Source organism: Betta splendens, chromosome 15, assembly GCF_900634795.4.
Source record: "Betta splendens chromosome 15, fBetSpl5.4, whole genome shotgun sequence".
Classification (NCBI taxonomy): Eukaryota; Metazoa; Chordata; class Actinopteri; order Anabantiformes; family Osphronemidae; genus Betta; species Betta splendens.
This window is the reverse complement of record NC_040895.2, coordinates 13,259,138-13,516,549: the sequence shown is the minus strand read 5'-3', so window position 1 is coordinate 13,516,549 and position 257,412 is coordinate 13,259,138. Positions and strand designations below refer to the sequence as shown.

Sequence of the window (257,412 nt, the reverse complement as noted above, 5' to 3'; positions counted from 1 at the left end):
GTGTGTGTGTGTGTGTGTGTGTGTGTGTGCGTGCGTTTTGCAGGATAATGTGGAGGACGCACCAGGATCAATGTGATACACTTCATTTAAATTTAGATAATTCCTGAAATATTCACGCAACAAATAAGATTTAAGGCACAGTATGCAAAAGAAAAAAAGGCACAAGTTTCACGTCAGTAATTCAAACAAGACATTCAGATTTATAAAACTAAAAATATTCCAACACAGACGTAACCTGCTCAGTGACACGCTGAATTTTGTCTACACTCCTGTTCATACGTATCCTCTATCTCGGTCAGGTACCAAAAGAAGGGGGGAGGTAGAAAAGGAGAATTGAGCAGTGGCTGTAGTAATAAATCACAGGATCGCTGGTGACATTCATACAATACGGATACAGTGTTAACTCAATGAGTCGGACAGCCCTAGCCTGTTCCTCCATCCTGACCTTGCCTCCCTGTCGTAATCAATCATGTTGGCACAGCACACACGCTCCTTATTTATTATTACTCTGGACCCGCATGTACAGTAAACAATGAGTAGAATACATTGGAAAGACTGTGAGAGTGGGGCGCTATTATAAGAGAGGAGGTAAAGGTCCAGTGGAATAACCGGGGGGTATATGTGTCCGGCCGGCTGCTTAAAAGACTCCTGAACAGGCCGGCGAGCAGCCGCCGTGACCAATAGTCGACTATAACATGCAGAAATGACCTGCGCTAAGTGCTCGCAGCGCCGAAAAGGTCACAGCATTGTCACTAGTTAAAATTTACAAGTGCTGCTGTTGTGAAACATCACAGCGCGGCGTTCCCGTACGAGCCCTTATACAGAGACGCGACGAGTCTATTTAAAGGAAGGTGGTGTTAACGCCGTTTTCGTGCCTCTTCCTACCTCAAGATCACATTATGAAACTGTCAGACAGATGTCATTTAATTCCATGGCTCCTGACTGCAGTCCCTTTAGCAATATTATAATTTAGCTTCTGTTATTCTCAGGTAGCAGGTGTATATCCTGAGTGACAAACCGATTTCTTTGTAAAACTAATAGCTTACGAAGTCAGTGTAAATTAACAATGACCCAATGTGAAGCCTTCATAACACCACTATAACAATCCATGAAAGCCGGGCCAAGCCAGACGTCATATAGTCCCATATGCAGCCTATGCAGGGGGCCTGTCTTGGCAACAAAACAGGGCCCCCATGTACAGCAGAGGGCCCCTGAACTCTTCATGAAGGATGGCTGGCTACAAGGAGGGCCAAGGGGGAGTCAGTTTAAAACACATACCATATGCAGTTAGGAAGAGCCTCATTTATCAGTCCCTGAAATTCCTGGGTTTTTACACCTCAGACCCCCCAGCACTTTCTCTCCTCCCCTCGGGGTTCGCCACCTCCTAACTGTACACGGCAGATGACAGGTCGCTGAGACCTGGCGTAAGCTGCAGACCACAACTCTGATTTGTCTCTCCATTGAAATAATAAGGGATTGATTATGTACGTGAGCCGCTGGCAGGTTGCACGGTGCTGTGTGTGTCATAAATATGAGATGAATTACACTGGTGTTACTTTTTGGGTGTTTTTGCTAGGAATAACCAACATCCTTTTTTTTCTAATTTCAGACTTCTTATCACAACTCCATCAACCTCTCCTGTCTCGTCTGCCCTTCTTCTGCCCTTCCTGTCCGAGTTCTTCTTCGCAGTCGGACGTCATCTGGCCCGTGAATGGCACATTGTTATACGCGTTCCTCAGTGGCCATCTGAGCAGATGCCACGAACAGACGCAACGCCGGTCCCTGCACGGGGTCGGCAGCGCGCGTTCCACGCGAGCCCGTAAATTACATCGCGCCAACACACAAACACGCCGCGCTCATCTGGGTCCGGGCGGCTTTCGAGCGCCGCCGAAGGAGCGCGGCGTGTCCTGATTCGGTTCGAGTGCGGAGCGGCTTCAGGCAGCGGGGGAAGTGGCCCCATTGTGCACAACCGTGGCCTAGACGGAGGGATCACGCATGGACAGCTGGGCTTTGAACTTCTTACCCCTGCGTTCCCGGGGTCAACAGCTCGGTGGCCACAGGGGTCGACCAGCAGCAAGAGGCCGTCTTCCCGTGAACTGCTCGATATGTTTTGACTGGGTCCCTGTGGCATGATTACCCAATGGCGGCTGGGGGTGATACTCCTGGAAGGGATCAGGTGAAACAAAGTTTAGGAATAATATTTGGATTGTATGTATGCACATGTCTTATTTAGGAGCGCGTGGAAACGACAGGAATCGACAAACGTCTCATTGAACTGGAAAAATGATGTTCATTGTCTGCTTCATCAAATCAATGACCAAAACTATACTCTGATTGATTCCATTTCCAGGTAAGGATGCGTGGGGCTCGGGTGCTGCGTCATGTCTGGCACAGTGGTGGGGGGGTAACTGGTGGTTGGTGGTGCCTGCCTGCCTAAAGAACCGGGACAACGGGTTGGTGGACTCAGGGCTGGCCGCAGGGGTCCCCTGCGGCGGGGGTGTGGTGGCTGCTGGGACCGGCGGCCCTGTGCCGGGGTGGGACCATTTTGAGGGTTGGCGTGTGCCTGTCTCCGGAGAGCCGGAGGCGGGCCTCCCTGCCGGTGTGCGGGGGCGGACCTGGGGGTGGAGACCTGGGTAACCTGCGTCCGGGGGACTCCCTCTGGGGGTGCCTGCCTGTGCCCGGAGAGGTGTCTCTCCCCTGGGGCGCTGCCCCTGCTCGGGTGGGGCGCTGCCTGCCCTAGCGGTCCGACGCCCTCTGGTAACTGCTCGGGCCTGTTGCAGGGGGGGTTGGCGGACTACTCAGGCTAGAACCTTCATTGGGCCCTGGGCGGAAGCTGGCCCTCAATGCACAACCGCAGAGTATATGTGTGGGTTTGAGTGTCACACTACACGGGGCGAGCATGGGCATACTTGAGCGAGAGAATGGGTAAGTGTGAAAGAAGGGTGAGGATGGCTCTGGCTGTGCTGCGTGTGGCGCCTGGGCAGTAGTACTGCGGTCCCTGGGTCTCGGCTGTCCCTTCGTGGCTGGGGGTTGTGGGGGGTGGTGGGATAGGTAGCAGAGCCAGTCGGGAACCTGGCTCTGCGGACCCTGGAGCTCTGCTTCCCAACTACATTTCTCCGCATTCATCCACTTAGGTCTGCAAGGGGCGTCCTGCTGATGGAGGGACCAGGGCTACTGGGAAGTGGTTCCGTCCCTTCCAAGTGGGATGCTCTGCAGTTTTAATTGCATTAGTCATACACACTTGTCCAGGAATCTGGGGGCTCCTTCCGGGGGGGCCAGTAGACTTCCCATTGATGGCTTTGTCTGCTGGACCCCCCGGAGAATTGGGTATCTCCCAAAGTCCCTCATACTTAGCTACATACACATACATTTAGGGCCGGGGGTGGGCTCTTTCACTGGGGCCTGGGGCTGAGGCCAGTTGTGGCCTCGGCCACTGGCCCTGATGGAGAGATCACCACCCAGTTTTAACTGCAAAAAGACATTTAGGGCGCGGGGGGGGCACTGTCCGGGGGACACACCGTCAGCCAGCGGTTGTGCTCCTGGAGGTGTCACCCACCTTCAGTGCACTTTAGTTCCACACACTCACGTCCAAGCTGGGTTGCAGGGTTCTGGGGTGCCTTTTTCTGCTGCCCTCTGCCCCCTCCGGGTTGGGGGGGTTGGTCGGGGCTCGGGAGGAGCTGCGGTCCCTGCCTGGGGCCACATGGACGGCAGGCCGGAGACCTACCCTCCCCACGAATGTGATCAAGCGAATGGTGTGGGTGGGAGAATGTATCTGAGAGTGCATTGGTTCACGTATGATTGACTAGTTTGTTATGAGAGAGTCTATGGTGTGTGTGTGTGTTGATGTGATGATGTGTGTTGCACATGTGGGTGGGTGTATGCATCTGTGTTTGTGTGAGTTGGTATGCGTGTGGTGCGGTTGAAGTGTGGGGGGGTCCGGTTTTTCGCCCGGGGTACGATGATCGTCTGCCTGGGTGGTCTCTTTTCTGCTGACCCCACCAATTGCTGGCCTTGTGCTGCAGGCCGCTGTAGCGCCAGGGGATGAGGTCGGGCCGATGGGGTAGGCCCCGCTCCGCCCGTGTGGGGGTGGTGGACTGGGGGCGGGCCCCACTCTGGGCGCGGGGGCATCTTCTGGCGGGCTCCCTACGGACCGTGGGTCCTCGGGCTCTACTCTTTCAGGCCGACCCTCCCGCCGGGGGGAGTGTTTGCCCCTGGTTCTCATGGGGCGGACAGCGTTGACCCCCGGTGGCCCACTCTGGCCTCGGGTGCTGTCTCTGTGGCTGCTGCAGCTCTGCCTGGGGAGCTCTGTGTGGGCGGCTTGGGTCGCAACACCTGCCCTCCTGGAACTGAAGGTGTGTGTGCTCCCTGGCTGCTAGGATTCCTTCCTCTGCTTGCTGGATGGGCGTAGTGGCGGAGCCCCTCACATCACCCTGGCTTCCACAAGTGGCATTGTTCATGCACCAACGTCTGCCTCACCCTTTGGGTGAATAATGTTAAGCTACAGCCTTACTAACCTTGTAGTGGGACACTTTCCAAATCCAACTGTAAGTATTATTGATACTTATCACTACCAACATGAATAATGTGTGAATATGGAATTTGTGGTGTTGTATGTCATGACTTTTATTAAGTAGTATGGGATATGTATAATAATGCACATATGTATGTATATTGTATGTATTCGTTTGTATTAGTATGTGCACATACCTTAGCACTATTATTGGTATTAGTATTAATCTCCAAGGTAAACCACAGCACAAAAATTGTTTAGTTATGAATGTGTTAGCCTAAGGTACATCCATGCTTCTTATTTATTTTATTTATTTTATTTTTTTTTTTTTGCTCCGATTGTTTACTTAACAGATTTGCTTGGTTTCAGCAGCTGGTTGCACCCCTTACCCCCCCTCCCCCCCACCCTCCCGCATACACACCCTAAAGCAGAAACCTAACCTGTCCACCAACACAGCAACATCACACACATTTTGGATTAGCTAAATAAACCATTAAATAAACCATAAATCAGGAAGAGTATATATATTCTATATATACTCTTCTTGTTAAAGCAAAGCTGTCCATCACAATATGGCATTCAGCGTAATATATGCTGCTTGCTTAACTGCTGGACAGAACAAAAAAAAAGAAAAAAAAAAAAAAAAAAAAAAAAAAAAAAAAAAAAAAAAAAAAAAAAAAAAAAAAAAGAAAAATGATGTTCACTTAAAGACTCGAGCAATTATGAAAAGACCTGCCAACAATATGAGCCTTCATCTGAACAAAACTTCAAAGTAAATCACTTAGCTAAGCTCGTTAGAAGTACAGTAAATAACACTATAGATCTAAGATGAGACACAATAAAGTATGATTTGTTATGATCTTGGGAAATACATGGCTCAAAATCCAATCAAACACATCACCAAAGTGTGTTTGAGGAAGAATCATCCTTGTTGCGAGTCGCTACAGACAATATTTACACACTCAAATCCCACGTCTAGTCAACGGATGCATCGTGTCTTGCAAAGATATATGGGTTACTTTATTCATAGCACTTCAATTACAAAATCATGTATTGGGAGAAGAATAAATTAATAATAAAACCCCCCTATCTGAACTTCTAATATTTTGCTTGGCGAAGGGAAACGAATTACCCTTTTCAGAACTGATGATGTATTACTAGCGTTTGATCCTTAGAGGTTTCACCATGCTCACATTCATTACTTTCAAGTGCTGAGGTGTATCTGCAATTAGAAGCACCTTGCAGTGGATTTCTGACACTCCCGCAGACTTGAAACACCAGATCATAGAATCATCACGGCATTATACGGCAGGAGAGGGGACGGTGTCTCCTTCGGATGGAAGGCGAAGACGGTGGGGGGCGGGGTGCCGGGGGTGGCGGGGCGCTTAATTTAACCGTGTGCCCGTAAGTGAGGAGAGCCGGTAAGCAAATGAGGACCTTTCATTAAATCAAAGGTGATTTTTGTTCTGCTAATGGGTGCCCCAAAAAATCTAGCGCAGCACCGAAACATGTGATCATTCTCTGTGGAGCATGCAACGCTGCTACAGAGCGGTCAGGGCTATTCTTATTACAGTATGCATAATGTAATGAGCATGCTTGTTTAATTTAATCATACTGAGTGGACTGTGTTAGTATTTCTTTGAAATGACAAAGCCATACAAGCACGTGGTTTGATAAAAAGACCAGAATAAATAATACAATCGCTCATGCAGCTTGTATAGTTAATGCACGCGCTATTTTGCAAATGGCAGCCATTTACATGCTATGGTGAGTTCATGGTATGTGGCAGTCACGGCGGCTTTTCCCCACTGCGGAGCTCAATATTCCGTTTAAAGACCTTTCCTCCGCACGTCTTTAGAATTATTGTCCTCAAGAATCGCTGTCATCCTCGGGTCCTCCGCTGATTGGTCATGACAGGGCCAAAACGGCCACTGCGGTGCAAAACCTCAGAGAGGCAGAGGAAGTTTAGCCAAAAAACACGCTGAGCCATTATGTTAAAGTAAACGACAGCACTTCCTAATGTCATTTGGCAGTGCTAGCATTCAGCAATTAGGGCCTCTCTTAATGCGACGCTGGGAGCATTTCTCCTCAAGGTTAGCGCCTCATTTCCCCACGATGGGTCTGCGGGGCCGCGCCAGATGCATTGTGGGAGCTGGGGGGCGCGAGTTAGGACAGGTGTCCGCCACCTTGGATATCTCCCTTCGCAGCTGGCACCAGCTGGCACCCCCAGTGCCCCATCCGGACGGTCTGCTCTCCCTTCTCCGTGGAGCAGAGGGAGGAGGAGTGGAGGGGGCCATGTCAAGGGCAGACCTGGTACAAGCTCACTCACAGGGCACCCATGCCATGACATGACCTGGCCACTAGGGGACCTGCCAGCAGTGAGGGGTAGGAGTAATGTGGTGCAGCCGTGCCCGTTCGGAGACCTGCTCCCGCATCCCTAATGGACCGGCAATGATGAGGCCCAGCAGTGCCAGAGGGTCAGAGGCAGCTTCTGTGGAGGACGCTGCGCTTCCCACCAGAGAGCAGAGGATGTCATGTCTGAAGGTGGTCTCTCCGGATACACAGCAGCCATTTTGCCAAGAGGTACATGTACACGGGCTGAGAATCTGAATCACTGACGTACTGTACGTATCGCATATTATTTCCAAATGAAAAAAATGAGTTTGATGGTGAATAGTCAGGGGCAGCCAATAACATGCAGCCTAAAATGAGTACAGTTGTTTACATAATGAAGCACTGCATAAAAGAATGCACAGAAGATAAAAGTACTACATACAATTCATAATGTTTAATCAAATTGAAGTGAGGAACATTGTTTGCCTAAGAACAATGTGCAAAAACAACAAGAACTGTTTCATTATTTTATAAAGATAAATAGATCCTCTCTGAGAAATGTTAAACATTTCATCTCATTCTTTTTGAATTTCGTGCTGTGGACAGAGCAGAGGGTGCAGTAATGTAGTAAGTGCACAGTTAAAGCAAATTATTATGAATGTAAACCGGCCGACTTGACTCCAGTCAGGAGAAATCACTTCACATTATAAGCACATTATGTTCCAGGCAATACCACACACTGGTTTCCTACTCATGATGTGAGTTAATTCACTTAATATGTCTTTAATGGGCAGAGGCTTTCCTTTGTATAAAATGGTTTCCATACTGACCATTATCTGAAATCAAGCCTAATGATGGCCCTGGTTTATGGTAATGACCATTATCACACAGATCACCATCACGTCTGCCAAATGATCAAATGATCTTGCATTTCTTACTTGCATTCGGAATTTGTTAGTCATGTAAATTTAAGCCCTTGATGACGACCCCCCCCCCCCCCCACACACACACACACACACGCCACCACTTCTCTTCACACCACCCTGTATAATATTAGCCATCTGATGGATTTGCTGCTGTTCAGCCCTTATACTGAACTAAGACTGCGTTTGAAGTTCAGCAAATAATCTTTGCCCTCATCAGTGCCTAACAGCCCCCCCCCCCCCCCCCCCCCCCCCCCCCGCAAAAAAATGAAAATCAAACATGCAGGAATCTCGGTCTCTTTAGTTAACACAGTGATCAGCTTCAGTATATGTAGGTAACTGAGAGGATATAAGAATAATTTGTAATAACACACGCTGGCTCTTGGTGTCTGATGCCGCATGAATCCTTTGAAGTGCAGACTGTTGATTACTGTAAATGAGAGCTGTTTCAGGGTGGATTGTGGGTAATTATATGCAGTGCACCCCAGGGAGCAGTGCTAGGACCCAGGGGACAGCGGTTCCACAGGAGAGTGAAGCACAGACAGAGCAACACATGCTGGGCCACCGATTCCCAGCATGAAACAAATCAACAGGCCTGTCTTTTATTTCTAATGTCTGTGATTTACATGAAAGAGCTACTGTCACCCAACCGCAACAGAGTGCTGTATACCGCCGTTTGATTGACAGGATCTCATATCTCACATGTCCCGGCACCCACCACTCCCTCCCTCAACAACTTGATGATGATTGCAGCGTTATAACGTACAACATATTGCCAGTTTAGCTACAGGACTGTGAAGTGTAGCTCCTCTGTATTTACCATGTGCTGTGAATGGCATTTTTTTCAGCTGCAGTGTTTCGGATCTAAAATAGGATATAAATTATTTAGTGTGAATTTAAATTTATAATGTCAATTTTTAGGATAAGAGGACATCATGCTTCATTTATCAAAATAAGGAAGGAATAGACAACATTTCAGTAACCTAATAAATAAGAATTTGACACATTATGATGAATTTGTAACCATCCCTATTTGCTTTTTTAATCTGTATTAATGTCAGATACTTGCTAATATTTCTTGCATGATAATTTTGTTTGATTGCGCAATTTCCAAGCCTGCCATCCTGTCACACTAGCCTTCACTTATATGAGCCCACATTAAAGGTGCTCAGTATGAGGATTTCTATTTCACAAAGTATTGATTTGAGCCAGCAGATAAAAACATGTTTAAAATGACTTGGTAGACTGTAAAGGTTTAATTGTGGCTAAACATACAAATGGCCTTATTACAACATTATAATTTATTATATACCATTTATTGAATGTGTATGTACGGTTTACAAAGGCTAAAAAGGGGGATTAAAGTCAGCAATTTTTCCAAGTACACATTTTCTAATTGTCTTTATCTGTTACATATACATTGAAAATTGAATTCAAATTAGGATGCAGCGTGAGGCAAAGTTTCCAATCATGCTGGGATCCCCGCAATCTCTTTCTCTTCACTTGAGCTCATTTCTTCACTAATGACTTTGCCCTCTGATGCAAGCCAAGGGATCATCAAAGGTCCTTGAAACAAAAAGGGAAATATAGCAATTACCGGGACTTTCAACGGCAAGAAAGAGATTAAAAACCCAGTGGTTGTATAAGCACCCGAGAAGCAAACCGAGATCCGTTTCACTATTAAATGTATATTCAAGCACTTCACTGCAGACGTTATTCATCATCAGCGTGTTCTTCCTTTCACCACCTTCATTCATTTTTTTTTCCCAGTGCATGATAATAGAATCAAATGTATTATGTATTACTAATCACATGATAAAGGCCTGTGGTGCTAGTAATGCATGTAGATTCCAAAATGCTGCGCATGTACAAGAAAAGTCATTGCCTTTTTAACAGTGGCCTGAGGGAATGGAATTGTCCCTTAGCCTCCATAACCATTGACACAAAAGGTCCCCAAACAATTTCAAATTACTGCTTTATTTCTCTCTCTTATATAATCCACCCACATTATTAAATCTACCACCTTCTGGGACTTTACTGATACAATAATATTACAGTGCTAAGATGTTTACATTCGAGACCTCCAGCTTTCCTTGTTATATACATGTATGCCCTCAGGACTTGTACAATACGTATGCATACTACTTGGCCTAAATGAGGCACAGGTCATTTTGTTTTTAAAGAGGTCAATATTACCTCAAGCAAAGGGGCCAAGGCCAACAGCAGAACCTGACTGAGCAGAAAATGGCTCCTGATACTCACAGATGAGATCTATTATACATTAAACATGCTTGTAAATATTCACTAGTCAGGCCATTCAAATGGAAAATATGGTTTAGGTCAAAGGTCTATGAAAATGTTGTCTCCAGAAGTCCCCCTAGAATAGAGCAATGATGATAACAGGGAGAAACACCCATAGGGGACTCAGAAGAACATTAAGAGTTGTTTTACATGTTTGACTGTGGGACAGCGATGATACCAGGGAGATAAATGATGAGCACTTATCAGACTGGACTGACCCAGAGTTATGTACCAAGACTAATGGAATGTAATACTCCCATCAATTATACACAGCCAGGCTGAATTACAACGAATTAATGGGCAATGTGTTTCCTAAATAATTCTGTTCAATCATTTTATTTGCATAAACAATTAAAAACAATTAGACCACATGAATGCGAGGGATACTTCCAGAATAGGTTGTCTCCGTGAGCAAAACACGCCTTATTGAAACCTCCGAATTGCAAAGCTCAAGGCGCATAATAATACTCGAACGTCAGTTTTATTAGTGGTTTGTCTCGGTGACAGGATCACATGGCTCGAAAATTATTTCATCATGTTCAAGTCCAACTGTGGGACTACGGTGTTATCTTCTATTTTTGTCTCTTATGGTCGTATATTTCAGAGGCCAGAAACAATGTAGTCTGACAGACATATTCTTTATGAGGGGCTCGTGGTCTCTCTAATTTGACACAGTTGTCAGAGATAAAGCTCCTTAGAGAGTGTGGCCATGCTCTGGGTAAGAATGGGGATTAAATTAACACCCCCACCTTCACATCCTCTGACCCCAATACTGCAGAATAAAACATACATGGTGACTGTCTACAGCACCAACATTTGGCTTCCAACTCCACGTGTTTAATTTTATTGCTAAAGAAAACAACACAAGATTAAATTGCAGACTTTTTATAAATAAGTCTGTAAAAATGGGTCGGATATAACTTAATTTAAATACAAGCCTAATTTTGACCATTTCCATAAATTTGATTCATTATATACCAACAAGTATTTGTACTGTAAATGTGTCCAGTGAGAGAAATGACAGCACAAACGGCTCACACAGAGAAACAATACAGTCCCTCTCCTTGGTAGTTTCCTGTCAAATGACCCGAGCCCATAAAATCAAATCAACACCGGAATGGATCATATCAAATTCTAATGAAAACATAATGTGCTCTTAAAATGTGTGTTGGCCCGGTAGCCAGTCATCCAGAGAGTCTCCCCCAGATGACGTGATGAATAGGGAACACCGATGGAATATGCATCAAAGTCGAGCTCATGATTTATGTAATAGCAGTCACTTGGACACTGATTAGCTGCTCTGTCAAGCGTGTAATACGAGAGGCACAACCCCTGGTTTATCAGTCATTTATCTGAAGTGCGTCCTGATATTATCACTAGATCCTAATGTCATCATTATGCCGCACAGCATGTGCGGGCCAGTGTGTCATGGTGCCGGCGACACTGCCTGTCAGGAGTTCAAGCCTCTTCATTTACAAAGTGCTCAGACATTCATAGCACTATGTCAACAGTAAAATAGAGAAGCACATCATATCAGAGATGGAGGGACACAGGCACACGGGCACACTAAATAAGTGGGCACGGGAGAGTACAGGCAAATTTTGTCACGTCTCTGTGGTCACGGCATTGCTTATACGATGATCAGGCTAATTCGTCTGAGAGGAGTGGAACAAGTTTCGAAATAAAAAGAACAAAATAACAGGTTGCTTGTTTCTCCGCGGCTGCTTTATGGTTTGATTTAGGGGAACAGGCCTAACGTCGAGTGTACAGTGAATATGCACAATGAGAACACCCAGACCTCCTCGATGTGCAACGCGAGGCCCAGAGAGCCAGTTCTCCTGATTAGAATGCACACTCACACACACTTCTGTGTGAGAGGATGGTGGTTGTTCAGCCTGTCAGTACTTTCCTGCTCTCCTGGAGAATATCTGATATCATAAATGACTTCAACTCCTCCCACGCCAACACGAGAGTGAGATTGCGAACACAGGAAAAGAGAGAAACACGCAGGCAGGCAGTATATGACTGAGCTATGCCGATCATATATTACCGGATGGACAAAACTGCTAATAAACAACTTCTGTCATTATGACAAGAAAGGTTATGGTTGTTATTCCCACAAACATCTGGTGCTGTACACTAAAAAGGAAGCTGTGCAGCGTATAAGTCTCTCAACACCTCACACAAACAAAAATAGTGGGGGAAACTGAACAGGAAAAGGAGCTCTTTGAGTCTCAAACAAAAGATATCAGCCCGGCTGCCAACACAGACAGGGCACCACACCTTGGCAATGATGCCGCTCACAATCAAAGGAACAGTCGTCATCAGTGGACCCCTGTTTTTAAAGGATATCTTAAAATGATTGAAAATATGTGTCGTTTTGGAAAACAATCGAGTCGGGAACCTTTAGTATCCCAGGTTGTTATGTCACTCACACAGACGTTGGGCTGTTTATTTTAACAGGGATTGGAACAGAGCTACTTCCTGTTTTTAAATACGTTACTTACATCTGTAAATATGTAAAACTGTACAAACTAAATGTTAAATGTCCAAAATAGTCTTGATGTGCTATAAGCAATTAAAATAACATGCGACAAAAAAAGCATTATGGAAGCTAAATCTGTCTGTAAATAAATCTGATATTACTCGTTTAAGGCATTTTTTTTAGCAAATCTAATACAACAAACACGAAAACATGAACTGTTTGTCACATATGATAATTGTCTGGCCACTGAATCCAGCATTAAAATGATTTCAGACAGTATGGCTCAGAAGATCCAGCAGAGGGGGCTGCTTACTGCAATCATATGCTGATTAATTGAGCTTGATTCTCCCCATGCTGCGAACATAAGTTGTCCCACACTGTAGGCTACATGTTGGTATGTGGGAAAAGGTTACAAGGCTTTATGGAAGTCACCTTTTACCACAGGTAGCCCTTCACATCATTTTTGATGAATATTAAGAAAACTGTGATTTTCTGATTATCCCTCATCAGCCTATATCAAACTAGGTTATGTTCATTTTTATTAATTGTGCATGTTGCTCTCTAATTAGCTAATGAGAGACAAAAAGCAGGTTTAGAGCAGAAAAATGCAAATGACTCTTAGAAAATAGCACAAAAAAGTAAATGGCAAGGCTGAGAATCATCCTTCATTGAAATGTCAGAGATAAATGGCTCAAATGTCACATCAATTAAAACGGGGGACAGTTAGTAGTTCATTAAAGAGAGAGCCATATTGCACCGTCGGGTACCGTTGCCAACCCTTACTATCTGGGGCAGACTGGCAGCGGGTCCAGATGGCACGGAAATCCTCACAGATTTCAAAATGGTCTCTGCAGGGGTGGCGTTTTCTCCCCCACTCCCACCCTCACCGCTGAGATGGGGTGTGGGCCACAGGCCCACGCCGGCCTACACATTCCACTCGGAAGCATGCAGAGAGCTGAAGGCTCTGCAGAAATAAAAATAAAGCTGCAAAGGGCGACGTACACTTTTAAACAATACATGACAAATAGCACACGCTTGGCCATTATGACTGAAATATATGCTTGAACTAAATCCATTACTGCTCTAGGCATTATATGACAAGTCCCTCTTCTTCAAACTGCAGCAGACTCTAATAAAAGGAATGTGCACTGCCTCATGCGTTGTTTATAATACCATGCTGACTTTATTAGTTAGTAATACTGCACCTAATATCTTATTGGTTCTTGGAGCCACATAGGTGTTTTTTTGCCCACAAACATTATACTTGGGACCCAAAAGACCTCACGGAGAAGCTGTCACTTGAGATACGGAATTAGATAAATGTCTCCGCTATAAGTGGAAGGAAAACAGCGTTTGGAATTAATGCTAGTAAATATGCATTATCATATTTTCCCGCTGTAAAAATATAAAGGAAAATCAAATATCTAAATCACTACTATTACTAGTCTTGGGTGTGCTGGGGACCCCCTGAAGGACCCCAAATCCCAATTTGAGACCTATTAGACAAGCCTTCTGTGTCTGTTCCTGACAGAGGGCGGAGCGGGGACTTCTCACCGGCCAATTGGAGCGCGAGCGCGGACCTCGTCCTCCTGTGATTGGCTAGCTAGTTCCCTCTGTCTGGAGGAACAGGAAGAGGTTCGCTGTCCCCTTAGTGTCGGTCTGAAGGAGGAAGGGACGCGGACGACGCAGAAAACACCACATTGCTACAAAACGCCTCCCTGTGAGCTAAAGGGACACACGACAGTGTTGCATAACTAAAAGTTGTCCTAAGGTTTTATGTTACCGAGAGCTATCTTGTGTGAAAGTAAGTGTAAGCCTCGATGTACGGACCCCTAGCTTTGCCCAGTACTTTAAATGGGCACTTTGTATTTAAGTTGTGTTTTCAGCTGTTTTCAGCACACTCACAATTACGTTCACTTGTGACATTGTTCGTCCACACGCGGCATAAATTAGCATAATCTCAAACAACACAATGAGGACACGTGTTGCATTTTCACACCTGCGCGCCTTTCTACTCCATTAATCACGCAGGTTTGACCAGGAACTAGTCTAATGAGAAACGAGTCAGATGATTGACGAGCGCGAGGACGCTGCCAGTGATTTTTTAACAACGCAAGCTGTTTATTGTTTGTTGTTTCTCACCGTGAAGAGCTAAGTAAACACGCGAGTAGTCACTTAGACTAGTCTACTGCAGCGAAAGCGGCTCAAAACAAACAGGAGCGCATTATTTTTAATCAGTGTAGACTGTTAGCCAAAGCCATTATTGCCAAAGTCCATTGTTATATCCGTGAGTCTATTACCAGCTTGCTAAATGGCAGGCACCGTGTGCAGCGCTTATCCAAAGTGCACTGTACCATTGTTTGGCTCAGAAATTTCTCGCCTTTATTGTCAGTTCAGGCAAACCCCCGATGAATACAGTGAGAGCTGCGAAAGTAGAAACAAGAAAGTTGAAGCAGACGCATTTGTGATCGCATACCATGACAGATGTGTGCGTGTGTGTGTGAGAGAGAGAGAGAGGGTGGTATTGAAAGCCAACATAAGTTATATACTGTAAATGCATGACTACTATGTTTCATCTGAAAGAAAATATTACATATTCATAAAACAATGAAATATATCTTGAACAGTCAAGATTGTTTTTACTTGTCTTCTAATTTTAAATATTTGTTGCTGCTGTAATAAAAAATATACATACACACACACATATATAAACATGTCACAGTTTTTCAGTTTTTCAACTTTACTTTTTCTTTCAGCCAGAACAAGGGGATATTTAGCGAAAGAATAAAATATGATGATGGTTATTGATTGGTTGTTTAAGCTTTAGGTTATTATTGCTTGGCTGACTATTTAGTGCTTCTGTTCACATCCAAATAAAATGACAGGCCTAAAAGTGTGCAAGCACATTTCATTTGTCTACTTGATAACTATAACACTATAACTGTTGTGCACTTTAGTTTTGCTACACAAGAACTGCAATGGCAATGATTAGCCAGTTAATCGATTTGTCCACAGGCAGAAAATTACTGCTATTATAATGATCAATTATTTCATTAGATTCAGTTGTGGAGGTCATTGTAATTTTGACGACTTTTTTACAGTTTCATATTTCAATAAATATACAGCTATATATATATATACTTGCCATTGTATAGTAAAGATTATTAAATAAAAGACAAAATAGTTATAATAGTTATAATATTAATAATTGTAAGCATCTGCAGATTTAATCATAATGAGAATGGCAGTTGTAGCACTACCTGACTAATTAGTACAGTAACATATGAGCTAAGAAATACTTTGAAAAGTAAAAAACAAACAAACAAAACAAATGTTGTATTTGTACCCTTCAGACACTTTTTAGATCAAAGTTCCAGGAAGGAAAGGTTTCCTTGGTTGAAACTCTTACAATCAATGTGACCTTTATTTATTATAACCCCCATCTCTCAAAAGCTCACATATAACATAGTCAATCATCTCTCCTTCCCTCAAAGTAAAAATAAAAAAGGAACTGCTGTCTGGTTATTGCCAGTATCCATCTCAGTCGTCAGAAAAGCTGCACGTTTTTGCTGTTGTTAAGGGCTGGAAACCAGAATCCCATCGGAGTTGCACCCTAAGGAACAAATTTAATGCTAGAAAAACATCCCGGCCATCAACCAAAAATGACGGATTGAAAATAATGTCGAGCTATCTTGGGAATCCCCCACCAGACAAGGGAACAGACTGCATTGTTTTTCTCATTTATGTGATATATAGAACAGAAAGAGGGGAAAAAATGGGCGATTTATTGGTTAGATAGGCGTATTCCTTTCCATGCACAAAAGAAATATTGGATAGTAATGTAGGGATCAAGTCACATCATGACATTGTTTGGAGGCTAGGTGTTCAGATATGTAAGTCATCATCCGTTGGTGGCCCGCTAGATTTTCAATAGATCACTCAATGCAAATAAGTGTGGGAAAGTGAAAGTTGCCACATGAATATGTCAATGAACAGAGTGTAATTTGTGCTTCCTTAGCAGGGCAGTGAGATGAAGAAGCAGAGGGAGAGCCAGTGCACTCAGAAGACCATCTCATTGCTGAGCCCCCTGGGGACGATCCAAGTCAGTGGATGTGAGAATGGTGTGCACACCATCCAGATCCTAATGGATGTCGCACCTGCTGAAAGGTACTGTACAACAGCCCGGCTGGTGACGTGATAAACAAAGGTGTGAAATTTACAGGCAGACAGAATCCACTCCTGTGATGGAGTGCCACCATTCCTCATTGGAAGCAGGGCATTTTTGTAGATCCCACAAGAAATATCCCGGAGAAAGTTGGGCAAATATGAGCAGGCACTAGAAATATGAGGGGCACTAGAATACAGTTGGGCTTGAAATTAGATTTCTGATGGCATGTGGTTGTGATTCTTCCTGCAGTATATTTGAAATTTCAGAAAAATAACTTGTTTATTACCCACTAGGGAGTTGATTAGAGCTGATGTCTGTAGGGTCAGCGGAGGCCATGGGGAGCATGGTCTGTTCACTCCTGTTTATTTATGTTCCCTCCAAGTTGTATGCCGTAGTTTGGAGTGTCAAGCAGCACTCAGAAATGTAATATGTGATTGCGTCTCATGCCCTGGCCATCGCTCAAAATTGTTAGAATGTTGACAGTGTTACTGAAGCGACTTGGAACTGATTAAAGTCAGCATTAATAAGCACTTATGCCTTGTTTTTACAGGTCCATATCCTACATCTCAGATTAGTTTTGATTAGACTGAAATTAAATATCCATGTATCACAGATTTGCATTTGATAAACTTGAATGGTTTGGGAAATTAAACCATTTTCACATGCACCCGGATATGAAGTTATCCTTTTGAAAATGTATGTTCAAATTCTAATTTATGGAAACCCATTAATGACCTTGTATATTATACCTCAACATGTGTTTCCTTCCTCCTCTCTCTGCTATTTCCCAAAATTCATCAAGCAGTAAAACATTCCACTTGTTGTTAATGAGTTGAAGTCAGGAAATTAATAATATGGAATTTTGATCATGGAAGATGTCCTGTAACCATGAGCAGGCACCTTTCTCCGTCTCGTTGTGAACGGGGTTTAATTTGTGTGTTCGGGTTCAGTAGGAATATGCAAATAAATTTAATGATTCGCATCACTAGATCATTTCTCAGTTTAATATCATTTGCTACGTCGGTCACAAGTGAAGTTTCTATCACACCGCTGTCTGTATGTTCTTTTAGGTGTGAGCAAGAAATCATTAAACCGTGTGTTTAGATTTTATCACAACCAGTTGAAACATTGTTATTATCACACAGGCCAACTAGAGCCAGCTCAGATATATAGAGTAACGCAATGTAAACAGGCATTAAGGAAGGCGAGATAAAGTGACAAAATATAGGCTTATCTTTGCAACCGGCTTTACATGTAGATCTCACTAAAGCCTGCGTGTAGCTGTAATAGTTCAGATCAGCCATTTCCATTGATTTATTTATGACATACTAAACAAGGCTCTTTCCAGCTTTGGATGTGGTGTGGCACAGGCTTAGGAAGTCAGTGTGATAAATGATCTCTAAGAGCATATTTTGGATAAGGGAAATAGATAAGGCCATGCATAAGATAAAGGAAGACCTACAGATGTTATTGAGCGAGTCAGAGCCCGGAAGGCTTGTGTGGCCATGTTTGTTTTTCAGAATTCACTATTGGTGGGTGCTGGAGCAGCTGGAGCTGCAACAAAAGCATTTGTGGCATTGATAGATAGTTATTGATAATCGTCATTATAGCTACATAAACGCCCATGAAGTATTGCTTACACACCATGACCGTCAGCCCCTTCTAATAGAAACGTCTCAAGCCCCTTTTGCTTCCTAACTGATCTTAGGAACATTTCCTGAAATCAACCTCCTCTGCCAGTCTAACGACAGCCCTGAAGGCACCATCAGATGAACAAATTCATTACATCTCAACAACCCCTGTTGGGGCCCTACGCACCAGCCTCCCTGTTAACCAGCTTTTCCACCCTTTAGTTTTTAGCATGGCCTCAGTGTTCACAGAAAAAAATGATACGCATTTTGTTTACAGGAGATTACTATTATCTGAAATATGATGCTTCTTGCCTCTTTCACACAGTGCACAGACACATAATACAGTTGAAATCGTAGAGCACTTTTTTATTAGGGTGAAAAATGAAAAAAGGGCTGGACTCCTGCCCCGAGACATTTTGTGAGCATATTATTTTACAGTGCTTTGATCAATTTGTCTGTCAAGCTGGCTGAGATGTGGGGGAGCAGGAAAAAAGCAATTTAGCTTGTGAGGTCCTCAATAGAAATGTACTACAGGAGCCTGTGTATGACATGTTGCATTAGAACCTGAGTAGCCTTTATTGCCTGATAATGTCGCAAGGCAATGCTGATATCAATCACCTTTTAACAGCCAGCGTGATGTGTTTTTATGAAAAGAGAAAAAAAAATGCATGACGCATTTCTTGGAAAATAATTGATTTAATTCTGAGCTGAGGGATTTCTACTTTTAACAATATGAAAATATTGTGTTGGAAAACACAGGCACAAAATGTGCTAGAAGCTAAAAATTGTTGCGAACAAGCTCTTTGCATATGCTCCTATAGAAAATTGTAATTAATTTTACACGGATAAACATTCTGTCTCATTTGCATATAGATATAAACAATATATTTGTGCATCTGAATTCCCAGCACACTCGGGTCACGTGATATGCTTAAAATCCTAAGTGGCTAAAACCAAGAATTATCATTATATTTCCCAGGCCATAAATCCGCCTTTTTTTCTCTGACACAAAGCCTTATAAATCTGTGTCTGATTTTTCACATTGCACATTGTTTTTAGTTAATGATTTTCATCTGTTTGTTGTTGCTGTGATAGCGGGGAAATGTACCATATGCTCCGGCAAAAGACAAATGATTAGCAAATGAAATTCTGGACAGCTGTCTGACTGAAAGCGTTTGGTTGATAGCATTCTGGTACCATAATTAGCTTAAGCTTTGGGTTAATTAACTTTCTACCTGGATATGCATAATAATAGCATTCTGCAGAAAGCCAAGGAGCTTCCAGTATATCAGCAGCAAAGGCTGGCTTTTTATTTTGTATTTCGGCAGCATATTTCAATTTCAAGAGGCGATTTAGCTCGGGAGCATCGTCAAATATTGTAGATTTTACTCCCCAAGCCAGATAATTCTGAAACAATAGAGGTGTATTATGTGGCAGAAATGCCATTTCTGAATGTAATTAAAGCGGATGAAAGCAATCACCAATTTTTAAACGCTTTTGTCTAGCATGAGGCCTACTTGTAAAAAATATCCATCAAGAGGAGAAAGGAGGCAAGAGAACCCCCAAGTCCTTATATAAGAGGCCTTTGAGACCAAAGTGAAGTACAACAGTAATTAGTCTTTTGTATGAATTTGCCGGCCATGGTCATGATTAGTTAAGCATATGAGAGGACTGCAGAACTGCATTGCTCTTAAGAAGGAGGGTGTTAAAGTCTATTTATCACCAGTTATCCTCACAGCTTTCCATTATCACTGACAACACTGGATGGGGCCTGAGAACAGCCTAATTGTTCGGAGGTGGAGTGTTTTTGTGTCAAACCTGTCACCCCACTCGCATTGGCATTCATAAGCAGCCAGACATTTTCCATCTATCTAGCCCTAATACCCAAGCTGTCGCAACAGCTTTTACACACTAGCAACGCTAGTGTGAAATATCTGAGGTGATGCATTTATCGTTTTTCTCACACTCTTGTAGTGTTGTGAATCAATGTCCTGGTTCACGCTGAATAGCAGAATGCTAGATGTGTTCCCTGTTTGGGGGCTGTTTACATGATGTGGTCACACACTGGGAGTCGTATCAACAACTTATTTTTCCCGCTGTAATTTGTCTCTCTCTTCCTTGCTGCACCTCTCCTCGTTCTCTTTGAGTCTGTTACGTAGTCCAATGCTTAGTTTTAATGAATTTAGATTATCATTGTGCTTGTTGCAGAGACGGAATGCAAAATGCAAAATAAGCTTCTATCATTTGTAACTGAAATGCATCGTCATACAAACAGTAATCTGCTGAGATACCGAATGAAATCATCAGTAAAGAGGAGGGAGACTTTTTGACGTGGTCCCTTTAGAAATCGTATGAATTATTCATTGTGTAATGATATTCAGATGATTTTTGTTCTGTTTTTTACTACAGCCGTAGAATATTGTTTTGCATGTTGTGAAGTGCAGTACTCAGCTGCGTATTCATTAAGGTGCTGCTCCCTCTGGCCCTTGGACCCATCTGCGCTCTATGTTTATGCCCGTGTCTCTGGGGACTGTCCCAATCAGGCTGCATGTGCCATTTCCTGTGTAAACCAACACCTGTGTAACTCACTACCTGTAAACTGCCCCACACAGACGAGACACTGACATTCGCTCAGATGAGAATCTGCAAATTTTGTGGTTTCTAAAGCAGAACCTCCAGGGTAAGGACGGGAGCTGAGCGGGAGTTGCCTCCACTGTGGAGACGCTGCTAAAAGCAGCTCTTGCAGTTGTTGTTGTTGTTTTTTTTTTTTCTTTCTCCCTTGTTGTCGACCAGGAAGTTTTCCAGCACGCGGGTTGCGCTAGTTTGTTTTAGAACTTGATTGGATTCTATATCTGCAACATGCAGAAGTGTACAGTGTGTGACATACTAAGGCAATATGCAGAGAGATGATTCTGCTCTGACATCTTGGAGAGGAGTACGAGTCAATTATGCCCAAGTGTTGTTCTTGCTTATCTTCCTGCGGCACCAAACAAGGATTTAGTCAAGGATTTAGGGGTGAGGGGGCGGTGGTGGGGATCATGGTAAGCGGTTCACAACAAAACACTCAAAACTCCTGGGAGCGGGCACTGATTTAAAAATAAATTACAGAAGACGAAGCGCTAACACTCAAGGGCCCTCAGCAGTGCTGGCGTACACAGGTGAAGATTAGCCTCCTCGCTAATCAGAGGAACAAGGCAGTAATTTGCTCTGAACACAGACAGTAATTAGGACTTGGTGACACTGGATTCCCATAATGCCTTTGTGCTTGACGTGGTCAAGTTTTGACAGAGGCTATCCATGCAGGGTCACTGTCCCCCCAGTCTCTCGGCCCTCTTCAGTTGAGGCTCTAAAAGGTCCCTGCAGTTACAGGGGATCCCTAATGTACTTTATGCCTCCCTCACTGGCTCCTTACCATTCGGGTAATTGGAATCTCTTACTGTGGCACTTGAGAATAGAGGCTAAAAACGCTATTTGAAACTGCTCAGTAGTCTGTTGTAGATAAACATTGCTGCGTCGGGGTGTGGATACACTACATAATGGAGTAAGAGTTAAGGCTCTGGTAATACATGCCTTCACTGACTCCTGTGGCTAGCCAGTTGGGAGAAGACCTAATTGTTGTGTGCTTTGTTGCCTACTCTGCAGTATTTTACCACCACCTTTATGTATTGGATTGAGTGTTGCAGCCTCTTCGGCGGACATTCGCTAATAAGAGTTGTTGGATATCGAGAGAGCAGTTTATCCGGCCCAGTTGTTTTTATTTTGAAACGGCGGAGCACAAAACGTGCACACCACAATAGAATAGGAAGCATTTCTCACAGCTTAGCACTCCAGAAGCTGTCGACTGTAGTGCTGCGGCAGCCAGATAGGCATCTGAATGATGTTCAAATGCTTGAACGAGCTGCATTGAACAAGTGGCTTACAATTGTATCACAGCCCTTGGCTCAGAGACCATCAGGATCTTGACATTCATAGAGACATGCTGTATTTTTTTCCCTTTTTAGACAGTCATTTTAGGCTTTTTTCATGCTCTCTTGAGTCTTTGACGTCTGTGAGTTAAGTATCTGCAGCTATAAGGCTGAGGGAAAATATTGGACTGCTCCTGGCCTTTTCTATTTCATCCTCTGACCCGCCATGTTACCCATGATCGGTGAAGGAGAACTCTGGCAGGCTGTGTCAAAAGTGACAGCCAATCGAGTCAGGATGAGCGGCATCACGCTTCACAGGATGGAGGCTTGAGTTTTGAGTTTTTTCCCTTTTTGGTGCAATATACCATTACACCCTTCGCCAGATCCCTTTCAATTAGATCCTGTGCTTAACCTGTTCATTCTTACGTTTGCAGTTGATAGAAAAAGTCCGACTGAAGTCTTGTACAACTACAGAAAGAGAATATGCCTAAAGGAAATAGACAAGTTCAATGTCAGCATTTTTTTGTCTCATTTGATTGTTTCTTCCAGGTTGAATGAAATAACCCCCAACATTATATAAATGCGCAATTCATTCCTTATATTAGAGTTGGAAAATGGGTAGAACTCCAAATGACTCCCACTTTACGCAGCAATGATTTATGGTAATTGGAAATTGATTGTGACAGGAGCACAATATTAGAAATTTTCTCAGATCAAAATCTTCTATCAAGGGAAATATTCTTTGTAGTGCAGCAGGTCCTGGCTAGTTGGAAATTAGTTTCCTATTTCCTTACCTGTGATGAAATAGTAGGAGGACGTGGAAAAGAAATATGGTTATAACAAGTCCAAAGATAATAAATGACAACTGTTTATCCTGTTGTTTATTCAAATATAAATACATGTGTTAAACTCTGAACTACTGCTTATAGTCACTATCTGGTATTTTAATTTAAATTTCACAATATGCGATAGCAGCTTAAGACAATGGAAAGATTGCTCCTCCTCCTTAAGAGAGCTGCTTTATAATTAGACTCACATTTATTTCACACCTCTAATCTCTCCTTTAAAGGGCACATAGTCTAATGTGGCAGCCTGGACTCTATAAAGATCATATGATGCCTCTTGATTCGGAATTCACTGAAGCGACTGGAAATGTTGTCAGCACAGGAGCTACATCTCCACTGCCCACATGCTCTTTAAAAACAATCCCCCATCGCACCTAGAGGTGACAGACTTCAGCTCCACTGATGTTGTTGCACTTTTATTTATTTATTTTGCTGTTGTTTACCGGCCATAACATGTACTGCATTGCATTAACTTTTACTACTGTCAATGTTGTATCACTCAGAACACCTTTAAAGCGGGCACATCCATAACTGGAGGGCTGCGGGGAGAGGAAAAATTAGCCACGGTGACAAGTCTGAAGTGTGAGCGTGAGGTCAAAGGTGCCAAGCCTTAAGCAAAGGTGCTCTAGCCTTTGTCCAGTAGATTGTAAGGGCCTGCGGGTCCAACAGGAACATTTCCACACACAATATCCCCGAGCTGTCAGTGTGCAGCGGCTGGAACATCCTCTCAGAGAGAAAGAGGGGGTGTGGAAGGGTGGAGGAGGTGGTGGTGGGCGGAGGCGTGTTGGGTGTGGAGGGCGGGGGGGGTGCAGAGAGGGAACAGTGGCCTGAAGATCCTTGCTGAAAAAAAGCAAGGTGGAGGGGGGGGGTCACGGGCGTGTGGTGGAGAGTGGGAGGATAGAGAAATAGAGAGGGGGGAATGAGGAGGGAGAGGAGGGGAGGGATGGAAAGGAGAGACAATGACAAGTAGGGGCTGGCTGGGCACTCACCCATGCCGACAGAGATTGCCATGAGCCATGGCCATTGTTTGAGTGGGTCTCAGCACAGGACTCGCCGGTGGGTTTCCGACTCCTCGCCACTCGACTATAAACTGCTGTGTGGTTTATTTAGAAATGAGAGTATTTACACCTTTTACTGTATTTACACCCACTGTTAAACAGCACCCGGGAGATTTTCATCACACAGGCACAAACTAGCAGGCAGAGCAGTTCTGTGAAAGCCGGCCCGCTCAGTCATAACACTCCAGTAAACCTCGGCTTCACATGTCCAATATAAAGCGTTGCTCAAACTGTGACCTGCAGAAGTGTAAAAACACTTTAGGGCCGTGTTGTTGCGGCAGGCAGGAGGGAGACGGCCTGTGTGTTTAACAAAGTAAATGTCTATTATTAATACCGTACAGGATAAGCCAATTTTGAAAAAAGGGGCACTTAAATGGTGAAATTATTTATTTATAAGTGCTGTACACCAGTTAATGGAATTGGCGAGCTGCTTTAGATCCACAACACAGCGTGAGGTCCACTTTGCAGTAATGCACATGTTAAGAGAGCACCTTCCCAGTAGGGTCTTTAAGTGTCAAATATGGGTCAGCCTGCTCGCATTGACCTGGGGGGTGGTCAGCAGCGAAGGGAAATTCGGCTGTTAAGTGATGCCAACTCAACCATCGGCAAATTCCTCCAAGCATCTACTCATGCTAAGATGCACGTCCAAGTGCAGCGCTTTGCCGGCCAGCGCCGCTCCGGCCAAAAAATCCATTTATTCTTGTCATGAACTATAAAGTAGACCTGAGCAAAGTTGAAGCTGTTGTTAACGCTGCCCTCTTAACTTTCTTCTCGTTGCAGCTGGAAGATTTTGAAAACTCTTTTTTTTTTTTTTTTTTTTAGGGGCCCGTTCTGCTTCCCTAAACTTCGATATGAACCGTTAGAGCCGCTCCTCGTGACCCGACTGTGCTTTCTCCCATACTCGCAAAGCTGCACTTTGTATAAAACTATATCTACTGTAAAACACATCTGGATTACTGTCTTCGTACGTTCTCGGGCTTCTTTCCGTCTTTCACAGTTCTGATGTTTGTCACAGCTCAGCGACCGGGGCAGCGCCGACCCGTGTAACTTCAGACTTTAACCACGTCTTGATTAACAACTTTAGCTTCGACTCAGCAAATTATGTCATCTTGCATCTGTGTCACCCGTGGCATGTTATTCCACACTTGTGACATATTTCAGCACTGCTCAACAAAGAATCGGGTGTTATGATTGCTCCTCTGATCCCCACCTCACCTCCCCATTCTGCCTTATATCCCTCCCAGGACCGGCGAGGCCCCCCTAAGCTGTGTGGTCAACGATAGCCTGGCAGAAACGAGCCCCGAGTTGCAGCGCTGCGTTGAATGGCTCCAGGCGTACTTCAGTGAGCCACAGACCATTGGGAGTCTCCCGCTCCCTGCCTTTCACCACCCCGCCCTGCAAGAAGGTCTGTCATGGATAAATATTTGCAGAGCCATGACTGGGATCAGGCTTTCACTCTTAATTGTCAGTTACATCACTTACACTCACAGGCTCACTGTGTTATAATGAAGTATTTTATGGCTGAGAGAGAGAGGGGGGGGGGGGGGGGGGGGCGAGCTAGAGCAGAGGAAACGAGAGCGAGTGGGTGAGCGAAGGAGAGAGAGCAGAACACAGAGCTGTAACTTGGTTCAGTAATCTGTGGCAGCTCTTACCACGCGTGTTAGTCTTGGCAAGCTTTTCCATGATTCTTGGCACATTCTTTGAAACTGATCGAATTCCACTCTTGACATTTTCAGACAGGAAGCGTTTTTTTTTTTTTTTTTTTTTTTTTAATGAGAACATGTGAATGGTGGTAAAGTTTGAATGAGCTTATTGTTGGCTTGACCAGTCACAGAGGGCGAGTAAAAAGAAAGCACCTCAAAAACGGACAATTAGTGTCCTTTCAGCGGGTAGTTGTGGCTGCCGAGTGAATAATCGAGAGCGCTGAGGAAAAAAACGAGGAATTCATTATCCCTGGTGTGTCGTGTTTGAAGGAAACAAACAATATCGCAGCCTGACAACTCATTTTCAAAGTGATAAACTTTTCGCGCTTATGGCGCTTTCAAAACAATTACATCCCGTTTCTTTGTCACGGCCGCGATGCTCATTGCATTTTAACCCGAAGATTTTCAGAAGTGCTCATTTAGACCCAGAAGCACACCTACGCGGAAAGAAATAGCTCTAATATATGCATTTAACAATTGTGCCTCTCTTCCCGTGCAATCAGGCCTGAGTTGCTCTCTAATTTCATGCAGATCTGCGGTGCTTGAGTGATGGCATTTTCAATGAGCAGGTACTCCGTCGAGACCCTGTATACAGCTACGAGTCCCACGCTCCCGCAAAGGCAATGCAGAAATATATCAGGACCAATTACGATATCAACTTTCAGTGTGATTCCCTTCGCCACCAAGTGCTTGTGTACCTGCCCCAGGCTCTTTCAAATCGCATCTCATCTGAAGTCTTTGGGGTTTTAATTAAATTTCAGGATAGATGGAATTCTTCATTAGTACCTGATCTGAATAGGTGATTGTGCTGTGTTCCACCTCTCTCCCTCGCCTGTTGTTTTGGGGCTCAGTAAATACAGGGTTTAAGCTTAGATTGCTCTCTGAAGTCAGAACCATAGGCCACGCCAGTATAAAAATGTTAAATGCAAGCATCAAGAGTATTTGTCTTTTGAGGGAGAAGTAGAAGTTTTTTTTTTTTTGCTTGTTGATTCACAAATATTAAGGAACACTTGCTGCTGTACAAACGCCTGCTATGTAGTTACGCCGCCGCCGCCGCCACCGCTGCTGCCTGGGAAAAAATACAAGTTTAATCAGGTCATTACAATTTGTGACAACCAACTTTTGTTTGCTCAGTTATCTTGTGGGAGAACCCGAACGCGTCGGCGCTCTCGCAGCGCTTGTCATGCAATATTGAGTTGTGACCTTCACTTGAAGTGTTGCCATGTTTATTTACACGTTTCTGACAAAACAAGCCACTTTTCATATTAACCGTCACGGCAAACGTGAGCAGCGGAGGTGACATGAAAGGAGACGTGAGGCGCCGTGATTGTCATGCGCCGCGTCGCGCGCCGGTTCGGAGGAGCCGCGAGCGCGTGCACGTGCGCGCTCGCACGTGGCCCGTCAGAAAAACACAGACACTGTTGTGGGTTCTTAAAACGATGCATATTCTTATCTCATTAATTATACATCCATATGTAACAGACGAGAGGATCTTAGTCTCTGTAAGCGGTGCGGGGAATGTGGGGGGGGGTGACGAAAGGGGGGAAGGGCACTCTTCAAAGCCCAAATGACTGTGTTCCTGCAGGAGCCTCAGCCTCCCCCTGTGCACAGCGCAGGGTGAGATGAGACACTCACCAGGACTCACCCCTGTGATGTGGAGAGGAATTAGGGAAATGAACGTTTTCAGAATATCGAATAATCAGAGAATCATCAGCACCCCGTCAGCCTTCAAAAGTATGGATCCCTCCAGACTCAAGAGACACTTTGACTGAGAGTCAAAGTCTTCCCTCCCATTAGACACAAAGGATAATGAGGTAGCTGTATTTCTACTATTGTCTTTTTACTCCCACATCAATGTATGAGGTGACTGTCAGCTAGAAGTCATCTCTCCATATCTGTCATTAGCGGCGCTGATGGGACTCGGTTTATTGTTTTCTTATTTTATTTTTTCCAAATTGCCCTCAGATTAGTGTCATATACACGGTTATGAGCAAATCAATCATATGTCAATACGTTCATAATCACTATATCTTTTCAATTTTACTCTGGGTCAATCTGTCTCTGCCTCTGCAGTGCCTCTATCACCTGGCCTCCTTGAAGGTAATGGCCTGTGACATAATTATGGGATGTCTGTAAACATGTAAGTGGATCCTCTCAACTTTTATTTAAACAATTGACATCACTGCACTCGGATCTAAAGAGGGTCCTGACCCCAGACACACCGTATTAGGCTCTTTATGAAGTATGGGGCTGTGGGACTGCTCTCCAAATCATTGCTGGTCACCTCGAGTGACCCGCATGAAGTCTCAGTCACTAACACTGATGAGGGCAAAGTTCTTTAACCCCTGCATCGGCAGATGAAAGCAGAGACGGGTCCAGAACTGTTTAGATGTAAAACCCTCCCGGAGAAGCAGGTGTAAACGGCTCGTCGCGCCGTCCGCACGTAGGCGAAAGCGCCGCTGCGACGCCGACTTCGGTTGTTTGTCAATAACGTTTTCATCAGCGGGGATTTGTCATCGCCACAGTCTGGGCGAGTTGTCGTCCTCCCACCAGTGACAAAGCGATATCAATATGTGCCGTGCACATAATGCGGCCAGAACCGAGCTTCATCAGCGAGAGAGAAATTTCAGGGGTGTATCTTATCTCATCATAACGTTAAGTCTGTCTGCGTAAGAGCTCGTCATCTCGCTGACAGCATGATTATTACCTGAAAAATTATTAAACAGTACCTACGGGCCTTGTTCAAGACAAAGAACTCACATGGGTGCGCATCAATCAAACGTATCCCCTTTAGGTTTTACACTTATTCCCCCCAGTTTAGGCAAATTGCCTTGTTCGTGTGGCTTTGTGTAGCGGAGAGTGACTATAAGGTAGCGAGGGAGCCTGGGGAGCAAAGGATGTTCACTCTGTAGAAGAGAGACAGGGGTGTGACATGTTTTCACACAATGCCAATTTAGAGGGATTTCTCATAGATCACTTGTCATGTGCTCTCTTAGACCATATAAATGAGAGAGAATGGGAGATCACTAATTGAATTTTCATGACTGAGTACATGTATATACTAGAAGGATCTCACCCCCTCTTGATAACGAGACTATTGTTCCCCATCTTGTTCTCCGCGCAAAAAGGGAAGAAAAAAATAAAAAGAAGAATGTTGTTCGCCCGCTACACATGCTCAGCGCGTCGCTGTCTTAAGGTTTGGGGATGCTTCAAATGCTCTGCCCGTCCTCAGCTATCAGAACTAGACAAACATGCCTCTCGGTCGCTGCGTGGTAATCCAGAAAAAAGATAATGCTACTGCTAAAGTGCTAATGAAATCAAAGCCGTTAATGTGGTCGGTTAAGCTGCGGATGATTTGAAGAATTCTGCCATTTAAGTGAAGATGATATAATGAATCTACTCTGAATAGAAAGCAATTAAAAGGACAAATTGGTCTGATTAACCTCAAAGTCATCCCACTGCCACAAATGGCGTGCAACATTCAAATTATTATTATTAAAAATCTGGAGCAGATTTGCAGTCTTTTTGGCCTCTCTTAATCCTTTTAAATGAAGGAGCGAACTTTTTTAATTTTAGCTGTGACCTTTCAAAGCATAACCTAGATTTTTCTGCCATAGAAATAATTTTCTCACATCATCGTCTGTAGCATGTTAATACTAGTTCTAAGGTCAAATTGAGTGACTTCTTTGTCTTTAGTTGTTTAATGATGTTCTAGAGAAAAAATGGGAATCATGTAGAGTCCCTGTGAAGAACAATTAAACCTCAAACACGTGTTTAGACTGAACAAATACTGCTAAGTGGATCAAAATGTTTTTGATTTCTATTTAAAACACTTAGTTCTGCTGATTGTAATCCATGTTGAGCTACAGTGTTGTCCTGTCAGCGGCTGCTCAGCCCGCTGTCTGCGTGTGATTGATTAAATGAGGGACCGTCTCTTCCTCCGCTGTCTCGCTCTTCCCTCTGTCCTCTGCTTCGCTGTGAAGACGCTTTCAGCAGCCGCGTGTTGCAGGTACTTCTGAGGGATGTGAAGTTCGGAGAGACCGTCTCGTACAAACGCCTCGCTGAGATGGCGGGAAACCCCAGAGCGGTGCGGGCGGTGGGAGGGGCCATGAGGAGGAATCCGGTGAGTGGATGACATTGATTGACAGGCTTCTCTCTTACTTACTTTATTTAGCCACATAGGGAAAATTTGAAGTGTTTTAGAGTTCGGCAGATTGAAACTGTTAATAATGTGGATATTTTGTGTGTGGACAAACAGAATGCAGTCGTTTTATAAAACAGTTGGTGAAAGACACCTTAGCTTCATTTACACTTTTATTTACTGTACAGAGCTGCATTAATTAATTGTGTTGGAGTCCTATTTTTAGGTGAAAGCCTAAATGGTAAGAGGTTCATTTGAAGCTTTTCAGACTTGAATCACGAGTCACTTAATTGGGAAATAAAGGCCACATTACATTAGGAAAATAACCACACATGGGCCACAATAGAATTAAAGGTAATTTATTTTGCGTTTGAACGAAAGACAAAATGTAAATAAAAGACAATAAACGCTTACAAAATTGAGCATGTAGATATATGTGAAATATAATCTATACATTTCTTGTCAAATAATTCCTAATATTTAAAATGTACTAAAACACTGCTTTCAATAAAAGTTGTGTGAGCAGCTGGAGTTTTCTAGTAAAACACTTAATAAATCCCTCCCTGATGCAGGGTATATAATATAAACCGTAGGTGTGTTTGAATATGTGAGATGGCGAAATAACCGCCCCCCTCTGAGAACCACGAAGACGTGAAAGTCTACCTACAGCACGGTTTTAAGCCCACACCTTTTGTTCCTGTGCTCTCAAGTCTTTACTGTAGCCGTTTGCTGCAAATCTCCGAGTCTTGTAGGAAACCTGGCCCGCATCATTTTTGCCCATGAATCCACTGTGTACAAAATGGAGGGCTAGAGGGCAAGTGGTGTGTCTTCTTTTGATCAAACCCTTTGATCAAAGCCCGTTTAGCTCTGCCCATGTAGTGCTGTGGGCACCACCGGTGTGCTCTGTGAGGCAGAGAACACGTCTTGTACAGAAATGCACCCAGTGAGATGTTCTCCCTCATATCTGCAGTGCAATAACTTGTGTACATCCTAATCTTAGCGCTGCTCTTCTCTCCTTCTGTTTTGTAATTTAAAGCTGGGAGGTTGCGAGACAGGAATATTTATAATACAGAATAAATACAGATAAACAGTATTAATGCTATGCAGCTCTTTCTCTATATGTTATCGGCTACATTAGCCAATGGCATCGCTTCTGGAGGGCTGTATAATACTTCTCAGTCTCATGTTTTACAGACATTTCTTTCCTTTCGTCAGGGAGGCTGGGAGCCTGAGCCTTCAGCTCCTGATACAGATCCAGAGTCAGATTGTCAATGTCAATTACTTGTCAGTAGCGCTGCTCCACTCGGGCTTCAGCTGTGAAAAGCTCAGTGTGCTCAATCGATCCTCGCCTCTCTGTGGCACTTCTTCTTCACCAGGATTTGAGTATTGATAAGCCTGGTGTAGTGCTCTTTTCCCCCGAAGTGAAGAGGCAGATCCGAAGGCCTTGAGGGGGTACCCCGGCTCTCCCTCCAAACCCGGGGAACAGTATTGATCCAAATACTCAAGCAGTATTTCTCTGTCTGCAAGGTTAATCTGGGGCTCGGAAAGTTTTATTGCTGTTGATATGGGAGTGGGTTTAATGATGGATTTGAACCGAAACACACTGCGTGTCCAACATTTATACAAAAGGCTGAATGTGCAGCCGTCAAATCAGGAGAACTCCGTTGAATTGGAAAAATCCAGTCACAATGCAGCCGTGTTTTTGTATTCGCTGCAACAAAGAACAACGCAACGAGGGCAAAATGAGAACATCTTAAAGAAATAACAGCAGCGAATCATTCCAACCATTGCCAGTCTTCCTCTGAATGCACAATGATCGAAGTGTTTTAGCCTTGCTTGTTTAATCTTTCTCCAGCCATTTAGTTTACAAAGAACTCGGGACCCCCCTGGCAGTCGTCTGCAACAAGAGTAAACGCTCCACCGACTTCCTCTTTTTAATGATCACAGGGTTATCAGATCTTAATGTTGACACCCTCTCGATTGAATATTCATCCTGCTGGTGTTTTTGCCCATTAATTTTTGATTGCTTCTTTGCTTTACACTATTAAAGAGTAAAAACATTTATACCCAAAGACTGAGCCATCACCCTGAATGTGGATGTGTGCAGGATCAAACCAGACACTTCTGGTGCACCACTTTGTTTTCATGCGGTGCATCAACATAAAAAGCCCCCAAAAAAGTGCAGATTCATATTTTCCGCACGTTGGATACTTTCAAGTCACATCGTTTATGTGGTAAATCAGAGATTCTTTTATACATAATACATATTTACTATCAACACTTCACAACAGTGTCAGTGTTGCAGTGACAATAAATATCAGCCAGAATGCGAAGCCCGCCAACCTGGATGTGTTTAATTCAACCGGTGTGTTTGTTCTACTGCAGCATAGTTTTTTTAGATTATTATTTTAAAAGTTTAAAACCTATATACTAAAATATGCCTGTTTAATGAACCAGTAGAGAGCAGAAACAAATAAAAATAGCTGTTCTTTTTGAGAAAGAGATAAGGCAGGCCTTTTAAAACGTCTCTTTTCATGTAAAAATGTTCTTGCATAATATTTGCAAAGGCTGCACATGTTTATTTCCTCAGAGCTGAGTTCCTCTCTCTGTCTGTGCCAGGTTCCTCTGCTCATCCCCTGTCACCGAGTCATTTCTAGCAGTGGACAGAGTGGGCCGTACATGAGCGGCAAGGGCAACCATCTCAAACAATGGCTGCTCACCCATGAGAGGCAGTGAGGGGAAGTCTAAAGCATGACAGAGGCCAACTGTCCTTCATTCAGTACACACACACACACACACACACACACACACACACACACACACACACACACACACACACGGCCAGGATTTCTTTTTTTTCCTTAACAACACAAAACAGGGCCATAAAGTTTAGCGTGCCTGGCGAACACTGTGGAACAACTGGAGCTACTCGTAAATATTCAGTTTATACTTTTTATTTTTTTTTTAATCTAAGAATAGAGATGCTGCATGGCTAATGTGATACAGAGTTGTTGCAGAATTAGAATGTACAAAAATAACTTAAACAGAGAACAGTAGGAATTACAAACATATGCTCCCGTGGGTCTCCGTTGTGTTTGCCAGATAGTGCTGGAATGGTTTTTCTAAAGAATTATTATTCCCTTAAAAATATGTCTCTAGCATTGTTGTTGTTGTTGTTGTTTCGCCTAAGCAGAATTAGTCTTTGTACCTCTCGTTGGTTTTTTAATTTCCTGCCAAGTGAATGCTTTGTTCAACATCCAGTGATAAAGGCTCTGAATTTTACTGCTACAAAGCTTTGTAGTGAAGCATTTGTTTTGTCTTCATTTAGATCTCATTGTTTGCCTTATAATCTACCTAGAGTGGAGACGTCTTATGCATTATATACTGCACTTTTGTTGCCTTAGACATGTTTAAATAAATACATTCTGAAATGACAAATTCTGCCTTTTCATCATTATAATTGTGTTTAATTTAAAAATTGATTTCATGTAGCTTTCACTCAGCTCAGCTCATAATTAATTATGCTGTATGTCTTCTTTCCCCGCTGCAGCTCTGCATGTCAGAGCTCCCTCTTTTATTTCTGAGTAGCGTTTTCCATTAGAGGGCAGTACAGAACGGGAAACTGAAGTCAACGTTTCAACCTTGAATTCATGCTGCACATTTAATTTGTAACTTAAATGTTTATATTATTTCATTTTCCATCATAACCCAGTTTAATCTCTCCGGGATATGTTTATTCTTTTTTTATAAAGACCATATGGAGTGGGCAGCAGTGGTGTGTGTGTGTGTTAAAAAAATCAGTTGCTTTAATTGAATGTTTCCTACATTTGCTTCACTTCTTTACATGTTTTCCTAACAGTCTGAGGGGACATTAGCTCTTTAGTATTTTTACTCTGAAGGTCTGAGTCTCCGCGATCCTAGTGGAGCTCCTGAGTGACCGTTACGTGGCCATAGTTATTCCTCCTCTGTTCAGCCCAGGTAGCCTAATAATCCACCCTCCAAAAATAACCTCGGCTCTAACCTTTACAGAACCAATTCAAGTAGCCCACTCGCTGAATACAATTGAACTTGTGCATTTTTGAATTTCTTATCCGCTCGTGCTCCCGGACTCACTTGCTCTGCCATTGGAGCACTATTGCAGCGTGGATGTTGAGGCAGCAGACAGGCAGATGAAGAATGAGACTCAGTCCGTGGTTTCACACAGGGCTAATGATGCCTGTGGTGACTACAGGCTACAGTCAGCCCCCTAACGAAGGGAGCTGTGACACAGCCACAAGGGGTCCCATTTAAGCCAGGCGCACTCTGAAGTGCACTGTAAGCACCCTCCTTTTTTGCTTGTGGCTAAGTAAATTCTATGGAATGCTACGATTTTAGCACCAGAGATACTGACTTCTGTAGAGCGCTGCGCCTTACGATAAAACACAAGTCCAGTATCAAAGCTTCCGACATGGTCCACGGTAATTAGCTGCATAATGGCCAGAAAAAGTCTTTAAAGTCATTCTTAACTTTTTTTCTCACTCTCTGTAGACATGTAATGGTATTTTAGTAGTTGTCAATATTATTAGCAGTCTTCTTATTAAGTCTGTATTATTTTGTGGTTGTATGTTCACCATGTGAACTGGTTCTGTACTGTATCATGCTGGCACACAGATAAAATAGAATTTGATTAAAAAAGCCTGAGACGATCTCATCACCCGCACTGGAAATCTCTGTGAAACCTTTAATTTTGGCCTAATATCTGCCTCCATTTTAGACGGAGGGACCCTGTGGGTGCGTGTGCTCGTGCACGCCCGTGTGTGTGTGTGACAGAGAGAGAGAGCATGTGGCCATGCGTGTTGTGCACACGTGTATGTCCATATGTGTGTGGGTGAAGTGGATGATATTGAGTCTGACTTCATAAATCAACCAGACACTGATAAACTCCCCATGCACCCACACACCGCTAATGGGCAACCCTTAAGGAGTGTGAGTGTCTCGTGCGGCGTTTGATTCAACATTTATTAACCCCCTCACACACACACACACACACACACACACACACACGCGCGCGCTCTCTCATACACACGACACACGCTCGCTGGAGCCCCAGAAAGAGCAAGGATGAGGTTGGTGGCATCCGTGGCGTTAGCGCAGGGTTCTGACCTGGCTGAGCTGTATTAATCATGGCGGATACTAGCACCATGCATTTTAGCTCATAAAGCCAACAACAACTGCTGCATTTCCTAACATTAGTTCCCTTCTCATAACTTATATCCTGTCTCCAACTCCCTGCTTCCCATTTCATATCCTGGCACCCCTCCTCATTATAGAACAATTTTCTGCCCCCACATCAAATACAAACACGCTCGGTTGTTTCATCCCTTGCTCTTCATACATGTCGGCTCATAATTCTGCTCTCATAACTCTGGGCGCTTCGCGGGGACCTTGCAGGAGTTAATCCTGCAGCCACGTACTGTACAGTAGGTGATTCATAAGTAGCTGTTTCCAGTCTCTCTAAGAAGTTTGTGCGCTCAAAACACGAGAGGGGAACTTTGGGAAGCGCCGCGCTGCTGTCGGGAAGCAGAGGAGTGTTCGTCATGCAGATAGGCAGTGTCCACCAGCCAGACAGACACGCGGATAGATAGATAGATAGATAGCTGCATAGACAGACATTAGAGTGGGGCTTGGCTGCACTATCGGGTTTCCTCCCCCTCTGTCTGTCTGCCGGGACAGCCTGGCCTCGGAGGCCCTGACACCGAGGCACCGCGCAGCCAGTCACGACAGCTGCCACAGCAGCGCCTAATACCAGCACACTGCGCTGCGCCGCAACTACAAAGAGATCTATGATTTCAAACATGGCTCACTTTGATGCCATTGTAATGATCTTTGTGTTTTGAGAGCAGGAGGATGGAGGATTTGTGCGGTGTGTTTCTTTGTTGTCGTAGTGTTGCTTTAGAATAAAGGGACGCATTCGCATGACAAGTTTAAGACACTGGTGATGGGGCAGGGCTGAACACAAACCCTGAGACGTATCGGCATGCGAATGCGAGTGTATGTGGGTTGTGGGTAGCGACCTTGCATCAGCGTGTCATTGTAACCTCTTGAACTCCAGCGCGGGTCTGGGGGTCTCTAATTAGGACCGGCTGATGAGCTGTCATGCGTTACGTGAGAACGGGAGCCTGAGCGCGAGCCTCCCCGCGCGTATCAATCTGCGACTACGTGGCACGGCCGTCGGCTCGGTGAGCACTGTGTCTCGGCCTGGAGAAAGTGCAGGTCTAGCCTTGGTCATGTTGACGCAGGGGCGGCACTTCAGAGGCTCCAGGACCCCGTGGCACCAGTCTCCCCAGTCCCCCCAGACAGACTGGGAGCATCTGGGCTCTGTCAGCGCCTCTGGCCCCCGCAGACTCCGATCTATATGACGGGGAGAGGAGTGGATTGGATCAGGGAGAGGGAAAATATGAGCCAGATTCCTCAGCCTTGTGCAAAATTCATGCTCTGCCAGTTGGTATGTTGCATGTGTGTATGTGTGTGGACGCGTGCATTAAGGCCTGATAACAGGTCAGAGTGATTAATTTTGTATGATGTTAGATGGAGGTTATTGATTAGTGACTAACACTGGAAAACTCCTCTCTATAAACTGTCCAATTAGGCATTAATTAAAAGTGTGCGGCTAAAAATATGCAAAGCCTGTTCTGAGCGAAAACATCAAGATGGACTGACAGATATCATTCCAGGGTTTCCTTCTGAAAGCGAGCGGCGATTTGATCGAGTAATATACTGTAGCTCCTAAGCTCCGCCACATGGAAGCTGATACACACACTTGCCAAGACTAATTAATCCATACACTAAATTAGGAATATAAATTGTGGTCCCAATTTAACAAGGTCAGTCTTAACTTCTCTCTTTACACTTTATTTAACTATGCAGGAGAAGAAAGGAAGCCCTATCAATGCGCTTCGCTTATTATGATTGACGATTGATGATTAAGTCCTCCAGCTGACACACACCACCAAAGCCGGTGAGTTGGAATTGGATGTGACACATACACAGTTCTGCATGTTAGGTAATTCGTTGACGAGGGGCCAAATTCATTTATGGAACAGCGGTATTGGCAGGCGTGGACACTCTCTGCGAAAACAACGATAATCACAGAGGTTTGGCGCGGCGTGACAAGGACTCTTCAGGGAAAGGCCCTTACACGCTGCTTTGTTGGCCGTTCCTCCCTAAGATGGAGGGAAACATCCGCCGCTGCTCCTAAGATGAGAGCCGCTCAGCGCGGGGGCAGAGAGGTGTGTGTAAGGTGTGCTTGATTAGAGTTTGTCTGGTCTGTCTTGATGGAGCAGGGAGTTACACTCGATTTTCCTAAATGTACATCCAGTTAACTTTTTCCGCTTTTCGAGAATAAACCAGGTTGTGTTCTTTTTTTTTTGTTTCGTGGCGAACTGATGAAATAAAGGCTCTGATAAATCCTCTGTAATGGAACATGAGGGGGACCCTGTCTCAAGCCATTTAATCTCTTTTTGCATTCTCCATTTTTTCTGCTAATGAGCCTTATTGACAATCAAACAGAAGCTGTCATCCCCCAGGATGCAACACTCCCAGCCTCTGCGTGTTTGTCATAGTGTCCTGGCAATCAGAGCTGCCTGCAAGACCAGGCTGGCAGTTAGTGGTTCTCACAGCAGCGCTGCCTGAAAATGGCACACTTCCTGTAGAGTTGCAGCTGCCACCTCTGCTACTTCCATTACTTTCTATAGCATGCAGATGTTGTATCAACATTCCCTGCCAAGGGGACTGCAATAACTGCGAGATTCATGCCATGTTTCAGAGGCACGTCAATTTCTCAAGTGGCACAATTAAAGAGGGAAATACAGTACCAGGTTTTTCGCAGGCGCTGAAATCGGAAAAGGGCTTTTTTCGCTTTCTTTCCAAATGGGGGCCGTTTCATAAGGGTTCGCAAATCCACCCGATTTTTACTGCCCTTTTCCTGCGTGGAGCTGTTCTGTGAGGCTTTGTGCGGCAGACCTGTCGTGACCCACAGCGGATATGGAAATGGGGCTAAGGTTTTATGGGCCAAACGGATTGGACACAGTCAAGCTCAGGGGGCATGAATATTGGATGTTATTTCTGCTCCCTTTTTATGTAATCCATTGCCAATACATTATTAATAGATGATATCATATCCAGAACTACTGGACAAAGCACTACAGAGGGGTGCTATGAAAGGAGCTCTATGTGCCAGAGACTGTGGCAGAAAATACAGTTCAAGTGATATTATTTTATCGCTAACACTCTCTGACCAGGCAATCTTTACAGTGTAATTTTTGGACTAAGTGAAGTTCATAGAAGTAAAATATGGTGAACAGTGTATTTCTACCAGGGCTAAATCCTGCATTTGTGGGTTTGAAATGCACTGAAACATTGATGAAGTATCAAATGACACCCAAATACAAGTTTAATGGATTTTGAAGCACTGGGATACTTTGCTCATCCTTCTTGACTGCAGTGAGTGAAGTGGAAATCTCTGCTAGGATCTAGAGTTTTCCCTGCAAAGCTGACTCCCAGTGTACAGTAGCAGGGGAGCAGTGTCTTATCTGATGTGCCGATTCACAGCCAGGAGCTGCGCTAATGTGGGACTTTAAAAAAAAAAGGGGGCAGAGTCCCTGTTTCGATTCAAATGTACAATTGTTCAAAAAGGTCACATTCTGTTTTGGTTCATCGTCGTCGCAAAGTTGGGACGTCGCTGCGGCGTCGTACTTCACCGGAGTTGCAGCCGCTTTTATTTTTTATTGCCCCCCCCTCCCCCCGCACAGAACGCATCACTCAGCGGTTGCACAAATCCTGTCTGTCCAAGAGCAAATCCTTAAAAAAGTACTTCTCAGCACTGGGCGTCCAGCGCAGAAGATAAACAGCGTGTTCACCTTTGAGTTTTATGGCCTGTCTCGATACTGTACACGTTGGCACAAAGGTATTATCACATAAATATCCATTAAAAGTGAACCTATAAGCCCCTCAATAAGACTTACATAGGGAGGGGATGCGTAAGGTAATATTCTCTTTTAAGGTCAGTTTGAATTGTTTTTTCTCATGGGAAACGGCGGATTGATAAAGAGCAAACAAAACCTCTTTTCTGAATGCTTGTCCTCCATGGCCTCAATGAAGGTTTCATTCCTTTATATCATCCAGCCCAATTCCCAGCATGCGGCCATTGTGGCTCTTTCAACTGGAGCTCTCCATTGACTGCCTCATTGTCCGGCCGCTCTTTTGTGCGCGCTATCACCGGAGCACAATCTTTCACCTGAACAGCACAGGAGCGCAGCCTGGATGCGGTCGCGCAAAGCCACCGAGTCGCCCGCGTAGATGCCAGCGCGCAATTAACCCGCTGCTAATGGGCAGGAATATTTAGATCAACTTTTAACAATCTCCGGCGACGCCTGTTAAGGCCTTGGATGTTAGTCATGCTCGGGCCGCGCGCGTCAGCCCAAGCTGTTCAATATTGGCGTTCGGGCTTATGTTATTGAGAGGAGGTTTTTTTTTTCCCTTTTTCTTTAAGATATAACAATGCACGAGCAGATGTTACAAGCGCAGCCCTCGGCAACACAAGGCTAGTTAAGATCGATATTGCTTTCAATATTTCTTCCCTTTGACAGATAACCAGCACTGAGGAAAGTCTTGATAAGAGTGGCAACATATGGATGTGGCAAGCCTCGCTTTCTTTTGATTGCGTGACCCCTTGACCTTTGCCTTGTCGGAGAGGGAGGCAGCCACATGGTATAGTGGGGGTCTGTCAGGCTCTGGTTATGGGGCATTATTGACCCAGGATTTATAAATATTTAATGCACACATTAAGATCATGGTTGAGGGGGGCCATTAGAGTTCTCCAATAAAGAGGCTCTCACAATGATTGAGTGGTGTGGCAGAGCTGGTGGCTGCTCGTTGGGTACAGGGAAACCTGCTGAGACAATATACTGTACCTCCAACCCGCCGGCCAGGCTTCAGAGCTCCTTAAACCAGCAACAACTGAGCGAACTTGTCACTCGTTATGGTGCTTCTACGCTCAGAGTTCTTCACTTCACTTCTTTTTCGTTCATTTAATTTACAGGCAGGAGAGGGGAAAAAAAATCCAGGTTTAGCGCTTTTGACAGGAGCGAACACAGCAACAGATGCAAACCTGCGCACGTGTATCTGAAACAGATAATGCAATGTCAGGAAGCAGTTATCAGACGCGCGAGATTATCGAGGGAATGATTTGAAGCAGACGGCGATCGGGCCTGAAAATTAAATCGCCTCTTTTGAGCGCGCCTGTCCTTTGCGCTATCAGCGACTCCTCGACTATCTCCCCCTTCGCGGCGAGATCCCTGCGTGCGGGTTGACATAATAAGCCGTGATATGCTGATTGCCACTCAGGTTACCATCGTTTAATTGTGCATTAAAGGCAGAGGTTGCCTCGGACAATGTTGCCTTGATGAGAAATTGACATTTTGTGACCTGCTCTCTGCGACCACTCAGGATGCCAGATAAGATGCTCAGTTGTTTTTAAGGAGAACCACCATTCTTCGCTCAAACACTTCTATCCTTCTGTTTGACCCACTTGATGAGTATAGATTTCACAGTGGCCCCCCTTTCAGCGCTCAAACTATAAGAGGTTCAAAACGATACCAGCCCTTATAGACAAAGGATAACCTTGCTCTTTCAATGTATTGATTCTTTATTAACTAGGTGGCTTAATGCAATGAAATGAGGGATTTGAATGAGCCCCATTTGGGGTGCTTTGAATAAAAAGCTTGCACTGTTTATGAATGACTACAATGCACCCTTGAAGCACCACAGATGCAGGATGTGCTCATACAAAGACCGGTAGGAAAATGCAGACAGAGCTTTGCTGAAAGAATATGAGTGAAGAGCAGTTTTCATCTTTTTATGGATGTTACACTTTTCCACAGGTTTCCAACAATTATCTCTATGGCAAAAGTCTCAACACTACAACTTACAGACGAATCACAGGTTTGTCCTCAGAGGACTCTACTGTCTTTGCCTCGGTCATGATTGTCAGTTTGTTCTGCCAGCCAAACTGTACTTAACACTGAAGAAGTCCACAGCTGGGGAGCTATTGTGTTTTTACTGAAAATTTTAATAAAACATCACTTATTCATTTCTGTTTCCATTCCAAATGTTGACATTTTTAAATTTTTCTTCCCTGTAAACACATGTAAGCTATGTGGCAGAGTCATAAGTGGTGAGTAAAAATGACTTCTATACATTCTACAAAACAGAAAAATACAACCACAAATGGAGTGTTTTTTTATCTCCAAGGTTGTCCCTCATGCACGTTAGTCTCTATTGGATCTTAACAACTATCATATGGGTCACAAACAATTTATTTGACAATACAACCAACAAAGTTTTCCCCAAAATGGTCTGTATAGATAATTTAAAATCAATATAAAAATAAACAATGAAGTTTGACTTCCCCTTTAAAAAATGGACAGAGAGTCTTGACGGAGTAACACAAAATCTGAGGATACACGTGAAATATATGCACATTGCATTTCATCAAATACGAAAAGAAAACAAATGAAGGCAACAGTTCTTGGCTGAATTATCTGTGCTGCATCACTATATTAAGGGCATGACGATTAATACATACATAATGAAAAGCAATATACAAAATTTCAGAGATAAATACATTATTTATAATTGATATGTTACAAAATTTCCCTCAGTGAGCGCAAGTGTGTGTTTGAACAGAAAGATGACGATGACCTACTGTACTCCTACATTCTCAATGGATTTTAATTTTGTTTTTTTTTAAATGTTTTTTGTTGATCTAAAAGAACATGAAAAAGACAGATGTATAAATATTTAGCACAAGTTTGGCAATATCACAATAGTCTACAATTTTTAACCACATATAAAACACAGAAGGGAGTTGGAGCTAGAAGGGGGAGACTGCTCCTCATCAACAAGAAACAGACTTCACAGTAGCCTAGGAATGCATTAATATACAGTGCTAGCAAAAAAGTTGAAAAACATGGCAAAACACACTTGCTTAAAAGGAAGCTCTAGACATGGAAGTACATCATATTCATCAACAGAGCAGTGTTTTGTACACGTCAGTGTGCTTGTTGAATCAAAGAGGATTTTTTTTTGTTGTTTTACTTTTAAGGATGATTTCTAGCTACAATAAATTACAAAATTTAAGTTAAAATGCAGGAATGAAACATGATACAACCTTACCCGCCCAGCCCCGCCCTGTTTTACTCATAATTGTTGTACTTTAATGATCAATTTTCTACATTATATATCTCATATATTTTCCAGTTGAAATTCAAACTGTCTTGGCCCCTGTGTATTTTTCTCACACATAAAAATACAAAAAGTCACATTATAAAGACACACAACTGTTGTGAATCTATTAAAAGAGAGTTGAAACAGAAAAAACAATTTCTGAGGCAAACAAGTTCATTGGCAAATGTTCTGTACATCAGTGTTTTTACTTTACAACCAGATGGTGAGTCCACAGAGTCCCTTTTTCAGTACTGAGCGCGTGGTGGACTTATCTGAGGCCGAAGCGCAACCCGACAGGTATACAAAATAAACCCTTCATCATCCCGTGTCCTCTTCAAGGCTGATACAATGGGAGGGGAAAGGAAAGAAACAAACCAAAAAATCCCACAGAAAAAAATATCGTTCCTTGTGAAATCCTTTTTTCTGTAGGTTGTGAAAGTCATTTAAAAGGGAAAAAAATCATTTGTTTCTTTTCTTCTTTTTTTCTTCATATTTAAAAACAAGAACGAGCGGCTGACTATACATTGCACCAGCGTCCTGCTGTGTGCTGGAGGGGTGTCCTGTGATGTGGTGGTGCTGTGTTTACTGGTGCTTGAGATGATGAAAGTGCATTTACATTGGAGGGACAACAAGACCGGACATGGCTGGAGAGAGAGGAGACAGAAAGCGAGAAGGCATTAATGTGTTTGGCTGCAACAGGAATGGACATTAATATGAAAAGATTGTTAAATGATCTTAGCAGGTGTCTGTGCATGCATGCGTGTGTGCGTGTGCGTGTGCCTTAATGTGCCTGTTTGCGTATGTGCCTGCGAGTGTTTGCCGTGTCCGCCGGCCCGCTGCCTCCCGTCGTCCTAACGGGGGAGAGTTTGAAAACCTCCCTCCTGCTCTGACATTTCAGCCCCCAGCACGCCAGCCTTGCTATGTGTGATATTTCTCCTGGCATTGGGGTAATGGCAAACAGTGGCCCAGACTCCCGGGAGACGTCGCCGTGGTGACGGCGGAGCAACAACACGGTCACTTCCCACAATGCCACAATGCTACAGTACTAGACACTCCCTAGACTCCCCTCAGATTCCTTCTATCGCGTCCTTTCCTCCATCCTCAACCCTCCAACGCCACGCGGCACATTAGTCCTACGTTCCCTGAGTCGTGCCTCTGCGTCATTATCCAAGAGAGATTAGGAGAGATCAAAGGTAGCTTCCGTTATTTTACCAAGACCATCTGCTTAGGATATCATTAGCAACTGTACCTCACCCTGAGAGTTTATATATTCAGTATTTTCACACGTTTTAACAATTAGGCGACTAGTGAAGTGCTGGGATGATATATTATTATATTGCTCAGAGTATATTTGTAGAGTCATGGTTGAAATGCTTTTAAGTTTGCCAGCGCAGATGATGGCAAGGCATTGCTCATTAATTTCTGCACAACATGTATTAATAAGTATGAACGTGTAGCAAGATGAACTTTAATTTCCCACTTCATTAAGCCCAATGTTATTAATCTTGGGGCACACACTACGGCTAAGCTTGTTTTCAAAGCAATCATGTTGGTCATGACACATGCACAAAACCTAATAAACATAATTACTAAAACAATTCTGGGAAGGCCTTTTCCTGCGACATCAGAGGGGATCATTTGTATAAAAGGGCAACGAGGAAGTACACGGAGACGGCGCTCGCAAACCTGTGTGTGCGTGTGTGTGTGTGTGTGTGTGTGCAAAGACGTGCTCAGTGTGCGTGAGTGCGTGTGTTCAACTGAAAGGTGTAAATTGGCCTGTCAAAATGCATAGATATGTAATGATTAATCCCTCACCAAACCGGACAGAGGCCTGAGCAGCGGTATCTGACCAGTAGTCCGTAGGGAAGGGATGAGGGGGTGAGGGGGGCTCACCTTGCAGTCCGTTGCCGTTGGCGCTGGTGCAGGAGGGGGGTGGGGAGGCCTGGGGTCGGACCACAGGGGCGAAGGCGCTCTTTTGTTTAACTGCAGAGACGATAGGGAGGGAAAGGGAAGGCGGGAGGGTGAGAGTGAGAACGTGCTGTGAGTAGTGCTCAGGAGGGAGAGGGCAGTTAAGGTAAGGCTGGGATAGTATTACTGCCAGGGGGGATACACGATCGGTACTCACAGGCCCCTACCATCAACATGTTGTCCGGTTCAACAAATACATGTGGCATGTAGGGGAGCACGCGTAAAAACGAAGACCCCGCCGCCTCCGAGCTACACGCGTGTTCTCGCCAAAATGAAACGAGCCTCCGTGAATGAATAGCAATATATTATCACCATCAATAATGTTATAACCCTGTCACAAGTGATTCATGGAAGCGAAAACGAATGTGGGAGCGGGAATTAAATCAGCGGCGGCTTAGTGCTACTACGGCGCGATAGTGGCGAGCTACTCACTTCCATATGGGGAGTTGGCAGAGGATCCGTTGAGGAACCCTGGGGAGCTGGGAACGCCCAGGTTCATGCCGGCGTTGCCGTAGCCGTTCATGCTGTTGCTGACGGTGTTGTAGCTGGATTGCTGCGGGGTGCTGCTGGAGATGTAGCCCCGGGGGGACACGCTGCTGGTGTTCCGGCTGTAGCCCACTGGATGACGGGAGAAGGAGGGAAGTTTGCTCATTTCTTTTTTCGCCTCTGCACAGTATTTACCGAGGAAGCGTTCGCAGATTAGAGGAAGCGATAATGGAAATTAACTGCTGCAGTCAAACACTTTTATATGAGCACATATTGCGCTTGACAGTTTAATAAGGGGAGTCTCCGTTGGACCCTTTAGGTGCCTGTATGGCAGGTGGGCGCTCGCCCCGATGTTCAAAAACAAAATTCCAAGATCAATTTTCTCATTTTAACGAGTGAAAAAAGTGAAATTTAGCACTTTTTTATTTAGCTCCAAACCCCCCAGTATCCCCTAAAGGAGGCCTTAAGCGTCCCCGAACCCCACTTTTGAAAACCACCGAGTTATGGAGTCGTACCCTAAATCACATACCTTGGTCGTTCCCTTGTGACTCAGACACATTGACTGCTAGCTGGCTGCTGAAGGAGTTGACTCCCATCATGCCGTGGGAGGCTGTGTTCGCGAGCGAGGGGATCTGGTTGTGGTTGCGGGGAACGCTGTACAGGGCCTCGGCGATGTCAGCTGCCCTCTTCAGAATGATCTCCTGCGAAGCGAGGAGAAGGCAGAGGTTTTGTTGTTTATGTTTTTTTTATAGCCGCGCTCTCGCTTTGATGCGTGGTTCATGGCTATATGGTTAACTCGCAGCACACCGAGCCTACGTCGTTCCAGATATAGTGGTTGAAAATACCCTTTGGTGCTACTATCAGTGAAATTTCAATAGTTTATTATTTAGTGGGAGCATCAGCTGCGCGGATACGGACCTGATTGTTGTGGGGCATTCCATACAGGGCTTCGACGAGGTCCGCCGCTCTCTTCAGTAGCACCTCCTGATGAGGAAGAGTAAATGTTAAGACCCAACAGATTATGTTTGAGACCCCAGCGGTCCACAGGGTAACAAAACACACAGCGCAGCGGGTTCGCGGCCAGCGTTCGAGATGTTTACATATTCAAGCGGCCTAAATAAGAGCCAGGCTGATTTAAGAGGCACCGGCGCTGCGTTTATACAGCACTACCACTTTGCTCCTTCCAACCATGCAGAGCAGTGAATAATGTTCCCTATCTTAATTAAACTGGCATGGTCCTTTAAAAACAACACCTCACCCCTGATTCTGGGCCTCACGTTTGCTCTGGAGTTCAGCGTTGAGTCCCCTCTCTTCAGAACAATAAAGTGAATTAGCTCTGGGTTAATCTAGTTCTGTTGTAATGACATTAAGGAATTTTTCAATTAACCTCTTTGACTGGCTGTTGCAAAGGACTTCACAAATGACTTCCCATCCAGCAAGAGCTGGGTGCCTGTGCCTCAGGGACACGGATGCTCAGGATGTGGTCTTATCCATGTCTGCATGCTTGCCCCTGCTTGACAATGCGGATTAGCTGTGTTGCTTTGGCTCTTAACACTGAAAATGAGTTGGCCTCGGATCCTGTTCCCCCCACTCTGTTCTGGGCTTTGGGCTAGGTGGGGTTTGGCCCGTTTGTGTGTCTTTATCTGCTCTTTGAATTCAGCACTTACAATTAAATCCCTCTCAAGCAAGCGGGCTGCTCTCTTTGTTTTCCATAATACAGAAGGCAATATGCCGTATAAAAACCCCGCTCCTCCTTTTTGAGTGCATTTAATCTGACAAAGGCAAGTTGCAGACATGGCTGTTGCATGTGTTTTTAAAACGCTCGCTTGTTGTCACCTGCTGTAGAGCGGAGATTTGTCGACTGTGCTGTTAGAACCCTGGTTAAAAGCAATGCAAATCTGTCACCAGAAACATCTCAGATGGCGCTTGTTTTCTTCCCACATTCGCCGTGTTTTCTTTTGCGGGCCTCGGTAATTTGTCTGAAGTGTTCCATCACTTGGCAATGGCAGTGTGGGATTAAGACGGCAGCTGCCGTAAATGAATGTAAACACAGCCTTCGCGCCTTCAAACAGCGGCCTCCAAGACTTGGCCTGCGTTTCCAAGGCGCAGCGTATGTAGTGTGTATGGAGCGTGTGTACGGGCCCTTTCATCCCGAGGACCATATCTACCACAGTCCTTGATTTATCAAGATGAATCACTGTAGAAGCCACTTCCAGCATATGCCATGCTCTCTTATAGAAACATATCGCTTAATCCACCCCAAGTTACCGGATGGGTGGCTCTTAGAATGGGCATTTACCTCTGAAATTGGTGTGTATGCTCAACGTTGCATGCATCTAGTTTGCATACAAATAAAGAATTATGGTTGTCGTGAGGCAGGTAGACTAAATGAGAGGACCAGCTGTCTTGATGTGTTCTCATCAGGCAGAACAGATTTCTCTCTCTCTTGCTGAGTGAGATAAAGTGGTTTTCTTTCTTTTTGTCTGCAGTTAATAATTACCAATAATCTATTCTATCATATTTCAAGATCTCCTGCATGGCTCTCAATTTTAAACAACAATTAAAGCAATTAAGACTGTCGCGTTCACATGCCATGTTTCATTCTCTGTGAAACGTCCTCTCCCTCCTTGTCCATATGGTACTTTGCAGCAGTGACATAAGGACAGCTTGGAAAAAAGGAGGAGAGAAAACGTTATTGCCTCTCATCCTTAATCTGTCGTTTACCGCGTGGTGTCTTAACTAACCAAGCCGACTCGCAAGGCTATGCTTAAGTGGCAACCTAGTCATATCCGAGGATGATGAGAAGTGCTGCACCCAATCAAGGAAGAAGTTTGTTTTCTTCTGACGAGATGCTTTCATGCGTAGCAGCTCACGCTGTGAATACGATTAACACGGAATAGTGTTCTGAGGGCATTTCCATGTAAATCTCAATACTACTCCAGCATAAGTGTAATTGGCTTTCTTGTCATGGAGACATATCAGAAACACACCATGTTAAATTGAAACAATTAAAGGCCTCAAATGATTTCTGTTGTTGTGTGACAAATGCGTGACAGATTCCTGCTATTGTTTCGCCTTGCTTTGCATAGAGGTCTCGTGTTCAACAACTGTTTAAATGGGGCTGCTCAGATGACAGATCACTGAAGATTTAGGAGTCGTTTGGCGTTATTGCCGAGAAAGGAAGCCATAACAAACGGCGCGTTATATAAAATACCTAACAACGAGGAAATGTGGTCTACAACAGCCCAAATTGTGATTCTTCAAGCAGTAGATTAACATGGATGTTGTATTTATATTATCACAGTTAATAAAAGAGGGCCTAGGTTATGTAGCTTGGAGTGCTAATGCCATTATAAAACTGTAAGGCAATTACTCTGTTAGCTCTAGCCTGAGGTAATGAATGCATTTAGAAGCATAGGGCCATTAGATGAAGGTACTTCAAAGAGCACAGGAAGAGAGATTCATTTAAATACATGGGTAATTGCTTGACATGAACACATTTGTAATATTTTCTCCTTGCGGATTACACAAGAATTGGAAAAGAATGGGCTTATGCTCATTTTGGGAGGAAAGAAAAGAAGCCAAAGCAATCAGCTTAATAATAAAACAATATTGAGTTTCCACTTTTAATTTCATAATGAATCTAATTTGTTACAGAAGAGAGAAATTGAGTGTGATATAATGTGATACCCAGTCTATTTGTCCATTACTGCCAGAGGGCACAAAATGGTATTATAAATTGTCTTTTTTATATTATGAATAGAAAATTGTTTTATAACAAGATCTTAAAAAGGAGGGTGAATTCCAAAGTCTCTCTTCACTTAACGCGATGCCCGCAAACCAATCTCCTTTCTCATCACTTGACTGCTCACACTTATTACTTTCATATTCACCCTGGACTTTGCATTGAATTTTTATATCTCCACTCCTCCCACAGGGTCAGACTGTCATCTACGATGTTGTCTTAGAATTACGAGGTAAACTTCAATCAGAGGCAGCTTCCCCCCTTTTTTCTCTGTGTAGCAACAATATTAGCGTGCATCCCTTGCTATCCATGAGCACTCCCATATTGGCTTTCTGTCTCCTTACAATTACCACGTGTCTTACTGGTCCCAGGGAGAAGGCTGGTGGAAATCAATAGCGCAGTAATATTATCAACTGGAGGGTGAAGTCATGGGGGGGAGGGGGGTGGGGAGGCGGTGAGTGGGCTTGGTGTCGATTTGCCTTTCTGCTAATGCACACCCTGCGTCCTCCAGCTTTATCTTCTTTTTATAGAGTCTCCCTGCCTCACCTGCACCCTGTAATGGCCGTTCTCTATATGCTGTTTCTGTTCTCATTCCAAATGTACGCGCCGGCCTCAGCCCGCTGCAGGCTGTTTTATTGGGAATGTGCTTTTGACCCCGAGAGCTGACCCTCAGATGGCAAGCTTAACAATGACGAATCACTTGGTGGGATCATTTACATGCCCCCTGAACCCCATATTTGGGTCCATTAGAGAGCAAATCAAATATTTATGTTGTTTATTGGAAGTGCAGGGTTTCATCTCACTCTGTGATTGTTTCATGCAAAGGCCGGGAGACCGTGCTATATTAAGTAGACGTACGCCCAGGAAACTAATCTCGGGTTCGGTGTCAAAACCGGTCTCGCGGCCGACAATGCTTTGTATTCAAAGACAGCGCTGTGCTTTCTCCGTAATAAAGCTGTGTTTAACATCGTTCCTCTCTCTGTTGAGAAGAAACGCGGATTTCGCAAAAAGGAACCCTGCGGATTGACCGGCTATGACATTGGCTCCAGAAAGAGCTGCGTGGATATTAAAGACAAGGGCACTTTACCTTTTGGTCTGCGTTTATAGCCGAAATTAGAGCAACATTTCATGTCTAGGTGTTGTTTCCTGTCTCCGCGGGGACTGGGTCTAATTGAAACACTTCATATACTGAGCGAAGGACTAGCTGTGATGTTCCACATCGCCCTGGTCAAACGTCTATAGCTACCACACAGTCTGTTCTTTATTAAATTGTCCGTTGGATGTTAATGATATTGCTGTGTTGCATGCTGGGATTTAATAGATAAGGCCTTTAAAGGTTTTTACAGTATTATTAAAACTCTGAGGTGGCCCCCGCTTTACTACATGCCGAGGGCTTCTGAATGTACTAATCAGTCATATTATTACTCCTGACACATCTGGAGCGTCAGTCACCTAAATGGCGGTCGGCAGCGCGGCAATTAGCGGAAACACCGATTTTTATCAATAGGAAATGGTAAGTACGGAAAAGAGTGCAGGAATCAAAGGGAATAAAGGAATCAAAGAGATTCTGAAAAACGCTGGCACCTTAGTTTTCATCCTCAGGTCTTTCAGTGTGGCAGCCTATTTATGTGCCACACGAGTGTGACTAAAAGTGATGTGGCTTTCAACTCCTTCACCCAGGTTCAAAAGAAAACAATAAGAAAGCCGAAGCATAATAACACGCAGTCTTTGTCTATTAGCTGCACTAAGACCGGGGGGTTTACGGCACAGGGTTCTGTAAACAAAAGATTAAACCAAATCGAGCTGCAGAAAATGAAAGGAAAACATGAGTGGGGTAATGAGGGCGCAGACGTCGTTTCTGACCAGATTACCATCTCCACAGACTACTGGAGAGGAAAACGCCTGATTGAGCTATTTTACCACACGGAGAGTTTACGCCTCTCTCCGCACAGAAAACCAATACCATTACCATGCTGGTTAGTGGCTAAGCCGCACGTGTGAGGGAAAGCTGTTACGGTTTGGGGTCACAGTGCTCTGCCTCCATGCTAATGCTGCTTCGCTTGTCTGTAGCGCTCAGACGACGCAGACGCGCTGTCTCGTTGCTGTTTTATGTGGTGCAGACGCTGGACTGACCTTTGGTAACCTCTCAGGATCGCCGGGGTGTCTGGGGATGACCTTCTGCAGCCTCTGGAAGCCGTAGTCGATGGTCGGCTCGTTCAGGGCTGGAAGGAAGCGAAGGCGGGTTGGAGTTAGAGCCATTTCAGACCTCATTTTGATGAGAGACCAGGAGAAACTAATTGAGGAATCTGTTAGAGTTTACAGGAGAGATGGCAGTTGCCTAATTTCAAAGGAACCTCGGGGGCGAGGCAATATTTTCTGAAGTATCAGCGGCTCTGGAGGGCAAGTCATGGAAAATGACACCGGTTCCTCTGACACTTGTGTCACCGAGTGTTATTCCATTAACAGCCATGATGACCTACATCAGTCTGAGAATCCTTCTGAGGGACCCTCCCCCTTTTTATCTGCTGGAGAATATTGACTACAGCAAACTACATAGCAGGGGTCTTTTAATCTAACAGAGCTTTAATAATCTGTGAAAGGCTGTCCACACATTGATCTAGTGTAAGTTGCTGTCATTTCACCCTTCTGCACCGACTGTACTGCAACACTGGGCCTGTGAAATACGGCCGCGGATCCCATGGAGCCATTAATCTCTCCCACCCCTCAAATAGTAATCTGGGGCATGAGGCATATTGGGCGATGAATCAGAGGCACAAAGTAAATGAATCATAAGCCAGACTTTGGTGAGAGCGGGGCATTTTATGTCTGACAGTCCTAATGGGTAATTGAAGGCTTCCTTACAGCTCCACCTGATTCTAAACAATCATGTGTAAACTCCCAGGCAGGACAAGGCGAGGGAGGGCAGAGGAGGGGAGGAGGGGAGGAGAGCCGTGTAAAAGGGGGAAGGAACGACTTAATAGAGAACATCACTTCTCAATGTAGATATCATTTTCAGGAGAGTAACTCCGCCGAGCAAGGCGCTTCATAAATCAATGGCTTTCTATGGAGACTAATAAGAGCTGCCTGCCTCTATTCATTGTTCAGTCTGTAATTTGGGCCATCACTCATTACTCAGCATGTAATTTCAGCATTAACACCGCACAGCTCGCTGAACCTGCTGAACACCAGAGAATGTGAAAGCAAGCAAACACCCTGAAGCGCACACGCACACACCCGCACACGCACACACACACACACACGCGCACACACACACACACACAGAGGCGAGACCGCTGGAGCACAAGCCGAGATGTCGCGGCAGAAAATGAACATTTATGTTTCTCGCCTTTTGTTCATTTGTTCGCCCTCGCCTAAATAAACATGCGAGCGTGCCGGCGGACGCCTACGGACGCAGCACCCACTCACGCAGACCTACGGTAGCCGTATCCGCCCCCCCCGCACGCGTGTGCGTCCAATCGAACACATGCACCGCGTCTGTTAAAACCCCAACGCAGCTCGAGCGTGATCAAATGGAGCAATTATGTGTTCAAGCATGGACAATGCCGGCTGCTGATCGATAGCCAGGGATCTCGCCCGCAAATACAGTGGTATTGGCCGGGAACACCTAAATAAACCCCTACGCCACGGCGGCGCGGCGAGAAAACGGATTTCACATGTCGTCACGTGCTCCGGAATGCGCGGGAACGCCGTCTTCTCCCTAATAAAGGATTGATCTGCGGTATTGATCGTACATGACAGGGCTGTAGCAGGGAATTTGGCCCTTTCTTTTGTTATTTCCACCCCCTTTCTTATCTATGCACTCTGACTGGTCCCACACGCGAACACACGGGAGCGTGTGTGTTCGTGTGTGTGTGTGTGTGTGTGTGTGTGTGTGTGTGTGTGTGTGTGTGTGTGTGTGTGTGTGTGTGTGTGTGTGTGTGTGTGTGTGTGTGTGTGTGTGTGTGCGCCCAGGATGTATGTGCACGGCGGCCCTGCCAGACCCTGCTGCTCAGTGTGATGTAAATTGTGTATGTGTAAAAAGCACTCCATAATCAGGCCATCCATCATCAGAGGCTGTCAGTGGGCTCTCTCCGGGTGATACATCACGCTCTCCTGTCCTCTGCCTCAGCTGGGGACTACACAACCCGCCAGGCATGCTGGGAACGCAGCCGGAGAGGCGTACAGTACAGGACGAGCCCCGGGTTGGGAGAGGTGCTCTGTCTGATGATAATGACGCCCTACTGTAAATGCAGACCTGAGGCGCGTGATGAATGTGACTTGGAGGGTAGGCGATGCTGCGGCCCCGAACAACGGCTTAAACTCCAGTTTAACCGCGATATTTATACACGGAGGATAAAAATGGCCGACGCGCGGCTCGCGGCCTCAAACGTCCGAGCGCCCAGGCATGATCCGCGCATGTGGACATGTCGCCATCTCATCTATCACGGAGATGATCTTTGTAACAACCCCGGCGTAATGAAATTGGTGACACACACCACCATCTGCTATTGATTTCATGCAAATGCTTTTGACAGCTGATGGAGACTTGCATTAGTGCTAAACGGTGCTGTCAGTTGATGAGTTGACAGTTTTGTAGTCATAGCATGTTCCCCGGGTGCACACAGACACAGACAATGTCAATAATCCTGTAAGAGCCGCTGATGATATATACTGAGCACTTATATTCAATCTGCACAATAAACGTGCAGCGCGTGTATTCATCGCGCCGCTCCGCGTACTTTCTCTCTCGAGCAAAGATTTTCTTTCATCTACTAAGCTATTACAAGAATCATTGGGGCTACTCCTCTTACTTTTCCTCGCGCCACACACATTGACAGCAGCCTTTCTCCCTCCGTTCACTCCCACCCTCTCACCCAGTGTCTGTTTTTTTTTTTTTTTAATCCTCGGCACATCTTTGCGTTCCCACTTCACACTCTGTCGTAAACTTCAGTCGCCTCCAAAGATGCACCGCGATGCCCTTGCATGACTCCACGCACGGCAAATTTAGCCTGGCCCTCCTCACGCTTCCAACAGAATATGGTGAAAGAGGGGAGCCCCCCCCCCATTTTATTCCCCCCACCATCTCTGTTATGGTTCTCAGTCACTGCAAGGAAACATGAAACCCACCACACACATCCCATAAATCCTGCACTGGGTGGGGAGTCTAGCCGTGGAGAGAGGGGACAAAAAGAGGAGGAGGGAAACAAGAGGGGGGGTGTATGATAGGGCAGGCTGAATGTGGGGGGGGGGGGGGGGGGGGGGGGGGTCGCTGGCACGTTCCAGTCACGCCCGCTTCCCGGCCCGCGGCCAATCAATACCACTTTCCTGTTTTAGAGGCGGGTAATTATGAGGTGGAGAGATTGTGTGACCTCTCACCCCTGCTGCATTACTCGCCTGATATTAAGATAAATTGCCTGATTTTGGGTAAACATATGCTGCAATTCAAACTGTCAGCACTGGTTTGCTCAGGGATAATTTGTATTGATCTCCTGGCTTCTTCCCCATTTTGCTTACTGACCTCATGGATAATTAGAGAAAAAGAGACACGGGGAGGTAAGGCAGGGCTTGCATTTGAATACTTTGTAGAAGAGATGAAGAGCACATGGGGGGGGGGGGGTCGAGGGACATTATGGACTAATATAATTTTCATTTTCTCTCATCTTCTGCTTAATATTAGACAGGTTACACGTTTCATTCAATTACACCCGTTACATCTTTTTCCCTGCTTATGAGCTAGAGCTGTTTGACGGGAATTTTACCAGAAGCCGCGAGGAAAAGCAAAACAAGGCTTCCCGTTTATCAGCTGACTAAGACAGCAACTAAGAGAGTCGGGTCGAAGGGAACAAGAGGCAAGAGAAGAAAAAGCTGCGGAGGAGTCCCCATTCCAGGAGGGAAAGTACTTCTGAATATTCCTGCGATTTTCTCACTCTGGAGAGCGAGTGATCATGTTTCAGAATGTGAAGGGCTGGAATGCATGACTCGCCGCGCAGCTGTGACCGTATCATTTCCAATTTTGAATATCGCGCCTGCGCGCTGGCGGCGGCGCTTCAGTGGAATTCCGCCGCCCGGAATGTGCACTTCCCAATCTTATTTCGATCTGACACCTTAATCTGCCTTGTCCCTTCATGCCTCCAACACATTTTCTCTGAGAGCCTTTTAGCCGCCTCAGTCTCGCCACTTTACTTAAAATGTAGAGTGGATGGCGGGTACATGGCATCTGAGCGTGGTCCGCTGCTCTTTCCCCGTGTTTTCTGGAAATAGGACATGAGTAACTGCTCTACAGGAGCCGTGTAACATGGCCGACGCTGGCAGCTCGAAACGCTTACATGGCAATATACCACGTATATTGCGTGCCCTCGAACGCGCATATTGACTTACAGTATTGGGGTATAAACATTGGGAAATGTTTGAGCCGAGCAGTAAATTTAAGGAAATTGTTCCTTGTTAAGTCTACGAGCCTGAATGGAAGCTTGAACAGAGTACTAGCATTCCTGCCAGCCATTACAGCTTATTACGATAACTCTATCTTTCCAGGAGATAAAAACCTAGCCTTGTTGCCATTTGCCAGCTATTACTTTCGCTAATTATACTTAACTGCTTCGAGCTTATCTCCACTCCTCCTACACCATTGAGCAGTTATTTTTTTCTTTCCCCTTAACACAAATTAGAGGTGGAGTGGGAGTTGGGAAAGGGGGAGACAGATAAACAGTACAGGCAGAAGTTCATTCAAGTGTTATTGCATTTGTGACTTGTCAAACAGTCTACCCGAAGGCTCCGAGGCACCTGCACTCTGTTAGATGGATGCACTTCAGAGCAGCATCGGCAAACGTAATGACCTTCCCCTGTTGAGGCTCAGTAGTCTACCGAAGGAGCGAGCGTCCTCCCGATGCTGCCGTGAGGACTCAAAGTTGAATACAGAGCATACAGAGGGAGGAAGGCGGGATTATCAGACGCCATGCTGCTGCTGCACAGCACAGACTCTGAGGGGGAACAGGGAACACGCATGCAGATGTAGAGACCAAACCAAACCAAATTGGAATTTTTCACAGCAAACCCACGCAAAGCAAACCTCATCTGTTTTAACACTGACCATATCATCTCCATCCACTGTAGCCAGACATTACTGAGTGATTCCATCTCCAGCAGTCTCAAGATGAACAGGAAATTAAAATTTCAAAGATCTGCAGTTAAGATAAATCAATGGAGACAGATCAATGTTCATTGAAATTTCATGAACTTTGAGCCAATACAGATGAAAAAAAAACCTAGACAGTTACAGTCTCCAGCAGATATTGCTCCTGCAACAGATAAAATGTAATTAACACGGTTAAAAGGGAGCAATGTTACAGATTGCACATCCATAATTTCAGACTGCCTTCATATCGGCTGCATTATTAGAAAGGGCTGAAGACACCTGTTCAATCCGCTTAGATGACATCTAAAGTATGTGTGCCACTTCTCTGAGGACGCCGGCGGACTTTCACACATTACCGGCCAGCAGAAATCAAATGGCTTCCCTTCACAGCTGATTGCAAGCGCAAATTAATATTGTAAAATGAAGATCAATACATGGACGGGGCGCAGATCGATGACGGCTAAATTACGGCTGCGTTTTCCCCCTCATTCAAGATGAGTTGTGTTTTCCTCTCAAAGTCAATACCGCGCTGCCTCCCTCATTCATTTCTCAATAAACTTGCCGATGAATTTCAATCAAAATGCAGCAGCGGAGGAGGGGGGCGGCGGGGGGTGGGGCGTGGAGTTCTTTTAAAGCCCGTTGGGTGTGGATCGTACTGAAAATGGGGCAAGAAGAGGAGTTAGAGACAGGAGGAGGAGGGGAGAGAACCCCCCCCCCCCCCCCCCCCCCCCCCCCCCCCCCCTCGCTCCACAGCTCCACTGTCTGTCTTTCCTGTGGCTGAGGACTGATGCTGTGACTTCGTGAGGACAATCCATTTTAAGAGCCATTACAAAACAGACCTCTAACAATTCTCCGGGACAAAAACGTGGGTCCAATTAAAATTAAATCAATGAATACCATCCTTACCGGGAGAAAGAAAAAGAGCACACGCCCATGCTTTCATTTTTCTCTTGAAAGATACCCACAATGCATTTCACACAGAGACGTAATAGGGGGGAAATACATACTCAACCGCAAGTACTTATTTCAATCAATTTCCCTGAGATGGATTTCACAGGTCACTTGCTGATAACATGCTGTGGAATAATGCCACAGTGTGCTTCTCAAAGCCTACCTGACAAGCTGCCTGACAGCGGGGGAGTGCGAGCACGTGTCACGTCAGCCCTCTAATTGGACACAAGGACCTTCCTCCGTGGAACCTTGTCGTGCTCCACACAAGCTCACAAGGCCTTCAAACCAAGCCCATCTAAGTTGGCAACGAGTGTCTGCTCCACTCCCGCGGAGCTGGTGCTAAATACCAGCGTTGTAATGAGACAGGCAGGTATGGGGATCCGGCCGGTGGATAACACGCTTTGACACATGCTAAACCTGTTGTGCCAACTGGTTACAACCCGCTTGACTGCGGCAGTGACATTTATAAATGCCTATGTCATCCTTTCCCGTTGCTGCAGCTCATATTGCGGGTTGAATATATTATCAAAATCTGGAGACACGTTTAAAGGGACAATGTGAGTAGGTTAGCGAAGCGCTTTAAATAGACGCGGCCTCCATTAAAGGGACATATGCAGCGTTTAGCACGTGCCGCCGCTTAAAGTGGCTCCTGTTTACATACCGTCTTGAATGCCTTTGATTATAGCATATCTTTACTGCAGGCCACACCCCGTCGCTGACCAACAACCAGCGGCGCACCGAACCCAACCCTGCAGGAAGGGAAATGAAAAGGAAGCGCTCCATCTGATCAGCTTCTGAGTCTGGATCTTCAAAGCGACAGCAGGGTGGAGAGGAGACGTAAGGAAAGGCCCGACTCACAGGCTGAGCAGCGCTGGGCTCTATCTGATGTGCTCCGATAAAGACGTCTCTGTTTGTTTATTTCTTTTCTTTTTTTATTTTTCCACTACATCGCATGGTTCTCTTTCTAAGAGTCGAACAGGAAGTGAGTTTAATTTTAGATTTGAGCGCTAGACATCATTAGCTCTATCTCTGTGCTGCTGGTTTAGTTGCTCTCACATCCGTACAGTGAGATATTATATAGTAACTTACTGTATAGACCGTAACACTCTCTACATCTTCCTTTTTCATGCCTTATAGGGCTGACGGTTCTTGATCTCCCCCAGTATTGAGTGAAGCACACATGACCCCATTGTCCTTATGTTGATGAATGACTGCCTCATACCCATTTTGTCAGATTTTGGTGCAGTGGAGTCGATAGCGTCACCTTGACGAGGAAAGTTTGTGATCCATCAGCCCTCAAGGCTGTCTGTCCTCAACTAAGGCCTGGCAAGAACACCTCACTGTATGGGGGCATCTGCTCCATCCAAATCCTTCACCCAGTGTGCTGTGAACGAATTGCTCTTATTACTGCCGCTTTAAAGCAAAGGGGGAAAAAAAACACTTGACTTGTACTAATAGCTGCGAAGCCATGCTGGTCACCAAAGGTCTGAAGACGAAGCACCCTGTCAGTGCCCGGCTTGGGAAATTAGCAAATAATGTTCCCTTCCCCCTGACAAATGTGTGACAGCTCGCCTTCGCCAATCATTCTCTCCTAAAGTTATGATGCATGTCCTGGATCCCCACTGGAGGATACAGGCGAAGTTTACTGACCCTCAATTTACCCATGACAAATGGAGTCCTGGTAAATGTGCGTTTTCTGGGGCGCGGAAGGGGTTCATTTTAAGCAATCCTGGTTATGTGGATGTCACTGATTAGGATAAATAGTGGCTGAGTGTGTTAGGACTGCTTGCAGAACCATATTACCAAGGGCCTGCGTGGCTGCACCCGCAGGGGAACCCCGGTGGAAACTTGGCCAAGATACAAAACCAAAAGCTCTGATGCAATTAGGCGCTTGGATTGGATAAACTGTACGGTCAAAGTTTTTATTTATGATTTACCCTTTCACACAGTGCTGTAAAAAAAATATTAAGATGCTGCAAATGAGGCTGAAAATTGAGACCTTTTGTGTAAAAAAAATATCAAAGAAGCCTGTGCCGTTTGTAGTATGTAATAAACTGGAAAGTATAATAAAGTATTGACTCGGTTGCAGCCAGGACTTTCTCCTTTTGATTTTCTACAACCTTGCTGACAGTTGGTTCTACCAGTGCTATCCCGACCAATGGATAACCAATACATGGATTAGACAGAGGACAAGCCAGCAAGCTCCAAGGGACAATACTTTGTTAGGATATAAAAAGGTATAGACTGTAAAACGGCAAAAATAGCCAACATGTCATTCCTTTAAAAATGTGCCAATTAAAGTACAAATATAAGCTCCTTGACGCAGTCAGTAAACTGTAGCCTAGTAAAGTTTTATAAAGTATGTCTGGTTGTCTCATTAGCGTTTTAAACATTCAATAGCCAATGCCAACAGGATTATTTGACGCACACTGCGGGCTCCTCTCTTTCTGAGAATGGATTGTGAGTTTTGGAGCCGTTCCAGGGTACTGACCCAAGCGAGGACGTGTCGCTCCGCTGTTCGAATTGACTGCAGTCTCCTCTGTGTTGACTCTTGGTAATTTGTGATAATTTCTTAAATTGAGCGAGTTAAATCTCCACAATTAGGGTGGCGGTGCAAGAAGAGTCAACATGAGAAAAAAAAAAAAAAAAAGTCTAAAAAACGGCACTTCTCTCAAGCCGCGCTCTCAAGTCACGCTTGAAGCCCCGCGCTTTGATAACTAGACCTTTGATATGCACATGTTCTCCCTCCAGTGTGACAGTGGAACATTATGTGCCTCTCAGACAGCTCCGTAGCTTTACATGCCCTCTGCAGCCTGGCCAATTTGCTACTGTAAGTATAGGTCATTTGGAGTCTATTTGCTCGTGCCGTTTGTTCAGCTACTGTAACGTGGAGAGAGAGGCGGAGGTTGGAAATAGGCTGCCTCGCTCTTAAACGCCCCATCGGCTCTCCTGCACCCAATGCGTCAGCCCGTTGTCTCAGAGAAGTCCCTTCCGTCCTTTCACCTGGCAATTAATGCACATATGGAAGGCTAATTCTGGCATTATGCATTGTGCTGTCTAACAGTTTCATTCTCTTGAGCGTCAACCCTCGTACAATCAGGGTGAGGCACAGGGGGAATAGAAGACTAGAGGAACTGGACCTGTCTATTGGTGACTTTCTCTTTTAATTCACCGCACTAATCAATTGTACCACCGTTGCCTCCAGGGGTAATTGTATCTTTATACTAACTGGAAGTGAGTAAGAACCCAGCGAAGACAGAGAGGAAGAATGGGGGGGGAGGGAGTCAACAAAGATAGAGAGAAGGGGACACGTTTCCCCAGTAAAACCTGATGGTAATCATCCCAATCCGCTTAGCCTCTGTGACTAATGGGGTCTGTTCTTAAGGGACCTGGCACTTTCACCAGGGTGCTATAGAAGCCATTAATGTCTTAACTTATACACCTTCTCCGGGCTGCGCACTAACACATGTACACACAGACACACACAGCGGCGCACACACAAATAGGCGCAGCCACACTACACTCCTGTTTCATTATCCCGGTGCCTTGTTGGCCTCTGCTCCGCTCCTGCTAGGGAGGTTAAATGCAGGAGAGCTGGGCCAGACTGCACGGTTGGAGGAGAAGGGGACGAATGGCTGGGGGTGTTAGTGGCGCTGGTGGAGGTTTGGGAGCAAGGGGGGGGGGGGGACTTGATGAGAAACAGCTGCCCCAGGACGGAGGGGTCTGGACGGGGGGTTTTGGAGAAGGGGGGGGGGGGGGGTGCAGCCCCCACTTTGCTATGCTGGAGCGCTCAAGGCCGGGGCTGTGCTGGAGGCTCGGGGTGCAGGGCGAAGCGGGAGCGCCCCGACTTGGCCCGGTTTCATTCCAGCCAGAGTTGGAGCAGACAGTCTTCCAGGTCAGACGGGTTCTGACCCCCGCAACCTCTGCCTCCTCACCAGTGATGACAGATAAGACCACCACTTCCTTCTGTTAGCCGAGATAATCAGATCCCTTACGTACGGTGTGACACACACCCTCACTCCCTCGCTCTCCCTCCCTCACACTCGCGTCCCCGTCGACTCCTGCTGAACGCACATGAGAATAACTTCAGACACGCTCGTGCACTTAACCTAGATATTTCCTTTCTAATCTGATTCATGGAAAATGAAGCTGCGTTTTGCCACGGAAAATCAGCAAATTAGCAGAAAGCATTATCTGCCGCACAACAGGGTAGATAAAGGGAGTTGGGAGAGCGAGCTATCCCGGCAGCTCCGGTCCAGCACAGCTTGGCATGACGGCAGTTCAGAGGGGGATCGAGTTGCTCTTGTAGGAGCCCTTCTACAAAACTCCTTTTCGCCAGCAGTTCAGATCTCACACTTTTAACATTTAGCGAGCGAAGGCCTGGTTAGTTCATTATTAGCACCTAGACTTGAGGTTATGGTCTCTATAGAGAAAAAGCAGGAGGTGGGGGGGGGGCAGCCTGTATAAAAGGAAGAAGGGAGGAAGACAAGGGTTTGACTTACCAGTATAGACAAATCTCCCAGGGGCACCTTTGCAGAACTGCTTTGACTTGTAGGACAGCGTGACTTCCACAACACCGGGAATGTGCCGAGGGGGAGTCTGGACGCGGATGGCGTGGGGAGTTATCAGCTGGAAAACCATGAAGACATAATGAGCCCTCTAACAAGCTACAAAGTTTTAATGCGGACTAGAAAAGGTTTAATTACTTTTTTTTGTAACAGAATTTCAGGAGGATTTTTTTTTAAATGTCAAATCGTACCTCGCTCCATACGAGCATGGTTCCAAACACGACTTGTAGGCCGTCAAAGAAGTTGTCCCCTATGATGATGACGGTGGCTCCTCCAGTGGTCCATCCCTCGCTGGGGCTAATAGCCTTGATGCACGGGGTGGCTGCTTATCCAAGACAAAGAGAAGAGCAAATTCAGCACCAAGACTTCAACCCCTCATGGCCCATGTCTCTCCACACAGACACGTTACAGCATCGCCTCCCCGTTCAGCCCCTCCGCGTCTCATTCACAAAGACATATCATGGAAATTGCCTGTGGTGGAAAAAAAAATGATGGATTTGTCCTTTAAGGCATGAGAATCAAAATCATTTATCAGCGCGCTGAAGTGGTGTAGTTAAGCAGACCCTTCAAATGGTCCACTTCACAAAGGCTAAACGCCGGGCTCGCCCAGGAAAATGATTTGATAGAGCAAATTATGTGTCAGGGCAAATGTAGCTATCAGAATTGATTAAGCATGCAGCCACATGTACAGTAAGATTTCAAAGTTGAGCACATCTCAAATGAGTCAAGAATACAGGCCGTTAAAGTGGAAATGACAAGCTAAAGCTTTGCTGCTTGCCGTTATTTCATTACCTTTGTTCTGCATATGCAGTACATATCGGCTCGCCGAGGAGAGCTTCAGGTTTCATAACGTGAAATGTACTCATGAATTATTCAGCCGAAGTTTTTTTTTTCCCCTTTTGTGATCGATTCAATCCATTTCATATTGTTTATTACAATGCTTTTCATCTGGCATGACTTCTGCTACGTAGCCGTGCCATTCATCAACAGTCCGGGTTGTTATTATAATCTAATTTGAGTGATCTGGTGCCTCACATACACTGTCATTTGATGCATTACCTTAATATGTTGTTCGGCACAACACCGTGTTTACAACAGAAATAGCATGACAGCTCGCCATAAAGTAGCAATATCAAATTTAATCCATATCCATCAATATCTTTTAATACACTATGAATTGCGCGTGTTTTTCCCCCACTCCTCAAAATGCGAGCAACTATTTCAGCAAGTTCCCTTCTCCTTTACAAGCTCGGCTCTAAACCTCTATTATCCTTTCCATCCAGTAAGTAAATCACAGTCGGCCATTGTTGTATGGATCACCTCAGACAAGACATCTCCCTTTGTTTGCCTTGCTGTTGGGTCTGTTCAGGTCATGTTTGCTCTTTCTCCCTGCCCATAAAGTGCACACGCACACATTGGTACTACAGGGAATCTGACTTTAACAGGCGCTGTTGACTTCATGCTAATCACCTCGTACAGATTTTCATTTGTGAGGCCTGGAGGAGTGACATTTGCTTTCCTTAATTGCGAAGCGGAGCGTCTGAAAGAGGACTAACCCTCTATGGGCATGCTGGGCCCCCTCTAAGGGCCTGACCTTCATCAGTGCGGACGATTACAGCAAATAATTCACCCTTCAAAATTACTGTAAACAAATTGACTTTGGGGATGAGAGAGAGGGGGGGTGGGAAGGGGAGGTGAGGGGGGGGGAGGCGAGAAGAGGGCCTGATGGTGACGGCGACTGTTGGGGGGCAGCTGCAGCCTGAAACCTACAACAGGCGCGCGCACACACACACACACACACACACACACACACACACACGCAACACCTCCAAAATCCCAGCGCCCCCTCCCACACGCAGAAGGACCCGTGGTGAGGCAGCGACTGAGGCCCTAAGCCGTCCACCCTTCTGCCTGAAAATTTGCATATGTCTCAATGCGCAGACAGAAAGGGGAGCATGTGCTGAATGGGGACCGTGGCAAAGTGGATTACACAGCCAGCGCAGGCGATCTGATGACAGACACGCACAATGCCCCCTCAGCAGATGATAGGTATCACGACGAGTGGACGGATGAGGATGAAGAGCCTCGGCGCTGCATCGCTAAGTCTTCGCAAACTTTGGGCTCGAGCGCAGGAAATTCGCTCGATTTAATTTCGTATGTCACAGTTCGCGTTCGCCGGCGTCGCGCCCGCCGTCGAATTCGCTTCCAGAGCCGTGTAATGACCCCGGGCGGCTGATCTGTGATCCGCCCTAATGCCTCTCCTCTCCAGCTGGGCTTGTGCGTAATAGACGTCAAAACTGATCCCAGATCTGAGCGGAGGAGGTTCCACCGCCGCTATTGTGACACTCAAACAGGTCTGATGTGGCCCCGCGAAGCCGTCCTTTGTTCTGCCTGCTGAAATGTGTTGTAATTGTGCTGTGGGATGTCCAGATGGTCGGTTGATAGTGCAGCTGATGGGATTATACCTTTTACCTCTCCCTGGGCCATCTGTTCCCTTTGACTCTCCCTCGCTCGCTCTCTCTCTCTCACTTTGTCGCGTTCTCACTCTCGACCTCTCTCGCTCTCTCTCTCTCTCTCTCTCTCTCCTTCTCCTCTTCCTTTCCTCCTCTCCGTTTCCCCCCTTCTTTCCCCCCTCTCTTTCTTCCTCTTAGGCCCAGCAGTCTGGATTCACTTGTCTTTATTGCATAAACCCTAACAGCATTACAGCCACTTGGCATGCAAATGAGGCAGGCGCTGCAGGCTCTATGCTGAGTCTCCTATATTGTCTGGGGCTCTATAATGGTGAAACTGAGCTAAGGAACGTGTGTGTGTGAGTGAGAAAAGGAGACAGATCGAGAGTGTGTGTGTCTGTGTACGCTGGGGGGCGGCGGGGGGTGATGTGTGTGAAAGGCTCGGCCATTTGTGACCATGTTTATGCACCTATGAGCCTGAATCTATACATGTTTGAGTGACAGGCGGCCACAAAACGCATTCATGTCTGAATGCATGAGATGCTTGTTTTGTGACAATCCACACAAGTGAGCAAAAATGTCACATGGCGGAATTCACGCCTGGCGTCCGCAGGCGGTGCCGCCGCGCCGCCAACAGGGGGCAGCACCCCTCGACCGGCGCCAGGCAATTGGTCGCAAGTGCAGCGCGGTGCCGGGAGAAGGGACGCCTCGGCCGCATATCTGAGGTTTCTCCCCCCAGCGAGCCACCAAAGAAGAATGTGTTGCTAATTTAAAGCACGCCGTCTGCCGGCTCGCTGCTTGTCAGAGGCCGTGGCTGGAATTACATTTTACGACCGGGTCCCCGTTCCTCGTGTCACATCTCTGTTTGTTAAAGGTGACTCAAACAAAGCGAGCGAGCGCTGTTGATGCATGTTAAATTAGTTTGTTATGGAGCTGAGCCTGGGAGGGGAGCGACACACATTCACACACACACGCACACACACACACTGAACATGTGAGAGCGCACGCTTAAGCAGAGGGAAGGTGCGTTAAAGTTATTAGACAAAGACATGTTCAACTGGGCGGTTGACAATGGCTTGTCCTCCCGCTTTACGGGGCGTCACTCTGCTGCTTTGAGGCGTGCGGTGAAGAGAGGAGGAGAAGGATGGGTTGAGGTAACCTGTAAAGAACACACACGCACGCACACACACACACGCGCGCGCGCGCTGGGGGGTCCCACGGGAGCCGGGGAACATGGAGGCGAGGGCTCAACCTCTTTAATTGCTCTCCTCATTAAGGAACTGGTTGCTAGGCGATCCACACCTATCGTGTCATAAACGTGAAACACACAAACAGAACGTCAGCGAACATAATGACTTTGGTGCTCCGGGCAGGACTTTAATTATTTGATTTTGTTCTCCAGTAGAGGAGTCATTAATAAAGACAAAAACAAATAGATTAGCTTTTTCCCCCACTAGGACTGGAGAGCACTGAGATATATTAATTGTCTGGTCTTTTTTTTATTAGTCGTTGTTGTATTAAACATTACATTTGCTTTTGGTGATAGAACCATTAATGCCCATTAATGTGTAGAGGAGCTTGTTTTAGTCAGTGGTGTATATAAACTGTTTGCCCAGCCGTAATTGGCTCTTGAAATCTGAAGATAAGCAGTTTGTACACCGAGTCACTTCTCCCCTCGTTTCCTTACAATGTTTCAGCTGTGTGCGCTCCCATCTGCGAGCGGAGGCCACCGGGGTCACAAGGTTACGCTTAGTGCGTTTTACTTTTTGGATTTCCCATGGATTGGTGGTCCTTCTTTTCTCTCTTTTGGCTGAGCCGGCAATCAGTCTATCATATGGAATCAGTTGGAAGAAAAACAGTAAGTTCTGCTTTTCTCATAGCCCCCGTGCACGCGTGCACACACACACACACACACACACACACACACACACAAACACACACGCACGCACACACCATCAGCCCACCGTTCCCTCCCCCCCCCTTTCTCCCCCCTGGTTCAGCTCTCTCACAATCACAACCCAATGACAGGAAATTGACCTCACAGCCAAATTCTTAAGCAATTTGATCATGTTACACATAGGCTTTTAGGACAAATGCATTAGGAGACTGGAGATAGTTTAACACTTTCAAATCATAAATTAGACCTGGGTTTCATCAGCGGCATTAGAGATATTGAAATGATAAATACAGCGGGTCTTTAGTGAAGACATAACGTATGAGGGAGGCAAAAAGCAACTTAAAACGTAAAAAATGAAAGAGATGGGAAAACAAAAGCTTCTGAGGAACTAGAAGCAGCTACAGTAGGTGTGTGATCTGTAAAGTGGGAGGGTGCCGGAGAGGAACTCAAAAAAAAGGAGAAAGGAGCGTAGCAAATTATAAGATGTAAAAATGTGCCTACCATTCTCCAGATAAGGAGGCGTACCTTCTGAAGGGTCGAGTCTGCGAGCCCTTCGCCCGTGCTTGGAATTGTTGTGTACGAACATGTTGTCGGAGACGGCCAGGACGTGGCCGTCCACGTTGACGGTCGTCGATACGACAACCTGCGTGCGAGAGGAGCGGAGGTTAAGCGCGGAACGCCCTGGGAAACGGCGGCGCTCGGAGCGCGTCCAGGTGCAGAACATGCCCGTGTGATATTGATTCCCATTGTCCAAGCGCCGCTTGTTCTCTCTGGACATATCGCGTTACAGTTACCCCGCTTCTCTGCATTCATCTTGCTTTTTGGTGTTCAGTGTTGCATTTGTGTGCAGCTAATTGACTTTTCAGCCTCTGAAATACCATTTCCTTTCACCCACTCCACCAAGTGTCGTGATAGCGGAGCCTCAGGATTATCGATCAGCGCGTCCATCTATTTGAGGGTAGAAGGCCTCCCTTTTAAAATATTACTGGACTCATTAGCAGCTCCACCGTGCTCCGTCCCATCACTCAACAAACATTTTACTAGGCTCCGATTCCAAGCCACACTCCATATTTCATAATGCTTATTTTGTTGTTGTTTTTTGGCCACCGCATCTCCCAAACAGTGAGCCGCATGTGAATAGCCAAAGTGTTTCTGAGCCGGAAACAGAGAGCCCCTGTCAGGTCTGCCTCGCCGGTAAGTGACCTCAGTGTAGCAGTGGAATTTGGGGGGGCGCCTTTTTTTTTTTTTTTTTTTTTTGGTCGGGTCGGGAGGGGTGGGGGTGGAGGGGAGAGAAGGGGAAGTGAAAGAGCTCCATTCTTGTGAGCAGGTTCAGACCTGGGCCAAGCTGAGGATGATGGATTGGGCCCTCTCTGGCCTCCAGCTGGTTTTTGGGGGTAATAAGTGGAGTGGAAGGCATGCAGAATACACTGCTCTGGCCAGAGAAACACCTATGGTGGAGCATCTGGGAAATCTATTTAGGGAAAAATGGCACACTAACTACTGGATTGAGGACGAAAGCTGATTGTCAGCAAAAACAAAAAAAAACTTTTTAACTCAGCCGGAGCATTTAGGTTCCACCAAGAAAAGAGTCGTGCTACAACTTAGTTCTTGCATTCTATTTGACACATAGGAGCGAGAGGTGAAAGCCCTCGGTGGCTGTCAGGCATCAGTCCAAATTCACCCCGAGGGAAGATTGGAGGAGGCAGCGCAGTCTGATGGTGGTGACATCAGGAGGGGACACCCTGTCTCGTGCGTTTCATGTCGGGGCTCCCTCCTGGAGGATGTCGGCTCGCGCGTCTATCAGAGAGCAGCGCTGTCAGAGACAGGGGCCTCCTGCAGCTTGTTGGTGTCCTTCAAGTACAAATGACACTAAACGCTCGCTATCTCACCTTGACCTAGTGGCTCGTTGAGGTCTGGGTCGGATGAATGGAGCGGCGGCGGGGGTCAATGATTTCGAGCCTCAACAGCTTGACACATTAGGAGCACGCGGGTTAAAGAAGCAGCAGAAGTCCTCAGTGGTCCCGCTCTTTTAGACTAAACCACACGTGAGCCTCAGATGGTTTCCAGTGGCTTTGCGCAGAACTGCACATGTGCCTTTAAAAGCACGCATGCAGTATGTGGCTAAGCATTAGAGAGGGATACGGGGAAGGCAAATATATTCACTCCTCGCGTGTGCGTGCATGCCTCCATATGTGTGCGCGTGCCTTCGCATATGTGCGTATGGGAAGATATGTGTTTCCGCTGCCAGACAGATCCTGAGTTAACACTGTTGTTACATGTGGTTGGATCGTCCTCCCCTCTGCGCTGAGGCTCAGAAAGCTGTCAGGAACACAATTGATGGCACTCTTAAATCCTATATCCTTATTTGTGTCAGATGGTATTCCCTAATAAATATTCTGTCCAGAGCACACAGGACATGAAATCCTTCACTCTCTTTTTCCCCGGCTTCGCTTCCGTCACTGCCAGCAACAGTCAATGTGTGACTTAGTGCAGTTGTGCACCTGTGTGTGTGTGTGTGTGTGTGTGTGTGTGTGTGTGTGTGTGTGTGTGTGTGTGTGTGTGTGTGTGTGTGTGCGTGTGCGTGTGCGTGTGCATGTGCGTGTCTGCCAGGGAAGAGACAAACAGTGAGAGACAGAGACAGAAATAGCCAGAGCATATGTGCGAAGTAGATTTCAGTCACCTGGAATCTGCGCATGTCTCGAGGATTGCCTGCATTCTTCAGACAGTTCTGATTGCACTTGAGAAAGAACTTTAGGAAGAATCTGAAAGAGAGAGCACAAAGAATTTCCCCCACAATTAATTACAGTACACTTATGGCACCACCGTGGTAATAATGCATTCAGTGTGATTTGTCAGGCACGTTTCAACCATTCCCACAGTCAGAAACAAACGCGAAGTCACAGCATTTATTATTCACTCAAAATCAAGAGCATCAGTCTCTTTGTCATCTCATACCCTCACCTGAGTTCACGGGTCTTTCCCAACACCCATCTGCCACTAACATACAGGAAGTCACTTGATATTCCACCCACCTCTTTAATCCCAGGACACCCCCTGTGCAATTAAAGTTCTCCTGTTCAATAGGGAAGCAAATGAGGCCCACCTGTGACCAGGTCTTGTTTGAAGAGCATCAGGGATAAAGGACCTAACAAGGTGAGAGCGCGCCACAAAACTTATAGTCCTGTCAGGCAATTAGGCGGACACTCCTGGGACCAGCGTATGCCACACACACACAGACGCACACGCCTAACGCACACACACACCCATGCACTTGTGGGTGGGTGAGGCAATTATGCCACAAATTACAACCTGGCTAATCGTCTCTGAACAAATGTCACGTCTGAGTGAGATCTGGGCTTGGTTAGTTTATAAGCTGCCTTTCCCCTCTCCCCTCTTCCCTCCCGGGTCTCGCTGAATTTATTGATAAAGCCACGTATCGAGAGTTGTATATCAGCTGTGGAGGGAGATTAGCAACGAAGAGTGTTTCAAACGTGGCCTTGTTGTGTAAGAATCGCACCCGACCGCACGACAGGCCAAACAAAGACGTCCACTTGTTTTCGCAAACGCTCCCCACAGAAACACCACTTTTCTTCCCAATTCATTATCGCGCCGTGATATTTATTTTTCATCGCATTGCACTAGCGTTACTATGTGCAACGCCGCGGTTTCCTTTGTAATTCCGGCTCGCAGAAGCGCCGCGGCTCGTTGGATTACCATAGATTGCACCATGGTCATTTCATTCGGCTAAATACAGTGGCTTGTGTGGCTTTCGCAACACTTAAGGCTTCTCGTTCGCCCAGTGGGATCGGAGCCAGGCCATAAATCAGAGTCTGCAATGACCCTTCTAACCCCGGCCACATTAACACATGCACTGGTCATTTAGAAGTGTTCTTCAATAGACTCCTATACCTTGTGCTTCGCTGAGGGCCCAGGAGGGAGAGGAGAGGTGAGAAAATATTTTCCCTCCACATCCAAGGAGCTTTGGCTTCGACATCAATAAAAGACGTTTTAACCCATGCCAGAATGCTGATTGCCTGTCGGTGTGTGGCGAGGCCATAAAAAACCTGACTTGTCATTAGTGCATTTCGCTTGATTGTGTTCACTGTGTTTTCGGGTTGCATCTGTTGGCTGATCATCAAAATGACCATTATGTACTCTAATTCCCTGACCCTGTTTTTATTTCCCCAAAGAGTCATAATGTAGAGCAGCAGACATCTGCGGAAAGCAGACCTGAAATACGACTTTTATTTGTCTGTCGCCTCTCATACAGATTGGGTACGGCCAGCGTGTGTGTGTGTGTGTGTGTGTGTGTGTGTGTGTGTGTGTGTGTGTGTGTGTGTGTGTGTGTGTGTGTGTGTGTGTGTGTGTGTGTGTGTGTGAGCCTCCACAAGCATACAGTATGTGCGTGTTAGCATGTACGCGTACATGCATCACCTGTACGCTGACGATACACGTCACAGCGCAGCAGATGGAGTACGTTCCCTCAGCAACGCATTGACTTCATGACAAGAGACGCGTTCCGCCTCCCAGTTAGTCGCCAGTCTTTCCTTGGATACTTGAAATCCTTCACCGTCGCTTTTACCACAGCGAAGGCAAAAGTTAAGAAACGATAAACACAAGAAATTGAGCCCACGCTATCATAAAGTAGCTCCTTTATGTTTACTGTTATGAAGGCAATTAAGCACAATTTCTCTGCTAAAAAGATAAGCTTAATTTTCATGGTCCACAATGGTGGCAGAGCTATAGCATCCATTACATTTGAGTTGGTTAAGATTCTCCATGAGCACAGTGCAAATTGGTCCTTGGTGGAAAGGAGAGCAATTAAGACAAGGCCCCTCTTCCTCTCTTTTACTTCTTAAATATCTACAGAAGTTTGTGCTGGTGTTTTGGCACGCACAGAGACAAAAGGAGGTTGTTTAATTGTTTTTTAATGGGATATCAAGTCGTCGCTGCCATTAGATGTTGGCAATGGAGGGCAAAGGGGGATAGAGAGAAAGAATGAACTGCAATTAGGTTTGATTAAAGCTATCCTTCTCAATAATCAGCTGTTCTGACAGGACAGGGGGACCCTGGTGGCCGCTGAGATGGAGGAAGGTGTTGAGTGATATTAAGGCCAATGAAGGGGATATTAACATGGCTAATTAAAGCTCTTCCAAAGCCGGGAGAGGAGGCTCTCAGTGGACCGCACTGGATGAAATAATCGGCCAAGGCAGCTATCAGTTGGAGGAGAGAGAGGAGGAGAGCGGGTAGGGGTGGGGTGCAGTCCGTCTGAAGGGGGGGTGGAGGGAGGGATAGTGGGAGGCGTAAAGGAAAACTATGAAGTGTGAAGAAAGACAAAGAGGAAGACATCGACAGGCACATAGAAAAAGACTTCCAGGGCAGCGTTGGAAGCTCATTTTGACATCAACCTCCTCCGTCCGCGCGCCCGAAGTCTGCCAGTATAACTAAGACCTGACATCGGCTTTTATCTCCGACAGCTCGTCATACAGCTCCACAAATCAGCGTTAAAACAATCCCGCGCACGCCGCGCCTATAAGGCAATTAATACCGTTCTCCTGTAGTACCTCCATGCGCGCCCACTGCCGAAGCTACTAATCATGCCATAATGATTTCTCTCCCTCTGGTCAAAGGGGAAATAGATTGTCTCTTTAGTAATGCAGCAGGCTCTGCGCCTTCCACTCCCTGGCTTCACAGACCCGGTAATTGAGGAGAAAAAGGCCGACTTTGGCACTTTGACTGATTTGAGGGCTGCTAGACCCTCTTATCTTTACTCTGATCATTTTAGGCTGACACTCAAAGGAAGACCCATCGCCCTAATTCGAGCTCACCCTCTCCCATCATCAAACAGAGGAGGGGAGCGGGGAAAAAAGACGAGACGGAGGGAAAAAAACAAACAGGGAAGGTGCGGACGGCCTCCTCTCATTTAAATGGCCGACTTAATTGCCGGGTTGATGTCACTCATGGATAAATGTCCGTTCCTTTGATTTGAATGAAGAGGGCAAATAAGGATAATGTTGTATTATTAAGAAGGCTCCATCGACCGCACAGGTTAGCCATCCTCCCACTTTTATTTGGCCATTCATTTTCAGACTCTGACTATTTTTTAACGACTTGTAAAAAATTTGCAATTAACTTTGAAGTATTTGAAGTTAGAACCACTCACCGGTTTCCTAAAATTATATTCTTGACAGTATTTCTTCTTCCAAGTGTACACCTTGCTCTCGTTGTACGCAGGAGCTTCCATTTGTTTGGGCTGTTACACAATACGCTGACAGATGGCCACAGTATCTGTAAGAGTCAGGTATTGACAACTCTAAGCTCCTGATTGGTGCCCCGGCACTAATGACTAGCGTGCAGTGTCCACAGCCGGCAGCCATGACAGTGAGGTCATCCGTTGCGGGGCGGTGAGTATCGATCACCGCCCCGCTCCAGCCCATCAGGCCCCAGCTGCCTCCCAGACTCAATGGGCCCCTGTTACAGGAGCCCTGTAAGAAGCGGCTCCCAACACCAGACTACAATCTGCTGACACCAGATCTCTACGCTGAGATAGTAGTACATGGGTCAATAGCATATCGGATTTCCAAAACGCCAGGGTCTTAATGTCAAGCCTCCTGCCTTCTCTGCCTACTGCTCCGGTTATTAGGCACTCCACTGAACTGCATTCAGATCCCTGTTGTGACAAGGCGGAGCAGGTAAAATGAGAAATAGAGACACTTATAGATCTTAATCTTCCCGAACACTTATTTATGCAGCTGAGTGGGCTTGGATATATATTTCTATATATTTCTATATATGTAGTGGCGGGTCCTTGGAAGGCTGAGCGAAGCTGCACGGCCGTTCCCGTCGTACGAAGTCTGGTCGGCCGCTGTCTCCCCTCGTCAAGCGGAGCTGTTTTTCTCGCTTTAGCTGAAGTAAACCACAGCACATTAACAATATTTGCTCTACCCCTGTACAAGCGCCCAGGGACCAGACCCACAGATCCTATCACTTCTTTATCAGGGAACAAGTGCCTTACTATCCAACCTTATTGGGTTTGGGAGATTAACCCCTTCCATTCACAGGCTCTGCCCGTGTCCTCAGAGAGCAGCCAGGCAGATGTCACTGTGATTATTAGTGTTCGACATCAAATATCCCAACTACATGTCTCTCGGAGAATTTATTGGGTATTTCCAAGGCCTTTTTGCTTTTATTTCTTTATTTTTGCAGCTGCTGCCGTGGGTTTACTTTGTTGTTTCATATTTCATATTTTTGTTAGTGGTGTCTGGTGTATGTATGTGTGTGTGTGTGTTGTGGGGGTGTCACAAATAATTTATGTGCTTCCACTGCACCCTAAGATGTAGCTGTGTCCCTCCATTCATCCCTCTTTACCCTCTCCTCCACCATCCCCCCTTTCTCTCTAATGGGCAGAGTGGCATTGACATTATTTCACTTGAGGATCCCTCACTCTGTCAATCCCTCTTCATTTACTCCATGGCTACAGGACTCATTATGGTATCTCTTCCTGCTTCTCTCTCTCGTACTCTCACTCATTCTCCTCACCTCCTGTCTCGCCCGCTCTCTCTCTCTCTCTCTCTCTCTCTCTCTCTCTCTCCTCGGACACTGTTAGTTTCTTACTTAAGAGAATCGCTCGTCTTCGCAAATGGTTTCACGTCAACCCTACTCCTCGCTGGCCCCTACTGATTCCCTTCAGGCTTTGGCGCAGGTTTACTGTAACAGATTAGACGGAGACTCCGAGCTCCTGCTAACTATCCATCACTTGCTAACGGTAGACTAAGGCTGTGTGCTTTATGCAGCTTTTAGCTCCAGCCCGCCTCATGCTGCATGTTTAGCCCCAAGCTTTCTCTCTGCCTCTCCCAGCCCCTCACATCAAGATACTGCTGAGGCTGTGTACTGTTGCATGCTGTTCTTTGTTTTACTCTCAATACGGCTTTTCTCTACCAGGACTTTGAACACAATATAATAAGACACAAAACATAAATAATTCTGCGTTGTTTTGTCTTGCATGGCCCTGTTGTAAAAATGAATCAAACAGGGGTTGCTGCTACAGAGCCAGCATCAACTACATCCAAACTAGAATTCATAAATATAACTGAATCATGACCAGCACATAAAAAAAAAACCTAGTGATGATGGTTATTGATAATGATCGTGACAGTCTCAAAACTCCACTTACGAGGTTATAATCACCTTCAACAATACTCTCAGGATTATTTACTCTGCCCGCCACATGGCAGAGAGGTGTCTGCTGGTTATTTTCACAGAGGAGAAGAACTACGCTGCTTTGATTACTGGTCAGCACTGGAGCTCCAAGCCTTAAGGAAATACCAGTCAGCACCTCCCCGCACTGGTGAGATGGAAGATAAGCATGTGTTGGAGTAGCTGGCCTGGGTGAATAGTGGTATTTAGGGTGTTGGATGTGAGGTTCTGGAAGGCCCCAGAGCCGCTCCACAATGGGAACCATACAGCGGCGTCCCTCTCCGTGGCACCTTGGAGTGATCAGACCCAGGCTAGACGTAGAGGAACGCAGCTGTACAAGGAAGGCCAGCAGGGGGGCCATTTAGCCACAGCGGCGCTGCATGCAGCCGACCGGTGTGTGTGTGTGTGGGTTTACTGTCTGTCCATGCATGCGCAAATGTATGCGAGTGTATTTTTACATGATATTATTATTGATGTATAATAGATACATCTAAAGTGGCTGTCAGGACTGGTCAGTCATCATAAAACATGAAGCAGCCGCTCTGACATCGCCGCCACATTAGCGTGTTCTGAGAAGAGAGGAAAAAAACACCCACTGTGGACTGTCATGTAGGCAGGGGGGGATAGAGACAGAAAGACAGAGAGCAGGTCGGTGCTTAAAGCTAACAGGTAACCTTTCTGTGCACCTAGGACAAAGGCAGGGGGAAAAAGAAAATGTCAAATTAAGAGAGGCCAGGCAGAGAGACGTGGCTGCCATATTTGTGTGAAAGCCCAGTGCTGTTGGCAGCAGAGATGGCTGCTTTCTGATTCATCTGGGGCCGTATGGCAAAGCTTTGTCAGTCTGTGCGAGGTATAAATAATTCAGGGTGAGAGATGGCAATTACAGGGCCCTGCACAACCAAAATGAATATTTTATAAGGACTAAAACTGCCCTGGAATGAATCACACACATGGAGTCACACATACACATACATACACACTCACACACACACGGGCATAAGTGAATGTGCACACACACACCTTCGTATACACACACACACACAAACACGCACACACACACAGAAAGGTAGAACCCTTAGCACTGTTGTTGTATTGTTGACAATATAACTATTATATAAACCCCTGAGTTGTGGGTTAATCGTTTTTAATGTGCTTGCAGAGTGTTATTATCAAAAGAGAAACCCTCACACTGTTTGCTTAAGAGTGAAAAATCGAGCCTCCAGTTCCATGTTGTTCCTTTATTCTAGAAAACGTGTATTTAAAGCTCGAAATAAATATGCCAGTTCATGGCTCATGTAACATACATAAACAGAAAACGAAAGGGAAATGTGTTGTCAATATATAGCAACAATCTATACAAAGAGCAATCTCCAGAGACTCAGAACCTTTACTTTTGACCCTGTAAATATGCTCTTTGTGTGTGAGCAAGAAGGTGGAGTGGAGTGGGGGGGGGGGGGGGGGGGTGGGGGGGGGTACAAAATGCTAATGGGAAAAGATTAAACCCAAAAGCCGCCTGGAGCATTTACCTCTAAAGGGTTTTGTCTGTCAGGTTTCCTGCAAAACTCTGTCTTTATAATTCTGAGACAAAAAATAACATTGTTCCCCAGTCCTGAGGAACGCTGTGACTTGGTTGAATGGCCATTGTGTGGGCCGAGCTAATGATACCTTAGCTTTTGTGAGAGGGAGGCCAGGTAGGTCTGTGACATCAGCGCCACACAAGCGCTCCTCTGTCCGGATGTTTAGGGAAAGGATTTTGTCGGTGGTGGGAAAAGGGTATAGAGAATAAACAGGTCCTGTTTTTCTACTGGCACTTTGAAACCTTATGACTTAAGACTGGGGGTACCCTGAGAAAAATAATGCGTTTAAAAGCAGCTTCAACATTCTATCTAATTATGTGAATTTAACATAATACATCAATTCTGGGAGAACTGCTGGAACGGAGAATGATGTAATTCCAGGAGAATCTTTTTTTTTTTTTTTTTTTTTTTTTCCTGCTCTTTTTTATTTCCGCGGCAGAGTGTGGGCGTTTTATTTGTCAGTCCAAAGGGAAGATGGCAACCCTCTAAGGGAGGAGAGACCCCAAGCATGAAGACACAGATCGCATGTGTTGGAAAAAGTGACAGCGAGGCAAATGCTAAGAGAAGGCTGCTTCCTTACAGCACCGCGCACTGTTAGCGATGGCGCTCGCCGCTGTGAAGGCAGCTGACAAACCCGAAGCGTGGCATGTCTCGCCCCGTTTGTGAGTTTTCAAAGAGTGTGATTTGCAAATAACATGAGTCTCTGGGCATAGACTGGGCATGTAAGTACGGTGAATAAAGCCCCCCTGCGCTGTTAGGGGAAACCCTTGCTTGTCAGCTCAGTTCTTTGTCAGGAAGCTGACAGATAAATAGACAGTGTTTTGCCGCTCACTTCTCCTGCCTTATGTACACAGAGGCGTGTGTCGGCTTCCACATACAGGTTGACTTGCTTTAGGGGAGGAATATGTTGAAAGACACCCCGCCGCTTCGCAGGGCAACGACTGAAAATGTTTTGGGCCACTTCAGACAGCCTCCAACAACAAACAATGGGGGTTGATGTGTAACCAGATAAAACACAGATCGAATAGCTGAGACTAAGCACCACTACAGGGCTTATTTTTCATGCAAATTACTACTAATGAGCTTCCTGAAATCTGACTAATTATATCAAAGTGATTTCTTTAATTAGTTTGTAATAATTCCTAGCATAAACATCATAGTAAACAGATTAAGCTATATAAAAATATCAATTTGTCACACTTTATATGAGATGCTGTGCAGCTGACGCTAATCTTGCTTCTCCAAAATGCCAGCGCAAACATTTATTAAAGAATTAAAAATGTGCTTAGAGAATATGTGGTAACATTATGGAAGCGCGCCTCGTGCCCATTTGTCATGGTTTCTCCACAGTGGTCCTAAAACAGTAATGAAGTGACGGTAATGACTCGCACGTATGTAATTGGTGGGTGTCCAGTTAATAATTCAACCCTGTAATATACAATTTTGTAATTAAAAGTCATAAATTGCATCGGCATCCAGCTTAAACGTCGCCGCAGCACTGGGCGACTCGTCTGCCCGTCAAAGCCCGGAGAAATAACAGACGAGTTCAGAAAAGATAAGAAATTGCATTTATCTCCCGCTTTGCACCTCTTGTTAATCCAGTAACATTCCTCAAACCCCTAAAGAGTAAAAAATACCTAATACACTAGCGGTCGCAGGAGAACCCGTACGGCTACCGATCTCTCTGATACCCTCAATCTGCACTGAGATGGATTAAACATTCAATTTGTTACTTGCCAGACCACCACCTAGGTTCAGCGCTTACCATACAAATGGAAAACACGCTAGTAATCTATTAGCCTGCCTGGCCTGACACTGTATTATGTTGTATTTGTATTATATTTACTTCAGGGAAATTACGATTCAAGTCATATTTATCTTCATGTGGAAATGTGTGTCTAAATGGAAATCACCTATAGTGCGAGGGTGGATGCAGAGCAATACTAATGCGATCCATGAACCGTGCGATTTAGTCACTCTCTATGGATACACTATGGGCTGATTCTACATATCAAACATGCTCTCCCCCTGTTAAAGCCCGTACCCAGAGCCCCCGATGCTGTTTGATAATTATTACGCTTACATTACAACACGAGACCTTGCCTGTGGAGCTGGAGGAGCCGCCCCCTTCCCCATAAACACACACACACACACACACACACACACACACACACACACACACACACACACACACACACACACACACACACACACACACCCTTTGTCATATACAGTAGTAAACAGCTTCCCAGTAAGCTGTTTGCACTTCACTGCCCGCTCTAGGAAATAAAAACAAAGAGCAAATTGGGGGTTTTGCGTTTCAGTGAATAAATAAGGTTGTTTTAGTCACAGAATCCATTACCTTTTAAAACACGTGCCTAATGCGTTGAGCCTTTTCATTTTACAAACAAAGCCTAAATTAGGAATTAAATACATTCGTATTTAGATAACAGCATTAGCTTATGACATCAATGTGAAAAAGTTGGACGCCATCCATATCATTCCCATGCTCCCATTGTTACGTTAAATTGCAATATTAATCCTGCCTCAAACCAAGGTACTGTAGCTTTTATGCAGTACACTTGAATTATGCTATTGAAGTAATTGATAGTGATTCAGTCATTGAAGGTACTAATCCCATGATTCAGTTCATCTCTCTCAGTGCCATTTACCTCCAGATGTTTAGAGTTTGGGGTAATCAATAAAGAGGGAATAAAGATTGGCATTCACAATACTCCCCTTGACAAGCTCCAGCCGAATGTTTGTCAAGCAAATTAAACACACTTAGACTTTTCACCTGCTCCTACAATGACACCACATATGGCCGTGAAGTTAAAAATAAGAAACTGTGCATACATTACCATGCATAATGCAGAACTCCCTCCATTTAATATGCAAATTTTGTAAAATATTACTGAATACCTTCTGTTCGGAATGAATAAATTTGAATTGCAATTAGAATAATCTTGTATAATTAATGAAAACTGTCAATTTTGGTTCCGAAGTAATTTGATTAGCATGTTGATAGGACACTTATCAAGTTCAGTAAACTGTTAGATTAAGAAGATGAAAAAAAAAAGATTCTAAGGATATTTTTCTCAACGGCTCTGACATTTTCCCTTGGCATTGTAAACAAAGACAGTAGCTGGCAAACTTCCTGAATTGAGGGGCGAGAAAGGGAGGGTGGAGAAACAGAAAAAGAGAAATAGAGACGAGGACAGAGATAGAGAGCCTCTTGAGATAATCTGCGAATCTCAGTCCGCAGATGAAAAGAAGTCTATCGTCAAGGCTCCTGAGTGAGCTACTCATCCCTGCCCTCTGCTCTCCAGCTAAGCCCAAGTTTATGGGATTTATCTCGTGAACCATTTGTAGTTTTCACATCACATGATGAGTTAAAAACAGCACACAGCTTCTTAAATGTTTGGAGGCTATAAATGTAGAGTTCTCGGCCAAAGCCCACAGACGCCTGATCCCAGCCTGCAATTCATCTGAGAGTAGCTATCTATTAGCGATCAACAAATTGATGTATGCCATTGTTGTATTGTATGAAACAGAACCATCTGTACTGTCTACAGATGAACAGAGCTAGTGACCTCCTTTCCCCCTCTCTTTCTCTGCTCATTAGCTATCCTGAACCTCTTTCTCTCCTGCTTTCAGTTTTCAAACCCCCAAATGAGACCTAAATCGCTTGCAATACAGGTTAGCTTGAGGAGGGGGGGGGGGGGGGGGGGGGGGGGGCAAACATCTGTCGCGCTAGGTACCCGCACGCAGCTCGGGGTATCTCCTGCGAGGAACTTTGGGGATGTTTAATTCATAAACGCTGTCATCCATGTAAACCTCCTGATTTCATAATGACTAACTCTTGGTGGTTTAATTAATTTAATAATGCCTTTCAGAAGCCATAAATGAAAGGGTCTCTGAAGTGGTGCATTAATTAGCCGGCGCCGATGCTACCCCTGTCAGACTGGTGGCTGTCAAAAGCGGGGCAAAGCGGCGGACGGGCACGGCTGACGTGCAGAGGTCAGAGGTCATGCCAATCATGTTGCTCGCCACACTTAACGACTCATAATTTGTGTCTAGTGTACACATATCTTGGGGTCAAGCTGTGGTCATGCCCCCCTCCCCCCTCCCCCTCCCCCCTCCTGCTCCACTACATGAAAATAGCTGTCGAGGTGACGAGACACTAGCGTTCCCAGTAATAAGCTGTGGCGCGGCCACATTATGTTGCTACCTGTATTTACATGGCCGTCACCTCCATCACGGCTTCACCTTTTCATTAGGAGGGTCACTGCCCCCCACCCCCCCACCCCCCCATTCAAATGTTTAGCTACATGCTTTGCTTTAATCGCGATATTATGCTTTAGTCGCTCGCGCGGTTGTAACGTAGAATAAATGAAACTTCATTAAAACTCTCTGCAACTCAACGCATGAGCACACAAAATCATCACAGCAGCAGCCAGATTATATTCCAAACTAACTCTATGCATCTCATAAGGAGGTTGTTTTCCTTTTCATATTTGATAAATATGAACCAGGGAGGTTTGTGTCTGTGCCTGTCCATTTATTACCATAAAAATCAGCTGACTGAAGTATCTCACTATCTGTGGAGGCAATTAACTGTTTTGAGAGAATGCGTAATACAGGACTTTGTAATGGTATCATTTGGAGTCAAGGCACAGATGCGCCGTGCGGAGCCATACTGTAATTAGAGAGAAACGCTGTACAGGTTTTCCACTAATTAGCAAATTATGCTGAAAATAGCATCAAGCTAATTAACAGTTATTATGGCATTTTTGAAAGTATGACTTTAATTAGCAAAGTCCTGACGCAGGCAATTTCAAACTCGTCTCGGAGAAGATGAGGAAGAAAGGGAAGGGGGAAAAAAAACACGGGGCATGATCAAGAAGATACCCAGACTATTATGATGCCGTCAAAAACTAAAGGAAGGGGAGAAAAAGCAGGAGGGGAGAAGGAGACGGAGTGAGTGAGGGAGGGAGGGAGGGAGGGAGAGGAGGAGGAGGAGGTCCGGGGGAGGGAGGGGGGCTTTTGTGTGTTGTGTCTGAATCTCCATCCAAATGAGGGGACATGTGTGCTGAGCCACGTTGCCAAGAGGAGCCCTGAGCCGTGTGCCCAGTGTCAGGTGGCAGCGGCTCACCCCTCAGCTACCAGGCGAAGACGAGAGTGAGCTCAGCTGGTGCCCACAGCCACTCACTTATTCTAGTCCGCTGCACATTAAAGGAGCCCTCGAGTGGAGCCAGGCAACGCCAGCCAACCTGACAACAACACTCCGCCTCCTCCTCGTTTCCAACGCTTCCTCTTAGCACATCCAGGGACCCACCTTGGACCTAATGATGACCGGCGACGTCACCGAACCTCGTGGATTCTGCGCCCTGGAATCCTCTCCGTTCGGAGAAATGTCATTTAACTTCGCATTTGTTGATACAAGTGAGCATTTGGGAGGTTTTTCTTTTTTTTCTTTTTCTTAAAGGCACCTGTGCAGAACCTTTTGAAGGGAGGAAGTGTCACCGGTGGAAGTGGGGGAAAGAGTAAAAGAGGAGTGGAAGAGATGGAGGGAGAGCGGCGAGGAGGAGAGGCTGGACTGAAGGCTCTTTGAAGGCCCAGTGTGTGAGAGAGAACAGAAGTGTGCCTAGCCCCAGGCAGCCCACGGCTCAGGCCCATTAGCTACACTGACCTTGCCCGCGCCTTTGTCTTTGTGCTCTCCTCCCGCTGCTTCCCCTTCTCAAGCATTCCCTTTTTGTTGTCTCCGAGCGAGATTGGGAAGGGGGCCATATCTTCCAGCTTTCTAAACCTCCCAGCCCCCCATGTAAACCCCCCCCCCCCCCCCCAGCCCCCACCCCACCCACCCGCACCCACACCCCATGCAACACACACACACAAACAGAGACACCCCACGCCTCGCCTGGAGCCCGCGCCCCCTCCGTCCCCCCCCCCCCCCCCCCCCCCGAGGACCCGGCGCGGTGACACCCCTCGCCGGTGGCCACCTCTGCCCCGGCGAGAACTTGGCCGGAGCGGTCAGCCCCCCCTCCTCCCCCTAGAGGAAAGGCAACGTATCAGGGGGCCCGAATCGTGGCGCTGCAGGCCTCCAATGCGTGCACCCAGTCTGGGCAGCCTGCCTCTTTATTGCCTGCTTCTCATTTGAGAGGATGGAGCCCGGCTGCCAAGTTTTGACACCGCCACATATGGCCTCCTCCATCAATCGGACTAATCAAGCATCAAGGGGAGGCAGGACCAGCTTAATTGCCAGCCAGATATAGCTGCTCTCACTTGACGTGCAACCTGAAATAGAAGCAGGTCTGAGGAGACGTGACAGAAGATAAATGAATACGGCCATTGTTCTAATAATTGTATCAAAATGCACTTCTTCTGAATTGACGACGCTGTGTTTAAACAGGGCTAATCAACACCATTGCAAATATTGCCCTAATATAGCATCATCCACTCATTAAAATGTGGATTATGTTCACATTTGTAATGTTTGGTACCTCAGGTTAGAGAAGTGTACTGTAGGTTGTTAAGGAGTTTTTTTCCCATGCAGGCTGTAGTGCTCTGCTCCTCCAGAGTCCTTGAGGCGTTCTGTCTGCCTCAGCCTTCCTCTCTCAACTTCCTGTTTCCCTACACCCCCCACTGGGGGTAGCAGCCACGGAATAACTTAGCACATGGAATGAGGAGGGGAGATCAACAGCAGTGATCCATTCATCTTGAGTTTCTCCTGTCACTCTCTCTTTCCGTTTGTAAACACTGAGGGTCTGTGGTCAGAATGGCCTTTTGTCCACTGTGTTTTTCTGCATCCCTCTCTTATTCACTTCAAAGGTAACAAGTGACAGATGTCTGTCTTCTCCGCGGTCTTAAACACCGAGGCTCTGCGATAGCATCTGGGCTGAATGTCAAACTGTGAATCTTCCCCAAGAATGTACTGTGGTTATGCCAAGCTCATTGTTATTAATGTCAGGGACACTGCCTACAGACGTATTTAAGATACTCCCTGTAGCTCACATCAGGGTGTGTGTCACTGTGTTTCTACATATGCTAACACAATAGGAAATACATATCGGGGAAAAAATTATTAAAATAGAAGAATTAGAACAAAGGACAAAGCGAATGAATGAACAGCTCAATTAGATTCCTAATAATATTTCCTGGTGGGTGTGCGAGACGCCGCGTGAATCAATTTAGCCACAGGAGACGAAAAAAAAAAAAAAAAACCAAACCAATAAAAGGCACATATATAATATGTTAAAGCAGAAGTTAAGCTCGAATCAAGGCTTCCTGTGAGTCGCGGAGCTAAAAATAAGTGGCAAAGGTGGTGGCGTTGTGAGCTTGTAATCACAGCACGGTGCTGTGTTTATTTAACGTCCTCATCCCCGTCGCTGCCTGCTTTTGGTATTTACATGTTTAATTGAGAAGTGTGCTGCCGGTTTCTTGTGCCCATCTGCCGAGTCCCTTCCTCTTATCAGGCTCATTCCTCAAACTGACAGCTCTCCCTTTCTGCATATCTCTCTCCCACTCCTCAGCCGCCGCGCTCCTTCCTCCCCTCTCTCCCCTCTCTCCCCGTCCCTCTTCAATCTGTCACGGCCGGATATGAGTAATGACAAAGCATTTTCCCTCAAATCAAACCAATAAGTACAAACACGCCTCGGCAGCCTCACAAGAAAATTCTGTATCAAGGGGCTCGCGTCACCAAACTCTCTGTTGTGTGGTCCAGGTTTTTTTTTATTTTTTTTTAACTCCACGTCTAAATCACCGCTTGTCACACGCAACATGTGTGTCATTGTGTCCCCATCAGCGTGTTTCATTGTACACACTACCACCTCTGAAGAGCTGCCTCTTATCAGTGGAGTGTCAGAAAGCCCCCAGCACCGCCGCCTCCTCCCCCGCTGCCTTTCTAAATGCTTTTCTATTAAGAGCAGTGTTGTGTCCCTCTGATAGCGGCAGCTTCTCCACTTCATCATTCATAATCCCAATGGGCATCAATGGACTCTATAGCCTCGCCATCCACACCAAAGGCTTTGTCATTCAGTGCAAATGAAAACAACCTAAATGAGAGCGCGAATCTGAGGAATTCACTATAAGAGACAAGGAAATGGTCCAATAGGCCAAGCACTCCAATCATGAATGGTCCACTCCACAGCGAGACACTGGCGATACCTCACATGTTTGGAGTGGGCCTTTTTTGCTGGGCTTTGATTCTTTTTAGACGACATAAAACATATGGAGGGCATTTCACAAGTGTAAAATGATGCTACTTGGACGCTTTGTCTTTTAACTGCTGTTCTATTTTGGCTAACTGCACGGTGTGACAGAGAAAAAAAACAATAAATTCCCCGAGGTGGACGAGAGCTCTTCAAATCAGGCTCAACGAGAGCCATTTGAGACAACAAGCAGGGAGACTATATCCACTGCTCTCCATTTAAGTGACGGCGTAGACTAACTTTCACCAGCTCAAAAAGTCTAAAATGATGTTCCCGCCCCTCGCAGCGTGCAGAAGTCCCGCTGGGGGCCTCAATGTGATCAGCAGCATCCCCACCACGTCTCCTCATTATTGAGTAAATAGGTTTGGGCATGTCCTCAGTAAACAAAGCCAAGACTGACAGTTAAGGGAGTGAGGGGAGTGGGAGGCAGCCTCGTTCCCAATTAGAGTCGCCTCAGGCAAAACTTTAAAGAGGAGATCAATCCTACAGATCGCTAAACTGATCCTGTCACAGGCTGGGGATATTTAAACCGCGGTGCAAAGCAGAGCGGCGCAGGGCAGATCTCAGTACAGTTTGACTGTGTGTGCTAATGACTTGGGGGTAGGCTCTCTCACCAGGACACACACCCCACAGCGAGGCGGCCGTGATTGACGGGTGAAATCGGACCTCAGCTGCAGTTCTGGGCGCAGTGGGGGCCAGATGGGGAAATAGTGATTTGCGTTTTTTAGTATGCAGCTCCTGCACTTACAGATATTCCCTAATTGTCTCCCTTACTTACCTGTGAGGCTGTTTCCCATCACAGATGCAGAATACATTTCAAATTAACCCACCATTTTTTTTTTTCCTCCTCACCCTACACCTTTGAAGCAGACTTATTAAAATGTGCCGGTGGGGCTCATCTGCGTGCGTCTGGTCGAGGTAAAAAGTTAGTTCTCCCAAATATGGAGGCTAAATAAGGCGAGAGGAGCCGGCGCCGGTGACACCTGACTGTAATCGCGTCGTCGATTCATGACTTCCCGCTAAAGCGTGACACGCCGCAGCTTTGACTACAAGTGAGGCGCTGGCACTCCAACTCCCAGGCACACGCGGATAATGTGTAATGAGCTCCCGAGCTGTGTGCGGCTGCAGAGGAACTGAACATTTAAATGAGCCCATGATGCATTATGTATATCACCGAGGTTCCCGTGCAGGAATTAATCATGATCATAAAAGCCACAGACAAAACAACATGCTGAGGCCTTTTGCTGAATGGTTGTGATCGAATGCAAAACAAATTCATTTTTCATGCCATTAAAGATAAAGAAAATCTTAAAAGGTTTGGTTTTGCTTGTCTGCGTCTCTTATTGAGAGTCATTCACTTTCAACTTTATTTGCGGATTATTGCAAATCCCCGGTACAAATCATATCATGAAATCATGTAGCTGGGACATTGGATGTGTTCTGCTAATGCTCAAGGAAGATCCCCTGAGGGAGCCGTTGAGTGGGGGAGAAGGGGAAGGAAGGGGAGACGGAGGCGCGAGGCTGGATGGAGGGAGCGAGTTCCAGGACGAGGACGGGAGGAAAGGGCGGTAAAGGAAGACAGAGAGGAAGGGAGGGCGGCGGCAGTCAAGCTGCACTTTATCCTGACAGATCTCCTTTACACACTAATTTCCTTGTTAAAGAAGAGAAAATGGCACTCAATCTGGAGAAATCCTTTTCTCCTGGAGCAGGCCTGTCAGCTGAGGGATGAGTGGATACAAGCAGAGCTCTCCTCCTCAGGCTAGCTCCCCCTGGCACAGCAGCCCGGCTAGCGCTCGCAGCACCGCTCTCTATCTATAGCCGTAATTAATACGCCATCCCAATATAATGAACCATACCATGATACATGGATCCCGGCCGACAGCCGTCGCTTAAGCGGCTGCTCGAAAATGAACTGCGACGCCGATGGTTTTTTTTTTTTTTTTTTTTTTTTTTTAACCGATCGTGTCATCTCCCTCACAAATGGCGAACGAACGTTGTTCAAACATTTCATGCTCAGCTGCTGCCTCTAAACATTTCCCATGGCAAAATGCGAAAGCCTCCCTCCGCTCGCCGGCGCAGACAGCGGCACCCAGCACATCCCGCCGCAACATATTTATCACTGCATTTGTAATTCAGCAAAGTGTATTAGCCTGGATTTGGTAGGAAAAAAAAGGGTGAGGAGAAAAGCCGCTTTTATTTTAAGTCAGGGGTGTTAGCTGTTCACTCTGGATGTTCTCATCTCCCCAGATTACTATTCGCTGGGTGTGTGTCAAGACTACTTCTCAGAAATCTCGGTAACAATTCAGATACGATCGATAAGGAGTGACAGTTTATTCTAAGGCTTAGCACAGGCCCAGAAAAGAACGAGTGGAGCATCAAGTTTAGAGGAATGAATTTGTTTTGTATTTGATTTTTCCATTAAATTTATCACCACTTTAACTCTGCTTTTTTCCCAGCCTTCTCACTCATTCCCTCTCACGCCCCTCCCTCCGTCACGCACATCAACAACGAGGCTGTAAACGGCTGTCAATCCCTCGTCTGCGATTTCCATGTCTTCACCTTCGTCCATTTGTGATTGCTTCACACCCTGTACCTACGGTGCTTTTAGTGCTCATCTGCGACCTTGTCAGATGATGGCGAAAATGATAAAATAAAAAAAAAATTTTCAGCGGCCGAGCGCCGCTGCCCTTTGCGACACTTCATCATGTCTGGTGTGGACGGAAAATAGTTGAGAAACATTTTCGTCGGAAGCGGCCTGATGCTGGTTTGGCACAGAATCATATGGTAAATCTATTACCACTCTGTCAAGAGAAACCACTTGAGGTTTCCCACAGTGTAGCGGCAGGCAGAGTGGGAAACCGTAACCCTGAAACTACCGTCCGATTTCTCTTATTAAAGTGTTTTCTAAATCTTCCCCCTTTTTCGGATTTAAGGGTCACCGAGAAAGCCAATCAGAGGGACAGGCCAGTCAGAGAGCCAGCGGCGTGAACAGGACAGGAACCAGCTGATGAAATTCATCCATACTTCTCACTTATGATGACATGATTGATTTTCCCTCAGAGTGCTCAAATGTAGGATTGTCTTCCTACCCCCATCTCCTCCTCCATCCCGCCTCAATCTGCCCACCCACCCGCCAAGCCAGCAGCTAATGGATAAAGCCTCTGTCTGTCTCAGGCATGGCGGAGAGTTGACGAGTGGAAGAACAACTGCAACGAATGAAGGGTGAAATCTGAGAGTGCAATTTTCCGTCTGTCAATCTCCCTTCAAGAGAACAAGTTGACCACCAATCAGCAGAGTCGATTCGGGCCTGGCGGTTGATGGGAGCACGCTGAGTGACAGCATCATGTCACTACATTAACACGGCAATGAAAGACATAAAAAGGAATTCTTTCCAAGGGCCCGGCCGGCTGCTCGCTTCCTGGACGTGATTTGGAGGCTGGAGACCGGCATATTTCTGCCTTAACAAATGAACAAAGTGACAGATTGATGCATAACACATCACTCCATAATTCATGGCTCTGAATTTGGAAAACTCCTATCATCCACTAGGTGCTTCAAAATACAACCAATTAAAGTTTACTTAATTATTAAAGGTAGAAAGTGAGGGAGAAACATGCCTTAAAAACTCTTGCTTGCAGTCAATTACGATAAAACTTTAATGAGCCTGGATAGAGAGCCATAAAAACTGATAGCCCCTCTGTCATGAATTATATATCCATATCGATTTTGTTTCTTTGCTATAAGAATTGCAGGTAATCGTATGTTACCACATGTAAAGTGCACTTCCCTTGCGAGGATAAATATTAACTATCAAATATATATGAGGTGTGTGTGCATTTATGACCAAGCTCATGTAGAAAATGAAGAGCAAAGATGTCGAGGCCGGGGCCATTGGGAATGGATGAAGGGTGCCATATCTGACAGTAAGAGAGACCCTTAGCGGTGCTGGCTTGATATGTTACCTAGTTAGCGTCACAGAGAGAGGAATAAATAGTTCTTTATTATTTGTGGTTGCCATCATGTCTCTCCTAATAGACAGGCTATACTGAGTTTAAACCACATTATCCTCTCCGAGACCATCACAATTACTCTTGAGAGCTGGGTCTGATGTGTGGATAAGGCAGGTCGCCCATGTCTTAATGAACACAAACAATGTAAAATGGAGGAATGGAGCAGTGGGGGGAAAGATAATGGCAGGGGAGGGCTTGTTTTAATAGAGACAGCACTAAGTTGTTTGCTATGATCTATGCGAAGTCTGAGAACGCTGAAAACCCCCAATGTTAGTTTGCAGGGATCTTTTTTTTTTTTTTCACGATCCCATTACCCGATCTGTCCGCACCCTTTTCTCCGCGCTCTGCCGGCAAACGGCGGCCACAAATCCTGTTTAGGGGATCTCCAGTCGTGGGCCGGCGCGTCTCCCTGCAGTCGGACGCTCGCCGGGGTTAAAGGGCGCCAAAGTGGATCACCGCGGCGCCCGGCGCCGGCGTTATCTCGCTGTTGGGTTAATTGATAAACTGCCGCTCCACTTCATTAGTCAGACAGACTGGGCTTAACGAACGAACACGGAGCGAGTGGCACTCTGAATATGTTAATCATGACCGGCCATTATGGGGCTCTTCCCTTTCATTTCTTGTGTCAACCTCTGATAAACTACAGAGACGGGGGATGTTGACTCACGTCAGACTCGGTGTACACTTGTACCGAGCAAAGCTATTTATCAGCGACAATGGGAGGGGGGGGCACGAGACAGACAGACGCAAGAGTGGTCCTTGGTGTTATTGAATATAAATATATAATAACCATGTAAAAAATGCATCATTTGGCCTTTTCACAAAGGCAGTTGTAATATAGCACTAGGTGAGCACTGTACTTGACGTACACACTGGAGGTGAGGGTGTCAGGGGAGAGCTCGCTGGAGCGAGAGGAGGTTTTATTGTTGCCCAGCCCTTCCGCTTAAGTGCACATGGCTGGGAGGAAGCCGGGACCTCCAGCTCTGACCTCTGCGCATGTATATTTAATAGGCCATCAGTTGGCCGGGGCAGCGCTCTGATCAGGATTCAGAGAGGGGCTTTGAACACCCCTGTGTATTCCTGAGCGTGCAGCCTCAAGCTGCTCTCCCCAGCTGTGTCAATCCGACAGCGCTGTTACAGGCACCCAGACAAGGCGCTGGGCACTCTACTGCTACCGCCTAATGACTACAGCAAAAAAAAAAAAAAAAAAAAGGCAAAACAAACAGAAAAACAATAACATTTGGCGTATGGAGCTTTGCTACCATCTAATGAGTGGTTTTAAAAAGTGAAATCTTACCCTGTAGGGTGTGTGAGTTGTGCTGGGATTACATCAGCGATACTATACAATGCTGTGTTCCTGTTAATAATAACAAAAAGGCAATCTCACGGTGACTGCACTACACACGCCCGTAACGATTGTAGAAACAAGACAGCAAACAGAGGAGTGCCACTCGTGTGTCTATGCTTCTAACAAGGTATCACTACTCTTTGAATCGGATCGGCTCGCGAATGTCACCGTGCGCGCGCGCGCGGGCGTGCGTGTGTGTGTGTGTGTGTGTGTGTGAGGGCAGCTTAACGAGGGTGGTTCATTTGACAGGCAATTAGTTTGCGGAGCTGCTATTGACAGCCCCTGCGCTTGTGTTTGTTCAACAGCTCTGGGTGAGTTCCACGCTCCCTGGGCTACGTGACAAAGCACCTCCGACAGGGAGCTCCTGATCTCCACCGAGGCTCGGAGGCTCGCGCTGCGAGGGGGGGGGAAGGGGGGAGGAGGGGGGCTGGATGTGTGACAGCCCGGCAGAGAGAAGAGAGGGGCGAGAAGGGGGAGAGATACGGAACCCACGAGGGTCTATTAGGGGGTTGTTGCAAGTTAATGTAGCTACAACACACTTTTTTGTGTCGTATTGTGAAAGGCCTGAGCAATGATGTTGTCATTTGCTGTTTGATTGCGGGGATGGCGGAGGGTAATCTTAGGAGACGCGCGCGCGCACATCAAGATGCACGGCGAGGAGGTGGGGGGAGAAGCTGGGGGGAGACGGAGGAGAGGAAAAATATAACAAGATCCAAACACTCTTTTATCCTCGAAAATCCCATATTCTAATGCGGGGGCCCATCCCTCTTTTAGTTGCAACCGTTTCGTTTGTAGAGCCCGGCTCCAATCAATATCATTATTTTCACAGAGGATCGAAGCGCCTTCACCAAGTTAATGGGGGATTGAGGTGGTAAACGTTTACCCTCTCTCACTGTCAGCAGAGCACTGGTCCATAGTGGGCCCAGATGACAGCGCTGGCCCCGCTGTGGACACACTGTGTGGAGATGTCCTGTGGGCAGACAGGCTGCATGGACTGTCAACCGCCTGCCATGCCCTGGACGGCCCAACACATCAGCCACTTGAGTCAGAGCAGCAGCACGGGCTTCCACTTCTGCTGCAGCTAACGGAAACAAACCAGCCAGCGCTGCCCGACACTGTTATTGTGGATGCGAGGAAAAGCTGCAAACTTGTAGTTGTTTCAACCAAAAGCTGCGCGACGCCGAAGTCCGATGTTAAATAGCGCCTGCGCCTTTGGCCGCGCATCAGCTGGGATGTCGGGCGTCTGAGGAATGAAGACTAATCTGCAGCTGGCAGCGGCCGAGCGGATTCTCCCGTATAGCGGCATATGCTAAATAGCTCTTCAAGTGCGCAGATGCATTGCTGTAAAATACTTCTCCTGTCTGTGTATCTGCATCTCCCAGATGGGCCCCAAGCTGTGCCAAACTGCATCTCATCAACGGCTATGAACTATGGCATCACATGACCAGGGGAGATATGTGCAGTCCCATTCTGTGGCGCCTTGGCACGGCGCGGTCAAGCCATGCATCATCTGGGAGCGGCGCGGGCTAGCTTCCTCCGCGCGCGGCGCAGGCTAGCTTCCTCCGCGCGCGGCGCTAAAAGTTCTGCTCCGCGACGAGAGCGAGACTTTCCTCTGACTTTTCCCCCTATTTTTCACCAATCAGCAGTGTTTGAGTTGATTCGGGTTTGCGGGAGGGTGCGACAGAGCAGTGAGAGATTTCATGGGACGTTGCCCCATGATTCACTGAGTTATTGGTTTCCGCCCTGTTTTAATCGCCGCCGAGCCCGGGCCAAAAAATCTCGGAGGATTCCGGAGAGCCCTTTTCTCCACCATTCAGCAGAATGGAATTCGGGCCTGCGAGTGCCTCACGTCATTCGAGGCGTCCTTCACAGTTTCGGGGGCCCTAATGCAAACCACATGGAGGCCAGCGTCCGGTTACGGACCTCTCTACAAAAAAAAAAAAAAAAAAAAAAGAAACGAGCACACGTTCCCATTGGCTGCTTCGGATGGGAAATAGGGTGTCTTGATGGAAAAAGACAACAAACACGACTAAGTAGGAGTGACAACACTGCCAGAGCACACACACAATCACATGCATAAATATACATACACATGTACGTACATGGGGACATATACAAATATACGCTGGTATACACAAATACACAAACAGGCTGAGAAACATACACTTATGGGCCTGCAAAAGCTGTTTGCTTGACACGGTGGAAGAATGAGCAGCAGGCTCAGTAATATTGCTCCTATTCTTCATTGGCAAGCATATATATTTTTCGCTGTTCCCAACTGACTTTGCAGCGCTGAACTCCATTTATGAATTATCTGACATATTTCCTGCTATTTTTTTGACAGGAGTACTCAGAGGAAATTTCAAGGCACCTTTCTCCTGACAAGTAGAAATATCAATATTTGAATAAATTGCAGATTTGGATCTCCTCACATGGATGCTCTCCAGCAAGTGTGTGTGTGGCAGCGCGCGCGTGTGTGCTTGTGTATGTTGTTTTGTGCGTGTGTGTGAGTGAGTGAAAGGAATGGGAAGGGGTTTGTTTCATTCTGTTACCACGGTCTTATCCCCCTGAGCCTGCAGGCAGAAATCTGTATGCAGCATTTCATTAGGAGAGAGCTCGACTGAGTGACATGTGAAGCACACCTCGCCGTCGACCTGATGAAGTTTACTTCTCTCAAACGACAAAAAGCCACTTTGTAGACTAGCCCTTTTTTCCACAGAGGAAGAGAGGGGGTGATGGCTGAGCACCAATAAAAGAATCGTGAATGTTGTTTCACAGAATGACAGGCCTATCTGTACACAAATATTCCGCTCCGCGAGAAACGGAGGCTTCAGAGCTTTCTTCCTCTTCTCTTTTTAAGGCAGATTTGACTTGATAAGCTGACAGTGTTCAAAAATATGATCACCCAAATTCTAAGCCGCGACGGAAAACAGCTGACAGGGCGCACAAAAGGCGGGCGCGTTCTTATCTCAGCAAAGTGGCAAGTGTTATGTGAGGAAAAGAGCACCTCACCCAGTGAACTAAATAATTTACAAACAAACACGCCGTTGTTCTACAAGCTTGATAAATACGCCATCGCTGTATAAGAGGTCAATGTCAAGCATCCATAACACTCAGCGCTGTCTCCTTAAAGCTCCCGCTGTTACGTATGAGAGACTCCTGCCGATCTGTCTCACTCTGTTTAGCTGCAGTAGCTGCCACGCCGCACGCCTGCACGTCTGCTGCTGCCGCTGATGGATCGCCCCCCGGCCCACCTCCTCAACCTGCCCCCCCCCCCCCCCCCCCTCCCCTTCACACCCCACCATCATTTCAGGGAGCCTGAGAAATGGCTTAGCCATGTGAGGTCGCTCAGGTACCAAAAAAAGGCCGCGACCCCGTGACCCCGCGGGGCCGACCTCCTCGACCCCGGCGTCGTACTTTCTCCCCCTCCGACGGAGAACGAGAACGAGTCTTGCGGCGCGCCTCGACGGCCCGGAGACAAAAAGCAAGGGCTTTATATCAATGTTGTGCTTTGACAATCATCCATCCACCTGACCTGTGATTTCTCCGACAGGGTCTGCTTGACACTTACAACAGAGAGGTGACGCCGCGCAGGTTGTCCGTCTCTCGCCTCGCCTGCCCTTATCTCCTCTCCTCTCCATCTCCTTCCTCACTCCACCTTGTGTGCACAACTTAATAAGCAAGCAAAGGGTAGATTCCCATTATGGAAACCCTGGAAAATGGCCCGGACGCCCCCCCCCCCTCCGATATCTGGGATCTCCATCTGGAGAAGGCACTCTCGCTCCCGCTGCCCCCCTCGTCCAATCTCTGTGTGTGTTCTGGTGAGCCTCCGCTGCAGCGATGGCTTTCACTCTCCACTGGCTACAATGAGATTGGCCCACCAGGTTGACTCTATTCGAATCGACAACCCATTTCAATAACGTAACAAAACAGAACGGGGCGGTGATGCTGAATAAAACATTTCAGAGCGGTGAAACATGGGGCGATTAAATTATCGAAATCTTTAAGGTTTTCAAACACTTTGGCAGAAAGGCGCGTTTCTGTCCGAGTTACTTAAATGATGTGTTGGCCATTGATTTAATAGAAGCGTGCGTGTCTGCGTGGCTGCTTTCACACCAACTGGCTGCTTCATAACTAGAGTATTTGGTTAACAGACCAATAAAGATTACACTGAGGTCACAGAGTCACTAATCCCCAGCGTTATTAGTAAAAACAAAGCCTACAGCTGTGTGCCATGCACCCAACACATCTGTCTGCCCGTGCACGTGCAAGGGGTCCGAACATAATACGGTGTGACTTAAACCATACAATGAGAAGAGAAAATAAATATGCTAAGAGCAGCAGGGGTGGACCGGGCCAGGCCGCTGTGGACCTATGTCATCACTCCCCCTGGTCTCTGCTGTGCTCCCCGCCCGACTGAAAGGCTCAATGATTATTGAGGCTCAGCTTCCCTCTAAGAAAGCAAACCGGAGCTGCAGTCCAAACACGGCCGAGCCGGCAGCCAGGGAGCACCGCTGCAGCAGGCGGCTCGGGTTTACCGTCGCCTCCGACCCGGCTGGCCCCCGGGCTTGCATTAGTCCCCCAGCCCAGCCTCTCTAGGACAAACAAACAAGCAGCACTTACACAGTCAGGGACGAGCAGCGAGGCAAGCAGCGCCGGTGCCACCAGCGCTGTGCGGAGGGGAACCTGACCCAATTGGATTTGCTTTATCACCCCATATAATGACTCCCAGACTGGCCTGTTACAGTGGTAGAAAATAAAAGATTACAAAAAAATCCGCCTGCCTGCCATTCTGAGTTTGGCCCAGAATGGGCAGCTCCCTCAAAACAGATGGGGAGGCATCTCAAAAATGTTCTCTGCCTCTGGGGACATGTGGTTTTCCCCATCATTATATAACTGTAAACTCCTGGATGTCAGAGATTGGGGATAATAACTTTCAGATGTTGGCAGCCCGGGCCAGTGCTGGGACCTGCTGGATGGGAATGGTTATTTGGCAGAGGGCAGGAAGTCCCAGAGATTAGGACTAAGATGTGACAGAGAGGAAAGTGGATCTGGACTGGAGCTGAACTGGTCGCCGTCGTCTGCCTCGGCGTGTTTTGCATCGCACCGAGCGCTAATGATGACAGTGTGGGAGGCAGAGACCCGGCAGGAGTGTGCGCGCGGGCTGGAGAGCGAATGAAAAGCAAATTAATATCAAAACCACAGGAAATCATGTCATTGTGTTAACACGCCAGAATCAAACTAAAGTGCTCGGGCTTGATCCTCCACTTTTAGCATCCATTTCCATCCCGGGATGAATTTGATATGACAGTTTTAGCGCTCCCCGTTGCAGTGCAGATGTGCCACTAATTCAGAAACAGACACACCTCCTTCAATAAACGAGTCCTTATAGATGTATCATCCCGTTAAACCATTTTTATTGGTTTGTCTCACATGGTGGGACAGGATCATTGTTCACCGCAGACGTGGTAGCTGGTTGCCAGTGTGGTCAAGGTTTGGTCACTGAAGCCCATACGCGCCTAATGAAATGAAACATCTCCTGGCCTATATATATATATATATATATATATATATATACAGCTGTATTGCAAAAAAAGGCACAATCCTGTTTTTCTTCTTTTATTTTTTTTCCCTCTCTTTAGCTTTAAAGTATCGATCTCGGTGCTGAACAAGCAGAGGAGTGTTTTTTATTGTAAATCAATACTGATCGATCGGCAGCCTGGGTGTTGAATATGGATCAATATCACACCAGGCTGTGGAGGAGATCTGATTTCAATTGGCAAGAGAAGCCCGCAGCAGGTTTCCATCAAGCGGTAATTCAAGACATGGGAACATAAGTCAGATGGATTGATATAGACTAGCCAGGACCTTTCTTGCCACTGAACCAGCACAAGGAAATTTCTGTCATATATCATTAATGCAGTTGGGGCAGGCAGTAAAAAAGAGGGGGTGCAGAGTACCTCAGTGACCCTCAATGAAGAGCAGTGGTCAAACATTGAATAAATCCTCCATTATTAGCATGAATTTTATGTTTTCCAGAATAAAGTAGTCCGACCGACTCAAACACTAAAATAGACGCTGCTCTCCATGCACATGCTGCACAGCGTGGTCATGTTCTGTGCAACTCCTGGTTCTCATTATGCAGAGGTCAGCTCCAGATTCATACTGTAAGCTGTTGTTAATTTACCGAACAAATGTCCCGCAGAAAACTGGTGAACGCTGAAGGATTCGTTTCACTTATCATATAGTTGATCTTTATTAAACTCGCACATTTGTTTAATTTTAAGCACCCTTAAAAAAAAAAAAAAAAAAGAAGAAGAAGAAGCGGGTCACCTCGTTCATTCGTCACTCGTTTGCGATTCCTGAACAGAGGGGCACTGTTCCAAATGACAGCATTGTAAAACAATAAAAACAGAGCTATAGTTAGAAATAACTTGTCACTTTAAATAAATGACACTGGTTCAGGGCTCCTTCTCTGGGGCTTCTCCTCCGATACATCCCGGGCACCCCTGGGGCCAACAAAGCAGCCAGCAGACCAGCTCGTTTCCCCGAGGTAACTGATGACCCCATCCCTGCATTCCCCCATCTTTGTCCTGTGACCTCACGCCAGCGGGAGCAGGACCATGTCCGATGAAATCTCCCGACTGCTTCCCGTCCTAATCTTGCCCGTGTCACACTACAAATTGCTACATTCAGAAAATGGAAATGGATCGAGGTGGAAATAGAGGGAGGGAATGACAGAGGTAGGGAAAAATGGAGGGATGGGAGGGGAGGGGGGGTGCCGAGCGGAGGAGTGCACATCGACAACCAGTCCCCTAAGAAAAATACTTGAGGAAAGAACGACTCGGGAGATCCCGACAAGGAATCACATCTCAGCGAACATATTGATCTGATTTCCAAAACCTCCACTCTAATGCGAAACAAATGGCGTGGGCGTGAACTGGTACTTAACCATAAAACCCCAGCATTACTCCGTCTCCGATGAAATACCACATATATCCCTCACCAGGGCCTAATGTGCTGTTTTACGGCCAGATACGACTGAGGTTGACCCAACAGTTTGTTTGACAATTAGGGGAAACCTAATAAGGATTGAATGGGAGCGAGAACACGCCAAGAGAAAGAAAAGAGCAGCTTTTTCAGAAGGGGGAAAATGGCTAAAATAACACAGGTCTGAGTGACCTGAATGTGATTGTGATGTGTGCACAATCAGGAGCCGTTTGACAAAAGCCCTCGTCGTTAATGCTTTAAAAAAGCCAAACAAGGTCCTAAAGCAGCTCCAAAGTTTAATTATAAAGAGGAGCTGCTAAATATTTGAGGCAGAGTGGCGTGTTTTATTTAGTTCAGATTTAATTTCAATAATGTAAGGTTTTCACCATGGTGGCTTATTGCAGCAGCGCGTCAAGGAAGCGCGAGTAAATCTTCCTAGTTTTCTTTCATAATATCAAAATAAATCACTTGCGTTGCTCCACAGCCTGATCTAAAACACATTAACTGGCTTCAGCGAGTTACTGAATGCAACTGAACTTTATCCACTTCAACAACATATAAAAACATAAACATAGAAAAATATTTGTGAGTGTGGATATAAATATTTTTTTAAGCATGTGTGTGTGTGTGTGTGTGTGTGTGTGTGTGTGTGTGTGTGTGTGTGTGTGTGTGTGTGTGTGTGTGTGTGTGTGTGTGTGTGTGTGTGTGTGTGTGTATACAAGGTCTAATGTTGCTCTTGGCCCAGAATTCATCCCATCACCCCAGCTCTGGCCTTGTTTCTGTCAGCAGTGAACCACTGGAGTAAAAGAGGTGGGGGGGGGGGGTAGGAGAAGTGCAGGAGAAGGAGAGGAAGAGAAGGAACGAGGGAGAGAGAGAGGGAGGGGGGAGGGGTTGTCTCCATGGACAGATGGACTGCTCTTTCTCAACACATGTGGAACCATGTTTCGTCTTTCACTGCCGTCAAGCTGGAGCCGAATCCGTCGCTCTGTTGGCCCGCGCCGCTCTTTCGTACCGCACACCTCTCCTCTTTAGCGCCGTGCGCGCTGGCGTGCACACACACACACGCACACGCACACACGCACACACACATCTCCGTCTTCCTCTGCACACATGTTAAAGTCATCACCCCTGCTCAGCGCTAGTAAAACACAACACCCCCGGCTTCTCTGCTGTTGTCAAGTCTTGCCATTAGCTGATGCCACTGGGGAATCCTACTCTAGTGAGGTGGGTCTCCCACGGGAACACCAGGCACCACGTTACGTTCAGCCGCCACTCATGTGAACCCAAACATGTGAGCATAATTTGGAAAATATCATTTATACTGTGCGTCTTTGTACGTGTCTTGACATTTACAAACTGCGATAAAAACCGACACGAGGGAGGAGGGAATAGAAAACAGGGCGAGAATAATTTGAGGTAATGTTTTGCTTAGTGAACAGTATTACCCAATCCTGGATGTTGGAGCGCTGGGAAGGAGGTTCTGGCTCTGGGGCTGCAGCGCGGGTCTGGGTTTCATTTTTCGGCAAGTGCAAGCCAACGGAGAGCTGCCAAGTACAGCTTTCGCTCTCAACACTTCCTGCTCTTCCTCCTCTGGCTCCAGAGTTCAGGCTTCACTCAAACATCACGTCGACTTAGGCAGGGGTGGCCGGTTTATTCTCCTATTTTTCAATGGGTGTCAGAAACTCACATCTGTCACATGAATTACGCCAAACACGGCCATAAATTAAAAAAAAAAAAGCCACAAGCGGTCCCACATGTGTGCAGGTGTTTGTATGCCTGCGTGTAAATATAGTAAGAGACTATTTCCTATACAAGTTAACAGCTTTAAATGACTCGCCGCAGCCTCCACATCATTGCGGTGCAGGTCCCGCGGCTCCGCCGTAAAATGTGAGCGAAGCAGAGGGAACACCTGCAGCAATCAGGCCCCAGTCACAACAACGGTGACCCCCGTCCGCGGCGTCACTTTCATTATGGATGGCGGCAGAACAATGCCAGATTAGCGCTACCTACCAGGCGCCGTCTTAATTGCCCCTCTGCAGATGCAGTGAAAACACGTCATTTAGGTGCTTCATAAACAGACTCCTCTTTGCAGGTTATCAAAACAGCCGCGCCGCGGAAACACACCCTCTTTTCCAATTCTGATGTGCAATTAAAATGGTTTTAGAAATCCTCTTTGACAGTCCGGGGCTTAGCCAAAAATGTAAATGACATTAAAGGAGACAATGAATTTAATTTTGTTTAATGTCCCCTTTCGCTGATTCTCATTTACATCACATTTCCACATAAAGGGCTGACCTTATAAATACTGGCATTTGTTCAGCTTTTGGAGGTAATCACGGTTTTGCAAAAACCAGATGGGAGCGCACAAATTTTCCGATTTGTTTCTTAGAAGGCCGAGGGAACCACACGCGAGGCGTGCTAAGGCTGCGGTCTTTTGTTTGTGGTAAACAACTTGACAACAAGTCAAGTGCACTCTGGGAAATGACCTCGTAGGTGTTCCACAAATGAACGATAACGCAAAGTCATTTGGAAAATACAGGCTTACTAATGAGGGACATAACGGAAAGCTAAGCAAAATTTACATTAGGCCAAAATTTAATTGCATTAACACACGAACAGGTGCGCTGAGGCCTTTATAAATGAGCTAAATGAATAAAAGCCTCCCACAGCACAACCATGTGTGCTGACCAAAAAAAGAGACGAGGGGAGAAATAAGGGGAAAAAACAAGTCAATGTCATGAATTATTCAGTGGCTGGGCTGCACTCCAAAGGTCAGTGCTCTTTGACCTTTCTGACAGGAAGTGAAAGGGAGTGCCGTAGCCGCTGGAATAAATGGAGCTGACATGTTTAGATCTGGTCCAGAGTCCGTTTCTGAATGGCAGCGTAAATTGACACAGGATGTTAAGGCGTATCAACCTACAATAAGCTCAATATTCATATATGGGAAGAATCTACGCGTCGTTGAATAAATTTGCCGCGGCCTCTCGGAGTGAGGCGTGACCTTTGAGCCCTCGTGAGCAAAAACGGGTCGTTTTCTCCCCTCTCGCTCGGCAGCGGCGCACGCGCGCGCGCGTTTGTGCGTTCGCCCGAGCGCCGTCCAGTCGTCCACGCGAGTCGATGCGCGCGAGAGCGGCGACAGACGCGAGACCAGGAGAGTCGTCGCAAATTGAGTTATGCCGCCTGTACGCCACATGCACTGTAAACCAGGAAGAGCGCCTAATCAGATATCGGGAATCTCATCACTATAATTCTAAAGACTCAAATTACAGAGTGAATAAACCCACTCCCCCACTTACTTTAAGGCACCATTAACTTATAAATGACATGTGTAGCTGCGCTGGATTTATAAAGTGGAGAGATGATTACAGCAAACTGCGATGTGATGTGGTCATAGCAACCGTGCTGCAACTTAAAATCACACTTTCTCTAGATGAGCAGCAGCCTATATGTCTCAATTGATCGACAATAGACTTTTATATGCGCTAACTTCCCCAAAAGGCCCTCAAATGTGAGTTGCAACACATCTGAATCCACCCGACTGCAACAAAAATAGGGCCTTTCTTCATCCAAAAATGAGTATGAATAATGCAGGGGCATCAAATGTAAGTGCTGAAATATTTAAAGACCAAGCAGTGCTGAAACTTTGTGACAGCTGTTGGGCCTATATCTAACCAAGTTTTTTTTTTTTTTTTTTTTTTTTTAAGAGAATCCTTCCTCTTCAAAAATCTGAGTGAAAATCTGTATCAGAACTCTGAGAGAAAATAGGGTAAACAGATGTCTGGCTTGACCGCAGGAAAATAGGACACATTTGGAATGATAAGTTTCCCAAACTCCGTTGGATATGCCAGATCCATGGGAACGCCAGTTAATGTCTTGCTAGATGCCAGCTAGCTGTGTGCGCTTTCCCCTCTTACCATCTGGGAAAATGTTACAGCGAACGAACGCCATCAATGATTCACTCCAAATCTGTTTCTTAAGGTTCGGCCATGCTACTGTTTCTCTAGGAAATGTGGCAGCGCGGGCTGATTTTCATACTGTAATTGTAGACAGATGAGACATGCCTGATTCAACAATCACAACCTCCTCCTCTAGGTTTGTGTCACTCAACTATGTTCTACTCAATTGGAAATAATCAGTTTCTGCCAGCAGCGACCGCAGCACAGGTGCCTGTAATGATGTGCATGGGAAAATGACAGATGTAACAGAAATTGCTGTAAAACATGAAAGATTTAACTGGAAGCTTAACGGGAACCGGCAGGTAATTGCAGTAAATAAGCCAACGTGGCGAAGCCAGAGTGTCCGTAACTCCTGCTAAAGCCTGCAACTCCCACAAGAGCCCCTCCGCTAGCCTCCCTCGGCCACTGGGAACCTGTGTGGCTCTGTGAGGGCGAGCTGACGGGCTCATAGTTACGACATGGAGACAATGGGAGGGTCTAATGAGGAACATATGCTTTTGTGTTTCAACAGAGCCGCTCATTGTGCGAGGAAAGGGATACCCTTCTCCCATTCAGGCCGTCACAATGAAAATCCGAGCCCTCTGCGAGCCAGTTGAGCTTACAATATCATTCCGCCGCTTTCTTCCCCGTCCTTTTTTTTTTCCCAGCCCTCTCCTTGACTTTAATTCTCCGCGCATTCATTTTGCTTATTGTACTTATGTTACACGTTTTGTCCGGCGCATTCGGGCACAATGGGGCGCGAAACTCTAAACAGCCAAAAGGGGAAGGAGAAAAAAAAAAAGAGAGCCGAGCAAAAGTCCAAAATGAAAGCGGCGGAAATCGGGCAAAGCGGACGAAGTGTCGGGTTCTGTGTTAAGGTGTTTGATGCAAAATGCAGAATAACACCTCGGTATTAATGAAGGGTGACATCCAACCAGAGCAGCACTGAGCAGCAGACGTGTGCACGTCCGTCCGCGCCCTCATCAGAGTGTGTATCTGTGTTAATCTACGTGTGTGTGCGTGCGTGCGTGCGTGTGTGTGTGTGCGTGTGCGTGTGTGACTTCCACTGCAGACAGCAGTAGCCCTGGTAATCCATCCAGGCTCCCAGGGCAGCCAGCTCCTACTTCCTGATGCATGAGAAGCCGCTGGAGTGGAGTGGCAGCAACAACTGCTCAGCCCTATTTGATTACTAATAAGAGAGTTGTCCCCTCTGTCAGATACCAGGCTTTCTCCGCTAAGCAAACAGTGATTCCGGCTAGTCAAACATTAGCATTGGTGTCTCTCCCTACTACGTGGTGAGAGTTACATTGAGACCGACGCTCCGGCTACACCCCCCGCCTCGCTCTTATTTCCACATGCACACACTCATCCAGCGACCTAAACATATTCACAGCGGCCGGAGCGGATGGTTCCACGGCGCGGACAAAATGTCAATGCCTGGAACTGCACCATTTATTCTGCCTCTTTAGAAAGTGATAGAGGTAATATAAATATATGTGGCAAGTGTGCGTTGCCTGTGGGTGCGGAACAAAGCAGCAGACATAAAAATGTTTATCCTTTCGAGACTGAAACTTTAACGGCGCCGCGCTCACAGCGAACTGGAGACGGAAACAGTGAGTGAAAAACAAGTATTGACAGTGTGAGCATCGCTGTGGTAAACAAAGGGGAAACGCCAGCCAAGCCAATGCGAAGCCGCCTAAGCTAATTAGGTGAATTCCCACCATGATCCTCCAGTGATTGAACCACCTGTGATTGAACAAACCCCGTCCAGGTGGTGACCGCCCCTCGGTACCTGGGAACGACGCCCCTCGGCCGCTCACACGGGCCCGCCCGCGGTTCCCACGCGGACCGGGCCGCCCGGCGCACGTGCTCGCCGGCCCATCCCGTCAGCCGCCCGTCCGTTTAGTCAGCCAGACGCTCACTCATTCACTTACTCGCCCCCTCCCACCCCCCCACTCACAGCGCAGAAGGAGCAGCCTACCTGTCGATGATCACTGGGTCTGATGGAGTCTCGTTCCTGTTTCCGCAGCTTTTCTTGTCACAGCATCGGCTATAGGAGCACAGACAGTGTCAGAACAAGCAATGCTTTGCTAAATAAATAAAAGTCAATTAATAATGCACAGCACACCACATACATTTATTAAGTGCCTCAGAGTGGTTTTGATATCTGGAGAAAAAAAAATTGCCCTGAGATTTCCTTCACTCAATCTCTCCTTTCCATTGATGCTGATGGCTGATAAAACTGGTGAAAACAACATGTTGTGTTGTTTGGCTTAGTGTTGGAGGGGAGGGGAGCGGGGATTGGGCCAGGAGGCAGGGGAGTCACTTTTCACAGCTTCAGCTTTTGTTTACCTCTAATTGCCAAGCTGCTATTTCTGAGGGAGATGCAAGGTGCCACCCTCAACCAATATTTCTGCAGGGCATTTATCAATTATGGCCTCAAAAGCACTAATCTATCTTCCACCATGCTTCAACCATCTCCTCCCTGAGCCTATAGCTAGGCTGCCTCTCACGCCTTTGATTGGGACTTGAATCAAAACTGCGAAAACAAACAAATACATCATCCCAGCTTCCACTAAAAATGAAAACATATAAACATATGTGAATAAGATTGATTTATGCCATATGGCGCACAAGAAAAACAAAGATTTTGTGCAAAGCTACTGTCAGTCAAGTGCATGCTATTTAAATATGTCTGATTTACATTGCTTTCTAGCAGCAATAATAAAGAAGTGTTTTATAGCTAAGGCGCTGTGCGGTATTAAAGCAAAGTATAACTTAAAAGTATTACTTCATAAGCAGCCAAATAAGATAAGATTAAAAGATACGCCTTATTATAACTGCTTCAATATGTATATGTACTTATCTGATAATAGGCAGCAGTTAAAGTAGCTCTTTATTCAGCAGCAAAACACACTTCCTCCAGACAAAAAAAAAATATTACCTCCAGAGCACGAGCATATTCAACGTGTCACAAATAAGTGATGGATGCACGTATAAATTGAGCGTGAGTGATGAGTTTATGCATGGAAAAAGACAAATCATTCTCAGCCCTCATGCTGTACTTGCTCTCAACCAGTAACTTGGAACAATGCACCGGTGCAACAAAGGAGAGGTTAACCGACAGTATCCGAATTCAATGTTCACAAAGCTCACGCTGAGCTCAACAATAACAACAAAAGACATTTTTCCTTTTAGTATCAATGACACCTCTGAATAGCGGCGCAATATGAGCGGTTGAGATTTATGTGGTTAAACGATGCTAAGAGGCTCGCTGATCATTGTTGACAGGTGGGCTCAAGCAGGAGCTGACACTGTGCTAGAAACATAGCATAACTTCATAGGAGGCACGCTGTGACTAGCGGGCTGAGCTGACGCCAGGCGATTCTTAAGCATTAAAATGAATAAGCCACACATTAGATAAACACAACTGTGCTGCACTGTGTCACTGGCAGTTTGTTATACGTTCAGTTTCCTCTCACTACAAGAGGCGGCTCATTTTCACTGTCATATTCATTTCAAAGTTCAATCACATCGTATCAAAGTTAGAAATGACAGCAGTGTGTGTGTGTGTGTGTGTGTGTGTGTGTGTGTGTGTGTGTGTGTGTGTGTGTGTGTGTGTGTGTGTGTGTGTGTGTGTGTGTGTGTGTGTGTGTGTTGGAGGACCACAGGACACTGAAATGCTGCATCACATCACCAGTGTCAAAACTTATTGAGAGGGGGGGGTGGGGGGGAATTTCTTTTTGCCTGCATCTGCAGAACGGACAGAGCAAAAATAACGCTTACCTGCACATAATTTCATGCGTAAGAAGAACTCTGCACATTTCTGGATTCTTGTCTTGGCCCTCATAAACTATGGCCTTTGAGAGGAAATGAGATGGAAATAAAGTGAAAACACAGTCATCCCTCAAACACATGTTAATCCACGTGAATTCACAAATAAATGGACTAACGTACTGTAGCTGCTGTGTTCACACTTAATAAAATAAATCAGGACATGAATACACATGGTGTCAGGACAACACAACATATTAGATGAGTGCACAGGCTGAGAGAGAAATATGGTTAAGATATAAAAATCTAATTCCCCAGTGTTATAAATTATAATATTACATTAAGCACATACAAATACACAAAGAAACTAGAATTATAATATAATTATTAATATTACTAGAGACAAGAAAAACATTTTAGTGGCAGCAATAATAAAAAAAATATAATTACAAATTGAAGCAAACTCTATTAAATAAAATTGCACTTTTTATTAATCTAGATAATATCCTGTGGCTGAAGCAGACAGAAAAAAGAGAGAGACAGAGGGATTTTCATAAGGAGAGATCCAATAGAAGTGTCATCAATATGCTTATAATCTGGGGATATTTGGGGGAAAGTGTTAATGGGCAATCTGTTGTTTATTTTGAGCCGCTAACAATGATCTTTCTGTGGATAAAAAGCGGTGTCTGGCGGTACGGTTGAGTAATTTTTGAGCATTGGCTGAAACAGATGGCGTGGAGCTATCAGTTCTGCCGCTTTTCTCTCCCTCCCTCGATCCCTCCCTCCTTCTTCCATTTCTAAGGATAGACACTTCACTCCCTCGTACTGAGCCGGCACCAAGTGTAAAGGCGAGCAAAAGCAGCCCATTATACAGCAAACGCTTAAGAGTCAATAAATGGGGGGAATCAACATAGCAAATAAGCATCGTGGTGCTTATTTGTGTTTGCACACGTAAATATAAATTCTTTATTTTTTCTGGCACGCTTCAGGCCAATATGAAGAGTGACTTTGAAAAGTGACAAATCTGAACCAGGTCGCATCACTCTCGCTTTTTAAAAACCGTCCTACTTGACCTGGTGCCTTTTTCCCCTCCCTTTTCCCTTTTTTTCTTTTACCGGGAACCTGGCGATTATCTGTATTGGTTTGATTTATGTCGCTATTTGCAGCTGTAGAAACAAAAATCCATAAATTGCTTGTTCTGCGTCATTGACTCGGATCATTCGCGCAGGAATGTTGTCTGTGACCAGTGGCCCAGGCTTCACGGCTCTATTCGGAAAGACTACACCTAAACCTCCCATTTAATAACACAACACGAGCTGGGGCGCGGAAGCGATGATGGCTGATTTTATTTCCATAATTATAATTAAGTTTACAAATCTTTGCGTTGCCGTGAAACGTGCAGATACTTTTAAAAAATAACGTTTTACGCGTTGGGCTCTGGGTTAAAAGACACTAACAGGTCTGTGAGGGAGAAGAGTGAAAACCACCCTAAAGGGAAGCTTTTTAATATTTATATTTATAAATACAATTCCTGATGCAAATTTTTAAAATATATTTAGAGCTTCACCTCTGACTCTTTGCAGGGAAAGCCAAATCAGATCACACGGAGCAGACGTAGTGTTTAAATTTTAATGCTGGCGAACTGACCCCAGCTCTGGCAGACAAAATTGACTTTAGAGTCTTGCTATATGATATAAGCAAACGTAAACAGCCAAAGCAGAAGCTGTCTCTTCTGGTTACACCGGTAATTAGATTTCATTTTGTGCCACAACTGCATTTTGCATGCACTTTTCTATCCTCACGTTTTTTTGTTGTGCTCGTAGCTCAGGTGTGATCATTTGCACGACGTGTTGTGTTGTGTTTCCATCCTTTGTTTTGGTTTGGGCTTTTTTTGTTTGTTTTTTTTTTTTTTTGCGCGAGTGGGGCATAACGTGAGCGCAGAGTTGCACTGTGTGCAAAAAAAGCAAGTGTAAGAGCAGCAGCTTACCTGCTTCGTCATGGAATCGATTAACCGTATGTAAAGATCCTGTTCTGTTCTGACGCCTGGGGAGACAAAAACAAGAGCTGGTGTGAATTTTTGAAGATTCGCAGGCAATAAGTAAAAAGTAGCAGCTTCTGAAAAGTTCAGCATCCTGGCACAGAATTTAGACCCAGACTGTTGGGTTACTACATTTTTAAAAAAATACTGTCACTACTATTATTATTATTATTATTATTATCATTATTATTATCATTATTATTATTATTATTATTATTATTATTATTATTATTATTATTATTATTATTATTATTATTATTATTATTATTATTGCAGAGCAACTTATATTTAACATATGTGCACGTGTTTACAAAGTATTAAAGGTGTTTCCTTACCATTGCTGTACAATAACTGTAGTTTGTAATGTATCCCATTGTTAGTTTTTTCACTGGTTGGTTCCTGCAGAAAACAACATTTCGTGAGAATCAGCATCGACCAAACATCTGACAGTCATCACCCCATGTGCTTGTGTTAATGATATTTAGCGTTTCTGTGCAAAAACAAGAGAAACAGCTTTAGTTGCTAAAACGACTCACTGTCATCAACAAATTGAGTTTTTTTAAAAAATCAATATTACACGTGACTTCCCCTCGGTAACCCATAGCCTTTTCACAGAACATAATTTCGATACATGTGCTGATTATGTACAAGGGGTGCGCGTTTTGTTCTGTTTTTTTCTAAAATACGCCCGCTTACTTTTTCTTTCTCCACAAAGTCCACAAAAGCTGTCCTTTCGATCTCCACGGGCTGACCCTGTCTGTCATACAGCGCCAGGACGAAATGGAAAAAATTGGATTTTCTGAGGTTGGAAGGGGGCTGCTTTTCATAATGTGCCCGTGCCAAGCCGACACCGCTGCGGGGAGAAAACAAGAGACCATCTCGGTTAAGCACCGGACACCGGGGATACTAGATGATGGAGAAGCTGATGGAAACATTGGAGATGCGGAAGCACGCTTGCGGACGGGGGAGATTTCTTGATTTGTCACAATAATGGGTAATCTGATGTAATGAAAGAAGGGAAAGCCGAAGGGGGGGCATTTATTGGGAGACCGTAATTGATACAGAGTATTCAGGGGATTGAGGGGTCGATATGATGAGGAGGAAATGCGTGAGAAAAATCAGATGCTTTTTGGCATGCGTACCTTTGGGCGGCTGTGTTTGCATCCACCACCCCAGCTGTGTGCATCCAGGAGCGGACCGAGTTCAGTCCACCCAGCGGTTCCTCCTTCATCGTCGTCCCACCCCGCGGTATAGTTTCCTGAATCCCAAACATTTAGAACAATCTGCGCGGAAAAGAGCCTCCTGCGAAATTAGGCAAAATAAACGTCCAAGCGCGTTATCCTTCAGGGTTTTTCTTCGCGGGATAAGCAGCGAGAGCCGATTCAGACTTGCGAGGGAAAACCCGGTCCACAGGTCTTGCCTCCCTCTTCAGTCCGTCCGATGTGAACAATTCTCAAAGTGCTGTACTTAGTTAGAGCGGTATCCACAGACTGGAAAAGTGAATTGTTCAATAGACAGATTTTTTGTGTTGCTATTGTTCCTCTTTGTTTTTCTTTTTCTTTTTTTTTTTCTCTCTTTTTGTGCTATTCACAGAAAAATCGATGGCAGTTGTTTGTGTTTGTGGGTGATGCTGCTCTCAAAGTGCCCACATCCCTGAAGCACCGCATCCAAAACCTTCAGGACTTCTTCTTGAATAAAAAACCCACTCCTGAAAAGGTGCTGCTGCTTCTCCACAAGACAAACACAGGCAAAGGCTGATCACCAGTGGAGGTGTTCCTAGTACACAGGAGAGGTGGATAAGGGGCCCTTTCGCGTCGTGCAGGATGGATGGGAACATGCAAAACTAAGCCCTCTTTCCCCGAGGACTGAAATCTTTCCCGGGAGCCAAAACTCTAAACCCACGGGAGAGGCGCTGTCAGAATATGACGCGGAGGAGGCGTGGCCTTGACCATATACGGAGCGCTGACGGTTCCTGTCAAGCAGCGGCGCTCCACTGTACGGTACAGCCCTATAGTGCAGCAGGCAGAGAACACTCATTCGCTCCACTTTTCCTCTTGCTTAGGCCCTATATGTGGTGAGTTTGATTTTTTTTTTTTGATGATATGGAAAATTCAACCGGGTGTAACCATCACACATAATGAGAAGGAAAATAAAAAGAACCACATAATAATAACTCGGAACTCAACATCGCTGTTATTATTTGTAGCTGGCCTAACAACTGCAATTTTCGTGATTAGTTTATTACACTGCATAAAAATTTATAGTATGCTATATATTTATTCGATTATCTTTGTTATTATTATTAGAAAGGGGCTTGATTGAGATTGTTTGCCCACTAATGTGGAAGGCATCCAAATAGATACATGAATACAGGCCATAAATCATATTTTAATAACAGTGTATCGTGTATTTTTTTACTTAAATGATACATTACTCCTGTACACGTTTACGTTTGTGCTGAGGCTTTTAATGCAATTCATTAGAATTAATAAAACGCTGATTTCGGCTAATCAGCAGTGATTATAAATGTATTAGTTTGCATTAACTTCCGAATGAGCGTTTTTACCAGCAGATAAGTGGCGTTCGTGTGTTTTGCTGTTTATCGCTCAGCAAATATTTTATGAATTTATATTGAAAATGTAAATATGAGCAAAGTTTCAAAATCCAGACATCCGTATTACTCCCGTTAGAATAAATCAGTCAGACCGCTGCCATTTACAGAGGATAAAGTCAGATCATCTGACCTCTTTTTATGGGGCTGCAAATCAGAGCCACGCTGTCTCCTGACATTAAACAAACTTCAGGAAACCCACGGTTCCGTGTCTCCTTTATTTCATGCTCGTCATGTAAAATCAGTAATAATCAGAAACGTCTTAATCATTTTTAAAGAGCCTACATGTCCGACGCTGTCCGAGAGGGGCAAGCGAGCAATTCGGTTCATTAGCGGTGAAAAGGAGGAGAGGATGGAGGGAGAGAGGGGAGGGTGGAAGAGAGATGTGTGCTATATCCTGAGCAATCTATCTAGCTGGTGCTGAGGGTTAATAGCTGCTGCCAAAGATAAGTGAATTATAAGCTGTTGCTTTCACCTCTACACAATCTATTGCCAAATTGCCCAGTCACAAAATGAGGGTCCTGGATATTTATGTAAGTCTTATTTAAGAAAAATACACGTTTTAATTCGTGGGGTAAATGTCAGGAACAAGTCAAAAGTGTCCTCTTTGTTGAACGTGGGCTTTTTTTATTTAAGGTCAAACAAGCCTAGACGCATGATGTACCTGTTTTTGTCTGTTTCCCCGAGATTGCAAATATCTTTTTTGTACAGAATTCCCTTAACTTTTTTTGCCCAGTTTCAAGTCGCTTATTAGAACTTAACCCCTGATTACACGCACCGAGGCGATTTAAATCTGATTATCAAATTAGGAGACTTTGAGACAAATCCTCTTAGATCTGATACTGTTGACTGGAGAGGGAAAATGGATCTCCACACCCGTCACGTAGGTAACGATGCTGTCCTGAAAGGGAGTTTTAAACCGTATTTGACAACAAATGCAGCTGCCCCGCTATTTCAGAAGATATTAGAGGAAAATGAATGCAAATCTGTGTGCAGGAGCCATCTGGACGTGGAGAGAGAGAGTCAGCTGCTCCACACACTGAGGCGCGGAGCCTGAATCCGCCTCAGCTCATTCTGTGGGATCATCTGCGTGGTGGGCTTACACCGTGGAAAATGCGCTCTCCATCATTAGGTGAAATGTTAGCATCAAAATAAAGGAAATGTTGATCCCCCGTTTGTTTTAATGGCTGCGTGCAGGACAACTTTGCACGGGCGTGGAATTAGAGGATGTTAGTCACATGTCACCGTTCCTCACCTTTGAAATAAAGCGCTTTGCGCTGGAGGTAAGTGGCGGGTGACAAGTGGGGAAACAAGTGAAAACTATTTGCTTGATCTCGGCATCTCGGCCGCAGCGTCTGGCTGAATGCTCCTTTAAATGACCAATTGATGACACGGGGGCCTGTTATCCCACTCTTCTATTCAGTGGCCACAATGAATGAACCCCCAAAGACCTGAGCCCGATCACCGATATAAAACCAAACTCCTCGGGACGCGTGGCTCCCAATAAAAATGTACACGGTGACTTCGCGGACCTCCCGTCTCGACGGAGCGAGCCTCCTCCGTATTGAGGGCGACGTCTTCTTTTTTGTGTGAATTTACGGGGCGAAGCCCTCGTGATCTCCTTACATTTGCATGTAAATGGCGACATCAGCCTATACGCGTGCCAGGGGCCAGCGGGCCTCCCAGATGTCAAGGCAAAGTCAATCAGCCGGCCGCTGCCCAGCTGTCCGTCGATGGACTTTATTGGGACAACACTTTCATTATGCTCATCTGAGTTGTTTCCTAATAGATTGATTGGAGAAAATGGGAGAGAGAAATCTTATTAGCACACTCACCAAGTAGGTTCGCTCACGGCTTCATCACAGAGGTTATTTTAAATGATCTTTTGTCTATTAAATATTAATCAAATACGCCTACAGTTACGCAGCATTTCAAATTCCATATGGAACAAATAGGCAGAGAGCCCACGTATTGTTCACAACAACCCAACTGTCTATTGTTCAGACTTTGATATGTGTGCATTTTCTTGAATGTATTTCTTTATTTGCCTCCTGCTCATTTTTGCTGTTTAAAATAAATGACACGCGCAAAAAACACTTTGAAATGCAACATTTGTGTTTAAATTTTCTATACTTATAACTGTGCTTGTGAAGAATCGTCTCCACTTTACGTGTCGACGGCTCCTATTAAAATGAAGGAAATTACATATTGTAAAGTATTACTGTTTTGTTGTGTTTATTTTACAATAAAATAAAAAAAGAATCTTGTAAACTTTTTTTTTTTATCCCAGAATCCACTGAAGCTGCCTGCACGCGCATGCAAATTAGATACGACGTATTCAAATGTCATATTAAAATACGGTTTACGCGTTATTTTTAATTATAGGAGTAAAACACAAATGGCCAAGAGAGATGAGATCAATCATGTGGGCTATTCGTTCAAGTAGTTATGGCTGATAGACGGACAGCGCCCCTCGTTGGTTACACTTGAGATCATCGTGTCGTCGCGAGGCAGCTGTGTTCTTCAGCGACAAGATAGCTAAATCTATCTAACACACCCTCCACAGACATCCGAGCGGACAAAACCTTTGTTTACGTTTGTGGGACAAATTATACTAAATAATAAAACAATATTATTGCACGAGGTTGTTTTTAAAACACTAGAACTGAAAAATACAAATACATATTTGCAAAGTTATTAAATTAAGAGAGTCGAGCGATTCCATAGGGTGAAAAATATAAAATAACTTTACAGTCAGTCATCACAGAAATTATTATTATTTATATTATTATTTTATTTTTATATTATTATTATTACTATTATTATTATTATTAGACGGAACATGTGTGCTGCCTTTCTTTTTGATTTTCGTTTAATGTGTGACTGTGACAGAAAAGCACAACCATATTATCTGACACGCAGCTGATGTGACCTCACATTTCGTCACTAACTTCTGTCAGTGCTCATGTTAATTGTGTGCAGTGGTGAGTTCTGTCAAGGGCATTGCCCGTGCGCACAATTTGCATTTCCATTCTGCTGTGGAAATGATGAGAGAGTTTCTGCGCGGTTTAGAGCCTCGCGGCGCAGTCTGTGGGCGAATTACATTTAAAGAAGGCGAGAGAAATTAAATAAGAAACCGAGACCACTTCAGGGCTATTAACATCTAAAATATCCCCTGGAAAATTAGACCAAAATACACATGACCAAATACCCAGGACACCTTCGCTCTTACGCAGCCCCCGTCTTGATTGTGTCCATCACTGTTTTGTGGGCCTATCTAAAATTCCTTATTTAAAAAGTTATCACACCGCCTCGCATTTCTCAGCGGTGCTGATGGAAGTGAGGTAAATTTGATTATTCAGCCCTAAATCGGAACATATTAACTTATAATATATGCGCCCTAATGCCAAACGGACTGTGCCACTCATGGCGCTAAAATCTGCCTCTAAAGGTCATTTACAAATCTCATCAGTAAGTATGATATGGGCACATGTTGCATGGAGCAAAGTGGCCTCCAAAACGGGAGGGATCAGCTTTAACCTTGTTTTTTTTTTTTTTTAAGAGCGCATGTGCGTGTGCATGGCCAAACAGGGAGCAGCGTCTGCCTCAGCACACAGGAGAACTTTAATTTGCCTGCTGACCTCTGATGGAGCCGCTGCCAGCCTGTAGTCCTGCTCCCCCACCTGCAGGAGTCCAATAATTCTCAAGACGCCCTCATGAAAATGTATATTTTCAACATGTTGCATCAGTGACTCTAATTGACTTGTGCTCGGATTACCACCATTAAGCAAAGGCAGATAAGATGGTGATTGGCAGGGTGTCAGACATGAGCACAATTCATTCCCTTCTCCACACATGCGTTTTGATTTTAGTCAGATATCCTCTTTTTTTTTTAATATTGAACAGCGTTGCTATTAACAGAAATGTTAATTATGATGTCAAGACGGCGAGAGTCAAGGTGAAAGCTGCACAGCAATAGCTAAAAATAAGCCACGCCAGCCCGAGTACAGTATGATCCTGCAGAAGAGAGTTACTGGCAAGGGACCTTTTTGCTGCAACAAAGAGGTGGAAAAGAGGAAGTAAATGAATTAGAGTACAAGCCAGATTCTGTCTTTGTTTCATCCACACTTGTCCTGTCCCTATTTTGCAACCTCTCCCTTTTCCGCGCTATTGGAAGTGCTGCAAATTGTATAAAGCTGCTCTTTGTTCTACGGAGTCAAGCCACATGAATAGCCGTCCTGAGCGCACACAAAAACACACTGACAAACTGATCATCTTAAAAAAGCAACGCCCTGGTGCTCACTTGGCCTACTTTCCACGGCAGCGCTGGGACGTGGGAAGAGGAATAGAATTCAGGGGAGGATGTGCTCGCACTCTGGGAAACGTTCAGTATAGCATGTGTGATGCACATAAACATAGTCTTTGCATTGTCAACCTTAGACCGCGCTTGCCCCAGATAACTAGTCCCCGTGTGCTACTCTCTTTGACTTTGCAATTGAAATCCTGAGAAGATTATGCCCAAGCTAAAAGAGGCAAACTCCAGGGTGGGATTTCAATTGTCAATTCCTGTTGGATTTTATAGCATTATGACATATAGTACACCATCTGCTACGCTTCCTGCGACTAGGTCTGCGTCTGCACCAGCCGCCTATTGATGTGACCATCATTACGGCTAAGACCAGTGGTTTTGGATGGACAGCAGCGTGCAGTCAGCCCCTATTATTTTAATAGTCCTTTCAACACAGATGCTCGACTTTGCATAGGCGCCTCCAGGTTGCAAAACGCGGGGGTAAATTAGGAAGGTGCAGGAAAGTAACCACTCCTAACTTTAGCTAAACAGACTTCCTGAAGCGCTAGATAATCTGGGGCTTCTATGTACACCGCCTAACCAAATGTCGACATCTGTGAGGGTGTGCATAAAGAAAAGCTCCTCAGAGAAACAGGGGATAATAATCTTAGTTCCCCTCACCTTCAGCGTGCCCATAGGGCTTTAAAAGGGAGATGAAGAAATCCTATGTAAACATGCCAAGTCAAATTTTCACTTGAAATGTGACATGCAGGCAAAGGGCAACCTCGGTGCATCACTGATGTGCTTCCCCACATGCTTTTCCAGTGCCCCTGGATGTAAACAATTGATGTATTCAGTCCATGGTTGGAGGACTGACTCACTATGCACACTCAGTGCGTCTGAGCAGCGTTTATATCCATGACTGTACGTTTAGTGCATAGGTGAGGAGCCGGGAGAAGTCAAGACAAAGCTTGTACACAATCACAATCTCTGCTCAATAGCTTCCGTGAAAGTGAGTTTTGCTCTCCTGAGAAACATACAAAGTTTGAGCATCTGTTCCATCATGTAGTCTTTGTTGAGAAATTAAATATTGAACTGATCTAGTGTACCATGAATGTTTCACTCACATAGTGATTAGACAGACTGGAGAGGCAAGACATCGCGGCACTTCACACTCTACTTTAATATACTCTATTTGCTATTCTCGTCTTGTTTGCGTTTCCGATGCCAGATTATATTGTTGCGGCAAAAAAAAAAAAGGATTTTAATGTGGCTTCAATTAGACTTATCGTGCATGTGTAGCTCTGGTACACATCCTAACCCGCGAGCAAATTTTAGCATGTTTATGTACACGTGCACAAACAGAACCCAGCGAGAGTTGGGAGGGTCGTCGTCCAGCTGATAGTGCACATCAGTATAATTGGAAAAGGAAAATTAAACGTTTTGTTTTCAACTTGGTTATCGTTCGCTTTTACACTTTTACATTATCGCGGCCCAAATAAAAAAAAAAGTACTGATTTAAATTAGTTTTCGTGGTCACAGTGAAAATGCATCCAAATCAGCGCTTGTCTGGTTGGAGAAGCCACAGTGATGTCGCTGGCATTAACATTTCAGATTAGATGAGCGGACAAAGGTAACATGCAAAGCCGGAGAAGGAAACGGTATCATCACAGAGATCATAAAATGGTGTCGTGAGTAGTCTTTTGTCCGGGACCATAGGAGAGTTCTGTTGCTAAAGGGAAGGACAAAAGCAGAAGGCGCCACGGGTATAAGGTTCCCCAGAGCAACAATGCTGAAAGTTTCAACTTGCAGCACATGGGTGTAACTTTAACTGGAATACTGTGGATCAAAGAGTCACAAACAAAGTGGGTGGAAATGCTGGAGGAGTGTCTGTGCTGGAGTGAAGGACAGGTTCACTAGAGAGAAAGCAGGGGAGACCGTTTATGAAGCCCAGACCAGGCAATCAAGGCTAATTACTGAGGCTGTGTTCAGTGAACTCAAAGGCCAGCGAGATTCAATTAAGAAAATTGGTGTGTATTTTAATTTTCGCTCTGGTTTGAAAAATGAAATCGCACCAACAATCAGTGTAACCAAAACAGGCCTAACGTGCGTAAATCAACACGCGGCTGCGGCGACACTCGCGTTTACACCTTGTCAGTGCCTCGCGCTGCTCAGACATTCACTCCACGCTCCTGCCTTGTGTTTTTTTTTTTTTTTTTTTTTATTCCTGCCTTCTTTTAGAGAGAGTGAGCGAATTATTCAGCGCCGCTTCTTTAAATAAGAAACACAGCCTTGAAATTTGTGGGGCTTACGGCAACTCATCAGGTTAGATCAGCGCAACGCGGATGAGTAACCTTTACACTGCAGTTGAACCTGCACATACAAGTGTTATGAAAGCTCCCGGTGGCACTCAGCTCCTCTGACATGGATTTGAAGACTTGCCACTTTATTAGCTGCTAAGCCTCCAATACTTGTTCTATATAGTGGAGGCCTATGTTATGAGCCGGGATCTCATTGTGGAGCGTTATTAGAGGAAGAGGCTGCTGCTCTCTTGTCACCCTGGGAGAACATCCTGACTGTTTGGAGGCAAGCCACAAGTGCAATTTAACCCATCGTATCTACAATATGATCTGCTACAAGGATATTATTGCTACAAGGATTCACAACTAATATATCCTCCCAATGCAATTTGCCTCTGTTTCCATTGATTCGCCAAAGTATATTTTGTTTGATGTTCACTTAAAGAAGAGACAAAGAACATCTGCATGTGTAAAGTTGGAGACGGCTAAGCGGAAAAGTTTAATGGCCTACGCGACTCTAATTCACTGAGCCTATATATATTTCAGCTGACACTACTCCAAGTGCTGAAAGGTCAAAAAGCCCTGATTAATAAATGTGGGCGGATATCGAGTTCTTTATGGTGCTCTCAACATCAGCTCGAGGAAAACAAGCCATTTGTGATCATGGCTTGTGTCAGCTGCACGCTTATCCTCCCAAATGGAAATTAGCCATTGGCACTGAATAATAAGTGCCATAGTGCCATCTAGTGCACGGGTCTGCACACTGAACAGTGACGGTCCCCGCGCGTTACCGCAGCCCGCGCGCCGTCTCCCACGCGTGAAGGGGACCTCAGCGACGACGTTGAGCCGCTCGGCGGCCGCTGATAAAACATAAAGAGGAGGGAGCTGTTTGCGCTGATGACGAGTGTGATTCAGCGCGAGGCTTAGCGGCGCCGCGTGATCACGCCGAGGATGCTCACTCTTGGGGGAAATAAACGGGGAGACAAAGGTTTGTCTTCCGAGCCTCCTTCAGGAGCCACAAGGATTCTTCCCTTTCGACAATGAGACCACGCCGAAGGCTGCGCATACAAATTACAGCCAGCCATGTAAATTACAAAGGCTCGGACGGACCTGCAGTCATCGGGCCTCATATCTCACTCATCGGGCCTCCTGGCTGTTAGGTTGCCAGTGGACGCTATAGAAACAACAGAACAGAAATAATAAGAGGAGAAAAAAAACACACACATGAGCCAAAACAAGAGTCTTGAATAATTGATTGTGTTTGTCTTTGCTGTTTGTGTGTGTGTGTGTGTGCGTGCGTGTGAGAGAGAGAGAGAGAGAGAGAGCTAAGACTGAGGGTCTGGACACAGCTTATGCCCCTGAGCAGAGCAGACACATCCACTGGCCAATGGTTTGTGTTAAAAACTGTCTGATGGACCAAATGTGGGGGGAGGGGAGGTCTGTCTGCAGGGTGCAAACGCTTGTGTATGGGTATTTACACACAACCTGTAGTAGATGAGGATAATAGCCTTGCTTTAATATTTATGTATATATATATGTGAAAGACTTGTAGGCTAAAATGTTGGCTGTTTTTTTTAGTTACATGAGAATAAAACGAGGAAAAGATTTCCAGGACAACAAACGCTTGCTGTTAAACGGCTCAAGAATAGGTGCGCTGTAAGATGTTAAAAAGTCAATATACCTTCATTTTGTCTGTGCTGGTAATGAGCCATATTTTCTGGGGAAAATGGCTGCTTCTCCGGAGGCACCGTGTCTACTGAATGTGGCCCTGATCCTGGATAAAACAGAAGGCTCACCAATCAATCTCTCCAGGTTGCCCACAGCCAGAGAAAGCAGCTGCACCACATGTTTGCCTTGCGCGATAGCGACAAGTTAACATACGGGCAGCACAGTAACCATCCACAAGCAGCCTCTAGCTGTCTTATAATGAATTCCCACAGGGATGGGGAACTATCAGAGTCAGTGGTGTTACTGGAGGCTCGGAATAAAGTCAACACCTCTCCTTATACCTGATGAAGCTACGGCACGGCAGCACACGCGCGCACACACACACACACACACACACACACACACACACACGCGCGTGCAGGCACGCACACAGTCACAGCCACAACACTGGCGCTGTTGTGCACCGTGAAAGATCGAATGTGCACAACAGTTAAGATCGACGTTGAACAGAAATTAGGCTCAGTTCAGACGTTTCTTCTTCACACTGAAGACACTGAAGACAAACTTTTTTTGTAACAGCACAGTGGATGTCAGAGCAACAGTCATCAGTGATAGTTTGTGCTGAAGAGATGGGAATTTCAGTGTGAGTGCATTTCAATAGAATCTTTAAATTGGACAGTAGAAGTGCTGTTTTCTATCCCGTGCTCTAATCTGGCCATTAATCTCTATGGGCAGAGAGATTTCACACAGCTTCACGTTTTGTTGCATTCTCAGAGGTTGAAGCTTTCAAAGCAAACCCAGGTTCTTCTGTGTGCATCTATACAGGGCTCCTATGGGGGCGTCATAGACCTTCTAGAGGTCCAAGTAGTTCTGATGTTCGTTAAAGCACTGTTTTTTATTTAAAGCAAACATTTCTATTATATATGATTATTAACGGGACTAAAACACCGACCATTGTTAAAAGTACTTTGTGGTTTGTATTCAGGCTCTTTAATTCCTTTAAGGAAGCACACTTCAAGCAGCATGTACCTTTACTCAAGGTACAAGTTGGTCCATCTTTATATACTGTATCTGTAGATATAGCTATACTGCAGCCTCTCTAACCTCCAGGCCTTTGCTCTGCTTCTTCCCACGGGACGCTGTTTGAGTGATGAGAAGGATGTGGAGCTCCAGAGATACCAGCGAGGTTTTGGTGAGCTTTACTCCAGGTCTGAGGGTACAACCCTGTTTTTTCACTTGCCACCTTCAGGACAATGTACAAAACAAATATAGGAGCTATGTGGACATAAAACATCACTGAGTCATAGACAGACCATATCTTTGAATATGATTAGCCCAAAGAGTCCAGTGACCTAATGATGAAAATAAATATGTGTTAGCAGCCTGTTTAGGGGGTACTGTGTTATTTAAAGCAGCTGTGCAAACACAGGAATCTATTTTATTTATTAATTGATGTTTTTGAGGTTTTTTTTCAATATGTGTTTAAAGGAACACACACTCTCTGATTATTCTGTTTAATCCACTGCAATGTGGCCTATATATTAAAAATTCTCCTACTTCATCAGCATTTGCCATTTTTGTATTTTTTCAAAGTGACTTTTTTTTATTGCACAATCAGCCCCCGTGGGCTATTATCCTCCCAATTCACTGTGCCGAGTGTAAGAGTGTTGTTTACAGCTTCAAACTAAAAACAACACAGCTCTAACATCTATTTTTACTACAATCTTTAAACAGTGACTTTAACCTATTCTTGCAATATATAATTTCCTAATACATTGTATATTAAATATTTCAATTATTTTAAAGTAAAGTAAATAGAAATGGACTGATAGCGCACAGTTACAGCACTTGGTTGACAAAAATAACCATATTTTCTAATATGACGTTCTTTACATGGGTACTTTTATGTTTTTGTTGTATGCTGTATATGTCAGAGGCAAAGATCATCTCCAGTACATTTTCTATTTCATTGTTGCTAATTACTAAACAAAAAAAGTAAAAGTATTGAGAGTATGAAATTCTAATTGAAAATGTAATCATTTAACTTATTTATCATCAAAAAGATCCACTTACAAATACTACTAAACATGATTTTGTATTATTTTGCTTTGCTTTTCTTCTGTGATCTTTACAAGGATATGTGGCATGGATAATGGATGGATGAACGATTTACCATCAATACAGCATGAAATATTAACTGCAAAAATAGTACTTGATTTGTTGTTACAAAAAGTTAAAATTCATACTTTCTAAAGTAACTTCACAATTCTAATAGACTACTTGTTCTCGTAGTGGATGTTTTATGATGGATGCAAAATACCAACAAAAACCTGCGGTTCCGCCACTCGTCCACTAGATGTCACTCCCTGACCGCACAAAACAAACTAAGGCGCTTTATATACATTTTTTTCTCAGTTGGAAAAGAATATATAGTAACACTAGCGACAGCCAGGCAAACAGTAAACAAGAACAGTTTGAGCATAATAAGCGGAACTTGAAGGTACCAGTACCATGTGATATACTAGCAGGATTTATTTTTTCATATTATTTGTAAATGACAAACTTTGATTAAGAAAACAAAATGTATGTTTACGTCACACATCTACGCATTGTTTTTTATTCAGTTTGTTTCAGCTTCAGTATCTGAGCTTCATCCTGATATGCACTAAGTGTTTCCTGTCTCAGCCACCAGAGAACAGCTGGAGTTGATTTAAACAAGCGCAGGAAGCGCGCAATAATGTGTGAAGTCAGGGTCTTAAGTTAAAAGCAGAGACAATACACACTAAACGCACATGTGATATTATGATGCTCTGGAGGATGGCTGGAGTCAGGATGTGGCATGCGTGCATGACGTCATTTCTCCATGTACTGTGCGCCATTTTGGAAGAAAAAAAAATCACGGATAATTTCCGTGGTCTTGACAGATCTGGACCCGAGTCTTCCCACTGATTGTGGATGCTATCTGCGTTCCGGAGCAAGCCGCGCTGGTTGATTAGGCATTGGAAGCTGTGTACAGCAAGAGCTGCTAAATGAAGCAATGGCGGGTAAGCTACTTTTGAAAGGAAGGAAGATGATCCACCTCACTTGGTGTGTGTGATGGCCTGAATCTGCAAGTTAGCTAGCCAACGTTAGCGCTGGCGAGCTAGGTGGCTAGTTGTCAAACTGTGTCACTGTCAGGTCATTTTGTCGCCGGGCGGAATGCGCAGCCGTGTCGGACTAACCGTGTGTTCTCTCCCACAGGGGTTGCAGGAGGAAATGATTTTCAGTGGTGTTTCTCTCAAGTGAAAGGAGCGATAGATGAAGATGTTGCGGAAGGTATGTAAGCTAGCAAACGTTAGCTTGTTATAGCGGTGAGCAGCTAGCTGGAGGGTGGTCTGATGATGCTCTGTGGGCTGCAGTGGAGATGCACGTCGGCTAGAAAGTCGTATGAGTTTTGTTATAAGGCCGCTATTGTCATCGGTGTGTGTGTGGTTCAACTGTTCGAACTCAGTTTCTTGTGTAAGTAATTGCATGTCGCTAGCTAAATGTGTGCTAGGTTGTGGCTAGGCTATTAAAGGGGAGCGACCGTGTCCATGACGTAAATGTGCTGCGTCCATACATTGATGAGTGACATCATGCTTGTTTTCATTCATTCATTCATATGTGGATGGGTGTGTGTGTCGGGTGGGTAAGGCTGTGTCCGTGTGTTAGATAGCATTAGCATGATCCCAGTTGTCATCAGAACCATTCATCGTGTAAACTGAGCTGTTAAATCTGGTTACGTTTGTGTCCATTTTCAGCCGACATAATCTCCACAGTTGAGTTCAACTATTCTGGAGAATTACTTGCTACTGGAGATAAAGGAGGCAGAGTAGTAATATTTCAGCATGAGCAGGAGGTAAGACTCACACGGCCAAACCAGTCTGTTCCCTATCTTATTGCGTCTCACGTTATGACCTACGACTTGGACTTGTGGTTTACCATGCTTTTCTTTTTCAGTCTAAGAATCGTCCACACCTGCGCGGGGAGTACAATGTGTATAGCACTTTTCAGAGTCACGAGCCAGAATTTGACTACTTGAAAAGTTTAGAAATTGAGGAAAAAATTAATAAAATAAGATGGCTACCCCAACAAAATGCTGCTCACTTTCTACTTTCAACAAATGGTAAGAGGCAGCTGGGCCTGTTGTTTGTTCTCAGTCACATAGTGTTTATTCCACTTGTAATGTGATTTCTACACTTCTGTAACCTTTTTGTCAGATAAAACTATCAAATTGTGGAAAATAAGTGAAAGAGATAAACGAGCAGAAGGTTACAACCTGAAAGATGAAGATGGGCGACTCAGAGACCCCTTTAGAATCACTTCTTTACGGGTATGTTTAATCACACATCACTACTGTAAGTTTTGAAGATCACGTTTTTGATGATTTCCTAAAGTCTTACCTAAATGTGCGTGTATTGTACTTTTCAGGTACCAGTACTGATGCCAATGGATCTTATGGTAGAAGCAAGCCCACGGAGGATCTTTGCAAACGCACACACTTATCACATTAATTCCATTTCTGTAAATAGTGATCATGAAACGTACCTCTCTGCAGACGACCTAAGAATAAATCTATGGCACTTGGAAATCACAGACAGAAGTTTTAGTATCCTTTTTCTTCAGGCGGAATCAAACATTTACCATCTCTGTATCCCAGTAGTCTTTGTGCATTAGAATGAAACATAATACTTCTAGTTCCTTAACAGCATGTTCCCCAGATATTGTAGACATCAAGCCCGCCAACATGGAGGAGTTGACAGAAGTAATCACAGCTGCTGAGTGCCATCCACACCAATGCAATGTTTTTGTGTACAGCAGTAGCAAAGGCACCATCCGCCTATGTGACATGCGAGCAGCAGCACTCTGCGATAGGCACTCAAAGTGTAAGTACGTCTACTGTAGTGGTTGTCCAGTTAGTGAGGAAAAACATGCATATAGAGTAACTGATTCTGAGCTGATTCCTTTTATATTGTAATGTTTTTTGGTCAGAATGATTATGAAGACTTGAGTTTTGGATCCTCTGTATACTATTATTCATGTTACAGAATATATATATTTATTTATTTATTTTAATTTTTTTTTATACACTTGAATAACTAGTTGTTTTCATATGGAACTGAGTTGTGCTAGTCCTGGAGTCCATGTTTGAAGTAGCTGTTTGAATGAGGTGTTTGAAGTAGTTATATATACAACTTGTGTTTATTTAAAGTCTTTGAAGAGCCTGAGGATCCAAGCAGCCGATCCTTTTTCTCTGAGATCATCTCCTCCATCTCGGACGTGAAGTTCAGTCACAGCGGACGCTATATGATGACACGTGACTACCTCTCCGTCAAAGTTTGGGACCTCAACATGGAGAACAGGCCTGTGGAGACGTATCAGGTGCATAAACACGTCTGTCTAGTAACTTTTGTCTGATGAGTTCATACCATTAAATAATGTGTTGTTTTAGGTAGCTTACTATTAAAAATCTTGGAAGACGGTTTGATTTTGCTTTTATGTAAAAATAGGAGATTAAAGTAACAAAACCAGAGCATATATTTTTAGCTTCTACAAATTGTTACGTTTTGAACATTTGAGTTAATGACTGTGTTTTGTTGCAGGTCCATGAATATCTTCGCAGTAAACTTTGTTCCTTGTATGAAAATGACTGCATCTTTGACAAGTTTGAGTGCTGCTGGAATGGCAGCGACAGGTTAGTGCCTTTGTTCTACCACAGGACAGAATTTCATGTGCTGCGCCTTTGTTTATGTTGCTTTGGCAGTTGAAATATGGTTTTATAGTGTTTAATTTTACTTCTATTGTCAGTGCCATCATGACCGGCTCCTACAACAACTTCTTCCGAATGTTTGATCGCAACACCAGGCGAGACATCACACTGGAGGCCTCCCGGGAAAGCAGCAAACCACGGGCTACACTCAAACCACGCAAAGTGTCCACTGGTGGCAAGAGGAAGAAAGATGAGATCAGCGTAGACAGCCTGGACTTCAACAAGAAGATCCTGCACACTGCCTGGCACCCCAAAGATAACGTGATAGCTGTGGCAGCCACCAACAACTTGTACATTTTCCAGGACAAAATCAACTAGAAGATTTGGGGCTCCAGAGGATAGGGCTTTTACCGTACCTGTGTAGTTAAGCCTACTACTTGTCTATCTGTATAAGAAGAAGCAGCCTCGTTGTCCTCCTGGTGAAGAATTTGAAAGCACGTGTCTACTTTTTTTGCCACAGGAGGTTGATCCATAGGCCTGTTTTATTTTGAGTCTGAGCTTAGGTTGTTTTTGCCTTCGGCACCAGGGCACTCAACATGCCCCCCTGACCCAGAAAGCCCAGTTTGGGTCTAATTAACGGAATGGCACTCTCTAGAGGTCAAACTCTTGAACGTTGGTGTTTGTGTTGACATTTTAAGCCTTCATTTCATGATTTAATGACAGAACTCTCGGAAGCTCCTAAATGACGTCTTGTCAAAGTTGTAACATCATTTCAAAGGTTTTGGGCCCTCTGAAGCACGGATTAATGGCCAATAAGCCTAACTGTAACATTCCCCCCCACCCCCCATTGGCCATGTATTCAGGCTAAACTACCGTTGGAAGAGGCCATGAATTTGGAACGTGGACTTGTTTCTTTTCTTCCTTACCTCCTCTTACTTTACCCCAGTCAATACGGTGACATAATTTCACTGACTGTATCTACTCAAAATACACCTTGTCATCCACATAATAAAAGAAACTAAAACTACAGATGTGTTTTTAAATTTAGAAGTATGTATTAAAACATGTTTATTGCTTTGCATGTTTTTATGTTGTAGAGAGGTGGAAATACGTCCAGTCACACCACTGTCTTTTGAGCAGATCTCAAGCAAACGTGTTATGGAAATACTATTTGGGGCTACCAGTTTCAGAACCACTGTTATAGACAACCAATAATGTGTTTGTGTCAAGAGAATAATTTCTGTTGTTTTTAAACCATGTTTAAGGATGCAGGCTGGAAAGTACATGGCACAAGATGGGGCCCAAGACAAAGGGAATTTGCAGCCTTAATACCTACTTCTATCAGTGACAGCTACAAGTTATGTCCCCAAACGTTTTACAAACCTCATGTGCATTATTTGTAAATCCTATTTTATAGAGTTATGTCCTCATATACTGCTGCTATATGTGGCTGTCTATGAAAACACGTCAAGGAGGAAGATTGCACACCGTACAGTTTATGTAATAAGAGTGCCTCCAGATCACTTAATAAGTAGGAGATTTAGACAGGCCTCATACATGTGCCCTTATTCATTTATTAGGGATATCATTCAAATTTGAGCCGTGTATTGCAAATGTGGATCTTTATCTCCATAATTGTGAATGCAGAAATGACGGCTGACAACACAAAACATATACTGATGACATTAAAACAAACACATAATAATGCATTGTCTTTGTCCATTGATTCCTAACATGGTGGCAATGTATTCACTTGTTTATTATTTTGACCAAAGTTCAATAAAATTTTAATTGTGTTCATCTGCACATGGTGTCTCTTTGATAACCAGAAACTTTCACGCCTCTGCATATAAAGGAGTTTGTAAATTCATCAAACCCATACATGTGTTTTCAACTTTTATTTTGTGTAAGGTGAATCAAATGATCCAGATCTCAGCCAGTTACCAGTAGATGTTTCCTATAATCATATTGCATAATGCAAAAGAACAACTAATAATGTTTGCCATAAACACAAGCCAATCAGGAAATTATCTGTTAAACAAAAAGATATATAAAAATGATAAGTCAAAGAATTTCCATAATTCACAGTTGATCTGAAAAAAGGTAGCAGTATATCCCGATAATGAAAAGTAATATCTCACTGCAAAAAGAAGAAGGCAATGATTTCAGTGATTCATTAGCTCCCTAATGTGTGGACCTAAAGAGCTGAAAGCAGCAATCAGTCTTCTCCAGACATGTACAACAGCAAGGAGCATGGGATTGGTCACTTGTTTTGTTCATGAATGTACCCGGAGCCTTAGCTGTCCATGCTGATGGGGACGATGTGGTGCACTCAATCATATTGGACCTTGTCATGTGACACACCTCTCTAGATCTTTAAAAGGTCCCGTTTTAAGGCATGCCAATATGGTCGCAGCTGATAAGGCTTTGCAACCCATCACCATCTCACCTAGTAGGTGTTGTGGGAGGTTAGGCGCTTCCCAATATATATTCTAAAAGAAAAGAGTCAAACATTAGAAATGTAATGATTCTGTATATGCTTTAGATACAAATTACCATTAACAATAAACAGAATGTCCTAATAAGGTAAATGACATTCTCTCATTATTTTAGATCAATTCTGACATCTACATTAAAAATCCCCATCATAAAAGTCCTTCAGCTTTGCCACCGAAGTACTGAAATGCTACCAGTTAGACATTAAATGATGCTGCTTACCCAATGCCAACAGCAAGTATGTGAGAAATTATTAACGAGGGAAGGAAAAGCTTCAGAAAATCAGCAGACAGAACCCCTCCCTTCTTCATGACACTGGTGTTCCTAATGCTGAGCGAGGTTGAGCGCTTACGGTACCTCAGCAGAAGCTCCCTAGAGAGAAGCACATGAATTTTTCATTGTGGTGAATACATTAAAGTAAATAAGAGCCACTTTAATGTCATACTAACGCATAAGCTCAACCAGACGTTTTTAATTTTTGACTTGCCATTACAAATCATGCCATAAAATAATAATAAAGCATGAGATTAGCACGAGAGGGTTTAAGAATTTCGTGCTCCTGTAACTACTTCCACTTTTCACTTGGCAGTTGCTCTGAAATTGTGTAACTCCAGCTTTAATTTTAAATGCTGCAGTAATTATATCAAATAAGAAAACTTGATAAGAAAATGAGGAGATTACACACTTTGGTGGATTGTTCTCAGGCCGACTAGACCAGTCCCAGATCCAATCAGCATTCTTCTTCATCTGGTTCTCAACTTCCTTTCGTCTTTCTTGGAAATCTTCATCTGACTAAAAACACAGATTGCGGATAATCAGATGCTGTGAGAACACACCAATCGTAAACTTGGTCATCACAGATTAAGAGATTAAGAAAAGTATCTTGCTGTATTCCATTACACTAGTACTTTCAAAGAGCCTGGAGGTTAAAGCCGGTTATACCTGTGAGCTGTTTCCCTCTGAACCTCTCCACACAAGAAGGGGGGTTGGTGCCCTTCGCGGGCTGTTGAGGAACACACAATTACACCAAGGAAACTTTGATCACCGTTTAAAAAGCGTTATTACGACACACATTAAACCCGTGTGGAGTCCCTCTTTTAAAACAAACCTGTTACACAGAGAGCTTTCTCTGGAGCTGCTTCTCCCCGACTCATGCTGTGCGTCTAGCAGCATTTTCTCCAGGTCTCCATCCTGGGACGACGTGGAGATGTGCTCCTGGCTTCCATGATGACTAGTGGTTTCAGAGCCAGTGCCGCTGTAGTGCAGCTCAACCCAGGAACCTTAAAACAAAGACAAAACACTTAATGGGGCCAAGTGGATCCAGCATCGACACAAGCTAGCTGCATTACAACAACAAGCTAAAAGGGGATGTCGTTGGCCTGACGATATTTAGATGTTGCAAGATTGCAATAGAGCTTTAATAACTACTGCATTACGACCTGTCGTCTTATTAAAGATTTTCCACGTTGTGCGTTATACTATTCAGAGAGGTTGTCAAAGCTAAAAACAGCTAAAAGTCCGCTTTACACGTCGATGGTGTAGCTCCAGCTTTACAGATATTTCTCTCTCATGATCACTCGTGTTCCTTCGCTGTGGGCTGGCACTAGCCTGATTACTGCCATTTACCGTTTGTACTTTACCTTGCAAGCTCTCGTCAGATGAAAGGTCTTTGTGGGTCGACATTGCACTAGTGATTTCCCGCAGCTCCCCGCGTTTATAACGTTCTGGAGACCCAAACGTAGGCGATATGATGGCGAAATCCCTGCGAGCAGCAGTAGCCCCAGCGGCCACAATAACAATGACGCAATATTGTGTTTATCTCAAACGTGATTGGCTGAGAAAGGAGGCTACGCGAGGCACGCGCTGCCTGTACACATAAATGCGCGTGACCGTTTACGGATATGCGCATTTAGCGATCCAAAAAACAAGAGAAAAGTTTTATTATATATTTGTTCAGCGTTGCATTATTTTCTGGATGAGGACACCCACTTAGATCATTAAAGGCACAGAGATCTGGACAGAATAGGTGTGTGACGTTAAGACAACTCATTAGGATAAGCTGTGGCAGCAGTAGTACTATGTGAACAATGCTCTATTAGTGGCATTGAAAGCTGTGTTTGCCAGCAATCTATTTATTGCATCCATTCAAGAAACAGCGACAGGGACTTGAGTCTTTCAACTTTGTTCATTATATATTGTTGAAAGGTTCATGTTCTCTCTACACACTCTTCTCTCTATACACATGAAATATTTTATTAGATGGAAAAAATGTATGTTTTTGTATGTTTTTACATACAAAAACATACAATGTATGTTTTTACATACAAAAACATACAATGTATGTTTTTACATACAGATTTAGCAACGTTTTCTACACCTTCCCGCGGAAGTACATGAAACGACCTGGTGTTATCGCGAGATTATCCTTCATTCGCTTCCGGTCGGCTATTTGTATATGAGACGAAGGGGAACATTTTGTTGGTCATATAAGCAGTGGGTTAGAAATATATATCTAAAAACTCGACTTGTTATTTGAAAACTACACATCAAGGTAAATTTAAACATATTCACTTTTTGTTATTGATTCTCGGCCGCTCGCAGCCGACATTAGCCGTCGTATGTTGTGTCGACGAAGGCCGATCCAACTTGCTAACGGTTTTGAGCTAGCATTAATATTACGTCTTTTAACGATTAAATGCTTATTGTAGTTTATGGAGTAACCAGTGTTTGGTGAATTGTGCATTTAATAGATATTACAGCAGCACTTCGTTTGATCAGGTGAACTTACAGGATAGCTTTTGAAGATGTTAAGCTTTTGGATCATGTGTTAGCTAGCGTTAGCTTCTGTAGAAATCGCTGAGCTTCTTTGTTGTTACACAGATGTCAGAAGATTTGGTGAAGCAGCTAAGCAGCTACAAAGCACAGCTGCAACAAGTAGAAGTCGCTTTGTCTACAGACGAAGACAACGAAGACCTCCGCAAACTACAGAAAGATTTACAGGTCAGTTTGTTTGCTTATTATTATTATTAACAGCAGACCTTCAATCTGTTGGCTGTCAACAACAATCTGTGGGTTATTGTGACTAATACAACAATGTTTCAATATATGATTGTCTCAAATTTGATGTATTGTTAAAAGAAAGACCTTTTTATAGTTTTGAGTCAAATGTATGAATTGCCATACTATGGGACATTTTTGACATTGACATTTCTGAATTGGGTGTTTTTCTATAGCTCTTATGATCTTTTTAAGATTAGCCAAGGCATGCTTGGCCAGTGACTTTTTTACTTTTTGTTTTATTGTCAGTTTTTTCAGCCAGGTCTTTTAGAAAAAAAGTGTTTTCATCCTTAATGAGCCTCTGTTTTCATTGGGTTTCTTTTACAGGAAGTCATAGATTTGACAAAAGACCTCCTGTCCTCACAGCCTGCTGATAGTGCGTCCACTATTCAAGGTTCAGACAAAGTCCCTGTGAAGCATGGCTGGAAAGTGGGTGATGGTTGTATGGCTGTGTGGAGTCATGATGGACAGTGAGTGTCTCCAGCCTCTTCTCACTAAAACATCATATACGTCACAGCAGTATAATCTGACTCACTTGTCTTAACAGTGTGTTCTGTAAGACCAACTTACTTGTTTTAATACATGAATAAGATATGTATAACATTCATTATTATTACTATTAATATTTCTATTTACAAAAATCTATTTTTATCTTATTTTGTCTTGACTTATTTCATGAGTAGTGAAAAGTCCTAATTCTGTTGGCTCATTGGAACTATTGTATTTAGTTGATCATAAAATGCACACAAAGTAAAGACAGTAATATTTGTTACTTAAGATGAATTGATCAATATGCAATAATTTATATTAGAATTTCATTTTAACAATAAGGTTGAGTCTTTGGTTAATACTCACCTGCTTACAGACGTGATTCTTCCACAGGGTATATGAGGCTGAGATTGAGGAGATAGACCATGAAAATGGAACAGCGGCAGTCACCTTCTCTGGATATGGGAATGCTGAAGTGATTCCTCTGCAGAACCTTAAAGCAGTTGAAGAGGGGAAGCGTTCTGAGAAGGAAGGGGGCATAAAGCCCAAATCAAAGTATGTTCAAAGTCTTGCAATTTTATTCACTGTGCATACAGCCAAAGCATTTTGACTTCAACTGTACATGGGTTATTAGAGATATTTTATTTAGCTTTTTAGGATCAGCTTTTTTTTAAACATAGAATAAAATGTCTAAAATGCTACAAAACCATTACTACAGAATATCTTTCACTCTTTGGAATTCTTATATGCTTCTCTCTCATTGTAGATGACATTGGTTAGTAAATGTGTAATAATTCTATTCATATAATCATTAAGTGCAATATGTTTTGTGTTCATGGTCAAATAGTTTATATCTTTTAAATGATTATTGTTGTATGCGTACATGAGACAATATGTAAAGATCTCTCAACATTGTCTGTATTTTTCAGAAAAGAGCAGGTAGCAGAGCAGAGAGAGTATAAAAAGAAGAAAGCCCAAAAGAAGGTACAGAGGATGAAGGAGTTGGAGCAGGAGAGAGAGGAGCAAAAGTCAAAGTGGCAGCAGTTCAACAACAAGGCCTACTCAAAGAACAAGAAAGGACAGGTACAGTACAGTGCCTTTTTTGAAGTCCAGTTTTTATTTTAGGGTCTGAGAAATCCATGGTACACTAAGCAAAACATGAACACTGCTAACGTACTGTACATTATCCTTTCCTCCTTGAAGTTTTTTACCAGTTGAACAGTTAAGCAGCGTCTGCTTATAGTGAGATTACACTTTATGTTTAAGCTAGCCTCTTAGTGGTGGGCGATATGGTCTTGAAGTTGTATCACGATATTTAAAGAAAATTTGAAAAGAATATTTCTGACATAAGATGTACTTAAATTATATAAAAATGAAGGTAAGAAACTACAATTATCAAAATATGTGCAATAAAATTATGCAATTTGTTATTAAGCTAGAGTTTTATGTTTACAATATTTATTTTGTCATTGTCTTTTTCTTTTGGCTGGGGGTCCACCTAGCTCTAGCAATTTTTGCAGTATTTCTTTTCTAGTTTTCCATAATTGGAACAAATCAGATGTCATAGTATGAAAACTTAAAGTAGCGATCATCTCTGTAAACTAGTACAGTAGTACACATAAACAAAATACTGATGACTTGACTGCAGTTAATTGTTCGTTTTGTCTGAAATGCAGCTTATCTGTGCCTTTGTGTGCCTTCGTAACCTAAATACGTTGAATATAAATGCGTTTCTCTCTAATTAACATATCACAATATGACAGTTTTCTTTCATGTAAAAATGTGTAGGAGTGTTATCTTGGGCAGTATGATATAGTACACGTCTAGCATACCTTAATGACAGTAAGATACTGTAGCTATCAGCTAAGATTTATAGGCACTAATGACTCTCTGTTTTGTAGGTCAAGAGGAGCATATTTGCATCCCCAGAAAGCGTAAATGGAAAGGTGGGAGTGGGAACATGTGGTATTGCAGACAAGCCAATGACCCAGTACAATGACACATCAAAATACAATGTCAGACATCTAATGCCACAATGACCTAATATATTCTGTACATATTAATTCACTGTATACCGGCTGTATCAGTGCTTTCCTTTATGTTTATACAAGATTTAAGTTTCAAGTAAAGAAAGCTTTGAAAGAAATTGCTTGCACACAATTGTTAAAGATATTGATGTAGTTTTCTTATATATAAAGTCTAGGTACAACAAATTAATCAAAGTAGAAGGGATTTCCCTGCATTACAAGGTCAAATGCTATAACAGAACAGAAAATGGTGTTTTACTAAAGCTGTAAGAGCTGCAGTTTGTGTCCATGTGACCAAATACCAGATAAGATGTGTAGAGACACACCCTTGTAAATTTGAGGCTTGATTTTAAACACTGTCCCGTTCTTGGTTTGTCTTCACATCAGTATTTGTATTGGTTTGAGATGGCTGAATTTACATTTATTGCTGTACATATAACAGTGAAATAAACATTGTTTGTGTTTTCCCATTTTGTAAAAAAAACTGATTCCATCTTCTTTCAAAATATTGTTGTTTATGTTCTTTGCGGTTCTCTCAGATCCTGTAGGTGGCAGTAAAGCTTTGTACCATTGTTGGCTCAACACAATAGAAGTTGTTTTTCAACTCAACCCCAACCACAGCAAGACACTGAAGGCAGCTATTAGAACATGTCAGATACTCTAAACAAAGACAACATTGGTTCATGTCTGGGTGGAAGAGGTTTATTAAGATTCCAGGGTCAATTATCAGGAACTGTAACAAAGTATTTGCAGGGGACCAGCAGCACATGTTTTGCAAAAAGTCACCTTGGATGGCTGATTGAGCACAAGAAAAACATTCTGGGCTGTGCTTCAATATACGTCCTTAACAAAAGTCTTTTTCATAGTGCATTTTAGTTTCCCAAACCGGTTGGGGGGGAAAAAGACCTGTAAAAAGGAACTTGTGCAAGAGTCATATAACTATGTTAAGACACAATTTGGTGGTGAAAATGCAAATACATGGTCATATTAAAATGTCTTATTTGGTTTTATGGATTTAAATGGGTTAGCAGTGCAATTTGTGTGTCAAATATACATTGAATTTTTATGGGAACTCTTAAATGTCAATATTTAACTGCTACAACACAAAAGAACACAGTATTAAATTTAATTTACAAACCAAAATTAGTGTGTGTTGTCCATGCTACAGACATTTTTAAGACATGCCAATCCAAAGCACATAACAGCATGATTAGAGAGGCTACATTCAGTACACATGCACCATATCGACTTTTTTTTTTATCAATTACAATCTTTTTTTTCCTTCTGAATATCAACTGATACAGCAATGGAACAAGTAGGAAATTTGGTAATGGACGGACAATATAGTGTGCTAAATGCAGCCAGTGTTAAAAACTGTGACACTTGGCAAATTATTGCTTGAGCCGTGTGCTTGGATAAGTGTGGGTTGATCGTTAGTGTGTAAATAAAACTGAAGTTCTGCACAGTGTGTCAGAGAGAGATGTCATTCTTTGGACTAAATGCATGATGTGTTAAATTGGTTACACTGGATATGATTTCAGTAGGGTTTCATTGTATGTAGGAAAAAAAAAAGACAAAAATATTTTTTTTTCTCAAGTATGACTGGGACCTAGCTACAGTACAATTAAATATACCCAAAATAAATACTATAATCATATGCTAAATAAATTAGAACAACAAGGGTGGACTACTCCCCTTGTTAGGTTAGGACTGGTTCACTTGAACAAAGAGACAACACCACATGGATCAGTGATGGTTGTGGGTCCTAAAGCAGAAGTTAAGAAGTGTTCTAAACATTTTTTTCAAAGTAGACATGTTCGCCCTTGCTACTGCCTTGCGCTCTGACAAGAAGTGCCTTCTGGATGTATCATCCAAAGAAAAAGGGCAATGTTTTTTACAAGGCAAGTGAAGCAAACGTTCTGAATTGTAAGCTTTTAGCTGGTATTGGATTTAGTGTGTTTTTGCTGGTTTCAGAGGATCAACTTGACTAAAGGTAGGAGTTACCCCTTCAGTGTTCAACACTGGTGCGATCGTAGGTTGTTACGGATTGCAGATTTGGTTGCTTCAAGCTGGTAATGGATAAAGGGACATTCAGGACATTGGTTAAGTCAAGTCTGAACAAGTGGAAACAGTATATTGCCAGAGATGTTGGATTTGAGGCTGCTGCGTGAAATGCAGAGGAGCCCCCTGGGTTCGGAAAGGAGACCGTTTCTAACCTTTTTGACAGAGTTGCACTTAAGGCTGGTTCTTGGGTAGAGTAGACGTTTCGTTTGTCAAGGTAAAGGTGGGATTGAGGCTGGTTCTTCTTCTGAAGACAGTCGAGATAGGCTGCAGGGGAGACCGGAGCTGTAGTTTGAAAGGTGAAAAGCCCTAAAGACTGCAGCTGAAGTGAACGCGCCGGCTGGTGCTTTAAGCGGAGAAGGCCAGTTTTAGACTGCACGTGGAGTAGCCCTCATCGCTGGCCGAGCTCTGTTGGCTGCTGTGGTCGTCCACGTCACTCGCACCACTGGTGCTTACGCTGTCCATTTCTCCATGGGAGAACTCAGTGCTTTCTACGTCCACTTCGATTTCCTCTGCTCGAAAACAAAAGACAAGTTGTGTGAGAACGAATTTCAACGATTGACGTCCAAATAGTGTTAACAAGCAAAAAAAAAAACAGCACACCTCTATCCGACTCTGAGCGGTCAGAGTCCATCCGGGAGCCCAGGCTGTCCATACGGACCCGCTCCCTGTCCCCGTGGGTCTGCAGCAGGGCTAGCTGCCTCTGCAGGTGCCTCTGCTCCCTCTCTAAGGTCTCCAGCTGGTGCTGACTTCTCCGGTCCACCTCTTCAAGTTTCTAAGAAGAGGAAAGCGCGTAAGCCTACAGACGATCCTGTTATTTAGCATGTGTGGACCCGCTGTGACCTAGTGCTTCCGTGAATAACTTTGTAAGAAATATTAATTATGATTAACCGTAAAGTGCGGCGCATGAATATGAGAACGGGGCGGCGCCACATGATGTGGCATCCTCTGTGCCTTTTAATTAATTATGCATCATGCAAGGACAGCAAGTAGCTGGTTGGCTTCCAAAGTGTCTCTGTAATGTGGCTATAATTGAAAGTTGCCTGGAAGGAAGAGGCTGAGTGACTGATTTGTGGGTAACCGTATACAGAAGATTATAAAGGTCATGTGTAATTTATTTTGGCCACCTCAGCTGTGACGTGTTTGTTTATTTGACTGTAATTTCTGCTTTTTAAGAACAACAAAGCCTTCACACTTTCTGTAAGGAACATGTTTTTCCAGACCAATTTCAGCTTCTGTGCTCTCCTGCAGCTCAGCAGAGGATGTTTTCCTGAGCTTCATGCTGGCTGCACCTGTTACACCCTTTTACTCTACTACACAGGCTGGTTCTAAAAATACAGCACAGCAGCGTTCGCCAGTCACGTTTCCTGGACTTCAAACCGACAAGTCCAAAGTCAACAGTTGACATCATAGGTACTTTGTTCATTACCCCCCACTGTGATAAACTCCCACAGACTACTGCCGAGACTACTTTCATATTGCAGCCCTTACTCTTCCATCAAGTGATTTCCACAGCTGGGGCCTGCACAGGCTGGGCTTAAGAAAATCAATTTCAAAAAATGATACGAAGCGTTGAGTCTTGGATGCTTTGATGCTGCAGATTCATTTGAGCATATTGTCTGTCTTGTGTAGTTCAGACAAACTCTGTGGTCAAGACCTACAGTCAGTGTATTTATCTTACATTATCCCATAGCATGAAAGACAGAAAAGCTAATGAAAACCTCACTAAGGATCAACATCCTGAAGAGCAAAGCCGTGGGAAAAGCCCCGGGAGATGTGAGTTCAAAGGGATGAAAAAACTGAAATCACCAAGCAGCAGCCATGATGGCTAAACGCCGAGGCCATGGTGCCTCGAGGTGCAGTTCATTTAATAGCCAGAAGAAAACTGACTGTACACACACGCCTGGAAAATATGTCTCATTTAGCCTTCAGCCGTTAGTAAAAGTAGAACAGCTGGTATCAGCTCTGTGTTTAGTGTAGCCAGCTAAGATGGGTCTCTGTCACACATCCATCAATCAGGTGAACTGGACCTTGGGCTTCATTGACTTTTCTAGACTCTGAAGGTTAAGCTCCACCAAGAGAAATACAATTTTATTCTGAAACCAAAACAGGATTCTTTTATTGCCTGGTGAGGCTTAAATCTTCATCACCCTGGATTCAAATTGGGTCCAACAAAGACATCAAATAGATTCCATGACCCTCCCTTGTATATTAAAACCCTTCCCAGTAGTGCTGCAGGTCTATATTTCCCGTCAATATAGCATCAGTTTTTACTCAGGACCTGATATCTCTCACTCCTAGACGCCTGTGATCAATGGGCAAACATTTCGCTTTGAATCGTGAGTATTTCCAGAACAGACATGTTCGATGCCTTACATTACCGCACCTTGATATGTGCTTTGGCCTTGTTGAGCAGACCCAGCGTGGTGTGCCGGCTGCAGTCTGGTCCCAGAGGGATGAGGGACTTCAACCTCTCCAAACACAGGCGGAGATGTGCTCGTCTGCGGGATCAGACACAATCAAGAACGTGGTTAGTATTTAGTGATGGAATACCCGGGAGAGCATGCATAATGCATTATAATTACATCTGACAGGAAACTGAACAATGAATCCCTACATCACGTTTGATTAGACCCAAAAATGTAAGACAATTAATTGTCTTAGTGATCATGTTAATATCTAATCCTTCACAAGCTCTGGATCTGTGCTCTGAATAAATGCAGAAACGGGGAAAGGACATTTACTCCCCATTCAAATAATGGAGAAAAATGTAGGTCAAATTATGATGTCATCCATTCTCCCTGCATTGGCCACCATTTTGGAATAAAAAAAATCGCACAGTATCAAAGAAGCATGTTTTATAAAGATTAATATTGCAAATCAAGAGTGTCCCACCCATGGCTGCACAAGTAATTTTTGGAGAAGCGTCCTGACATTTGTTTTCTGCTCAGGGCAGATGACGCCTCATGCTGGAGCAACAGAAGCAAGCTGCTGCTGTTAGATCTGCAGCTGGGAATCTCTCAGGAAGGAGCCCCGTTGTCTGGAAACAGACGGTTCCCGTTTGTCCTCCAGGAACAGAGCTGCTCTGAGACAATGTCACACCTCCCTTTTATTTGCCTTGCAAAATGCACACCGCTATCATGTGGTGTAGGTAAATTCCAGATTCTTGATTAAAAATACAGTTTTTGAGTCTTGGAATAGTGGTAATTTGATTTATAGACCTGCAGTACATGTTGTTTTGAAATGTGTGGTTAATGTATATTTAGCATTGAGCCAAGATGTGCAACCTCTGCAGAACAGAGGAAGATTCTGGTGTATCAGATTGAAGCGCTGTTTGGAAACAGCTGGTTGTTAAGATAATCTACGTGTGAAGCTCATTCTCATTGCAGCAGATTAAAGACTGTGCAGATTCACTGTAACACACTTTTATGTGTATTATGTATACGCAAGAAACACTCAAACTGTGAAAGAGCAATCACTGTAAACATTTTGAATGTTAGTTGTTCTTAGCTTGTCGTACAGGTTTCTGCTGCACTGTTTTGTTTTCCTCACCTGTTTTTTTCCAGCTCATTGTGTGCTGACCTGTGGAGAAGATAAATAAACAAAACTGTTATACGCATTGTATGAAGCAACAACATAAATGGCCTAGAATCTAAAACTCCTAAGGACTGTTTGAGAGGATGTAGCATTCAACTAAAAACACACAGCCCACTAATTAAAACCATTGTCACATATATTTCATTTGGAACGCTTATTATAACATCTTCTTACCTATTGTGGATATTGTCCAATTTCCTGTTCTTGAATTTGCGTTGTTTCTGTTGATGTGCGGTCTGAGCAGACGGGTATGTTGATGCATATCCATGCTCACATTCTGGTAATAAAAAACAATGAAGACAATTAAATATATAAGAGAATTTAAAACCACATCTTATAGAATCGGTGGCAACACAAACTTTACACAGACTGACAGTATTTCAAAAATATGTTCACATAAATTGACTCTTGATTGTTTTTGATTGATGATGTAATCGTGTTTCGCGTGTGCGTTAATGGAAAATCTTGTGAAGTAGCCCTCGAGTGAGACTGTTGTCACAACACATTTCTATTCCACACTGGCTTTAACAAAAACGGCCTACATTTCCCATGATCCCTTCCTCCCAGTAACATATGACGTCAGACGTGAACTAGACTCTGATTGGCTGTGCGCGCCAACTCTCGCGCTGGGAACATGTGTCTCAGCCAATGAGAACGTCTAAATTTGTTCCATGTGGAAACCATGTGAACAACACATACAAGGAAGCAGCAGCTGTCCCTGAAAACGATAGCTCGGCTTCGAATCTGATTTTTTAATAAGAGAACAAAAAGTAAATCGCACTTGCAGTTCACACAGAAAGCCCGTATGTGGGATATTTATGAGTGGACGGGTTATTTTTAAGCGCATAATCGCGAATGAAACTACGATAAACCGAGAGAAAAGATTAAAGGGAACATTTAATGACTGAGAGCACATTTGAGCAGCCTACGTATATGCATTTAAAGGTGCACATTGTATTAAATACATACATACAGTCGGGCCTATTTCAGTTCTCGTGGTTTGGAAAAAAACTGTTTCAATGGGAGCAGAACATCTAGCTGCAGGCGGTTGTGCAATAAAATATGTCTCTGTCAATGAATTTGCTTCCGGAATAGAAAATGCAGCAATTGTGCGACTACTTTTCCTAGGTTGTCGTATAGTAAGCGTAAAGCCGACGAGAGAGCAGGCTTTCGGGAGCAGGTGAAATATCACTGGGCCAATTCATCTGTGCGCTGCGCGTCTTTTGTCGCCTTCGCCTCTATTGTTGTCTGCTCGGCGCATTACGTGGTAATATCCCCTACAGCCCGTGTTCACTTACTTCCGTTGTTCTTCTCGACATTTTCTATGTAATTCGCCGCATCGAGCAGCACTTGCACGTTCTTCATAAAAGTGCCGATTTGGTCCATTGCGGAACATTTGGAGTATAAAACGTCGCTGAAAGAATAGTCGGACATCTCTCCGAAATCCTGCTGGTCCATGGACGCATCAGACTCCGACAGGACCTCCTCGGGCTTCAGATCGCTTTGCTGCCGCATATACTTTACCATTTTTACTTTAGCCTTTGTTTGGGCTTGGACAAATAAACAGCGTCTGAATGGCTTTCCTTGTCCAGCCTGTGCACAGAGCGGATGACTGAAATGAACTAGGCTGGGTGGAATTGCAGTCTTTAGCCTCAGCCACTTGCCCTACTTGATGGATAATCCCTCCCACTAACGCATGCACATTGCATTCATTGTCAACTGTGCCATTATAAATCCTCATTATCAATACTGCTGGGGAGACATAAATAACACACTCATGTCCAGTGACATTTTGAAACAACGCCGGCTTTTATCTGCTTCAGCGTTGCTATATTTAAATTCACATCAGGCTGAGTAATTATGGAAATGAAAAGCTTCCTGTTACAGTTATGAGTGCAAATGCATGGGAAGAGACTTGATGAAGTGAAAGGCATCACGGCCACATGACAATAAGAGGAATCAATATTGCAACCTGCGTGTCAGGGACAGCTGCCAGGGTTGGTCTTAGTTATAAATATATAATCACTGTGTGGATAAAGGGCCCGAAGACAGTAATGCTTTAATAGCAAAATATTATTACTCCTCTGCTTGTAATGTTCAATTAACATCTCTGCACATCTATAGGGAGACGAGTTATAGAGGTTAGAATACTGCTGGTTTATATTATATGGTACTTTAAAGTATAGTTTAATGTAGGAGAGTGTGTACATAGAGTATTATTTATTTACTCTCCAGATTAGGGCACATTGTCTCATTTGCATAATCACATTCTGAAATGATTAAAAGTCGTGGAAATGAATAAACTAGTTCAAATTATGGCCGTCCCTCGTCCCTTAGGGGCTGTTTCCAGAATCCAGCAGAATTTAAGCGATAACACAAGTGACAATAATTTACCAAACGTAGAAGTCGTAATCCCATTGTCAAAAATACCCTTGAAATTGAATTGAATTCTAGCTCGATGGCCGACTTCTGCTGTTCTCTCCACAGATTAAGAAGTCATTTTGCCCCACATTGTGACTGATAGAGGAGGACAGACGGGAAAGGGCCTGCCTTTACAGGGCCAGCCATGCGTGCAGGGTTGTGTTGTGCCTCTGAGACAATGGGTGCAGATGGCTGGCCCACTGCAGATGTGGCCAGCTCTGTAACGGACGCCTGTGAGAGAGAACACCCTCCCATGGAGTCCATTTCAGCTGCCTGGCAAGGCCTGACGCACTCAGACGCTCCTGAACACAGGCTCCATGCGAAGGTGCCTCGTGAAGCTTTGCACGTTATCGTTTGGGAGCAGTTTCCGTCCAACGAAATCCCGCGTTGCAGGGGCATCGGCCAAATACTGGTTTTAAATCTACAGCCGTCCACGTGAAGGAGGACGGAGAGATGCAGCCAGACTCGGACAAGGGGGGGGGGGGGGGGGGGGGGGGGGGGGGGGGGGCTTGGAAACTCACAGCGACTCACAGGAAAAGGCTCATCTTTGCTGAGAGACTGGACGGGCTGTGCGTGGAAAGCTGACCCGCTGAAGGTTGGTGTAGAATGTGACCTCAACTGTAGTAATCTGAAAAGCCTGAGGATTACACCAGCGGCTCGGCTGTCACAGAGGAGGCGCAGTCAACGCAGCGGAGGCGCGTGCGCGCGTGCATGCGCCCGTGAAGGAGCGGGCCGAGCATCCCATAGTTGCACACAGCAGCGCGGGCTAAGCTCGTCCAGCTGGCGGGCCGTCTCGGCTCCTCTGGCGCTCGCCGGTGGTCCGCGGAGGTGAGCGTCTCGCACGAGGCATTGTTCCGTGGGACAATGGCTGCACTTTGCCCCGAGGTCACAGCAGCAGGCCAGACGTGTGTCACCTGCTCCTTAGTGCTGTCAGAGGACGGCGGGCTCAGCGCTAAGCCTTGTCATCTACACATTGTGAGGAGCTGTCACGGCCCTTTTTTTAGCAGCCCCCCCCCCCTTTATTATTTTCACGACAAAACAAATCCAATTAGGATTTAAATTTAAAATGTTTACATTTGCTACAGCTGACTCGCCTGTAGGTCCACGTCTTCCCATGCGCTTACCTTTGACCTTATGGCACCTTATGGTGAAGGTGTTGGCACAATGGAGGTGGCGTAGGTCCACTCCCCCAACATGAACACCTGTTGGCGACACCAAATCCCCTTTGTCTTCACAGCCCCTCAGTGGATTAGCATGACAATGTGCATTAATATGGCTGCTGGGGACTGATTATACAACGTCTCACAGCCCTGTGAACAGGCAGCATTGTTTTAGGGGGGACACTGCTTTTAAGCTGCATAAGTTATGCTTCATCTATTGGAAACAGTGAAGGTGAAATAGAAAAAAATATCTACGCAGCAATGCACGAGGCCGTTGAGCCAGGCAGCAGTAACACAGTTTTGGAAGTCCACCCCAGCTTTTATTACAAGGTTTATTATGAGGTTGAAGGCGATTTTAAAGGACTCACTTTGATGGAGCTTTGACTCTGATGTAGCGCTGTGGAGGAGCTTAATTAGCGTTTAATCAAAACATGATAAAAGTAGTGTTAAAGTACTGTTATTAGATTGTACTGTCACATTTCGGTGTTACATTAACATTTGGTTTTAGTGTAACAAATGAACTTCACAAATACAAACAATACACAAAGGCAGAGTTCACTCCCTGTGGGGGAAAACAAACCATTCACATTATGAAGTGGGACGTAAGCATTTCATCCTCTATTATACGTAATATCAAACTCGGTGGCTATGAAGAAAAGCGTCAACATATTGCTGTTAGCTGTCTAGTTCAACCAAATCAATCAAAAACATCCGTCACGTTCGACTTTCTGAGCTTCAGCCTCCACCACTCGCTTCGCCAACGTCCAAACAGCTTCTGGGTACTTTGCCACAAACTTTGAGATGAACTCTCGCTGTCGGCCTCGCTCCACTCCTTTCTTCACAAATTCAATAAAGCAGCAACCATGAAAACAATACCACCGATATAAATGTAAAAACATGGATTATTACTGTATGATCAATCACAGCGTGTTCATGTTAGTAGGAAACCTTCATAAACACTATCAAATCATTTCTTCAACTGTCAAACACTAGATTGTTATACCTATAATATAAAGCAACACATATTATTACAAGATCGTATAACTATGAATATTCAAATACAAATCGTACTTTTTATAAGGCTAAACAGTGTAAAATTATAAGAGGTTCAGCCACAGAAAAAAAAACACTTCTAATGTAGTTATTAAATCTTTACATTTGTGTAATAGCTTTCAGTTTACATTCAACAATGAACATGTGCAAAAAAAAAAACCTGACACATATTTAACAGGCCTAATCTGATCATAATGAAGCCACTTTCATCCCCATTAAAATATGGGTAACAGCAACCACCGCTATGTCATTTTGCATTCATTGTTCATTTTTTTTCCGTTTCGCCCCTCAGGGATGGTCAATCACAGAATCTCATGGGGGGACGTTCGCGATTTAATGGCTGTGATTGTGCAGGACGTGTTAAAACAACACCATCCTGGGAGACTGTGACTAGATGATAGTCGCTTCTTTCAATCTACTTCCCTCCATCAAGCTGATAATTAAAAAGGTAGATTTTTTCATAGCGAACACCTCTTGTTTTTGCAGGGAATTCCCTCACGCCTCCGCTTTGTCCTTCTCCTCCTTCTTCTTCTTGCTCTTTTTCAAGAACGAAGGTGTGCGGAACTTCTTCTTCTTCTTCTTGGGGGACTTGCTTTGGCTCTCTGGGGTCTGCGCCTCCCCCGTCTTCTCCTTCGTCGTTATAGAGATTTCCACCGTCTCCACGGCGTTCACGCTGAGCTTGGACACCTCGACGCTCAGATCCTCCTCTACCTCAGCCAAGTGGTCATTCCCATTGGGTATTGTGTCTGCCAACAGATGAGACCAAGTCGCTGATGAGGGATGAGACTTACAAACAGATCAAGGCACATTAAATCATCCATTAATGGCATTTCTTGTGTTTTTACACATTATTCCACGGAGACAGTAAATACAGGCAAACAACTAATAATTGAAACAAACTTTCAGGGGAATTACCTAGTTTGGCTGGTGTCATTATGGGAGAGAGGGAGAGGGAGATAGTAGAGCCATCAAATGTAGTCATCTCATCTGCATCGGTGGCATCATCGTCTTCTGTAAAAGGTTTTGATCATCAGGAAAGTTCACCAGACCAATGCATGACGCTCTTTGATTTCATAGGCATTCGGTTATAAACCTCACAGATCTAATGAAAACATCAGGTCACCGTCCAGGATGCATGTCTGATTCCCATATTAGAATTCCCAGTCAGACGCTGGGCTGACGACGCTGATGCATGTCATTATTCTCTATACGCTATAAATGCGTTTTGATTCCATGACAGCAAAAACATGAAGGTGACACAGAACGGTGGGAATGTTCTACACGTCCGCACGCTATTTCCTGCTCGTCTGCAGCCATAACCGGGATATGAGTTCAGTTTGACAAGACTGATGTCTTCGCAGCGCATCTCCCACCATTTCTGGGAGCCGACTTCACAGCTCGGAGGAAGAGCGAAACTATGCGCTGACATTTCCGTCACGATGGCATTTTTGCAGGAAGGACCTTGTTTCTGGGGCTGTAGCTCCAGCGTTTCCTCTGGGCATGAACCGAGTGCTGTGACTGGGCTAATTAACTGCCCAGATATCGTGCTCTGGCAGCAGTAAGCACAGTAAAGATGTGAAATATATGCAACCACTGTGGGTGAAGTGACACTTTAAAATATTAGCAGATTAGGTTTAAAACTTAGATCATGTCCAAGCGATGAGGCCTAATGACTCTTAAAAAGAGCTCATTAAAAAGTCACAAGGCTGTTTGCATGAAATGAATCTCCCTTTGACTATTCCTCTTAAACCCTCTCATCACTGTCACACTGTGAAATAAGTCTTTTGTTTCTGTGTTTCAATTTCCTTCGGGACCTTAACCTCTAAACATCATGAAGTCATAAACTACACGTGGCGTTTGATGTGAGCCTGTGTGAGGATAAATTAAGCAGAGGTTCCTGTGTCTCTAAAGAACAACAGGGCACTATGAGGCTTTGCAACGTTTGACCTGGTCAGACGATGTATGGAGAATGTCTAAGTACCGTCGTGGCCCTGCCGCTTTCTTTCTACCAAGCTCTTGTATTCCTGCAGCACCTTCTCTGTGACCTCATTGAAAGGGTTGGGAGGAAGAGAGCGGGTCTGCTCCTCGTCCTCGATGATGAAAGCCTGATACAGATGAGGACATAGAAAGACATCATTATTAATATTGGTATTATTCAAGAATGCTTATAATCCTAAACTAAAGCAGAGAAACATTCCCACTCATTTGTTTATGCAAACTCTCTGCTCTTCTTGTAACCAAAATCACAGCAGCTCTCGTCTTTGTCTAAACCACAGCAACTCGTGTTTCATGCTTTGGCTTTTCATATAAACGCTTAATAGACTCACGGGTCCCGGTGTGGTGTCCACAACGATGCCTGCTAGCAACTGAGACTTTGGTCCTGGAGTCATCTGGTCTCCTCTGTGCTGCTCTTTTATCTGAAAAGAAAAATCAGACAAACTCATAAAGAAGTAAACGATAAAGTATAAGTTGGATGCATAGTTGCATTTCCCGTGCAGTAGAAGCATTGCATGTGTTTTCAACAGACCCGGTTCCTCTTATCCAGAACCTCTGTGGGGTCGGTGTTAAGTGGGACGAATTGATTCGGGTCCTCGATCTTTATGGGGGTTCCAGCGTTGTTCCCCGGCTGTGAAGACTTCATCCACTGAGAGGATAAAAACAAAGTGGATGAAATTATGGTCCCGCCTGCCACAAGAGGGCAGGCTAACACAAAGGAAGAACACCCGCCAGGCTGACGCTTCCCCTCTGATGCCCCGAGCGTTGGCTTACTAGACTTTGAAATGAAAGTCGACGCACCATGGTTTTGGTCCTGGGGCTCGCATCCCCGCTGGGTGACTGTTCGGGAACATTGACCCTCAAGTAGCTGTTGGGCGAGGTGAGCCAGCGGGTCCGTTCCCGCTGCTGCTTCTGCGCCATGAACTTGAAGGGGCTCCGCAGCGCCAGCTCGCCGTCCTCGGACGGCACGGCCGACACCGTGGCGGGGATCTCCACGTCGTTTTTGGAGCGGGGCTTCTCACGGACCACCGGGTTCCTGTACGAGTAGCCCGTTCTGTACCCCTGCGAGGACCGAAAACACACAATATTGCATTTTTCGCTCCTTCGCTATAAAAAATATAAAAAGGGAATGATGCATGGGCCACCCAAGAGCCACTTACACAATGCTTTTTAAATATTTAAGCCACACTGTATATACAAACAGCACTTCTGCCGGCGAGCCCAGTTTCAGAGGGAAAAGATAAAACCCGTGTATTGTTAGCGAGACATCACAGACTCGTAGAGACAACTAGAAAACTAGTGATGTGATCGTGCTGCGTGTGCAGCCTGACACTACAATCCGAATCAAAACTGGCGTTTCATGACAAGTTTGCCACCAAAATAAATCTCCTCCGTAACAGAAGCGAGGCATTCACGAAACTTTGCGAAACTTTTGGCACCGAACGGGTTCCTGGAGCCCCAGTGCATCGGCGCTTACTGTGGTTCTGTGCTGCGTTTAAGTGCACAAGCCTTCAAATATGATTTATTTAATGTATATAGCTTTTAAACACGTCCTCCTATACAAAAACACAAGATGAGATGATGGGAAAGCTTTGAATAGGCCTGGCCACGGATTACAGAGGAGCTTTACGGGCCTTTGTTTGATTTAGGACAGCAAAACTGGGGCTTTTTTCATTTCTGTTGCTGCAAAACTGTGCAGAGTTGTTCCTCCATTCTTCCTCCTGCATTATTAGCTGTGACCTTTACTGCAGCCGGGGCTTTTCTTGTCTTTTGTTTAGGTTTCACTGATAATTCCACTCCCCTAGTCCTCCTTCTGGAGCAAAATACCAGACCTCCTGTTGCAGTGGATGTACTGGCATTTTCACCCTGTGCCATGTTCAAACGTCATCGAGACAAAACGTGGAGTCCAGTGTCCCAGTGGGGAGAATTAGAGTCCTTCCACCAAGTGTCTGTGTGGTCTGCCCACAGCACGCCTAGCCATCTGGAAGCTATGATTGAGAGGGTGGGCGGGCTATGATCACGCAGAGCTAACACAGCTGCAGCCCACTCCAGCCACAGTTGTTAGCGAGCAGCACATCAAGCAGACAGAGTACATGTCAGCCTTTGGTCATTAGCGGTGCAGTTAGAGTCAGAGGGTTTGAATTGACAGAAGAGCAGCACAGTCCTGAAACCCCGGGGGTGAAACAGAGCAGTGGACGGCCCCTCAGCCACAGAGGGCAGATAGCCGCGCCTAGAGGCCCGTCACAGTAATTACATGCTTATGTGTAATTGCTGTAAAGATGAGCTGCCATAAAATACTCAATTACACGAAACATCTTCAGATTAGGCAACTGAAAACCCGTGTAGGTTCAGTGTGCGGCTACATCCGACGCTTCCAGAGGAAGCATCTGAGACGGGAAATGCGACGGCCCGGGCCAGAGTTCGCTCACCAGGTTGTCCAGCATCCTCATGAGGGACTCGAACTCCGCCTCGCCCACTTTCCACTTGACCTCGTTGTCGATCACCACCCCGGCATTGGCTGCGCCCGGCGCCAGGGGTTTGAGCTTCCCCCTGTCCAGCACCACGAGGTTGTCCACGCTGCCACAGCAGCTCAGAGCACTCACCTGTAATCACACACGACACCACTCACTTCATATCAAAAAATAATATAGAAATAATAAAACACAATGTTCTCACATGCCTTTATTATAACTTCATTTTCAACCCTTTCTGCCCTTTTGTTATCTATGCGTCTGTGATTCCATGCAAACTGAGCCGTCTTTGTATGTTAAAACAATAAATACAGCCCCGATACGACAGGATGATGGAAAACACTGCCGGTCCCTCCTTGACACGAAGCAGCAGGAGAGTCTGAGAAACACTGCAGGGATCCCCGTAGCTCTGACTGTGAGCACGGCTCTTTAGCACGTATCCAACATTGCCCTGTTCAGACGCACCGTGAGCCTTCGCCACAATTCTGCACGAGATTTACGCGTTTAATATGCATGAAAGTAACTCATACATGTGTAGAAGCTCCATCGGGGCCAGTTTACAAAATGCTTCGACTTAAATGGCGTGACTGAATCTCATTGTTAGGTAGAGGCCGTAATGGAAAGGAATGTCAGGCTTCCTGTACCTGGATTTCACAGGCTTGCTGAGAGTGGTACACGTGGTGGAAGGCCTCTTCTACTGTTTCTCCCAGAGCCAACAGACCGTGGTTCTTCAGAATCATCACCTGGTGACACACAACACACCAACCGAGTGAACCGAGTAAAATATAACAAACTATCTCTATTAGAGACATCTGAATCCTTATAGTTGTTACTTCAGCAAAAGAACTGTGCTCAATTTTAGTATAAAGCTTTTGTTTGACACCTCGTTTTTTGTGCACAGTCTGAATTATTGTCATTTACTTGCCAACAGGTACAGATGGCATCACATATAATAGCTACATTATAATATACAGTGCAATTTAATAACTGATGACTTTTTTACGAGCAGCGTCTGCTCTGTCCCATGCGAAAGTGAGCCTCTCGCTAATAGAGTCCCGGGGTTTGACAGTACCTTGGCAGTAGGGCCCAGTGCTTTCTGAAACTCCACCTTCTCCTCTTTATTATCCAGGCTGCCATGGTAACCAAAGCAGCTCACGTCTCCCAGAAGCACAGCCTCTCGGGAAATGGGCAGGATTCCACATTTCATCGAGGACACCTGTTAGCGCGGGATAGAAGCAACCTGTGACTGTGAGGCCGTGACGCACCGGCATTAAAATAGAGGCACATTCTTCGCTGTCAGGCACAAATAAGCGGCGACGTTCATGATGTGCTGTGCATTTTACAGCCGAGCTTCAAACGAACTAGTAAAAGCCGGGGTTGCGTGTTTTAAAAAAAGCTAGCGAGGGGGGCGGCTTTTCATCCCGCCCGCTTCGTCTGCTGCAAAATAAGCACTTAGCAGCAGCTTTGATGAAGATGAAGCTCATTTAATATTTGCCTGGAGCAGACTTACAGCAGCTGTAGCCGGGGTGTGTACGTGGATAATGCACCTCACGTCGGGGCGCATGGAGTAAATGGCCGCGTGGGGAGCGAATCCAAAATGGTCGATACCCAGATCAGTGGAGCCCTGGTCCACCACCTCGCCGACGATGTTCACCTTCACCTGGAACGACAGCGACGCAAGAGCCGTGAGGAACGACGGTGGGAGGTCTGCAGGTTAAAGACGTGACTGAGCCAATGAGCAACTCCACAAAATAAGGATGTTGACATTCATAAATTTCTCACTGTGTCCTTGAGGACTCCCAGATTTGCTGAAAGTATTTCCCTTATCAAAAAAAAAAAAACGACCGACTGAGACAAAGTATTTGTTTATATTTTGGAACCTGCAGTATTTCTGCAGATTTGCTCGTCGTCAGCAGTCTTTTTTTCTTAAGAGTAAACAAGTCTGAACCTTAGCTGCAGTTGTAGCTCTTTTTATGGTTGGCAGCTTGTATGATGAGGATAGTAATAATAAAAGGCTGAATGACAGGCAGGTCAAAATTGTGCAACTCAAAGTAATTATTAATTGGTAATTACTCAGTAAGTCCTAGTCCTCAGTCCTAGTCTAAGAAGAAAACTAAAGATTTGAGCAGAACTAGCTTATGTTGCAGGAAACGCCACTGTGCCTTCGTGGGCGTGTGGTGGGACGCGCTCCGATTTGATTTCCTTACCAGTCAGTAAGTCAGCTGTGCATAGTAAAAAGCAGTGGTTGTAAAGGTTTGCTGTGAAAATTAACTATTCTGCATCTGCTAAATGCATCTACAGTGAACACATCTGAAATACGCTGCTGCTGCAGCCTTGTTTAAGTAGCATTGTGTGTATAAAGCCTCCATTTAATGTAGCGGAGTAAAGACTCAAGACTAAAACCTGAGCTCTGTCCGATTAATAAAACAGGCTGTTACAGCTCTCGAACCTGTTTCACACATCTAGAAGAGTACAGCAACATAATAATAACCTGTCTGATCCATACTAAAACAGGTGTAAAGTATACATTTAGTATAAGGAAAGGATGTAAACACTGGGCTTACCAGATTAGCAGCCGTCACCTCAGCAAAAGACAAACCTCGAGGACTAATGAGAACATGGTCTTGTTCTTTATTCACACGCACCTGATACAGAATGAACAGATCATTAAAAACACACCTATCTAGGTCACAATAACATGAACAGCACTAGTAAATACCAACATTCAGTCATGGTTTTTAATTTAATCCCACACATTTGAAACTGAGGCTGCGATGTATACATCATGTACCTGTGACCCACTCAATGCTACAGACTGTTGAAAAGCAACAGGAGACCAAATATGAAGATGCCAATTCATCAATTTGAGGCTAAAAGAGACGTGGAACCACTGTAGAAACCGTTCTTCAGGCTTCGTCTTTGGGGAAAATGCGTTAAACCCCGACATCATAAGTGTTCACCACAGGTTGAACGCCGTACGCACAAAACTTTCCGACACTATGAATAATACATGGCTCCTGAAAAGGTATTCCCCCCTTTGAGCCTGTGGGAGCGGGAGAACACGGCGCTCACGCGAAGACGCGCAGGCCTCGTTCTGCATTCGCGAGCGGCCGCGAACCCGTACTCACGGTGATGTAGGAGCTTGTGAAACGAGCCCAGCTGAAGAGGTCGACGAGCCTGTAGAGGCTGGCCAGGCGGCAGCGGCTCTGCTTCTCCCCTTTGGCGAACGACGGAGACTCGATCCCGTACAGGTCGTTGACCGGCGTCACCAAGCCGAGGCCTGCGAGCGGAAAAAGGCCCGGTTTCTCAGTGATCTCAGCGAGGGCTTGAAGGATATTCTGGGCCCGTTGCACCATATAAGGGCTTTTATAGCTGTTTCCCACAGTGGCTCGCTGCTAACGTTACAGCCCTGGCAGCGGAACTTTAAAACATGCATTTTCAGCCCGGGCCGCCGCGACCTCCACGGGAAAAACAAGGCTAAGAGGCTACGCTAACATAATTAGCACGGCAAAACTGCTATAATTCATTAGCGGGGCCGGTCATGGGAGCGGCGTGATGACAACTAACAATGGAGAGCGTTGTCAGTGCGTTTCTGCATTCTCCGCTGTTTAACAGTCACAGGAGTCTGAGGATTCGGCCCCTGACAATGAAGACATTCAACCTGGATAATGCGCACTGGCAGCTCATACGCGGTGAATGACAAGCAGCCTCGGCAGCAGATAGATGGAGGCGCACACTGGCCACTCACTGACGGGTGAAGTCAAGGGGCCGGCCCCTCCCACCGCGCTGGCCATGACCAGGTCAGCGATCTGCCTCAGCGCCAGCAGCCCCGTGGGGTTGTTGCCTTTGGTCAGCTGGTCCTGAATCAGTCCCTCCAACTCGTCTTTAAACACCTGTGGCCAAGACAAACAAGCGAAAGCATGGGCAGACTGTGATGTAACACGTGTAAGTGGTGATGGAACACAAACACCAACTGTATTTACTTCATTAACCCGACAACTTCTGCACACTTAAACTACACCTGACCTCATTCCGGCGTCTCCTCTGGGAGCCCGGTCCGCTTCCAGACCTTCCTCATTAGAAGTGTACACAAATCAGGCAACACCACTGCAGACGTCTTTGTCTGTGTGTGACCAGCGGCTTCACTGGAAACGGTGTGTGTGTGTGTGTGTGTGTGTGTGTGTGTGTGTGTGTGTGTGTGTGTGTGTGTGTGTGTGTGTGTGTGTGTGTGCATGTGCGTGTTGAGGTGCTATTTAACAAGATTACCGCTTTTCGCCCTCAACAGTAGCCTGTGAATCTTGAAGCAGCGCTATTTCTAGTGTGCTGCAGCTGAGCTCCAGGACTCGGTTCCCATGGTGATGAGTTCTACTCGTTGGCCCTGTTATGCAATCGCAGATGACTGTGGGCTCGTCTTATTTCCATACACTTCATTGGCATGTGTTCACTGTACCCCTGTTTGTCATCCTAATGCTTCATATTATACTCAGATAATATCTGCTATTACAATGACAAACGTTATAAGCACCTACATTAACAATAGTTCTTGTGCATTCATGCTATTGAATGTTACTGAAATTTTACTGATGGACCTTTGTGTTAATTTGCCTGTTATTCTGTTATTTTGTTGTGGGATAACAGACATGTGCTAGAATAATGCCAGCAAATATATATATAGGAAAAACATCTTTTTGGCACAGTGTCTTGACGAATAGCTTCATTAAACTCAGCTTAATCCTTCATCCTTATTAATATGTGATAGCAGCAAATGTAACTGTAGCTGCAGCCGCGTGCTTATAAAGGATGACGGTGGCGATATTGTAGACAGTAAACTCACTACTAGACAGTCAAGCGTATACAATGGCCTTCACATAAACAAGAAAAACGATGGGACCTGAGTGAAGCTGCATCTTGTTTCAACACAGATTATTACTCATATGCTGTGGGAACCGGTGCGTGTGTGTGTGTGTGTGTGTGTGTGTGTGTGTGTGTGTGTGTGTGTGTGTGTGTGTGTGTGTGTGTGTGTGTGTGTGTGTGTGAAGCTGCAGGCTACATACTGGGCTCTGCAGAATCTGGGTGACCCTCTTCTTCTGCTCCATCATGCTGAAGTCCTGCCTCAGGTCCGGCGACATGTTCCGGCTGCGCAGGTCCTCCGGGTCGGCCCGGTCCACGCGGTCCAGGTAGCGCTCCCTGGAGTCGCTGCGGGACAAGGACAGGGTGAGGGACGCCGCGGCGTGCCTCACGTCCACCAGGCTCATGTCTCGGCCGCGCGGTCTCGCACCGGTTCTCTGGAATCTGAACGGGGGGATAGAACGTCCCAGCTTGTTTTACATTCAGGCTGTCAAGGCAACAGTTTCAGCAGAAAAAAAAAAAAAAAAACACTGCATGTGTGCAGCGGTGACTCATGTAATTACTGGAATGGAGACAAAAGGAAGCAGAACATTGTTATATGATTGATGGTGCTTTGTAAGAACATCTCTATTGATGTAGAGAGAAGATGGTCAGAGCTTTAATATTGTTATAAATATGTAATAACAATCATTAAAAACACTGAATGAACTTCCCACTCACTTCCCTAAGAACCGTCCTCATCAAAGGATTTACCTTCCATCGGTCTTATCCACACAGATGGGGGTCACAGTGGAAGTGTCCCCTCTTCCACTGCCCCCCCCCCCAACAGCAAACAAAGCTGAGTCACATGTAAATGAGCCAGACTGAATAGCAATTAGCACATTTGGTGTCGCAGCGTTACCTGGATGTGGGGGTGAAGGCAGCGGAGACGCGCTGCAGCAACTCGGGCCTAGAAACGAAATGGGTCCAAGTTGCCTCGCGTCCACGCGCGGCGTCAGATTACAACTTTAAGCCCATGTGCAAAGGCGAAAAGTAACGCGAACCGAGCCGAAGTCCCATTTCGCGAAGCGCACAGGTTCCATATAAAAAAAAAACAGGAAAAAAAAAAACGAGCGAGCAAATAAAAACCACGCGGGAGAAAAATGTTACTGTAAGTTTGGCATTACCTGAAAGTGAGCTCTCGGACTCAGTCCCTCCGAAAGACGGGACCTCGAATATCTCCGACGGGAAAAAAGGCTGAAGAAGCGGGCGTGCGTCACTCCGCATTCGGACGCATTGTGCGGAGAAAGAGCTCGCGGGGCGCAAGTTGGTGCTGCACCAGTATCCAGACGGAGCGGACTGGCCGATGCGTGCAAGTTGCGAGTTGAAGAGCGGCTGCATGGAGGAGGATGTGGGTGTGTTTGTGTGGGAAAAAGGAAAAGTGGCCATGTGACTTATCCACCCACTAGGCCCCAGCAGCGGGATAAAGGAGCGGCTGCAAGCAGACGGCGGCGCGCTGGAGTTTCCCTCTATTTCTGTAGGACGGTCGCATCTGTTGTTATATCCCCCCTAGAATGAAATGATTATGGTCGCCTCACTTCTTGGTGAAGATGTGCAGGTTTGTCATTAATCCCCTCCAGGTCTCCGTCTCCCGTGTGTGAGTCATTAACTCCTGCCACCTTGTTTCATAAATAAGAGGAGCCGCGTTTTTTTCCCACGGCAGCTCGGCTCGGCAGAGGGTTTCTTATCAAAGCTTTACGGCCCAGACACACGGAAACACGGCTCTTCAAAGCCGGAACGGCTGCTTTCCTCAAAATGTGAGCACCTCCACGAAAAAGAGAAAGAGAAAAGAAAAAGTTTCCCGAAATAGAGGATGTTTGTTCAAAGACGAAATGAAACACAGATGTTCTTTCCCAGAGAAGACGTTTGACTCTTCCGGATTTTATTCACGTTCACAAACATGTGTTGTTATTGCCTCCACGTGTAACACTTATGCAGAAAGTAGGTTCATGTGCGTAACCCTTCGCTCGTGCTCATATTTGTATAAAATACTTCCTACTGATTATAAATAAAGTAAAAGGTGCCATCGCTGAATGTGGCAGCTGTGCTTTAGTGAACAGGATAGAACAGTAACGCTAACGTCTAATGATGGCGTCTCATGCTGGGCCGTCACAGAAACATTTTCCTTGTGTGAAGTAAATCAGTTTTCGTTCTGTAAACTGGAAAAAGAGATGACGATTGAAGCAAATGCAAAGCTGTGCAGATTGATCTCGCTAAACGGAGCCGGCGTCCCTTCTGTCTCCCCGACTCCTCTCTGCCTCGCCGGTTGTTTTAGAGCTCGAATATTCAGAAGGATCCATCTCGAGTGAATGCAACTCCTGATTTGCTTGATTTCGTTAATAACGCGCAACCAGGCGCACATATCTTAGAGGTTGACAGCAAGAGAGGGGGGGCGTCGTCAGGGCCTGACATAACAATTCCAGGAAACGGAGCGGAGCCTGGGAGGTGGAGCAGATACGCAGACATATGGGTTGATGTAATGAAAAGCAGAACTTTCTCACTCCAGAGCAGCGTGACCCTCAAAACCTGAAACCCTGCCTCCCTTGCTTTTTGGCAGGATTCCCACCAAAACCACACACACACACACACACACACACACACACACACACACACACACACACACACGCACACACACGCACACACACGCACACACACAGGCACTCAACATAATCCCAACTGCCAGCCCCCACATTCTTGCTGGCTATTTGAACTTTTCAGCGACGGTAGTCTGTCTTGGAAGCATTGACCAAATGTCAGCTGTTATTAGCCGGCGTCTCATTCATACAGATTGCTGCCGAGCGTATTGATGTACACAGATAAAAGCACAGGTTTGTCACAAGCCAGTGGCTCCATTGGAAAGATTGTCCGAACACACCCGCAAACATGCGTTTTTCCCGGACAAATCAATAGGCATTAACACTGGATGTATGAAATGGGGGCTATTATCACCACAGCATTTCAAATTCAAGGGATACTGCCATAAAACTATTTAAATATTGATGTAACAAATGATGAATTTCTCTTTTACCAGCTTGGTTGAAGATATAACGACGTATAGACCTTCATCTAGCAAACAAAGCTTTGAATAATGACTCTAAATTTCCCCCTGTGGTGAGTTCACTGCCCATAAATTCTCCCGTTTTCTATAGCTATCCTGGTTCGACAACACAAAATAGATTCTCATTAGCTTTACGTTGGCTGTCAGCCACCTGCCGCGTGTGGGGAACTGACAAACAGAGAGCAGCCCAGGAAAGCAAAAACAACAGAGCTGCATTTCGTTGTGAAACTTTACAAAAGTTACAAAGTATGACAAGACAAAAAGTCACAGCTGTCATTAGAGCAGGTGAAAAGCTGGGAGCAGGTGACGCCAGGCCATAGCGAGGAAATGATACATGCGTGCCCATAATCTGCATAATGCTCTTCTTCTGTAACATGATGCTAGTTAATTGCTATTATTATTATTAATAATTAATACAGTTTAGTTGTGCATACTTTTCTAAATCTGGAGTAATTGCCGGGCTGATACTAAATATCATTAATTAGCCGTAGCATTAGCGCCTAGCCCAGGAGCTGACCTTTGCCCTCCACACATCATGCGTCTGCCTGCCTCCTGCTCACCGTGCATCTATTCACCCGGTATGTGCTGCACCGTCCACATGTTGCGAAGGAAAACGTGACTCATGAGAGCAGGTGACCTTTCTTTTACCGCGACTGTCTAATGTATTCCACCTCCTGAAAGGTGCCGTTGTAACGAGATAATTGCGGCTATTCAGCCACGTCCCGGTGGTTCTAATGTTGTGGCTGGTTAGTGTGCCCACAGCCTGTAATAGCACAACGCACATGTTGTTTTTGAGAAAAAAAAAGAAAAAAAACTCATGCAAAAGTGAACAGCAGTTCATTTTTTATTCCCCTCCGTCTGTATAGTTCTCGGCTGTATTTAAGTCATTAAAAGTAATTTCAGGAAATTCTAAGAGATGATTTGTATTAATACCCGACTACATCAAACCAGGTCGTTTGTGCTCGCTGTTATTATACTCAGTGCCTCCTCGTTAAATGATGGATTCCTGTCTTGTCTGAAAAAACACGTACAAGTCTGAAATCTGAATCTCCTGTCTGCTGTATGAGCTGTCAGGGAGGAAACAATGGTCTGAATTCAGCCCGTATGCTCAGGTACAGCCAATGTCACCACAAACGCACAAAAGGCAGCAGACATCTTGTTAGCTGCTAACAAACAGCCCGCAATTTACATTTAGTCGTGATTAATTTTAGGCGAGGAGGGAGGGGGGGGTGGAAGTTTGCCTTAGATGCTTGTACTAGCCGTGTTGCCATGGAAACCAGCCCTTATGCCTTCTCTGGTCTGAGACAAAATTAGGAGAAGAGTGAATGATGGCAGATATCATCCACTATTATAGAGGAGAGGGTGTTATCCATACGTGTCAAGAACAAGAGGTGTAAAATGAGCAAACACTGCTCTGGCCGCTCTGCCTGCTTTGACTAATTGCAATTGTTGTAATGAGAGTCAAATGCAAAGGGCCATTGGATTTGCTCATTAGCCAACGCTGGCCTTTCTTTGTTGATTTTCTACAAGATTGAAGTGTTCCCCTCCGAGCAGAGACATCTTTGAAATAATGGCCATAACCCTTTCAGAGTCGTGCCGGCCTCCGTCCAGATTTCCATTTCTGATAATTACTTTTTGGCCACTGTCAGACGCAGTATTCATCAGCTCAGTGACCCTTAACCCCGAGTGCAAGGCGCTGTTTATAACCACAGGACAGCGCAGTCGCTGTGCGTCGGTTTCAGACCTGAGTAGTTGACGACTCTCTCCTGTTTCCACCAGAAATCAACCAAATGTTGCTGCTTGTCGTCGTGAGCTTCAGATCACACAGAAACTGTAGAGAGTATAATTCTTACTGATTCAATTATCTCTGGGGCAATTATCTGAGCTAAAGCAGTCCTCTGTGATTCTGTGACATCCAAACATAATCAAGCTGACATGTTTCTATTTATATTACCTCTAAACGGTGCTTTGTAACTTAATAGATGTCAATTTAAGCCAGTGATCAGAGCCTGGACTCCACAGTTCTGGTTCTACTCCAGCATACGCTTCAATGCTACTGCGTTTCTCTACTCTACATTAAAATGCACATTTGCATCAAGCTAAGGTTTGGGTTTAGCCTAGCAAAAAAGGAAGGTAGAAGAAAAAGTTCCACCATGTTTCTTTTTTTTTTTTTTTTTTTACTTCTGCTCCAAAACAATGCCATTGTTTGTGATGTCTTCACACAGAATATATCACTCCACCAGTTGCTAAAAATGGCCCTGCTCCACTCCCACCGAAGGGTGGGTGGCAGCGACGGAGCACACTTTGAACCTGAAACAATTTACATTGTTACAGTTGGATCGGTGCCTTGGCGGCGCTCGGGTGTATGTCATCGTACACACACACACACACACACACACACACACACACACACACACACACACACACACACACACACACTGAGGCAGCCCTTGTTTACCTAAGTGGAGGAGCTGGCTGTCCTCCCTGTAGTGGTTGCCTTTGGACCGCGTCCATGTTGGAGATGTAGTGGTTGGAGTGTGGTTCCGTCCGACCACGGCTGAGGTTGCACGCTTGCTAATGGACCCCGTGAACGTTGTCGTGTTTAAACCCACGTCACGGGGGAAATGGGGGGGTGATTTTTAAACTCAGCAACGTCGTAAACTGAAATCCTGCACGTGTAGTGCAAAAGCTGACATTTACAACAAATTGGAAAAACATTTTGAGTCCGTTTCCCAATAATCATAAAATCCTTCAGCAACAAGCTGAAGACGTTGTAAAACTTAATCTAACGTCAAATTTGAGAAAAGGATGCTAACAGGAAGCAGAGCGGCGGAGTGCGCGGGTGAAGTGGTTCGGTTCACGACCTGCTTTTTGGGTTTTATCGCCGCCTATAACTCACATCAGCGGTCGCACGTATTAGGAAATGGTGCGTCGGCCCAGTCCCACATCTAAAGTCAACAAATGTCTGTTCAAAGCAGTGTTCCTGGAGGCCGCTGCTAATTGAAAGCAGCTGTTTGAAGCCCGTGCAGCTGGGGCTTGCGCTGCAGCTGTAGACAGGCCGTTCGGGGCAATAAAGACCCGCCCTCAGAGCAGATTCATCGGACAGAACAGACAGAGCATCTTCAAACAAGCAAACTGAAATGTTAGCTAAGAATATTAGCTTACGGAACTTTTTTCCCTCCACATATCTCATACTAGCTTTGATCATAGCAGCAGTCAACACCTACGTCAAAGAATTCAAAAGTAAAAGGAACTAAACTTACAGCTTTGGTTTTCGTTTACACTTATCTTGCAGCAGAATTCTTCCCCTTTCGCGTCAAACTCCCACAGTTCCACCATTTACCAGCTCTCGTGGCTGTTTACATTCTCGGCCCGAGGAGGGTCATCTGGTCTCCTCGCTGAGAGGCGACTGCTGCTTTGCTTCTGATCTCCTGAACTCCCTGACAGCAGCTGCCTATTCTCACAGGAAAGCGGGGAAACTGGTGTCAGAGGAGGTTCAGGAGACCGGGCGTTCAGATGGAAGTGAACCGGGCTGGAACCGGGCCGAAAATGGGAGGGACGGGTTTCTGCGAGCTCAAATGTAAAGATGTAAATCACCCTGTATTGCTCTCGTTGGGAGCAATAAACATTTTATCAAACAGAGACGCCTTTAAATCCTTTTCCTCTGCGTTAGAAGCTGCCTCGTGTTCTAAATTTTGCTGCTGAGGACATTGCTTGCAGTGAGTACTTGCCCGCTCTCACCTCCTCCCACATACTCTCTTTTGCAGTGAGCGAGTGGGATGTGCTGCTCTCTCCCTCTTTGCGCCACCTGAATTCATCAGGCATCCAGCGAGTGCACGCCGGTGCCGTGGACGCAAATAATTACGCCATGTCTGCAGCGGCTGCACCATGATGACAAAGAGTCAAAGCAAACATGGAAACCAGCGAACACTGGGTGCATGTGATCGTTGGCTTTTAGTTTGCATTATCTAAAAGATAACCCACAGAGAAACAAATGCTACGATTCCAACTCTTATCTCAATGAGACTTTTCTATAAATATTTATGCTATCAGTGAATGTAGATGTTACTAATTTAAAGACAATCCAGATGTTTTGGAAGAAACAGGAAGGATTTTCTTTGGCTTTGACGCAGCTGATGAGTTAATTTTAGTTCCTCCCTCTTCCCTCCACACTGATGTTATTGTTGCCTTTGCACAGGCTGATAAAACATCAATTTCCTGAGCTTTCTGCAATCACTGAACCCCTCCCACAGGACGGTCCACCCATGAAGGTCAAAGGTCACCGTGTGATGAAGGCAGTCAAGTATTAAAATAAACCAGACGGCGAGACTAGAAAGCTCCTCCCCAACGCACACACACACACACACACACACACACACACACACACACACACACACACACACACACACACACACACACACACACACACACACACACAGGAAAAGTTACCAAAATAATGATGCCATGTCTGATGAAACTTGTCAAACTAAATCCCTACACTACACTGCCATCTAGTGAGGACTCTGCAAACGTAATGACACTAAAAGATGTCACCTCTCCTCCTGTGTCTCCTCCTGTCACAAACGCTCCCGTGCTCCCGCTCTCATTTGGGCTTTGGACAGGCTGACCCACCTATCTGGAAAATCAAGAAAATAGGAAGCTTGGGGCAGTGGGAGCAGGGAACATCAGTCTGTGGCTGGTTGCTTTCGTGCTTCAGAGTTGGGCAGTTTGTTTTTCAGCAGAGAGGAGTGACAGTGAAATGCAGCGAGGAGCAAAATGAGAACTAGAGCGGTTTTGTGTTATTTCAGTATGTGCATTTAATGTGATGCTAGTTTAACGAGTACTGTCCATCCATCCATCCATCCATCCATCCATCCATCCATCCATCCATCCATCCATCCATCCATCCATCCATCCATCCATCCATCCATCCAATTTTACTATTTTTTCCGAGATTCATGAGAATATACGCATGCAAACGTCTTCATTGTATGAAGGCTCTTTAGGTCACAGTGAAAAGCGATGACATGATCACAAAAATTGGCTCCAGAAGGGTATCACTCAGCACATGAGGCAACCTGTCAGGTATGTTGCCATAGCCCAAAGCAGCTACATAAACCCAGCTTTATAGGGAATAGACGGGCTACAGATGACCTGGTTATGTTGGAATGAAACGTCTGAGCGGTGATGAAGGAGGTGGGTTTTAAGCTTGGCTCCCGTTGCCACAATAAAAGACCCCCGAGAGGAGATGTGAACGTCGTCTCAGTGAGGAATCATCACTTAGAACAACAAGTAATATAATAGGTTATAACAGGCTGTGAAACTAAAGAGTCAAAGCGGCGGCGCGACTCCAAAAGGTTTTACAGGGGGAATGATTTGTACCAGTGGCTGCCTTGTCAGAAGCACTGGCGTCAAAACCAAGCATCTCTTCAAAACGTGCGAACAATCACGCACGCACACCTTTGAGGGGCTGATGCGCGTACGGCGCTTCCTTAATCTGCGGCGGGGAGGAGGACGGCGCGATGGCGGCGGCAGAGATAGTCTGGGACAAACGAGCCGGCTCCTGTCAGGAGGAGCTGCTGGAGATGTGAGTCCTGCTTCTTTCTGGAGCTGCTTTCATTTTGGCAACAACACGTGCCTGCACCACCAGTGTTTGACTCCGCCGCCGCTGTTACTTATCACAGAGCCCAACAGTTTGTAAATAAATCAAAGCATCTCCCATGGGGCTGCGGGGCTACGCTCTTTGTATTCTGGAGCCTTTGCAGCGTGCCATTGTTGTGCTTGTCACTCAAGCGCTCGCCAAGACGCCCGCTTTCGTCATTTACACCTTGGGCTCCGTGGACGGGTCGGCGCATACGGAGCCGGAATGGTAATCAGGTTCTGCCTCGCTGACCGGCCGGACGCTCTCGGCTTCGTCCGCCCCCTGACCAGAGCTCAGCGCCTTCGCTGCTCGCCTCAGAGGCAAAGGAAGACTCTGATCTTAAAGGCAAAGCCCCGGCTGGGTTTTCACTTAATGTTGGAGGAGGAACAGGGCGCTGTCAGACCCAATTTCAAACTACTTGAAGAGGCTGTCACAGGCACAAAGCAATTAACTGTTGTTTGGTTGCATTAGACCCAACTGGGATGAACTACTTCCTTGATTATATATTAGATAGATTTAGTTCTTTATTGATATTTTCATAGCTAATTGAATAATGTTGCGCTTTCTTCTTCTCGTGCTGCGCGCTGTTAACGAAGGGTTAACAGCGCGCAGCGTTATCGCATTAAGATTGAAGTGCTCCTGAGAAAACCCAAGAAGGACTAATGCATGTTGCAGATATTGGGTAATTTCCTTCCGCAGCACTACAATACGGACAAAAATAGACCCTTTCTTGAAACAATTACGTCTCAGTCATGGCAGACAATAGCAATGAGCTCGAGCAGGTTCACGGATGAGGACATGAGGCACTTCCTCTAAGTCTAGCTCTGTGGCTTAGTGTGTTGTTGAACTCAGTAGAGAGCTCTCCATTTCATCACCCTCTTCACATCAGAAGCTGCCCTCCGAGTCACCTCCTTTAATAGGAGGTCTTACCTTCACAATATAAAAGCGCTCGCAGACACGGCCTCATACGTATATTACCACACGCTGCGCCACAGATTGCCAAAGCCGGCTAGTTTAAGGAGCCATAATACCTCCCGAGGTGACTCCAAACCATAATTACCTCGGGAACAGAGGCATAGATGGATATCTAAGACAGCATCGCTCCGAGTGCAGCGCTGCCGAAGAATCCCTGTAAGGTAATTAGTACTTCTGCAAGGAACCGGGGGGTGGGGGCAAAGAAAGGGAAGCAAACTTCATTAAAATGAAAAGCACTGGAAGCGTATCCCCTCCTGTGATCATCATTTTCTTGTCCTGCAGTTCTGCAAACCTGGCCAAAGCCCAGACTTATAGAGAAATCAGGCTTCGACGTATCACACTGAGAGAGACTGGGAGGCTGCAAAGCTCAGCCAAAACCTACCAGCAACAATTACACACGGAGGCCTTATTCCCGTCACGTCGCGCCCCCCCCCGACGTCAAACGCTTCCTCGGCCCGCGTTTGGAGCCTCTGTCTACTTAAAGTCCTAATTATGGATCAAAAACAATAACTGTCTAATGGTGAAACGCCAATATCTGGAGCATGTTCAGAATCTAATCAATGGTTCTCTGGCTTAAAGCCGACCTGTCTACTTAATATCATTTGAATCACTTCATGCATTCGGAGATATGTTGTAGAAAACGGAATAACTAGGACAAAAAACACAACCTAGTCGATAATAAGCTCTGATTTGCGATAAATATTTAACACATACTAAGAAGCCCTTTTATATTTTCTAGGTCAGTGCTATACAGCGTCTTTTTAAAGCATAATCATTTTCTAGTAGAATAACAAGGGGACATGCCATTAAAAGTTACTGTGACTGACTTTTAATGACTGACGTGTGGATCATCTCTGTAACAGAGCTGTAACACTCTGGTGTAAGTTGGATTTAAGAGTGACACGGGAGTTAATGCAGAGCAGGTGATTTGTTACCTTTTCATTATTCCCACACCGCCTGATTATTTGTGTGATCGTTCCTGGGATTTTTCAAAGGACCGAGGCGTGTTTGATGTGGAATAGCACGCTGCGGCGTTGACACAGCCAGTCTGGTCATTTGGATTCATATCTGAGAGATCAAAAACAGTTTTCCATACGGTTTCAGGAAAAAAAAAAAAAAAAAAACGCCTGGGATTTGTTTGCGGCACCGTGTCGTAAAATCTCCCAAGGTTTGAATAAACACGTCTCCCTCTTAGATTAGATGTTCCTGCAGAAGCAGCGACCAACACCGAGCGCTTTTGTCTTGCTGTTATTCTCTCTCTAAGAATCCCGGGGAGAGCGTTCAGACTATTTAGCTGCATGCGTGCGTCAGCGCCACATCCAACGTGCACCTGAACCGAATCCCACCGTGCCCCTCGTGATTATCTCCAGGCTTCTCACCAGACGGAGAGTAATGCGCTAACTCTATAGCGAACCAGCTTATATGACCTTATTTTCTCCTGTTTCCTCAAGCTTGTTACCTGAACATTTTTCATTGCTGCTTGTCAGCTGTGGACAACCAAGCGTTGTTGAACAGGAAGTTGTTGGGGATTGGTTTTGCTGCATATTCCAACTTTTTGTTTGTGGTTTATTGAGCCAAGATAACATTATCTTTCCTGGGATGTGAAAGAATTCAAGTTAATTTCATCAAGCCAAGCGAAGTCAGGTTCAGTAAATTGTTTTAATGTACTTTAATCGTACTTTCTTTGAACACTTCATGGAATTAAACTGTCTTAACTTAACTTAATCTGAGGTAACGGCACTAAAGGTGAAGTTGAGGCGACATGAGCTGAGCTTCTTCTCAGTGTTTTCCTTTAAAGATGGGAGTCGAGCTGGAGTCACACACGTTTTAGGGCAGAGGATAAGACAATTAACCAAGTTTGGCTGCAGCCGACAACTTAGATTCTCCGATACGTCTAATTCCTGGCCGCACAGTGTAGCGCACGCTCTGGAGGGAAGGAAAAATAGACTTAATGATTTTATTTTACATTGAGAGGACTGTTAGAGTAAATGTGAAACCATTCAGTCTCACGGTTCCTGAGCTGTTCATTATTCACAAATTGTTGATGTAGATGAATTATCCTTATTATGGCGGCTGCGAATTGTATTGTGAGGTCTTTTCTTCCCGAACACAGAGTGATTTACAGTAAAAGGCATTGTGGGTAGTTATCAGCAGCATTATCAGACGATGCTCAGTCACCTTTCAGTAAGTCGGTCCTTTTTTTTGTGAACATTAGTGTTTAGGATATTGTATTTCAGCACGACAGCAAAATAAGTTTTTTATATGCTCTCATTTTTCTGCATTTGGGAATAATGAAACCCTGTCGCCGCTGTGTGTGCCGCTGACACAGTCGGTCGCGCGTGCACGACCGCCGTGGACATCTGTTATCTGTGTTTTGACAGTTCAGACAATCTCTGCAAACGCATCTGGATGTTTCGTTCTGTATTTAATTTAGAAGCGAACACCACCGGGCTGCAAACTGTGCGATGTGCCAGCCTGCAGCCGAACGGCTCCGGCAGTGGCCTTGTGCACGGGTCACAGGTCTCTTTAAAAATTCCATTAGACAGGTGCAGCTTATTTGAGATCCTGCAGCGAGGCCTCGCGGAGCATCACAGCAAACGCCTTTGCACACATTTTTATGTTTTAAATAAGCAACATTAAAATACAACTTTTTTTTTTTAAAGCACTGATTTGTATTTTTTGGCTAAAAGCTGCTGCTACATTATCAGGCATCCAAACCTCTTGGATGTCTTGGGCAGGTTTGCTTTCTGTCCCCAGAGTCTAAACGAAACACAGAGAACCAGCTTTTAGCTTCTCTGTGCTACAAATCTGCAACAATCCCCCAGAAAACACGAGGTTCGGTCCAAGTCTCGCTTCTTTCATTCCACTTCTTTAAAACTTTTGCCTTTCATTAATTTACAAGTGGGGCTATTCGCTCATTGTGGTCTTAACACACACTTGAATGGAGCTGTCAGTCAGTCCACCACTTCGATCCAGACTGATATATATCATAACCCAGCTCATGGATTTCCATTAAGTTGCTGCAGCCTTTTAAAGAGCTGCAGAGGTTTCATACTTGGCATTGATATTAATGGTGCCTAGAAAATGTTTTACTACTTTGGTGATGTTTTGATTTTTCTGTGCTGCAGTTTTACCATGAGGTTGATATTTCCTTTTTTTAGAAGGTTTTATCCTCATGCTACTGTTAGCATAGGCTAGTCCAGACTGGGACCTTTGTAATTCTCCAGTTGAATCCATTGTCATCCAGGCCAAGAGCTTTAAATCCTTTTTTGTTGAAGAATCTTATTTAAAGCACCTTGATTGGTCTGAGTTGCTGAAAATCAGGCACCAGGTATTTACTTGGAGACCAACTGACTGAGTGAGTGTTGCAGTGCAGGAATCCCGAGGCCTGTTTTGTTCTGCTTCGTGCAGGTGTTTAAATACACATGGATTTTTCTGTGCTTGACTGTGACTTGTTGACATTTCCGGTATCTAATGCCTGGGTGCGAAGCAAGCTTCCATTAGATGATTCATAACAAGAAGATTCACGGCCCGAGGTGGACTTTCCTATTGATTCGAAGTTATTCAGCAGTGAGTGAATTACTTTTCACACACCTTCTGCTGACATTATGCGCTGCCTTGTGTGTCTGTCGTTCCTTTCATTGATTCATAAAGCTATCTCTAGAACGGTAAATTAAATTTTATTTTTCCTCCACCTTTTATACAAGGTGTCCTACTGCGCTTTCTTTCTACTTACTGATAAAAGGAAAGATTTAAAAAATGATTTTACACAAACCTGAGAGGAACTTAACCTATAACTCTCCACGCTGAATGAAATAGATGGAAATTAAAGTCCTTTTGGTTTATGAAATACAGCCCAGGGTCGGGCGCTGTACCTGGTGATCTTGGTTGTCATTGTCATTATCAGAGACGAACATGGTTAAATGAAAGAATTAAGGTCATGGCTCCAGTATGTTGGCTCTGATTCATGTTAGCCCGCTGTCCTGGGATTTGAACTGTCGCTCTTTGAAGACCAACTTCAATCATTTTAATGAGTTCATCGTATCCCTGCTGACTGAGATGCTCCTGATGTCACTGCAGGAGCTTCACATATTCCATTGTTGTAACTATTGATTTTTTTCCTGTGATACATTCATTTTTAATGAGCTGGGCATCCTCCCCGCTCCTCAGAGGGAACCAAAAGATGACACATACAGTAGGAGCCTCGATGGTGCTGAACGGTGGTTAAAGGTGGGAGAAAATCCCCTAAAATAGACCAAAAGGAAAACTGAGCACTTTTCACGATGTGCTCTGGAATCATGAAAACAATGATGGTTTCCTAGAAGCAGTGTTTTACAGTGAGAGCTGACTGGGGGTTGGGTTTATAAAGGGGAGCCTTGTGAAACCGGAGCTGAGGGTTTTCATGGGGTTACATTTAGACAGCAAAACCAGTTTGTTCAGAGAGAAATAGGAAAAAGTTAAAATCGTGTCAGCGGATTGTTGGTTTTGGCAAACAAATAAAATAGAAATCTATTTAGAAATGTGCTGGTTGCAAAGGTCAGATCTGAATGCTTGGGCAGAGCTCACAATCCAACACTGGGAGCATTAGTTCCCACCACTAACTAATCTAACAACTGTATCTCTTCAATCAAACAGGCCGATTGCAGTTGAATGCAATGTATGATGCAATCTCAATAATTGAACCCAAGCTCCACTCACAGACAACTGGAAGCGTTGTGCCTTCCTTTCTATCGCTCTTGGCAGTAAATTAGCATTGTGTTAGATTGTTTTTTTTGTCTGGCGTGACTCACAGTGTGTGACAGCTGCTGATATTGTTATGCGAAGAATTAATAACTTACCGGTATTTTATCAAAACCACCATGGGCCTGGGATCTAATACAGAGCTGAATCAATTTTCACAGCATCACAGACCAATTAAACCATCATTAGGCCTCTAATTTACAAAAATAATGAGATCAGAACCTTAAGAAACTTCGCTTTGATTGAGGTCTTTACATGGGGGCAGCATGTGCGTGTAGATTCAAACAGCTTCAAAGTTGCAGCGACTTTGTTTTTTGTTTGGATTTCTTTTACAAAACACCTATTTGAAGTCATTGTAGAACAGGCCAGACAGAATTTCTTTTTTGTTGCTTAAGCACACCCATGTGAAAGTCATGTTTTATTAATGAAGTCTGAAAAGTGTGCCACAGAGAAGGCTCTGGTTCCTGCATCAGGCTTCAAAAAACTGGATGGTGCTCATAAAACTTTCAGCTCCTTTCAGAATGGAGAGTTCAGAGATGCTGCCTTTAATTATTTCATTTCACATTAAAACTTTGAAAACACTCGCTCCGTAACAATAAATGGGAATTTATCTCGGTGTATTCTATGGGTTTCCCCTTCTGGACCTACCGCCACCATTCATAAAACATCTGAGAGCCATTAGCGAGTCTCCGACGCTCTTATCTGACCGACTTTTCTTTGAGATTTGAATCTTGTTTGTATCGGATTTTAGCCAACTTTGTGCTTTTGCGCGCTAACTTTCTGAACCCCTCACACATTTCCTGCAAACGGAAAAATATACTAGTGTTTTCACCGCGGGGGCAAATGAGTTCTTCAAAGCCAGGTTCTGCCTCCGTTAGTGCAATCGTCTCCAACTAACAGGTCTCCAAAGATTCCTGTCTGGATCTCAGATGAGATTAGAGCTCTTTGAATTAGGGGTCACTCGGTTACGGAGTCATCTCTGTGACGCCATTCAGAGCCTAGGTCACACGGACACCTCCATAGTTGGGATCTCCGCATATATACGGACCGTGAAGCTAAAATTCGTTAGACTCGTGGTAAATTTGCTTTGATACCAGCAAAGTCTCCAGTGCTGTCACATTAAAAATGTTCTGAGCAGCCACTGAACTCTGATGGTCTCCCATATGAGATGCTCGTACCTCATTTGTGACACGCTCCTTATTACAGTCTCTCGCAGCTAAGTCAGAGGAGCCGGATAATGATGAGGTCATGCAGTTAAATAAAGTATCAGCTTCCGCGCCCCGACGCTGAACAGCGATGCTTCCATAAATAGAGCCTCGCCGGCGTCAGAGTTCAGCTCCGCGCAGATTAATTTGAACGTACGCACGGTTTGTGAATACATTTGTGATGGCCCTGACAACTCTCTCGTCTCCCGCGCCTTCCAGAAAAACTTGACTGAGGCGCCCGCGCGCCTTTGTGTGCGCTTCTCACAGAGGCAAATCTCAGAGGAGCAGCGGCACGTTGCGCTGTGACAGTCGCGCCTGTGACGCCGAAGTCTCACACTTTTCTTCTTTTCTTTATCTTTCTTTTTATTTCCTTCCTCGGCTACTGAGAATAGGTTGAGCCGAGTCTTCCCAATTAGCGCTTTTCTGAAGAGGTGTTGTGACAGCCAAGGAATACAATTTACAGTTGTTACATTGTATCTGAAGTTGCTGTCAGCGTGTAACAAAGATAATATTAAGCTTGATATTAATCCAGGAAAGTATATGATGTGAAGTGTTACGATGATTGAGTGGACATGTTTGGATCAAAGGTGGTCTAATCCTTACAGCACATCTGTCCAAGCTGCTTAAACAGCCCTCCTGAAATTGCAGTCTGCTGCCAGATAATGTAGACCAGCCACAAATCACACCTGCCGGTTGTCAGCTGGTGGGAGACCTGCAGAGCTCAGCCAAAAGCAGGAAGGACGGCGTGCAGTGGGGAGGCTGAGAAGAGAAGCAGGAGATTGGTGCCATTGTTTCCTAAATTTCTTTTATTGTTATCTGACAGGAAACAGTGAGCCAGCATGTGGAATGGAAATGAAAATGAGTGATATTACAAAACCGCTGTAATGTTCACAATCATGATTTGACTCACTTACAAACAGCTGCCGGTGCTGAAGCTAAACGGCACGTCGGGCTTTTTTTCTTTGGGAGTGGGGGGGTAAAGAGGCTTTCATGTGAAGAAACTGAACAAAAGATTCCTCATGTCTTTATAGAATCAGAGTCAGTGCATTGTTAAATGCACTGGGCAAACACAAATGAAAGAGTTGCTGCCCGTTAATATTATTTAATCGGCCTCCTGTGAAAACAATCGATGCGGCGCGGCACGCTGCCGGGAGCTAGCCGCCCGGCTAGCGGACCCGCTAGCGGCCCGGTTAGCCAACGCGGGGCGCTCACACGCGGCTCTAAGGTCCTCTTTGTCTGCTTTCACACTGACACGCTGAGGTTCTGCTCCAGCCATCCATTATCCATCCCACTTATTCTGTTAAGGGTTGCTGGAGCCAATCCCAGCCTTTCACTGGGCCAGAGGCAGGGAACAGCCTGCACCGGCTGTCAGCCTGTCACAAGGCGTGCGCATTAAAGACAAACTAGTTCACCTATGGCCATTTGAAAATCACCAATTAAGCTAAACCTCCGCGTGCGTGTCTTTTTTTAAATATGCAAACTCCGAACAGAACAGGACCGGCCCGTCCAGCTGGTGGGTTTGTCTCCTTTCTTTAATAAAACCTGACTATACGTCTGTGGGAGCACTGAGCCTCAGAGCTTCATCCTTCACTGCTGGTAGGAACCGACTCAACATCTTGTTTAAGGTGTGACAGACCGAGTTCCCACATCATTTACTCCCGGCAAAATCTCAAGGAAGTAAATGGAATCTGCTTCATAATCAGAAGCTGCGCCCGTGATTCACTGCAGGTGTTGGACCCGGCAATAATGCGGATAATCAAAGTATTTCTTTAAAGCGATGCTATTTTCTTTTCACCACCTACACAGCATTTGAATTATGAAGATGAGCTCATCGCGCTGAGCCACTCGCTATCTCCTCCTGCCAGTGGCATTAGAAGCAGAAAGACTCAAAAAGTATTGATTTCTAATAGTAGTTTTAATCTTAAACGACAACTCTCGGCGACTGCCATCATGTGAAAGCTTCTCCAGTCAGCTCTATTGATTCGTTTAGTTCTTTCAAATGGCAGCTGTGCATTCACTTTCCGTAAGTATATTACTTTTCTCCAAATGCACCGAGTCAATACGCCGACTTCTGCCGACTATTGTTCCCCGCTTTCGCCGTCAACTTTTCCCACACAGACCCAGTGGGTCTCGGGGACGATGTAACCAGATAAAGCAGGTTCGTCTATGTGTCTGCTGACATGTGCTCAATGGAGCCGCGTCCTCTCCCGAGTTGTAGAATAGGCTCATTTCATTTTCTCCGCATTCATGTGCCATTCACAACAGACGCACGCGCGCCGCTGACGTCCTCCTACAGACTCTCAATGCCGGAGCATTGTGTACAGAGTTTGATAAAGCAGTGCTGCAGTGCAGAGCGACTCGCCATATCATTGACAACTGGGAATCGCTGTGAAAGGACTGACCTATATGAAGGCAGCGCTTTCGAGCACCTTCCAGCCGTTGAATTAAAGCCTTCATAAGTGGAGATTGACAACAGGGTAGCCTTGTGTGCTGGGGGATACTTGGGGAAGTGCTGGCCAATGCTGTTCCTGCGTCCCTGAGCTGCAGTGCAGGGTCAGCACTGGAGGTGGCCACCTTGGCTGGGTGTAAAATGGCCAGTAAATCACCGGCGATGTGGGAGAAAGCTCGCTGGGGGGTGCGCCTGCCTGCCTGCGTGCATGCGTGCGTGGGCGGCGGAGAATGTATGCGGTGCTGGCTTCCAGCGCCGGCCGCCGGACCGGGCCTCCGCGCTCGCGTTCCTGCAGGTCATCCTGGATCCAGATGTGCAGCAGTCTGGGCTCGCGCGGAGTGACGAGCGCCTGCCTCGCTGACGCTGCAGACTTGGAACAATGCACACAGGTCTCTCCAGCTAATGAGCTCTCTGTATAGAGAGCACACAGAGAGCTTCCACTCTGCCTATAGTTTCAATCAGGCCCTCCCATATCTGGGGAGCAGGGCTTTTTATACTTGCGCTGGCGTCGTACCAAGGAACCTGATACAAAATGCAAATCAGCATCGAGTACCTGAGGTGGTTCCAGTTTGTTTGTGTCACAAAGTGGAGAGTGACAGGTTCTTTGGATCGGGATGGAATAGGCTTAGGAGTGCAGAGGCAGCGGGGCTATTTTTACTTTCGACTTTCTATCTGATGCAAATTCGCCGGCTGTACTTCGGCGTTGTGTTAAGATGCTCTCACGGTATTTGCGGCTGCAGCCGCAAACATATGAAAATACATTTCCAGTGACTGCGTGTGCGGATACTGTACCGCGTGTGCGCGTCGCGGCACAAGGACAAAGACGAATAATCAGCCTCTGCTCTGCAAGCTGGCCGTTTTGGGAGGCCCTGCTCCCAGACGGGCTGTTAAAACGGACTCAAACAAATATAGGTTACAGGGGCTTAGTGAGTGACGCAGCCCCCCTTGAGGCAACTGTCCAGACGACTTACCGAGCGATGACTCTACATTATTCATTTCACCTCTGATGTCTTCGTTTTACAATGGTGCAGGAGAGGACAGGGCCGCTGCCCAAACCTAAACATGCAGGGGAAATCTCCACATAGAGGTTTTCTTTGCCGGGCGGAAATATACAATAACAAGCGCTACGGTGCTCATCATTATTAGAAGCACCCACAAGGAAGGGGGAATCTTTTTATCATCGCTAGTAGCAGCAGAATGAGCCGGAGCATACGCTGAAATCCAGTCATCCTAGAGCTAAATATGGCTCTAATGAATCAGGGAATTGTGGGCTTTTAACCGAGGGTAAATATTTTTACCTGCCTTGTCGTTCTTAACCTCAAGGGATACAATAAAAGCACCACATGTTTTTTTGGACTGCTAAGTATATTAAAACCTGTCTGGGGTTCGTAATGATGAATTTTTTTTTTTTTTTGCACAACAGGCAGTTTGGAATGCAAATTTACTCTTATCCCACCAATCATAGCCTGGTAGCAATATCATAAAATATTCATTTTCACAGGAACCCTATTCTGTGGTGGTGCAAAATCCTGTGCCTCTGATGGAGCAGTACAAAGATAGACTCACATACCCTACAGTGTTCCTCCACCATATCGCGTACCTGTCAGGGAAATTACAAAGACTCGTGAGCCTGCTTCAGATTTCAAACTCTTAACCTTTCTGTCTTAGGTTTGTGTTTCTCTGGCAGCGCTAAATATATGAGATGCCCTCTAGTATCTTACAAGCCGGCTGTTTTGATCTCTGAGGTTGTGATATAAGCTTTGGTTAATAATTGATGGCTGGAAGGATGTGTCTCTCCAGCTCTTTTATACCACTCAAAAATGACATTCCTGAAAATAAGAGGGGTCTTCTGCGGGATAAAATGTTCCACTTTGTGAATTCCTGATGCGCTGTGTGGGAGTTCCCGCCCCTCCTGGCTGCCTCGTTATTGTGCTAAGTTCAGTGTTTTTAAGTTCGCCGTGGCCTTTAGACTTGAAAGGCTGCGCTGACCTCATTAGTGGTTACTGGCTATCACGCGGAGCTAGCGACCTGTGAAGTTTCTATTGGCATGCTAAACAATGAGAAATAACCTTCGCCGTGGCTAATTACAGTAGGTTACATGAGTTACTGTAAGACTCATTTACAGTGGAGAACGTGTGGACAGCTCCCTGGTGCTGAAGCGCAGCAGCCGGCAGTCAATGATTTTTACATTTTTTCCACAAAGATGAGAAAGTGCTTAACAATTTAACATCTGGTTAAATTTACACTGACCGTCGAAAGAGACAAAAAGCAGCTGTTTCTATATCGTGGGGCTGATATAACATTCTGTCATTATAACAAAGTATTTTTAACATAATCCAACCGTAACAATTGAAGCAACATAGGTTATTTTTACACCTAACCACCACCACAACAACATAACAAGCACAACTGGCACAACATGTAAATGAGGACGCATACAGCAGCATTAGAATAGAGTCAGCAGCATCTATATGGGTGGGATGCACTGGATGCTGAGTTTGAACGTAGAGGAGTAGAAGAGAAAGGGAAATGCAGAATCCACACCTGGCTCTGATATTAGTTCCTGTGATTTATCCCATGAGTTGATGCAAAGTAGAAGAATATGTCCCGCTCGTTTGAACAATAACACTGGCACTAATTACTATTCTGCAATCGATAGCGCCACAGAGCTGTGGCTTTCGTGGCTCTTGTCATTTGCAAATTAATGAAAGTGAATGGGGACATTCATAATTGATAATTACAAGTCCGCGTTTCATGGCTGCGGCCGTGCAGCACCACGCTTGTGATCACTGGTTACAAACAGCAACTCCCACCGAGGGAGGAGTAAACAGGCTCGTCGTGTGTGCGCCTCGAAATGTCGCACCTCACCATGTTTATTTGTGCGACCGTTACTTAAGGCTTCAGACGCGCCCGTCGCTGCAAACGGCTTTAATAATCACCAAAGTGAACAGGTCAGACAGAAAAACAACACTTTAATGAGGGTATATTCTGTGGGGCGCTTGGACTTCTGTCGCTAGACGGCTCTAAGTGTACATGAAGGACTTCTACAAGTTTTAATTACCAGCTTCTTCAGGAGAACTTCAGGCCCACTGTGCCTACATTTTAATACTTCTGAGATATTAATGTTTACTGCAGGATTTTCTGTATTGGCTCCACTTTTCCTCTGACCACGTGAGGGCGTCTCTCAGGAATTAAATTTGTTAATCTAATAAAGGAGGAACTGCCCCACCGTCATTTCCCAGGGTGTCCATTTTTACAAAGAACAATAAGACATTATCTCTAACCTGTGTGAATTCTTACCCTACACTGAACCGTTCCTTTCACAACTTTGCATACGTTGTCCCGACTTTATCTGGGACACCCAATAAACAGATGCGTGCGCTCACAGAGGAAACCAGAATCTCATCTAACATGGATGACCAGAAGCAAGACCCCGTCCCTATAATAAAACGCCAATGAGCTTATTTAGTTATTAGGAACAGGATATTAGCCTGGGACAAAATACAGGAAGAGGTCAGTGGTACGGTGTTGGGACCAGCGGGGCGTTAATTAAAAAGGCTGGGAGACGTTGTGCCTCTGTGGTGGTTTTGTTCAAACCTGGTGGTCACAGCAGGTAATAACAGCTTCACCAGAGCAGCGGCATCAGGGGCACATGGCTGTTTCTCCCCAGTGTAAACCATGGCTCTGATGCACATGCTTTACACGGACTTATGCGCTCAGCTGTCACTTTATTAGGTACACCCACATCAATCCCATAATACGATCAGTCCTAATTGACGTTATAATGTTCAGCTGTTGTAGGAATTGTCCGACAGGTGTTGACGCGATCCCTTTGGAAGGAGCGGTCCGTGCGGCCGGTGAATTATCCTGACATTTCGATTACCGTGTCCACTGCGCTTAATCCAACAAGGCCGGGTTAAATAACACCGGGGCCTCTCTGCATAATGCTGCGAAGCAGCGTCACACCTCTGTGACAGAGGCGATCATACATTTAAATTAACACCTCTATGAAGCCATTAAAGCAAAAACTGAGCTTCATCACCTTCATGCAGCTGGAATTTATTGCCGTACTTGCATCACATCGACAGTTTAATCTATTGTTGGTTCATATAATAAACTAACAAATGAGTATATGGCCTTAGAAAAGCAATGTCACTTCACTGACTTCATTACCTAAATGGTTTAATGCTGCTTATCCTGTTCTGGGTTAACTAGCAGACCTTCAAAACAACAGCCCGGTTCTCCATGGATGTTATAGTTATATTACTATATTTGACTATGTTATTATAAAACAAGATTGTTTCATGTAATCTAGCTCATCTTAGCAAGCCTTTTTTAATTGTGTTCCCTGCATCCTGCGCTGCCTTGAATAAAATACTTTTCACACAGACACACATGAAGGAGAAATCCATGCTATTGTTTTGTATGATCAAGGCAAGACTGTGGCTTCGTTCCCCACTGAGCCGTGTTCATCTAATATCATCTTGGCGGCCAAACACTAAAACAACAACCACAACAAATACACTAATGTTATTCTACGGCGTGTGTGTAGACCGCGTTTGGCCAAAACATACACAGTAGTGCCAAGTGGACCAGAATGAGCTGATTAGTTTTGCTGGCAGACGTGAGTATAATCACACTGTAGATATGTACTGTATGAATAATGACTTTGTTATGGAACAAGCTGGTTTTATGTCTAATGATGTAAAGCATTTATAAAGTTTTGCATTTACAGTGTAATGGTAAATCATTCAATGAGATATGTGAGATATGTTTAAGCAGAAAAGAGTTAAACACAAGGGAAAACATAGTGCCTACTGTATAATAAAACTACCATGAATTTGTATCTGTTGTGTTAAAGCACCTTTAAATAAAGTAATTAAGAAGATTTTCCAAAATACAAAAGGTTAAATCTTGGTGCCTGCGGCTGTAGTTTAATTCTTTCAAATCTTTCAAGCAACTTAGGCCACTAATGGGTTCAGACCTTCTACTAATTTGGAGTCGAGCTAAGGTCATGCTTGTTGGCTTTGTGGCAGGAGGAAAATGAGGAAGAATGTATGCCCTGCAGCACAAAATATTAATTTCTTAATATTTCCTCAAAGTGCGTGAAATCGCTCCCTTAAACGTGGACCAGTACGACCTTGTGATCACATTAAGCCCCCGTTGTTGTCTCGAGCTGCGCTGAGGCAAACTCTGAACATCTGAAGGTTGAGCGAGAAATTAGGGGGAATGAAGATTAGTGTAATGGTGAGGAGATAGTGTTCTTTAATGGGGGAATCCTCCTTGCAGACTGCTGAATCTGAACTGAATAAGTGATGCTTTGGAATCAAGCCTCCCATTCTACAGCTGAAGGTCACGGGATTAAAGATACCTGTGCTGAATAATATAACAGCAGGGAAGGACTTTGTGGTAATGAGATATATTCATATGTATCTGAACTGTGCTTATATCATTTGATACCTTTCTTTGAGCTGCGCTGTGGAGCCTCATCACTTCGCTGACAACACTGAACACTGTAACCCTCCATATTTATAGAATAACTGAAGGATTTGTGCTATGGAATGCAGACGTGCCTGCAGCATTTCGCTGGGGTCGCAGCACTTAACCCGGCGCCTACTGTACGTTGCATTTCATGTTATCTCTCAATAAAGTAATTGAAATCATTATTTGAAAAGGCTATTTTTCCCCACTAACGCCCCAGAGGTGTGTTCAGCATTAACCGCAACTGATCTCTCAGGTGTCCGTCATTAAACCAACTCAATCCGACAAAGTGCGGATGCTTCTGTAGCTCGACTACACACAGTTACGAAACCTCCACGGACGTTCCACACTTTTACATTTCCTTATTTATTTATTTTTCCAGAGGATTACGTGCGTGTAATTATTGCGCTCTGATACCAAAGTTCGCTTTTCTATGGCAACCACGTGTGGCTTTTGCACATATTGCTGCTTGTGCTCGGTGGTGAGCGGCACTGGAGGCAGATGTTGGCTGTTGAGCTGCAGCAGAAGGACAGGACAGTGTACTGTGCATGACTAATGTCCTGGAAGTCTTTGTTCCCCCCCCACTGTTATGATGTCTACAGTCAATCAGGGAGGTCGTGAAACTGAAGCAGACATCGGTGTGAAAAGGGTCTAATTTGGAAAATTAGCTATACACTGCTCTTTTCTTCCGTCCTCCACTCAATTCAATTTAATTAAAAAAAAAAAACCCTGAATAATCCCCAACACGGATCCTCCGTTGTCTCGTTCCGTTGTGTGCCTTCCACACTCTGTGCTCACAACTTCCCATCATAGGCGCATGAGCTCGGGGAGCGCATCGCAGTTTGTATTCAGCCTGTGTGACAGGCGGCAAAGCAGCAATCTTGTCTGTCGAAAGACAATGATTCCACTCAGCTGCCACGTTGCGCACACAAATGTGTTCCACGACATCAGCGCCGAAATCTGTCCCCACGCAAAGTGAAATATAACGTCTGCGAACAAGTCAGGAGATGATCCATCGATAAACATTAATAATTCTCCCTTGATTTTTATTGCAGGCTCCACACCTCTCATTTGCCTGTGGGTTTTTTACTTAAGTTGATAATTTCTGAGTATTAACTTTGGCATTTTGAAAATGTGAAAAATAAATTGCACATGATGAGATATTCTCAGCTTTATCCTCCAAAGGAGCACGGAGGAAAAGATGCACTTTCATCTATAGTTTACAGAAATACTCAATTAGTCAGATGTGATATTTTATGTTCTTGTGTGATTCATATCGCAGTTCATTTAATGTGGACGGGTTTTGCAGACAAATATTATATAAAGAAAATCACTCTTTTTGAGAAGCCGGATAATCAACAAGAAGCTGTCGTTATCAATCTTTTGTGGGGGTCCAGACAAAGTGAGTCAAACAGCATGTGCACAACCACCCATGCCTAACCTGAGCAGACAGGTCTGGCAAAACTCCATTATGATCACTCCACAATGTCACTGCAGATGTATCTTAGACAAAGTCACAGCCAGTAAAAAATGCATGTGAAAACGTGTACGGGTGCCGTGCACCGTCATTAGTTTCTGTTGGAGCTTTGCATTGTTAATAGCCGGACGGTGCTTCAGGTTTGCATTACAGTCAGGACTTGAGCTTTTTAGCCAATGTTCCCCATGATTGAAATTCTCAGTCAGCCATCAATCTGCATTATAGACTGGTTTCCCCTTGTCTGGTGGGGGCTAACTGAAACAGATTGAGACAGCTCCCGCTCGCTGCATCACTAATGGCTGCCAATGAAAGAAGTCTCTGTGCCGTTGACCCGTATGTGGAACAGGATCACGTCGCAGTTTAGAGCAATGGGGAGAACACAGCTCAATATAGGGAGTCTCTTCTGCATCAGTCACCAGTCAACAACATCCTCATCCTATTGACTAAATGTTGCCCAGAAATAGAATCTAATCACAGGGGTTGGACAAGCTCTGGTTCTCCTAATGGTTTACCATTAGCTCACTGGAACAAAGCCCAAAGTATAGAGAAACATAACAATATATTCCTGCTTGTCTGCATAGCATGGCAATAATGGAGTCTTATTATTGCCATGGCACCTACTCCTCTGCGTCTACGACGGCACGAACTGAGACTCGTGCAAAAAGCGATCACTCGCTCATCTCTGATTTGAATCCTCATTATTTCCTGTCAGACAACCCTCCATTAACCTGAGACAAGGGCACAAAAACATAAGCTATATTTTGGGAAAATATGCACACCCCCCCCCCCCCCCATTCAGGTTGGTTAAATAGATAATGCGGACCGCAGGGTAAGTGAATTTCCCAGCCATTTTGCAGGCGGGTCACAACACAGTCATTACCTGTGTGGCATAATTGACAGTGAACACAAGCAATCCTGTTAATTGATTACCGGCGCCTGCGTTAATGGAAAATGCAAAGTCCCATTGTTTCCCCCCGAAGCCCCTGTCAGGAATATTTCCCCCCGACGGGCTTCCAGACCTTTCCCCATTCCCAGGCATATTTTCAGACAGTTTCAATCCAATGTTTGAAAACGTGCCGGAAGACGATCTAGAAAGATTTTTTCATAATGCACAATAAATATTATAAAACAGACCCGCGGGGGGGAAACGTGCCTCGTCAGGGATAGAACTTCATTAAAGTGCTGTTTTTTTTTCACCCAGGTTGAGATGAGGATGCGGGGTTTGGGCCCCGCTCCCCTCTCGCGCAGGATTCAGCCTCCAGCTCCTCCTCTGATGCATCGTTTGCATCAGTACTTGGGAACACTTGTCCGCGCGCTGCTGCACCTCCCCACAGTGCATTCGCGGACTCCACTTTACCAGGTGATGCCAGACGCGCGCTCCAGAGTGAAAATGATGTGTTTCTAGCGCGCCAGAAGTCGGAATTAACGTAGAATGGAGACTCGCCTCGGTCGCTGCCTTTTTGTCATTTTCTCTGAGTGGATTTGTCTCTTCACCCTAACTTCCATCCTGGGCGGATCAAAGGCGGATGTAAGGTGCGTTCCCTCGTGCCAGCCGCCGCTAATCGCCGCATTTCCTCGGGAGCTCTCGGAGCTGGATTTGGCTCATTTCGGCGACGCACCGGCGGAAGATTTGGCCGCGCCGCCGGAGGGGTCACCGGGCGCCAGACCCGACGCCGACCGCGACCGGGACCGGGAGCACGACGCTGCGGAATTAAGCGCGAGCGCAGAAAGTTCGTCCAAAGTGGAGCCACGGTTCGAGGGCGTCGACACAAGTTGTGTCCAGAAGGACGCGTTAGACGATCGCCAGAAACTTTCCGGCTCCAAAGTGTTTCCCGGAGCCTGTGCCCCGTCTGTCGGAAACGCAACCCACAACGGCAGCGGCGATGGCAAAAACAACGGCTTTTATGGGGAAAATGGGGCGCGGGTCGACGTGGCGGCGAACGGGGACGCGGATTTGGGCAGTTGGAGGCGAACCAGGAGGAGCGCAGAGACTTGGTCCGGATTGAGACCCGAGGGCGGCGAGGACGCCTCGGTTTCGGACCCGGACGAGGTACGGCTCACGGGTTCGACGTTCGCGCTCGCCGGGGACACGGCTCATAACCAGGCGATGGTGCACTGGTCCGGACAGAACAGCAGCGTAAGTAGTGGATGTGCTCCAGATTTACGCGTGGACCTCTTTTGACGCAGTGTGGTCGCGGTTGACTCACGCGCCTCGTGCGCTGATGTGACGAATGCGATGCTTTGATTTTGACAAAGGAGAAGCGAGGCGAGGTGCAGATTAAACGCTGTCAGGACTGTTGAGGCTCTAGAGGTGCGATTCACTCCTGGGTGTGTGCCCTCACCCCCCCCCCCCCCCCCCCCCTCTCCCCTCCGTCCCCCGCTTGTTTTTGTGAGTTGGTGTCCGTGTCATGTAGGATTGATCACTGATTGGCTCACTTCGCACAGATTAAAAGTCAAAAGTCCCGTCAAGGTAAAATAAAAAAGAATTTTAGTTAAAGTGTACTTTTATCTATTGTCTCCTCATTGTTATTCGACTTTTATTCCCCCACAAACAGACACACTGCTGCAAAATTGTGTCAAATGACAGGCAATATAAGCATTGATCCTTTGCATACAGGAAAGCAATAAACCTCATATATCTTCTTGCTCCGGGCTCCATAACAGAAATAGAATGAAATGGAAAAACTACTGTATAGAGCTCACCGTGATATTGTGCAGTCAGTCATTTTGGTTAAACAGGGTTTTAGCTGCTGAGTGTCTGAGATGCGGCTGAAGGGATGATTACACGGGTGGTTTTCCTCAAAAATAATGTCATATGAAATGATTTACACAAAGAAGTGCGTGGAGCCACGCTGAGTAGTACAGAAGCGTATAATTTAATAAAATATTCAACATGGCTACACAGAGAAGAACACTGCAGGTTAGAGGAGCAGATGTAGATGTTTAACCTCAGTAAAAGCTCGCTGATGTCTGCTAATAAAGACTGGAATCATCTACTTTTTATATTCTGAACTTCTGAGTGTGTGTGTGTGTGTGTGTGTGTGTGTGTGTGTGTGTGTGTGTGTGTGTGTGTGTGTGTGTGAATGTCAGGGCTCTTAAAATAACCGGGAGTGCAATAGGCAGTAAGCTCCTCCTAAGCCACTTACAGTCAGAGCGAGACATTAAAATCAATTCCCTCAAACACACGCATTCATGTAAAGTCCAGCTGAAATCAATCTTTTTCTCTGAGTTTGGCCGGAAGTCAAGGAAGAAGGTTTGAGTTTTATAGGTCCAGTGAAATGCGTGGTCGTCTGTCCTACTGAGATTCTTGGAAAGCAACTGTGTTTTGGCCTTGGGTCTTTGTTCTGCAGATCTGCTGTGAGACAACTATTTTTGGAGTTTGCATATTTGTGTTTTTGATGATTGATTTATAAAATGCCAGAAACTTATGAGTAGTTACCAGTTTTAATTTCAGCCCCGCAGTGTTGGTTTGCGTCTGTTGGAAAAGTTACAACACATTGAGTTATAGTAAAGTTGTGTTGAATATCATTTGGCTCCACAGACACATAGAACAGTGTGTCATTGGCATAGCTGGAGAAATGATAATGGCCATGGCAGCATGCAGAGCACAGGATCAGTACAGCTTCCTTTCACTTCACCAGAGGAAATGCTGAATGCCTCTTACATATAATCTATAAAAAAGATTACAGATTTCCTTTCAGGTTCTGCTTTTATGAGTCCATTCAGAAAGAAGGACCAACCTGATTGAAACATTTTATAAACCATTCAACTTCTTTATTGCTTGACTTCATATCACATTCATGTAGTTTGTTAACCAAATGAAGAAGATGGTTGTAATTCCGAATGTCCGTACGAGTACGGAGCTCTAGAGGCTGATTCCTGCTGAAGGGCATCGCAAGTCAAGCACCAGGCGTTATCACGCGTGGACAAATGCTTCCAGCAATGAATTATCGCCGCAACGCGAACCTGATGCTAAACTGACGGATGTTAAATCACAGAACAGTCACCAGGATTTCAGGTCGAAAACTTTTTAGTCCTTCTCCGAGAAATTCCCCCCCAGATGCCACAGAGACTCATTACGCCCACTCACAGCGTGATTTGTGTGTTCTGTCTTTGTACCTTCTGACTCGGCGGTCGCCTATTTTACAGCTGCTGCATTTTTCGGGGGACCTATTTAGAGTAGTAATGTATTTCCAAATTGGCCACCTTTGCTTCACTCTTACATAAACCTGCCTGTTCGCCGTTACATTTCACGCGCGATGACTGTAATCAGCCTCCCTGAGGAAAGTTTGAAGGCAGCTTTAAGGCAGCGGCACTCATGCATCATTACAAAAAGATAACTTTATCTCACAGGCTGAATCATGAGAGGGAGGGGAGAACGGAACGTTATTTAGCGCAGGTGTGTTCCACAGTAAATATAAGGATGCAGGGTTTTGTGTATAAATAAAACCTCCTCAAGCTCCTAATGCGGCTCGGTTTGACTTGTAAAGTGCGTCTTTCACATCATATTTTAACACTGGAGGCAACTGTCACTTGCTCGTTTTTGTCATACTGTGCATGGGAACACCTTCCTGCAGACGTTCCTTTTTTTAGCTGGAGCACGGCGTCTGCTCGCATTTCGGCGGCTAATTGTGATATCTGATAATTGGTTTAGCGTCAAGGCTGCAGGCCAGCAGCCAATTCGTACATACAGCCTCTGAATCATATGGTCTGAGGCTGGTATTGACTGGTGGTGGTATTTAGCTCCCCTTTGCTATTAATGCCATACATTTCCACTTGAAGCCTAGTTAGAGAATCTTCTCAGTTTTCTTCATTTGTCCAATTAGCACAGGCTGCACGCTACACTGAGACGACATTACACGCACGGCTGCTCAGCGCGTGCGCTTCTACCTCACGTCGGTGACGCGTTGGATGCTTTCAACCGTCCTCCCCGGATTTGGATCCTTGCACTCATTGTAGTACAGTCAAAGAAATTCCCTTCAACAAACACGGCATCGTTTTGATCAGCATTACTGAAGCGCCGCGTTTAAATGTTTGCTTTATCCTGTGCATTCAAGGTGCTGCAACCTTGAAGCGTTTACCTATAGGAGCCACTTAGGTGGATAAATAACTCCATTGTGCTCATGTGGCAGCGGCGGCGAACAGCAGGGAATGTTACAGCTTAAAAGTCTTACGGTTATTAGCTTTGCAGCGAAGCATATTCCAGTTTTGCTGGACTCTGATTTGGTTTGTCACTGTGATTGAAACCTAAATTACAGCTGGATCAGGCTGGGAGCAAACTGTAAATATTGGCGTGTTGATCTGTTCAAATACAAAATTCTCCGGCTGTGCCTCGTATTTGGGGTTTGTAAAGTCTCCTGTTGTCCGCCCTGTTGCCCTATCAGAACACAAGGCCTTTGTTGTGTTTACTTACACAGAACGGTGGAAACTAGCAATCTGTGCCGAGCGAGTAATTACGGCATCAAACTGTGGAAGCCTCTCTGGTTCAGCTGAATATGGAACAACTGGCAAAAGTTGGGCTGCTCGCTTGTTTCCCTGCAGCCGACGCGCGTCCTGCGCTCGCGTAGAACCGAGTCGTCCTCTCCCAGAGTGGACCAATCAAAAATACATGATGCGTCGCTGCTATTTGAGCGGGACCCACAGGAGTGAGGAGGGAGCGACCCGCTTTGCAGCAGGTGTCTGTTGTAAACGCACGCCCATGGTGCCAGGTAACAAAATCACAGCTGCCGACTCATTCGGCGCCACTAAAATAGCGGAGGGAGTAACACAACTTTCTCAACAGTGGAAAAGGCTGGATTACGACTCTACAAAGCGGTTTAGACGGGCGGAGACACAAATACATGCATGTTAGATTCTGACACTTTGCGAAGTTTGCTGTTCATTGACCTATAATGATGCCATTTTCCTCTTTTTTACCTGTTTGTGTTGTACAGTCAAGTCAATGTTGTAAATATTCATTATATGTGCAGATAAAATACCACATTCATGCATTTGGCACAGATGCTGCAGGCCTGTCATTTTTCATGAAATGCTGTTGTTACAGATGCCCCAGTGTTAAAGCGTCACTGTGTTACATCTTGGACATACAGCCCTGTGCAAGAGGATGGTCTCCATTCTCTATGGGGAAAATGTGCTTTATGTAATATATACAGTCTAACAAGGTTTGGCCGTTGGGCCAAACTTGTTTTGTCACCCAGTGCTATTCCAGGAGCTCGCAGCGTCTTGCACAGTGTTGACACGAAGACAAAGGTCATGTTACGTTGTACAGTTCCACCTAGAATGGAACAGAATACCAAATCAAAACATGGAACAACGGGGGTGCTTTCAAAGCAAACCTCAGCTTTCTTTAAACCCCAGCACAGTCTCTGTGAGAGCGAGAGAATCACAGTAATCTACCGCTGAGTTCATAATGAGCCTTTAGGATTTGTGTCTTAGACTCACTCACGCAGACTCCAAAGCCTTGAGTATTGACTAAACTTCATTTTTAATAATTCATAATAATATTTCTTTTTCATTTAGAACATTTGGGTCTGACAGCTGACTTTGTTCACCAAAATAAAAGAGGCCATTTCCTGCTTTCATGCTAAAGGCTGTTGTAGTGAATGAACACGTGTGAGTCAGTGAGTTATACCCACTGTAGCAGACTGACCAATAATTAAGACACCGCTTCTAATTAGTGTTTATAACAATCAGCAGGACACCCCCGACCTTGAAATTAGCTGTGGCTGTCTGTGCATTTATGTGCAAAGCGCAGCACCCATGGAGCCCAGGTGAGAGGAGCAGGCAGGTGTGATGGTTCAGGTTTCATGTGCAGAACCTTTCTCGGTGGATTCCAGTGTCTGGAATCAGCAGTAAAATGATTAATGTGATTAATACACGACAGCGTATGTAATATCTGTACAGTACGATGCTGTAGCTGTACTGTTTCTGCCTGCACTTTTGGAGTTTCATGCATCACCCAATGAAAGGTAAGGGAAATATTTTTATGGAAACCAATAAATCAGTCATAGGGAGAGAATTAAAGGACTGTGAAGCAAAAGCTTAACTTCGTGATGCGCCGTGCGAACTCAGATGGGTTCATTAGCCGAGCGGTGACGTGGCTCCTCTTGTATCTTTTCATGGTCGCCACCTTTATTCCTCTTTCACGGTTAGCCACAAAGGAGTAGCTAAAATAAACACAGCCAAGGTGGGAGAATGCAAGGACTGACAAAATCCAACTGAATTACCGATGGTCATAAAAAAACAGGCTTTTTAAATTACTTTTCAAATAAAACTCCACATCAGTTGAATCCACAGGCTTTTGTGGAAACCTAAGCGACGCTTGGAAATAAAAGATCAGGCTGATGTTTTTCCACATTTTTGGCAACATCCTTTTTTTTAAATCCAGAACCAGCAGCGAATGTCATTCAACACACAAACGAGCCGCACGGTCGCACTGACACACAACACACTGATGTTACCAGACTTATGTTGGCCTGTTAAGCCCCAAACACTGGAAGCAGATTCACAAGCATCATTGTGTAGTCCCTGTTTGATGTCGCTGCCCTGTTTGTTAGATTCACTAAAGGAAGATGACGATCGCGTGTCAGTCAGTCGTATTACAGGAGACATATTTCCATGCCTTTGTAGTTCCATCCACCTTGAACTTATTTCCAGCTTTATTAGCATTTTATTTATTTTATACCCAGTTTAATTTTTGCCTCGTGGCCATTTCTGATCTACTGACAGAAGCTCCAGCACGGAAAGTCTGACTGCGGCGTGTCTCGTTCTGCAACGCGGCTGAGCGGAATTTCAAACACTCCGCGGTGCTCCTGCGATTCGCATGTAACTGAACAGTGGGGTCGGTGCACTGGCTTCAAATGTCACTTAATCTGTGAAGTAGCGTCTTAGCTTATCTCTAAGGTGGGAGGAGGCGTCTCACACACACACACACACACACACACACACACACACACACACACACACACACACACACACACACACACACACACACACACACACACACACACACACACACAACGAGCAGTATTAATTCACTATTAGCATGCACTGCCATGTGTGAGTAACATATTATTTAGCCAGAATGAATGTCATATTAGGTCTAATCTATTAAAATGCCGTCTTTTCAAAGCGAGATAACCTTGGTGATGCTATTCAGCCTCCCCGCGTCTCGCAGTCTGAAAACACGCAGGTGAATGGGAGCGACTGAATTGCCGGTAGCTGTGAATGTGTTTGTCATTCTGCGTTAGGCCTGTGAGCTCAGTGCACGCGGGTACAGCCTGTCGCCCCCCTGTGACCTTGAGCACATCTGTCCAGCTTTGTTCCCCACTCCGTCCAGCTGTTTGAAATGCAATGGGTATAATGTTAATCACTTAAAATTCTCCGCAGAAGAAAAAGTTTCCTGGCAGCGTGCTTTATTATTTAAGAGATATCACAGGCAATAGAACCGCTTTGCTGTAAAAGAGCATTCCTGTGTCCTAATTGTAATCAGAAGCATTAAGCACTCGGGGCTGTGAGTGCCGGCCACCCTCTCTCAGCTCCAGCCTGCTCCTGCCTGTTGGGGCATTTAGCTGCTTTCTTTATGCTTCTTCGTGTCTTGGCTCAGTTCGTGGTTCCTTTAAAAACCTCGCGCGTCTGGAGATTTAGTAGAGTTTCTGCGTCTCTGGCTGAAAAGCTCTCGACCCTCGGAAAAAGACCCTCCTCGCCGCCTTGAGCGACCTGGAGGAGCAGCTGCTCGTCTTACAGTCACTGAATGTTTATGCCCCGCTCGTGGCTACTCAAGTCCGCGCTCATAGTATTTCCAGCCACTCGCCTCTTTCTAGTAGAGGGCTTTTCCTCCTCACAGATGTTGCGCTTGATCTGCTCCATTGAGCTTTTGGTGGGTCGTCTCGTCTGCCTCTGCCAACTGGAGGCGCGCCAGCTACGCAGTCATTCGAAATGGATGGTGGGCAAAGCGCTGTATTCGGCGACGCTCTTCGGCTCTACTTTAGCTTTGACTCAGCGTCCTTGAAAGAAACAACCTATTTGATCATTGCATCTGTGCGTTCTGTTGAGCTGGCGCTCGCTGTCTATGAGGCGCCCACTGTAGCTACTGTACTGTGAGATGAGCAAGCTGTCAGTGCTTCTCCAGTCCGTGATACGACCGACTATTCTATTCCACCAAAATAATTCAGTTGTATTCAATTATTAATCAGCAGTGTCTTGTGGCAGGCGAGAGGCTGCTATACCTCAACTACACACACTTCAGATAAAGTCTGTGAGAGATTGGTTCCACTAAGACAAAGGCAGTGATGTTATTGCTGTAATTATCCAGAGACTCGAGAGCGTGTTGTCATTTGTCTGAGGCAAAGAGCAGTAAATAATCACTGGAACGTCAACCAGAAAAGGTTATTTCAGGACGGAGGGAAGGAGAAATGTAGTCGGCAACAGAAATTAATGTTGACTGTCAATGACACGCAACAACTGAAAACTGAAATTACCGAATGCACAGAATGTTCTTCCATTTATTGCGCTGCGGGGCCTTAATGGATGTGTGACACTGTGAGAGCGGTCAATTAAAAGTTAGCGCCGAACGATCCGCAGCGCGTGACCTCTGACCTGCGCCGTGACTTTAAGGCAAATGAAGGCGAACGCGTCCAGTGGGACTTGAAAAAAACGGGGTCGCAGCATTAATGTCAATAGAAAAATGTAGGATGCAACAAAGTAAGAGTGTAACAGCAACATTTAACATGGCGTGCATGCAAAAACATGATTCACCTTAACGCTACATTAAATACAAGATGACATTGGATACGTTTTGGAGAAAATAGGTTAAAATAAAAATACAGTATACTGTGAAAAGCCTGAGGTTACTTGCTTACTAGCACGAATGGGGAAAAACAAAAGGAGGCAAAGATGAAAGAGAGACTTGAAAGTGCAGTGAATTTTCCCGTCTGCCTCGCTGTGAAAGCGAGAGCTCGCGTTTCCCAAAAATGTCAGACGGCTCCTTTATTATGATGCCCCTGTCAGAACCCGTACAAACAGCATCTCCTGCTTCGTGACATGTCAGATTTCTCATTAGCGCCTGTTTGTTCAGCTAAGCTAACGTCGTGTTCCGTAACCTGCGAACGCAGCTCTCCAACATGGAGCTGTTACGTGTTGATATTCATCCAGTTGGATTTTCAATAAAAATATAAAAATAAGGCTCCTGCGTGTTAAGAAGTTTCTCTCGGTGCGCAGGAGCTGGGAGGCATTCGCTTGTTTGACCGTATTAAGACTTCTCCTGATCGATACTTCAGCTCCGTTGACCTTTTTCCTGCGTTTCTCTCCTGCACACCTCCTCCACCTTTATTCTGCCGTCTCAGCACGTCATCTCAGACCTGCGAGGACGGATGCATGCACGGCACCTGACGTGTCCAGACCCCCCCCCCCCCCGGCTGGTGCTGTCCGAGTCCGCCCCCCCCCCCCCCCCCCCCCCCCAGAACCTCCACCCGTCGATCCTGAGCGGGGGAGGGCTGCTCCCGTTTCATGGGCTGAACTAAAGAAAACATAAATAAATCAATGAACTACTTTATTGTAAGATTTGGAAGACCGTGACTCGACCTGAGACGACTGGCGGCGCAGAATCCATTTTTTATAACAATATTCCTGGAAGATGGATAAACACGGGCTGGTTCTTAAAGCTCAGCACTGCGCAGAAACCACTGAGCTCAGACCTGCCAAGCCACCAAGCCTTCCTGTGGTGAGCTTCTCTAGCGCCTTGAAAACCCTGCAGAGTGTGGTTTTTGTCGGCGTGCTGCGTTCCCCCCCCCCCGGGTTTCCTTTCTTCTCCTCCGCGTGCTGTCTAACAGAGCAGAAACCCCATAGAAATCAGGCAGCGGTTATTTTACAGGATGAAATTAATTTGGCTGGAATGACGTATAATCGGGTCTTGTTCTTCCTCTTTGTCGGAGACGTGTCACGGCATCTGATCGTCTTTTTGTTCTCGGTGTGTTCATTATGTGCTCTGCCTGTTCTCGCTGTGTGTGAAAGCCTCAGATTGTTGGGATTCAGGCATCATGTGTTTCAACAGAGCCTCTATATGTTTAAATCCATTTGTGTAAGTGGTGAAACCAGGAAAGCCAGATGTGAGTCCATGAATCACAAACACCCGCTCAGTACTTTGCTGATGTCATCGTTTCTTTCTTTGACCCTGGTCAGTGTGTGATTCGACAGGGAGGCACTTGTGTCTCATTCATGAGTCACACTATCTGGCTCATATTTCAAATCGTAGCGTACTGAACTTGCTGGAAGTTTCCTTTTGGGAGTCCTGGCGATGACGTTTGGCAGAAGTGGGTTTTCGAACAATGAGAGGGAAATTCCTCCCCAGCATATTTATCAAATCAACAGATTTAGCTTATTTATGTCAGAGGACGTGCGCTTCATCGCAGAGTTCAGTGAGCTCGTAGTTTGTCATACAATCGATGGTTTACCATCTGATTCAGCATTTTAGGCGGCATAAGAATAAAAAACACCGTCTTGGCCCGGTGGCCCAACTTTTTGGCTGATTGGAGAAGATCCCGCCCACTCGCTGTGTGCAGCTCTGGAGCCCAGCAGTCCGGGTCCTCTCATCTGTGGCGAGAGCCCGAGCCCGAGGAGGAAGGTTCCGGGTGACTTACCAACCGCGCGGCCGCTCCCGCGCCGGCCGTCGCCTCAACGCGAGGAGTCTGATAAAATCAGACGCTCGCTGTCGTGCTTGAACGCATCAAACATCTGCTTGACGCTATCTCCATGCTCCACGCTATCTCTGGAACGGCCTTTGGCGCTTATAGTGATGTTAAACTGTGTTGTTCACACCTCCTATATGTACAGTATATCAGAAGCAGTAGTTGTACGTTGTGCACAGGAATGCTGTGAATGCATTCATAATGTATGACTGCTGCGACCTGCTATCTATGGAAAAGTCAACAGCTCTGACTTCAAACAAGCTAGCTTCCGCACAACATCTGGCCTATGAGGAAATGTTGCCTTTGTTAATGACGTGATATAAATTGATGTGGCAGACAAAAGCCTCCGTGCGCGGCGCGTCTCAGCGAGGTGGCACCGAGGTGCACAGGGGGCGGGCTTTCATGCGGGCCTGCGATGCTGCAGGATGAGCTGCAGATCTATAAGCAGTCTTTCTTCAGCGAGGGTCCTAAATGACGGCGTTTAGCGCCATGGTTTCATCAAGTCGAGCCTCATATTTCTGCCACGCCAGCGAATCGGCTCTCCAAGCTGTGTTTTTGATCCCTTAAATAGCATTTACTGCCACACTGTTAACACTTCCATGGTGTTAGTACGTCGCGTGCAGCTGTTCTCACCCGTCTCCTCCCAATTAGTGTGTCTTAGTTGTTAACAGATTCCGTATCTCCAATTTGGATATCAGCAGTTTTATAAATTCTTGGTGTTCTGTAGTAATGAGAAATTCAAACATGTATAATTAAAGCCGATTTAATCTTTTAATATCACCAGTGGATCACATGACTACTGTAATTGGATGTGTAAGGTGCCGCTTACATTAATGGAAACAGAGCGTTATCAGCCGCTTCTGGAGCTTCAGCGCGTCTTTTAGCCCATTGTTTTGAATCTGCGGCCCGCAGCCGGAGTGTTTTGATTAAAACACCGAGGCCGGAGGTCGGCGTGGGCAAATGCGATGGCAAACGCTGGGAGTGCGGGGGGCGCTCCCCTCCGCTCAGCGCGGCATCACGTCGTGTCCGTGCGCAAAGCGAAAAAGGTAATTAAACGAGCAGCTTTTAAAATTCTCAATACAACAAAATAAAAAACCCTAAAAAACAGTCAAAACTGTGCCCACCATTACTTTGAACGCTGATAGTGAGGTTTAATTTAAGAAGTGGCCTTGCATTATCTGGAGTAGGAAGGTCGCTGCTTCTGGAAACATACATTGCTGTTTTACAGTGGTTTTAAATGGTATGTGACAAACAGATTATATATTTGAGTGCAGGCAGAAATGTTTGGAAAATGAGGCAAAGAAACACATCTACAGACTCTGTCTAAACAATTCCCTCTAAACATTCTTTGCTTATTTGAATTAGCATATTTTTAGTTTTCGGCTGAGCCTATAAATAGTCAGAGCAGGTAAAAGCGGGTCATTTGTTTTGGATGAGGCAGGAAAACACCTCGCGTTAACTTTTCTTTTATTGTCATATTTGTCTTTATTATTAATATTCCAGTCAGTAACGCCCGCAACAATTGCGTTTATGGAATCATCCATCTGTTTAATTACTGTGACTAAATGTTATGACAGTTTTATTGATGAGGCAACTTAATTCCAACAGCTGATAAGGCCTGGATCAACGGGTTGCAGAGAGTGGGAATGAATTGCTATGTGCGCTCCGTCGCTCGATCCATTTGTCTCAGGTGTTTATCCTCCGGTAGCAGAATGCCCCCTTCTTCTCTTCATACAACAACCATTTCACACCCCTAATCTCCTCACCCTAAGCTTTTTAAGTCGCCATTAAAGCCCCATTCATTCTTACATAATGATCAAACTCATCCCAGTACATTTACCCCCAAGGTTTAAGATTTACAAAGGATTAGAGGTGGAAAAATCAATTTTCCTGCACTTGAATGTCAAGTAATCCAGTTTGGAGATGTGTTGCTTCCACGGCAGCCTAATGGCCTGTGGACCACGTGGCTGCTGACATTAAACGGGAAATTCAAATAGGGAGATATGCTAATGCCTACTGTACGACGTATTATTTAAATTCCGAGGGTGAGTTTACACTGGGTGCAATCATTAGAAGAGGATCTGTGGCTTCAGAAAGCCATTTAATGGCATGTGACATGCTGAACTTCAAACACCTGTTCCACGCCGTAATGTCCACAAAGTGAATATTGTATCACAGTATTGATGCAGTAACTGCAGCTGCCGAGCTTCACCTTACACTTTCAACATCCTTTCAGAACATGAGAAACATTTCCAGACGGCAATAAGGTGGATGCAAATTAGACCCGACCGCGATCCTGGATCCTTCCCAAGCAAATGCATAAAGTTAATTGGCACCGAGAAGAGGGGATATAATTTGTCCTAATTCTCAGGCTGCTATGGGTTGTTGCATTGTGTATGACGGCGTTCATGGGGGCAAGGCTTTTGGAGGGGTTTTTATTGGGAGACCATAAATCTCTCTGTTATCTGAGTCGCAGGTTTCTTGCTCGGCTTATTTGTCAAAAGCGCAAACAAAGACATAAACTATCATCTTTAAATGAATCACATTAACGGCAGACGTTCAGACGTTTGTGGCGTCGCAGAATGTCGGTGATATATTGTATAAACAGACAGAACTCATGTGAGCATAATAAAGCCCTAACAAGATGTTCCTCATACCGAATGCACTGTTAACTATACAATCAGAAATGAATAGCTGATTGACACCCACTGGGAAGTAATCAGCAGCTATTTTAATAAACATATGAAAGCAGCACATTTAAGCACAGAATAGGAAACATGATCTTAACATAATTGACCACATTTGCATTTTGAGGGTTGAGCTAAAAATAACCAATGCAATAATGACAGCATCCCGGTTAATATATACCACTGGATGAGAGCTGTATAATATATAGACCGTTGGTATTGACCCGTTTGTGTCACTGGGGCCGACGTATTTAAACTTTAACAGCATCCTTGTTTACATGACGCTCTTGTTTTAGGGAAGGTAACAGCTGGTAATTAGCCGTTAGCTACGAGGGGCCGATGGGCCGCGCGAAGCGGCGCCCCCCGGGGAGCCGTGTGATCTGCAGAGTTTATGATTGCTCAGCGCACAATGGCCGCTGCCGGGGTGATTAAATGTAAAGAGCGCGGGGCCACGACGGCGACAGTGGACGCGAGGAAACGCTGACACGCTGTAAAAAGGGAAGGCATGAAGCTGCAAAATAATCCAGCGAACCAGCGCGGCCGTAGCTCATGCCTCAAGATTTGAGCGCGCACACACACACACACACACACACACACACACACACACACACACACACACACACACACACACACACACACACACACACACACACACACACACACACACACGTGCAAATTAAAATACTTTCTCTTAAAATTAAATAGGGGGAATAAAAGTGTCCACGTTCATTAATACGCGTCCTATTTACGAGGCATCTTGATTTATTTGTGCACGTGCATTAAGTAAAACCATATGTGTTATTGTGAACCGCATTCGCCGCTGACATACTTTATGATCCTCCTTCAAACAAGATGTGGGTGATATTTACGAGGTCTGTCTTTCTGTGCCGGGAATGAATTACAGTGTTGACTTATTTATTCATTTAGTCATAGAGTTCACCACTGGTAGCCGTTGCTCTCGGTCTCCTGGGTCTTAAAACCATTATACCCCTCGTACGTGATCAGCTTCTCACCGGGAAATATGCAGAAGGTTCAGCTCTACAGCAGGCACAGCAGTGGGTAGAGGAGCCTTCACAGTTTTGCTTGGTTTTTAATAAAGCTGTGCCTGTCAGGGACTTTCAAAGATGCGCTCGGTTGCCTCGGATCCTCTTTTTTCCTCTCCGCTATGTGACACTTTATAGTTGCTGTTTTTCAACCTGATGATACACTCCTTCGAAGCTGGTAATCTGTCTGATCTGTTTTGTAGGTGATCCTCATGTTGACAAAGTATTACGACTTCAACTCCGGCAGAGTAACAGAGAGTTCTTTATGGAGGTAAGATCTCCTGTCTGCTATTAGCGCCTGCGTTCGCTCCGTCACGCGGCTAAAACGCGGCGCTCGTGCAATAAATCATCCCCTAATGAAGGCGATAATGTTCAATTAGCCTCTCTTCACTGATATCAATAGGGCAGATAGAACACGAGATGCTCTGCAAAACACCGCGCTTAAATAATAAACAATACACATTTCTTATATAGTCCACAAACCCACAAACCGGTTGTGCATCAGTTTAAGGCATTTATTGTGTTTTATTGTCACTAAGCAACTGGCATTAGTGTCTATTTTTCTAAATCAAAGTAGTACAGTAGCATTTCGTTTTGAAGGACAATCAATATTTTAATCATATCAGACAATAATAATAATAATAATAATGGTTGTGTAACTTTGCATGCCACACTACAGTTTCCTATTTATTTTCATAATTAAAAAAAAGTCTCCATCCATGTAGCAAATTGCTTCATGACTTCTGCTGTTGCAATTTTCTGCTTGCCTGATATGCTTAATGATACCATCAGCATCCCAACTAGTAGGTGTTGCTCCAGCCCCTTCCACCCACTGCCACAACTTATTTAATTGATCCTATAATTGAATTTTAGGTCAACTGATTATGGGACCACATACGAGAAGCTTAATGAGAAAGTCGGGCCTAAAACCATCCTGAGCTACTTGTACGTGAGTCCAAACAATAAAAGGAAGGTAAGTTTACGGTTACCTGTACTGTGTGTTGCAAAGTTGTGCATTTGTGGGTTGAATCTGTACGTTATTGCCGTTGCTCAGCAGCGTTATTAGCATGTTCCGTACGTAGCAGTCCTGCAGATCCTGTTCTGAGCAGCACATTGCAGCGGTACACTTAAGCCCTGCGGAATGGATGCTGTCAAGGTGGGCCATTGATTCTCTTGTCTCCTCTCTTGTCTCTCCTCAGATCATGTTACTGACCGACTCCGAGGCGGAGAGCAGCCTGCTCATTAGCCTCGACGAAGGGGCGTCCTATCAGAAACACAGCCTAGCCTTTGATATCCTCAGCTTGCTGTTTCACCCTGAGCAGGAGGACTGGATCCTGGCTTACAGCCACGACCAAAAGGTAGCGCGTCGCTGTCAGATGGCTTGAAAAGCCTGGAAGGAAAACTGAAAACGTGAGAGTAAAAAAAACAAATCTGAATGGTAATAAGGGATGTTTGTGTGGTTTGCTTTCTGCTGGGATGCCTTTGTTGGGGCCGTCCCTGCTGTTTGTTATATCACAAACCTGTTGGCTCAAGCAAAGGTACCATCTTTGAGGAGCGACACACAACATAGGTTGCGGGTGTGTATGAGGAAAGCAGCCGGCGTTCAGGACATGGTCCAACACACCTGCCGCTTAAACCAAGGCTGCAATTTCCAAAAGTGAAGCATCTGAACACCTGAACTCTTAAAGTCATAAGGTCTGACTTTAAATGGACATGTCCTAGAAAGCAGAGGGGAAAGTTAACAAGGGAGACACACCCACGCGCACACACACACACACACACACACACACACACACACACACACACACACACACACACACACACACACACACACACACACACACACACGTAAACACACACCCTTCATTACTTTGTGTGAGAACCCTGCTGTCTGCTTTACTCAACAGCACAGACATCAAACTTGGCCTCCCCAGCCCGCTATTGGAAGACTTGATTTTCAGAGAGAAAAACAGTCAAGGTCTGAGAAGTGAGATAAATGGTGCAAGGGAGGAAGATGAAAGCTTAGTTGAGACGGGTCAAAATAAAGACGCTCCGGAGAGGTTTGCCTTCAGGTCATCCTATATCTCTGTAGAGATAAATTTCATCTGTTTTTTTCCCCTCTTTTATCCAGTTAGAATGAAATTAATCATAGCTTGGTTTCATCTTACAGCTATTGATCGTCTATCATGTCTTTTAAAAGTTGTAAGCTCCTAGATAAGTCAAAATGATGTTGCTTATCCCTGTAAAGCTCAGAGCTTAAGATCCTCGCAGAGCGATCATGACAGCAGGATGACAGGCCGACCGAACGCTCGGACAAAAGTTTATCTTGTGTAAAACACAAGTATCAAGGATTTTGGAAAAAGACCTGACAATAAAATTATTTCAAGACGGTGGACGCACCAAAGTCATGGAGACACGTTCATTTGATATGTGCTCCTTTTTTTCCAACGTGTCCAAATAAAAGAGCTAAAATATTTCCTTCTTTTTTTAAACCCAACTTCAAAGTATCACATCACTTTTACATGAGCTGATACTTTACTCATCAGTGTTGCATTTACTGAAAGAAAATCTGCATATTTCCCTTACAAAAATCTACAAATTTGACAGCTGCTCGATAATACGGTCGGACGTGAATCTGGTCCTCTAAATATTCTGCCTTTGAAAAGGATTCTGGATCCTGGAACTGCTCTAATTTATGCATTCCTCTCATTTTCCAGCTCTACGTCTCCGTTGAGTTCGGGAGGAGGTGGCAGCTCGTGCATGATAACGTCGTCCCCAACAGATTCTACTGGTGAGATCAAAACTCACAGCGGCCACACATTTTGTTATGCACTAAGCCATAATGCATTTACAGCCATTTGCAAAGCGGGGCGGGTAACTTTTGGGTTCCTCACCGCCCGCGTGCGCGGTTTAACCCAACACCGACACACGCACAATGAATATTACATGTCGCATGATCATTTTTAGAGCAGGAGCAACAAGTCGGGGTCGAACATGCAATGTTAACACGCGTGCACTCTGGAATATCAAGTATTAAAATAGTTTGCGTCCGTGGTGGAGGAAATGAGCTGATGCACCTGTGGAAAATGTGAAGCCAGTAAATGTCCTGGGCCTCTTCGCCTCCTAAATGATCACGTATTAAAAGCACATCTGACATTAGCGTATGTACTCTGAGCCACATTCGCTGCTATATGTGGTAAAAAGCTAATTAATTCTGTATATACTGTCTCGTGATATCAGGAGATGATTAATGACTCTTAGTGAAATCCTGAACAAATATATAATTAATTAAATACAGCAACAGGAGGTCAGAGCGGGAGATTGTTAAAGCTGATGTATTTTAGTTTTAATAACATTTAGATAAGTAATTAGTAACTGGAGTTGTTGTATATGTTTAGCAATGAAGTTATAAAGCGTCATCGGCAGGAAAACAACTAATGCGTTGGCTGTACGTGTTCAGCACTTATGTGCACGCCATTAATTTCCACCACTAATTACAGCAAAGGTAAAATTAAACAAATCAAATGCTGTCACACGTTTTAATGCTGTTTTCGCCGTCCGTCCGACCGAGGTAGGATTTTTCTGAGGCACGTCTTGTCGCTATAAATAATGCATGTAGGATGTTTTATTTTGTTTTATTTTTTTTCTACATAATGTGCCAAGGCTCTAGTTTACACATACAGATTAATATTTGTTCCCTCGGTTATTGTCCGCTCATGAAATATTGTCTGGAGAGTGTTGTGATGCCACCGTGGATTCCAAATCAAATAATCTCCAAACATTATCCATCAGTTTTTCATTTATTTTGCATGATACATGATGCATATTGAAAGGAGTCTGGGCTGGCAGGAAGCTTCTGGGGTCTCTTTTAGCGCTTTAGTGCTATTAGCTGTAGGATTAAGGCCCAGGATAAAGGTTTCATTTAGAAAGATTTTATTGTTGTTGGCTTCAAAATCCTTCTTACAGCCTTGTCCAGAGAATTATAAAAGCGATCCATCCAGTCAGAGGCTGGAGTGACCGGCCGTACTACTGCTGCACCCAATTCATCATTTACAGTGGGCTGAAGCAAGATGTTAATAATACTAATGTAAATAAAAATAACTTCAGGAGCGACTGATATTAGACGAGACAAAGCACACAGACTCTTAGCTCTTGTTTAATGAGGCTTTGTATCCCCAAAGGAGCTGGATGTATGACACTCATTTTGTGTGGAGACTGAGAAGTAATTAAGCCGCATTGATTTATTTTTCTCATTTCTCTCCTTTTTATTCTTCTTTTTTACGTTCGCCGTAGCTCGCAGCGCTCTTCACTGTAAAGTCTGTGCGATTTGTTTTATTCATTGCGCCTGGAATTGTCAGTCACGTGTCAGTGAGATGGAAACTGGCTTCATACAGTAGCTGGAACATTAGACTGCAAACAAAGGACACATGTCCCCAGCTGCACATTTCAAATTTAAAACTTCCGCTTCGCATAACTTTCTTTTGCCGTGGTTGTAATTTAGGGCATAATTTTAGGTTTGTGTTTCGCTTTCGGAACAATTTGCACTGAACATCACGCTGTAGTCTGTTTAAAAAAGTACAAGTGATAGCAAATAAAGATTTTTCCTCATTAACCTGAAGATAATTAAGACACAAAAGCATGTATGATATCATTTTTAAATCATTATGCTAATTAAGGAAGTGGCGGAGTCAGAATCAGCTCCCTGAGTTCTACTCAAAAGCGCTTCACTGGGTTTTGGAGGAAATTCTCCCTCAACCATCAGTGGTTCACAATAAAGGGCTGTTTTCAACATGGTGCATCTCATGTAAGGAAATCTGACAATGTGATTTACAAACGCATGTCCGCGGCAACCTGGCCCGGCCCACGTAGCGCTGTTAGTTATGGGGGGGCACAGTGTAACGTTGCAGGGGCTTATTTAAGACCAAGGGCTGCTGTTCGCTGATAGAATTGGATGAAGTATTTGACAGAAAGTCCATTAAAAGAGATGAAGCTGTGAGGCAATTACAGAGTGCTGAGGGAAGCAGGATGGGGGCTTTCTACAGTCTAGTTCAGACACGCTATGGAAAATGAGAAGAAACCATTTTCTGTCACAACAGCTGCTATTAATACAACAAGTGGCCACTCCTGTCGCTCTGCACTTAACCGCGTTCATGAGGAATCTTTATTGAAAGTGAATGAAATGGCTAAGTACACCTTCGCCATCAGGAGCAGGGCAGGTGGAATGTCCGTGGGGCCAGAGTTCCTAGATGGGGCTGTCGCATCAAAGCTCCTCAGGGAGCAGTGACGATCACAGCTGTGTGTCTCAGTCTCCCCCAGAGGTTCCGAATGAGTCGAACCCCACGGCTGCAAACAAATTAATATGAGGACGATGGGAAATCGAAGGTTTTAGTGTAATAATAACAGGTGCAACTTGTCTTTATGTTCGGTTACTGTATTGTAACAAGCTCCTTCAGGGCCTTAAGCATTTTAAAGCGCTTCTTAACAAAAACAACACAAGTCTACATTCTAATGAAAACTACGCGAGAGGGAAAAATCTGTGTTTGGCTCCACGACCTGAGCCGCGATGGTGATGTTGCTTCATTTTAAGATCCATCAACCTCGCGCAAGATGTCATCTTTCATTATTCATGGCCAGTGTGTTGATTAAATTTTCATCACCACGTTGCAGGTCCAGACTGGGTTTGGATAAAGAGCAGGGAATGATCCACCTGGAGATCAGCGTCGCCGACGGACGTAAGCAGCAACACGTCGCCGAGCTCCACGCCGTCTCATAAATCACACCCTGAATCCCGATTTCGTAACAAGCCTCCTCCTCTCTCCCGGCTGAAACGCACGAGCAGGAAATAAATGTTTGACGGGCTGGCGTGTGACTGGGCTCTCTCCTCGGCCGCGGCGCAGAGAGGGGACGCTTCCAGGCCCCGTGTGCCGGTGCCCCGTGTGTCCCCGGGGAGCCCGCCTCATTGGGCCGACGCTAACACACTGAGGCAGCGCTCTCTGCTTTATCTATTAGTGAAAATAATGATTGGCCTCCAAAATTTTGCCTCTATGCTTGACTTACTGTAATACCGTCAACATAAGCAGCGCTGAGCCTCGGCTGTGGACCGCGGGAGGCTGTGTGCTGTGTTTTTAGTGCTCGTTTCTTGCTTACCCACAGGGTCACAGTACATAACTTGTAAACTTCAGAACTGCTCTGACGGAAACAAGGGCAGGCCTTTCCCTGGGTTTATCATCCCTAATTCCCTGGTGGTTCAGGATGAATACGTTTTCATCCAGGTGGGTTTTTATTGCAAACTCTGGCTTCATTAAAAGACAATTTCAAGCTGTAAAATCTCTGCATTCAATTGCATCTTAATGTACAGTCGTGTTTCTCATTAACTAAAAGGGCCTATTATCCTGGGAAAGCGTGGCATGAAATTAAAAAACAGTGTTGTGTGTTATGTTTATGCTCTCCACCAAAATGCGCCACCGTCTTAATTACTAACAAGCCCATAGTGTTGATGACGGTTTAAATTGTTTGATACATGCTGTTAGCTATAAGTGTGGGTTTATGAATATGCAGCTGAAATGTAAATCCTGCACCTCTAGGTGCCGGTCGGCGGCCAGCCTGTCCATTACGTGTCCTACAGACGGAACGCCTTCTACCCGATGAAGCTGCCTAAGTACACGCTCCCAAAGGTGAGAGGATGCAGAGCAGCGCCATGACGACGAAACTGCGCCGAGATTCTTCAAACCAGTTTAAACACGGCTGCTCCTAATTACTTCCCAGCGTTTTCTGGCACAGCTCTTTCATTATTCTCCTGGAGATTGATTTCAGTGTTTGTAACCCATGCCCAGGTTTTAATCAGTAACCCTCCCGTCTGCGTCAACACGTGTTTACTGAGCGCGCTGAATCCGGAGTGTGGCGTTCGCTGATCTTTTAAGGCGCAGGAAAAGTCTGCTCCGCGCCGGTTTCCCTCCACCCGAAGCGCAGCGGGGCGGCTGCATAACAACGGGAGGGAGGTGGAGCGCTTCCATCAGGCTGCCCGTCCAGCCCTGTCTCGGAATTTTGATGAAAGGGGGAAACGCGTAGCAGATTCAGCCCAATGGAACGGCGTTAGCGAGGCCCCGCGAAGCGCTTGGGACCTAAACGCTGAACATATCAAGAAATAGCCAATCACAAATCACTCGCTGCTTTTGGGCCCAGGCCACTAATTGACCCAGTTACTCCCTTATTCAGGATTTGCAGATAATCAGCACAGACGACAACCAGGTGGTGGCGGCGATCCAGGACTGGCACCAGAACGACTCGTACAACCTGTACATGTCCGACTCCAGAGGGCTGTTCTTCACCGTGATGCTGGAGAACGTCGTGAGCAGCGGGGGGCCGGAGGGCAACATCATGATAGACCTGTACGAGGTAGGCAGCGCTGTCATGCCTTTACATGCTCGCGGGCCATTCTGGCACGTCCGCCTGGACCCGCTCCAAAGCCCTGACCTGGATTTGTGATGGCTGTAGTCCTCCTGCAGCAGAATCCGGCCAGAATAACACACAGTATACAGCATGTGCAAAGCGTTAAATCTCATCTCCACGCTTCACACACGCATGCAGCGGTTTGAACGCGTCGTACGTTCGATTAACTTCTCCAGCAGGTCAGTGGATGATTAATTAATCAAACGGTTGGGAAAACATTTTTACTCGCAAAAACATTTAAATCATTCATCAAGCAAACACTACAAACCTTGCACTTTCTCAACTTGAAGAATTGGCGTTTTGTCTGAATTTAAATAGATTATCCTTCATTTCTGTTCCTCAGCAGAAAGGGCTCCTGTGACGCGCTTATCAATAATAAAAACGCCATTTGCAGCTGTAATTAGTTTCTGTAGAAAGTTTCTTCTTCCTGATTCATTAACCCATCTATTTGTTGCATATCTGGGGAGAACTCTGTTTATTCTCTGTATATGTAAGAGCACTGAACCAATTCCAAGTACGGAGCGCTCGTCTACAACTTCTCCGACTTCCTTAAGTGAACCCTGCGCTCAGATGTCACCATAATGGAACAGATGTCGGCGCATCACATTTTAATCGCCGCCGCCTTGATGCCTCTCCCCCCCGTGTCCTTTCTGGCTGTTTTTATTCATCTTGTCCATCCCTGTGACACGAACGCGCCCCCGACCCCGTCTCCAGGTGGCGTCGGCGCGAGCGGAGGAGGCGCCGGTGTCGCCGGCCGCCCGCAGTCACAATACGGGGCGAAATAGCAGGTTTTACCCGCGCCCCGGACACACTCTATCCGTGTTGACAGATGTACTATGAGTTCGCAGTGACTGCACATGTATGCATCACTTTGGATTATCCTCACGCGGAGCCGGCAGTAAAAGCATAACACTGTTCCAAACACACACCTAAGATGGCCATCAGCACCGGTTATGCTCACAGCTCAGAGGCTTCACACACATTTGGGGCTGCGGGAATGTTGGGCCGCGGCGAGAAGAACCGAGGCCGGTCATTCTTTCACTGCGCTTCATAAATGTGCGCTAGAGTGATAGCTGCACATAAATAAAAGGGGGAGACATATCTCAGGGCTGTGCCATATGTTGTTTGGAGTCCTACAGATGGTCCAAAAAAGTGCTCCCTGTCAGAAAAACTATCATTGTCAGACGTCTCCTCCTCCCTGAACTTTACTTAAGTTTAAATAATTTAGTTTCCCCCCCTCGTTTTGGGGGATTTTTGTTATTTTTCCTCCCACCGCTCTGTGTCTCTCATGTTCGCAGGTTGCCGGAATAAAAGGGTTGTTCCTGTCAAATAAAGTTGTCGAGAACCAAGTGAAAACTTATATCACATACAACAAGGGGAGAGACTGGCATCTTCTTCAGGCTCCGGCAACCGATCTCCAGGGAAACAAGGTCTATTGTGAGCAAGTAAGTGGGCCAGTGACAGGAGATAGATTGGATTATTTGGGTTTTCATTATGTGCTCGGAAAGTGCTGCAGCGGATCGTGTCATGCCGTGATCAAAGACCGCAAATAAGCGTGTGTCACGTCAACACTGAACCTGTCAATAAGTGGAGGAACCTTTCAAATAAATCAGGATATTAACGCAGCTTTGTCATCACTTTATGATTTATTGTTGTGATAATAAATGCAACATTTGTTTTAAGGAGCTACTCGTCGGTATATATTTAGCTTGCTGCACGTTGTGACTTCAGCGAACGCGTCTCCGCTGTGTTTCTCAGCCCTACTGTTCGCTCCATCTGCACCTGCATGTGACGGAGAATCCCTACACCTCCAGAAATATTGTCAGCAAAGACTCAGCCCCAGGAATCATAATAGCGTCAGGTGAGGAGATTATTTGATTTGCACTCGGAGCCGCTCATCCATACTGTTGTTTACCCTCATCCCTCACGCCGGCCTGTGATCGTATCCCTCAGCCCTCCCAGACAAATCCGCCCCGTTCGCTTCTGTTCCCACCACCTTCTCAGCCTGCAACACTTTACTCCGAGTGAAGTGAAATCAATCTTTCCCGCACATCTGTCGTTTTCTGCGTTAGTGGATATAGCTTCTCATAATGCCGCATCATATTTCAACAAGCAGCCTCCCTGCATGTCGTTTATGCAGTAACTGATACACTGTCACAATCGAAAAAATGAAAGTTTATATTATTTATATTACTTTTTTTTTATCATAGGTGTGATTGGACCTGAGCTGACTAGTACTAACGTCAGTATTTTCATCACATCAGATGCTGGAAACACCTGGAGAGAGGTATTAATAGTCTTCATATTTACAGAAATGTTGATTAATATTTCCCATTATATGTCGCTGGATTTCCATTATCTGCAGAACAACAGTGGAAGAAAAGTATAAATCTGAGCGTCATGCGGTTGCAGCTCCTGTGTTTTACTTCACGGTGCGACAGTTGCAAAGGAATAAAAAAGTGCGATTTGACGCTCGGCGTTGTGCAGCTTCTATTTGTAAAATAAATAAAGATGAGTTTTCACCATCGGCTTAAGAATCCAGAAATCCACAACGAGAACAACACGAGCTTGACGGCGATGTTTTATTCAGACGAGCCAGACTTTGCAGTGAGGTTTAAGCCCCCGCTTGCTCTTTACGCTGCACGCGGAGGCCTGCGTTTGAGCCTGGCGTGATGAAGTAAAGCTGCTTTTGTTTGCAGGTTTTTCAGGAGGAGTACAGCGTGTTTTTCTTGAATCAGGGAGGATCTCTGGTGGCCATCAGGCACACACCTCTGCCAATTAGACACATTTGGTAAGGCTCTCCGAGGACGCGCCTCGTCTTTTTAGGGCCTATACTCAATCTTCAAAACAGGGAGCGAGACGGCTCTCCTGCTGAGGCTTTTTCGTACAGAACTCAGCTCTATTTGCGGCTGGTCTGTCTGTGATCCGACCATTGTTCTCTCCCTCAGGCTGAGTTTTGATGAGGGCAGAAACTGGGACAAATATAGCTTCACCTCCTCTCCGCTCTACGTTGACGGGGTGCTGGGGGAGCCTGGAGAGGACACCCTCATCATGACGTAAGACATGAAGGAACGTGCAAGAGCTGATGCTTAATTGCTGCACTCGCTAATTATATGTTAGCCTGATCAAGACTTAGAAGAGCACATAAATTATCCAGTTTTTAAATGGTTTCATAAGACTGAGAGAACAGAGAATGTAGAGAACGGAGATTTAAAGTCAGCGCTTTAAAATGACCCAAAGTCAACTTTTGTGCACAGGCGAATGTTTCTTGACTTTACTTCATGACTTGTTTGTGCAGGATATTCGGCCATTTCAGTCATCGTTCTGAGTGGCAGCTTGTCAAAATTGACTTCCGGTCTATTTTCCAACATCAGTGCACATCTGAGGATTATCTGACCTGGCAGTTACAGAGCGAGGTAAGGAGGCGCTGGTGCTACTCGACTGATTAAACCCAACTTAATCTCTTTGATTCACTCACACAATGAAAGCAAGATGGCAAAAAGACAAAAAATGAAGAAGAAAAAAAAAACGAACTCTCTGAAATGTTTATGATGCATTATTCATCACAGGGCAAAGTATGCATCATGGGAATGAAGCGAATCTTCCAAAAACTAAAAGCAAACGTTCGATGTGTCAAGGCCAGAGATCAGTATATTTCCCAGATGTCAGACTCCTGCCCATGTACAGAGGCAGATTTTGAGTGGTGAGTTCCATGCTCTGCAGCTACTCTTTTCACTTCATTAAATCCAGTGCACAACACTTTATCAGCCTCCAGAGGCAGAGTCTGTGAAGCAAACCTAGGGCACAACAAGGGACGGCTTACGTTTCGTAATTCACCACTTCTTATTTTTGTTTTCGCTGTATTTTTTGTTAAATGCAGAAATAACAACCAATCACCAATCGTATCAGACCGTAGTCAGCTGTGTATGTCTCGCATCCTGACACGTGTCCGAAATCACACATAAAAGTGTTAAAAGGTGTTTTAAGAGCGATTCCTCTTAGTGGAACGCTCCCAACAGACATAATATGAAGCTCAGAAGTCACAGTTGTTGCGTGTTCCGCTTTCACTGCACTTGAATAGATTTCCATAATGAATAGCACTAATACTTCACTCTAGAGCCTATTATAAAATGCTTCCTTATGTCTAACAAGTATCACTTGAAGTCAGAACTTGATGTCTCATGCTTTCTTTTATCTCTCTGAACAGCGCGAACTAGTATATTACAAGCTTAACACCACTTTGCCACTAAAAGTCTTATTAAACTTTTCAACTCCGGCTTCTGAGAGCGCGCTTCCCTCAGCATGATGAAAGATGCATGACAGATCCCTCTGACTTTTCCAAGGTATAATTATAGTCTGTGTAAACACGAACAATGCTTTTTTTGCTTTAGAGATTTGATACATAAAACATCAAATCTCAAAGACTCCGAGACGCTGCGCTGTGAAACTTCTCCCGCCTCGAACACCTCTGCTCGCACAAGACACGGACTTTATTGTGTACGAGTCTGTTCGAGCCGCGTAATTATGTTTGATGCTTTAAATAAACGATGAGCGGGCTCCATAACACCCCTATGTATCTGCTTCCGCACTTGTTGCTGCAACTGAAACGCAGCGACTACGGGTTCGAGAGGCAGCCTGACGGGAGGTGCACGCCGGCGTTCTGGTTCGTTCCCTCGGCGACGTCTCGCGACTGCATCACGGGCGAGAGCTTCCTCAACACCACGGGGTAGGACCCCCCCCCCCCCCCCCCCCCACCGGATTCTCCCAGTAACTCGTTTAAACGGGAAAATGTGATGCGCGCTGTGCCGCTTGCAGATACCGCCGGCCTCTGTCCAACAACTGCACCGAAGGAGCTCTGCTGAAATACAGCCCCAGGCCGCAGAAGTGCCCCAGTCACGCCCCCAGAGGCCTGCAGCTCTTCACCAGCGAGGGGACGCTGGTGGCCACGGTGGACGGGAACGTCACCTTCCTGGTCTTCCTGGAGGAGGTGCGTCGCCAACGTCTATGAAAGCGGCCTTTTATTTAGGCTTCAGAGCGCCACCCGCACGTCTAGATGCAGCATCAAGTAAATGCGCAGTGACATGATTTACCACGTGACCTCGTTCGGGTGAATATTGTGGGAAATGCACGTTTCAGCGAGGACGCTGGCAAACAGGCGGCGCCGCCGTGTGAGTGACAGAATATTGCTTTTATTCTGAAGGGTCTTGGCTCCATGACGAGCATAACGGTGGACTTCGGCGACGGCACGGCCATATCTTACGTCAACATCAGCTCCATCGATGACGGGGTCAAGCACGTCTACACCAGAGTTGGCATCTACCAGGTCTCGGCCACGGCCAGCAACAGCCTGGGCGCCGACAGGGTGCTGCTGTACCTGCACGTCTCCTGTGAGTCGCAGCGCGCCCGCGGCCTGTCCGTTCGCTCCCCGGCGGCGTCTCCTCCCGTTCGGCAGCGCGTCACTCAGCTGACAGCCGGCCGGGCCGCGGCTCGTTATGCCGGGTTCCAGCGGTGACATTTCCACGACGGGAGGAATCGTCCCCGACGCGCGATCGATACCTTGCGCTGACGCCGCGCGGCCTCCGGCGGACGCGCTTTTAACGAGAGCCTGTTTCCTGTGTGGTCTGTCTAAAGGTCAGCTGGAGCAGGTCCAGCTCCTGGCCCCGTCGGTGGTTGTCAGGAACAAAGCGGTGAACCTCACGACGGTGCTGCAGCCCGGCAACGTGGGAACCGTCACCTATTACTGGTGGTTTGATAACAAAACCGAGGTGAGCCTTCCTGTCTCATTCTCGGCCGGGCTGCAGCGAATTCAGGTCACAGACCTCTCTCTCTCTCTCTCTCTCTCTCTCTCTCTCTCTCTCTCTCTCTCTCAGCCGGTGGTGACCCTGGACGCAGCCATTTCCCACACTTTCTCCAAAGCTGGAACCCACAGCGTCACGGTCCAGGCGGCGCTTGGGAACACGGTCCATCAGGACCACATGACGGTGGCGGTTTATGGTAACCTACAGACACGCCGGCTCCGTCACAGTGGAGATGGTTTAGTTTTCAGAGTGTGGCGCCGGGTGACAGTTTATTCTGGTTCCTATTACTGATGTACCTGAGAGCTCCATTAAACTGACCTCTTACTCTAATGAGTTTTAATGAGCTGATATTTTCCCAGTCAGGAATGAACCTTTGCTTTTACTGCACACGTCTGCAGGAAATGATATTTTATGCATGTACACATTGTTTTTTTCCTTCTTTTCACTTAGCAAACGCATAGGTTATTTTAGTCCCATGTGTTAATGTGAAGAGGGGTTTGTGTGTTTGCTGAATTTGATTTCTGCCTCTTTCAGATTATTTCCGGTCGCATGTTCTGGCCTTTTCCTCTAATTTGGACGAGCTGAACCCCGGGGTGTCTGAGTGGAGGCAGGACATCGGCCGCGTGTTGAAGGGCCGCGTGGTTCAGGTCAGTTCTCCGGTTGCTAGCTGATATTATAATGACCCTCACATAATCAGCGGGTGAACTTCACGGCACCTCGCTCGCGTTCGGGCAATTAGCAGCGCTGCAGCGCGGAGGAGTCTCCGAGCCGCCGCCGCCGCGGCGCGTGCACGCGCCCCCGCGTTAAACGCCGCGCTCCACTCGCCGCGGCTTTAACCCCGCGCCGCGTAATTAGCCGTTATCCTCCACGCGCTGACACGGCCCATCACCCCAAATCATTATTAGCGGCGCTGGTGTTCGGCCGGACTTGTCAAAACACTAAAGGGCAGCGAAAACACGGCCGCGACAGTTGCCATTTGGTCTCTAGAAACGCTGAATGCCAGCGCTGGGAGAAAACACAGAAGCTTTAAGTAAAGAGAGGCTAACTGTGATTAAGTGTGTCTGTTTTGTCCTCACAGACACCGTGGGCTTGTCAGAAAAGCAGCAGGTTATGTAAAAGACCTGGAAACTGAGCTCTATATATATCCTACGGTAGCCCTCAGTATGAAACATTCACCTTGACCTTCTGTCTTGTCAGATATTACCATGGTTTACACCAGGAAACTGACAGCGGACCTCTGGTAACGGCATAAAAGCACTAAAAGCTCTGGCCTTTACCAAAGCCTGTCAGCCTGAACTCATGTGCTTCACTTGATCCATACATTATATCTTGACAGTGGCACTTAGGCAAATAATGCATGAAGGAGAAAGCCAAAAGTTTCTGCTCATTAGCGCCGACGACCCCCGAGGATCAAGGAGTGGGACGTCAATTAAAAGCCTTCTTGATGAGGTTTGTTGTTGTCGTTGTTAAAGGTCACGGGGCTCAGCGAGCATCAGCTCCTGGTCTCGGTGCTGCCCGGTTTGCCCACCACCGCCGAGATCTTCATCGTGCCCGAGAAGAGGCCGCGGAGCAGGCCCGCGCAGGAAAAGTGGGCCCACCTGGATCAGGTACCGTCCCGCCGGCAGCCGGCACAATGCGGCTTCCTGTCATAATTAAAGCCGCAGCGGGAGTGAGCGGAGGGCGCCAGGAGACGGCCTCCGGAGGCCGCGTCCCCCGAGGATCGGAGCGTTGCTTTAGACTGTCATCCGTCTCTATTGAATTACCGGAGCGAGCTCGCGCTCGTGTTAAAACCGAAACATATGTAATGATGTTTGGACGGTTTTCACCAGAGGCTTTGCATCTTAATATTTTAAGCAGGATTTCAATAAAGAGGGCCTGAAATATGTAGATGTCATGTCTTTGCAGTGTCTTGGCAAAGTAAGATTCCTTCTGCCTCCAGTGTTTGTTTTGAGCCTGAGAAAGTCTCAAGCTCATCTTGGTATCATATTGTACCTCACATACAGCGCTGACAGGGGCAGACGAGTCTTTTTGGAGCTGATATTACCTACGTTGTGCTGGTTAACGCTGCTTTAGTCATTGTGTTCTCTGGGCCACTAAGACACAAGCACGCTCTAAATGCATTGGTGCTGATTCTTCCTGGTCTGTCAGCTTCCGTTCATCGTCCGCCCCCGATGGAAACTTGTAGAGTTTTAAACCTGGGGTCCGGGGCGAAGCAATACATCACAATGAGCATCGTGTCCGCATTCATTTTTGTCAAAGTTACATTATCATTGCATGGTAACATAGTTTTAAGTGCAGCTTTATTTGGAGAGTCTGCACTCCATCGCCACGCAACAATACAGCTAAGTTTGACAAAAATAAATGCAGACATGATGCTCATTGTGATGGATTACCAAAGTCAGCCAAGTTTAAAGTCTCTGAAGATATATTTTCATAGCTACGGAAAATGAACGTACACCACCGGCTGCGTAGCAGGTGGGGAAAATGTTATTTCTTGGAAAAGGTCAGCATTAATGACTGGACATTTTTGTAGTAATTGGGCTAAAAGATGCAGAAACTCTGATGCGTCTCATTAAGTGAAAACAGAGACAAGAGGAACATGCTGTTGATTGTTAGCATTGTTAGATGATGATCTTAGAACTCTCTGATTTAGTGTCCAGATTGTAAACTATTCCCATTGATTCCCTGAAATGGTTTCGCAGCTTTACTGTAATGCGAACATTGTGTAATGGTTCAATGTTCAAAAAAAAAAGGTAATTTGGGTTTGTTTCAACGCAAGTTGATTGCTCTTATTGTTTCACAGATGCTCAAGTGCCTTTAAATGGGATTCTGTGTCTTTATTGCTTAAGTGCTTAATGGGTTTACGTCCGCAGTCACGCAGTGGGCTTTTCAGGTAGTAATACCGACTAGCGCCACTAGAGGGCAATGTCTTCCCATCTATTAACATCCGTGCAGCATCTTTAGGAAACTAATATTAAACAAAACACCATAGACAATTTTAGAGACTTGCTCAAATCTTTAGATAATAATAGGGAAACCAAAATTATTTCAAGTTGTAATGTTTTATTCTTATGTTGGTATTACAGTAAAATAAGTTTTATTGCCCTTTTAAAATATTTAAATTTCATTTAAATATATAAACAGAACAGTAACGCAGAGATGTTTTACAGCAGCAGCCAGACAAGCTTATTCCTTCATCATAACGGATGGGACCTCGATGTATTACAAGTAAACAAAATTTTGCTGGCTCACAGTCTGTCTTGAACGCAGCTAATAGGTATTTAATTACATTGATGCATCATATAATTGGCAACAGTGAGGAAGGAGCCAAACTGGGGCAGGCGGCCTGGATTGGGAATTAAAGGGATGTATTTATCTAAAGCCTGTCTGATTACCTGGCAGTATCTCACGGACAATAGGGTAATAAATCTTCTGTTCACCGTTCTCATCTCCAGCGAATGACTTGCGACGCGGAAGCGCCGGGCGAGCCGGCGGGTGCACGCGCACGCGGGCGCACGCGCGCGGGGTGCGATTGTATGTGCGGTGCAGCTTATTAAAATGTGTAATAGATTTACTGACCCTGATATGCCACTAGAACAAAAAGTAATTATTCATACTGTGTAGAGCAGTCTAATTTTAACCAGTAGAAAGATTTTAGAAAGAGCAAGATGGAATTAGTGAGGCATGGCTAAGGACTCAAATGGGCTCTGGGAGGGAATTTTCGGTCCCTTGTTAAATGACTGCTTCATCTAGGTGTGAAAAACAGGAACTTGGGGCACTTAGGGGAGAAAAATTAAAACGGCAAATTTATGATATTAGAACGTACTTTGATTTCCAATAGCTCTGCTTCACTGAACTTTGAAGTCTTTAATCATATTTTCTTGAAAATAGATCCAGCGAGCGCCTCCTGCGCTGCGACGGAAACAACCAGCCGTTCGTCGTGGCCGTGAACACAACACGCCCCCCCCCGTTCGTCTGACCGGCGCCGCTAAAAGCCGGCCCAGTTTCGGTGCAGCGGGTTCTCCGTGTGTCAAATCAACATTTGCTCCTCTTTAGAAGGAAGCAAAGTTCTGATCCATAATTCAGGCTGTTGGATGAAATGACTGGGGTTTAAATATTGATGGCCGTGGAATATTGCCGTGCAGCCGCCGCTAACGGAGCCTTCTCTGCCCTGTCACCCCCCTCACCCCGCCCCCGCCCTCATAGCTTTCTCAGGTTCTGCTAAGTGCTCTGAACCAGGACCTCATCCAGTTCACACTCAAGCCGGGGGTGCAGGTGAACGTCTACGCCACGCGCCTGTCTCCAGGTGAGTCTGCGGCTCCTGAAACGCGCCGGCCCGAAGACACGCCGGTCCCGTGCGCCTATCGGGACTCACTCCGGCGTGGAAACGAGGATGATCAGTTGACATAGCAACACCGGTCTTTAAATACTGTATGCAGCCAGGCATTATTCATAGTGGTGGATCTTGGGATAAAGCTCCAGAATGTGATGAATCACTTTTATTCATATAGGAATAAAACATCTGCATGTGGCTTTTTTTTGCACGTGCACCCATTCGCTCTTCTTCCCTCTTCCTCCTTCGAAGCTCCTCTCGTGCACAGCAGCGACGGTGGCCACAGCAGCACCGCAGTCATCATGCTGGTGTCAGTCGTACTGATGGGCCTGGCCGTCTTCGTCGTATATAAATTTAAAAGGTACAGTACGCTCTATGTGCCGATGCTCGCGATCTGTTCCTGAGGAATTTCAGCCCCGTGTCATGAAGGTGCCGTTGTTGTTCCGTGTTTGTGCCTTTTTGCATAACGGCCCCATTTACTGTAGAGGCGCCCCTCATATCTACAAGCCAGCGCCTCACTGGCGAACTGCTAGAACTTTCTGGAAGTCTTCAGACTCCATATATCACAGGGTTATGGCCGCCGGCATCACAATAATAGCTGGAGGAATAAGACAATTCCCCTCTGTCTCAATCTGCGGAATATTACAGGGAATGACAGTCTAATCAATTCTCCCAGGATGGTGAATGGGTGTCAGAGTCCCACGGTTATCAATATTCATCTATCTGACAATGTGAGGGCTGACCTTTCGGAAATGCTAAACACAGCCATTCAAGGTGAGGCATACTCTGTAGAATGGCAGGAAAGGTTGAGGAGATAAGTCCTGAGACAACATATATTATACAGTGAGGGACATACAGTAAATAGCATCCTGGGCTGCAGGTAATCCCAGTGCCCATCACAGGGGAATAGATGACTTCCTCTGGTGCGTCCTCATTATAAAGGAAAACATGACTTAACTCCAACTTTCGGGATCATAATTACCACATTAAGGAATCAACTCTCGCTTTTCTGAAACGACCTCAAATGCCACCGCAGCAGCTGCGGCGCAAACTCACAGGGGGGGAATGTGGAATTAGAAATGCAAGATGTTGGTTTTAAGCAGAATCTGAGCGAGGGGGGGGGGGGGGGGGGATGAAAAATTGATTGAAAACTGAGGTGAACAATATGAAAGTGAGAGAGCGATGCCCAGTGGAATGCAAAAATGCCCCAGTTTCCAGCTTTCAAGCAATCCCCCCAGTTAAAAATAGTGCGCGGCGCATTATGCCCGGTGGAAGCATTAGCGCGGCGGACGCGATGGCGGCCCCTCCATTAAGTTGAACCTTCTTTCAGAATCTTCTTCCTCTGCACCACCTCCAGGAAAATTCCGGGCATCAACACGTACACGGCGGAGCAGCCCGATAAAGAACAAGAGGTCATCCCGGCGGTGACCTCCATCGCCGTCCCGAAGCCTGAGGGGGACAAGCCGGCCGCGCTGGAACACGTGGACGTCCAGCTGGACTCGAAAAGCAGAGGTGTGTTTAACGGGTGGCTTCTTTTCTTGAAGCTACTGTACAGTAATAAAAAAAAAAAAACAACAACCTTTCCATCACCTTCCAAAGAAGTCAGCGAACACCTCCTGCCTGGAAGCTACTAGGAACTATTATACGTTTCTTATAATAACAATAATTATCATTCATTAGCAAATCAGCAGAAACAGAGAGGCCCCGCGTTTCGGCGGTGACGCTAACGTTAACCCGTTCCTGCCAGGATTCATTATGGATGAGGAGAATTAGAGCCACAGTGAGGTTCCAGGCACTGTTGTTTTTAGCAAGTTTTAAAGCGAGGCAACAGCACCATCACGGCGCATTAGTCGCACTCGGATCGGAGACAGATACGATATTTATTTATGTTGTTCTCAAGACAGCCTTACTGTTGCGGCGTAGGTTTATGGAAGCTCCCGGCGACGTGTTAGCGGTCGCAGGTAAGTGAAGCACAAAGAGGTGACGCGGGCGTCAAGGTGAATTATTTGACCCAATAAAATAATTAGCGCATCAGGAAAGCATCAGAGCGCTGGAAGCATTTTCATCAAGGAATATCCGAGGTTCCACTTGATTTAGCGCTAACAACAGCGGCGGTATCGACCCGTCCGGGATGAATGTGTTTGCCTGCGACAATATGCAAACGGCCGCATAACACTGCTCCTGTGTCTCTCTGCTCCCTCGCCAGGCTACCTGCCGTCGCACACAGACATCAAGCTCTCTGACGAAGCGCCCCGTGTGTTTTAATGTTGAGAGTCTATGAGCGACTCGAAAGCAATACATCTTCTTTGGCAGTTACTTCCAGCAAGCTATGAAACCACGGTCACAATGAATGGTCTCGAGTGTTTTGCTGCCCATGCATGGACGGACCAGTTCACACTGTGCTGCCTAATCCCTCTGAGGAGACTGTACAGATTTATACTCGCTTCTTGAAAAAGGGACACTTTTTGACTGAAAAATACTTGTATTTTTGCAAGGACCTTGATCTTTTTATGTAAATAATGTACATCCATAATGGAGGACGCAAAAGTTATTTGTCAGCGGCGGGAACAAAAGCGTATGTATAATATCAGCTCAACACGTGCTCCTGTTTCTGCTCTTTGGGGCTCGTGCTCGTGAAGTTTACTTTGTTCGACTCTGTGGAAGCAGCTTATCGGAGGAGGACAGTGAGGAGCGCAGATTCATTAAGCTGTGTACAATCAGCAAATCTCATCGCCAGATTGTCATCAAATGAAAGCTTGCAATATGGAGGAGATGAAGGAGGGCCTCTGGTCCCAGATCTGTGTATATCACGCCTGTCTCTTTGCCACTCAACATGCTATATTGCATATGTCATAACAAATATCAGAATAGAAGATTAAAGTAGATACAGTAGGTGTGCTCGGTTGAGAAGAATCTGAGCAATCCCTCTTGTGTCGGAGGCTTAAGTCATTTCTGTGTAACTGGAATTATTACTAACATCATAAACCTACTTTCGCACTAATGCATATGGATTATTGCTGCAGCCGTAATCTTATATTCGAGTGTTTTAAAGCCAAGTTTACTGTGAGCAACGGCAGTGATTTCATATTCATGCTCGCCAGGAGTCTGTCTTGTACATTTCGGATCCGTTAAGAAGGGGCAAAATGTAAAAGGTCAATGTTCTCTGGTCACAAAAAAGCCCTAAAACACTGTAATGGTGAGAAAAAAAGTGCTGCAGTCGCCCGTTTGTGTTTAGCTGCACATTCAGTTCATTTTCTGGCGTGAAGCTGAAGGAGTCCTTGACGCCTTTGTTTCCAACTGGTCTCACTGTGAAGGTCGCGGCCGCTTCCTACAGGAAGTTCCACCGTCTCCTCTTTACTCTGGACTGTTTACGCGCCGGTACCAGCGTCCTCGCTCGGCATCTCCCCATTTCCAGTGCGGCGCCGGCGCCCGCGGCCGGTCGCGGCTTCGCCCCCGAGGACTCGGCAGACAAAAGGCTGCAGATTTGTTCGTCTCCTTTGCTGCGAGGGACACGGAGACAGAGAAGACGTATCTCCTGTCAACAAGGCTCGGCCTACGCACGGCGCCTTGGTCAGCTCCTGTCTCTTTGGGATAAGTAGCGAAGTTCTTCTTCATCAAACTTTTCTTTTTAAGTGTTGTCAGCATCATATCTCAGTAAGACAAATTGACCAGAGGCTTCTCCATACTTCTTCCCTCCAATCCGCCGATTGAGCCTGAAGCATAAATAAACTCGTGCTCTTCAGACAAGCGCCGCTTTCTCCACACCGATCACCGGACGGGTTTTCTTTTGTGCTTGATATCTAACTACATTTCTGTTGTGCTAATAATCAGCCTGTGAATATGATTGTAAACATATTTGCATGATGTTCTTTTCTCCTCTTAAAATACGTCTTTATTAGGAAGCAATTAAATGTTAGGAATGTGAACTGCAGTATTTTCTGTTTCTCAAGGGATCGACGGCCCATTATTACTAGTGACGTGATTATTTAGTGGGTTGTTACTGTGTTTTTCATTTGATCTTGCAGAAGTAACCATGACTGCAGAATAAAGCAGCAACACAGCATTACTGCGGCGTGACTGGTTGTTAAGACTCATTCCTCAAACCGGAAAGCTGATTTTGGATGTTGGTCTCATTGCTCTTGGACGTTGACAAACTGCGGCCGCTCAGGGAACTTCGGCTCCAACGCGAGGCAAATTGGTGCGTTTGAACGACAGGGACTCTCAATTTGTCGAATTTGTCGCTTTCTCCCGCTTTGTCTCTAACAAGTGTTGCTTAGCGCGCGTGCGGAGTTTCCAGCGCAGCCATTTGCATGATGCAGCGGGGCTGAGCAGGAGGACAATGAAGAGCACCAAGTAGCCTGGAGAGATTCTAATGGGCTAGTTCCTCCAGTCTCCCACTGTGCAACAAATTAATTATCCCCTCTCCGAGAAATCGACACACACACACACACACACACACACATACGCAATCAGGAAAGATTTTCCCAGACTGGGTAGCACCTTGAATGAAAAATGTCCCACAACAATAACCCACAGCAATATTGTGTTAGCCACAGTGTGAAATTGATGAGCATGTTTCCTTTCATTGAGTGCTACATTACAGTGTCTGGCTGCAGCGAATCATCCATTAGTGATTGTCACCGTTCAATTTGATTGTGCGCCGCCCAACGTCCCAGGGCAGCAGGAGAGAGGCCTTGGTGTTAATTCAGACTGAGAGCGGGGCCGGGGATAAGACTCTCAGGGCACTGATGGCTGCTCCGCGCGATGAAGATTTGTGTGACGATATGAAGGCGCTGCAGTGGCGAAGGAAATGCATGAGAGCAAAATAAAAGGGGGCTCGTGTCAATACAGATGTTTTATACGTCCGCGAACAGATAGCGGAAATAAAACAATGCCAATGCCAGTAGTTCTTCACGTAATCGGCTCCTCATCACTCGACTACAGCCTCGGTAATTGCTCCCATTAAGTAAAAACCATCTGTAAGCGGCAACCTGAGTGATGGAGCAAAATGAAGCTCCGGGTGTCAGATGGGAATCTTCACATGGGTGTTATCGCACCTCTGCCCATTAAAGCCGACTCCAGCGCCTCTGTGGGATCATTAAAAGTGGTTCGCTGAAACCGATACACTGGCTGCTACACGGCACCTGTCTGTGGAGATAAGACCCCGGCAGCGCGGCGCAAACAAAGCGGTACGCGTCCACTTCCTCTCGGGTTCGCGTCGTGACATTTCCCCACCCACCGGCGGCCAAAGTGCATCCGAGGTTCTGCCTCGTTGACATGTTACGGTGTTAGATATTTCATTACACTGGGCGCATGCTATGTACTAGTAAAAACATATGTCCATATAAAAATACATTTATTTTGAACAGATTCAAAATGGCAATTTGTTCACAGTAAGAAATATGAGTTAAAACAAGACGGTGTTTATATCTGACAAAAGGAACAGCATCATAGATCATGCACAACTCTGGGCAAATGCACAACTAGGCTATTAGACAGGTGTTTAATCATTTGTTTAATGTGTCAAGTAAAGTTTAAAATCACCATGACATGTATATGTATATATATTTATATATATATACCGTATATACACACAGTACTTGCTCACCCTAATACAGTCTTAAATCTTTTATCACAGGTAATTAGGGCATTCTACTGTAGAAAATACTGTAATAAAAAGAAGAGTTTGTTGTGCGAGTGAAAGTCATGGGACGTCCTACTGACTTTACATCACGTAGCTTCTGTATAGATTTACATTCCATCGCCTTCTGTGTGTACTGTACATGCTCTCTGTGCTCCCACGTCTCATCCACGCGCCGTAACTGTCGTGCCCCGTCGTCTAAGAAACATCCTGGAGAGCAGCGTTTTCCTTCTCAGCCTCCACAACTTCGCGGCTTTTGACAGTTCTCGGATTCGCAACTCAGGGGCCTCTAGTTGTCGGGCGGCGCGGGGTTTAGAGCCCGTTAATTAGCCCGCGTTCAGTTGGAGGCAGGGCGACGTGTTCTGCCTCGACACACGACTCTTTGATGTTTCTGCTCGCATTTATTCATTCAAGTTGAAACATAAACAGGTTACACTTGGCGAAACTTTATAGCCCGCTAGTTCAATTTGTGTGGTGCAGGGAAACATTAGGCCAAAAGGGAAACATCATCAGCGCGTGGTAGACGGCTTTTATGGCCGTACATCACATTAGTCCATCATTTTTAGACCTGCATAATACGAGCGCAATATTCCTGAATATCCTCAGAATGAGTCGTGATAATTCTGTCATTCAGGCTAAGTTTAAGTGACTTTATCAAACTTATTAAAAGTAAACCTCTACATTCTTTCTTTTGTATTGACCACGGCTTCACGCTTTTGTCAGTCATAGTGAATGTATATATTTGGTTCTCGCCTCTGATCTTTACATTTGCTAATAAAGAACCACAGTGATGATGATGACTGGCGTCTCGTGGATGATTGATGGGTCACATCAGCTGAATATTCATAATGAGCGACGTGGCGTCACGGCGATCAAAGCACTGGCGATGATCTCGGACGACCGGTCGTCTGCCGGGCGCTCAGGCTCGCCGCCAAATCCACAACTAGAGGCCCAGGAGTCCGACTTCAAGCATGAGGAACTAGATACTTACTCTATCCACGGGTGAAAAGCATGCCTTTGAGTGACGGCGGGTTTCAGTGCGAAATAAATGAGGAGATAAATAAAAGTGATGCCAACAAACTATTTTAGCACTGTAACACAACAATCTGTACTTACTCTGAAACAGAGTCTTACACATTAGTACAGTTTGGAAATTCCCTTGTAACAATTCTCTCCATGCTTCGTCCAATGGCACCTGGAGACACAGAGAGAAACAGGCTAAATACATGGACAGTCGCCTGCTTGATGCAAAAACACATTATCTGCATAACTCTGATTTCTGCTAATTAATCACTGGCGCGTCAGTTAAAAGTCCTCTGTTGTCTCACCCGAGGACCGCGACCCGTCTGCGCAGGTGATGGAGGTCCGATAAGACGCGATCACCGTGACGAGTGGGGTCGTTCACATCATGCGGACACCGTCGTTCTCACAGGCGTCGCGTTTATCATCGCGCCGGTCCTTTAAATTCGCCGCTTCGCAGCAGTGCGGAGCTAATTTCGTCGTCGCCCATGTAACTAATAACCTGGCACTGAATTCATCAGGGCAGAAATGTGACTGTCAGTTCGGCTTTGCCAACGGGAGGAGGATTTATGGGCTTCAAATTGCTTGTATGGGGAACATATTTAGAATGAATCTGGGTAAAATCAACAATCAAGGCGTGTTTTTCTTAAACGTATCACTGCTTTGGTTGAGGACAGCTCTTCGTTGGCTGAGGCTCAGAGAGAGGTGAGACCCCCACCCCTCCCCCCGCGGAGCGCAGCGACAATCACACCCCTGTTCTGCAGCTGGATGTGTTTCCTGTTCCAGTTTGATTTTCTTTTCCCTTTAGTGTCATTCTTTTCCACCATAATGTAGAACTTTCAACCTATATAGTGTATTTAGTCCATTTAACATTTAAGTGACCCTGAATTGAATGAACCTGCGGTAACTTGTGACATTGTGTTCTTTGTTGATTTGGTAAACTTCCCTGATTGAAGTTGCTCATTAGCACACCCTGCAATTACAGCAATCACTTACTTTGAGTTGTGCTCATTAGGTCAGACTCGTTGGTCGCAGAGCTGCTGCGCCACGCTGGACACTACAAAAGGCTGCGCTAAAGTGCACTAAACTTAAAAAAAAAAAAAAAGTTTATATTAACCACCACTGATTAAATGTGAACAGGTGAAAGAATCTGAGAGTTTCTCTTAAAGGTTTTGTTCCTGCACTGAGCTGGAAGGAAGTCGCTTGATAAATGAGCTTTATTCTTGGACCTCGGCTCAGACGTCTCTTTCTTCCGCGTGTGCAGGAAAGCTGCAGCAAAATCGGTTTACAGGGGCTCAAATGTACAGCATCACATTGCTTTTGAATTGGCGGACATTTTCTTTTGCACCTCGCATCTCGAATGCTCGGTCGACCTGTTGGAACGACCTCTCACGATCGTGCTGCACGTCACACACATAAGCCCTTCAATATTTTTTACAGCTTCATTTAAATCAACTGCAAATGTCTACATACTGAGACGCACCGTGTGAGCTGTCAGTGCAGCCATTCATGACCCGCTGCTATTAACATAAATCAAACTCAGATCCTTAACTAAAGTCACATTCTAATTTTCGTTTTAATCCGTCAAACGATCGTCATTTCAGTCCAGCCTGTGATTTTACTTTCTTCTTTCATCATATTAGAGCTTGTAAAGCCATTTGGACTAAAATGTCAACACATGGAAATCTGTGAACCCAGACATTAATTAAATTAACTGGTTAATGTTTTCATCCTCTGATAAGTTCTGTACTGGCTGAAGGCAGACCTATTGTTCGGCTCCTTAAAGGCAAATTCACAGAAATATCCTATTTATACTGGTAGTTCTTTTAGATACAGTATCATTCGCTGTGTGCGTAGTATTTGAAATGGCTGCAGAAACATTTAGATCTGCCTGTATCACTTTCAAAATGCATTGAAGCTTTATTAAATGCAAATGCATTGAGGCAAAAATCTGACTCCAAGACAATCGAGTGAAGTTTCAAAGTATTAATGATCATTTTAAACAGCAGCTTGTAAACTCATTTAATCCACTATACTTTGACACTTTTTAATAACATACTACACAATGACATTTGTTATCATAACATAGTATACTATAACTATTTTATCAAAAATAGCTCAGAGCTGAGTGTGGTTTCTGAGGAGGTTCAGGTTCTTTCACCATCTGCAGTGCAATGCTGCTGATGTTCTATGAGTCTGTGGTGGCAGTGTCTTCTTCTACACTGTGGTCGCTGGGGAAGCAGCATGAATGTGGCAAACACTAACAGACAGAGATGTATTACGGAATACCATAATATAATGCGGCATTATACACCTATGTATATACTGTACTGTACATTTATGTGTATCCATAAAACGTGTCTGACTATTGCAGTTTTCTGTGGATACTGGAGTAAATTGATGTATGTGTGCATGTACTGCATATACTGTATTTATATACTTACTATAAAATGTGTCTGTATAACACAGTACTTCTGTATATATCAGTATCGTGTGGGACATGTCTGTCATGTTCTGTTGTGGTTCCCGTTCTGTCTGTTCAGACCACAATCAAAAGAACAACGCAACGCAAAGGCAACGCAATTTCTCTCTGGGAGGTTTTGGAATCTCTAATACTGTGACCTTTGTTTCACCACATACTATACTATCACACTATTTCCATCACATACCGTGAACATTTTTTCATAAAATACTACTCTAACCATTTTTTAACATACTTTTGACACTTTTGTCCTCACATAAACCACCTTTTTTAAAACATATGACTGTTTTTATCACATACTATACCATAACCCTTTCTTTCACTACATTCTATACCACGTAATGTATATTGAGCCCCAAATCCAAAGGTTCAACACTGCTCTGCCCTTTTGTAAATAAACGCTTTTCCAAGGCAACCAAAAAGGAGTTCATTTGTTTCAGCCCAGCGAAGACCTGGACGGTGGAAACAGCTGAGAAATGAAGAACAGCCAAAGTGCTGAGTGACCAGAAAAGCGGCCGGCAGCCCACATGTCTGTGTCAGAGGCGCTGCAACACTATACTGTTGTCAAGCGATCCACACTCTGCAGGGACTTAATAGTTCTCATCTAAAGGATGTCACAGTGGATGTCGGGCCTAGCAATCAAACTTGTCATCTTCAAATCCGGTAACTGTGCGGATGCTGCAGTTATGTCACGGGTGTGCAATTATGCAAAAGCATGACGTGGAGCATAGATAAAGACACAGGTGTCTCCATCTATACTGTACTGTATGTGCTGGATTCACACAAACCTTAACTACAGCAAAACAGCGTTGCTGGATTTTGTGTCTACACCAATTTTTCCCTTTTTCCTCAGTGATTTTAGGTTAATAAAATGTTAATTAGTCTCTGTCAGTGAGTTATTACCCATTAAATCCTGTATTAATGTGTCTGGGAACTGCATAAATAGTCACGACTTTAAATTAGCCTTTGTATAAAAATAAATCTCATTACAAAACATGCAGAATGCAAAGGGGTATTTTTTGACAACATACTTTACTGAGGCATATTTTGACAGCTTACTATATGTTGGGAAACATAGGTCATAGTATAGTGTGTTGATAGAACCTTTACACTTTGCTTTAGTTTTGCTGCTTGAAGCCCAGTGATCATACAGTAACGTAGAACTGAGGTACCTCTGCTCCTGGCCTCCAGCTCCTTTTCCATGAGTTCTTTTGGAGAAGGGAACTCGCTGAGCTTGACCTTGGACATGCTGTCGTTCTGACCGACGGTACTGATCACTTCTGGGTCTTTCTCATGATTGTCCTCAGTCTGAACATGGATCCAAGGAATTTTCCTGAGCACGGGACGATCAAAAAGAAACCCCGTGAGACCTCAGCATTTACCAGCACGGCTGCGTTCAAAGGACCTGTTTGTTTTCTGCCTGAAGTCACCTTTTGAACTTGTAGATGAAGAACGCGGCTACACCAACGAACACCACGGTGAGCAGCATCAGCATGACCGACCCGCTGTGGATGGAGTTTGAATCTACAAGGGGTGCTAAAAGACGAACACAACAAAAAGGTGTCACATTTTTACCAACACAAATCCGTCTATAATTTCAAGGGGATCACTTCCATCACCGCGTGTCATGTAGGAACTGCAGGTGGAGCTGCTCTCTGCAAGTCGTCTCCATAGGGGTGTTAGACAGAACCTTCAGGAGGCCCATTCCTTCTCCCTGGGGTCCACCATGCAGGTCACTTATGCATAGTCATGGCTTTTAAACGCTGAGATGCAGTATTCAAAGTATTTTTGCATCCCTGCCCATCGTTCTCTCCTGTACTGAGAAGCCTATGAAGTCTATGACCTTTCTGGATCCTTTTAAAGGCAACCCAGACCTTTGTATGCAGACACAAATGAAGACAGATCCGTTGGTGGATGAAAAGGGTAAAGCCATGCGAGCTTGATCGACACGCTTTTGCGATATGCTAATGACCTGGTGACCCTGCAGATTTTCTCAGCGCATACCAAACGCCTACTTTGTCAATCATGCAATTGATTGGCTGAACTACTGCCTCGCAGCCTCAGGTGCAGAACTGATGCAGTGTGAAGGATATTCAAACAGTGTGATAAACAATTTCATATAAATCGCACTCGGCAATGCCGTTGTCTTTGTTTTGTTTTTTTTCGGTGTTCGGCTGGAATTCAATGTCAGATCCTCCCCCAAAAAAATACACATGGCTTATCTGGTGGGCAAAACAAACGCACAGGATGTGCAGACGTACTAAGAGGACATAAATTAAGCCTCGGGCCTTTGTGGAGGTTTTCATGTACATGCAAAATGGTTCCAAATGAAACAGGTACATCGGCCTGCGTGCGCAGAAAGCTCAACTTACCTAAAGTTTGCTGAATCATGTACACGATAATCCGAATATCAGCTTTCAGCTCAAACTGGATCAAGCCTTGGTTCAGGGCGGTGACAAATACATCTGATATCTGTTTTAGATAGAACAAAAAAACACCGTGGGCACATTAGAGGCGCTGCAGTAAATACAACCCCACCTCTCAGATCGCTCTCAGATTGAATATCAAAGCGGCCATGAGCGGTTAAAGCTTCCTTAAATCACAGTGTTGATTAACATCTAGCGCTGGATGCAACTACAAAATATGAATAGAGAAACGACTACGAGCTTCACATCAATTCTTCTTTTACGTGTTTTTTACATGCTTTTGGGCTGAAGCTTAGGTGATAACTCCACTATACGTTCACAGTGGCTGTTGAAGTTCATTATAACGTAGTAATAATGAACAAGAAAATGAGTAGTCCCCTCATTATGAGCTGATATTCACTCACCGTCTCCAGAGCCTCCTCTCCGCCTCGCTTGTTTTCGCCTGACGTCCGCTCGTCGGGCAGGATGAAGAGCTCCGCCGTGGTGGGGACGCCCGGGTACAGCGACACCAGCAGCTGATCTCCAGGAACCCCCGACACCTGCAGCGACAGGACGAAGCCTGAAAAAGTTCTAAACTAAACTTTGCCTCTCGTGTCCCGTAGCAACACTCTGACATCAGCTTCAATCCGCATTCTCTCTAGATACAGTAACCGCGACTGTCTGGTGACTGTCGTCATAGGTGCACTATAAAAAGAACAAATTTCTCACACGGACAATAAAACATCACGACTGTTGTATCAATACTGCACACAGGTATGAAATAATAATGACCCTGAAAGCCACTGATGGCTGCTGCTGGCTCCAGGAATGATCTCAGAGCAATGGGGACTTGATGTACCTGTGACAGAGCTGTCCGCACCATGCGGCCTATGTCCTCCCTCCACTCGGGGATGTCAGGATTGTGCTCGTCAAGCGCTGGCGAGAACGACAACAGCAGCGACCTGAAGAACTCTGGCAAGAAAAAAAGAAGACGTAGCGACGTCTGTAAGAATATAAACGCTTGTACTGCCGGTTCCCTTTTTGATTAATCCGATGTGCAGTTTTGTCTTTTTTCATTTGCCGACATACGACTTGAAGTTAATTGCTCCTCGAGATTTTGTGTTCGCCCGGCGTGACATTTTATTCATTACATGAGTCCATGTTGACATCAACATGGTGCGGCTCGCTGCGTGGACCGCCGGGAATCAAAGTTTCCCTGAGACGGCGTGCTGCATATTCATGTAACATGCGTCGCAGCAATTAAAGAAGCCGTGAAGACTGTCTCCCCCACTCACCTTTCACAGTCACAGCCTTTGAGTCCTGCAGCACGGCCCCCCCAGAGGCGACCTGGACGGTGACCTTGGTTCGTCCCCCTCTGAGAAATGTGTATGAGATGCTTCCCTCCAAGGTGATAACGGGCTGCGTTGCAAGAGCAAAACAGGGAATGTATAGTAGATTTACAGTTACATAATACATAATGCAGATTTGTTCCAGTGTGGTAATTAAAACAGTCGTTCTATTTAGATTCTCAAGAAACACAAACACAACTCACACGGACTCTTTTTTTTTTAGCAACATGTGCAAAAGCGTCGATTTTTCACTTTGTGAAAAACAACACAAGGACATCAAGAGAACAGTGGGATAATGGAAAAAAATTGCAGTAAACAGGAAGAAAAAGTGAAGGAGGAGGAGGAGGAGGAGGAGGAGGAAGACCTTCTCACCTCAGAGCTGTTGTCAAACCACCAGAAGAAGGTCAGCGTGGTGGTGTGACTCGGCCGCACCACAGCGGTCAGATTGGCCTCCTTCCCCCTGATCGCTACAATGGGAGCCGAGAGATAAACGCGCTCCAGTGGACCTGTGGACACACACACACACACGCACGCACACACACACACACACACACACACACACACACACACACACACACACACACACACACACACACACACACACACACAAACAAACACACACACACACACACACACAAACACACAGGCACACAGGCACACAGGCACACACGCACGCACGCACACACACACGCACACACACACGCACACACACAAAAACACACAGGCATGCACACACACACACACACACACACACACACACACACACACACACACACACACACACACACACACACATAAACTGAGCAATGCTATAAGCAAAGTTTATGTATGTTTAGCTCCTGGTGTCTACATTTTATAAAAGCAAATGATATCCAGCAGCAGGAACGCGACTCTCCATGAGGGAACGGAGGTTCGTGCTTTGAGCACCGGAGCAGGGATGAGCGCAGATGTCTCTCATTCACGTACTAGTGATGTGTAAAAACAGCGTGCTGCTGTCAGATCCCTGGTTGTTTTCAGCGGTGGCTGTCACTCGGTAAATCCCAGTCGCTCTGTAGATGTGCTTGATGCCGTCATCCGTCCGGCTCAGGTTGGAGTATGTGATCTTGATGCCGTCCCCGAAGTCCAGCTGGATGCTGGTCCTCTGCGAGTCTCCCTGCGGACACACGGCCAGACATGACATGTGTCACGGCGGCTTAGGTCCGGATACCGCGATCAGACCGCATACGAGCGCGGGGGACGTCCCGTAAGCCGTGTCACGGACGCTCTGCGGGTGAATATGGATGGAAGGTGACGGACGTTCCGCTGAGAGAAGGAGCTAAAGTGAAGCGAGTTGGAAAGTCACAGAAGGTCGTGCAAGTCTGCAGCCGATCCACCACACAAACCAAGCATCATCCGAAAGATTTTCACAAGAATGGCAGCATCAGCGACGCCCGTATCGTCTCGTTACCGTCGCCATGGTGAATGTGATGCCGACTTCGTTCACTACTAACTCTCATTTGGAACCAACGGCTCTCTCTTACTGCAGCGGTGACTTACAGTGTCCAGGTAGATCATGAAGGTCACGTTGCTGCCAACGGTCGCGCTGAGCTCTCCTTGGCTGGTGGACAGACGGAGGCCCTGGGGCGCCCGGGGCCGGCACGACTGCCTCCTGGGGGAGAACACGTTCCTCCCGCCCTCCTTGCAGTTATTGGACAAAACCTTCCGATAGCTTGAAAGGGTTAAAGCGATTTTGAAGTCTTTGTGAGCACAAAATGAGACCAGAATATCCTGAATGCAGCTGTAAATTAAATTCATGATGTTGTGGGAAGCTATTTTTGGACTTTTCCTTGGACTTGTGGTACTTTTGTGCTACTGTATGTTAGTCAACAGGGTCCATCAACACAACCCAGCGTTCACGCTACCTGTGGTTTGTGCTCGTGGAGGACAGAGGTCAGCGTGAGCCCCAAGGCAACACACAGGAAGCAGCAACGCTTCCTGTGTGTTGCCAATTGTGTTGCCAGGTTGTGTTGGAGCAAGATATTCAGGTTTTACAGCTTCTGGTGCTCGACACATGCTTAGCATTATTACCTATTATGGAATTATGGCACAACGGACACTTATTTCAGCTCTAGTGTGAAGTGAAGTATTATAGTGTGTTTGTGTTCCAGACAAAATGACAAACAGGCTGGAATGAGATAATATTGTTTTGTGATGGATTGAACATTGGGGGCCACTTACCCTGTGCTGTTAAGGAAAGTTTGGCTGGTGCTGCAGCTTTTAGCCGCACCATTTGGATTAAACCAAAAAGCAGGGGAGCACTTTCCATCTGCCTGGCGCTCCCAGCCATAATCACTGCCAAAAAAACACGACACTTCATGAAATGATAAACACTGGTACTCCAACAATCTCCACACGCTTTTGTAGCGGAGCAAATGCCCTGCCACTGGAGCTTTGTGGGGTATTTTAAGATCATAACTAGAGACACGGTTGTCAGACAAGTAGGATCAAACAGAATTTTAGACAGATGGATAAAAGATATTTAAAATTCATTTAGCAATTCATTATTAATTGAATTCTAATAAGTCACTCAGCTTTATGCAAATTACAGTCGCACAATGAAAAGTTAGTAACTTTCATCTACAATTTCAAAACTATAATTAGAGTCGATGAATACAGTCTTATTGGATCTCTAGTAAATATTCAATGTGAGGTGGATATTAACGAATATGAGTCCAGTTAAGTGATGCTTCATCGCAGTGTTTTTGACCAGAGGTGAAGCGGCTGTTAATTAAGGACGACTGAACAGGATGTGAGAGGAGAGCGGCTGCTAAACACACACGTGATTAAATACGGGAAGTAGAAAAGTTTGCGCTGTAGTTCAAAGCAAGTCGGAAAAAAACTGAGAAAGTCATTACCATTCAAAGTCATAGGCCGTGCAGACGCAGGGCTCTGAGGAGTAAATCCGGGAATAGTCCTGAGCCAACATGCAGCGGTTGCCCGGCCTGCGCTTCATATAGATCTGCTTCTCACCCATGACACACAGCTCCCCCTAACAAGCAGACAGCAAGGCCAGAACGTGAGCGCTACACACAGACAGCAGTGCTTTAAATGCCAAGCAAATGTCCTCTGTTTACAGTGATAATGGACGTCTCTTAAAGCTGACAGCGAGTCGATAATGTTTAATATTCCTCTTACCTTGTTGTGAAGTTGCCATGTCTGATAATCTCCGTCCATGCATCTCCGGCTGAAGAGGCCCTTGTAGTCGATCTTGATCAGCTGCCACTCCGACCGGTGACTGAAGTGACCGAAGAAGCTGGAGGACAGTTCAACGGCAAGCAGGTTTCAGGTAGAACCATACAATAACTACAAATCTTAGTTCTGTTTTTCATCTAGACAAAAAAAATCTAATTTCCTTTGGTGAAAAGGGAAAAAAACAAAGAGGATGTTTTTTGTTTATATCAAACCAAGTCTTTAAACCCTTTCTATGTTTTCCTGCTGGCCTGTGTGTGTGTGTGTGTGTGTGTGTGTGTGTGTGTGTGTGTGTGTGTGTGTGTGTGTGTGTGTGTGTGTGTGTGTGTGTGTGTGTGTGTGTGTGTGTGTGTGTGTGTGTGCGTCTGCTTACGTGATGATGTGATTGTCTGATTCTGGCTCCATTAAAACTCCATCCACATACAGAGGCACCAGCGAGAAGCTGTGACGATCCCATTTCTTCCCCTCATCCAGACTGATCCTGAAAATGACATTAAAACACCACGACTGTCACTGTATGAACACGCGTCCCCCCGTGTTTAGGTGCGGTGGATAAATACATTGTGTTCTCCCTGCGCAGAACTTTAAACAGTACAGAAGTTTGGCAGTGAAAAGCAAGGCGCGGAGAAATATGATAAAAGAGTTCAGGTCGTTTAGCTTTTGCCACGGTTGAAAAATGAAGCGCCTCGGATTCTCCTGAATGTGAAAAATTACCCCAACATCAGGCTGAACAATAGAACAAATGTGCTTTCTCCCAGGTAAATTTGTAAAGGTGACAAAACAAGGGAAAAGAAAGATATGACTCAGGTTGTAACATTAGAAATACATTTAGGGGGGGGGGGGGGGGTTCAAATCACATTTCTCAGAGCTTAATCACTTTTGACAGGGATGCAGTGTGCAGGGACATCAAAGTAGATAGTGTTACAAAGCTCCCACAATATGAGGGACATATGAAGGCATTCTCAGTCTCATATTTCCACCCTGCTCTACTTCTCATTTACATAAAAGCACTCAAACCATCATATCCAACCAAGAGTACAAAGCTGTAACAGACTCTTGTGTTGGAAATGATTCTGACAGTTCTAAAGCTGCGGTGCCAGTACAATAATCATGCAAACTTGGCCCATCACAATTTCAAAACATCAAACGCAATCATACGCCGCATCGAGGCCCCCCCCACACGTAATTTCCCTTAACAACTCCAACACCTACAGTTTCAACCTACGGTAATTACGATGTCGGCTATTGTTGAGGAGTAGCTACACCCACCATAAGTGTCGGATCGGCGTCGCCGCCTGCAGCACCGCCAGCAGAGCTCCTCCATTGTCCAGGAACCAGATGTTGTACTCCTCATCAAATATCTACATTAAAAACCAGCATAGCATCAATAAGCGCGGACTCAATACCAACTCGTCATAAACAGGCACTGGAGGTCTCACCTGTCTCCAGCTATTTCCTGCATCAGATGTTAGAAACATCCCAAGGTTAGTGGAGGACAGCTCTGCTCCGATATTCCCTGTGTGCAAAAACATGAATAATTTCACCCCGCGTGTATTTACATAAGAAAGATCCCGTAATACAACTCTATGCACAATCACCTGATAAATTTGTTAGGGTTATTTTGCGAATCTGCACTCGTCCTTATTCTCCACCAGAGGACACATTCATGACTGACTGCAACCTAATCATCTCGTCCAAAATATGAGATTTAGGAGCTGAGGTTTCAGTCCCTGATTGCACCGAGAAAGAAGCTAATACGTGAAAGTACTATAGGACTCTGTAACGTAAAAGGTCTTTAGGTAACTCTAGAGTACCTGTAGCCACAATGATTCCCGGCACAGACTTCTTGCTGGTGATGGGCCCGGATGTGTAGGGATTCTCCAACATCTCCAGATGCAGATGCAGTGAGCAAAACGGCTGTCAACGAAACGAATTCCAATACAGCGCGTGTTGAAACAAAAGGCATCCGCCAGATCGTAACTGAGACAATATAACAATTAGCTTTGCCTTCAAACTATTCTTCCCATTCAGAGAAAAGTGCTAACACTTTCAGAAACTGATTATAAAACAAAGATACTTTGTTCCTCTTGTGTTCTCTGCGAAAAAAGAGAGAAAACGCCTCAGAGGACACAGAGGTTATTTGAATGTTTCATTCTAAAGCAAACAAGGCATGTAATTAAAATTCCCCAAGATGCACAGATAAAACTGGCGAAATTGATTCAAATCATTTCACTCATCTCTCAGACTAAAGCACAATGAAAAACATCAATAAGGCTTTTCAAGCGGCCGAGGTTAGAAAGCGGACGAGGGCATAATGGTCATCTGTAGGACCCGGCGGAGGAGCGCAGGTTGATGCCACCGAGCGATTTACATAGTGGCTCAATCAGGTTAATATCAGACCTGCTGAGGAGCAACACGGCCGCATACTGTTATTAGTCCAGTGTGACTACAAGTGGCAAATTGAAATCACAAAGGTTAATGAAAAGTCTGGTCCCTTAAGACTGAATGAGATGATGCACTGATACAGAAGGCGAGATAATGGGGACGTTCCCGCCAAGCATCTTCCTCGCCATTTAGGCTAAAACGACAAGCTGATGCCGCGGCCGGCGCAAGCGTGGCTCCGAATCAAAGCACCTCCAAAGCAGAGCTGATGAGGTTGAAACATTTGATGAATGATATATGTCATAAGCTTCATCTCGCATGAATAAGAGCGTTCATTCATTGCCGCCCAAAGGCTCAGACTCACCAGAATGCAGTGAAGGTTATTTCCAGCAACATCAGTGGCGGGAGCTGGCAGCAGAGCCCATGTTTGTCCCTTGTTGTAAGTGATAAAAGTCTTGATGTGATTATCCACCAGTTTGTTGGCGAGAAACATGCCATTTATCCCCTCAACCTATAATGGAAAACCAAATTTCATACAATCCAGCGATTGCCTTCATTGTCCCGGAAATATCAATGACAAAAATGAGAGATCTAATTGTCTAAATATGAAATGATCAAATGTGGATTTGCACATATTTGACTGAGCCTATTTAAATTTCATTTTGAGCAAGTGTAAAATGATTGAATTAGTTATTCATTTTAAAAATAAAAAATAGAAATTTGTAAATGTCAGATGAACATTTATTACACAATTAAAGAATAATACAAATACTACTTGTTTTCTACTCTACACAGTGTGTAGCTCCCAGTCGGATCATGTGTAGCATGAATAGCAGTAGCTTCACACCTTATAGAAATCGACCAGTAGGTTACCGGCAGGTCCTCTGCTGGTTCTCAGATTCTCTAATGAAAGGGTAAAGTAGACCCCGGGGGAGTCGGAGATGTACAGGCTGTAAGTGTTGTTCTGATTCCATTCCTGGACTGCAGCAAATACCTGCTTCTCATCTGTGCTGATGATATGCATGTCCTGACGGAGGGAGACACACATGGCAGCACTTAACAGAGGAGCTTTTGAAGTGTCAGAATTTCTCACTCAAACTGTTTTGTGGACAAGGGAACAAAATGCATATGGCATTTTCAGACATATGAAAATACACCTGTTATTATGTGACGCTTACAGCATGTGTTGCTCACCTTCGGTAGGCAGTACTTAGGCAACTTCATCCGCTTGAAGGATTCTCTCATGTAGGAGACAAAGTAGCTGGCTCGTCCAGACTTGGTTACCTTTGCAGGGAAGCACAGACACCTCAGCACCATATTTCTCCTGATCTGAGGTCAGTGACTTGTATTTGTACTGTACATCTACACTACAGTATGCACACAGACAAATGGGAAAGCAAAACGGGATGGAGGGCTTTAAAGGCATATTCTGCGTGGAACGCTTCTTTCCCAATGCCTCCGATTGTGACTTGTTTGTGAAGCTACAGCGTTTTCCCAAAGGACTCATTTCCATTCACAACGCATGACTGACTTAGTAAAATGCTTGCAATTTTCCTTTGCTTTCCACTGCGTCCAAAGCCGACTACAATTACAAGCACAACAGAAATTATTATCATTATCTCAATTAGTCTAAAGCTAAGAAGCACTAAAATGGTGTTGGCTTTATCTACAGTGTGTCTTGAAGATCTTAATGTACTACCACTTTCCCATCCACTTACAGGCAGGGCAACACTACTTGATTGCTTATTTTCTAATCAACTAGAAGGATGGTGTTTGTCCCCCAACACACTACATTAGGGCTCTAATGGAATAATCTATCGAAAATCAATGAGCTGCATTTTCCCAGACCACATTTTTGAGGATGTTGCACTTGGCTGTTCCTTCTCTCCCAAGAGACTTTGGAGGTGTTGAAGACTGCTTATTTCGTTGTAACCCAATCGATAACCTCATTACTCTTTGTCAAGTTAAATCCAACTGCCCCCGAGCAACGAAAGTCACGAGAAAGTCATCCATGGCACCGCCGCCCGGCACAGACACTCGCTCCGCGTGCGTCCCGTGATTTTTCACCCACGTCTTCCCCGCGGCCGCCTCCGCCGGTCAATCTCGTCTCAGCTAAACGCAATTTGGGCATTTTATTGAGTCGTCGTTTCCGAACCGTGCCGTGATAAATATTTTTCATGCATTTGCCGCTCTTACTTTGCAAGCGATTCCAATCAAGTCAGTGGATTAGGTGCTGAAAGTGAAACTGGGGCACTGCTAAAAGTGTTGCCGCAGCAACATCATGTCATATCAAAAGATTAAATCTGTGGATAAATAAGTTCAAATGTTTAGGGGTATTTATTTAAAATGAAAGAGTCCTAGAAAACTCCTATCATTGGATTTTCCTCTCAGACACCCAGCTGGAGTCTACCAAGGATGACCAAACGCATTAAAGCTGACCAGCAGAGAGAAAATGACTTCGCTGTGGGTGGAAATCGATGACAGTGGAGGGCAGCTGAATATTCAATTCCTAATAATGACTCTGACTGCTTTTGTCTAATTGGAGTCAAAGTCAGAATGAATGGTAATAAGGACACCAACCTGTCTATTCACAGCTCCTACTCACACATTTTTCAGGGACGGCGCATGTCTGTGCGGAAACTCAAACACTGAGCGTGCCTTGACATGGACGAGACAGAACATAATCAAAACACACGTTGGTCCAGTGGGGGGCAGGTGTGTGTGGGTGGGTGGGTGTGGGAGGCAGCCATTACATTGGGGTTTGATGGAAAAGCAGCTGGAGATGCCAAAAAAAAAAGGAAAAAGGACAGAGCGGCTCGAGGCTGAGGAGATCAAGTCAACTGGTTTAGTTTAATCAAGTAACTGGTCGTTACACAAACCTGTGTGAAAACGTATTCGTCTTGCACAACCAGTGAGTTGGTGTCCACGTGGCCGGGGAACAGGTACTGCCTGTTGCCCTCCGTGCACCGCTGGGCTCTGCACTTCACATACTGAGCACCTGGCGAGAGTAGAGCAGCTCATTTCAATGATTTCCATTTAAAGCGCAGTAACGCACACGTATAGTGTCCTGGAACAGCCGGATGCTTAGATACGGTAACAGTAGGGAAAATGCCGAATCAGCACCTACAGATAGACTCAAAGCAGAAGCCTGTGCAGTTGTCATAACACACACGAAAAAAGTTTGGCGTGTAATGTGAGGCACGAAGCGATTGTACTGTATGCTAATTCAGATCCACTGCACGAGTATCTTCTCCAATGCAGGAGAAGCCTGTAATTGGTGTGACAGAATATACGGAGCTGTTTAGGACAGAGGTGTTGGGGTTTGTCTACGAGACGCAGGGGATAGATTACGGAGGCGAAGCATCCATCAAGCCACTAAAACTCCCCGTTTTTGTCGGGAGACGCCTATTGTGCTTTACTCGACTTCGGGGACCAATCTGAACAGCTGAACGGGTCTCATCTTCCCCGTGACCTCACTCTAAATGAGAGGCAAGGGGTCCTGCGGGTCCCGCTACGGCTGCAACACTCACGGCCTTTGGCGATGCGCGTCTCGATGTGGACCACGTCCGATTCTTTGTCCAGACCCATTACAGCCCTTTAAGGAAGAGAGAGGGGACGGGGTGAGGGGGGGAGGGAGGGGGAGAAAAGAGGAGGCAGGATCCAGACATGGGTTTACTTTAAGACAATACAATGTGTTTATCCTGTAAATGAGTCAGTGTGGAATCTGCATCACCAGCGGCAATTAATCACAATTCACCAAAGCATCGGCGAAGGAGACAACAAGGGGGAGGAGGGAACAAAACAGCAGCCATTTCCATAAATATCTACTACAGAAAATGCGTGTTGTTGTGAAATTGTCGGTTGCTCCAACAACCATTTTGAAAAGTAGCCATTTTATGAAATGTGCATGAAGAATAGTGTTCAGGAGCACAAATAATGCATTGTTTCGGCTGCTGAAATATCCACTGTGCTCCTCTTATTTATCAAATACCTGACTGCCCATGCATGTGGAGAGGACGTCCTCCAACCGGTGTCCTTTATTTCCCGGTAAAAAAAAAAAAAAGACACTCGCTCCTGACACATACCATGACAAACAGGGATAAACGGGCGTGCATCAACATTCACCGCCTTGTGTCTGAGCGGTGGCGATTACTAAGCGACAGCAGCAACAAAAACAGCATGTCATATTTGCGCCGCGGCGCGCGTTTCCGCCGGGCCTACGTGACGCGGGCGTAATGAGGAGAGATTGGTTTTTGATAAGAGGTCACCGGATCCCCGGGACGGCGAGGGGTCGCGGGCGCCGTCATTACGCAAATTGCAATCAGTCACAACATAATCATACCAGTAGAAGCGGCCGGGCATCACGTTGTCGTGGACGAGCTGCCATTTCCTGCCGAAGTCCATTGAACTGTAGAGCTGAAAGAGAAAATTAGGCCCGTGTGCGTCACGCGAGGAAGATATAATTGATAAGTAGAACCAGAGCTATCATGAAAACATCGTTTTAACAAATGCTAATGCAGTCGACCTCATATATTATCCTAATGCCACTTAGAGCTTCATTGTGGATTCACTCAGAAGCTACCTTGCTGTCGTGACTGTACGCCAGTATCCAGTTTTCCTGTGCAGGGTGGAAGAGCAGGCTCAGGATGTTGAAGCTAATGGGATACTTCTCGAAGCTTGCCCCTTCATCCGAGCTGATGAGAACAGCGCTCTCTACCTCCGGGTCGCTAAGCATCATTATCTAAAGTACGGAGGGGCCAGACGAGAAGCGCGGCATTAGAAGAGGCACACGGACGGAGATAACGTCATTTGGCAGCAATTTTAAAGGAACTCTAATGTGATGTCAGACGAGCGGGTGCGGGAGGAGACGGGGCAGGAAAAGCGCTGACCTTCTGTTTGTTGGTCGGACACACGTACAAGTAGCTCAGCACCGTCCTTGAACCCACTCTGTCGTTGAGTTTGTTGTATGTGCTGCCGTAATCAGTGGATCTGGACACAAGTGGAAAGAAAAGTCCATTAGAGACAGACTGTAACAGGGACCTGATACGTTCTTGGCCTTTAACTGCAAATCAGGTCCTCTTTACGTGACTGCATACCCAAAGCGACCGTACAGTAAGTGTTTTGATTGATTTTACCATCCAGGCCCCCTTTAGCTTTAAGGGATGAAAATAAACATGCGGCAGTCTCACGCTACGCGGCCGCTTCTGTTCATGTCGCCCTTGTAAAAGGCAAGAAATGTAGAGAAAAGTACCAAATTATGTACAGTCACTACTTCGCCGGTGACATAAACACGGTTCAGCAGCATAAGGAGGAAAAACAAAACTATAAAAATAGATGCCAAGCAGTGGCAGAGATAATTTTAACAGAAGGACACAAACCCATTACTTGAGTAAAAGGGTAAGTACCTGCCTGAGAAGTCAACAGGAACACGGCTCAGTACAGTTCTGACTAAAATACTGCATGTCTGCTCTGAAAGTGTTGGATTACATTAAACTGTGCTTGCCTGAAAAGTAAGGTGTTCTATGGACCAGTGATTCTCAACTGGGGGGTCTGGACCCAAAAGTGGGCCGCGAACCTGCTTTCAGTGAGTCACTGGTCTTTGCCTTTTTTTTTTTTTTTTTTAAAGGTGTGACGTCTGTTCACACTCCTCAACAGTAGGTAGTGTAATTATGACCTGTGATGCTAAGTAGCACCCACCGTTTAACCAAAGAAGAAGACCCACATACGCTAATTAAACAAGGTGAAACGCTAAGTATTCTCAGTTAAAACTGCATAATTTCCGTCCATGTATGTGACGTGGAAACTCCAACTGAGCCTGTTAAAAATGATTATGAAAATGTTGCTGAAATCTTATGGTTTTTAAGTCAGACTTATGATTAACTGCATTCGAGAAGTTTCCTTGATTTGACTTATCATGAAGGGATGATGGTGGGTCCCGAAGCCAGGCCAGTTGAGAACCACAGCTATATGTAGATGATACTGCAGAACTTCTTCATAGAACATGAACAGAAATAACAAGTACTGTAAAATCTATCATTTGATTTATGAAGCAACTGTAATCATACCACTGGGGTCAGAAAACTAGATATAGATTAGTCAAACACACATGAAAAAAACCTAATCATTAGATTTGTTGCTCGATAACAGGTGCAGAACATCACTGTAAAGAATTTTACAACATGCAATCAAATACAAGGAGGTAAAACGCTGCAAGACGCAGAGAAGTCAGTGCTAACTGTGAAACAGAGCGGCTGCAGTATATGAAAATGCACACGTGTGCATAATGCATGCACCGCAACAAATGTTTCCAAGTCCACGGGGTCTTTGGTAACATTCTGCAAAAAACTCTGTTGTCACCATGTTATGCATTAGCGCACATGGGTCTAATTTAAAAAAAAAAGATTACTGCAGCTCTAATGACAAATAAACACATCAAGAGAAGCATCCAGCAAGTTTGTTGCGTTGCGGAGGTTGACACACTCATTAAGCTGCTCCTACTTCCTTCAGTGACAAACACGTCATGCAGACGGAGCGCTCGCGCTGCACACGTGAAGCAGGGCCTGTGTCTTTAGAGCTGATTTCCAGGCAGCGCTGACACATAATTAAAGCAGCTGCTGCCTGTGAGGGAAGAAGTCAATTCCTAATCTTCAGGTGCGTTGACGCCATTATCACGAGGAACGCAAACACATTAAAGCCGATTTGCATTAAAATATTTAGCACAGTTATAAATATGACAACACCGAGTGATATTTTTTGAACTTTTAAAAGGCATTAGTGGGATTGATGAGAGATACAAAAGCTTTAAAGTCGAGAACTCAACTCTCAACTGATTTAGATACTTACACACACACGCACCTCAGCTTTTATTTCCACCTGCTAAAGGTTACTGTAAGTAAGCTCGTCTTTTGCAAGTGCAACAAATAAAACAACAAAGAGGCGAAAGCGACGGTGAAGGCAGAAGACGGCGTTTTCCAAACGGGGGCTAATAAACGGGGAAGCAGTCGCCGCGTCCTTGTCATTTCAAGTCAGCGCTAACGTGTAAAAGTACCTGCTCGTCACAGAACAGCCCGTTCTTCGCAAGTCGAGGGTGGATGTGTCTGTCATCCTCACGTCCCCGCTCGCCACAAACAGCCAGTCCGCACTCTTAGTTCTACCTGAGTGGCTCCAAATGTAATTTCCCTGTATAATTGGATAGATACCCGGCATCTGCTATCATTGTGCATTAATCTGAATCGTCCCACTCGCTGTTGACATTGTTTTCAAAGACTAACCCCTAAACACGGTCGCATTTGAGCTAAGTACTACTTTCAGCCGGTGCGTCTGCGTCCGACTGCGCTGGTGGAACAAAGCGTCTTAAATGATATTATTATACAGTGGAGTCCCCTGAATATAAGAGGCGGTCATCTCCGAACACAAAGGCAGTTGAGGCGTGTGTAGATAGCCTCTCCAAATCACCCACTGATCCGCGCCATGCATTTTGCCACCAACAGTGGCCCGGAGCTGTAGCCATAAATCATTTATTGTGTTATAACAGAAATCATTTACTGCGGTTTCTTTTCATAACGTTCAAATTTCTGCGTTTCTAATGCCCGCACTAAAAGCCGGCGCGCGCCCCTGAGGTACACTCTAATTTACTCGCGGTGCCATTGTTAAGCAGACACCCTGATGATGGAAGACCTCCTGTACACAATATGGGATTTCAAAACGTGTCAAGTCGGGTGTAAATCTTAGCGGCGCCTCTGGTGAAACAGATATTAATTTGAAACCCGATGCTTGGCAGACTGATGGTCTCTTTTTCAGGTGTATTTCAGAATGAAATGAGTTCTCTGCGGGCTCCGGGAGAGGTGAGAAAAAAGGCATATCAGAGGCTGGATTGAGCTCTGTGGTATAATCCTTAATGAATTCCATTTTTATTTATGACCTGACAGGGCACCGTAATTCACCTCTCAATACATACTGAATGGAATTACTACGGCTATACAGTAGCAATTGCATGTCAATTGCTTCTGAAACAAAAGGTTACAGATGACAATCAATCAAAATGTCCAGCGGGGAGTTTCTAGGTCAGAGGAAAAAGAGCCGCAGATCCAAGCAAAGAATCCGTCAGATAGGTTTTCCGGATTTCCAGCCTTTCAAGAAGCCTCTTTGCTGCTGGACGGGGACAGGTTGGGCCTTTTCTTAGAGGGTGCTGCAGTCTTTGCTGTGTTATTTATGGATGTTGGGGAACCAAAGAGGGGGATGCTTCATTCAGAACTACTTCATATTTGCTTCCAGTGGAAGTTGATTGTTCATATCTTAGGCAGGCAGAGCCCTATAAATCATACTTACAGTATACCGAGCTCTCTATGAATACATTACTCTTATTGTTTTTAGGGCAGAGCGTTTGCATTTTTATAAACCTTCCTATATAAATGGAAAACGAGAAACTATCAAGGATTAAACAGCGTCTCACCTCCACAGCGAGCTCTCGGTAACGGCGCCCAGGTTGAAGTCGTACAGCTTCGTCAGGATGAGGATCACCTACAGCACAACAGCAACACACACACACACACACATTTAATTACACGCCAAGGTCTGCGCTAAAAAGCCTTTGCATAAGTGCCTCACCAGCATCCAGTGCATTACCCGACTCCACCTAATGACGTGGAATGAATGCCACGCGCCCGCTAAAGCTCCCCGCTAATAAATAGCTGCATCATACACCGAGTTATCCCAATGACAAGTGATCCTCATGTTGTCAGGACATGTCAGTCTGTCGGTGGCTGGATCTGAAAAAATCCATGCGAGCTGTCAGGAGTTGTGTCTGTATCTCATGTGGAATGATACCTACATGACAGCAAAATCCGGACATAATTGTTCAGTGAACAATAAAAAGAAATTCAGTGGGATGTTTCTCTGCGAGGCAGGTTTTATTGCGTCTCTCCTTTTGTCTTACTTACGCTGGTTCTGCGGGAAAAATAGGGAAGCAGTTTAGGCAGCAACGCATTTTAAAGGAAGATGTTGATGGAGGGCAGTGTTATGTCATTGCTTTCGCTCGCTGGATGAGGTCCAGCTCCAGCTCGGGCTAAATGCTTTTGCATGTTCACAGAAGACAGTTGGACAATGTGTTTCTGGGAAAACAAAAATGTGCCCCATAAAAAGCTCGCGAAGGCGCAGAGGGCAGAGTGAAATGGTGTGCAAACGCATTATTATCACTCCAATGGCATTATAAATGACTTCCCATGGGGATGCTCATAACTCAGCACAGAACGGGGGGGGTGCAGGGGGTGAGGAGGGGGAGAAGGAGCGGCGGATAATAACAATCGGAGAGCAGAAACGTGGCATAATATGACGAATTCTTTAAAAAGCCTGAAAGGCTTAGGTCGAAAGCTCAATTACTGTGAGTTTAAACACATTAACCTCAAGGGACCCGCGGAACGAGTCATTAAACTGAGAAAAACCACACAAGACTTGCAGGGACAAAGACGTGCCTCTGAGTCTGCTTTGAAAATGTTAAAAACCTAATTGACCCACAATTTAGCCATCAAACGACCACTGTGCATGGCTGGGACTATCTGCATTACAGGTTAATTAACCAATCACACAGAGAGATAAGCATTTGCATAACTAAATGCACCATGTCTGCGAGGTCCAACGCTGGAGTCTGAATCAATTTGGAGAACAGACTTAGTTAAATGACTGTGATGTTGGGCCTAATTGCCTGCTTTGAAAAATAGATACGAACGGAAAAAAGAAAAAAAGAAAAACTCAGGCAAACTGTTGATCGTTTGTCTCGGTTCTTTTTCCCGCTAATAACAATGACTCTGTGTCACCGGCCATTATAAATACCACGAGGTAAATTGAATCTGGAATTGATTTCATCAACGTCAAGCGAGGAGCGGCTCGTTCTCGGCCCGAGCCATTTGAATATCCAGCACGGCAAATTTAATTGAGTGAACAAAGACGAGACGCGCACACTTTTACGGGTTTCAATCATTCGCGCCGTTTTGCAATTTAATCACCTGCTCACGACTCCAGATAAGGATCTAAAACAATGTCTAAAAATACACCCAAATAGAGGGCGCTAATATTAAAAGGCCCCCGGGCGCCTGAGCTGTACAGTAATTGTCGTTAGGATCTCTGTCTTGACTGTTGTCAACATGTTTGTGTGGTCGGCTCATTAAGAAAAGCTGACCCGCTGAATTGGGTCAGTGGAGATCCACCTCGGGGACCAACAGACTAGTGAGGCAGATGACTATTTGGATGATTTGTCCCTAAGTGGATACATCAAGAGTCCATCATTTGAGGCGGTGCGGTATCGATGGGCTGCGAGTCGATGAGGAGCCTTCACGGCGCCGACACCGGCGGGACGAGTGAGAACCGGACCAACGAGGCCGCGTCTCAAGGCTTCGTGGCGCAGCCTTGCATTTAAGTAAACACCGGGAACAAACAAACACAAAATGGCTCCCAGAATTATTCTCAGCCTTCTAGGTAAATACAATTCTCCATGCATATCATTGCTCAGCTGCACAGGCCTACATGAAATTAAGTAAGGACCCTGGAAGGCCGAGAGCAGTGCATTTATTCATGTTTATGTTTTATTGATGTGAGCAAAGAGAGCGTTGCCCCGGGAAAGTCAACCAATCATTTTTCAGATTGGCTCTCACCCTCCGAGGAGTGTGGTTTAGTCATCCTTTTATCCCAACATTTGCTTTCTTTCACTCCTTTGCGCTCCCTTTACTCTGCCTTTTCCCGTTTCAACATTTGAATCTCTCTGTTTTTTCATCTCTTTTAAAATGGCCTCCTCAGGTAGCCCGTGCGAAGACAATTAAAAATAAAAATAAATGCCAGACTCGGTTTGGACAGACAGCCTCCATGGCAACACAAGGTGTTCCAGCCATAATGCCATCGCGATATCGTGCGTCGGCTCCACGTAAATGTCTCATCCACGCTCCGGCTTCACACGCTCCGCTTGCACCGGCGCTGGAGCGTGCAGCGGACGCGTGTGCTGCATTCACAGGCACGTGCCGTTTGACCAAATCAAATCTTCAACAATTTCACATCAATTGGTTTTTTTTTTTTTTTTTTTTTTTTAAAGAGAAATGTTCAGATTTTTAAAGTGCTTCAGTGGGACGTGAGAGGCATTTCAACGTTGTGTCGGTGGGCAGAGGATTTTCTACACCACTCGCAATTTAGCTATGAATCATCTGTGTGCTGCACTGTAACGCTATATGGCTATTAATACAACGAAGCACACAGTTTAGAAAGAGCGGTTTTGTGGCTCTTCTAACACTAAAACACACACTTCAAATAAAACCTGTTGCTTATTCAGCCTCCAGTCACGCATCATTAAGACGGCACCCCTCAAATATTATTTCCGTCTAATTGGCTAGTCAAGGGAAAAAAGGGAGCCGTCCTCCCAACATCACACCTCCAGATTGTTGTGTCTCCTCCGCTCAAGAGTAACACAGCGCAGGAAGGAGGAACCATCTTTAGAAATGCGAAAAATGCAGCCACTTTCAAGTAGATCAGCCTCTGTGTTTGAACCTTACCAGAGGGGACAACTGCAGGATTTAAATTAATTTCCAAGGGACCCCCAAAGTTGATAACAGTGAATGATGTAAGGCTCTTTGTAATAACACTGCTAACGCTCGGCACTCAGAGAAGCATTGACACGTCTGCTTCGTTCACCTTTACCACCGCCCCGAAAAGTTCAGGCTGAAGCGATGCACATTTACATTCTCATGAATACACTTTTATATGTATGTATATATGTAAATGTGCAGTGAAAAGTAAGCACATCGACAGAGAGTAAGGCGTCTCCTGGGAACAACTCGTCTACTTGTGTCCTCTAACCACAATATCAAACTGTCTGACAATTTGCAGAATTGTGGCGACACTAATTAAGGTATTTTGTTAAAAATAAGACGCTCATTCGTTTTTATTATGCCACTGCTGTCACTTCAGTTTAAAGAGTAAATCAGGTGATTGAATTATATTTGATCTCATAGAATTTGAGGTTTTATGGAGCTCATAAACTATAGTTTAAGTCGTTTTTTTTCAACTAAAGAATCATGTGTTCTGGAGAGAAACGCATACAATATTTGCTTAATGGCCACTTTATTAGAGACAATTGTACAGTCTAATTTAAAGAAACTTGAAACTCCCACGGACTCCTTTAACTTACAATGGCGTCTGTGTTACCATTGTCCATCATCCACAGTAAAGTATCATCTGATACATTTATTAAAACCTGACCTACAAATAGTTTTTAGCTGTTAAATATAATAAAAATGAAATCAACAAAAGTTTAGATCAAAACAGAATAAAAACAGACTCTGGGACATAACAGGGCATCTGTAGTCAATCATGAAAAGACTGATGTATGATGAAATTCTTGAACAATAAAAAGTAAACTTTGAAGCATAAATAATTTACCTGCAGCAGAAGCTGGTTATGGTTAAGCTCATCTGCTTTCAGTAAGCAGCAGAGGAGCTGGTTTGGAAAAGTGTCCAGGTTGAAAACAGTCACAGCTAAAAGAGCCGCATCTACCAAATAATGTAGACGCACGGGGCTCCCTGAACGCATCCAGGCCATTATCAAACCCAGAAAGCTGGCATATCAATGCGCGCAGAGTGAGCCGGGACCATTGTTCACCTCGCTTCACTGAATTTCAGTACGCAGATGCAATCCCAAGGACACAAAAATAAAACCCCTTTTATTTGTTGTTAGGCTCATTACATTCTCAGCTTCATTAAAGGAGGGAGGATGGAAGCCAAGAGCATCCACGAGCCAATGGAGTAATACACTGTACTGTAACAACCCAGATTTCCTTAAATCAACTATCTAATTAATGTCCAGGACCTCCAGCTCACACTGGGAGCACTTCGGGCCTGTCGTAGGTCATCACTTTTCATTTCTTGTGCTGTGAAGCAAAACAATGATGAGCCAGGAACAAGGAGTCGTTTACTGGCCTTTATTGATTTAAATGGGAATCACAACCGCAAAACCAAGCTTCCAGGGCAAACGTCGAAAGTCAAATGAGCTCCAAACTCGAGTGATCCAGCGCTGTAGACAAACCCTAACTTCTGTTTTTATGATTAAGCATTAATATATTCATGCATCCATTAGGAATTATCTGATGCAAACACCTGCAGAGAAAAGAAATAAAGAATTGTCGACAAATTTGCATAAATTTCTTTAAGGCTCGACGGCAGCGAGGGCAAAATCAAGATGCACCGCAAGTGGGTGGAGGGATAAAAACACAACATGGCTGATTGTGGCTCTTTGAGGACGTCTTTAAAGCGCAGCACTTAGCAAAAAAGACAAACGTCTTTTAAGAGGGATGGCGCGGTCGAAGCGAGGTCTTACCCTGTCCTCGTCTTATCTGTGGACAAAATTGATTGATTGTACTTTGGTGGGTGAAAACATACGCTGGGGGATGCTGCTTTCATCGAGTGAACCCAAGCAAAATGTCCTTTGTGCATTAGTCGGCTGCGCGTATGTTTGCCGGTCCTCCTGACTCCAGAGGTTTTGCTCACATGGCCCTGATGCTTTGAGCCTGAGAGGTTTCTGCAATCAATTTAGTCCATTATGGGGGAAAATTAATGAAATGGGCAGTATATAAAAGGGTTTCACATTAAATACAGCTCTATTGTGCGAGGAGTTTGTGGCCATGTTATGTTTCCCTGCTGCTTACAACAATGCACAATAAACTGCTGTTGGCCATTAGTGGGAAAATAACACTGTGATGGGTCTGCTTCATTTCCTTTAAAAAAGCTTGGGGTAAAAAGTTGGTGAAATATGTTTAATGGACTAGGTAGAGAAATATAAACCGCTCCTTGTCCATATTTTCCTTCTGTTTTGACGACGACTCCGGTGGTTAATGCACCGTGGTTCGAACAAAAAGGTGGAAATCAAGAAATATAGCGTTCAAGGACAAATTTGATGGCAATTTTAGAAGTCATTTAAATGTTGTGATCCATTTGACAAACTTTTAGCCACATCCCGTGCAATTTCAAATTAATTGGATGCATTGTAAGTGGTGTGGAGAGCCAAAAATACCACATTAGCATTTCATTCTTACAGGGTTTTTTTGTTCTGTGCCACTCTTGTTTAATCATATTTATTGTGAGGAGGTTGGAGGTACAGTAGCATGACTACATTTGTTCTTTATGTGTGTGCAATCCTTCTTCTTTCACAAAGCCTCAGACTAAAACTGACTGGAAACCCACCAGCATGAAATATGATCTTGTAAAATCTGTGGAAACTGAACAGGCTTCTGATCATTTGAAGACTCGTTTGCATTTTAAAGGTTTGAGCAGCGTAGCGCCATTCAGACATTCCTTCCCGTCTCTGCTCCTTCACAGCTTTGGCTCCTAATGGCTTCAGCTCCTGCTTTGGGGGAGGTCTGAGCTGGAGCCAAAGGCGGTAGTGGGTCCAAATAGAGATTTTGGAAGAGAGAAACCCTCCACCTAAAATGACCCAGTTCACTGCCAAATGTGCTGTGAGCCTCAGATCATGAGCTAAATGTGTCCCACATAGCCATGTTTTGTGTTTCCCCTGTTCCCTCCCTGCATTTTTCATAATGTGCGGCTCCACAGTCTGGCTGCTCGTCAAGGTTTAGTTAACATTCCGATTAGAAATTATGTTTTTAACACTACTTATTTGTTTTGCCAATTTCGCATAGAGGGAAACACAAGCGGTGCCAGGATCATTTTCACTTGAAGCGTCTTCTTCGGGAAACTAAACAGTTCGTTTTTGTAGCAATATGAAGTCACAGGAAGGTTTTGAAGCTGAAGGCTGCCAGGATCTCCAGACTGGGCGGCTTTCCAGCCCAACAGTCAACTCAAATGTATTTTGGACTTCCTGCGATAATTAAAGATGCGGATACAGTCGATTGCCTGCGCTTCTCTCTAGGTATTATGAGTGACAGAGTTTAATGGGTGAGCGATAAATCCAATATGGTTTCAGTTCATTACGACTCGTCTGCAAATGATTCAAATCCTACATCTGTTTACTTAAGTGACAAACTCATGAATGTACATGTGATGTCATGTGAAACCTGGCGATGACTTCAACCACGTAAAAGACAACCTGTTTTTACCTTATGCTGCAATGTATTGATAATTTTGCCAATATTTAATGTCTAGCTCCATGTTCATTCATGTTCAGTGACAAACATACAGTACTTGCTGCAGATGACCTTTAAACTGAGCTTTGAGTAACGTGACATTTGCAGCTATTTGTTTATTTTAAACATTTGAATCTGATGGTGTTTAATCTTGACATTAAATGTGGACTACCACTATGTTAATTCCAAATATTGACTGATTTGCATTTGTTACGCTCACTTTAATTTGCTGGTGTACAGGGGTGGGGGGGCAGGGAACCATGGAAGCTTTCAGAAATGGCATCTCCAGGTTAGAGAGAGAGGAAATGCAACCAAACGCGTCCACTTAGGTGCTCCGTTAAATACCTGCGCGAGAATTCCAATGACACAGCAAACATAAAGAGCAAACACGCATGAGCGGCTTCTAAAACGCAAAGATGGCTGTTTAGACTGTGCTGTTCACAAAGTCGTGCACGAAATGAGAAATTGAAATCTGCTGGCTCCAGCGTGGGAGAATGGGGGCAGTTATAAAGCTAGAAAACAATTAAACATTATATGAAATTCAATTGGCAGTTGCCTAAATAGTTTTGTGTCTTGCGATGTTCTCACTGATGGTAGTTCAGACTCGCTCCAATACAGTGATTAACTGCCGTGAATGATCGGTGGCGGCTCTCAAATCTGACCCCTGCATAGATTTTGTCATAATTTCTCCCACTGTGGATCTATATCTATTTGCTCCCTTCAGATTTTCACCCCAGCTAAACATTTTTTTTTTAATTTTTACAAATCAAAAGCATCCAGTCAATTTAAAGAATTAGCTCCCACACTGAGTGACTTTTCTGTTGGTGGGCACCTTTTCCATCATTGCCATTGATTGCACAGGCTGTTTATGGCGCTCTGGGTGGGTCTCTTGTACTTTCCTGGATGGAAAAACCCATTTCCCTCCGTGTGACTAATACACGCCTGTCAATATAAACTGCCAAATAAAACCATTATTTAAAGTGACTGCCACCTGAACAAACCCGTCGTCTTTAAACTTAATACCAGCTGCTCAGCTGTTTCCGGGCCCAGACAGTGTAATGTAACCACATGTGACATTAATAGTGACGACACTAAATAACGATCAGTCGTGACCTTTAGATGTAAAAAATTCTCCCGTCCGTGATGATTAGTGAGGAAGCCATCTCTCAATTTGAATTTTGGTTTTATGATGTTACCCAATCAAAAAATGCATAAATTTGTTTTCATAACCTAATCACAGATATAGTGTATAATGTGTCTATCACACTGCGGCAGTTATTAAAATAATTAATCACATGCAAACCTGTCAAATATGATTCTGCACTTGCTTTATCACTTTGATTAAAACTGAATCCAAATGAGTGTGTTAAAAGAGAGAGAGAGCGACGGGTGGGGAGGTAGGACGCATCAGACAGTGACAGCGTTCTCCAAAAGGCAACTGAAGACTGGACTTTGTTTGCTGCTTAAAATGCACTTTGTGAGGCAAAAAGTACATTGTGCAAGTGCTGAGAGCCTGTGCTGATGTGATGCATTATGGTCGCCGAGCTCAAATGATTCATGGGGAAAAAAGGGCACACATGCATGTCATTGGAGGAATAATAATAATAATATCGGGGAAAAGATTCAACGAGGACGGTTTTAGCTTCTTAGCAAACGGGCTGCTAGTTTCTATCAGCATGTCACAATCAAGCACTGATTAATGAACACGTGTATGCTACAGCAAGCGAGGGTTCAACAATCGCTGGTGAAAAAAAAAGAAAACGTGTTGTAGTGTCTTGCTGCTAAAGTTTAAAGACTTAAATGAACACCCATTAATTTAGATGGTGTTTTAATACTTGGATACAAAAAAGTCCAGAAAAGCGTCAGCTGATATTAAAAATGTACATAATGTTCTCACCCAAAACGTCTCACGAGAGGGAAACAATTTGTTCTGGAGTCATAAAACGTGAAACCTTTAAACATAGTATGGATCAAAATCCCCCTGGTTGGCAAGTGGAGGGACGGACGCAGATGAAAAGCGCCCGAATGAAAGGTTTTACAAGGTCGCACATCCGCCTCTTTGACTAAGCATCGTGTGAACTTTATCAGATTTTATCTGACAATTGTTAAAAAGCCGCAGAACTTGAAATGATGAATTAACAAACCTACGCTGTGGCGTTTCCTTTTTTTTTTTTTTGCATGTGAACATAACAGTGACAACTTTTTAATGCACTTTTCATCATCCTGTAACATCCCCCAAACCCTGGCCAAACACCTCTGTGAATTGGGATTTCATTCCATTTGATTTCATGGATCAAGGGGTTTTTATGCAACCAGCTCCGGCATGCTAAATGGAATGACTGTCTGTCTAATGAACCGGTTTTAAACACAGGTGCCCCCCAGGGCCGAGCCATTTCCTTTTTTTATTGTCTATTTATACCAATGAGATTATGTGCAACAATAACTGCCTCGTTCTGATTAAGCATGCGGACAACGCGGCCCAGGAGGCTTGTCTCACTCCCAGTCAGTCACAGCGAAAAGAGAAAATGTTATAGAGCTGACAGATTGGTTTGACTGTTGCCACCTCAGATGAAACACGAAGAAAACAAAGAGATTTGCTCCGCGGCATGGAGGGAATAGCCGGCCTCCGCCACGTCCAGCTCTTCAAGTCTCTCAAAGCAGGCCAGAGAGGACGGCCAAGCGCTCATTCTCGCGGTATGTCTAGATTATCATTCCTGCGGCAGAGGCTCGGGGGATGCGATGTCAATAAAGACGCTCATTAACTGTCCTCGGCGTCGGCGTGGACCTGGTTCGGTCAGCTGTCTGCGAGGAGCTTGCAGAACTGGTCAATCAGGAGCCTAAAATCATTCGCCTGCCAATAGCTCCCTGATCACCAGCTGGCTCACACACTAAGACTTTTGCCTTCTAGGGGGGTAAGAAGGGAGGCGGGGAGAGGGGGAGGAGGTGGGGGGGGGGGTCTCTGCATCCCTTGAGTGCAGGATGTGCTGCAATAGCTGTTTAAAAGATTACCAACATAGTCATATCACAGCTTGAACACCCATGTGAGGCAAAAGACTGAAATATTGATTTGCCACACAGGATATCCTAAGCCAAGCGTATTTACTTGTATTTTTAATTAGTTTATTTTCTATTTTTGTCCACATGGCGCACACACAAATCCGGGATCTTCGCATCTCCAACCGCATCCACATTCAGGACCGATTTAAGGAACGAGAGGCGCTCTCAGTCGATACAACATGTAGTCAAATTGAATTTAAAAGGGAATTTGTGCAGTATATGTTTTATTCCCATGGTCGAGTCCAATCAATGTTATCTCTCTTAAAGTCGGAGACCAGAGAGCTATGACTCCGGGCTTTGATCTTTTAGACAATCACAGAAATCGAATAATAGTTGGAAGACTGATTTTTGGACAGATTTGAGGTTTTATATGATGAAATTCTTTATCAAATCTGAACTCTGAAGATCCCCTGCTAGCACTTTCACCATCACCTTCTTCATCTTTCTCATTTCGCCCCCTATGGGATTTTACATCTTGGCCAGATCACAGGCAAAGTCTTGAAGTGAATATTTGATAGAACTACCCTAGACCACAGGAATGAAGTAATTTTCCTTCAAATGTCCCTTTTAGATTGGATTTATTATCAGTCATTTACATCTAATATAGCCTGAGCTCTAACATCTAGTCATAAAATGCCATCAATTTAAACTCTGCAGCTCAGTTGTACGTTGGGGACCACAGACAGCGGCTCAGACTTTATAAATCTCAAGTGTTGACTGGCTGCAGTGACAAGCCCATCAGTGATGATCCAGTGGACAGTGTCCTGCGGTACCAAAGGCCATCACTGCTGGAGACGCTACAAACCAAACACAGCACATTTTCTCCGGTGCATTTCCTGTTTATTAGCAGTCTGCCGCGTAGAACCAACCGGGGCAAGAAAGAAACAATGGGAGCTCGACTTGTTCCCGTCCGATGTAAAACGTGCATTCTGTGAGCAGCGTGTGAGGAGCCCGTGTTTCTGGGACACAAACATCATCAGATGTGGTCCCAGATTAATCTGGCTGCTGCACGCCTTCTTCCCCAGAAAACCGAGGTGCTCTGAATTACCTGATGTAATAAGGCAGGGTTCCACCTTCCCTTTGTACTCAGCTGTTTATAAGATCTTTGAGACTGATTAATGCCGGGGCAAAATCTACACGATGCTGGATATGTAAAAGCAGAGATAAAATCTTCACGGTTTAGTCATTGTGACAGTAAAACAACCACAAAGTGTGCAGCGGTGGCACGTGTGTCTGGGATTAAGGGGGGGGGGGCTCTGCAATGTCTTTTAATGGACCCGTTTAAATTGTGCACGTTGCCATTTTTCAGTTTTGAGGGGCCAACAAACACGCAATAGTTCATTCATCCAGGCAATTAAATGACTATCAACCGTGCTCAGGTCAAATGTCATTGACAACGGCATGGTTCATTTGCTAAAAGGTCAGACTGTGTCTCATCAGCATCACATTAGGGGCCGGTCGGACACAAAGCTTTTTAATTGTAGCTACTGCACCTTCCTGGGAGACATTAGTTGATTATTTCATAAATAATTTATGTGTTTGCTGCCAAAATGTTTGTAACCTTCCCTCACAACAGAGACACAGACATTTACCTGCGGATTTAAATACTGTTTCTGCCGGAGATGGCACTTCATTTAATGAATTATTCTATTCTAGTTTGAAAACAAAGGAGGGATTGCGTAAGTATTCATCCACGGCGATCAGACTTCCACACCAACAGGCGCGTAATGCGCAAAAAGGCTTAATATAAGAACGCGGAGCAGAAATCGCATTCTCAACTTCAAGATAAGAGAAATGGTGTTTTTACTTTATTTATTTACGACCGGTAAACACCAAAACTGATAATTAGTGAGGACCAAGTCCCGTCGCGCACGGTGGAACCGCTGTGCGTAAAGATGAGACAGATTCATGCAAATGTATTAAAAGATGTTCAATATTTGCATTTCATACATACAAATCCCAAGCATCTGCGGGGCATTCCCGTGGTGTGTGAACATCTGCGATTCGGAGACGGGTGTTTATGCGAAACTGTAACTCACGCTGCTGTTGTGTCCGGACCAGTGCACCATCGCCTGGTTGTGCGCAGAGTCGCCCGACAACGCAAAAGTGGACGCGTCCAGGTGAGGTTCACTTTGCTTCGGGTCGGACCCCCTGGCGTCCTCCGTGGCGCGCCGGTACTCGGCTCTGGAGCTGGAACCACCCTGGACGGTCTCCACAAACCTCTCCCTCTGCGTTTCTAGTTCTCCGCTATCCAAATTCTCGCTGTATGTTGTTTCCACGCTCCTTTTGACCTCTTTTTTTATTATAGGAATTGCGGGATCGGACATTCTGTTCGAAGTAGGGCGTCCTCGGGGATCCTCCGATAGGTTTCTGTACTTTTGAACAGGTGTTTTCGAACGGTTCGGGTAGTTTGGTGCCGCTTTGACGCCAGCGTGCGCATCGTCTCCAAATCCATTCTCTGTCTCGCTGCCCAGTTGCTTTTCTTCGTCCGGTTTCGACTCAGCCACCGGTTCCGTTTCAAAAGAAGGAACGCTGAATGTCACAAGCTCTTTCTTTGACTGCGGTGTTAGACATGATTCCAACGGCGCCACATCCAGCCGATAAAATCGGTCGTTTGTTCTGGGAGAACTTATTTCCGCTTGAGCCACAAACTTGGGGTGAACGGGAAAAAGCAGCACGAACGCCACAGGAAAAAAACTCCAAAACGTCCACAGTCCCATTGTATTCTTCCAGTCTGGCAGCCTGGTGGCGATGAAAAGGTTCGGCAGAGCTACCCAACTCCTAAAATATTCAAGGTACCATCATAGCGAAGAGGGAAACGTTCGGCAGACCCGCTCACGTCCAGGAATTTGTCAAAGTGAGGGACCAGTTCAGTTGGGGAGGCGCTGCGCATCAGGCGAACGCGCCGCAGACGGAGGTTCTGCGGGAATGGTTTGAGCCCATTGTTTATGAGGATGTTTAGCAAATTGAAACCGGTTTAAAATGCAGTAATCATCCGAAATCGATTTTTTTTTAAAAATGCACGTACGTTTTTTTTCTCGCGTGTCACCGTGAAGTTTTTTTTTGTATTCAGTGGAATCTATTTGCGCGCGCAGATAAAACTTAACCGGAACAGCGCTGGATCAGTTGACAGCAAAAGTAATTTGTGCTCTACGGAACAGCGTTGTGAAACGTTTTCGCCTTTGGAGCGTCGGGAGGTGGAGGGAGGGGACCGGAGGGGAGGGGGGCATTTACCTGCATCAGTCACCATCAGATTTACCTGTCAACTGCGTGCACGCGCGCGCGCGCACAGCTGACTGGGGAGAAGCGGTTGGACTTCCTGATCAAGATCCAGCCGAGATGCTGGTGTCGTTTGCGACGTGCGGATCTGCGGGGCGACGGGTTCTCTGCCAGGCGAAGACACGTGGTTTAATTGGGCCGCTTACACTGTGCGCCTCGGGCCTCGTGCCGCACACAGGCCCCGGGACCCGGGAGCTTTGAAGCCGTGCCAGCAGGAGTTCTGTCATCTTCATGACTTGCGGAGCCACACAGGTGACAAGTGAACAACAACTCTGTCTTCATCTTTCACGGTGTCCATTTGAACTTTTGTGTTTCCCCCGAATCAATGTGCTGTTTGAAATGTATTAGTTTCAATTAGTGGAACCAAATGAATTCTGTCTGTTTCCTGCTGACAAATCTATTTTACAATTGCGCTGTGTGTCACTCTTGGCTTTAATAAAGACTGTGTGTTTGGAGAGCCGAACATGATGATAAAGCACATGTTTGGATCAGCTGACAGACGGCTGCCGAAGGGGGGACCGCCAAGAAGAGGATTTACATCTTCTTCAAGGTCGACGAGCACGTCTTCACATCACAAGAGCAAGACAAAGGACGCACGCGCATCCATCCTCGCATAGAGGAGGGAGAGTCCGGAAGTACTGGGAGATAAAGAGAGGCCGGTGACTGCTGCCTGTGCAGGTTAAGCCTCTCAAAGAAGCAAAGGGACTCGGCACCGGGCTCCAAAACTCACAATGAACACGTCAAATAAGTGTTATTTACGACTCACACCGAAGTGTAGCGGGAGCCATCACTGCGCAGCTGTCCCGTCCTACTCTCCATTTGACAGTGAACGCACCATCTGAGGAACAGGTGAACCGCATCGCACACATTTTTCACAATTCATATTCAGGACTCCGTGGATGAACCCTCGGCTGTGGAGCGGCAGCGCGTCTGCTGAGCCGTAAAACGCAGCGTAGCGGCGGGAACAGGAGGACCCGCCGCCGCCGCCGCCGCCGTTACCGGAACAACGGCGCTCCGGAAGGGCCGACGCTGACACGAGTTCATTGCTGAGAACAGCACCTTGTGATCCGGCGCGCGCGCTGAAAACAGCAATCAGCAGCCTGGCCGGTGGTGGCGTCCTCCTCGCGACCCCCCCCCCCCCTTTTTTTTTTTTTTTTTGGCACGGCTGTACAAACAGATCGAGATTCATACAAGTGAGGGCTCCGGGCAGCAGGTGCTGCCGTGCGCCAGACAGCTCACTCTCTCCACAGGCCATTCCCGCCAGAACGCCCCTGCAATGAGGGGGTAATTGGACTGATCACACTCTGTTTACCCATTATGCTGCTAAAATGAAGTGGGTTGTTCCCAAACGCGATGTGACAGGCCGAGGAGGAAGAAGGAGCCTCCTCCATCCACGACACATCTTTTAATCGGCTCTAACCTTGGCCCGGGCGGATTGCGGCACGTTTGTGTGTATCTGCGAGTTCATGTGCGTTACAAAAAAAGGGGGGGGGGGGCGTTTACATGTGGGGAAATATCTAGGGGGAGACTTTGAATGTGAGCGTGAGTCTGTCCCACATTCTGTGTGCGCTTCAACCATGACAGGGAATTTTGCATACTTTCCTGTGGAGAATATCTGGGCGTCTGTATGAATCGGAGCCAGTGAAAGAGAAGAAGAACAAAACAACGAAACCGGGAGGGGAAGAGGTGTGTGTTGGGCTTTACAGTACGGCGTGTGCTCCCCTCCCCGGTGGACGGTGGATCATTAAGATCATCAGATGTAATCATCTCACTCAGGGCCGTCCCCCCTGCAAACAGCACCCCCCCCCCCCCCCCCCCCCCCCCCCCCCCCCCTCCTCCCCGCCGCCCCGAAGCCCGGGAGCACCCTCTGAAGCTTTCAGGACAAAATCCCATTTGTGCATCTGCTGTCTGCATCCCGAGCTTGTTAGTTCCAACACTTCACTGATCCCGGTGGAGCGGACGCACCGGCGGCTGCAGGAGGCGTAATGGCCATCACCCAGACAGCTCGCAATCGCGGCAAGGAGACGAACAGCAAGGTGCGCGCCGCTCTCGCTGCTGCAGCCGCGCCATTAAAAGCGGAAACTTCCTTTCACTGCGGACGGCAAAACACTTATTTTGTAGCGGCTTCGTCGTCTAGATGAAGGAGAGACGTTTTAAAATCACAGTGGGAGGAGCGGTTTAGGACAGTTTGCCACAGCGGTAAACTGCTGCTGTCACAACGCTTCACATTGGTGAATCGCTGTATTACTGTTATTTCTTTGATGTCTTTATTCTCACCCGCGCACATGATGAACACAGTGATGAGCTTGTCAAGGCTTCAATGCAATTTTTAATGTCCCTCCGCTACGGCTCGTCTCTCACACGGCTGCAGTCGCTCGGCGGTGGTGTCAGTTGTTACCTGAGGACGGGGCGTTTCGGCCCGTCGCACTCGTTTGGACGCGCAATTTCAAACATATCTGTGACATGTTATTGACCAGAAGCTCCGATCACCTTTATTCACGAACGGCTGCCAGGGCCGAGCTGCCGAACTGCACCGGGGCGTGCGAGGCTGCAGCGCCTCCAAGGCTTTGGGACGCGGCTCCACAGCGAGAGACGCTGTTTACCGGGTTGGAAGCCTCGGATCTGGAGTGAACCGTGCAAAGTGGCAACGAGAGCACAACAGGAAATCAAACAGGTCCGCTGGACTGCAGGTATCGCTCCCTCCATCCAATGACAGATGTCACGGCTCCAGTATCTGGTGGAATTAGCATGTGTGGGAGAAAGGAGTGGAAAAACCTAGAATAACACACAGAATAACCCTTGCACAATGTTCTGTTGACTAATGACCTAAAACAGCAGTATCATTCTTTACACACTGAGGCGTGGCGTGCTGGGAATACTGCAGCTTCATGTTCAGGGTGACTTGGCGTCATGGCGGAAACGTGGACTCTGCTTCTCACCACAGAATCCTGAGGGAGGACGTCGGGTCGTCGGCCCGAGGCTGAAGCTCAAGGACAAGCGGCTCCGCAGCAACACAACGATCCGAAGCGCAGGGCGACAACGCGCACGGTGCGCGGCGCTTCTGGATGCTAGCTAGCATTAGCGCTGAGTAGGTGGGTAGGTTCCCGTTGGTGTGAAAAATAAAACCTTGAAGGCTGAATATAGTCCTCATAGTCTGAATCCTGCCAAAAGCCTAGTTACCTGCTCTCCACAATTCCATCTTTTTGAAACAATTCTTCGTATTTGAGGTATTTTCACAGAATGAATTGCTCATTTGTTCCTTTACTAGACGCTATAAATCTGCTAGTAGCAGCTGAGCGTGATTAATGCTCCAGTGGTTGTGTCTTGGCACTCGCAGCACTTGCTTTAAAGGAAGGTAAGGACTGTGATTTGTATTCTTGGTAAATATCAATAAAGGCAAATGTCATGGGGTGTTTACAGAGCATGGAGTCACCTCACTTACCATAGCACCTTGGAATAAAGGATGACACGGGGGGCAGATCCGCAGTCCGCCGGCTCTCGAAAGGTCATTTCTGGGTAAGAGGCAACGTATCAAAGGAGTCAAGGAGCAGTTTATGGAAAAACACAGTGAAATCCATCTGAAGCATTGAGACGCACAACTAAACACAAACCGTCCTGTGAGGTCCAAGGGTCCGACCCGGCGGCTCTGCTCAGTAACCCAGACCTTCCTGAACCTCGTCCTCTGGTTTCTCAGTCGTCAAGCGCCCGACGACCTCATAGACCCGCTCCCTATCTGGCGAGAAACACGCACTGGAGAGCCCACGAAGAAGAGTAAGACTGAGACCTGAGCGAAAACAAATGAATGAATTACATCTGCTATTCAACTACTTCTGAGAGAAAGTGTGTGTTTGTCTGCGTGAGCATCTCTGGCTCTAAATAATGTTTTTAACCCTTTTTTTGCTTGAATATGTCACATCCATGAACAGCAATTATGATCAACTGATATAATGACACATATTTTAAAGCTACTCTGTTCATTTCCGAGGAACGTGTTTGTTTTTTTGCCGCTGGAGCGCGAACGCCATCTGTTAGCGATCGGAAATTCCTTGACCCACTTTGAAAATACCAGGTCTGAGCCTTTAAAGGGAAAATGCCACCGAGTTTATGCAGAGGAGCTGTTTGATGCATGTCTTTGACTCCTCTGAGCCATTTAGTCCAGTTAAAGTCGTCCAAGGACAGGTGCAAACCTGCGTCCCAGCGTCCGGAGGAGTCAAATTAGAAAGAATCGGTACCGATGCTCCTCCAGCGCCGACAGGAGGATGCTTCACTCTTAGAATAATTGGCGGAGCTCATTTCATTCGTATACGAAAAACACATTTTCATGATACGGTTCAGCCAAATATTCCCCGAATGCTGGAAGTGACCTCTGCCTTCGTCGGAACCGGCTCGGCTCGCTGGCTTGTAGCTGTAGGACATCTAAGTTCAGATGGTGCCGGAGATGTCAGAGCACACTGTGGGAGGAATAGATGCACGCATAGATTTACAAATCCGCCGGTACTCGGGTTTAAGTTAGTTCCACTCGAATCGGAGGGCAGACAACAACGGGAGGAGATTAGATTAGAAAGGCGATAAAAACGATCATGACACAGAGTTCATCCGACTCCCTTCTCTCCTTGTTAGCATAAGTATGATGTTGGGCAGATTTATAGCAAATTAAAAAGGAACTGGAACGTGTTCGGAATAAGAAGTGATGCGGGAAACCAAAAAAAAAAAAAAAAACAGAAAAGGCCATCGTTCCTGTCTCTGCTGCTCCCTCATCATAAACGCGTAATGGCGGCATCATTTTACTGTCGTGTTATATTTCATGCTGACAAGAGCGACGCCAGAGGAAGGAGGCGTCTCCGCCTCGGGCGTGTGGGAGCGCTCGGACCTGGGTTTCTCCAGGCTGCGCTCACAGACGCGGGTCGATACGCTTTAAAGCCCCTGCAACTTCTCAGATGTTTTAAACGAGCACTTTAGAACCCAGCCAAAGGTGATGGGTTCTCCGCTCCCTCACCGTTGTGGGTCTATTGGCAGGCGATTGCTTACCACCAACAGGCCGCTCTGCTCAGAGACACACACACACACACACACACACACACACACACACACACACACACACACACACACACACACACACACACACACACACACACACACGTCTCTCCCCTTTGTCTCCTTCTCTTTCTCGGCCTCTGCGTCTCTCTTTCAAGTGCGTTTCCCACCCCATTCTCTCTCTCTCACTCTCTCTCTCTCTCTCTCTCTCTCTCTCTCTCTCTCTCTCTCTCTCTCTCTCTCTCTCTCCCTCTGTCTCCGCATCTCCGCTCGCCTCGCACTTCCTCGCCCCTTTCCCATCTCACCCCCCCCCCCCCCTTTTGAAGTCAGAGACAGCTCGAAATCCAACGCGGTTCTTTTTTGGACAGCCGAGGGGAAATGGCTCAGAAAGAGAGGCTCAAGTTCGATTACAGCTGTTAATCAAAAAAACCACACTGCCCAGCACAGCGTGATGTGAGAAATGATTTTGGTTTCAATCTGTCAGAGTCACTATATGTTACATGTGCAGGCCCATATGAAGATATATCGTACATCGACGCACTCTTACACTTGCGGCAGAATTAGAAAAATGGAAACTCACCAGGACTCCACGAAGTGCACACCCGTGAAGATATGTGAGAGATGACAAGCAAACTGAAAACAGAACCAATCCCTGTTCACGCTACTGTATCTTCAATTCATTCGCCGCATGGAAATAATATGATTCTGCAAACTCTGGATTAAGTTCTGTAGCGGCGTTATTAAAGCCGGCGAGCGTTGGATTTAAGCTACAGTAATAAGATATTTGAAACCATTCAGCAGCTGAGACGCTGAGGCTCCTTCCGTCTGACACCTTTGTGTTTTAATTGTGTTCGCCCGGTTTTGTTGTCAAAGACATTTTCAGTTTCTACGCGTGGATTAAGTTTGACTCATTTTTGTCTCTCGTCACAATCGGCTCTGATTGAGGCGTTCAGGCGACGCGGGAAACAACAAAGGAGTGGGGGTGAACTGTGTCTGTTGAAGGGAAACGCTGCAGAGTTCCCACATTTGAGGCGTTTGGGAGGAATGACCATTATCTTCTGCAGCTGAAATTGATTTCTGCGAGAACGCTCGGCGGATGACGCTCTGAGGCCGCGCGCCTCGCACGCGTGACTCACTCGCGTGGTTTTATTGGTTTTTCAACCACGACGAGTTGCATGGAACAGACAAATGAGCCTAAATCAGGTTCTGGTCACACGCTTTCCAGCGACGCGATGCAATTCACCGCGCGTTTTATTCCTTTTATGTGATTTTCAGTAACAACAACGAAAAACAGACGTGCACTTGTTCCAAGGTCGACCGAGCAGAAGGCGCCAGAATCCTAAATTGGGTTTATCGCGACCTGCTCATCATCATCATCATCATCATGCGCCATCACCACAGCGGTGATCACACACTGGGAATATTTCCCTTCTCGCTCTCTGCCGTGACTCGCGTGAGTGCAGCAGCAGCAGCAGCAGCAGCAGCGATGTGATCGTGTTAAACAATAAAACCGTACACTCTGACTTTCGCTGTTGAAGGCCAGCGCTCAGAGAATCCTCCACCTCCACCTCCACCTCCACCCCCACCACGCTCCGCTGCTGTGCATAGCCTCTGAGAAGCTGCTTGCCCACTCATCAGCCTGTTCATGTTTGCACTGTGCTCTCTGGGACGGATAAGACAACGCACTCACACTCCAGTCTCACATAATTATGATGTAATCTTTTTAGGAACTACAAACAGTGGATTAAACTCTCACGAACGCGCTGATAATAAACAAAACAACGCAATGGAGATATTGTGTGAATTTGGCTTCTCACTGACTGACTATTATGAGAGTGAACACAATAATTGAGGGGGTCAGTGTTCATCCTCTCCAGCCACCACGTTTAGTGCTGCATCTGCATCATTATCCCGTTGGGCACGGACCCCCCCCCGTCTTTCATAACCGCAGTGAAATAGACGGACGGCGCCATATTGCACGCCACGAGGCTCACTTAACAGTCATGGCTGCAGTTGTTTTTTTTTTTTTTTTCGTCCAACTTCTCATTTGGAATACAAGCTGTCACATTTACAGGCTCCACTGTAAAGCTCGTAATAAAACCGCACAGATAAAACGGGTGAGAAGGATTTATTAAACTCACTCGGTTCTCACAGAGTTTCCCACAGTTAAAGTGAGGTGTCTACTGTACCTAGAAGACCAGAGCAGAGGAGACAGCTAATTATAAAGCTGGGGTCACTTCAGTGCAAAACGTGGAGACAAACTCAAAGGAAGAAAGAGATACAGGTGGTCATTCTGTGCTGGAGCAAACCTTAATTTAAGCTATTTTATTGCATCAAAGGGTTCAAGCTAATAAATAAATGTTTCTATACATACCCGCATAAAATCCCCTGTCTGCTTATATTTCATCATTACAGATAAATGCTGAACTATTGTTTAAATTCTACTATAACTTCTTCAACCCCAGACTGGAATTTCATGTTCATGAAAGCTCCCAGTTGCCCACTGGCATTTACCGTTCAAGGGCAACTTCCTATCGCGGCGCTACGTTTTACAACTTGACGAGGACCGCCTGAATGCACCATTAGTTTTGTCTGTCCCCGGTCGGGCTGTTTCGTTTGGGGAGAGGTCGCGGGGTCAGCGCAGCCTTCGCGTGCGCTGAAGGACACGGTTTTGTGGCAGCGCCTTTTAACGGATACGAGCCCGTAAACAAGGATGTGGTGAGAGACGGCGGATTCGTCCTCCGGCCAACGTAGCACCAAAATGAAGCGGCCAAATCCTAAATGAGGCTCTCACGGCTGACATAAAATGCTTAGAACGCTGTAATAACGCCACGGGTTAAACTGGGAGGCGAGAGTTTGCTCAGCATCAGGATCATTTTCAGCACAACGACTCTTGCTTGTGTGTTGAACTCACTGCACAAAAACCAGCCGGCACCAATCGGTGCGAGAACGACGCTGCTGAACAAACACGGCGGAGCATTTACTGTATCAGATAAACAATCAGATATTTCCCTCAGGAAAGGGAAATATCTGTCAGCGAGCTGAACCGAGCCGAAAGCAGAGGGAATATTGAACCTACGTCTCCTGGTGGACGCGAACAGGAGGATGTTAGTCTGGATCTGCTCAAACGCTTGTTAACGTGGGCCCAACTTTATATGCTGCCCTCAAGTGGACATGGAGTCGATTAACGCAGGTTCGAGCCCCGGACCTCATAACAGCTCAATCAACAGGTCCACATGTTGAATTCCAGGATGAACCATTGTACTGATCATTAGGGCTGCTTTAAATACACATCCTCATTATGAACTCCACATATGCAAAACACCGTTTGTTCATCATGGACGCCTGTCTTTTAATGCGGAAAAAGCCTGCGATGAGACACGAATCAAAAGGAGCATCACTTTTCATTTCGGGTTTTGCTGCTGAAGCCAGAACAGGATTGTCGGCGCAGTCTTCCAGGCGCAGGATGAAACACGGAGCCAGACTCTGGTGGGCATTCATGAGTTCCAGAGTTTAAAGCGCCTCCTGTAGGGCCGGAGGCTGAGCCTTATCAGGGATGACACGACTTTTACTCTCTGGATCCTCCGCCCGCCCTCTGTTGTTTAACAGCGACGCTTTACTTTTTCATTTTTTTCATTTCTTATTCCGCGTCCCGTTGGGTCGCGCGGCGGCTGCAGAGTCGCTGTGGTCGCCGCGTTGCGGAGCCTCTGCGTAATCGCGCCCCGCCGCCGCGGATCCGGCGCGGGGCTCCACGCTGGGCGCTCCCTCCGCGGCTTCAATCTCTCCTCCGAGACTAAATTAAAGGAGCTTCCCCCTGCCTCCGCCCCGGCTGCCTCTCCGCCGGGCGGCTTTCACCACAATGAGATGGAAATGTGACACAGTTAGGTGGGACTCCTGCCTGGGCCTGTACATAGGAGTGGAGGTGTGTGTGACATATTTCCAGCGACTCCTAGCTGCTCCCAGAACAGCTGCCGAGGACTGTTATGACAGCTTTCCACTGAGAGCACCGGAATCCATCTTCTTTCCACGACACTTCTATTCCAGTTCAGTCACTCTCGTTTTCCCTTTTCCACAGTTTTCGCTATGCTGTCATTCAGCCCAGTTTGGGTTCTGGGAGGGGCTGGAAAAGCGGTGTAAAAACTGTACTTTTCTTCGCATAACACGCAGGTGTAATTACCCAGTTGTGTGAAACCATCCACCTACAGTACAACACTGCTTACTGACAGATATTAGAAAGGCACACTTTGATCTCGCACGTCTTTAACTATTCTTTCATGTGACTTTTGACAGCTTCACCAAGTCGGAGATGACGATGCTATAGAGGAATGAGGGATCAGATGCAGGAGAGCGAGGCGAAACAAAGCTCTGGTGTTTCCATGTTCCCTTTTCAGCTCACGCCGTCGTACAGTATTTAATCTCATATGCACATATTTTGTACTTTCTATGAACTCCGCGAGAGGAAGACGAGCGTTCGGTTTCCGTTCCAGCGTTTCACTTACACTGAATAATCTCAAAACGGGCACCTGTTTATCCTGGCTTTGCTGCTCT

General features: G+C 45.4%; 9 protein-coding genes and 1 long non-coding RNA gene across 23 annotated transcripts; 5 read left to right on the top strand and 5 right to left on the bottom strand.

The window, feature by feature from the left end:
• The first annotated feature begins 14,138 nt into the window (after nt 1-14,138).
• Nucleotides 14,139-32,972, top strand: mgmt (O-6-methylguanine-DNA methyltransferase). 4 transcript variants are annotated; one of them, XM_029127539.3, is made up of 5 exons: nt 14,139-14,273; nt 16,572-16,720; nt 25,405-25,565; nt 29,847-29,986; nt 32,624-32,972. In XM_029127539.3, exons 2-5 carry the CDS (start codon nt 16,584-16,586, stop codon nt 32,738-32,740), a joined length of 555 nt encoding a protein of 184 aa, XP_028983372.1. In that variant the 5' UTR covers nt 14,139-14,273; nt 16,572-16,583; the 3' UTR covers nt 32,741-32,972. The 4 variants fall into 4 exon arrangements, with proteins under 4 accessions (XP_028983372.1, XP_028983373.1, XP_028983371.1 ...); XM_029127540.3 differs by having other exon boundaries at nt 14,168-14,273; nt 16,575-16,720; XM_029127538.3 differs by having other exon boundaries at nt 14,168-14,357; nt 16,575-16,720.
• A 7,910-nt stretch (nt 32,973-40,882) lies between these two features.
• On the bottom strand, nt 40,883-107,351 carry LOC114842074 (transcription factor COE3). Of its 6 annotated transcripts, none has more exons than XM_055502245.1 (16): nt 106,689-107,351; nt 106,243-106,399; nt 105,882-105,945; nt 105,496-105,551; nt 103,521-103,594; nt 101,716-101,784; nt 68,149-68,230; nt 65,970-66,111; nt 61,313-61,446; nt 61,056-61,182; nt 50,601-50,689; nt 45,641-45,706; nt 45,252-45,423; nt 44,669-44,854; nt 44,084-44,251; nt 40,883-42,912 (listed from the first exon to the last, which is right to left on the bottom strand). In XM_055502245.1, the coding sequence occupies exons 1-16, from the start codon at nt 106,817-106,819 to the stop codon at nt 42,881-42,883; spliced, it is 1,749 nt and encodes a 582-aa protein (XP_055358220.1). In that variant the 5' UTR covers nt 106,820-107,351; the 3' UTR covers nt 40,883-42,880. The 6 variants fall into 6 exon arrangements, with proteins under 6 accessions (XP_055358220.1, XP_028983394.1, XP_028983393.1 ...); XM_029127561.3 differs by having other exon boundaries at nt 61,313-61,443; nt 65,994-66,111; nt 106,689-107,350; XM_029127560.3 differs by having other exon boundaries at nt 65,994-66,111; nt 106,689-107,349.
• A 133-nt stretch (nt 107,352-107,484) lies between these two features.
• Nucleotides 107,485-110,428, top strand: LOC121201679 (uncharacterized). The gene is made up of 2 exons (XR_005896717.2): nt 107,485-107,620; nt 109,154-110,428. It is a non-coding gene; the product is annotated as an uncharacterized LOC121201679 (long non-coding RNA).
• Nucleotides 110,429-119,222: 8,794 nt separating this feature from the next.
• ppp2r2d (protein phosphatase 2, regulatory subunit B, delta) lies at nt 119,223-123,947 on the top strand. Its single transcript, XM_029175622.3, has 10 exons — nt 119,223-119,457; nt 119,654-119,728; nt 120,193-120,290; nt 120,392-120,557; nt 120,652-120,764; nt 120,863-121,040; nt 121,153-121,317; nt 121,644-121,813; nt 122,035-122,126; nt 122,240-123,947. The coding sequence occupies exons 1-10, from the start codon at nt 119,451-119,453 to the stop codon at nt 122,517-122,519; spliced, it is 1,344 nt and encodes a 447-aa protein (XP_029031455.1). The 5' UTR covers nt 119,223-119,450; the 3' UTR covers nt 122,520-123,947.
• Nucleotides 123,948-124,024: 77 nt separating this feature from the next.
• bnip4 (BCL2 interacting protein 4) lies at nt 124,025-126,436 on the bottom strand. Its single transcript, XM_029175626.3, has 6 exons — nt 126,278-126,436; nt 125,746-125,917; nt 125,580-125,640; nt 125,323-125,429; nt 124,860-125,009; nt 124,025-124,633 (listed from the first exon to the last, which is right to left on the bottom strand). The coding sequence occupies exons 1-6, from the start codon at nt 126,318-126,320 to the stop codon at nt 124,591-124,593; spliced, it is 576 nt and encodes a 191-aa protein (XP_029031459.1). The 5' UTR covers nt 126,321-126,436; the 3' UTR covers nt 124,025-124,590.
• A 600-nt stretch (nt 126,437-127,036) lies between these two features.
• On the top strand, nt 127,037-130,680 carry smndc1 (survival motor neuron domain containing 1). The gene is made up of 6 exons (XM_029175625.2): nt 127,037-127,188; nt 127,518-127,637; nt 128,022-128,164; nt 128,577-128,738; nt 129,113-129,266; nt 130,085-130,680. Exons 2-6 carry the CDS (start codon nt 127,518-127,520, stop codon nt 130,220-130,222), a joined length of 717 nt encoding a protein of 238 aa, XP_029031458.1. The 5' UTR covers nt 127,037-127,188; the 3' UTR covers nt 130,223-130,680.
• A 216-nt stretch (nt 130,681-130,896) lies between these two features.
• On the bottom strand, nt 130,897-137,539 carry LOC114870664 (max-interacting protein 1-like). Its single transcript, XM_029175624.3, has 6 exons — nt 137,167-137,539; nt 136,043-136,145; nt 135,824-135,853; nt 134,658-134,772; nt 132,875-133,046; nt 130,897-132,783 (listed from the first exon to the last, which is right to left on the bottom strand). Exons 1-6 carry the CDS (start codon nt 137,393-137,395, stop codon nt 132,620-132,622), a joined length of 813 nt encoding a protein of 270 aa, XP_029031457.1. The 5' UTR covers nt 137,396-137,539; the 3' UTR covers nt 130,897-132,619.
• A 2,208-nt stretch (nt 137,540-139,747) lies between these two features.
• Nucleotides 139,748-156,522, bottom strand: add3b (adducin 3 (gamma) b). 5 transcript variants are annotated; one of them, XM_029175895.3, is made up of 16 exons: nt 150,983-151,512; nt 150,718-150,821; nt 150,023-150,260; nt 148,717-148,861; nt 148,097-148,248; nt 147,533-147,613; nt 146,479-146,628; nt 146,041-146,184; nt 145,613-145,711; nt 144,927-145,100; nt 143,299-143,559; nt 143,030-143,146; nt 142,830-142,919; nt 142,484-142,607; nt 141,418-141,513; nt 139,748-141,248 (listed from the first exon to the last, which is right to left on the bottom strand). In XM_029175895.3, the coding sequence occupies exons 3-16, from the start codon at nt 150,221-150,223 to the stop codon at nt 140,998-141,000; spliced, it is 2,085 nt and encodes a 694-aa protein (XP_029031728.1). In that variant the 5' UTR covers nt 150,224-150,260; nt 150,718-150,821; nt 150,983-151,512; the 3' UTR covers nt 139,748-140,997. The 5 variants fall into 5 exon arrangements, with proteins under 5 accessions (XP_029031728.1, XP_029031729.1, XP_029031725.1 ...); XM_029175896.3 differs by lacking the exons at nt 150,718-150,821; nt 150,983-151,512 and adding an exon at nt 156,177-156,522; XM_029175892.3 differs by lacking the exons at nt 150,718-150,821; nt 150,983-151,512 and adding an exon at nt 155,372-155,442.
• A 19,585-nt stretch (nt 156,523-176,107) lies between these two features.
• LOC114870378 (VPS10 domain-containing receptor SorCS1-like) lies at nt 176,108-211,941 on the top strand. Its single transcript, XM_029174890.3, has 27 exons — nt 176,108-177,018; nt 190,499-190,566; nt 191,169-191,268; nt 191,495-191,653; nt 193,013-193,086; nt 195,963-196,027; nt 196,449-196,567; nt 196,880-196,969; nt 197,511-197,690; nt 199,043-199,189; nt 199,503-199,605; nt 199,955-200,031; nt 200,444-200,535; nt 200,693-200,800; nt 201,043-201,160; nt 201,314-201,447; nt 202,357-202,470; nt 202,560-202,731; nt 202,945-203,131; nt 203,376-203,509; nt 203,615-203,738; nt 204,077-204,189; nt 205,015-205,149; nt 207,749-207,848; nt 208,128-208,236; nt 209,233-209,387; nt 210,082-211,941. Exons 1-27 carry the CDS (start codon nt 176,314-176,316, stop codon nt 210,138-210,140), a joined length of 3,741 nt encoding a protein of 1,246 aa, XP_029030723.1. The 5' UTR covers nt 176,108-176,313; the 3' UTR covers nt 210,141-211,941.
• Nucleotides 211,942-213,214: 1,273 nt separating this feature from the next.
• Nucleotides 213,215-247,672, bottom strand: sorcs3b (sortilin related VPS10 domain containing receptor 3b). Of its 2 annotated transcripts, XM_041073940.2 has the most exons (28): nt 246,591-247,672; nt 234,835-234,902; nt 231,272-231,371; nt 230,965-231,123; nt 230,725-230,798; nt 229,913-229,977; nt 229,262-229,380; nt 227,577-227,666; nt 227,230-227,409; nt 226,747-226,893; nt 225,815-225,917; nt 225,440-225,516; nt 225,270-225,361; nt 224,374-224,481; nt 223,947-224,064; nt 223,667-223,800; nt 222,990-223,103; nt 222,309-222,480; nt 221,739-221,925; nt 221,145-221,278; nt 220,719-220,842; nt 220,283-220,395; nt 219,849-219,983; nt 219,391-219,490; nt 218,449-218,554; nt 218,191-218,351; nt 214,633-214,711; nt 213,215-214,531 (listed from the first exon to the last, which is right to left on the bottom strand). In XM_041073940.2, the coding sequence occupies exons 1-27, from the start codon at nt 247,269-247,271 to the stop codon at nt 214,647-214,649; spliced, it is 3,726 nt and encodes a 1,241-aa protein (XP_040929874.1). In that variant the 5' UTR covers nt 247,272-247,672; the 3' UTR covers nt 213,215-214,531; nt 214,633-214,646. The 2 variants fall into 2 exon arrangements, with proteins under 2 accessions (XP_040929874.1, XP_029030724.1); XM_029174891.3 differs by having other exon boundaries at nt 213,215-214,711; nt 246,591-247,671.
• Nucleotides 247,673-257,412: the final 9,740 nt, after the last annotated feature.

What these genes read in the sequence shown, in the direction of transcription:
- mgmt (XM_029127539.3), top strand. Translation starts at nt 16,584, where the DNA reads ATGAAGAAGCAGAGGGAGAGCCAGTGCACTCAGAAGACCATCTCATTG. An exon ending in CCACCCCGCCCTGCAAGAAG is followed by an intron (nt 25,566 to 29,846) that starts GTCTGTCATGGA and finishes TTCGCTGTGAAG; the next exon opens with ACGCTTTCAGCAGCCGCGTG. An exon ending in GGGCCATGAGGAGGAATCCG is followed by an intron (nt 29,987 to 32,623) that starts GTGAGTGGATGA and finishes TGTCTGTGCCAG; the next exon opens with GTTCCTCTGCTCATCCCCTG.
- LOC114842074 (XM_055502245.1), bottom strand. Translation starts at nt 106,819, where the DNA reads ATGTTTGGGATTCAGGAAACTATACCGCGGGGTGGGACGACGATGAAG. An exon ending in ACGCATGAAATTATGTGCAG is followed by an intron (nt 101,785 to 103,520) that starts GTAAGCGTTATT and finishes GTGCTCCTATAG; the next exon opens with CCGATGCTGTGACAAGAAAA. An exon ending in TCAGGCCTCTGTCCGGTTTG is followed by an intron (nt 42,913 to 44,083) that starts GTGAGGGATTAA and finishes CTCTCTCTCCAG; the next exon opens with CCATGTCCGGTCTTGTTGTC.
- ppp2r2d (XM_029175622.3), top strand. An exon ending in AGATGAAGATGTTGCGGAAG is followed by an intron (nt 119,729 to 120,192) that starts GTATGTAAGCTA and finishes GTCCATTTTCAG; the next exon opens with CCGACATAATCTCCACAGTT. An exon ending in CTGCGATAGGCACTCAAAGT is followed by an intron (nt 121,318 to 121,643) that starts GTAAGTACGTCT and finishes GTTTATTTAAAG; the next exon opens with TCTTTGAAGAGCCTGAGGAT.
- bnip4 (XM_029175626.3), bottom strand. Translation starts at nt 126,320, where the DNA reads ATGTCGACCCACAAAGACCTTTCATCTGACGAGAGCTTGCAAG. An exon ending in CAGAGGGAAACAGCTCACAG is followed by an intron (nt 125,430 to 125,579) that starts GTATAACCGGCT and finishes CTGTGTTTTTAG; the next exon opens with TCAGATGAAGATTTCCAAGA. An exon ending in ATACTTGCTGTTGGCATTGG is followed by an intron (nt 124,634 to 124,859) that starts GTAAGCAGCATC and finishes CTTTTCTTTTAG; the next exon opens with AATATATATTGGGAAGCGCC.
- smndc1 (XM_029175625.2), top strand. Translation starts at nt 127,518, where the DNA reads ATGTCAGAAGATTTGGTGAAGCAGCTAAGCAGCTACAAAGCACAGCTG. An exon ending in AACTACAGAAAGATTTACAG is followed by an intron (nt 127,638 to 128,021) that starts GTCAGTTTGTTT and finishes TTTCTTTTACAG; the next exon opens with GAAGTCATAGATTTGACAAA. An exon ending in GGCATAAAGCCCAAATCAAA is followed by an intron (nt 128,739 to 129,112) that starts GTATGTTCAAAG and finishes TGTATTTTTCAG; the next exon opens with AAAAGAGCAGGTAGCAGAGC.
- LOC114870664 (XM_029175624.3), bottom strand. Translation starts at nt 137,395, where the DNA reads ATGGTAAAGTATATGCGGCAGCAAAGCGATCTGAAGCCCGAGGAGGTC. An exon ending in TTGGACAATATCCACAATAG is followed by an intron (nt 135,854 to 136,042) that starts GTAAGAAGATGT and finishes TCTTCTCCACAG; the next exon opens with GTCAGCACACAATGAGCTGG. An exon ending in AATGAGCTGGAAAAAAACAG is followed by an intron (nt 134,773 to 135,823) that starts GTGAGGAAAACA and finishes CTGATCCCGCAG; the next exon opens with ACGAGCACATCTCCGCCTGT.
- add3b (XM_029175892.3), bottom strand. Translation starts at nt 155,427, where the DNA reads ATGGACGCGGTCCAAAGGCAACCACTACAGGGAGGACAGCCAGCTCCT. An exon ending in AGCAAGCCTGTGAAATCCAG is followed by an intron (nt 145,101 to 145,612) that starts GTACAGGAAGCC and finishes GTGTGATTACAG; the next exon opens with GTGAGTGCTCTGAGCTGCTG. An exon ending in TTCTGGATAAGAGGAACCGG is followed by an intron (nt 142,920 to 143,029) that starts GTCTGTTGAAAA and finishes TTTTCTTTTCAG; the next exon opens with ATAAAAGAGCAGCACAGAGG.
- LOC114870378 (XM_029174890.3), top strand. Translation starts at nt 176,314, where the DNA reads ATGGAGACTCGCCTCGGTCGCTGCCTTTTTGTCATTTTCTCTGAGTGG. An exon ending in ACAGAGAGTTCTTTATGGAG is followed by an intron (nt 190,567 to 191,168) that starts GTAAGATCTCCT and finishes ATTGAATTTTAG; the next exon opens with GTCAACTGATTATGGGACCA. An exon ending in ATGAATACGTTTTCATCCAG is followed by an intron (nt 196,568 to 196,879) that starts GTGGGTTTTTAT and finishes CTGCACCTCTAG; the next exon opens with GTGCCGGTCGGCGGCCAGCC.
- sorcs3b (XM_041073940.2), bottom strand. Translation starts at nt 247,271, where the DNA reads ATGGGACTGTGGACGTTTTGGAGTTTTTTTCCTGTGGCGTTCGTGCTG. An exon ending in GTCCGACCAACAAACAGAAG is followed by an intron (nt 231,124 to 231,271) that starts GTCAGCGCTTTT and finishes TCCGTACTTTAG; the next exon opens with ATAATGATGCTTAGCGACCC. An exon ending in GACGCGCATCGCCAAAGGCC is followed by an intron (nt 229,381 to 229,912) that starts GTGAGTGTTGCA and finishes TACTCTCGCCAG; the next exon opens with GTGCTCAGTATGTGAAGTGC.